The sequence below is a fragment of the Larus michahellis genome, chromosome 7 (assembly GCF_964199755.1).
Source record: "Larus michahellis chromosome 7, bLarMic1.1, whole genome shotgun sequence".
Taxonomy (NCBI): domain Eukaryota; kingdom Metazoa; phylum Chordata; class Aves; order Charadriiformes; family Laridae; genus Larus; species Larus michahellis.
In genome coordinates, this window is record NC_133902.1 from 24630510 (window position 1) to 24918867 (window position 288358).

The window sequence follows — 288358 nt, forward strand, 5'->3', positions numbered from 1 at the left end:
ACGGGAGAGGCGTCGCGGCACCGTCACGGGCACAGAGAGGCTGACGGGACGAGCCGCCGGCTGAACACCGACGGCTTGGGGGGGCGCCGGCCTGAGGACGGGCCGGGCGCGGCCTCCCCCGTGCCGTCTGCCGTCGGGGCGCTAGGGGGCGCCTCAGAGCGACATCCCGCCCCGGCCGGCGGCTGGGCGATGGCCGGTGCCGTCCCTCAGGGCCAGCAGCCAGCTGGAGGCCCGTCGGGGGCTTTCAGTCGGCCGGGCCGGTGGTGGGTGGTGCGGAGGGTGGAGGCTTCCGCCCACCGGGCCCTCAGGCCTCTGTTTCCTCCTTGGAAAAGCAGCCGCGGGGGTGCCCGTACGGCGTGGAAGGCCTTGACGCCGCCGCACCGGGAGGTTGTGTGGGAGGGGAGCTGCGGTCGGTTCTCCGGGAATACGTGTGGTCAGGAAGAGGAGGAGGAGGAGAGGCTACAGCGCTGGGTGAGGAGCAAGCTCCTGGGGCTCAGGCCGGGCTTTCCCATCTGTAGGAGCCAGGCGCTGTTTGCCTCCAACATGGCTGCACCAGGACCTGGTGCTAGCGGACACGCAATAAATAATATTCTTAGAAAAGATGCATGTACTGCATATGCTGTAATTTTAAGCACAAGATCTGTGGAAGGAAGGTACAGCCTTTACATGAATGTGCGCTAAAGCGCTATAGAAGTTACATGACTCACGCTAAAGTCAGCAGGTCCAAAAAATGTCTGTCCTGAGGCATTAGCAGCCTGGGCTGTCCCGAGGGCATAGCGCTGGCCTGCCCTTAGCTGGGGTGAAACTTGGGTTTTCTCGAAGTGTTTCCAACCTGTGGTCCCTGTCTGATAAGCGATCTTGAAGATCTGTAATGGTAGAGGAAGGGGAAATCCTGTGAACTGAGCCCCACCTATAAGCAAAGAAGAAAATGCAGAGGGTGAACTTGAATGCGTCCTTGGATTTTGCATCCCACATAAATTAGTGGTGAATCATAAAGCAGCAACAAATTCCAGTCCCCGTGACTGCCCCTCTTCCCTTGCTTATCTGCTGGCTGCTGCCTTGCTTCGTGCTAAGCAGGTCACCAGACCATTAATAGTTCAGCGGTTCTTGCATAGACGAAAGTACAGGCTGGGGAAGGAAAAGGAGAATAGTGCTACTAATTATTAAAAGCATGGGATAACTCTAGTGCTGTAAAAAGAAGAGATTTCATACCATAAACGTTAGTCGCCGCTAACGGGAAGCATCGCGTATAAATAACATTCCCATCTGGTTAAATATTTTCCACTGAAAGGTAATTCCCGACTACATGCTTTTTTTTCTGAAGCAGATGCTGTCTCCCGCTTTGGCCTGATGGTTTGCTGCACAGGCATGTGGTCCGTCGATAGTACATTGTGAGGCATGTTAAGCATTTTACACCATATTCTTATCTTAATTGATATTCATAACCCGCCAACTTTTTCATGAAGAGGGGAGGAGAAGGCAGAGCTATGAATTAAAAGCACCTGTATATGTCAGGAATACAAAGAATGTTGATTTCTAATAGTTTCACCTTACAAGGTATAATATAAGCTAAGCTGGAGAGTAATGTTAGTTGCTTCATCTCCTGAGGCACTTGACTCACCTTTGTGCTATCAGAGGGCAGATTTTCAGTTGAATTGAAGTGCAATAGTGGAACTAGCAATAATAATAATTCTTACTTTTGTATTGTTTCAGTAAGTGGTGCTAAGGACCTGTTCCTTGGTTCCCTCTCCTGTTCTTTCAGGGTGAGTTAGATGGATCTGACATTCACAGCTTGTTAATCACCAGAACCCCAGGTAAAAATAACTGGATACTTTAAGTGCTGTGAGATTTTCTACTGACATTTAATAACACCCTGGATGTTTTTCTCAGCTCTTGTACCGTGCGTACATTGTAGTGGTTTCATCATTGCAGCATAAACGTGTCTTCAGCCGCACTGAGATGGAGCAGGAAATGGGGTGGATGTTTCAAGCTGCAACAATGGCTCTGCAAGTTTTTGTTACATCTGGCAATTTCATTCCAACCCATTTTATTCAGTTTATTGTGAGTGGGGAAAAATACAGTCCTTGAAAGTGCAGTGTTTCAAGCTATACAAAAAGGAGCCATGCTCTAAGGAGCATTATGGGCTTCAGTGCATCACACCACTCTTTTGCAGGGAAGGACAAATGACATGTAAATTTTATTTGTTTACTCTTAGATTCTGTTCCTGTGTTGACATCAGGGACACAGTTGCATTCACTTGACGTTTTCGCTTTTGTCGCTGTTCTCATACCAAGAAGAAAGATGTGTTTTAGAAACAGTGAATTTCAGATGGTAGAATAGTTATAGATTGAAGGTGAAGAAGAGGAAGATGGTCTTCAAGTTTTGGGTTTTTTTTATTTACATATCCATTTTGACACTAAAATCAGAAATTGCATGGTCTGATTTCTGCCACGTGTGTTCAGGGTAGCTCTTTCTATTAATTGGTGTTACAGGGCATTGGTTGTCAGGTAATATTTGCATTATTATAGATGTGATAAGCCTCTGCCAGAATTTGGCTGGCATGCAGCTGCGTGGACCCAGCTCAGATTGAGAGGGATTGCTACTTAAACGCTGTTGGAGTTCCCACCTGGAAATTTGGGAAAATTAAATCGAACTACCTGGTGCCTAACATACTAATTTTCCTCACTTGCAAACACGAATCAATTGGTTTAACAAGCAATACTTTATTGAAAGGAATTAAGTTCCCCTAGCTGGTACTGCTTTCATCTGCCCATGTGATCCCAGACAGCAGATGGTTGGCTTTAGTTGTCCCATAGATGTAGTATTTTTGCTTGCCTGAAGGCCACAGCGTACCCATAAATGCTGATCATCATCCAGTAGGAGATCCTGACACTTCAATTGTTCACCAATGTGAGCTGATCAGAGCCCTGTGTTGTGTGAGTTGGGGACATTCATGATTTCATGACCTTTTTTGGGTCTCTGCTAGGAACAACTTTCATATTGTGTAGCTTCATTGTCCTGGGGAAGAGCATCTGTCATTCGCTTCAGTAGTCAGTCCGGCCCAAACCACTACATTCATTTACACAGTGTTTGGCCGCTATCCCTGATGAGAGCTGACTTGTAACTGTAAAGCATTGGAAAATACTGCAGGCCTTGTCCGTGCATTGTTTATTGCATTCCGTGGGTTGGCACTGCACGACATAAATTCGTTCCTGGATATGCAAACTCTGCTGCAGTTGTACTTGGTTTAGTTCTGGGGAATGCTTGTATTGGAGGGAAAGATTTACATGTCAGGCATGTCTTTGAATTACAGAGCACTCCCGTATTAATAGTTCGAGGTTTTAATATTGCTGTGACAGTTTGCTGAAAAACAGATGTATACATCCTCACGAACACCAATACATGAAAATTTCCCTCTAAGCTCAGGGAAGAGGCTAATTTATTTTTGCTCTCAGTTCATGCCTTTCAGCATCATGAGCAGCAGTGCTAGCCACAACTGATGTCATAGAGTCCATGGCTAACAAACAGCAAAGAAAATCAGTGTTTTCACAGGCTCGTAATGCCCTGTTTATTTATGTAATAGATTGAATGTCATGTACAGTTTGAAACTGCACTTAGCTTTTCTCAGCTCCCTTGATCTGTCTTGCAGCTGCGGTGTATGGTTCTCTCAGCTGCTGTTGCTGCCTCTCTAATCTGTGCTTTGATTTTGCAGGCATTTCTTATCTGCTGGTTGTGGTCTGTTTGACACGTCCAGCTATGAAAGGAAAAACAGACTGTTGAGAACGTTTGTGATAATGCTTCTGCCCCAGTATAAAGGAACTTTATGTTCCTTGGAAACTTGCCATATGCATGCAAAACTGCGTGTCTTAAAAAATTCTTGTAAGGACCAAGTTACCAAATGCCAGTATTACCTTAATGTATTTTGCACTTGATTTTCAGTGGGTATGAGTTGATGTATCTCTGTTGGTATGGATGGAGCTATATGTGTTGTCAGAAAAAACGTCAGAGCTGTGTAGTTCCTGGAGCTTTGCAATGACCTGGTTGTACTAAATCGGCTCATGATGATTAATATTTTTGCCTGTATGTCTGTGTTGTGAGGACTGAGCCCAGGTTCCCCAAGGCTCAGGCTGACCCTGGAGACAAAACCCTGGAGTCAGAAGCTGCATTGGATGATGTGGGACCCAGATGACTGAGCACAGCCAGTGACTTATCGCACTGCCCAGGTTGCTGCTGCCTGCCCACGAGCGGTATACAGGCTGCCCCTGCAGCTGAATTGGGGTGGGTTACAGGGTGTGCCATGCCATGGGTAGTCTAAATTTCACAACTCCATAGCCGTTGGTGCTGTTCATCCTGAGCAACAATGCTGGCTGCTGGACCTGACACTGGAGCCACATGTGACTGCATAGGAAGCTCATCTGTCATGAGGCACAGTCTCTCCTCTGCAGCAGCCCTCCATCTTCAGCACAGACTCTATTTTATCTAGGCTCGTGCAGCTTTTTAGTATGTAAGTTTATTTTTTTTCTGCATGCTAATTGTAGTTACTTTGATGTTCATAAGTAGGCTTAAAATTTGGCTTCTTTGGTTTGCTTCTAGCGCTGTTCAGGAAGCCAACTACCAAAGCCTGCTCTGACTACCATTTTGTCTTCTGACCTGAAAAAGCTGGTGCAAAAGAAAACAAGCTGCTTCTGCTTTGCCTCCTGCTCTCCTGTAGTCTCAATGACAGAAACCTGCTCCTTCAGTGGCATAAGGCTACGGGTAAGTGTTTTGCTGGAGCTGTGATATACGTAACCAGCTGTTCATCTTCTCTAAGTAGGGAAGAAAATCACCCAGAGGAGCAATGGCTCTCCCCGAGGCAGTAGCTGACGTGGATTTATAAGGCTGTAGCAGACATAATCAACCTATTTAGTTTTCCCAAAGCAGGAAGCAAAGCTCTCCTGTGGGAACAGACCTTCTTTTACCCTTAAGCAAAATAAATCTTGCTTCCTGGGTGATTCTGCTAAACGGGAGCCAAAAGCTGGGTGTTGTGCTGCTTTGGCTGCGGGAAGCTTATTTACCTGCTTGTGGAACAAGATCAGATGCTCAGGGCTTTATTTCACCTGGCAGGTATGACAGTCTATCCTAAACCTTTGGAAATAGGTTTCTAATGGATACTTGCCTGCCTGAGGAAAAGACAGTACTCATGCTTTCTTTCTCGCTACCTTAGGCTCTAAGCTAGTGCTAGTTTTTCTGAAATAGAGTGCTGCTTTTCCCTGAGAGGTGACCCTCATCAGCAATGACTCGTTTCAGCAATGCTCCCTGCGTAGATGGTAATGTTCAGGTACAACCAAAGCTGTTGAACCTGGGGGCTGGTTAGAGAGCACACTAAATCTATGGCAAATAGCGCACAAGTGGGTTGTGCTGTTCCGGATTCTGGTGTTTTCTCATTTGAATTGTTTGGAGATCAGGGCAGGCTGAGCAACGAGGGCCAGAGGCAAGCCTAGGTGCAGGAAAGCGTGCATGCGTAGCAGCATCCCTTGAGAGGGAACTCTTCACCTCTCACAAGACTTGGGAACACGGGAACTATTCTGAAAGCAATGCCGTCTGTGCCTCTGATTGTTTGGATGCTCGCTTATCGCTGTGAGGCAAGTGCCTGGATGCAGTCCTCTTGGGGGGAAACCTGTTGTTGTTTCCTCTATTTACTCTCTATTGTGGTAGTATCTGAGAGCCACAGTCATGGTTCAGAGTCCCCTTGTGCAGGGAATTGATCATGAGCAGGACTGGGATGAAAGGGGACGGGTCCTCAGGGACAGGCTGAAGTTTAGTATTTTTCTCAAGTTTTATGGAAAAATAAATTATTTACTAAATGAGTGACAGAGCTGTTGGTATTTATGGCCAATGTGAGCAATATAACTCCTTTCAGCGTTTTACTTCAGGATGTGAGCAGCAGAAGGTTGAGTCCTGGGAAGAAGAGCTTCTAAGCTGAGCTCCAAAAACATTACTGCATTCAGCTGGCACATTTCAGTGGCAAATTCTGGCATTTTTAGCCTGTGCCTATGGTTTCAGAAAATGTTGAGGTAAAACACAGGTTTAAGGAGATGTGGAAGTCATCTTCAAGGAGTGAAATATTCACTATCGTTGGAAGATCTAGTAAGAGTGTGTTTAAACATTTGCGTGGTGCAGTGTAAGGAAGTTGGTAAATGCCTGTGGAAACTTTCATTGTTTTCTGTTAAGTATGACCTTTTCTTACCCTTCTTTTTCTATTCTATTTTGTTGGCTGATTTTGTGGTTGGTTTTGGTTTTGTTTTGTTGTTGTTGTTGTTGTTGTTTTTTTAAATCAGAAGAAGCTCCTTGGGAGTTACTGTCGATCTACTTCAAAATCTCTTTGTAAAGCATTGAGATTTTTTGCTTGTATAATTCATGCTGAAAAGGGGCATAGTCCACAGGAAGCACCATTAATTTCAAGGAACCATTCAGCTTTAGTAAGGTTGATTATTTGAGAGCATTAGGTGAGAGGTTTTGCAATATTGAAAGTGTCAAGTTATTACCAAATTTTACGTTGATTTTTACCGATTGTCAGGTTTTTTGACAAGTGTTTTAATTGTTGACAGGAAAAGGAAATGAGTATTCATATTCCTTCTTTTGCTGCCTCTCTATTTTAGAGAGAGGAGTAATTAATTATCTCGCAGATACAAAACAATTAAAGTGTTGTGTCTTTCATCACTGCGTGATAATGGAATAACAAAATGGTGTCTCAGACCCTAAGTTCTTAACAGAGCTCTCGGGAGGGAGAGGAGTACTGTGTGCAGCTGAGCTAGCATAAGAAATGTCTCATTTGTCATGTGCTAGGGGGTGACTGAAATCTCCCTGTAAGCTACTCTATTAGATATGCTTATGCACTACTGAAAAAAATGCAGGCTATAGAAAATACCACTGCAAGCAAAGCCTGAATATAGTAATACTTGCAGGCAGTGCTCCACTTATCTGGCTGAGAGCCACCTTTTTTATGATACAGGCGTCAGTGTTTGTTTAATGTGTCCCTTATCAAATCCAAAAGCTAATATTTGAGTTAGTCCTCCATGAAGATAAACAGGAACTGTTTGAGTGAGAATTAAGATATTGTGTATCATACTCCTTAGAACAGTATCTGGGTACTTTACCTTGCATCCAAAGAAACGTCTTGCAGATGAGTATTCAATCTATGTTCAGAGAAAGTTCTTTTAAAAGCTAGTTTACATACTGAAAGTATTTGGGGAGGTTAGAGCAAAGGGGGGTATCTCGTTTTTAATCAAATGCAAAGCATGCTGAAGTTGGTTTGAATTAATTCTCAGGTCAGGCTTTTAGTATTGAAGGTACTGAAGAGTCCGTCTGTCTTTTGAAAAAGCTCAAATAGGACTTCTGTATTCCTACAAACAAGAATTCTGCAATCCTAACCTAGCTGTGCAGGGGAGCCTGGTCCACGATCATCTTTTCTGCTACACAGCATAGATAGAGCTTACACAGTCCCATTGGCTTCAGTGCATTCATTTCAAAACTGCATCCACGTATACAAGAGTAGAATTAAGCTCCCCATACTTAGCTCTCACTCAGTGTCATGGTTTAACCCCAGCTGGCTGATAGGCCCACACAGCCGCTCGCACAGTTCTCCCCTTTCCCCTCCAGAAGGGTAGGAAGAAGAAGGAGAAAAGGAGGGGAAAGGAAAGGGAAAAAAAACCTCATGAGCTGAGATAAAGACAGTTTAATGGAACAATAACAGAAAAGGAGAATAATAATAATTAAAATAATAATGGTAAAAGAATATACAAGATAAAGTAATACAACACAAGTCACTCTCACCATCCGGTGAATTGGTTGCCCAGCCCATACCAAGCAGCGATCCTGGATTCCTGACCCCCAGCTAACGCACATTTCTATAGGGAGCATGACATCTATGGTACAGAATGCTCCGTTGGCCATTCCTTTGTTCTGTATATGCTCCTTCTCAGCTTCTATGAGAAGCTGAAAAAAGTCCTTGAGTAGTATAAACATCACCTGGCAACAACTAAAACAATATGCATTATTGACATTCCTTTCATACTAAATCTGAAACATAGCGACCAGAAAGAACATTAAGTCTAAGAAAGAAATTAACTCCTGGAACCAGGACACTCAGTTTATCCATTTATGATTTTGTTTCTGAAAATGGCACTTTTGAGTACCTTATGTACAAACTCAGTCAGATCTGAAGGCAAGCAGCAACATAAGGACTCTTACGATATGGTCAGGGTAAATGTAAATGAATGGATGGATGGTGCAACAAATGATTCCAGGACGCCACTGCTGATGGATGTTAGGACCCCACGTCCCACATCACCACCACCAAAAGAAAAGAGTATAGTTAGGTCACTGCAGAGTTTAACATGGGTTAGTACAAGCCTGGTGAAAAACAATCTTGTAGTGCAAATCAGGTGGTAGTGGTAGTGAAATATGGATGGAAAACAAGCAAGAAATTTGGAAGGCTGCAGACACAGCAATGCAACTTGGGAAAGGAACAACAACAAATGATCACTGTACTAAATCCAGTTAAGAATGAAACTATAACATATATTAATTGTAGCAGGCTTTTCCTCACCAGGCAGTAGCCATGTACCATTCAAAGCTGAACATGAAAATCTGAAAATACCACGTTGCTATGGAAAGAGTATTATTGTGCAAGAAGTATTTCTAGTAGTCAGGAAAAAAGAACGACTTCTTACTAAGGGCAAGCTTTAACTATTGCTGTAAGAACAATAACAGCGATTAATGCTGATAATCATGAACATTTAATACCTTCAGGTTCTTGCCAGGCTCACCACAAGCTTTGTCAAGTTAAATGCTGGGAGGAAGCAATGTAGCTGGAACTTGCTGGAATGCATTAGGTGGAGAAGAGGAAACCCTATTTCCTGACAAATACTTTTTTCAGCTAATACTTTTTTGTAGTATTTGGCCAGCTGCATTGTTGAGTAAAAATAATATTTGGAGAAAGATGGCACAATTCACTGAATAATATATAATCTTAAAGAATAAAATGTCTCCATCACAGCGGGGCTATGGAAGTAGGCTAAAGCCTCATCCTTACCTACACAAAGTAGTTATTCTGTGTAAGCTTCTTGAATTCTGTGTATCTCAGGCATGTCAGAAAAGCATCTTGCCACTTCTTCCACCTCAAGTCCCTGTGGTCATCTGGACGGCAGAGCCATGGCAAGAGAACTGAGCTGGCAACAAATCTGACTGTGAGCTTTGCCCAGAGGCCCAGTGGATGGGCCCCTGTATCATGGAGGGGGAGACACATGCCTTGCTGCTGAGTCCACAGGCAGTATTTCATGCCACTTTCCCCAGAGCATTTAGACAGAAGAAAACCACTACAGAGTTCAGCTGATCCCTTCTTTATTCTCCTATTGGAGCCTTGTACAAAGAAAATGAGAGGAGACATTTTTTTCTGAAACTTCAGTACTTACTACAGGTAAAACATTTACCAGATGTATTTTTTTTTTTCCTAATTATAGTCTAAAGATCTACTTTGTTCTATTACTTGGGGTAGGTTAGGCATTAACAGAGCAACAATGGAGTAATACCCCCTGCAACTGTATTGTTCCTGCAGGCAAAACTCTCTGTCTGCGTTGCCTAACAGTATTGTGCGGGCAGAGATGATCTCACCCTGTCTGTGTTTTGAGCTGACCAGGCATCATATGGATGCAGTTAGTGCATTTGAGCTAATAAGAGACGTGGCATATTAGCTTGGGGCAACGTCTGACATTTAACATGTCTTCCAGTTGGCTTGAAGTGAGCTTGCATCTGTCTCAGTGTGAACATTGCCTCTGCCTGAAAAATATTGTGCAAAACTGTGTATGAAAGAAACGTATGAAATCCTTATAAAGGCAAACACTCTCTGTAATATGGGATTACTCCTATTAGAGCTGCAGCTTGAGTAACTCTCATATGTGATCAAGAACCACCAATTCAAGTTCTTTTGTCCCTAATTTTCTCTAAACACATTTGGATTTCGTTAATCTCCCACTGCTGGCACAGATTTTGGCTTCTGTCACATCACGTAAAAGGGGACTGCCTGAATTTGTTTAGTTTTTCATCTTTTTACAACTGAGTTTCCACTGTCATTTTCATCTCTCAGTACATGTCCCCCTTCCTCTCTTCTGAACAAGCACTAAAATTTGACAGCAGCAGACAAGTAGGCGAGGAGACATTTCCCGTTTGGAGAGTCCTAATCCAGGTTTTCCTTCCATTGGCTCCAAAGCTCTTAAGTGTTTTGTCCCTGTTTCCCTCTTCTGCGTAGAAAACGATCCAAGTATGGTAGATATGAAACGCCCTGTATCAATTAACTTGCATCCTGTGAGACATTAACAGGAATTAATAGTAGAGCCTTTCATTTTATAAGAGAGTTATATAGTGAACTGAAGAGCTTCTGGAAAAGTACAAGAAAACGCCAGGAAACAACCTAGGAGATGTCAGGAGTGGAGCAGGAGAAAGCTGCTTCTGATCTGAGGGGTGTGTGGTAAGAATGGGACTTGGGTAGGTTCTTGCCAATGTCAGAGCAGAACCTGGCCTCTGCTGTGCAAAGTGGCAGAAAGGCACCACTAAAAAAAGAAACTGAGGAAAGCCAGAAAGAACAAGCTGTTTCTCAGCAGATATGTGAGGATGGAGCAACTCCCACGGGAAGCCAAGCACGAAGGAGAAGTGGCCCAGCCAGCATGGCTGCCTCGTATCTTAATATAGCAGACTTCTTGGCAAAGCAGGGGGTGAGGCCCAGTGGAGGAGGAGAGCTGCGTTTACTTTCTCAGAAACCTGTTTGCAATAGCAAAGAAATCCCACTGGCTCTGTTCCAGCAAACCGTTAGGATTCAGTGATCTGGCAGTGAAATCCAGCTGTTGGGGGTGCATTCCTCAGTGCTTCTAGTAGATCCTGCCTGCCCCGTGTCCACAGGTGGTCCATACTCAGTGGGGCATTAGCTAAATGTCTGGACAGGAGGAGACCCCATCCTGCTGTTAGCAGCCTCTACCCTCTTTCCCCCAGCCCTCCTCCCTGCAAGCCTTTTTGGAAGCAAGTAGGCATGGCAAATGTGCAGTGTTGCATGAGCATACGCTGACAAGCAGGAGTCAGCCCAGAATTATTTTCTTCATAAGCACTGCAGACCTGGGAATGGGCTGTTTCCAGCATGGGCTTCTGCAGGCTCAGGCTGAGCTGTTACGGTGTGTGTGAATATGATGTTGCTTTTGCCTATTCCTGACTAACTTCTCTCCCTGAAAAGAAACAAAAAATGAAAGCAAAACAAAATACTTCAAGCAAAACAAAAAGCATTGACAACATTGCACAATAAAAATAATTTCTAGACCCAAATCCTGGGTGCTGCCTCTGCAATACCGATTGGCAGGTAGGGAGATGATTACATATTGTGCTCTTTCCTCGCTGTTGCTGTCTCTTACATGGCAGCCATCTCACAGTCTTTTCTGACTGCCTACTCTCATTTCCATCCTTTTGAAATCTAGACCTTATTGGGTCTTGTTTTTCTTTGTTTTCTCTGTTTTGTTACTGCCTCTTGGTTCTGTCCCATCCTTTGCTTTGTTGTCTTTGTCTCCATTCTGGGTGTTCCGCTGGTGTTTCTTAGTAGCCTTTCAGCTCCTTCCTCCCTGTTGCTCACCCTTCACACCAACTCCTTCCCTCACATGCTCCCTCTCTCGTGCACATCCCACCGTTCTATTTCTTACCCACATTTTCCTATTTGTTTTCTCTTCCCACACACTTTTCCGTGTCTTAATTCTTCCTTCCACTCCCAGCTGAATGTCAGCTATAGTATCATTAAGAAGCAATGGGAGCTGATTAAAAAAAATAATCTGATGGATTGTTTTTAGGATTGGATTTATAGGATCCTGTTCTTCTGTTTTATTTTTAGTGAAAGAATTTAAAACCATTCCAAAATCCATAAAAACTTTTCCAGGTTCTCACCTTATTTGAAACTGGATGTCATGTATATTCCATGTTTTTGTCATATGTAGTGGCTTAGAACTAACATGAGCTTGTTTTAATTGAGATCTCCATGATGGAAAACCTAAACCAGAACTGCATACGTCCATGTACTACAGGCTTGTCTTTTATTTGAAGAGGTGTGCACTGGCATGCAGAGCATGCAGTCATTCTTCTAAAGAGCTAACGCCTGGACATGCAAACAGAAAACCCCTTCTTTTCAAATATGTGTAGGTCCTATTTACACAGGTCTTGCATGACATATCACCTGCTAATATTTTCGGTCATAACCTGCTCACTGATTTTCAATTTCCAACGATCATCAACAGTAAAATGGTAAACCTTGTAGGAAAATGAAGGCGATTTAAAAGAAGTCACAGTGCATGTAGCTTTCACTGTGATGGTGTGGAAGTGACAATTGACTCTGCAAATGCAGACGATTTCTCTGTGTTCATAATTTGTTTACTGCTAGTCAGACATTCTCACTGTCCTTTTTTTCCATGTCTCTCTCAGTGCTGTGTGGAGTTGTAATGATTCAGGGACCAGGCAGCTGGTTAATGCAGCTCATGTTGTCACCCTCACGGGGCTCATTTGCCTACAGGCATGTCAGAAGGAACAAGTAATATAAGGGCATATATAACTGTAGTTGGCAGCGTACTGAAAAGATGCTGAAGCTCGCTTTAAATGAATAGCGTAGGACATCAGGAGCTAAGTAGCTGAGAAATAAGATAAATTTGCTTGAATGGAGCATTGTGTTTCTGTAGTTAGGCTGTGCCTGGTACTTGATCTAAATGAGGTATGTGTACATGGTGTGCAGTGTAGACATCCCCTGTGTGTTATTTGTACCTAACACTGTCTTGCACATTTTCAGTATCCAGGCACAGTTCACATCGCCCACACTTCCACACAACATAAGTGTGATCGGAGGGAGTAAAGAAGATAGAGCCAGACTTTCCTCATTGGAGTTAATGGCACAGGGCTTTACAAAGACCTGCTCCCTGTGTTCAGGAATTTGAACGTTTGGGTTTTTTCTCCCACACCTTTAGGGAGGAGTACACAAGTCTGTAGAGTGATTGATATTATGCTAGTTGGTGTTCTGGTCTTTAACTGTGTGCCTGCACAAGCCTGAGCCTGCGTGAGCTGCTTCATGTCGGGCAAGGCAAGAACAAACCATGTACCCTTTGCATTGATGTCATCTGGCTTTGGTTTAGCAGCTGGGGATGACACTGCAAAGCAGCGAGAGACGCAAGCTTGTTCTGTCTCTCCATTTTGGATTATGACTGTTGACTGAATGTGTGTGTCCTCGGGTTGCTAATCTTCTTTCCTAATTCCGCTCCTGCAACAGACACTATAGGTTTTCTGAGCGCTTTGCACCAGCATGCAGCAGACGGTATGGGAAACAAACTGTCAGGGAAGCAGGAGATGACCACACACACGCACAAAAAAAAAAGTCTTACAATCTCTTGTGATGATCTGGTGTGATCATCTGCTGAGCTATTCCAAGGACCTGTATGTGTAAGTTGTTCCAAAGCCAGGTTTTCAGTGAAGGGAGTAAAGAGAATCACGATTATTACTGAATTTGGGCTGTATATTGCAGCTGTGTTCTGTGGGAGAGGAGCTGTCGGAGAGTTCAAAGCTATTGACTGGCAGAGGAGCCATGAAAGTTTGTAACCTTGCTGCCACCCAGTATAATACAGTTTCTAGTTTGGATCAGTTCCAGCTGTCAGACCCCAATTTACTAACCATGTTGTGAAGGACACGAGTTTTCTTTCAGAAGGTCAGTATCATTTAAGGTTATTGAAAGCAAGGAAACCCGTTCCACCTTTGTAAGGAAAACATTGCTCTGGATTTTTTAGAAGCACACAGTTATAATGAATAACGAATGTATGGTACTTTGTGTAGTGTTTAGCTCAGCCTGAGAAAGAAAATAATGGAAGTTTCTTCTTTCTGCCTGTGTGTTCAAACGAAGGAAAATCAAAGCTGTTATACCAGAGCTATAAATCAGCTAATATATTTTAGGAACTGTGGAATGATCATAATTACAAAAAAGTCCTCCAGAGAGAAATTATGACTCATAGTTTATGTTCTCTTTAGTGTTGCTATGGAAAAAGAGGTTAGTGCCAATGGTCATACAGCAATATTAATCTCTGATCTGAAAGAAAAATAAATAACAATCTCTAGCTTAACCCAAAGCAGATTTATTCTCAGTTACTGCAGCACACTCCATTAAAGGGGATAACCATGTAAGAAAAATTAAAGATGACATTGATTATCAGTTCTCAACATGCAGTTAGAGAGAGTTCTTTATTTGAATTAGTGTGCACTTCAGACTCTCCCATTTGACTTGCCAGAGCGAGAGGAAGGGAAAAAAGGCATTTTGACCAAAAGGAGGGCAGGACAGATCAGCCACCACCGACAGCTGCAAGTGTGCTGATTAAAATTTCTTTATGCATGCAGTTAGATGCAGCCTGGGGTTGAGGCTGGTTCAAATGCAGATCCTAAAACAAAACCCTGGCAACGGGCAGTTTAAAGTGGTGGAAAGTGGCTATCAGCCTTTTTCCATTTATTTGGGAAAGCAAGGGCCGTAAGTCAGAGAGTAGCGGATACTTACCTACTGAGTCAGCACCCTCCGGGCTGCTCTGGCAGTTGTTTCCTGCCAGTTGTTTGGTTGCCTAGGCAAAGCCCTAACCAGGACTGGGGCCAAACAGCTGCGTGCTTGCTTTGCTCGGGTGGTAAACCTTTTTTCTTTGCATGCAGGAAGACTACCTGACACCTTCCTCTTGACGCTCAGAGCGAGTGTGGTGTGTCTTAGTGGGTCACAGTAAAACTTTTAAACTTTTCTACCTAAATACTCAACTTTGTTTTCCAGAGTTGGAGCTGCACTTGCTCCATCGTAAGCAGTTACTGACAGCAAAGACCTTGCAGTCAGAACTTAGCTTGAAATTTTGCTCACAGTTCACCATGCAAAGCAGGCTATAGCCTTCCTTTCTGCCACGCTGTTGTGTCTGCTGTGCTGATGGCAGTAAAACTTTTTATTCTGTTGATGAGCTAAGCAGATTGGAATGGGGAGATACACAGATCTCATGTCCTGCATCCATGCACACAGCTCTTAGTGATGGCCACAGGAGTTGTATGTTTGGTCCAAAAACCTTGTACGGCTCAGAGAGTCCTTTGAGCCAGCTGGAGGCTTTTCACTGACTTTCAGGGTTGGACAGTTTGCCCTCTAACAGATTGCCATTACTTCACTAATTCTCCTGAGTTTACCTCTTTTTTAAGCGTGTGACTACCAGTCATGTAACTGTTTGGCACTACAGTGTATAACAACAAATGGGTTTCATTGCATCAGCGTAAAGGGCATACAGGTATCTTTTACCTTCTGATCCTTTTCTTCTTCTCTTTCTTCTGTCTCTTTAATCATCAACCATGCTTCATTCAGGAACGTATGAGGGCTTTCACTGCATTCTCTTTATTTGACAGTGAAATGGTCCAGAAAGCCCGTATCTGTGCCTTTTCACAGAGGAGCCAGCTCATGGATTAGCACGTGGGGGTCAACAGGATGCTCTTTGCCCTTTCCCCTAAAAGGGGACAGAAATGTCAGCTGGTTTTCTGGCATTGAGAATGGAAGTAGCAGGAGCCGCTGAGTGCTGTTAGTTTAAATATTTATACCATAAGGACTTTATCACACCCTCTTTCTTTGTGCAAAGCTTCCACTTATTTCAGTGGAGGTCAAACTCTGAATCTGTGCAGCAGCTAACAGGTCAGGTCTTCCAAGGAATAATGGGATGAGTGGAGCCCACAGGCAGGTGCTGTCCCCGTGTTATCGTGTCAAGAAGGGTAAACAAGCAGTTTTTTAAAAAGTAATTATGTAGACAAACCTGTCAGCACAAGCATGGAATACCCATGCATATGCTTGACATCTGCCAGCTCGACAAGATCCAGGCACATACTTCAGATACTTGAAAGAATACAGTGCTGCTGGTGCCGCAGTCTGCCTCCTCCCTGAAACAGTAAGTAAGTTTTGCAGACTAATGTTTTTAGTCAGGACTCGAGAATGGAAGGAGAGGGGAAGAAACAGCTTGGGGGACATCTTGGGATCCTGAGCTTGCCTCTTTCTCTGGTTTAAAAGATAGCGCAAAGGCCGACATTCATGAGTTGAGTAAACATTTTTCTTTCTTGCAAAACATGCTTTCTCAGTTTTGTTAGGATTACAGGCCTGCTCGTCCTTGTAAATGTGTGATTGTGATGGAGAAAACGTTTAATTCTAGCCCTGCAACTGATGGCTGTGTGTGTGGCGTATCCTTAAGTGGGTATTTGAATTAATTCTTACAGATGCTCAGTATCTGCATTTCCAATGGTTTTACTGGATAGCATTGTAATGCTCTTAAAACACTGCACATGGGATTCGTTTCAGCATCTCTAAAACTGGATAAAGCATGGCCAGGGGTATTGTTTGAATTAAAGCTTAGTAGGACAAACAAACCAGGCATATCTGAAAGCGAAATGTAAACATGATGCTGGGGTTCCTGGTTAGCACTTTGTGGCTTCGGGAAGTTGACAGCTGTTACATAAAGGTTAAACGTGCATTCTTTGGTCTGTCAGTAAAATTAAGCCTGCTAAAGACTATGTGGCACTCTAGAAGACAAGAGTTTAACTGTGTGCCTAAACAGAATATACACTTCCATATAAATATGCTTTCAGGACTATTTAAAGTATTAGAAGTGTGCTGCCGTCCGATAAAAAATGCAGATGGAGCTAGCAGATTTTGGAAAGTGCCTGACTACATTCAAATGGGCCAGAGATCTGACAAGTATCTGGAAAGCAAAGCACTGGTGTTTGCGTTGCTGAATAACAGCAGAGGGTGAGAAAGAAAATGGTATAGGTACAATGGGGACATGAACTGAAGTAATAAATGCTTGACCTTTAAATTTCATCTTTGCCAACTTCTCAGACTGCTTTTCCCAAAGAGTGACATGGCTGTGTTTTATGTTATGCTTTTATTTGTCATATTTGTAGTTAGTTACAAGTAAAAATGATTGAAATCCATTGTAGTTAATACAAAATAAAAATATAGCTGCACGAGTTATGCCATGATTTTTCTTACAAACAGTATCTCCTATATGATACCATACACTTAAGAGCTTAACTCTTAATAGTACTCGCCTACACTAAGCTCTTATTGACTGACTTCCAGTGTGATTTACTGGTTACAGATATTACCCCCGTGGAGTAATATCTGTTAATCATTTCATAATGGTATTTTTGCTGTAGTTTTTATTTCTTCTATAATTTGTGATTCTAAATACAAGTTGAAGGAAGCAACCTTTTAGTGCAATGTTAAGTATCAGTAGAATTTTATATATATATAAAATAAAAATAACCCACTGCATAAACAAACAAGGATGTAAGGTAACTGTTGTGGGTATTGTGCTTCCCTTTCCTTCCTTCCGCCTTACCTTTGTTACAAAGTGACAGGAATGAACATTCATAGTGAACAAACTACCCTGTAATCTCTCATTTTCAATTAATTTTGAAAAATTACAGACTTGTAATTTTGAGAGAAGTTAGGTGGCTGTGATGAAAGTTATTAGCAGAGAATCAAATCCTGTGGCTTTGCAGACTCATCCTTATGTAAACTCATCCCTGCCATGAAGTTCACTCCATAACACATTGTTCCCTTTAGAAATGCCTAAAATAATATTTCACCTTTTTGAAAAAATTGTCCTTACATCCCTGTAATTATCTAACTCTTCTGTTTAGATATAGCTCTATATATGAAATAATTTGTAAAAAGATAAATTATGCTATTTTCAAAATACTCTGAGATACAAAGTTGTGCAGGTGCAAAGTTTGACAGTATATTGCTATAAAGACTAAGAATTAATTAATTAGTGTTATCTGAGTATATATTCTTTAAGCTGGGAGTATAGTATTATTATTGTGGGGTTTTTTTCCTTTTTTTACATTTCATAGGATTTCATACTTTCTTCAGACTATCTCCATGTTTGTATCAAATTCCTTCTATTTTTTTTTTTTTCAATTTCTGATCCCTTAAAGGTGCAGTAACTGATCACACATTCATGCTTGTCACTAGCGTACTTCCATAACTCTGGTAAATTGAAAAACATCTTTTCATTTCCCCCTAAACACAGTCATTTCTTCTAAGTGAACAGCGAGAGATTACTGGCAAAAATCTTTCCCCCACTGAAATGGATGGAAGAAACTTTTCAGCTTCGCCCTCTAAGTACTCTGCTCTTTTAGTCTTACAGTGTCGTGGAGCAAAGCCCCAAAAAAACTATACGTATCCGCACAGTTACTGAGGCTGTTAGTCTTCACAGAGCATAGCAAGGAAACCGAAATCAAATGTTCTCATTGGTATTTCTACATTTACATACAAAACTACTCACAGTGCTGTGAAATACTGAGAGATAGGAAAACAGAACAAAAATGTCTGGTTTTTGACTACTCTCCACGCATTCCTCTGACCTAACCAGAAGAAAGGCAGCTGACCAGCTTGCTTCTACTAGACATACTCTTTTCTGCTAGTCTCTTACGCCAGCTGACAGCATCTCTAAACTAATAAACACCAGTGACTCGGCCTAAAACAGAGCACGTTGCAGCCTGTGTCATGGACCTTGTTCACTCTCCATTCCAACACGATGCAATAAATTACCACTGCAGAGAAAAGGATGGAAGAAACTGAATTGTTACTACCACCTGTGTAGCAGAAACCAGTTACTCGCCTAAGTAAAACCGTGCGTATCTGGAAGGCGAAGGAAGGCTCCGGTCAATTACGCTGTTTGGTCTATCTGCAGGACAGCTGCTTGGGCTGTTTCTTCATCAGATTGTTCCATTTCCCCGCCGACTGGGTTGTTTCTTTCATCATACAGTTTCTGGCTAGAAACTTCTAGAGGCATCCTATACTCTTCATCATCTTCAACAATGGACAGCTCGATGTTGTTGTTCATCATGGCGTTCCCTTCCATTCTGGCTTCCTTCTCTAGAGAATCGGCTACTGCTTTGCCCTCCTCGGTCAGTGAGGTGGTAGGTGTCATATCTGAGTGCATGTCAGCAAATGACATTTCATCCTCATTCTCAGCTTGGTCGTTGCTTGTAGTTTCCGTTGGTCTGTCCTCAGCTTCAGCAGGGCTATCTCCTTCACGGACTTTCTTCACGTTGAATGTGAGGGGAGATACTTTGAAAGCCGAACTCTTGGAAGAGGAGGATTTCTGATGATGTACAGTAAGTGATTTCTTGATCTTTTCTCTCCGTTCAGGCGAGACAATCTTTGTGCTGATCTTGTTCATCTTCTTCTCGATGTTTTGGCGGGAAAATGCTTTCTTGAGGCTGTCTACCTTCTTTAGGCTGGATCTTTTAATTTTCTCAGCTCTTGATTCTTCTGTTTTCTCCTCTGCACTGTCATCCACGTCATCTTCCTCATGAAACATTTCATCATCTGAACCCAATTCCACTGTGTGCAAGGTTTCTTCCAGTGTCTTGTTCTCATCCACAGGCTCCTCTTTTCCTTCTGTAATGCTGGGAATAGGCTCTTTTGCAAAAACACTGGCAGGGATCTCATTTTCCTCCTGAAAGAATTGACAATATTTGAGTTTCATAGTTCACAGGACACAAATTTAATAAACAAAGCACAACCCTGAACAATTACTTTTTTCCCCCCCATGATGAGATGAAGGATGCTGAACATTTCTTGTTGTTTCAGTATATTTAACCAGTAACAAGCCACTCAAAGCCCACTGAACCATTATCTGGTACAGTTTAAGACTAATGAGGTGTCAGCTGTAAGATTTCTCTTTCAGAGTGACTTGGAATGTGTACAGAATGGAAATCCCATTCTTTGTCATTTAAATTAGATACTCTTTAATAAGACTTTAGCTGTAAAGTTGTACACCTATCCCTGGGCAGAAGGGATCGTATGGTGACTGTCATTCTGTGGACCCCTGCGTAGGCCTATAGAAGTCACGTAACCCCCCAGAGCTTTCAGTTTCTCTAGCCAAAGACCGGGAATATCTCTGCAGAGATGTTGGTTGCATCTGAGAGGTAGCTTAGATGGCAAATGCAGTTAGCACTTTCACTGTGGTTCAGAAAAATCTATGTTGCTGTTAAAAATGTATTGTTGACACTGAGAAGCCATGCAGCCCATGACGTTTAGAGTATGTGCTATTTTACAGCTCTTTACAGGAAAAAAACATCAAATTTGGTTGGTAAATTGGTAAATATTAAAAATATGGACAGGAAAACTCCTTGAAAAATAATAATTAAAAAAGTTTACGGCATACAAAAATAAACAGACATAGAATACACTAGTAGTCACTTCTAGCTAAGAGGAAAATGATTGCTTTTTTAGAAACAAAACCAAGAAAGGGCATGGAAAGAAAGAAGGTATCTGAAAACAAAACAGGCTAAACAAGGGCAGAAGCTGCAACTGGTAACGAAGGACCTCTGTGACTACCGAGCGCAGCAGCTCTGCAACCCCAAGCAGTTCAGAGGCAGCACAATGAACACTCTGTTCTGCGGTAGGTTTTGCCGGCATCTGTCCACGCAAAGAAAACCAGGCTCCTCACACACTCCCTTTTCTTTTCAGAATTGTTATGCCTTAGATCTGCGTGTTCTCGATTTATTACCTTTTTATCACCTTCAGACAGAGTGCATGCAATATCACCTACTGTTTGGGATTTGAAGGATTATTTTTTTTTGCCCCCCCAATTCATCTTTAGATACGGGAAGCAGTAAGTGCTGAGTGAAATGGTTGTAATAGTCTCAGATCTGTCCCTAGTGGGCCTGAGTGTACAGTTAAGGGGAAAAAAGGCCACATACACTTGGAAGTTCACACTCGTTATTTCAGGACTGAGCATACAGTTGTGATCACTGGAGAGAATAGTGTCGAGTTAAATTTGCTGTCATGACTGTATAAGGATGTCTTTATGAATATACCACAGTACCTTGTATGTGGTTGCTTTTAAAAACAAAATACTAGTTGTAATACTACCTTGTAGCGCTTCTGGAACTCAAAAATACACACATGGGCAGGCAGGATCATTTTATACCATATATACACAGTATATAATCATATATACTGTGATTCAAGTGTGTTGATGAGTATCCCTTGGTGATAAGAAAATGAAAAGTACTAAAAAATTGATGGCTGTTTGACAGTTTGTATGTGCTTTGCTTCTGCGGTTTCCACACACCTTCCTGGACCAGCGGCCTCAGTCAGATACACTGGCACAGACAAAGCTTTCCAAGCCCTTTGCTGGCAGTGGAACATCTAACAAAGCCAGCTTTCTTCTCCTAACACCTATAATGTTGATGCAACTATCGGCAACAGTGACCAAGATAACAAAACAAAGAAAACCTGCACCAGCTTTAAGTGAAAACAGCTGTAACAGCAGAACAAATATTTATATTTTCTCTCCATTGCAGTTAATGAAATATGAATTACATGAGTGGGTGCAGTGTTAAATTATTCCCCAGAGCATTAGAACTCAGTATAAAGCATAATTTACGTGTCTTTTGCATTCTTTCCAAATCTAGGTAATCACATATGGTTTTAAGCACCTCAACATTCAGGTGTAAGTCCCTGAATGGCATAGAAAACTCTGATTTTAATGAGTAAAGATGGGTTGTAACTTTTAAAGTTTTTAATCTAGGAAAGTGGTGTCGTATGAGATTGATCACAGTGCAGTCTGAGCCAGAGATGGGCCTGTGTGGCTCATCTCAAGGTCAGTTTAGCTCTGTGCCTACAGTATTCACGTTAAACTGAAGTACTGCATGCAGTCTCTAGAAAAATACGGACATGGATTTTGTTTCAATTTTAATCAAATTTGTGACTGAGTAGAAGAGAGACTGTCAAACTATCCATGTTTATAAAGAAAACAAAGCAAAACCAATATACTACACAATAATGAGCTAATGATTCAATTAAAAACAGATCCTAGGTGGTCTTTGGCTATCAGACAGTACTGGCATTCAAGAAATTACCTCTCTGCCCAAGTTTCCTGCATGGCCCTGGAAAACATCAGCCTCTGGACATCTATTACTCTGCTTGTAAAATAGGAATGACATGCTTTCCTATCTCATGTTTCTAAAAGACCTTAGGATCACAGGAACTATTAAAATGCAAATGAAAATAAATTAAGTAAAATGCTTTGGAAATACAAAGGTGCTGTAGTAGAAATGCTCTGTGGTGGAACAGACATTGCTGTTTCAAATACAACATGATAACATGTTGTAAGTGCGCTATTGATAACTTTTTGGTCTAACAAGTTTATATGACACCTATATTTTGTTTTGATACATTTTTCAAGCAGTCTGGTATTTCATTTAGGAAGACTAGAACAATACACTGAAAAATGCCAACTGTTACAAACTGCGTAACTATTTTCCATGCCAAAAAAAGTAGAACTTTGATCTTTTCTTCTTGATCTAATCTAAAATTCTGAGAAAGCGATACATCTTTTTATTTTCCACATCTGAGTTCAAAAACAGCGCTTGCATTTTCTCAGATGAGCTTGACTGTAGGTAGCTAGCTCCTCTGAATTTTATTTTTCCATGTAGGAGCCAAATAGACTTGTGCAAGTTCTCTGTGTAAAACAACCCTTGCTAATACTACTAATACTTGCAAAGTTAAAATCAGTGCCTTCCCTGTGGCTTTGACCAGCCATTCTTGGGAAGTTTCTATAGGTCATAATCTCAACCCTAAGTTTTACCAGGAAGGAAGATAAAATCCGTAACGGCGTACTACAAAACTGGACAGCCTGAGTGAAAAGGTAGTTAATTTACTTAGAGGCGCTGAATCTGTGATGCTGCATGAGGGAAATCAGTGTGCTTTGGTGTGGATGTTTGTTAGGGGTGTGCTCAGAGGCCATGGCCTTCAAGAAGGAGAAATGGCATTTTCCCATGCTTACAGCAGTCCGGGCTTCTCTGTCCTTTGTAGATGCTGTTATATGCCTACAGGATTACTAGTCTAAAACTTGTTTTGCTGCACAAAATAGGTCAAAAGATGACAAATCCTTCTAAAAACAGCTATAGCACCACCTCCTTTCCTTTGGACAAATACGTGCACTTCAGACCTGGATGTCACCAAGGGGAGGGAGGAGGGCAGGGAGCAGGCTGGGACTGCGGGCAAGGAGGAGGAAGTTGCCAATTTGCACCGTCCCCAAGGCTGGGGTGTTTTGGGAGTGCATTGTGGGTTTGGCTGCACCAAACCTCCTACAGCACAGCTGGATCAAGTCCTAAGAGCCACGTGAGCTGTTTTTGTCATTAATCAATATAAGAGTATTCTCCCTGCAAAGGTCCAGTGGGAAATGTAGTAGTTTGATAATAGCATTATCAGTTTGTAATTCTTCTGTTTCCCTCACTTGTTCATTTTTGAGTTTGAAGTTGCTTTTTCAAAAGGTTATTACAGTGACCCAAACAACAGGATACAACCAAATGGCCGATTTCCTGTGCCTTCCTCTTGCTTCATTTCAGGATGGAGCGTTTACCAAGACCAGCATCTGAAAGGGGCTTGAATATCAGCGTGCTTGACCCCAGGCTGTAATTTTGACTTATTTTACCTGTCCTATTCACCAGTAAACATGACAGTTAATTGAAAAATTAAACATGAGCCTTTTTTGTCTTGCATTTTGCTTTTGCAGCTAAAAAAGCAAACAAAACCCCCACCAAACCAGAACCAAAAAGCTGGTCATGTGGCGAGAACAAAATAGAAGGGAACAATGCCAAAGCTTAACAAGGATTTTTAAAACAGTCACTTCAGTGTTTTGCTAAATTGCTGTGTCACTTGTGGCATTTGTAATAACTTTTGCATCCTCAAATGCTTGGAGTGGAGCTCCACTAAAATATGTCACCAATTAAAGAAGTATATGCAAACTAGGAACAATGCAGACAGGCTAGGGAGAGAAAACTAAGAGCATTTTAATGGAAAATATGTAAATAGCTGAACTTTTCTAAACACAGTTCATTCTCAATGTGTACGCTGCGGGAAAGCTGATGCTGGCGAGTGCAGCACGGTTTCATAAAATGCAGAGCTGGAGCTCAGTCGTGTTCTGGCTGTGCTCAGTGCTCCCACCAAGTATCAGGGACTTTAAGGTATATGGTGAATGCAGAACGGAATCACAAATGTATATTTTTATTTTCATACAGAGCTGTCTTCCTAAGCTGGAAAAGCGGGTCCTAATGAGAAACGTGCTGCGTGAAGTTTGGGATGGATTTTTTTTTCAGTGGAAAAGAAGAATCCCCTCAGCTGAAGAGAGGTCTCATACATCCAGATTTCCTTTTACAGAAGTACGGCGTCAATGTGGCCTCATTGCTGCGACTTCTCCTTCCCGCAATTGTTTTTCCATGGATTCCTGTGTGGGGCAGGGCAGAAGCCCAGCCAGCCTTCTGCTTTTCCTGCTGTACAATTATCCTAGCAAGGCGGTGGCCCCGCTGACTACCAGGTCGTCCCACCTCCAGCTTGTAAGGAGATCCCACAGGGAGGTTTCAAGGAGGTGGGCACGCAGGTAAGGCTCTTGCCCAGGCTGGCAGCAAGCGTATGGGCACGGCCTGGCGGGCACCCACCATCCCTCTGGGTGCGGCCACTTCCCCAGTGGAAAATCCCAGCTCCTCCCAGGCTCTGCTGGAGAAAGCCCTGGGTGCTGGCCACCCCAGCCACCCTCCCACACCCTGGGAAGCTCCGCTAGCCGCGCTGGTTTTCCAGAGAGCCATGCTACCTTTTAGCAGCAGGCTAGTGCCAGGAGCAATTCCCAGTTGACAGCTGAATTTTTTTTTACTGAACTTAACTGCAGTGTTTCTTTTCTAAGGCTTGTGTTCCTCATCTGCATCAGCTTGGGATCGGTTAAGTTCATCTTCCCCTGCCGTGGCAACATATTTTCCAGTGAGAGATGGGAACAGAGTCAACTAAAGCCTTGTAAAAGCAACAAAGAACAGTCCTGCTGTCCCAAGGTACCAGCCCGGTGACGGGCAGTGGATTTTCCTTAGCTGCTGTTCTGGGATGTGGGGCCTGTGCTGTTTGCTTTGGGGTTGTGCGCTTTAGGACCCAACATTAAGGAAAGGCTCGAAGGTTTAAATAAGCCTTAGCTGTGTAATACTATTTAGTGTCATGAAATAAGCAAAGCCAGCCCTCCCCTGTCAGGACTCTGCTTTACCCTTCAAACCCTTCTTGGTGAGTTTTACCGTTACTTTTCACCCAGTGCCTGCAAATCGCTGCCTCCAGGCAGCAGCAATGGGGATCTCCCCCCGAGGTAACATTAACTGCCCTGCACACACACAGCTGTTTTCGTCTTTCTGCATTATGTCATCTTAAAATGCTAAAATTTGAGTTCTGTGGAGGAAGGCAGTGTAGTTGTAAAAATAAGGCCTTAATTCTCACGCTTGGAAGTAGCAGAAATGCCACAAAATTACCTTCCCCCAGGCCACACTGGTGCACCCTTCCCCATGAGAAGCATTCAAGGTCTAGGTCTGAACCTGGAGGCAGGAGCCAGTCATCAGCTAACAGGGCCTGGAAGATGGCAGTGTTTTGACTTACAGTAACGGATCTTAAAATTACTTGCAGAAGCACAGAGAACATGCGTCTTTAAATTTACCCAGTCCCTGTAATAATTTCCACATTCTTTCTGGGGTGGAAACCACCATGCTAAGTACACGCTGCAGCTCCTCCTCTTTTGGCTTCACAAGCCTGGAGTGTAATTTGGGAGAACAATAAGCAGGGAGGTGGGGGCTTCCTTTCTGGGGGAAGCACCTGTGCACTAACCAGGCCTGCCAGCTTCTAAAAATCAAGTACTGCTCTGTTGTTTTGGGTTTGTTTAAATAGAAAAAAAAAAAACAAAAAACAAACACACAACACCCAGGGAGCAGAGTTATCAACTGACAGATGTAACAACCCAGCCGACAAGTTTAGTGTGAGGAGCTGGTGATGTGCCTGAGCTGTGGCTACTCCAGCCCCACCTTCACTCTCCTTCCTTCCCCCAGCATGTTGTGGAGGTCTGGCTTTTTTTTTTTTTTTTAAAAAAAGATGTGAAAGTCACATCCTGTGTTTAGTTAAAGCTCACGCCGTGTTCTGTCCAGACCATTGCTTAAAAAGGGGAAAATATGCAAACTGCTGCTATCACTGGATGGACTCCCAGGGAGCTGAGTATTTAACTGAATTTTTAAGCTCATCCCTGAATGCGCCAGAACAGCCTGAGGAGCAAAGCAGGGTGTGAGGCTGAGTGTGACAGGGAGCTGCAGCCCTGCCCCTCTCCTGCTTCTGAGGGCAGATCCAATGGCAGTTTTTAGGGGCAGTACTCTAAGTTAGCAAAATGGACTCTTTTCTCAAGTTTGCTGAATAAAAGGGCCCTTTCTTCAAGTTTACTTAACCCCCCCCAAAAAACACCACAACAAAACAACTTTCCCCACATATACTAAGAGTTAATACAAGAAGGCTCTTTCCCCAAGTTTGCTGAGAGTTAGTAAAACAACATCTCTTTCCTCAGATTCACTAGGAGTTACTAAGAGATAGCTCTTTCTCTAAGTTTGCCAAGACTTAGAGGGGTCTTCCCCAAAGTTTGCTAAAAGTTAGCAAAAAAAGGGCTCTTTCCCCATGTTTGCTAAGAGTTAGCAAAAAAAATAAAGGGCTTCCCCCCCCCCCGCAAGTTTGCCACGAGTTACCAAAAAAAGACTGTTTCCCCAGGTTTGCTAGGAGTTACCAAAACAGGCTTTTTTCACAAGGTTGCTAAGAGTAAAAGCGGGTGTTTCTCCTAAATTTGCTAAGAATCAAAGAGGGCTCTTTCCCCAAGTTTGCTGAGAGTTAGCAAAAGACTGCTCTTTCCCCATGTTTGTTCAGATTAAAAGAAGGGTTTTCTCCCAAATTTGCTAAGTTAACAAAAAGACAGCTCTTTCCCCAAGTTAGCTAAGAGTAAATAAATTCAGCTCTTTCCCCAGGTTTGCTAAGAGTAAAAGTGGGCGTTTCTCTTAAATTTGCTAAGAATCAAAGAGGGCTCTTTCCCCAAGTTTGCTGAGAGTTAGCAAAAGACTGCACTTTCCCCAAGTTTGCTAAAAGTTAGTAAATCAAGTCAGCTCTTTCCCCAAGTTTGCCAAGAATAAAAAGCAGCTTTTTTTCCCCCCCCAAGTCTGCTAGGAGTTGACAGAAATGCACTCTTCCCTCGAGTTTGGGAGCGATCTCGGTGGGGCCAGGGGACGCAGGGCTGGTGGTGGGGCCTCTCACCTGGAAGATGAGCACCTTGAAGCGGTCCCGCCGGAGCAGCTGTGCGTGATGCTGCTCCAGGCGTCGCACCTGGTCGCATTGCCTCTCCAGCCGCTCCCGCACGGCCCGGGTGTGGGCGCACACCTTCCGCGACTTCTCCAGCAGCTTCTCCACCGCTTCCCCCGTCGCCCCGTGGCTGCGGCACAATTTCCCCAGGTCTCCCTGAATACCCCGCACCGCCCCTTCCAAACCCCGCTGCCTCTGTTCCATCTGCCGCTGCTGCCCTTCCACCGCTTCCAACATCGACACCAGTTTCTCCAGCAAGGCCAGGACGGTCAAGGCGTTCACTTGCCCCCCGACCGCCTCCGACGGCGGGAGCGGGGGGACCGCGCTGCCTCCCGCCGCCTCCCCCATCGCGGCGCCGGGATGGGACGCTGGATGCCGGCGCCGCTCTTAAGGGCTGAGCCTTCCCCCTCCCCCGGGGAGGTTTCGGGCAAAGCCCGGCCCCGGCCCCGGCACGCCCCGGGCGGCCTTTGGCCGCCCGGGGCGTGCCGGGACCGTGGCCGGGCCCCCGGTGCCTCCCCCCCATCCCGTATCACCTCCCTTTTTTAAAAAACAAGGGGTGTATTCTCGCTCCGGGCTCTGCGAAATGCAGTAGGCGGCTCTTCTCAGGCATCAGTAGATGGCAGGAGATACCGCGGAATGCGGCTGGGGATGGGAGGGAAAAGAGCGGCCGGTGGAGAAGGGGATGGAGGGAAAATGAGGAAAAGAGGGTGTCGGTGGTGGTGGTGGTCCGGGAGAGTTTGTGGGTGTCGATCGGAGTTCAAGCCTGGCGTTTTATCGGAAGGAGTTAAGCTAATGATAAAAATTAAAAATTATTATTAAACATGACAATTATAATAGTCTATGATAGGTGCTATAGCAATATATAATAATCACAGATAACAACATCATTAGTTGGTATAGTTATTCTTCTAAAATATTAAAATATTTTTGACTATGTGTCATAATTGTAATAATTCCCATACTTATAATATATTCACACAGGATGAAGCAAATCTCCCAGCAATACGAAGCAAGCACCCCATGCAATAACAGACTGGGATTTTTTAGTAATAATTTAAATCCTCCTCCTCCTTATTATTACGGTTTTTAATAATAATGTGGATAATTATTATTCTATTCTAGTCATTATGTTTTTTAATAATAATGTAGATAATGAGTATTCCATTCTATTCTATTGCATTCCATTCCGTTCCATTCTGTTATGGTTGTTATTTAAACCGCCACCCCCCGCACGCCATCAGTCTGGTGTTGCATGGGGTGCTTGCTTGGTGGAAGGAGTGCTGGGAGATTTTCACCGCCCGTGATGTGAGATTCACTGGGCACTCTGCTTGCCCTGGCTTGATTCTCTGGTGTTTCTTGGGTAAAAAATCATAGGGTTAGGATGGCTGTTTTGGGGGAATAGTGATAAACGGTGCAGTGGCAGAGGGACAGTGTTTTCAAGCTTTTGCGTAGCACCAAAAGGAGCTATTTGGCGTGAAGAAATACCAAGCTGTTTTATTTAGAATAATACAGAACTCTTCCCAGGTCTGATCCAAAGCAGTTATCGTCAGGGAAAATATTACAAAGTTGCACGGACTTGGGTTGCTCATCTGCATGCTGACGTTCTCAAGCACAGTCAGTTTCTTTTTATCTTCTGTTCTTAACATTTGCCTGGTAACAGGACTTTTTGCTGCAACGCAGATGTTTCTAGTACTTGGGTATCTAGAATTCTAATACTTGGGTAGCTGCAATATTTTCCTAATACTTCAGTATAATTCCTCCACGATTTTCCTGCATCCTGTAGATTAAAAACATCTATTTGGAGTCCAAATGGCTGTGATCCTCACCCTTTTTTTTTGTACACAGAAACCAAAATATTTTAGTCATTTTCCCATGAAAAGGAATAAAAATTAATGACTTAAGAATAATGCAAATGAGTTAGCTGTTTCAATCACTGCATGTTGGAGCCCCCGAATGTTCTGCAACGTTACCATTAGTATCTGATTTTTTGGTCCTTGCTTTTCTTCAGGCTGCAACTTCTGTTCCTCAAGTTGTGGGAGCTTGAAAAATGCGTTTGGTGAGTGAGTTCACTTAGGAAAAAAATCGCCGAGTCTGCCAGAGTTGTCAACAAGGAAAATATGCCGAGACTGTAAAATATGCAGGCTCCGAGGGGAGTGGACATACTTTAAAGGCATTAACTTAAATCCTTTCTGTTTCTGCTGGCTCTCCCTGGCAGCACTACCTGCTACGCCCTTCCGAGGACATTCGTGTTTCCAAAGGGCTGCTGGTGTCCACCCCTCTTGGTACAGGATCCTGCCCAGCTTCCCTCCTTACTCTCCTTTTTTTTGGCTGGGACCTTGGAGCCTGGGCAGGGAGGAGGCGTTTTTGCAGAGAGCAGCGGATGACGTTGCCCTGGTGGGGTCTAACGCGCTGTCACTGGGTGGAGAAGAGCAGGAATTCAAAGCGGTCATAGTTTATAGCGGAGATGGCACACTGTGCTGGGCTGGGTGGCGGAGGGGAGGGATGGAGAGAGGCCGCTGCCTCCAGCAGTACCACTCCTGCTTTTTCTCTGCCAGCAGCCTTCTCCATTGCAAATCCAGAGGAGCGGCAAGCGCAGCTCTCCCTGTCTCTGACTCAGTTCAGTTCCTGTCCCTTTTTCCCATGGAAGGAGCAACCCAACTCTGTCCATGCCCACCTGCATATCTTTCCTGTGACAAAATCCCATGTTTTTTCCCCTGAAATAATTTTTTCTTCAGTTTTGATGAGCTGAAGTTTTGATGAGTTTTGAGTTTTGATGGTGAAGCCCTGGCCTTGCTGTGGTCCCAGCTGCTGGCCATGCTGGCTTTCCACTTTGGTTTGCACTTTGGAGCCTGTCTTCCTGAGCCTTTCTGCATCAACATTCTACTCTATGTGGCACATTTGCGTGCTGGAGAAGATAGGCGTGCTATCTTTGCAATCTATATAAATGCTCTCCTGACTCCTGTTATGAGCCTTCTGCAAAGGTTCTGCAAATTTTTGAGTGTTTAGAACACCCATCCCTGTGTGCATCCTAGGGAAAAGCTGCAATGCCCCCGATAGCCAGCACAAAATCCGAAGTATGGTTTCCTGGTTATTTCTCTGCCCTGGTAAAGCAAAGCCAGGGACAGCAGCCTTGATGTAGCTGCAAGGCCTGTCAGCACCCACCGCCGGGGGTTCCTCGGGGTCCTCATGGCTCAGAAGGTGCCGTGTTGCCCCTGTGCTCCCTGCACAGCCTTGTCACTCGGGTCACTAGCCCTGAGGCGATGCTGTGGGGACGGGAGGGGTGATGAGACCAGGAATAAGATGGCCCCAAACTGGTACCTTTTCCAGCCAGCCGCTGGATTCCAGCTGTGGCTTTTGACACCAGCTGTCAGCTCCGATTACCTGTCGCTTTTGTAACAACACTGCCAGGCTGGCTGAGCTGCCAGCGCTTGGAGGAATCAGAGACTTTTTTTGCAGGTTTGGGTGGGTTTTTTTAGTTTTATTGATTAATTTGGCTGGATAGCGGAGAAGTTTTTTTGCCAAGTTACGATGCAGGTTTTACCGCTGAGAAACTTTCTAGAGGAAAGCATTTTGCGTTTATTTAGAAAGAAGAAGCATTAAAGAGATTAAATTTATCAGGATCATCCAATGTAGGTCAAGAGTTCTTTTCATGTAAAATCAATGTGTGCAAATTACACGGACAGAAATTGGAGGTTAACTCACTCATTAGTCACATGATGTTTGATGCTGGAGCATTACTGGTAATTTATTAGGCATGGAGTAATAGGCAAACCAATATGACAGGAAAGAGTGGAGAGAGGAATTAATAGGGGAAGGAAGAATGGCAGGGACGGTACAGGTCATCCTCAGCTTATTGAATTTCGTGTCCAAGCTCCCACTGACTTTAAAGGTATGGCGTGGGGCCATGAACTGTTGCAAACGCAGGTAGGTGAAGAGCTGGTTAATGAGAAGAGCTGCGGGAAGCGTGGGAGGAGAGCCCAGCAAAGGCGGGTGGGTGCTTCGAGGGGGCTGATATCTGCTCCCAGGGGTCCAGGGGAGAAAAGAGAGTACAAATGGGATGGGGAGAAGCGATGCTGTGCCTACGGCTGCAGGCACCAGTGGCGTCTGCAACCAGCGAGCAACTGAAGATGTGAAACTTGGTTGCCTCTTGCTGGAGGGTTTCTCTGAGGGCTGATCACAGTACCAGTTCCTTCACGTGGGTCTGCTGCTTCTGTTGCAGTGGCACTTGTCACACCATTGGAGCCTCTGCCTTTCAGCCAGGGTTGGTTGAAACTGGCCAAAAGCTTCTGGGGAAATGGAGGGCAGGCCGGCCGATTCGTTAAACACGCACGGTGATGGAGGGAACCCTGCGTTATTTGGCAGTGAGGCTAAAAATGCTGATGGGATTTGTCCCAGCAGAAGGCATTTCTTCCCCTTGGCCATAGGCCGCTTCTTCCCATGGCACAGAGCAGAGAAATTAGTCCATCAATCCTTAACGTTGCCTTTTGATGTGTTTTAAAATAAAACTGTATGTCTGTTATGAGCCAGTTTCACTGGCAGCACCCAGTTTGTGTTGTGCTGTACAAGCATTAGAGAAGAAACGTAATAGGTTAGAGAAACGGTGACTGCTTTACTGCATTGCCTTTGGCACTGAGCAACCAGTTTGGACCAGTACAACTAACCCAGCCCTGCGGATAGGTGCCAGTAAATGCAGTGGATTATTGACAGCCTCTCCTTTAGCACTCAGATTTTGAGAAGGTATCAGTCTCCCAGATGGGATGTAGTGTTCTGTGTGTAGGAGCAAGTGGTGGGTCAGGGAGAAGCTGCTTACCACGTCACAGCTCCTGGGGCGAGGGAGACAACCCGGGAGGCTGCACGTGCCGCGGTGGCCATGCAGAATATTTAGCATGAGGCGAGCAAGTGGAAACCCACCACCTGTGTACAAGGTGGATTGGGATCTGGGCAGCTTGGGGTCCCTGGGAAGGGGGGAGTCGGTGAGAAGGGAGCTGTAGAAGAAGGATGCAGCAGCAGCATCCTCCTTGGTGCACTGGCAGCATGAGCCTTCGAGAAGCAGAGAGAGGTGGTGGGTGAGGCACTGGCTGGAAGAGGCTCCAGGCAGAGACCAGCCCCTCCTGCCGCCCCATCTCTGGGGTGCGCAGGGGAGCGGGTCATCGTACCCTCCCTGCAAGGGCTCTGCTTGTCCTGACGGCCTTCCAAGTTGCTCCCCGAGGCAGGGAACGCCCCAGGGCCTGGCTCCTAGCCGGTGACTGCATGCAAACAAGAGTAACGGTCTTCGGAGAGCCAATATGTGAGAATGGGAAATTTGGAGAGTCACTGCTGGGAGAAATTTTAATATTTGGGGAGAGAGAGAGTTGAGGCTGGCTGACGGGAAATGTATCATCATAAAAGAACATGAAACTGCAATTTTGCTCTCTTGTGCAAACGGTATCCAGCAGAACTTAATATGCAACGAAGAAATCCACTTCCACTTTATCGGCCAGACTAAATCATGTTATGCACGGGAGACTTCCTTTTGCTGTGTGCCAAATAGTAATAATTCTGTGCAGACTTGTAGACAAGGAAAAAAAAATAAGCCACATAAAAATACCATATGTGCCAGGCATTTTATGTGTATTTCCTCAGACATTTGAGGAGCACAATAATAAACTACTTTTTTCTTTGAAAAGCAAATTAAGTTTATGTGAAAGGGGAAATAATAGTTTCCTTAGCTTCAGATAAAGGAGAATATTTCAGCTGCTCAGTTGGACTTTTTAGCAGCTTGAACAAAAGCGAGGTCAGGACACCAGCAGACACAAATTGAACAGCATATGGCCAGTCAGACTGGACTTGCCAATTTATTATATTCATCTAGCGAATATGTGGGGCACAGAGCAGGATAAGCAAGTCCATTAATATCAGAATAAAGAAAGATACAGAGGTGATATTAAAGGGACATGAAAAATGGCAGGATCTGCAGGATGGGCCATGGTTACCTACAGGGAACTAGCTCTGCTTTTGGAGCAGAGAAACAGCTTCAGCCTCGAAACCTCCTCCCGCGGCCAGGCCTTTGTGGTGGGTGTGAGGATCTGCGAGGTCACAGGGAACTGGAGCTTGAGGGAGGGGCTTTTTTTTTTTTGTGAAAGCCTTTTCCAACTGAAAGATTGGCTTTTTGGAAGTGTGGTTAAAATGCTCACCGACATTTTAAATTTCCTCCAAAGGTGCCAGGTTCTTTTGAAGAAAACACTGGAGGTTTTTCCCCAATTTCAGATCAGAAACTATATATGGTGTTCCCCACGGCTCAGTACTGGGGCCAGTTCTGTTTAATATCTTTATCAATGATCTGGATGAGGGGATCAAGTGCACCCTCAGTCGGTTTGCAGATGACACCAAGTTGGGTGGGAGCTTGAGGGTAGGAAGGCTCTGCAGCGGGACCTGGACAGACTGGATCGATGGGCCAAGGCCAACGGTGTGAAGGTCAACAAGGCCAAGTGCCGGGTCCTGCACCTCATGCAGTCACAACAACCCCATGCCGCGTTACAGGCTTGGGGAATAGTGGCTGGAAAGCTGCCTGGCAGAAAAGGACCTGGTGGCTGAATACGAGCCAGCAGTGTGCCCAGGTGGCCAAGAAGGCCAGCAGCATTCTGACCTGTATCAGGAACAGTGTGGGGAGTAGGACAAGGGAAGTGATCGTCCCCCTGTCCTCGGCACTGGGGAGGCCCCACCTTGAGTACTGTGTCCGGTTTTGGGCCCCTCACCACAAAAAAGACATTGAGGTGCTGGAGCGGGTCCAGAGAAGGGCAACGGAGCTGGTGAGGGGTCTGGAGAACAAGTCTTATGAGGAGCGGCTGAGGGAGCTGGGGTTGTTTAGTCTGGAGAAGAGGAGGCTGAGGGGAGACCTTATCACTCTCTACAACTACCTGAAAGGAGGTTGTAGCGAGGTGTGTGTTGGTCTCTTCTCCCAAGTAACAAGCGATAGGACAAGGGGAAATAGACTCAAGTTGAACCAGGGGAGGTTTAGATTAGATACTATGAAAAAATTCTTCACTGAAAGGGTTGTCAGTCTGATAACAGGTAGCCTGGGGAAGTGGTGGAGTCACCATCCCTGGAGGTATTTAAGAGATATGTAGATGTGGTGCTTGGACATAGTTTAGTGGTGGACTTGGCAGTGTTAGGTTAACAGTTGGACTTGATGTTCTTAAAGGTCTTTTTCCAATCTAAGCAATTCTATGATTCTATGGAAACAGAGCTACTCTTCCCTTTCATTTTTGTATATTTCTGGAAAAAAAGAGAGGTGTTTTTCAGAGAAAGGCAGAGATGATCTGTCTGCTTTCTCTTTCTTCCTCCATTAACAGAGAGTGAAAATTAGAACGCTTTTAAGAATTTGAAGTTGAATACACATGCATGCTTTTTCTTCTAGGATACTTTTTGTTACAATACATTCTCAATGAATGTTTTGAAATTTGAATGCCTTTTGAAATTTCCTAAGGAACATTTAAGAGAGCAACCTTCTTGGAAAGGAGAAGGATGGTCTGCTCCGGTGAAGACTGGCAGAGTGTTCTCATGTTGCTCTATGGAGAGTGCTCAAGGTGATGCCTCTTCCTAATGGAGGGGAGATTTTCTAGCAGTAAATCAGGGATTATCATCAGTACTGTGCTAAAAAGAAGTCTTCCTCTATCTGGCACATCCCTCGGGATTGTCATTATCGGTAAAAAGCTGAAAGAAGAACCTTCCCTGCTTTGTAATGAGGTTGTTTTGAAGAAGATGATAATGAAGTCACATTTAATGGAAGCAAATAGAACATTAATTATGTGAAAAGCAGGTGAATTGAGGAGATCTGTTTTCTGCAGATAACTGGGGAGACTCGAGTCACTTTTGGTCTGCAGACACACTGCCATTCATATCCCTTGAATCTTTTATTTGGGATGACCTGGAATCTAGAGAGTGTCTTTCCCTCATTGCTGAGGCATCTGTCATGTTGTGCCATGCAACTTCATGTTGTTCAAGTGACATCGCAGGAGATAACAGGGCAATGCAAAGCCAAGCATGATAAATATGACATGGCATGTCCAAAACAATACTTGCTTTTAGTAGATCAGTTATCCTTTAAAAGCTAGTATTTAGGTTTGTCCTTAGATAATTCAATAGCTCCCGTCTCTGGTAGGAATGATGTCAACCTGAGTTACTGTTTCTGATGAGCAGTGATGATGGGACAAGATGGCGTGAAAAGGAAGCAAGAACAGCAGACTCCGGCTGCGCATCCCAGAGCTCTTTTCTGAGCACTTGGTCAAGGTGAGGTTCGTGGGGCTGAGCACGATAACGATGGGCCGAACGGTCAAACGGGATCCGTCACAGGCCAGCTGGCCTCCCTGGTAGCATTTGCCAACCACAGCACTCTTGATTTTTCTCTGTCCTTTTTATCCTCCGGTCACCTGTGTATCCACAGCACGCCTGTGTTAAGGTAGTGGAATAAAAAGGAAAAAAAAAAGCACTACCAAACACGTGGTAAGTTGTGTGAAGTGGGTAAGTGAGGAATTGTTGAAATCAAATGATTAAAAAACAAACTGGGACTTGAACCTTGACCAGCCAGTTTGTCATGAAAACTGCATCTGGTGTGACCTGGCAGGGCTGGAAGGATCTCGGGTATTTGACAGTATCTTCTCCCCTCCTCTCTTGTGCTCCCTCTCTCTTTCCAGCACTCTCCCCTTGCTGTCTTATATATGCCCTATGCGTGCTGCTGTCTGTTCTTGATAATAATTATTTTCAGGGATTGAAAACACTTGTTATCTTAGCTATAAAAAAGTTGCATGTTTTTCAGAGCCCCTGTTGAGGTTAGAAGAAAAAAAGAAGGTTAAATCAGGTACTGAGCATCTGTGGTGCATAGTATTAATACCTTATTTATTACTGCACAGCCCGTAAGTGTTTTTATTCAGAAGTATTGAATAGGCAGAAAGTCATCTACATAGGACACGGCTAAAATGTCAGGCTGCAAATTGATTTGTTTACACAGCGAGCACCGAGGATTTTAGACCGGCTCTCTTGCGTGCTGTTGTGCTCCAGGTTACAGGTGGTGAACCCACGTTCAAATCACAGCCATGAGCGGGGTGAACTTGTGTTTTTGAACCCAAGCACAGTTCACCAGGAGTTATTACATGCATTGGCTGCAGAACTGAACCCGTGGTGCTGTTCAGTGTTTCAGATGACGGCTTGCTTGTGCCCTGCAGGAGCCCGTAACTCACACTGGTGCTGCCTCCCTCTCCGGGCTGTCATCTGAGAGAGTTTCCCATTGCGCCGAGGGGCTGCTGCAGCTGTGAACGGGAGTGTGTCTTTCCCTACAAAATACTAAATACTAAGGCCTGACTCCTTCCACAGGCTCCAGGCTGTGCTGCCAGGCTTTCTGGAGATCCCTGGGACAGTATCTGCAATTTAGGGTTGCAGCCACATCCAGGTTACTCCTGCCGTGAGAAAGGATGGTGAAGCGGCTGCGTTGGGCGTGCTCTGCCATGCGTGATCCTTTGCCGAAGTCGATGTTGTTTTGCTGTGTTGAATGTGTTTGAACAAGGTCTTGGCATAATTTTCTGTTCTCTGGGTGGCTGCAGAAGGGTTGTGGCAGGGAAGCTGGTGGGATAGTCTTCCTCCATGCTGGCCTCTTGCTGTGCATCAAATCTGGATGCCGTTCCCGAGCAGATCAGCCCTGAGATCTCTGCTCACGCTGCCAACGCAAAGATCAATTAGTCCCTGTCATGCGGGGTACCCTAAGGAGGAGACCAGCACACTACAAACTGGTCTGGACTTGCAGAGCCATTCTGTGTCTGTCACCTAGCGACTATCAAAGAGTAATGACCTTGTCGCTAGTATGCAACTGAGATGGATGTGAAGCGATGACCCAGATGTGTAAGACTCCATCCCATAATTAGTCCTCCAAACAAACCAGCTGCTATGCCATTGCTTTTCAACTGGCTCTCGCCCCGATTGCATACCCACACGGTGCTGCTCGAATAATTTCACAAAAATTTCTCTTAAGTGGAATATAAATCAGTGGCAACTGTACCTATCCCCGACTGCACAATGCCAGCTGTAGGCAGGTCCCCAGGTCCCACAGCTTCCAGTGTGAGTGGAGATTCATCTCTTCTGCTTTTCGTTGCTTAGAAGGGGAGGACAGGGAGAGCCCAGGGATGTAAGGCACAGGAGTAGTACATGGGCATCTCCTCTGATTTAGACTTTTCCTCAGCATAGGATTTTTTGGTACTGCAGACCTATTGTTAAAGGGACATCATCCCTCCAAAAAACCCCAAACCAAAGTATTTTCCTCTCTGAATCTTCTGACAGGATTGCAGGTTGCTGAAAGAAGGTCTGAGAAAATTAATCTTCACCTGGGGAGGGCTTTTTCTCCTAGCTTGGTGTCTGCAGAATCTCGCGTTCCAGCTTCTTCATGCTTGCCAGGAGCAGTAGCCACAAATCCAATACTGAATGGGAGCAGGTAAGACCATGGAAGGAGTAAGTTGTGACTGAAGAAATGGAGCATCGGGATTTTGGGTTTTTTCTCCAGATAAACTCCCTTTTATAAAACCTATAGGGCCAAAAAAAAAAAAAAGGAAAAAAAAATAAAGAAGACAATTGGCATTGTGCTTTAGTAAAGTGCATCCTAAAAAATAGTGCATTCAAAAGAACAAAAAAAGCCTGGCTCCTGACTACTAGACATGTTTGCCCAACCTCAGAGCTTCACTAAGGACTCTACTACGTTTCCTAGCACTAGCCATCCTAGCAACTATTTTGCAGTGTATTGCTTTACAGTGCTACGGCGGGTTTATTTGTTTGTTTGCTTGTTTCTGAGCGATCTCTAGGCATCTGAGGATACCTCAGTGGGTTAAGGCAAGCAAGATGCTGTAGTGCTGTAGTGCTATTCTCGATGCTACTTCACTTTTAACCCTCATGCACAGAAAGCAAAAAAAGCTGGCTGTTGTAAATTAGCTACGTGTAACTCCAAAAAACTAATGTGAATGGAAATACTGACTTCCTTAGCTGACTTGTGATGAAAAATATCGTTCAAGGGACTCAGAAAAATATCTTTGGCTCTTGGACAACGTCCAGCTGAATGGGAAGTGTAAGGAAAAAAAAGCAAGCTAAATTCTGTATGAAAACATAGCACTCTTTGCTATCTTCTCTCTTTCTCTTTTTTTTTTTTAAATACTGATAAATGTTTCCCCCCTGTTTATCGTCACATCGGTCCACAGTTTTGCATAGTGCAGCAGCACGTAGTTCAAGGTAGCACAACCTAAAGCAGCAGCATGCTTTAAAGCTGTATATTTTTCCAGATTCAATGTCATTGGGCCAGACCAGCAGGTCTGTACCTTCTGCGGCTTTAATGAGGTTCAAGAGGACCAGGCAGACCAGGTTGTTCTCCACCTGAATCCTCTCTACATCATTTGCCGTATCTGCATTTGTGAGAATCCTGCACCCATGAGAGCTCTCCATCTTGAGATATAAGTGTGTAGGTGTTAATAAAAATGAAGTGGTTTTAAAAAAAAAAAAAAAAAAAGGCAAAAAAAAAAAAAAAGCTTCTGGCCAAGTTGCACTCAAGGTGTTTGCCATAGGGATGATGCAGGAGGTTTGTGGTGAGTCGCTGGGTGATTTGAGGAGTTAAGATCCAGACTAAAAAGTAAATAATAAAATTTTCTCCACCAAATACCTTCAGGAAAGATTTCCACATCTTCTCCAGTTACTAAATATGGTAATATTGAAAGAAATAAGAGCTGAATGTAGGAGCATATGAAATGTCAGGTTGTAGGAGGTTAAAGAAGTCTTTTGAAGTCCAACTTCCCGAATAATTTTCCTCTTGCGAAAATTTGATTGCCTTTCGAATAACCCTGTTTAGGATGCATTTACTGATCGTTATCTTGTGGGCTTACATCCTATAATGAAATCTTCCCCGCTGCCATCCTGAGCTCGGTCCTTACGGAGCTGGGGGCTCAGCCGTGGCCGGCGGGCTGGGGCGGTCTCGCAGCTCCATCGCATCCCCCTTTCCTGACACCAGCCGCTTCCCTTCCTCTCCTGCTTTTAAAGGACAGCCAGAGTGTTTCAAGTGTTGAAATCCCTGTCTCACTAAAATTGCTCTCGACTGGCTGATTTCCTTCGCCTTACAAGTCGTAATTAACTAGGAAAAGGTTAATTCTGCACCTTCCAGTACTTTCTCTCTGATATTATTCAGACCATGGTTATCTTTCCCAGTCTCCCGCTTTCCTCTGGCTCTCCTGTAAAAATGGCTTTTCAGGATTAGTTGGTTTCTGATGTCGGTATTTTTGTCTGTTGCCTTGTACGTCTCTATTTAAAAGCATATTACCACTGTCACTTCAGGTGAAATCCATGTCATTATTTTTTAGGTTTGAAAGGTTTTTGCTTTTAAAGGGCAAGCAGCTCTTTTCGGCAGTCTTTCCAGGTGCATTAAAACACGTGGGAATTTCCAAATGCAGCAGGAGGAGAGGTTTCCTCATCAGAGGAGCTAGCCGGTGTCCCTTGACACTTCTTTGTGGAGGATGATGGTCATCTGCAGAGGCTTTTCAGAACCTAATTTTAAGAGCATTTTAAAGAAATCTCTCCTTTGCTTACAAAGAGGGACCACCCAGGTAAGGATGGATGTCTAAAATCTATAATGCGTGCCCTTCTAGGAATATTAAAGGTAAGAAAACGAAGTTTTAGAAAATGTCAAAACCTTTTTCAAAGAATTTATATATTTCTGGATTCAAGGTTTTGTTTTCTCATGAAAAGTATTAATCAAATTCAGCATGGCTTCACCAGTTGACCAGGTCAGTCTTCGTCGTCATCAAAAGTTATTCACTGTCCAGCAAAATCAGGGGCCGTGATGTGGTCTTCTTTTACAGATCTTTGCTCCACACTAGTTAATTTTCTGTGTGCCGGGAGTGCCAGGGAGCAGTGTGGCACAGCTGGCAAGTGGTGCTCAGTCAGGGGCAAGCCACCAAAGCCCGGCTGATGGCCAGCACATTGTTGCATCTGGCTCTCAGGAAAGATCTTCTGGCGTGGGGTATTGCTCTCTGTGACTGCTGCTCAGTGAGCCGGTGCCTTTCTGCTGTTCCCTTCAGGGAATGACTACAGAAAGTGGTACAGGGGTAATCCATGTTTCAGACTCTTCTGATGGGACTGGAGATTTAGTACAGGATGGTATTTCTTAGTTTGGTGAAGGGTAGTGTTGCGTACGGTTGTTGGTATAGCTACTCCACCATGCTATGATTAACATGTTTTGTCAATAGGCACCAGAAAAAAAAGTAGAAATCACATCTAGAAACACCCACTGACAAAAGTACATAGAGCAGCCAAAGGTACAGAGATGTGGAAGGGGAGGTCCCACCAGTGGGGGGATCATAATTAGCACTTGTGGGGGCTTTACAGGTTCTAGTACCTCACAGGGAGGCAATACTGTTTTCACTGATGTGCATGAATATTTGTGAAACTCTGGTAAGGTAACGTAGGGCACCTGTGCAACAGACGGTATACAAATACATCCCACATCCTTTGAACCAACCTTTAATATTCTCACAATCTGGCGTGTAAAGCACACACAGCTCCACCAGCCTTCTAGTCCCTGGAGTTCTCTCAAGGGTGAGGTAAGGATGTGGTCAAGAGGTTCCTTCACTGTCTTTCTATTTTTGATAGGAGTGGGTTGGAAGCACTTCAGCCGTGCTGCTGAACTCCTGGTTTTGAGACCTCTTAGTATTTCTTAGTAGTCTGGTTTTTGCTTACTTTATTCAAGCACTAATTATGGCAACATTAATGTAGACCAATTTTAATACTGAACAAGCATGCATCAACATTTGTGAAGGCATGCTGCTGAGTGACTTTACAGCCGTCCTTGATGACAGGGTGGAGGTGTACAAGGAGAAGAACTGGGAGGACTGGAAAGGGCTTTAGACAAATCCTTGCATATGGAATTTGAACTAATTAACAGGGAGAAGGAAGAGAACTGTTGGCAGGAGGAGCAGGAGGGAGAAGTTTCCACTCTAGTGAATCCCTGGTTACACGTGAGCAGAAGTCGGGAAGACGTGGGAGAGCGAGTGGGAGCAGACGAGGTCCCTGCACGTGCTGTTACTGCTCAAAGCAGCAGTGGGTCATTTGCCGCAGCATTTGTCCTCCTGAAGTCCCTGAGCTGCCTTTCCTCAGTGTTGACCCAGTAGCATTGATGGAAGAGGGCCTGCAAGTGACCGCTCAAAGCCAGCAGCAGTCGCTGCTCATCCGGGGAGCCCTGGTGAGGGACCCAACACTCTTACCCTCTGCTATTGACCCAAGTCAGAGGCACAACACTCCGCTGGCTGGACCTTTGTTGTGCCCTGGTAGGGGGGGACCTGTGTTCCCCGTGTAGCCTCTGGCATAGCAGCTGTGACTATCGCAGCAGGTGACATGTGTTGGGATGAAGCAGTTCGGGTCCCTGGGGGAGCAATGACAATGGTTGATTTGTAGCCAGGCTTTTAAGCGCCATTTGGTAGAGCAAATGCATTTAGAAAATAATACTGTTGAAACAACAGGGCTGTATATGTTGTATCCTTGTCCTCTGAGGATCTCCTTTCTCCCAGCTTTGAGGAGAGCAGGGCCAACCGGTCAGGCTGTCCTGCAGTCATGACAGCCCCCATGTACCTCTCTGAGCAGCACGTCCTAAAAGTCACTCACCCTCTTCTGAAATGGCTTCTTCATTCTTGGGCATCAGGTTGGGTTTTGTCCTTTGGGTTTCCACCTCCAGCACAACAAGACTTGTCAGTGTCTCGGGCACGAGCTGTAGATGACTCCAAACTGAAAGGTGGCCCATTTGTCTTTCAAGCTTGTGCCAGGCTGTCTTTCAGGGTAAGGCTGGGGTCTGGTAAGTGCAGCATGGGAAAACCAAGCGATTGCTGGTGTTTGTAGAGACCATGGGGAGTGATGGGCAGACAGCAAGAGCAGTCCTACGCAAACCTGAAAGACAAGGCGACAAAATTAACCTTCAAGGGGGTTAATTTATTTTGGTTATTTTCAAGCAACTTCATCGTTTTCTCCCTTTCTTCATGCTACCTCTGGTTTTATTGCTGCCTGCAGGTGTGGGGAGAATCACCTGTGAGCAGAGAGGGTGTGAAATAAGGAAAAATGGGGGATTTGAGACCTCCAGCCTTTGCTGGCGGAGGGGACAGGGATCAGTGCCTGTGAGTTACAAAAACCACCCCAGATAAGCGTTGTGCACACTCGCCCTCCTGACCTTGCTGTTCTTCTGCACGGGTTTCTTCCGCAGCAGCTTTTGCGATGACCGCTGGTGTTGTTTTTAGTATCGGTGAGGTCTCTGTCGTTGTGACAGTCCCGCCTGGGCCCAGCTCCTCTAAATTGCCGGGGCAGGCTGGCCCCCCGCCAGCCCGGCGAGCTCCATCAGCGTAATTGGGGCTCCCGGCAGGGCTCTGCTGCGCCGAGCAGCTGGTGCAACCGGGGCACCCTCGGCAGCAATCGCTGCTCTTAATGAGTTTGTTGCTGTTTCGTTAATGAAGGAATGGCTGGAATGTCATTTTTTTCCCCCTGTACTGGTTTTCCAGACCCCTTCTTGAGAAAGCAGACCAACTTCAGTCGAAACCAATACTGCACTATTCTAGATAAAATTGCTTCCCTTTTTTTTTTTTCATTTTTAATTTCCTTTTTAACCAGAGCAGAGTCTCTGAAGGCATCAAAATTGATATTTTTTGCATATACAGTGCTACTGCATTTGAAACTATTTGTCCTTATTAACTAACACAGACATTTCCTTAGAAGATGTTGCTATTCCGGGTTAAGTAGTGTCACATATTGCCAGGAAGAATTAGGATTTTGAGGAGGAGAGGGCTCTGTGTTACCAAAACCTGACAAACAAAACCCACCGCAAGAACCACGCGTGTTCCTTTGCATGCATTTTCCAGAGACTTCTGCAAGGTCTTTTGCGAAGGGAGCAGCAGCCAGAGCTTCAACGCACCACAAATGTCGGTGAGTGAACGAACAGCAGCGAAAGAGTTCCCTTTCTGGAAGGTGGTGACACTTTCCTCCCCAGCCCCGGAGACGCACACGCCGACCCAGGCAAGGCAGGGACGGGCGATCTGCTGAGCTGGTCTGCAGAGCAAGGACTCGACCTGGGGTCCGAGGTAGCCCAGGGTCTGACGGGCTGGAGGATTAGCCTGCTTATCTGCTTTTCTGGCTTTCAGTTAGGATTTAGTTAAGAATTTCCTGCATCTGCATCAGCAAGAAGAAATGGCTGTCCCCGGGATTTGGAAAGGTCAGCGATAGGCCAAAGATTTTTAAGCACACAGTTTGAGACTTTTAATGTGTCAGAAATGCACAGGCTGGAGTCAAATCCTGACAGTAGGTCCCGGGCGTCAGAAAAGTAAGCGTGGGAGAAGCTTCTCGGCAGGACTGCCTGGCTGGATATACACGCGTTTGTGAGCAGCAGGAGATGTACGCGCGCCATTTTGCGCCGGCTCTTCCTTCCTCCCCACCAAACCTGCCCTGGGTGATGCTCCCTTTCAATCCCACGGGCTGGGGTGATGCTGGGTCTGGCCGGGTGCCTGGCCGGGGGGAGGCTGTCCTGCGGGGCCAGGGCTCCCCGCGCTGCAGAGACCGCGGCCCTGACGTTTTCAACCCCCTCTTGCGCTTTGCCCACCAGCACTCCTCTGGTAGGTGCCTGCTTTGAAGCATTGCTCCTCTGCAGGCAGAAAGAGCCCCCTCGGATTAATGGTCTGCCTAAAAGCTAAAAAGAAAAAAAAAAAAAAAAAGGGGAAAAAAGGGAAAGAAATCATTTAAAACGTCACATTAAAATGCCACTCCACATCTGAAAGGATCCATTAAAACTTTTATAGAGCTTTTTACATTTTGTTTCCCCTGTTTTACATTTTGTTCTGGATTCAGGCACTCCTCTCTTATAATTTTCCTTTGTAATAAACATTTTTGCCTTGCTTGGCTCTGTACTAATGGGGACTATTTGCTGTGCAGAAGGAAACATGGGGCTTTTGCCTAGAATAGAGCTTTTCTTTCCGAAACCACTATTTGCCGAATCCAGTCACGGGCACTGTGGGCTCACCCCGGGAGGTTCCTGCACCATCTTTCCTAATTTTTTTTTTTTTTTTTTTTTGTGAGGGACTCAGAGAAGTACATCTGGGCTTCACGCTGCGATTCTCCGCCTCCAGTTCCTTCGCCAAAGGCTGGGTGGTGGCGGGGGCAGAGGGAAGGGCCGCGGCTGGGAAAGCTGCGGCATCCCGTGGCCAGGGCTGTGTGTCCTTCTCCCGGGTCCCACCGCGCTGCTCCCAGTCCTGCCGCCTCTGCCCGTGTCCCCGCTGCTCTGCCTTTCGCCACCTCCCAGTCCTCACGTGCGTCCTTGCTTTTCGTGGCCTTTCTGTCAAAAATAAAAGAAAAAAAGAAAAGACTTTAACTCACAAGTATCAGAAAATTAACACACAATCCCTGCTGCCTGCTGTGGAAGCTGGGAGCAGTGGGCCGTGTCCCGCATCCCAGCCAGCCCATCCCCTCCAGGGGGCTGGGGAGATGCTCAGGGAGGTGATGTGCTGCTGGTCCAGCTTTAACCCTGGGCCTTCTAAAAGAAACCCGCTTGTCACGGCAGGTTGTGCATGGCGGGGGTTGGTGATGCTGACTGTTACGTTCTTACTTTGAAAATCATTTTGTTTAAGACCTCAAATTTAGACTTCAGTGTTTCAACAGGAAAAAGCCAGCAACGTATCCAGTTAGTGACCACGGGAGCGTCTTGTGCCATGTATTACCCCTTCCTTGCCTTGCCTTTTCTTTCTTCTCGTGTGTACACGGCGTTGCAGAGCCTGTCAGAGGACTTCCCACTCAGTGCTCACCTGTAGTTCCCGACTGCAAGATTTGACAGTGCGTTATTTAATCCTTCATCTTTTCTCTAGCCCCTTGTTCTACCCCTTAAATCAATATGTGTTTTTGAAAGTTGGATATTTGCAACAAAGCCTTTGCTGGTGGGTCAGTACACCGGGTACGCTGTGGCTGCCCGGATGAGCGTTTCTTGGGAGCAAGAAGGGTGTGACACTGGCGGTGCTGGGGCGGTGCGGCCCCATGGTGCTGCTCCTTGCACGGCTCCTCTCCGTGCTGCGTTCCCGTGTTGCTGAGCCCGCTGCTGGGGCTTTCCTGCCCTCTCCCTGCCCGCCTGGCATCGGCACACCTGAGCCTTGCAAACCGGGGGCGGGCGGTGGCGGGGGGGGGGGCTGTCTTCAGGAATGCAACTAATGTTCCCTGTGCATCCACACCATGTCTCTAAAAACCTTTTCATCTTGTTCCTTGTTGCCCTGGAGGATAATTACTTCAAAGAGCAGCCCCGTTGCCTGGTGTTTCAGTTTATCTCATTACCATTGTGTTTGCCAAGCCAGCCAGCTTTGCCAAAAGGGGAATCAAGGTTGCTGGCAGTGCTGGCTGGCTCGCATGTTCACCCTCTGTGCTGGCTGAGATGCTAATTTTTCCTTGATTGCAAACCCTGCATTCATCTTTTGTGAATTAGCTGTGCCTACAGACACGGCATAATGGCTTTAAAACCCAGGCCCAAGCTTGCGGGCCCCTCTCCATGGGCCGCCAAAAGCAGGGCTAATGGATGCTGTTAGAATATTTACTTGCCACATTTTTGGCTAAGGGGAGCAGATGGCAGGCGCCCACCACTGGCAAAGGGCAGGCGGGAGCGTCCCACCTGAGAGCTGCTGGGCAGGCAGGGTGCGGAGGGGAGGAGCTGGAGGAGGCACAGGGATGCGGACGGACAGATGGATGGAGGGATGGACGCAGGGATGTACGCACCATTGCAGAGGTCATTTGTGGCAGCGCCGGCTGGTTGCAAGAAGAGAGATGAGAGCTGACAGCTTCTGGCTGTAGGGACTTCCCCAGGCTTCAGGAAGACTAGAACAGCCTCGGGATACCCTCAGGATGGTCTTAATACAATCTGAGTTCTCTCTTCCAATCTTGAGTTGATTGCAACAAACTGTGTGTAAATTTTTTAAAAGTCTTCGGTGCAAAACGCTGAGCCAACAGTAGTGTAGCCACAACCTGAACAAGCATTCGTGCGCACGTTGACGTGTGTTGGCGTTGCCATCATGGTCAGCACGGGGCACCAAGCTTTGGATTGCTGCTTAAAATTAGCTTAATGGCTGAAGATTTTTTTTTTTATTGTTTTTAGGTTCCCTCAAATCAGACACTCCTCCAAAAAGAAAAAAAAAGAAAAAAAAAAAAAGAAAAAGAGCAAAGTCTGAATCTGTTAACCCAGGTCTGAACAGCACTTGCAGGGATGGACGACATGGGGCGGATGCCCACATCCCTGGGTTTTACATTGCTGTTTAGGATAAACCTGCCGTAAGTGATGCTATGGCTGTTGCTAAGCAACAAGTGATGATTGCTATAGCCAATATCCCCCTCTTAAAGGTACACTTGCAAAGGGTAATCTTTTGTGCGCGTGGAATTAATTTGCAGATGTATGGATTTATATTAGTTAATGGCAATAAACTTTGGAAATGCTTCAGTGCGGTGTTAAAATGGAATACAATGTGACACGAAGATACTGCGGAGCAAAAACATTAAGCCCTCCCCTTTAATTAATTGGAACTTAAAGCTGGGATATCTTACTCACCAAAATAAATTAACAGTAAATCAGGTTACAGAATAAATTAACAAATTAAATCGGGTTGGTTGGAAAGTTTAGAAGGAAGAGTGTCTGTGAGCTGCCTGTGTTGCACAGACAGTTAAAAAGTCTTGGGCTGGAATGGAAGGCTCACAAGGAAAAAAGTAAGTGGCCAGGTGCCACTTGAAAGTGGCTGATTTTCAGTCTTTATCATCAAAGACTGGACCTGCTCTAAACATGGATTAAAACTCAGCCCTGATGTACTGCCCAGTGCAGTCAAAGCAGCCACACAAAGGACGGACTTTGGCTGCTAATTTTCTTCTGGTTTTGTGAGTAGTTGCCATAGATTTGCAGTGGATAATGCTCCTTTCACAGGCCATCGCAAACCTCTCTTTTTTTTCTTTCTTTTTCTTTTTCTTTTTCTTTTTCTTTTTCTTTTTCTTTTTCTTTTTCTTTTTCTTTTTCTTTTTCTTTTTCTTTTTCTTTTTCTTTTTCTTTTTCTTTTTCTTTTTCTTTTTTAAATTTTGTTTCCTTCTCTTGCTTTTCCCCACCAGGAAGGGCTTCGCGTTGTCTCCTGCGCCTGCAGAAGGTGCTCCTACCCCTCACTTGCTCCCTGGGGACGTACCCTGGGTTCCAACCTGCGGATGCGGCGGCTCCCATCGCCCATTGACCTTGCCCAACGGGGTGGCTTTTGGAGATGCACAGGGCCGTTGGCAGGCCAGTGCCGCTGGCTCTCATGGTCTCCAGGAGCGTGATGGTCCCACCGTGCTGCAAAGCTTCCCGTCGGTCACCCTGGGCTCGCTCTAGCACCGAGGCACGGCTGGAGAAATGCTCCTCTGCCAGCAGCAGGGGGGAGGGGAACTGTGGCAAAGTATTTTAACTGTATTACTTTCAGGTGGTTGCTACATCTTTTCTAATTAAAATAAAATCATCTTAGGACTCCTGAAATGAATATTTGGTATAATAGATTCAGAAAGTGATGAAAATGTTTTCATTAAATAGTGAGAGAGGGAGAGAGACCCTGCAAGGCATAGCATTTTATCTCAACTCTCTAATAACATTAATAAACTCTTTAATCTTTGTCACGTTTATGACTTAATGGCAATCCTTAAAGACATGACAGACAAGTAAGAGCTGCCAGGTTCCTTTAACCTATAAGCATTCATATTCTTCCCAGGATTTTGATTAAGTGGAAAATTCCTCTGCGACGGGCTTTATTCTCTGTGTAAAGCTGTGCTCTGCAGTTGGTGCGAGCAGCGGAGGATGCTCAGCCCTGCCCGGGACCTGTTGCTGGCAGGAGGTGGTGGTGGCATCTCCCTCCTCCATGGCTGGAAGTCAGGTGGGTGCCATCGGCCGGGGGTGTTCGGTGTCAGCCCCGGTGTGACCAGCCTGCACCGTTGCCCTTGTCCTGCTCCTGCTGCCCGGGCACTGACCTGACCCTGCTGCTGGTCGGTCATCACCTGGGGGACTTCATCCATCCTTTCCATCAAAAGGGTGTTTAAAGTGATTGATGGCAAACTTTAGGTTGTATCATCCACTTTCTCTGGGATAAAGAACGCGGAATTATAGCTCCCCCGCCCCTATTTTTCGTGAGGTCTTTCTTTCCCTGATGGTGGGCGAGCGTTTGGCCAAGGGGGACGTGTGGATGGGGATCAGCACAGCCATTGCGACAAGCCAGATCCCTCCCTCCCTCTGCTCCCTCAGTCTAACACATTGCAGGGGTGAGTTTCTCACCTCCCGCCCCGCTCCCCGCAGCCGGTGCGGGCTGTGAGCCGCCCCTGTCCCCCAGCAGCCGACTGGGGCTGTGGAGGAGCATTTCGGCAGGAACTCACCGGGATGCTGACATGGTCTGCAAGGAGCAGGGGGCATCCAGCGTGCAGCCCGAGGACCCAGGAGAAGGGAGATGCATGGTGGGTTACTTGGTCCAGTTAGGACACACCATAAATTCCTCACATACGCATGTGTTTGCGGTAGTCTGCGATTTCAAGCAAATAATACTTGCTAAGAACAGCCTTCAGAGTGCCATTGGGTTGCGCGGTGAAGCACTCCAGTTGCAGATGCCAGACCCAGAGTTGCCAAGCCCAAACTTCACTCTGCCCCTGGGTGCCCTTGTCTTGTGGTCCAAAAGAAGCAGGTGCCCAGGGGAAAAAAATCGTATGTGATCGTGTAATTAGGGGGCTGCACAGTGAGGCGGGCACAGCTAGGAACTGAACCCAGGCTGTCTGTTTTCTTTCTTTTTTAAAAATATTTTTTTTCAGACTCCCAGCAATCTGGCATTTTCTAATCTTCGAGTCCTTGACTAAAACCTAATTAATGCTCTTTTAATACAAGGTTTTTGCATTTCATCTCCCAGGGCTTTTTCTTCTTCTTTTTTTTTTTTTAATTTTTATTGTTACGTGCGAGCGCAGCCTTTTCTTCCCTCCGTTGCCAGGGTTTGGACCCAGGATATCCATTACTGCAGCCACCTCCCTGGCGTTCCCCAGTTGGAAGCAGAAGGATGCTCCAGCGATGGGGTGAGTCCAGAAAAGGGTGGTCTGTGGCAGGTTGGCCCTTTCGATCCCCCCTGGGTACCCTGCACCCCTGGGAGAGCCGGGGCAGCCGCATCCCTGCCCTGCCTGGCGCGGGGGCGCAGGGGCAGCTGCTGTGCCCCAAAAGAACGAACTCCACACAGTGCAGATGGTATTTCATCCAGATTTGGTTCAGTGTCATCTGCTGCAAACACAAACACCAGCTCGGTAACTTCACTCTTGTCAATGATAAGCTGAAACCTCTTTGGTTGTTTTTCAGTCAAATGCCGGTAACAAAATGAAAAATCACCATTAACCCCCTCCTTTATTTGCATAGTTTTGATGCTGTCAAAAAAAGACAACACTCATGTAGCATAAGGGGAATTTTTAAATAGAAGCATTACATTTTAAAGCCCTAATAAAGATAAAAGCAAAATAAACACTGAAATTTGAATGTAGAGGATGAGGGAAGAAAAATTAGTGTGTGCTGGTGAAGTAATGAAGGTAGTGGCTGGTAACAATTTTTAATAGCACGTTAATGCTGAATTACTTTGGAATTTCTGCAGGAGTCGAGATGACATCCACATAAACACCAAATGAATTCCAAATGATTGGTATTATCATAAAGAGCACCAAATGAATTAATAATGATGGAACACTTAAACTAAAACATCGTCTTCTCTAATCTGATGTCTCCTTTATGCACGGCACAATTCATTTTTAGCCAACTATGACCCTTTCTTTCGTTTGTCTTTCAATTTAAAAAAATATATATTTATCTTTGCACGAATGTTCTGCTCCTGTACCGCGTGAAGGGGACTTGGACTAGTCCGTTTTCATAACAGTTTTGCGTTGGCATCGCAAAATTTAAGAGATAGATGGGAAGACATCTGGACGTATTGCTGGGAAAATGACTATGACTAATAAGAACCATAATAGTAACGATTCCGCCTTGATGGTCCCACATGTGCAGAGACCTCGGGGCACCCTTCACAGCGTTTAATAAACTAAATGGCTCACTTTACAGCGGCACAATATGTCTCCCCCCTCCCATGGAGAAGCCCAACAGGAGAGGAAGCCTGAACTTGCGGTCTGTGCAAGGCAGCCGAAAAAGCGGCGGCTGCAGGCGGCCGGGGCAGCGATGCCCCGTGGGTGCCAGGGAGGAGCTGAGCCCCAGCGCTGCGGATACACGGGTTGGGGGGGGCTCGTACTCCTGCCAAACGTGGGCTCCTTGGGGCGGCAGGTAGGCACAGCCTGGGAAGGGGACACCAGCAGCAGCAGCGTCGCCTTCCCCCGGGTCACGCCAGGTCCCTTCCCAGGGCCGGGCTGGGAGCGCTCGCTGACATATTAGCAGTCAAATGACATTTAGGGAGCACAAGTCTCGCTCCCTCCTGCAGGCCAAGTAAATATCATTAGTAATGATATTAAATCTCAAATTGTGCTCCTGCGCTATGGCAACCACTCAGCAAGCATTTGCTATTGCTGCTTGTTTCTAACAATTACGCTCATAGACTTTATTTCTTAGGAAACTATTACTGACCATAATCCTCTACATGGCAGGCTGTGAAAATAAAAAAAATAAAAAAAAAAATCACCGAAAAAGAAAAGCCAGCCCAGCTTTCAGAGTGAGGTTGTCGAGCTGCCAAGAGGCGGGCACGGCAGGTTTGGTTTGTGTTAAGAGGGTGGCGAGGCTGGGTGCTGCACTGGGGAGCCAGGCAGGGCAGAGATTTTTTTCCGGCCAGTTAGCCTGGATGGCTTTAGGGCAACGCACGCTCCAAGGCCATCAGCTTGCTCTTCTGTCTAGTGTCTGTCACTCAAACATATATACATATATATAAAAACATTTTTATTTTTAGATCTATGTGTATATATTATATGTAGGCATGCGCATATATTACATATGGGTGTATATATGTACTATATAAGAGGGTGTGTGCGTGTATATGTACACACACACAAAAAACCTCTTAGCTGTTGGCTTTTCTCCGCTGCAGAAGTGTTTGCTGCCGGTGGCAGTGGCGGGCTGCCGGCCCATCACACGTGCTGCGCTTCTGTGACAGAAGCAACATATAATTATATTACAAATTAACTTGCAAATGCTGGTAGAGATGTACTCCACAGGCAAAAAAAAAAAAAAAAAAAAAAAGGGCAAAAAAAAAAAAAGCGGTTTCATCTTCTCTTGTGTCTTGTAGCTGGTCCCTCCAGCACAGCCTGCGTCTGTCAGGATCCGTGCCCTGGGAGCACTAATCATTTTTATTAACCATTAAACAAGAAGATCCTTTTTATTTGAAAATGTAAAACATGCAGGAAGCACTATCTGTAGCCACTAATTCAGGTCACATTAAACGACTCTTCCTCACCTTTCTGCTCATCCCTGTTCTGCTGAAAGCTCCTCGCCGTAAAGCCCGCCGCTGCCCCGCTCCCCCGTCAGGGGTGACGGGCTGTCGCGCCCACTTGCATTTCGAAGCCGGATTTTATCCTGAATAATTACACTTCATTGCTGAGTGACCCGATGTAAAGCAAGCCCGTTTTAAAGCACCTCCCATGGCAATTTTATGAGATGTTACTACATTTTCTCAACATTTTTCACCTTCCAATCGTTTTTATTTCACGTTGGGGTGGTGATGGGTGAAGGTGCTGTGACCCCAGAAAAGCGAGCCGGGGGGACGGCGGTGTCTGGGGTCACGTCTGTGTCCGTGGGGTTTGGCCACTGGTGGGCTGAAGCCCTGCTCCTGCCCCTCCTCACCCTCAGGAGGAAGAGCCATGCGGGGCTGATGGCTCCCACGGCCCAGGGACACTCGGACGGGCGAGAGACCTGGTGTCACGGCTCCTACCTGGGGTCTGCTCCTCCTACGCTGAGCAAAACGGGCCTCACGTTTTATTTACAGAGCCGTGCCTGATGCCACCTAGTTAGCATTATAGAGCAGATTCCTCACATGCTTTTTTTTTATTATGCAGCTTGGCGGCTGCTGTGTGAGACTGCGGAATATTTTACTGCTTTGTGGCTCACATTCAATACGGCACAAAAAAAAAAAAGAAGAAAAAGTTGACAAAAATCCCGCTTGCCTTTTTTTTTTTTTTAAATACGTCTTTGTTTTCAACAGCCCTCCCGCTGTGACAAAACTATTAATTAAACTGAAACTAACATAAATTAAGCCCACCTGATACGAAAAGCATTTGAAGGCAAAGCATCAGCCTAAAAGCTGGCTGGAGTAGGAGCTTGGCTGTGCCTGCCCCCCTGCTTCTCCTGCCCCCCCTGCCCCTCCTGCCTGCTCCTGCCTGCTCCTGCCCCTCCTGCCAGTGCTGGCAGAGGCTGCTTTGGTGGCACTGGCAGGGCACAGCATCCTGGGGCAAAAACTGAGACTTTTGGCTCCCGTGCCGAACAGAGCACAATTGAACACGCTCAGCCAGCCAGGCTGCGGCCTGTCCGGCCCAGAGCTATAGAGAAAATATCGTTATTATTAATAAAATGGCTCTAAAGACCTAATCGTAATGGCCAGTGTATCTGCATCTACCTTTAAGTCCGGCTGAGGTTACTGGTTGTTCTGGAGGGAAAACCACCCTCCGGCACCCCCAGACGTGGGTATTCCCACGCCCAGATCGCCTGACGGACCCGTGGGGGCTGATGTTTGTAAATACCTTGGAACCAGCCCCCACAGCCCGCCCTGGTCCGGCCACATACCTATAAATAAAAGAAAGCGCCGGCCTGGCCGAGGCACGGCGCCTACTTTGATGTGCGGTAATGAACTTCGCTTTTAATTCGGGGTTGTAACTTCCATCCCCACGCAAAACTGGGAGCTGCGGAAAAGCTGCATGCATAATCAGGGGTGAAAGCAAGGATGCAGCGCGAGATGTGTCTGATGTTGGATGAGAGGGAAGATAGCCTTTAATCATTTTGTTTTCAAAGAAGCTTGAGAGAGCTCTTTGAAGATGAGGCTTTTTGAGAGCTGCCTCTGGAAAACAGGAGGCGGTGGGTACCCGGCGCCCACCTTCTGCCCACGTCCACCCGCCCCCTCGGTTAACCTGCGCGTGGGACAGACGTGGATCCACGCGGGCGTCCCTGCCGCCGGCACGTGGCCCTGCAGGCTGGCACCCGGTAAACGCCTGCAAAGCTGGGATGACCTTGCGCTGCCCAGGGAGGTGACACCCAGATGGCTACAGCAGCGAGGAAAAACAGCCCCCCTGCCTTTTCATTGAGGGAATCACGGGGCTTCAGTGTGCGGAGGCAGGCGAGTAAAGGGGCCAGTGGCTAGAATAGGATGCGCAGCCTCCCTTCAATAACAGTATTATTTTTGTAATGATAATGTTCTGCAAAACATGTCTTACCATCATTGGATGAAAGGGAATGATAATGAATGGCTGATCAGACTTTATTTTAAGGAAAAGCATCACGATCCCTGCCGAGGGCAGGGGGGTTGGAACTAGATGATTTTTAAGGTCCCTTCGAACCCAAACCATCCTATGATTCTGTGATGGAGAGGTGTGGAAGCTGTGCCCGTCCTGTAGTGCGGCATTTGGGGCGGGAGAAGGCGAGAGCCGTGTGTCGCCCACCCGCTGCAGTCAGGCTGTTTGGTGCCGGTACAGGCGGCTTCCTTATGGGCTGGGATCCAGCAGAGCGGGCTTGTTGGCCGGCATCTGACGGCACCGAGAGATTGAACGTCACCAGGACGTCGCAGGCTGGCGAGGGTGGCTGAGCTCAGCTCACCAGCACTTGGCGTGTGCCAATAAGTAGCACCCCTGACTTTATTTTGGGGACCGAGGTCGGGGGTGATTGCGTTAAGGGCATCACATACAAAATAACCCCACACCTTCTTGCTCCAGAAGTGTTACAGGCTGAGAGGAAGCACCTTGGGGAAGGTGTGCCGGCAGCCCTGGTTTTTACCTGTTTTACGAAGTGGTTTGGCCTCAGTAGAACAGCAGCCAGGCTGGCAAGTGACGGCAGGCTGTTGGGATGTCAGTGGCATGCGCTGCCCCTAAGCAATCCTGCTAAGCGTGGCACTGCTGCTCTTGTCAGTGGCTTTGTACATCTAGGTCTTCTCTTGTGTGGTTTGTAAAGTACGTGTGTCCTGGTATTTGAGATTATTTACGGATGCTCCAGCACCATAACAAAAAAAGCCTATGAAACACCCAAAATAAATGAATTACTGTCACCCTGGATAAGAGGTGAGCCGATACCTGTTGGTGTTGCAAGGGGCCTTGTTCTGCCTGGTGTAAGAGGGCATTGAGAAGTGGACAAATGGCAACACGCTGTCACCCCTTCATGTGGCTCCGTGCAGAGGAGCTCGGCTCTGCCTCCACGCGTGTCACTGTCCTCACCCACCACTTCACCTGGCCAGGTCCTTACGTTCCCAAGCCCTCCTCCATTTTGTGAAGTTAAACTGCAGAAAGGTTTTTCACAGCTTGAGTTATGGCTGCCACGCGGCTCTAACAAATGCAATTTCCAGTCATAGAACCATAGAGTCACAGAATGGTTCGGGTTGGAAGGACCTTAAAGATCATCTAGTTCCAGCCCCCCTGCCATGGGCAGGGACACCTCCCACTAGACCAGGCTGCTCAAAGCCCCATCCAGCCTGGCCTCGAACACTTCCAGGGATGGGGCATCCACAGCTTCCCTGGGCAACCTGTTCCAGTGTCTCACCACCCTCACAGTAAAGAATTTATTCCTAATATCTAATCTAAATTTACTGTCTTTCAGTTCAAAACCATTAGCCCTCATCCTATCCCTACACTCCCTGATCAAGAGTCCCTCCCCACCCTTCCTGTAGGCCCCCTTCAGGTACTGGAAGGCCGTTATAATGTCTCCCCAGAGCCTTCTCTTCTCCAGGCTGAACAACCCCATCTCTCTCAGCCTGTCCTCATAGCAGAGGTGCTCTAGCCCTTTGATCGTCTTCGTGGCCCCCCCTCTGAACCCCTTCCAACAGGTCCATGTCCTTCTTGTGCTGAGGGCTCCAGAGCTGGACACAGTACTCCAGGTGGGGTCTCACCAGAGCAGAGTAGAGGGGCAGAATCACCTCCCTCACCCTGCTGGCCACGCTTCTTTTCATGCAGCCCAGTCCCTTCAGGAAAGGACAAAGCAACCAAAAAAAATCCACGTCAAATTTGGTACTGAGTTTGGTACAAGTTCTGCGAGTGTTTTCTGTAGAAATCTCCATTCTTGTACACGCAACCCCAAGACACGGTTAGTTTCAGGCTGTGTGCCCATACCCGCATGCTGCAGGCCCCAGGGAGGTCTGCTGTTCGCTGGGACCTGTCCTCTGTGCATTAAAACTGGAAGCACTTCCCCCTTTCTGCCCTCTGGTTTGCAGCAAGGGCTTAAAAACCGGCCTTGCCCTTGGAGGTGGGAAGGCTTTGTGACAGGCACTGCAGCTGGGGATGCAGCGAGTAACGCCTCGCAAACGCAGGCTGCTTAGGGGTTAAATGTGGCCTTGCACGGCAAAAGCAAGGCAAATAACTTTGGGAAGCGTACAGATAGTGCGGTGGACTCCTGTTTTCACTTCTAAGCGATGCTATGCTATTTTAGGCCAGGCCAAGCCTTGCCTTTTTTTAAATCAGGTTTATTGCTATAGCTACACGGCTGCATGTATGTGTTAACATTTGATTTTTTTTTTTTGTATTGAATGTAAGTGACTGAAATAAACAATCCAGATCTGATAGTCCCAGTGGGGGGACTGACATTTGGATCCAGCTCAAAGTCTGTGCTTTCGATGCTCGTTAGACTCCAACACCTCACTCCGAAAGCACAAAGCACGGGGCGGGGGAGGGTGGCAGGGTAGGGCTACGTTTTCCACTTCCAACCTAATCCTCAACCTCACACTGAGGTGCTCCTCGGAGGCGCTCGCTGCCATTGCTACGTCGGGTTTAGTTGATGGAGGGATCTGAAGAGGGGCGTTATAATGCCACTTATGTATCGCTTTAATTAGCAAAGCTTGCAAAGTCTCCCTAGAAGGGATCATGTGCCACCAAACCGGTACAGCCCCGCGCTGCTGTGCCGGCGTTCCCCTCCATGTCGTACCACCCCCGCTGAGCCTGCGTGTGGGAGACAAAACCAGCAAGGACTGGGACAAAGAGGAGGGTTTTCCAGTGGGTTTTGCCTGGAAGGGTCCCTGTGGTCCAGCGGGCCAGGATCACGCCTGCTCGCTGCCGCCCTGCTGTCACTCCTACCCCGCGCCATCGCTCTTCTTCGGCTTTGAAAAGAAGCCTCGAGGACCGGAGAGCTGGGGGCGAGGGCTGAGGAGGCGGGAGCGGCTGTACAGCCCCCCCGGTCCCCCCGCCTCTCCCCAGCCCAGGGCTCCGGGAAGCAGATGGACCCTGCAGGGACGGCAGTCCAGCGCCGGAGAGCTGCCAGGCGCCTTCCTCGGCCCCGCTGCCTGCGGAAGCACCGCGCTCCCACTCCCATCAATCAGCACAGACCAGCTGCCTGGAAGCATCTCTTGCCAATCGCCTTTTATTACCTTTAAAAAGCCAAGAAACCCAGAACAAGACAAAAACTGAGAGCGTGTGAACATCATGCAATGGATTCACTTTAAAGCAGGCTGAAGGAGGGGGACGGACAACCAAAGGCCGTGTTAGAGTAGAAGTATCGCTTCGCCTGTGCCTGAGGGCCAGATCGCGTGGACTGTCACTGGTGGGGTTGGTGGTGACTGTTGTGAGTGACCAGACCGATGCTGAAGCAGGAAATGGAAACACACTCATCCCGAGTAACCCCAGACCTGATTCTGACTCAAATGCGATTTCACATGGTGATGACAGCGAGAAATACTCCTGCCTCTTGTCATGGGTACTTACTGCCTAGGCAAAGTCTCTTTGGAAAGGAGCAGCACAATGAACACAAGGGTTTTTTAGTTCAATTATGTTATTTAGTGTGACTAGTACTCCGGCAGTCAGTTAGTGGAGTGGATGTTATCCAGCAGGAGCGAAGTTACCGCACTCTGCCCTTCAGTCTCACTCTGTCGTCTTCAAAATTCATAGCACAAACTACAGTGATATTACCTTCTCGAAAGAATGTGTTTTGGAGAGTTTCGGCTGCCATGGAAATAACTTTGCATCTTGTCCATCATGTGGATGTGACAAAACACATGCCCTTATTTTCCTGAGGTATAGCCAACATTTGAGTTCATTACATTTAATGGAGTAGGGTCACCCATAAAGTTATTCATAAGGTGTTTTCTGAGTGGTTTTCACCTTCTCTTTGAAAAAATAAATTATATCAGCATGTTCATGAGGTACAAATGGTACTGGCATTTCAGCTGTTATTATGTTATTAACTTTTTTAACCTAATAATTTTCAATCAACAGTAAGAAGCAATTTTCACTCACTCCAGTGACCAGAGTTGGAGATTCTGCAAAGTGTTCTTGTAGGGTTCACCTTGATAGACACCTAATTCCCTCCCAAATCGAAACATTACCCCCGACACTCCCATTGCGGTTACCGAGAATCTCCATTTCCCCTTCGGTTAGGATTTAATTTAGAAGGCAAAGACTTCCTAAGCTATGGGAGAGTAAAGATAGATGGTATGGGAGAAGAAGGCTGATGAAATGTAGTTGACTCCGGATCTGAAATATTTTATCCCTCCTCAATGTAGGTTAAATTATTCTTCACCTTTCCCACATCCATAATTGTCGCTGATCTTGGACCAACTCAAAACCCTACTACTGAGTTCAGTAGACTCAAAATTGCCACTAGAACTGGAAAAAGAAAAAAAAAAAAGAAGAGATTTGTTAGTGTCCATATACAATATCCCAAGACTATACACAGCTATGAGATACAGCAAATTTAAGAAAGGCAATTTTTTTCTCATCACTGAGTATTTATTATATATAACAAATACATGAAAAAGAAAAAACTATATTGTGTGATATAAATAGTTTATTTACATTACAGAAAAACATCAAGACAATGTATACTATTTCAAATATATCCATACATAATCAAATATAGCTGTAGTACATGTTCTCATTGGTGTAGATTACCACAAATGCAAGGCAACATGTGTAGATCTTGTCTTAATCTTTTGTCTATAATACTGTATTTTGTAGTCCAAGCTCTCTGCAGTTAGTTTTGCCATTGTGGAAACATGCGCTCTTTAAATTAACCTTGTCGATGCTCTTGTTGTGTTGTCTGAACTGTAGTGCCCTGTGTTTTGCTTCTGTCTGTGGATTCTGTTGCTCCTGGGACATTTCCTGGAAAAGAGAGTTGTGAGAATACACGGCTCTTAAGAACGCGTCTGCTCAAGGGTCGGTGCGGGCAGCGGGGGACAGGAGGGCGAGAGAGGGATCCTCTGGCCCTCGGCACATTTCGCCTTTGATGAAATGAAAAGGGCTGGCTAATGGCAACGGCATCACAACAACACGCCACAAACCATATTGTAAACAAAAAGATGGCAAGGGAAATATTTAAGATTCCTGCTCCTTCCTGGAGAGCCGTGGCGAGACTGCTGTGCTGCAACAGATCCTACTGCACCACATCTCTTGGCTCGTCTTTAAATAACAGAACGATTTTCAGCGAGGCGCGGGTAGAAGATTTAGGACGGTCTCACGCTCACCTGCTCGGCATCCCAGGCCTGGGAAGTACTTACAATGTGGACGCGGGGGCCGCCTTTCTGAGGAGCTCAGCGTCCGCAATCCCTATTAGTCTCCATGGAAATGCTCCATGCTCAGGTCATTAGCGAGCAGCCACTTTACTTACGGGTGCCTGCACCACGCTACGCTCCTCACACGGCTGCTTGGCTTAGCGCGGAAAGCAATCGCACCGCGAAGACAAAACCTTATTTTCCTGTGGATGGCTGCAAAAGCAAATCTCTTCTGCCTCAGGACCTCACAGTGCTCCTCAGCGAGGGCACGTTTCAACCCTTTACCTGCAGCAGCGTCAGCTATGGGGGCTGCTACAGCGTTTACCCCTCATAGAAAGATAATTGTGTGTTTCTGCTTTCCTCCCATGGAAAGGCGCCCTTAGACAGAGAGCATGGAGAAGTTTAGCCCCGGGTGGAGGCTGCAGGAAGTTCTGAGCAGCTGAACGCCAAGGGGCTTACGGCAGAAACTGCTGGGCAAGCGGAAGCACAGCAGGGTGACCAACACCCTCTAAAAAAGGCCCAGACTATTTGCATTTGTGGTACCTGTAGGAAAACGGTGAGCTACAGAAAACCAACCAGCAGTAAAAACAGTCCTTTACTCAGGGTGACCTGGTTAACTTTTTTGCAGAGGAGGAGGAGGAAGCTATTCCTAATTTGGCCGCGTGTTTGTCCTCTTTCTTCAGCCGAAGCTCTGCACGGGGTTTCGCCCGGGTGCGCCTCACGAGAAAGGCTGAAACACCCCCTTGGAGTGGTATGACAGAAAGCCCCACGATACTCCAGACCATACTGACATGGGAAAAAAAAATCCCTTTATATTCGGATATCTTGTATTTCTGTTACTGGGAGGCTTTCAGTGGCACCTGGTGAAGCCCTCTGGGTTATGCAGTGGGGAGAGCCCACCCTCTCCGTGCAGTGAGAGCTCATTGCACTCGCCTTCAGCTCCGTGTCAAATAACTAACAGCAAAATAGAGTGAAGTAAGTTTTTACTGACCCCTTAAAATCGAAAAGACCACTTTTTTCCCCCCTGTTGAATGGGAGTGATGCTATAGTTTAGTGACGCCAACTGAAAGGCTAAACAAGAGCATAAGGACTTATGAAGCATTTCAAAACGCTGAAATACAATTATATAAGCGTCTAACAAAATGTGGGTCAGATTGTCCTGACTTGCCTCACTTTTAAGCCAACAGGACCACCCCCTCATGAGAAACTGCACGGCTGCGCGCTATATTTTGCCTCCTTCCTTTCTTGGAAGCGGTAAAGTAGGCTGCTATCATTACTCCAGGAAAAATAAGCCTGCGTCTCCAGCGCTCTTGGAGGTCACGGCAGAGCTTTCATTATGAAACTAATGCAGACTTTAGCTGGTTTGCGATTTCATGACAAACTCATTATTCACTGCGTGTTCCTCAAAAGGCGATCAAACTTTCTGAGTGAGCCAGGGAGCCGCTGTTGGCAAACACAGGGCTGATTCACTGAGCTGCGTGTCATGTGCACGCCGACAGCCCCGACTGTCCCTGCGCGGCCTCTCCTGTCCATTCAGCCGGAGGCTGCACAGTAGGACCTCACAGCACTCCACGGGAGACGGCACCGACACCTCCACGCGCTGAGAGACGGCACCGCTAAATTCTGCTGCAGCCGCCGGCAGCCACGCAGGCTGACCAAGCTGCCAGGGCTTCCTCCCCAGCCCCAGAGGATGGGGATTCACACCAGAAGGCGCAGCCCTGCTTTGCCCCAGCGCCCAAGCAGGGTTGGGGAACCAGGCGTGGGAAGCCACGGTGGGCACAACTGGACTGTTTTTGTAAGAAATGTGTGGAGGTACCAGGTGCTGACCAGGAGGGTCAGCAATCCCAGGCGATGCAGCCGTGCACTCCCAGAGAACGGTGGACACCGACTGCTCCAGATGGAAGCAAGGAGATGTGCATCTCACGGGCGCTTTCTCAAAACCAACACCGACAGTATCTATACGGGCACTTAGTCCAAGGTCAAAAGAAATCGATTCAAACTTAGAGATTACTCCAATTAAGATGATGAAAAAGCACCTCTTAACCAAAAATGCCCATGTTTAATTGCATAAGACACTATGCTACCAATTGATGGAAGCCTGGGAAGGCCCCAGGGCCACGTACTGACACCACAACTGCTTAAATGCAACGCTATTGCATTTACAGGTAGGCTGTGTCTGAAGTGCGTTTGGATTTGCTAGGAGGGGCATTGGCATTTAACCAGTTTTTTAGACTTAATCATCTGCTAAAATTGAGTGACAGCTTTCTCTTGCTCCTTAACTCTTTAATCAAAAGTTCTTTGTAGTGCTCTGTGTGGGTGATGCTTTCATTTATGAACACAGCAGTTATATCAATGTAAACTAGGTGCTGGAGCGCAGGCTGCCTGCCCTCCCTCCATTGAAGCTTGTTCGCAAGCTTGAGTTACTCACAATGTGATTCATAGCAGGTAAAACACATTATGCATTCATTTTTAATCAAGTTATTTCTTCACATAAATAAGCTGCTGTGACTAAACATTAGGGAAGCACTAAAAATGCAAAGCTGTAAAGAAAACTGCTGAGAATCATTATGACACTAGGCCATACCTATATTATTTACTATCCTCCTTCACTTTTATCATTGCTTCTCTTTTGCCTTACCTCTGAGCTAAAAGTTCTCGGGCGTAGGGACCGTGCCTCACTGCTGCACCCCCTTTCCCCCTGCCTCTTGGCCACTGGTCCCCTGCCCTTCCACCCCAGCTGCTTATTCCCATTGCTGGCACTAGTGATGAGCAGCCAGGTGGCCAACCTCATCAAGGAGCCGAGCCGCTTAAAATTAAATTATCAGTTTTGTGGGTTGAGTTTTCAGCTGAAATCTGTCCCCTGACTGGGTTTGTTGCGTGGCTACACAAATGCTGATGGTGGCACGAGAGCATTGGCAGGACCAAGTGCCCAGGAGCCAGGGGAAGGGGCAAGGGCAGACCGCCCCTGTCAGCAGCACAGCTCATTTATCCTGATTAAAGTGTCTCTGCACCAATGGCTCTAAAAGTGCCCGGGAACTGCCCAGAGCCTTCCAGCAACGGAGGACACCCCAAAGATTTGCACCACTGTACAGGTACAATTTTAAAAGCAACAACAGTAACGACAGCTAAAAGATTTGCAATGGTAGTCTTACGCGGCTCAAATGCAGGGTTTGGACACAGCGCACCAAACTCATTTGATAAATTAATTAGGTGAAGCTGCACTGAAATGAGCAGCAAAGAATTTGGCCGCAGCAGCCTCTGAGTGAGGGAGGCTTCCCTTCTTTCTCGCAGGAACCTGGTAGGGTGGTTTTAGTGCTTTCAAGAGTTCAGGGTGTGGAGTTCGAACCAGTACAGTCAGGTTCTCCAACGCGGATGACTTCAAAAACTCAATTACTTATGCATATGCTGCCACAACGCTCTCTTGTCATGTGGATTTCTCTTAGGCCACTTAAGAGTACACTTTTGCAAATGTATCTCGAATCATTATGCTGGGATGGAGGATGCTCTGCAGTAATTACATGCATTACAGAAAGAAGTCAAAAGATCATAAATTAACTTGGTTACAAAGTGTGCAGGAAAAGGTATCATCTATGTGCGAAAACAGTGTGATGGGTAATTTGCATTACAGTACCAGATCTCTCAGAGCACACTGTCTTCATTCTTCAATAGAAAGTATTCTGCGTTACTGTGTCAAGGTGACAAAGCTGGAGTCACTCAACAAAATGTTACAGAGCATTTGTTCCACTATCAGTTACTACGCCATCTCCTTTTTGTTACCACACACTACATTTTCGGTTCTCTGAATTAATTCTGTGAATATCACCACAATATAATCTATTGACTCATTCAGCATTTACTGTTGAGTTGATGGACTCGGCCACAAAAGTAGCTACGTTTCATCAGACGGTTTCGGTTTACACCTTTAGGCCACAGAAGGACTTATGATTTTTGGGGGGTTGTCTTTTCTAGAAACAAATGCTACACTTGTCTTCCAGCCGGGTAGTGCAACATAGGGACTGAGATATCTTAGAGATTTTATTTTCTACAGAGGTATGATACCTGGCTTTTAATTTTTTTGTCTTTTAAAAGAAATTTATTTCAGCAAGAGTGATTTATCGGTGTTCCTAGCTGAGTGAATTTAACCTCGTAATTTCTGAAAGCAGCCTGAAGATGTCTGACGTTCAGAACTTACCCCAAGCCCTCCTAGATGCAGTAAGAGGGAAGCAGAGCAGCACACGTAGGAGGGGAAGGATTGCGTTCACCTCTCTTGTTCTAAACTACCCTGGGGCTGTCCTTTCCAGTCAAACAACCCTTTCCTTATTAAAGCAAAAAACCAAACATATATGGCTTGGTGTGCCACTATCTAGTGAAGACCTTAAACATGTGCGGTACCTTGGAACATGTATACAAGCCTAATGAAATCATTTAATCAATGGGATTGCAAACAGGCTTAAAAGTTTGTATGCTTTGCCTGATTAGGACTAAGGGAATGGGCCCTTGAGGAAACCAGATGGAGATATGATTAGTTTTATTAAGTGCTGATCCAGCTGCTGTATTTGTATTCCTCTTATTTATATGAACAATATTTGTCCAAGCACCTGAATACAAAATAGGAAACTTCATTTGCTGTAGGCACCGTTGCTACCTAAGTTTGATTAAGATGGAAGTAAAAATTCCGTTATAATAATGAAACAGTACTGGCTGGCTGGACCAGACAATATTGTCTGTTTGTTGGTGATTTAAACAGTATTTGTTATCAGTAGTGTCACTGCAGAAATCTGTATAATCAGCGCACAAAGTAGGAAAAACAAAGGTCTTTTTCTTTTTCTATTGCAAAGTACCAAAGTACTGACCTTGTAATACAGAGGACTACAACACAGATGATAGCAATCTGGATGGTTCCAATCACAGCTGCTATTAAGACATACTGAAATCGTACTGGACCTGGAACCACATATAAAACGCTGTAGTCCTTTTTTTCACAGTGTTGTCCAGTATAGCCGGCATCACATCTGAAACAAAAAATTTTTTTCTGCTTATACTTGCTGCTTTCAAAGAATGAAAAAAAAAAAAATTATATCTGAAAAAAAAAATCAGTGGCCTAAGGGTAAGCTCCTGTGGGTACTTTTTGCAGGATGCCCCGCACCCCCCAAGAAAGCACTGATGCCTCCTCGACCTCTCAGAGGGAAGACTTCAGGTCCTCAGCGTCACCAATGTCTGCGAGAGTGAACGACACTGCTACAGTACCAGGCGGTGCCCAGGGATGGGGACTCGTCTAGCATCAAGTAGAACTACTTGCACGTTGTGATGAGAATCCATTTAGTTCCTCGCACAACATATTTTAGATTTCTCCCTTTCTTTGGGGAGGTGGGGGAGGGTGAAAAGCCTTCTAGTTGTGGATCCTTATGCAGATTACCCCTAAGGAGGTGATAAGCAATCATCCAAGCTCCGTATGAAATGTGATTAGATGTTCCTGCAAGTGGATACATCATTTACATTTTGTCTGGTTGCTATAAAAAACCCTCTGTTGATGCTGCAACCATCCACCCCAATGCCGCCTGCTGCGCTGCTCACCAGTTCCCATCCTGCAGCCTGACATCTTCCTTCTGTGATTTTGGGGAACAAACAGTGGGTTTCCCATTTTAGCTCTTGCCCTCTTTCCCCTAAAGAGCCCAAGTGAGAAGATACAAAAATCCAGGTCAATGGCAGCAGCAACCATAAGAGACCGAGCCAGATTGTCTGGGCTCCTCTCAGAAGTGTTAGTGGGGCACTGAACCTGATGGGTCAAGCCTTGAGCTTCCACCCTTTTCCTCTCCTGCATTCCCACAGCAGCCAGCAGCTTGAGGAAAGGACACTTATCCATCTATATGGAGAATGCAGCGGTTGCAAAGAGCAAAACGTGCCCTGGCTGTTTGCAGGAGCTGGGAGAAGCTGGTTTGAGGATCTGTCCTGGGGAGTAAGTCTGGTCCGTATCTTTGCTCTCCCAGTCCAACGTCCTGGGAAAATGGCGCTTCATGCGTAATAGTCCTTTTCTTTGCCACCTGGTTGGACTTCAGGAGTCTTTGCAGGGCGGCATTCACTGCAGAAACACATGCTTTCACTATTACTTCTCCTCCCTGTCCTAACCTCCTCCAAAGCCACCTCCCGAAGGAGCCACCTTCGCCCCAGCCCGCTGCCCCATGATCATCACTCCTGCCACAGCAGGGTAATATCCCTCCCTGGTGGCACTCCTCTTCTTCAGGCTGAAGAGGCTACCTAGCAGCTGTCGGAGCACTTTGTGAAGTGCTTTTCAAAATATATCTAAATATAGATGAAGGTTATGGAATGTTTTTACAATCAATTAACATTGTGCATAACTCAATACACTTTTGCCACATAAAATGGGGACTTTGTTGAATAATTTAAGTCTAATGGGTTTTGTAGCACAAAGGGCCACGGTTACCATTATTTTCCATATTTTATTAAGATTAAGAGTTTTTTAAGTCAATATTTTCATGTGTGAAGCCTTTCCTTCTTGGTAGAAGGGTTACCTGCAAGATGGTTCCAGCATGTTAGTGGAGTGCTCACACTTGCCGTGCATGCAGAAGCCATTGTAATGCTCTGGACAAGGGATGTAGATCCCTCTTGCACTTTCTTCCAGTTTATTTGCATTCTCTGCGAACACAGGGGAAGAGAACATTAACCTGACAATGCAGGATAAGGTGAAATGATGGAAAGAATTCGACATATAAAAGAAAGGAAAATCAGAAGAACAAGATGTGAAAGATGCTGTTTATGGGAAGCAGGAGCAAGGGTTTGCACCTTGAAACAGGTAGGCCAATGTAAATGCAAAGCTTTGCAAGGTTTTCTGTTGTTCTCTTGCATATCTAATTCCTGTGAAATTACAGCAAATGAGACACCAAAAAAAATATTTGACTATTCAAAATCTTATTACACATGAAAAATGCCTGATCATTTCTGTTACCCTCTACGGACTGTCTCCTCACACCCAGGCAAGGCTAGGAGGAAGACTCTGGACATTTGCATGTAATGTACCATTACAATATATTTGGTCATTCAACACAACATATTCAAAAAGATAATTTTATAGCTGAAGTAGAGGAACAGGCGTCCAGAGCTGAAATTTATCACCAGTGCTACGTGCCCGTGCCCCACAGCATGGCTACCTTTAAACTACTTTAACCTCTGTACTTCCTTCTGCAGCTGTTAAATAGCCACTGAGACTGCAAATCCTTGAAAATGCCTCCCTCCATGTAGCCAGGAAAATCTAGTTTTGAAACAGGTATGTGCTCAATGTTTACATCATGGGCTGAAACGCAGAGCGTTACTTGCAATAAACTCATGTGAATTTTGTAGACCACCAAGGTGTTAATTAATCTGGGTAATTTTGGCAAATTCTTCCATTTAACCAATCAAATGGTAAAATTCTTTTTCTTTGATAGTATAATCTAGCCACAAGTTATTAAAAACAGAAGAAAAAATATCTCCTGATGGATGTGTGAGGAAATGTAGTTTGCACACAAAGAAGCTGAAGCATTTGTATCCTCCAAAGGAAGTCCCTGAGTGTTATGAAACAATTGCAATTTGTGTTCTGCCTCCAAGCCAGTCGTGCCGGCAGTAGGTACGCTTAGGTATTATCCCACCTTTGGGAAAAGTGTGTGCGGCAGATCCAAGATGCAGATTTTCATAATGAATTTCTTTCCTGTCGCGGCCGTCCAAGGAGAGTTTTAAGAGTCTCTAACAACTTGCACTAATAAAGTTGGTTATATTGTCCTTATGTTAAAACAGGCGAGGACAAGCTCCCAGCAAACGAGAACGACAAGGCAACCTCTACATCCCTTTAGACAGCATTAACTCCTCTGTTGTTGTTAGGACTTTCAGAACATTTCAGCACGAGTGATGAAGTCTCTTCTTGGGAAAGATGAAGAGACGGGAGGCAGCAACGCTAGGCTTATGTCACAGCCCCAGCGCTGTTTTCTCTTAACCTGAGGAAAATGACTGCAGCAAACGCAGCCTGTGAAGTCATAAATCTAATAAATAATACTTAATTTTCATCTTTTTTTATTAAAGGGAGGAAATTCCATTCATGTGCTTCCATGAGATACTCCAGCCTGTAGGTCCCCAGAGAGGTACAACTGGCACTGGCCTTGTGGACTACTTGCCATATAGCCAGCTTTCTGCGAGGCTACCGCTGCACTATGGACTGCTAGCGCTTGTTTTTAAAGGCACGTCTGTTGAACACAAATCTGTCTGCCTCTGCTGGGTCCCTGCTTACATTGGGACACCTGCGCGAGGCTGCCATGAAGGTTGTTAATGACAAGGCAGCACAGAAGTGGGCATCACGGTGCAGTGACGATCCCTGGGCTTGGGGCTGACAGCTGCTTCTGGGATGGCACAGATAGGACGGGTTGATAGGAAACATGTTGTAGGCCTGGTGTAACCTCCTTCGAGAGCTTGCCCAGGAATTCCTGCTATTGGAAAGAGGAGTAGCAGAAGATCTATTTGGTCCAGCGCTAAACATTTTTGGCTACTTATCACCCCCTAGGGGAGGCACAGCTACCAGCATGTGAAGTATATACACAGAGAGAGTTATTCTCCCACCAGGACTTCGTGTATATTCCTTTTTTCCACCCAGAAACCTTTCCAGAACAGAAAAATCGTTTATGACATAGGCCAGCTCTCAATGGACTTGCCCAGTGCACACAGGTAGATCCTGATGTACTCAGGACTTGTTGGACTCCATACACGTGTAGTGGCCATCTAGGCACCATGCCCGATGGCTTCCGGGTGTGCTGGACCTCTGCTATGGTCCACATTCAAACATATTTCTGTCCAGGAAACTGCATCAAGAAATAGGGGTTCCTTACTAATACACTTTTTTTTTTTTTCTGTTGTGGAAAATATGCCATTTCCTTCAAATCTTCCATTATCAAGAGGAAGTTTGCTTCCTTTCTGAAGAACAGGAGACCGCTCTGTGTGTCTGAAGGATCTCTGATCCTTCTTCCTTTTCAGATACCAAGACATCTCTGCGATGTCCATGAGCCACCACCAACCAGTGTGAGAATCCCTCCTCTCTCCGATGAGCCGGCAGTGTTGCTAAAATGGTAGGATACCATTTGGTTTCTTTTTTTTTTTAAAGGCATGCTTCAGGATGGTGAGGGAAATTGTTACTTTCAGGACAGACTAATCCACTAGGACTTGAAAGGGGGACCAGGACCTCTCCCAGACTTGCCGATGCTCTCACTGTGTGTAGGCTGTAGGGCTGGTAAAAAGAGGAAGGATTTTTCCTCCTCTTGCAATCATGTGGGTGGAAACAGTGTTTTCTTTAAAAAGGTCTCTAGCATACTTTAAAGCAAATCTAGGATCCTGCAGAACTTGCAATTACACCTCTAAGCGTAATGTTATGATAGAAAATGCTTTACTGAATCAAAAACGAGATGGCCCAAGCTTTGCTAGCACTTCATAAGATAAACACTTCATACGGGAACACCCGTCATCTGGCTTGGAAGAAACCACAAAACTTAGACATGAATTGCATGTAGTCCCTCATTTTGACTGATGACTGCTCTAAAAGAGTTAGGGATTGAACAAAAAGGCAGAAAGGTGGAAAAAGCTTGTATTTATTTTCATCTGCCATTTTGGTTGTTTGAAAGACAGATGACAATGAAAGCATCAGTTAGTTCAGGCAAAGAAGTCCCCCTCCTCTTCCAGCACATTTCGAATTCACCCAAAATAATTCCCCTGTCTAAAAAAACCAGGTTATTTTTCTTATTACATGAAACATCTTTTCTGATTCAAAATAGAGACCCAAGCACTAAGATATGCTTTAAAAATTCCTTCATGTTAAAACTGACTGCTCTCATTCCTGAAGGGTCTGAGCACTTTTCAGCAATACAGCCATCAATGAGATACTATCATGAATGCATCACAGGCTTCACATCACTATGAAACGAGAACTAGAAATCATTTCTAAAAAGAGAGGATATGAATTAAAAACATGTTTAAATCATGAATCAAATAAGAACTGTACAAAGTTCAAAAAAGCAAAACTAAATGAAATAAATTAAGACTTCCTCCCTTATTATAATTTTGGATTATTTATAAATTCAGTACCGGAGGCAATCCTCACTGATCAGATTATAGTATCACCAAACTAGGGAGCCCCTCCATCACACCAACCTGACATCTACAGAGAGCAATGCTTAAATACAAAGTTACCCCCTTTTTTCCGAGCACAGCAGATCGGTATTCATAGAGCAACAATACAGACTCAATTCAAAGTTCGTCAGGTTTCAGTAAAGCTAAATTCAGTAACTCCTCTTCATTAGACTTGCTGCATTGTTACTAGCAACTATGCGTGAAAGTTTTATTTGCACCAAAAAGATGGATTTGTACCTTTTTGTGATGGCTAGAATTTGAGACAGAAGCTGTAAAGCCTAAAGATAAAAACCCGAATGACTGGGTCAATCTCTCCTGTCTCTGGACAAATGTAATTCCTGACACATTTCTCAAAATGCTTCCCCTTTTCATTTTAAAAAGAAATACACCCTCACCCTCCCGATCAACTGTTTTCAGAAACCTTTTTCTTGAAGCATTTTTCTGATAGAAAACATCACATTGATGAAGCCAACATCTTTTTCATTTCTGCAACATTCTTTGCATCTTTAGCGTAACATGACATCTCATATTGTTCACATCTTTTGTTAGTGCCAGAACATGACATGATAGCCTATCATATAAGATACACTAGTCAAAACAGATTATTTTTAAATGCTTTGAGGCCAGATGCTACTTTGTGTAGACTGAAACAGCTTATCATCTTGCTTAGTAGAAGAGTCTCCCAGTCGAACACTTGCTCTCCAACCCTTCTGTGGATGGCAGGGAGATGCCGAGACGATGAAATATTTCACTGGGATAAGAAATTTGATCCTGAAAAGTTATCCGGTGTGACTAACCGCCCACTCAGTGATCTTGCTTTTCCCGATGGATTATCTTCTGAAATGTTAAATAAATTATTTAAAGCTATCTTGTCTAAATTCCTTAATATCTATGGCTGTTCCTGTCCTCCGTTAAAAAGCAGTGGAAGAATTATTTCAAATATACTTTGTATTCTTTTTATTTTAATTTCTGGATTAGCTATACCTTTACTTCAAAGTTTTTGGAAGCCGAATGTGCACCATTAGGATACTCGGTTAAATATCTCCGTAGAGGCTGAAATTCAAAAGCCGAAAGAATGTGCCGGGTTGCAGGACCTGACTCTATAAGGGATGAGAACAACGCAGCCAGATTCTTCTCTGGGCAGTCCTCACCAGCTCCCAGCTCCCATCTGAGCTAGCATGGGGCTTCTGGTACACAACTGAACATGTGGAGTAGCGCCACTGATGAACGAATAAATCCATTAGTGCCCTTGATGAGGAATATATGAAGTACTGCCTGGAGTGCCCAGAAAATTCTTTCCAGACATAAGTTCCTGCAATCCCCTTTGGAGAAATTCAATAAAAATCCAGGCAAAAATAGGATTCTTATGTCCAAAAATCGACTGCCAGGCACTTAATCAGTTCTGCAGGGCTGATAATTCTGTTGTTCCGTACATTTGAAGCAGTGGGACTTTCCAGGTGATTTCCGATAAGCAAAGCAGAGGGCCACCGCCTGTAAATTTGCATGTTAGCATTTTCACCGTTCTACAGTGCGTAATGTTGGAGCTTATGGAAATAATAACTGCCCATATAAGAAAATATTGGCTCACGTGCAGTGTGTACCTTGTGTACAGTCATCACTGGACAAGGGAGGTCCTGCAAATACATATATATATACACATATATTTCATTGAATAAGGGATGGGATGTTGAACCACGTACAGTAACAGCTATTTTAACACCTATCTCATTGGAAACAGCGGTTAAAGAGAACTGACTTACATAATAATTTAATTTTTTAATACTGCTGAAGTCAGTCAACTTTGCAGCTGAAAGCTCTCGCTGATATTGAGGTAGTGACTCCTTACACATCATAGTTTCAGAGGATTTATAAAGGGGGAAAAGGATTCTTGGGTCAAATGCATGTCCTTAACCTTCTCAACTCCTTTTGGAAGTGTGTGTCCCCCACTCCTTTTACCTCCTTGGCAGCTCTCCCAAAGATATGCTGCAGAGCATAGCACTGGGAACTTAACAATGCTCTTCTGCTCTGCATGATAGAGACTTGGTGTGGCAATTCGTATTTGAAATCAAAATAAATGTCCAGAGAGTATCAACCTGTGAAGCAAAGGTAGAGAATGCCCTGAGTTTTGTGGAAGAGCTTCAGTGATTGACATGGGGTGGGACTCTGAATCCTATGGATGAGCCTAGAGACAGTCTATGTTACTCATCTGCAGTCTTCACAGTACTCTGCTGGAGGAAGAGGGAGCTTCCTCAGCCCAGAAACGCTTGCAGCATCTGCAGAGGTTCGAAGGTCCCTCTGCAAAGTCAGAATGAATGGGGCTGTAATGGTATTGCTCCCTCTGAAAGTGCAGAACTGCTTTAGCAGGTTTACTGGTACTTCCCCCTCTCTAATAGCATCCAACAAGAATTAAGGTCCCACAGAAACTCAGGAGGATGAAGTCCTTAAGCAGGCTTCCTCCTAATGAAGAACCATGCTGATAAATCCCAGCTCAGACCTGGCTCTGATGAGAGAAAAGAGATTTCTCACGAGTCTTTGCTCAACAGCTCCAGACACCTTGCCCTTGACAAAGCTGCCAGCAGCCACGCTGCCACCCACCCCCACAGCCATACCTCGTCATTAAGAGCTGCTCAGATCTGACTTATTAATTATCTTGACACAGTGTGTTCCCTTCTTTTAAAACCCTTAATACCAAAGCTCTTCATCTTACAGAGTGTCTCTTTCCAAGGAAGAAAACCTGCGCAAGCAACTTGCCTGAAAATCCCTGTTTGGGTGGGCGTTGGAGTGAGGATTGAGAAGGAAGTGCTTGCTGCCACTCCAGGGGGAGCTCAGCAGCCCACTCTCCCCGAGAGCTCGTGGAAAGTGAGACACTAAATGTCAGCTGAAAACGGTCTGGCATCACTGTGCTGCAGCCCCAGCCTAAATTCATCCTGCAGCCACTCCAAGTACAAACTTCAAGCCAGTCTTGCTACATAAACTGCACAAAAAATACCATCCCCACATTAGCTATTTTACCGAGAGGAAAAAAAAGAAATGGAACTTTGTGAATTAAATTGCATTCACTTCTTTTCTCAGGCACAAAATAGGCTTGCTCAACACAGTAATTTATTAATTTTAAATGCCCCTATGCAAATGAGTTCCCTGGAATAAGATAACATCCACTTTCCTTTTTAAAAATAATCTAGTGCTTTTTATGTTTGAAATGATGGCAAGATGTCCTAGTGCATTTGGAAAAAAATATTGTGCTCTGTCTTTTGCAGCAATGTATTGTAATTATTCAGCCTGCTGCTACAATTAATAATAGAAACCAATGAATTAAGACACTAATAATCCCCAGATGTTCAAATGGTGAACAAAACGCTTTCAGCTTGTCAGCATATATATGTGGGCTATGCTATATATGTTAAAGCTGTCTCTGAACATTTGAAATCGAGAAGTACTTTTATTTACAACATCTGTGAACACATCTTCCTTATGTGAGAAACTAGGCAACTTGTTAGTCATTTTCCTGCACATAACAAGACCATTTGTCTACTCAAAACTACATGTAACCTTTTTTTTTTTTGACCCTCATTTGTTTTTTCAGTGGCCATAGTCCACCTGTATTCAATGGCTGGGCACAGATACTTTACCCTAGAGATTGACAGACACCTAGCAGCCGAGCATCCTCCAAAAATAGCACAGCAATAAGTACACGCTAGCAACCATTGCTCACATGTTTGAACAGGAATACCCTGCAATATTAGCCAGGCTGAAAGAGAAAAAAAAAAAAAAAGAAAAGAAAACGCCGTGTGGGCTAACATGTTGCTTCAAACTGATATTTTCTCAGCGTTCAGGTGCTCACATCAGGCACAACTCCTACCTGGGGTGCCTGTTTCACTCAGGGAGGTAAAGCCCAGAGCAGGCTGTTGTCTCACCTTGTCTGACCTCTTTTGCTTCCCCACCACCACTTTTCATCCACTGACCCCCACCGAGGCCGTCGGTAAAAGCAGCGGCCACTGCTGTGTAAAGCGGATGCTGCACACTGGATCTGAGGACATCAAGAGGTGACACACTGACCTCTTCCTTCAGCAGCTTCTCGGAGCGGTTCATCATTGCCTGTGATCGGCACCTGCCTGCTTCCCAGTCTGGTAGACTGGAGAGGTCTTCAGCTCCCCATACCGTCTCAGTGTTAGCTGTCACCAGGTCACTTCTCAATACTTTTGTGGATTAACTACACAGACTACACTAACTCTTTAAGGCTGCCGCCGCAGGGGCAGGTCTAATTGCTACGGATGTGATTTAATGATGTGGGGCTGTATTGTGGATTTATCCCTTTACCCGGGGTAAAGGGGCCCTTACAGTTTGCACTTCCTTTTTTTGTTACAGGATTGAATAAATCTGCGTTAACCCCATTCCTAGAATAGATTAAATCTCTCTTTGTGCTAACTCAGCTAGTCTTTGTTTTTGGCAGGCCGTTGATGTTCCCTTCACTCAGATCCCCCTGTCTCAGAGAGATGCCGCCGTCCCCGTGGGAGCAGCTTCCTCCCCCTTTGGAAACCAGCCATGTAAAGGAATAAAGTCGTAGTTTTTCTCCTCGTAGTATGATCTCCTTAGGCAGCTCATGACAGAGCCCTTAGAGAATGAGTTAACCTTATTATTACTGTAATTCTGTGTTGAAAAAAAGTTGGTGTCAGTTTAGAGATTTGTGAGGTTCCCTCCATGCCTGAAGGCAGAGGGGCGAATGCTGCATCCATCACATGCGGCACGGCAGGAGCGGAGCGGGTGTCACCCCTCTGTGAGAAATTCCTCCCAATGGCTTGGCTGATGGCTCACTGTCCCTCCCATCCACCTCTCCTTGAGCTCCTCATTAGTGCCAGTGCTGGAAATGGTCAAAAACGTTACAGTGGGAACCAGAGCAAGGCTCCTCTCTACGTCCTCTCCTCTGAAAAAGTATGCCTGAGAGTGGCAATTTACTCTTTAAAATACTGGATTAAACAGAGACGGAAATACCATTCCAGTACGTGTACGTTGGCAGCAGCAGATGCTTCTTTATGTGACCAAATTGTGTCTCCTTCAGAGCAGGCAGGCATGGATCTACAGGAGGAGGCAGAGTGTGGCTAGGAGGGATGCTGACATCGGAAGCATCTCTACGTTCAGCACTATCTTCTGGGGCACAGGAGCCAGACCGTGGTCCCCACCGCACAGCCCCAGGCAGCACCTACAAACACACGCTTCCCCCCAGCAGCAAAACCAAACAGCAGCTATTCACAACCATTCCCGGGCTAACACCAAGCGACACAGCAATATTGGTTAACTTAGTTAAGTGGTGATTAAGGAACAAAACTCCCTGAACTTGACCGAGCGATGTCCTGCTGTTTCTGCTTTGTGTGCTACTACGCAATTTCTGTATCAAAGCAGCCTTGCTAGTGCAGCACTCTAAGAGTGCTTATTTATATGTAGATGCAGCTATATGACATTTCCAAATGCCATACATTTGCATATGAAGGTTCCACTTTTCCTCCCCTCCTTCGAGTAAACAGAGTCTGCTGTGACTCCAAAGCAGTGCTTTCACTCAATTCGAGCTTTCTCCGTCCTCCTTGAGAAGCTTAAAAAACCCTCAAACATCTCATTTTCATAACTGGGCAACCATGGCTATCAGTAGTGTCTATGGGCAGGTCTTTTGATTTATAGCTGTACCTTTGATACCAAACTGAGCACGAAGAGCAAAACTGCGAGACCTTAAGATTTCATGTGAAATGGCTACAGATAATCTGCAATACAAATCAATATTTGCAAATAGGCCTCAGGCATATGATGGAAGCTTGTGGTCATCCTAAAAAAGGCTGTGGGTCACATTCATTATAGCTATGGAGATGATATTGATTTTTGTCACAGTTCTTTCACTTGAAAAGAAGAGCAGGAGCTCGTTGCAAGAGCTGCCGGGGAGCTCCGAAACTGCCCACCCAACACAAAACCACAACCTCGTGTAATGCCGGGAAAGCCAAGTGGACATTATATATTCAGCTTCCTTGTCACAGACAGATAAGGCTGAGGCAGATGGTATGTGGGCAAAGTTTCAACCTGAATACATTGCCTGCTAAAAACCAATAGTGCTAGGAAAACATCCCAATTTTGTGGCACGAGGCAGAGGAACGCGTTACCTGCACAGTACAGAGCCGTCCGATGCGGGGCCTCGAGGTATGTGTTACGGAGGAGCTGGAAGAGCTTCCCGTTGGCAACGGGTGTATGGAAAAACAATGAGTCTCAACACCTCTCACGTACCACCTAGTGTGAGGAGTGTGAATTATGTATAATACACAGATTGAGCCCCATCCTTGTACACATTTGCGCTGGGACGCCAAAGGGTGTGAGCTAAAGGAAGCAGTCTTTTGGCATCACCAGGTGGTGTGGGAGTGCTGATGGCATGTGGAGCGGATGGTGGAGTCACCAGGAATCAGCTGTCCCCCTCTCTCATAGCTCAGCCCTTCTCCATGGCTGCGAGCAGACCTCCTCCACATCCCTGCCTATCCTGTGGGTGGGCAAACGCTGAGGTGAGGACGAGCCATTCCCTCGAGCCCCTGCTCCGCCTGCTGTTAGGGGACTGTGACAGGCGCTTCCTGACTGTGACAACAGGCACAACAACCCCCAGGAGTCACCTTTAACCGTCACTGCAGTCTTAGCTTATGGAGTTTCACCCATCTGCCACTGCATTTCTAAAGGACTTCATCCTCCTCCCCCCGCCCACTGGTAGATAGCATCAAATATGACAAATGGGATGAGGTGCCAGAAAGCTGATAAATACTTTTGATATGGCCCTAAAAATAGTGAAGGGATATTTGTACCCTTCTGACACTTCTCCAAGAGTAGATGGATATGCATGACCTAAGTTTTAAGACGAGTGTCAAGAATATTGATGTGCGGAGGGAGAAAGATCGTTTCACTGGCACCGCCGGGGGGGACAGTCGCATGACTAACGATGTTTCCCGTCTCCCGGCCCCGGGGAGGGCTGTGCCTTTGGTGCCCATCCAGGAAAAGAGGATTCCAGTTGCCACTTCAGCTCTGCCCACCCAGGATGTATCTCTTCCTCTGTGGCCATGATGAAATGGGAGAAATAGGGTGCGAGTGCTCTCAGTGTCTGGTAGAACTTTTCATGGCTGGCTGGCACGTGGCTCACACTAGGGCAGGCTGTGACCACTGTATGTCTCTGGAGGACTATATAGGAATTAAACTATCTAAAGGCTTATTTCATAAACACAATGGGATAAAACATGCAGCACGGTTCAGATGGAAGGGAATGATAGACTGGGTAAGAGTTATAAACAATAATTTTGGGGCAGATTTGCTCTGGAGGACCAGTAAAACAGGGCATTGTAGTGCCCTAAGTTACGGCCTGGCAATTGCTGCCCGGCTAACTCGTGCTCCATACGGGATCAAGCCTGGTGTGTTTCTGTTGGGTACACCCTGTAAATTTAATTTAGGATTTATGAACTACCTCTGGAAATGTGGAAGTCAAACTCAGTTTTTTGCTCTCCCCCCAATCCCTACAATAATATAGACTCCAAAGGTCCCAAATTCACACACGCAATCCCAGTGTCCTGAAGCCATTCCCTCTTTGGCACCTCTGCAGGTGGCTGGCAGGAATTTTAGTATTGATGCAACTGGTGGCTCTTCCAGTTTTTAAAGACTACATTGATAAAAATTGCTTTTAAGCAATTTAACTGTGGATTAAGAAAGCAGGTTCTCATGTTTGCATGCAGATGCACTTATCATCTGTACCTACCTGACTGTATTACGAGGAACACGCACATTTTATGTAACACAAAGCTATCAATCCTTGCCCTGTCTCTTCAGCTATGTGAGTGGCTTTTACTGGCAGAAAGATTGGGCAGGCGATCAATGAAACAAAACAGGAGCTTCGTTTTGAGAAACTGCTGCAAATAAAAGCGCACCCTAATCCAATTACCAGGCTGTCCCCTAATTTCCAATAGGAACTCCATGTCTGAATGGATTGTTTTCTGCAGAGATCAATGGATGCCAAGAAGCAGTATTGGAAATGGTCTCTGACTTATTTTTAGGACTGCCAGCATGAACGTTACGAGAATTTACTTTTTGGTTGCACGCTTCAAACAAACTCAAAAAATTACAACTGAAAGCAAGTACGAATGGCAAAACTGTCAGAGAGGTTTGATGGAAGACACGGAGATGGAAAGGTTACTCAGGTACGTGACAATGCGGACAAGTAGGTCAGGGACGTCATTTTGGCCACAAGGTGTTTCCTTCAGTCCTTTTGACAATCTGAAGGTTTTACAGCCCCAGTTTTGCTCTAATTTTACATTCAGTTTTGATTACTAAAAGCGGTATTTTTTTTTTTTCCCTTTTTTGGGGGAGGAAGGGGGGCGCGTGTCGGTAAGGTGCTGCCAAGCTGGAGCACGACACCCATTTGGCTCCCTTCCCTCCTTTCTTTTTTTCCAAGGTAGCATCTGTGCTTGTAAAAATATGCTGCCCAAGAGAATTCATCCAGGAAACCGAAGAAAGAGCTGCAGAATTTGGGGGAAGTGTGCGTAAGAAAATAGGAGACTGAATTAAAAATATGTACCTCCTATATAGCGTATTTTCGAATGCTTCCTAAATCCTGTGCCTGGCAAATCCATTGTGCATATCTTCGTTGTTTTAATTGCCAGAAGATGACCCTGAATGTCCTGTGACTACTCAGAGATATGTCTGTTCTTGACTAAAAGCATGGTTTCAGCCATGCTTTTCACTGCTTTTGTTCAGGCTATTCAGAAAAATAAATACATTTTATTGGCATGTTGCAAAACTGTGATGCCCCGTCTGTACAAAGCAAAGCACTACGCTTGCTGAGGAATGAATCCTGCTCAGTTTGCCTCTATTTTTACTCAGTTGTCTCCCCTGAGTCCTGCATTGTAAAACTGTGATGGTAATGGGTCCGTGCAGTCTACAACTTTGCTTTCTGTATCTGCCTAGTTCTATTGTTAAAATCTTTTGTCGCTGCTCAGAGATCAGTTTTTAGCAGACTAGATGTTACAAATTCCTACCTGGTAATCAGGAGTTCCCATGCCTGAAGCGGGAAAGATATCCCTTGCTATTCACAATTTTAAGTGTAGGAGAAAAAGGTAAAACAATATAAAATGCCACTGGAGCAAAACCTGCTATATTCTTTTACCTAATTTACCAAAGATATGCTTTGTTTCCCATCTGTCATTAAACTGTCATGTGCAATAGCATGACAAAGCCAAAACCACTGCATTTTCTTGGTTTTGCAACAAAAGGGTCCAATCCTGCCATACAAATTTAAGTTTTTTGTCTATTACTCAAATACCAAAGGTCTATCAGACATTAACCGGTCTCTGAGATGCAGAGAGGAGACCACCCAATCCTGCAGAACATACTCTGTGCCTATCAGTAGCTCCTGGAGCTGAAAGAGACCCCTCCAGAGCGCACATTGAACTGAAGACACTGTTACGGAGCCACCACCTCTCTTTGTCTGATGACTGCGAACTCTTCCAGAAGCACAATGTCCTTGAAGTGACTTCTCCATGGACCCAGCTCAGACTCTGCCTCCTGAAATAAGCCAACTGCAGATGGGGTCTGGTTGCCGTGTGATGTCCATCTCCCATCAAACTCTTCTCCTCAGACCCCACGGCTCCCCCTGCCTTTACATGTCGATGTATTTTGGTGTGACAAGACACAATGCGAGTGCAGAGCTTGCCCTGCTATTTCTTTCCATGAAGAGCAGAATAGCTTCTCTACGCCGCAGAGGTCCTGAGATTCATCACCGGTTACCCAGCCCATTTTGAAGCACAGCCAGAAAAGTGTATTAAGAACATCTTTTTTTATAAACGAATACCTGCATTTACTGTTTTTATATGCCCGCACCCATTATTATTGTCTTACAGAAGTGAGCTGCAGAGATGGCATTTGTGTAAATAAAGGGTTTGGCATTTTATCTCAGCGCTCACTCCTAGTGCTAATAGTCAAAGTGGGAGAAGCTGAATGGAAAAGAAAGGGCAATTTTGGGAAATGGAAAATTTACTAAGAATAAAAATGGATGAGAAAGCTGTACAGAGAAATCAGGAAGCCATTAAACTCAATGGCCATTCTCCCACTAGCTTCAGCAAGGCCAGAATTTTACCTACTGCCTCTTTAAATCTTATTCACTCTTATAACAGTATTTTAAACCAAACAGCTGACATCCTTCTGCCCAGCCAAGGCCCTTTAAATCACTGAAATGCAGGATGGAAAAAAATCCGCAGTGCCAGATGTGTCTAAAAACAGTCACGGTTCTTGTTGAGGCAATCCGCAGAGGAAAATGTTTAGCATATATTATGCCTGACAAAATACTAATAGTTTATCAGGTTTGATATTATAGACTAATAACAAGCCCTTCCATGGCTACTTCATTTGCAGAGCACAGAGACAGGCTAGACTTATGCTACTTGATTTTAGAACAGTGTTTTTTATTTAATCCTTTCCCATCCTAGCTAGATGGAAGTACACTTCCATTATCAAATGAAATTGTAAATGAAATACCCTGGGGAGGGGGTGCTTTTGATGTATACCTAACACAGCTTTAAACAATAGACAAAATAAAAGAGGGAGATTAAAACCATAGGGAGGGGTTTAAATTTTTTTCTCCTCCTGAAAAATATTTTACCATTATGTAATGCTGCTTACAATGGCTAGGGCTGGTGATAGCAGCAGAATTTCAATTATTCGCAAAAATTTCGATTCAGTGCTGATAACATTCTGAAATGCGTGGCCGCTGATTCTGAAATAGCACATTTCGTTTACAGCTGTTGTATTTGCAGGGAGAGAGTTTCACGCTAACTTAATGCTCATGGGTACACGGTAAAATGACAGTCCAAGTGCGTAAGACGTCACCTTGCTAAGCAGGTAAATGCGGTGTTTCAAACCTGAGTTAAGAGGGCTTCCACTTGCTCAGTGGTACAGATGTGTGCCTCAAACTGCCGAGGCTGTGTTCCTCCCAAATGCAGAGAAGTGCTTCTATGCAAAGAAGCAGTGGAGCTGCTGATACTCAAAATGCTGCGTCTCCCACGGGATTTCCTACTGCCTATAAAGCATTTCCATTTTTCTTAAGTAACAATTTGCTGTCACTACTGGTTTCAGTGTCTCATACGCTAAATGTTAAGAAATACAAAAAGAACAGGTACGTTGCATTGCTTGGACAATCAGTCCAAGATACGAGTTTTAGCAGATGTATTCAATGAAAAGAAGTGGAACCATCAGCAAAGTGAAAATGATGCAGCAAAGTATTTATCTGTCTTTACTTTCTTTACTCAAATCTATTAAACTAGGCAAAAAATTGATACTTGTCTCCATGTAGTCTAATTCTGAAGGTCTATTAAAAAATAAATTCACCAGCTCCTTCTTTTCTTCCCCAACCATATTTCTTTTCACTCTACCAGATGCATTTATACTTCCTGAGCACAGGTGAAAGCCTTTGTTATCTTAAGGCTCAGGTTACCATTTCACGTGTCTAAATGATCAAATTATCTTGTGTTTGTATTGTAATTTGACATGACGATACTCCTTCTAGAAAAGATGATGTTTCAGTCAGTTCTAAGTAGCAACTTTCCTTACTATGCAACTTATTTATTACAACTGTCATATGCTTTCATCTCATGATATTTTGATATCTAACATTTCATAAAGAATGCCAAAACATCCCATGAAACAAAATTCTGAAGAAATTCAGTTCTATGAATATTTCAAAATATTTTTTTTAACATTTCAGACTAGATCAAACACAAATATTTAAATGTTGATGTTTCCTGAAAATGGATATTCTAGCATCTCATTATAACTTTAACTCTCAAATCTTTGGGAAGGCTCTGTAATTCCTAACAGCAGGTTTACAGAAACTAGGCCTAAAATAGAGCCGCTAGGCATAAAAATACACTGTGGTACTCCTTAATATCCGCTAACCAATTCAAACCAGTGTCCTGGATGGCAAACTGCTGCTGCGCACCATCTCAAACAGCATCCTTCAAGGACGACACTTGATCTAATCAAAGTGCCTGGAGGAAGGGTGGGAACCAAGGGAGAGCGAAAGTCCTACCCAAATCCAGACAACAGGATTCATTTTCCCAGCCTATTCCTCGGGGAAGAATGACAGAGCCTTGTCTCAAATACTTTTTTTTACTTTCCTTTCTTGTAGGGGAAGCAGGGGAGTTGAGAAGGGAAAGAAGATGCTATCAAGAGAGAAATGCCTTCATCAAGATGTCAAAAAGCCAAAGACAGTTAGGATCTACCATCTTCCTGGCACGTGGATAAAGTACAAGGTGTTACAGACCGATACGTAAAACAGCACCACAGCTGACACAGGGTGAAACGCAGCCATCGTGGCAGAGTATCAGAAGAGTCACACGTGCCACCACCCTGCGTCACAGCAAGTCTCAGACGGTACCTAGGCGCTTTCGCTGGTCCTAAGGGAGAATCAGGCTGCATGGTTTTTCGAGCCCACAAAGGGAGAAGAATCTAAGCTTCCCCATGACTTCTGATATGAAGTGGGTTTGGGGCTGTCTGCAGTAAATTTAAGTACAAATCTGTGAAAGTCACTTTGTGGCCAGACTCTCTCAGCATTGTTAGATGGAGTTAATATAGAGGTCTGTTATTTAATCCAGGTATATATCAAAGGAGGGGCCTGCAAGTGGTGGGTACCTCATCTAAGAAGTAGCAAAGATACAGTATTAACCAAGTGCCACAATGTGATTCAGTGGGATATAAAATGACCTTTTTTTGATAACTGTAAATCCTTTCACAATAGCAGAGCCCGCGTGCTCTACAAGGCCAAGTATTATGGTGCATATTCCATATGTTCAAGGCACTGAACAGTGGTTGTAGATCATGCTGCTGGATCTTCATTTCCATAATCCTCTGAAAACAAAGGCTGGAAAAAATAAATTCTGGGAGTGGCTTTAACTAGAGCCTAACAACTGCAAACCATGGACGTGTTTTTCCAAGAGTCCCTTCCTGCATTCATTTCTTCTGGGTATCCTTTGCCATTAGAGGTCCTGTTTAGAAGGAAGGTATCTGGTTAAAGACAACTTGAGAAATCAGGCACATTTCAGGTTGTGTTGAGTTTTAGGGATCATATTTTTATGTTTAAGCAGGAAAGTGTCTTTTTGGGTTTTTTATGCAAGCTCTGCCTCCCTTTGAGCTTATTCATTTTTCTGATCAAAACACAGATACTGAGCAGAGGACAAAAAGATCAGCAGGTACTGAAAGGCTCAGATTTGCTCAGGATGATGGGTTTCTATGCTCCAAATAAGACAAAAGATATGTAAACGATACATGGTGTGTTTATGGACTGTGACACAAAAAGAAGAATCCATAGGAACTCCTGTGTGAACTCAGGTCTGCCCATCTCTACTGCATATACAATTTCTGGTTTTACCCATCACCTTTAACAGAACAATATGTTACAGAAGACTGCTTATGTGATAGTATAAGGGAAAAAACAACCAGAAAGGTACACACAGTGTTGGGGAAGCAGAATAAGTGGGAGCCCGCGTTTGGAGCAAGCTTTATAAATTTTGCACAGTTCTGATGGAAACCCCAGATGGAAAAATATACTTACACTACAAACTCCACCCTCACCCCAAATTCATTTCCAGGACTTAAATACTCCAGGGATGCTGACAGCAGTAAAATAGCCTGGTCTGATTTTGTATTTTTAGGCTGCCCATGCCAATATCGGTGTTACAAGTTGGTACTTGCTTGTCCTGTTTATTTCCTACAGATCAAACTCTTAGCCTGGACATAGTGAATTTTCAGGCTACTGAGCTTCTACGCAAATCAAATAGCTTTCTTTATAGTGTTCACTCACAACATTACTGAATTTGTTTATTATGGGACGAAAGCACAAATGAATTCTGCAACTTTTGATTCACATTCATTAGTGACTAAATTAAGGGCTAAGCTTTAAAGGCACAAGTGGAAATGCTCTTTTTCCTTGAGCTACATCGGTCTAGGTAAAGAGATGTCTAGCAGTTCACCTGAGACCTAATTTAAGTTTTAATGCTAACAATTACATGTTCCATGAGCATGACACGGGGAAATCGTAAGTAATGAAAAGGCACAATTTCTCTCATTATAAAACCACAAAAAAACAGAAATCCAAAAAAACAAGGCACATTTTACCAAGCTTAGCGTATGTAATTCAAAGTTAAAGGAGAACTCTCGTAAAAAGTGAGGTATTCTCTTGAGGCTAGCAGATTAAATGAGCAATATTTCTCACTCCCTATTGCTGGTTTTTAAAACCTCCGTAAGCCTGTTTCATTTTGCATGCTCCTCAGGAAAAGACTGTTAGGAGTAAGTGCTGTTAAATCACACGGCGCAGCACGGCGCTCCCAACTGCTGCAGCTTCCTTCCTGGCATAGGACCTGTTTGTGAGGCTCCTACGTGACCTCCACCTCAGTGTGTCTGGCTCATCTCCCCCCCAAATTATGTAGATTTTAGTAAGAGGGAGCTTAGTGGGATCTAAAGATACATTTGAGAACGTTCTAGAGAAGAAAAACATTAAGAGTAGCTTACGCTGCAGCACTCACCGCTAGACCAATTGCATTAATACCCTGTTTTTTCATATTTTAGAAATAAAGCACTCGGTCCTCCTGATGACACAGAAAAATGCTGGAGTGGGACTTTCCACACTCCACCATTTGAATCCCAGGAGTTAAATTACAAAAAGAAGCAGCTGCAATTTTTCATTTAAAAAAACACCCAGGACAAGCGAGGGTTTGGGGGCCAAGTGCGTGGCTGGGGCTCACAGTGCCGGCTACTCACACTCTAGATCAGAAGTGTCTGACGGGAAGATTTATTAACCTACCAGCTGGCCTCTGTCTCTACTTTTTAAATTTTCTTCTGGATATCAACAACAGTGGAGGATCTGCAAGGTAGCAAAAGGGATGGAGACCGCCGTGCCATCAGGCTCTCTCGCCTTTGAAAATCCCTCAGAAGAACCCCAGAATAGGAATATTTTCTTATCTGTGTTTTATAGTACTCCATAAATTAGTTACATGCAGCTATTATTTCCAAGTCAATGCTATACTGCTTTCCGTGATGATAAATTTGAGCTTGATTTTGGAAACCTCCAGGTTCCACGCAGTGAGCCGAGACATTTCTGTTCTACTTTTTGAAAACTTTTCTATCAGAAGTGCCTGGATTAGGTAGGCAAATTGACCAAAATGCCTTCTCCACCTGCCTTTATTAGTAAATTACGCTGTAAGTGGAGACCGGCTCTGTTCTTACATCATCTTATGTGCCCCAGACTTCAGCTATTTGTAGACACCTACATTTTTAAACCATCTTAAAGGACATTCAGGTACGTGGGGCATAATATGGTCATATCTCCCGGAGGGAGATGCCCTCATTGCTTTCCTCAAGTCATAGGCCAAAAATACTCAAAATTGTACAGCCTGAAATACAGCCTCTAATGTTTTTTCTTCTCTGTTTTGTAGAGCTCACCTGCCGCCTTTTGTGGACTTTCACTGTGCATAAAGCTTAGGTATATTTTCATAAAACCTTGCACTTGTAAATGCAACTAACAATTGCAGCAACACTCAAAAGCTTCGTGTTTTTCAAGAAATGTATCAATTGTATTATTCTTGCACTCCCAACCGCCAGGAGCGTGCGTGCCTATGTGTGTGAGAGCAGGTGGAGGCCGCAGCTAGACAGCATTCATGTTGCCACACAGCTGTCAAAATATTAAAATGTGGTTTTTTTTCAATTTTTAAGTGATTTGATGGAAAAGCAGGAACGCTTCCTAAATAATCTATTTGTTTAGTGTGACAACCTCTGACTTGGAGTCTGCGGAATCGAAAGCCAAGCAAATCTGCATATGCAAGGATGCAATTTTCCCCAGCGTTTTTACAAAGCTGCAGATGAGAAATGGTTTCTCTCTAGCTGTGATGGATGTGCGGTGCTCAGCTCTATGTCTCACTTGCTAATTCCATTGAGAAGAAAGGAAAGCCTGGTTCACAAAGGCAGAGGAAAACTGCATGATAGTTTATATCCCATAGCTAAGCTCCGGGGCTTTATTATTCTTCACCAGTTTAGGAAATGGCTGACATGGTAGTAGACACAAAATTTAATTTTAAGGGACAATGTCAAGTGGTTTACACTCAAAAGTTAACCTACTTTGAAAATGTCATAAACTGAAGAAGGAATCTGGGCTGAAATTCTCATTCCCGGGGGGGAAAAAAAAAAATAGTCACTCTATAGAAATCCAGTGCTGCTGTTGTGATTCCTGGCCGCTCTCCAGGCCTACTCCAGACAATGAAGATGACTGTGACCGAATTCGGTAGGTTCTGGATTGCGCCTGCATCACACCCCAGTGCTTCTCACATGTGCTGGGTCAGTGCACTGCTGCCAGTTCTCCACATTTTCTTTGATAGGCACAGCTTGTTCTCCCGTTCAAAGGGCTTTAGAAGTTAACGATGCAGAGTGGTGAGTCTTGGTAAAGTTTTAGGATATTTTTCTTCTCTCAAATATAAACATTACGTTGTATTTATTTTGGAGTCCAAGATTCTTGGACTTTCAAAGAGACTCTTTAGTGTGTCCAAGACAATTCTTTATCCTTGGAGTGGGGAATCTGCGGTGGCTCCCATGGCCTTCCTCCCACAGCCCTGGCCCAGCCAAGGGAAGCTGATGTGTTGACACAGATGAATTTTGCCCTTTTTGGTGGAGCGTTCAGTTTGCTTGGGCAACACAGCCATCTGTGGATTACTCGCCCGAGCACCTCCGGCAGTGCCAGGAAGGCCCCAGTGCCAGAAAGCGGTCTGAAAAAGATCCAAGACTGTCACGTAGATTTGAAATCCCATGGGAAACCAGGAGGGAGAGCAGGGAACAGAGCAGCCATGAGCAGACATGCAGCACTTTGTGCTCGTTAGTGTTTCCCGGGCACAGCAACAGCATCAGCAAGAGGGGCCACAGCACTGCCTGCAAGTGAGTCCCCGGACTAGTCAAGACCACCTGAAGGCACCACTTGAGGCTGCTGCCAAGGGAGAGTTTACTGCTGTTGAGGAACCCAAAAATACGGCTCAAATTGACGTTTGTGGATTCGCACTTTTCACCAAAGGAAACTGTCGGGACTGAAAATGCCTTCTTCCCCTTTCCATCAGCTTTGTTGTGCTGCTAGCGTTCATCTGCTGAGATTGATCTAAGGGAGGTTTGTCTGGCCTGGAAGATGATATTATTGAATATGTCTATCAAATTTGTCAGTGTCTTCGCTGACAATTTTTATGAATATATAACATTGAAATATGGCTCATCCATACTGACTTATTCTTTATAGTGCCTAAAATGGCTTGAAAAAAATCTCTGTAATTTGATAGGGAGAAAGGATAAAATCAGTTAGGGGGATAATTGCCAATACCCAGATCTTAAGAAGGGAATATAAATATTGAAGAATAAAAATAAATAGGCAAATGAATAAAGAGGATGAAAACTCCTTGATTGCCTAGACTCTGAACGCAAAAATGCCACCAAAACAGCCAATTTCTTTATGCATATAATGGGGAAATTCAAGAAAACATCAGTCACGGGACTTTCAGCTCAGACACTACGTTCCAAATGTTTAGAAATGCTCTTTAATGGAAATTGCAAGATAAAGTATATTTTTATTGGATTTGAGGGTAAAATCCCACCCATTCATTTATTGACTAAAACTAAATCTTGTTTCACAAACTTGATCAATGTCAACAACCGTTTGTTGAAATGAGTGAAAATCCCCCCGAGTATGATAAATACTTTGGGGTTTCAGAAAAATGAAAGGCCAGAATTGCACAGAGAGGGAAACAAACACGCACGTACAGACACTGTGCTGACATGTATTGCGCACGCAGCCGTGGCAAGAGTGGACTGGTGAACCTGGAGAGGTGGACACTGTCAGAGAAGGGCCACCCATGGCACACTCTGCCCATGTTTGCTTTGCTGAAAAAGGGGACACCGCTTTTCAGGTGTCTCTGACATTAGTCGGGCATTTCCAATACTAGAGTAAATCTTGCCTGTGTAAAGTAAGAGCCCTTAAAAAACCAAGGCGATGCAAACTTAATGCAAAGATTTACGCTCCAAAGGATAGAGCACTCTCGGTTTTGCAAACTGGAAGATTTGTGCGTTATCTGCCAGGATCAACGGGCTTGAAAGAACAGGAGGGAGCAAAGACACTGATTGAACAGACGGTTTGAATAGTTCAATGTGAAAAAAAAATCAGCTGGGTGATGGGACTTGTGGTTGCTCGCAAGGCTGCTGCCTTCCTGGGACCCCACGTTGAGCGTGCGGGGGTGGTTATGGAAAAACCCGCACCACTCGGCTACCACAATCTCTGCAAAGAGCATTTGGCACTGCTGCATTAGCATAACTGAAAACATCAATTATGCCCACTGCTATTTTCTCCCCTGGGAAAGTCAGTCCATACGAGTCAGTGTTTTTAAAAGCATGTAGTGCTCGCAGTCTCGGTGATTTTTAATGCCGTTAAATGGTAGAGAACAAAAGTATTCTCCAGAAAGGAGCAGGCTTGGGGTTATTGCTTCAGAGGCACAATGGCTGAGGAACTGGTGCTTTTTCACACAAAGCTCCCCATAGTCAGGGCAGCATTTCCCTTCTGAGGAGATACGAAGGTAGGAAAAAAGTTGCACATACCCCATTCCTATAATAGCCATAATCAAACATTTCTGCACTTGAAAGAACACGAGGACGACATGGAGTTTCCTGCCTGGCAAATGTTGAAGCCTGAATGTCCACCAAGCCCGAGTTTTACACTGCTGTCTTCCTTTTCACCAGCTATTTCCGAAAGGCTGCAGTTGGTACAGCTTTTTGATACAGTGGTCCCTTTCCCCTAGGGTCTCCCTGCAGGGTTATGCCACAAACATTTGGGGACGTTGGAGGCATGTGGATTGCCCTGCGTGAACTTGCAACTTTCAACCTACATGCTGTCACCATATATAAAAATGGAAAAATTAAGCAAGAATAGTAGTTAGGTGCACTATAAGAAGATGCATCATTAGCGGGTGTAAGCAACTGCCGTTCAGGTTAAATCAATGGATGGCACCCGCTGACACCCACCCACACAGTCGCTGCCCTCGAGAAGCCCCCTGGGGCCTGATCCATACTAAAAGCCTAGAGGAGCTGCTTGCTAAGGTGCAATGATGGTGCCCTTCAGTGCCAAACAGGTACTTAGTGGACCCGACTGCTGATTTAGGATGTCTCCATCCCCACCCCTGGCTCCAGGGGAGTGAGGTGCCCCTCCAGGGGCCCCCCCCACCTCTCGCTGGACCGTCTGTTCCCACACTCCTCCTGACCTCTCGGCTCTCAAGAGACCATCTCCACTGCAGACCTGCTCCTCGTGCCGCAGCTCTGCCCTCCTCCCTGCCCACTAACCCAGTTCCCTTCTCTGTTCCTTGCCTGACTTCCAACCCCTGACAACGCTTTGCTGCAATCGATTTTCTTCTACCCCCCATCTCTCCTCTCAAGCGTGGGCTGAAATATCATCTCTCTCCGAAGCGAGAGCTGTTCTCTTCCTCCTGCCCACTTGAGCTAAAGGTGCCTTCTGTGTGTCTCTTCCTCCGTGACCCATGACTTGGTTTTCTCTTGTCATCGCTGTGATCTCCTCCTCCTCCCTAATCCTCAAGCTGCTTTTCCTCCCTTTTTGCTACAACTCAATTGCTTCATGCTTAAATGTGTTGCCTTCTCTCTCTGTGATGTGGGTCGCTGCCATTTTAAAGCTAAAGCACGGGACAGTAGCAGAGTAGGACAGGTTGCAAACATTTAAAGAGGGACTGGATGTCTCCATCTTGATGTGCAGATGCCAGCGCTCTCCTCAGGTTCTCCAGCAAGAAAGAAAAAGGATTTAGCAAAACAATATTGCTTGCCCTTGTTTCTAACTGTAACTTAAATCATTTTGGCCTACTTGGCCATATCTCCTGCACATCATAGGATACAATCTCAGCCCTTCCAGCCTTTTAAGAAAACTGACTGCTGCCTCCCAGGAAAAAAGAGACTAATCAAGGGTTTGGGGGAATGAAAACTTTCCCCTCTTCACATGACTCTTCACTCATGGAAGGGCTCCTTGGCAGCAGGAAATATCTGGACCACGGCTCATCTTTGATCTTTTGGAAATAAATCCCAGCAATCACCTTCCATAGAAATTTCTACCGTCACTGCTTCGTGCCGCAGCCACCCCCGACACCTAGCACTCCTCTGCCTCACCAAGTCATCATTTATTCATAGGTCTATGTTTTAATCATCACGTACCTTTTTTAAGTAGGAACAGAACAATCCTTTCGAACAGCTGGGTACCCTATTAACACAGGGCCATCGTGCACAAAGGGCCCTCACAAGAAATGACCAGAGAATCAAGTAATGCCAGGGGACTCTCCTGGTAAGCAATGTTAAGACCTGTGAAACCACCAGCTGGATCTCACCTAAGCCGTGCAGCAAGCCGCTCAGGCAAACCCAGCGATCTGCACCTACTCTCTCTAAATACCTACTTTCAAACCGCAAAAATATCACAAACCGAAGCAACGAATGCATCACCTGACCCATTTTCACAATACCTCCCCAAAGGCTTGATTTCTCAGCATGAGCTGTGAATATCTGCATGCACGTGTGTGCGCACACACACGTTCAATTTCTAAATCAATCCTCCCAGGCAAAGGGTGTAAAAAATGTCTCCCAAACCTTGCTAGTATTTACATGTTTTTAATTTCAAATGCCATACAAGGCTATTCAGCCATTATATTTTACTGTAGCTTCTAAATAAATTAAAACCATTTATCACTTAAAAAAATATCTTAAGAACCTTATTAACTTCATAGTCAACACACAGGCAGGTAATATTATCTATTATGGCAACGTTTTGTAGTATCACAGCTATAATCTGGATTTTCACTTCCTTAAACCTGTATATTGTGACAAAAATATGCATAAACTAATGCACTGATTCAGTAATTTTCAAAAATGTCTGCTAATCCTGGCAAGTATTTTACAACATTTATTTCCACTGTCGGAACAGGTGTTTTATGGCCAGAATATCTGTACAGTGATAAAAATGGGAGAAGTCCATTTGTTAAGAAGGAAGCTAGTTTCTAGCAAAAGCGAGAGTATGCAAAGACACTGTTTTCTTAAAGTAAACCAACAAAACGATACTAGAAGATGAGGACACCTCACCTCACCAAACAGAGGAGAAAAGAGACTTACACAGTTCCTGGGAACTGTGATTGTCACAGAATAGGAACCGTACCTGCATAATCTGTTCTTGCGTAATGCCCATCTTCTGATTTTGTAGTTGTTGTGGTATTATCTGTGTGAAAAGAAATACGTCGAGTTGGTTGGGGAGCCTGTACTTGATACAGACTATGCCCCAGCTGCCAGTGCCCAGGCGAAGGTAGCTTCGCTTGCACGCACAGCATTGCTGCTGGCTGCAAGGCTCCCCTGGGCCTGCCAGGGGAAAACAGCAGGATCGGGCTTTTTTGGAATGAAACATGAAACATCTTCCATTAAGAAAACACATTTTTTTTTCTGACAATATGTGATAACAGATTGCAGCTGGGATAAATGTACCAGTATGAAGCAGGAGTTGTCATTTCTGCTCTATTTGAAGTAATTGGGGAGTTTTAACATGTACCCTGAAATGATGCCACGTCGGGTGGTTAACTTTAAAGAGACAGGAATAAACTAGAATGTGTTTCATACACCTGTATAGTACGGCCTTGTAAGTAGATGTACTGAGGATTTATAGGTCAGAAGCTAAGGGGAAAAAAAGCTATTAAGAGTCTGAGCCTCAGTAGACACTTTATTTACGGGAGCTATTTAAAGGCAAATTTTCTTCATTTTTATTTTAGAACAAAAAAGAGCTTTTAAAGTCAACTCAAGGGCTACAGGTGCTGTAATAGCCCATGAGCTGGGCCCAGAGAAGCGTGGCATTCCTGGAGAAAAACCACGAGTCTTGAGCTGCTATTGGCAAAATTTCCTTCCAGGCACGTTTGGCACCTTGTGGGCCCACGGCAGGTCACAGGAGAAACCAGCAGCAGCACCACTGCTGTGAGCACATCTTTGGCCTCCTGAGATTGCTGCATGCTGCTCCAGTTAAAGGAGCAACAGAGGATCTATCCTGGGTGGAAAAAATGTATCTGAGGGGCTCTCCTGCTGTCCTCCTCCGACTCCTAGCCGGAGGGCAGAGCTGCTATGGGCAAAATCCAGGTGCCTGATTTTGAAACCAGTGCAGGGCTGGACAGGATGTGATGGGAAGGGTTACGCACACCACTCCTCATGCCTCGCTTGGCATCTGTACCGTGGAGGGCTCTGCCCCCTCCCGCAGCCTGTGCTCCACAATATAAATTGCAAGAGTCTAATCGAAATGTAAGAAGTGCCAAATAAGAAGCCAGCCCTGGTTCTTTTTTTTCCTGAACAAAAATTGAAAACATTCTTTGAAATGAGTTTTGTTATGAGAGTTACCTTGACATCGACCCAAAGACATGACTTCAATTTTCTCCTGTTTCTGGCATGATGCCTCTTTGATTTGACATGCATTATCATAAGATTTCCCATCGGAAGCACAAAGAGGATTGAAGTTGGTTTGAGAACAGTCAATGTTGCACACACACCTGAAAAGATAAGGAAAGAGAAAAAAGAAGAGGCTAATATGAGAAACTTTTTTCATGACATCATAAATACATCTCAGAAATTAAAGTGTTTGCATTTTCCTGACTGCACAATGCAAATCAACAGAATGAAAGCGGAAAGTTCTATCAAGAGGTCATTTGTATTTCTGAATGGAAATGAAATGCAGGGAGAGGGAAAAGACACAGAAAAGAAAAGCAAGCAAAAGGAAAGATAAAAAAGAGCATTATACATGGAAAACTATGCCACAGCATTACCACTTGTAATTTCTTGTAAACCAAAGAACACCCGAGCAGATATGCAGATTACTCCTCTTGCTGCACCCTCTTGCAATTAAAGAAGCCACAAAATACAACCTCTGTTGAGGTCCTGCCCACTGGATGTAATGCTGTACAAATGTGGTTTTCTATTGATTTATGATTTAATTCTGATAATAACTACAGCACCTATAGGCACTCTGATCATAATAAAAGATGTGATACCAAAGCATCACCTCATCCTACTGGGATAAAACCATCTGCCAAGACTGGGACTGACACTAGCAACGTGACTGTACTCTTTGTGCCTAGGGGTGGTAGGATCTGTCCTACCAGGACATGGTGGGCCTACCCAGTATTAAAACCAGGGGCTATTTCATTATCATTAGCGATGTCATACACCCTTGGGCACCCTCAAGGGAAAGGCATGCTAATCTTCCATCCCCTGACTGTGCCATATAACAGACAGCTCAGCCTCAGCAACGCCTGCATTACCACCACCGTGATTCTGCTTGGGGACAAAGCCAGAGGTCTAACCTGGCAGCTGCTTCGGCTCTTCCGAGCACGTAATTGTGCACGTGCTGCTATCTAAACTCTTCCTGGCTCCTTCTGACATTTAAGGCAAAGTAATGCGGCCAATGTTCTATCTCCAGCCCACTGGTTGCGCTGAACCTCACAGCACTGGCTCCACAGCTCTCCCGTTGGAAAGTTAAGTAATGGAAATGTCAGCCTCTAGCCTTGCTGCTTGATTTAAGAAAGTGTTTAAAAGTCAGTTCACCTCCCATTTGCAGCAGACATCTGGACACCTTTGACCACTGGAAGTGTAGAGGGATATACGTAAGAGAAAACCTTTGGTGCAAAGACGGAGCATAGGAAATTAGACAGCGTGGGTCAGATTTCTCCATCACCCCCTTTGGCCTCCGGCCTCCACAAATGTGCCCAGAAGATGAAAATCAGTGGAACCAGTACTTGTCTTCTTTTAGACTTTCTTTACATTGGGTAGGTCTGTTTTCCCCAAATGTTCACAAAATACAGAAAACTTCAGCTCAAAAAGAAGCCAAAGGTGAAAAGCTGTGGTTATAAATTAAATTACATGATTTCATAACTGGTGGAATAAAAGAGTCTGGCTCCCTGTATAACGATTTCCCCACTCTGATGAACATATAGAATATAAGAAAAAAATCCAGCTCATTTCCTAAGAACCTCCTTATCAGAGGAATAAGAATGTTCTGCTCCACCGAAATATTATCCATCGTCATTTCTTCCCGCAGCCGTTTTCAGCTTCCCACCTTAGTCAAACTCACTCCAGTAGGAAACATCTACTGCTCAAGTAATAGTAATTCTTTCCACGTAGCTCCACCATTTGCATTTCAGATGGGACACAATCAGCCATATGCTCCTTTTTTTGTAATAAACCAGCTCAGAAACAGCTTCACTTCTCTACATTTTGCTACAAAAAATGAGTGTAGGTTAATATATATTATGTCTCAAGTCAAGAGAAAATTAAGTCAATGAGAAAATTAAAACAAAAGGATGCTCTTTAGGGGAAGTCTAAGCAACTTTGGATGCAATTTCAATAATGCCTAGGGGACACAGGAACCTACGCTCAGAGTTAGACACTTAAGAGACATATTTTTAAAGGTGTTTAGATGCTTAAAGATGCATGCAAACACTTTGTGTGGGATTTCTGAAATCTCAGAGACCTATCTCCTACTGATTTCAAAGACCATTTCAGAGCCCATTAGGCATTTATTTGCATCTTTTGATACCTTCCAAAAAACAAAGTTCCAAAATGACTTTTCTGACCTCCTTCAGTAAAAGTGAGAAGAGAACCGAGACTTTTCTCAACTCCATTCTAAACCATGAGACCAGCCTTTCTTTCCAAGCAAGATCTCTGGAGCCACAAGCTGCATTAAGAGGAGGCACCACACGAGCACCATGAACCACACGCTACTCGTGCTGATGTCAGATGGCTGGTGTGCAAGGAGAGCAGCGAGGGACAACCTCTGGATGACGCTATATGCTCAAATCTTACAGGGTCTCCTGCGTGCAGCCTGATTTTCAGGGCTGACTAGATAGGCAGGAAAAAACCACTACAATAAACTCATCACCCCAATCTCCTTGCTGCAAGGATCTGTGCATCGTCCACCCCTTGCACAGTTTTCAGCGGAGAACTTCTAGCTTGCATCTGCAGTTTTTTACTGCTTTTGCACTTACATACTCAAATCCTACTTTTAGGCTGCACAATTAAGGCAACATCAAATATATGTCTGGAAATGCTAAAGGTAGGATTGCATCAGGAAGATTAATGCGCCTGGGTTGCTGATTCTGTTTAATTTATAGTGCTCATCTTACCAGAGAAAATGACAGTACATTCAAACATATTTTTTTAAACTAGAGGAACAAGCAGTCTGCCATTTCAACCTTGCCCCCTGTAAGTCCAGAATAGTAAATTACAGCGAAAAAAGTGGGGCACTTACTCCAAACCCTGCTCTGGCAGGGGGGGTTGGACTAGATGATCTCCAGAGGTCCCTTCCAACCCTACCACTCTGTGATTCTGTGTGCAAACGTGCATGCCCAGGCACCCACGGTCACCGAGCATACATCATCCTTAAGCGGGGTCCACCGGCGATGTAATAAATACAATATGAATGGCACTTAACATATTTGATTGAACAAAATCTTACATCCATAGGTAAAGGTGCCTTCACTTCTTGAAGCGTTATAAAACGCAGAAGTGGGACTGTCTCCTATTAAGCATAATCAAACTGTGATGTCCCCATTTGCCTGCCAGGTTGTACATTAGGTGAGAGTCCTAATGGTGTTTAAGATTTCAGATGCTGTGGGGGAACACAGAAATCCCCTACCCCAAAAAGAGAGCCTCACCCCAACACTCGTCATGCCCAGAAACCCCGTCCCGCTCCCAGCTTGCACCCAGCGCTGGTGCTTCCCCTCTCACACTCAGCCTGCAGCCTGGCTGTGTCCCGGCTCTGGCCCCGTCACCTTCTTGTTCTTTCACAAGTGACAAAATTGGAGCAGCCCCATCTCTTTTGGTTGTTGGCCGTACCAGTCCCGGGGTCCCTCCATGTCTCCCTGCCCGTGTGGGGCTGGAAACACGGATCCCGTTGCTACAGGGCTGACCAGCAGGCCGGCTGCCTGCCTGCAGCTTCCCAGTCCCTGAGGCACTTCACTATGCCTCTAATTTTAAGTAATTTGATCATTTGACCATTTTATCATCCTAGCTATGACTGATGATTATAGTTATATCAATAAATCTATTTTGTTTCTGTGTTCCTAAGTGTAGCACTGAAGAAAGCTTGGCAATATAAAGGCTGACTGAGCTTTCCTTGGGCTCAAGAAGCTGTGAGAAGGTCAATGAGGTCTCCTAGGGGGTCACAGGATGAAACTGTACCCAAGAGCATACACAAAATACATGTGTAAGGCTTAACCATGCCTTCTGCAGCTGGAAAAGCAGCTTTAAAAGCATTCGTGAGGAAAGAGTGCTTCCAAGATGTCAGCCGATACCCTGCAGCTCCCCTGAGAAAGGCAGAAATACTGAACGCTGTCCCACAGGCCCATCGCATCTTTCAAGTAATGGGCTCATATTCTAATTGATTAAAATTTGGGCTGTCACTGTAAACAATCATTAAACAAGGCTCATTTTCTTTTGTCTATTCTTCCAGGTCATTATGATAGTCTCTGATGAATTCCACTTCTTTTATATGGTTTATTTTATTCCATTTCATTTCATATGATGAAAATCTTGGAGGAGCTGAACATCCAGCAATCCACTTCGTTATTTTGCTGATCATGAAAGCAAAAAAATCAAAACAAACTAAAAAGACTGTCCATCGGGCAAACCTGGGCACCTCCTCGGGGGATTTTGGGCTAACCCCCCCAGGCGCATCCTACAGCACAGTTTGGCGACACTGCTGGACCCTCTGATGAAAATACCACGTCAAGGCACAAGTGGGACGTCTCTGCAGACACGCTGGAGAAGCCCACGAAGCTGAACTAAGCCTGTGACAGGTAAGATGCTGACGGGCACCTTCTTGTGCCTGACTCCTGACTTGCGGGGTGCAACCCACTGCACTTCTGTCTCTGAGCTTCTGTCAAGGCAGTAACTTCAATAAATGTACTAAACAGCACAGGGGAACCCATGTGCATTTTGGGAGAGGTTGTCACTGTTTCGCCTGCGCGACATGCTTCTCCCCTTCCCTGGGAAACGAGAGAATAGTGCAGCAGTAGACCAGTAGTTATTTCTTGTACAGATCTTGGCCATGAAAAAAAAGGCTGCCCAGACCTCAGAGAGGTCTGTGTCCCAGCAGCGATGGCAGTGTGCTGTACCCGGCCGCTTGGCCAAGCTGGAGCAGCCAACTTGGCTTTTGGTTGAATTAGTCTCTGTAAAAATTAATGGGGTCAATAAACCAGGCCCGGGTGAATATACTGGTGAGCACACAGGCTCCTAACTCCCCATTCTTTTGCAAATAACATACGGTATTATTTTCTGAGCACAGAGAGTATCTTTGCCTGCAGAGAGCATGCTACTGAAGAGAGGATTCACTGCTATGGACTGTCCCTGGAGGGAGAAACTGCATTTTAAAGAGGCGTCTCAATAAAACGAGAGAATGGTTCTTTGCCCATGAAGTGTAGGGGAATGCTATAATTATATTTCCTTCGTTCATGAATAAAGTATAATCATTAGTGACACAGAGATGATAAAAAGAACCCCACTCCATGCTTTATCTTTACTCCTAAGACAACTATTCGGTCTTTGTTTTCAGCAATGTATTACTGAAAAATAATTCTAAAAAAATTACTATGCAATATCTGTGTGTAGTATGAGGAAGGTTTCACATGTAGCTCTGACGGGAGGAGGGGGATAAAAGAGACAATACTTCTAAAAGAGCGGTTTTACTGGGAACAGATGCAGGCACATTTTTGTCAGAGCGAGATGGCAATGGCAGTTCTTCCCTATTCAACATCTTTTAATTAGCCCTCTGCCGTTTGGAAACCTAAGAGCATTGTTGGTACTACCTCTGTTTATTAAAGATTCATATTCAGACTTTGCTGGCCACGGGTCATTTGCTTTTTGGAACCAGAGCAACAGAAAATTGTGTCTGAGATATCTGCAAAAAAGTACTTAATGAAATGACTAACGTCTTCAGCCAAGTGTCTAGTTGATTACAGGGTCCAAACAGCAGAACAGCAATAAATCTGCCACAAAGAGAATTGTCAGTCAAGAAAAAAGGCATAAAACCAAACAGACAGGGAAGCGAGAGCTAAAAATGTGAAAATGCAAATCTAGTGTTATTTTTACTAGTCAGAGCTCTGATATTTGAGCGCATATGCTAATTTGGTCAAGTGTGAGATCCCACCATGTCTCACTGAGCACTATTTTACAGGGAAAGCGATGTTCCTTTCTGCGATCATTTTAAACATGTCGTGTATTTTCTCTAGGCAAAAATAAAAAAAGAAAAACCACGGAAAAAACCAACAACATTTTGCAGCAAAAAAAAAAAGCCCAAAGCATTCCCTTTGCCATAAAACAATGTATAAATAAAAACACGGTTGTTGTACATTTATGATATTTCCACCAGAGACATTTCTTATCTTCCTCTCTTTTGACGAGAAAACAGTGATCAGAAACTCAAATTTCTGGTTGGATGTCAGTGTGGTCCTCTCCAAGCCCCCTGCCCCTCCGAGTAGAGTATTAAATGCCCTTTTAAAGCAAATCTGGCAGCGTACACCTGCATAAAGAACCTGGCAATCAGTCCCAAATGCCTTCTCTATCATTTAGATTCCTGCAAGGTTTTTCTTTCTGGTACACGGGGCATCTTTGTTGACATTACCAGCAGGCAAGTTGAAATGAAGCCAGGCTTAACATTACGCCTCAACATTCGAACACGCATTGTACCGTGGTTCAGCCGTGTGTCAGGAGGCTGGTGGGAGCACTCGTTTACCCGGGCAGCTTTGGGTATGTTTAATGTGTCTCAACACAACGCCACGCAGAGATGCTTGAACTAGCCCTAAGCAGGGACTGGCAAGGTTAACCAGGCTGGGCAGACCTGTGCTCACACGCATCCACTGTCCCCGGGAGCTCAGCGAGCCCGTTCAGACCATCTGTGAGCTGTTGCATCGCACCTTCGTACAACACACCGCCTGCGATGCCCCTTTACTGAGGAGCAGCGACAGGTCACCTCTGCTACCCACCTTGGCACCACATCAGGCATCCCCAAAGCTGCCCGTGCACACAGGCAGCTAAACTGGATTGCTCCGGGGGCTTGCAGGCACCTCCCTTTTGACATCCGTCTCAAAAGGACCACGTAAATACCAGCTTCTTTCTCTGACCCTCCGCCCATTTGCAAGTACCCCATTAAGCTCTACAGTAATCTTATACAAACCTATAGCAGCAATGACTTGGTACTCTTATACCCATTTTACAGAGAGGTAAATTTTAGCGTAAAGTCCAGGCACCCTCAAAACAGAGTCAACAGGGACTTTTGGTAGCTTGGCCAAACTCAGGTATGCTACAGTGGTCTCTGCAGCTTGCGGAGCACAGATGAAGAGCATGGCACCCAGTGATGTATCCAGAGAGAAGACAAAACTGCCCAGCATCATTGTCTGGTTTTGCATACAGCTGAACATCAGGTTCGCAGACATACATATATGTAAAACAGTATATATAAAATATATTCATAATGCACACATGCACACAATTTTTTACACTTCCTATGAATCATACCCTACAACCTGTCTGTGCTTGCCAGGAGATTGAAATCCTATCACCGCACTCTTAAGAACATCATTAAGAGGCTTAAAGAATAGAGACTCTGCGTGTCTCCTTCAAAACAAACTTTGCTGTATTTTTGAGGCTGATGCAAAACTTTAGCTGCAGTGCAGAACAATAAACAATACATATTTTATAATGGCAGCACAAAAATAGCATGTGATATTTCTTTCCTGGGTCTGCTAGTGCTTCTCTTCTGCTTTAAGATCACAAGAGAAGAAAAAGCACAGCTTATTTTGAGTGCCTTCCATTCAATGTTATTTATCTAATTTATTTTTTTCTTTTTGTCCTTTGCAGCCCAGCATCTGCATTAAGGGCTTTAGCAAGTCTGCTTTTCACCGTGGCTTCCCTGGGATATTTTACCTATTTTGTCTGTTCAAATGTTTATCTTCACCAAGAGTAAAAGGAAAAAAGCTTGATTCCCTCAGGGTGACACAATGTTTCTGCATGGCATTTCAATAGCATCCCGTTATTCAAACAATTAGAAATCACAGAAACCATGCACAGAATTATCAGCATACTGCATAGAGATTTTTATTATTATGTAGTGCATAATGAAAATGATTTGAAGGACCCTAAAGCATCGTAACAGAAGGAAGCGCTGAATAATCAGGTGGTTTTGTTGGGTTGGTTTTTTTTGGACTGCAAGAGACCAAAATATTGTTTACTGGACATATGTCAAGCTAAAATGCACTAAAGTGGTGAATATATTTATTGCTGCCCTTCCTTGCATACCAAATGCAACACAGTCTGTGAGCCTAGAGCCAGAAGCTCAGGGCAATGGCCGTACAGCTGCCACACTGCTGCTGCTGCTTAACAGCAGAGAGAGACTGGTAATGCTTAGAAATACGTATGGATTTCTCAGAGCACATTTGTTATGACAGCTCACGGAGGTTGTTTGTTTCAAATCAGTGTTGCGGACCAGTCCCAGAGGCACCTCTCCTTACAGCGCTGAGGAGAGCTACCCGGGCGCTGGCTCCTTGCCGCAGCCAGACCAGTTTGGTGAGGAGCTGGTCCCATGCTCCACCAGTTTTCAAGGCTTCATCCTGGAGACTGCAGCTCATGAAAACCACTTTAATCTGCTGTACAAGATACTGCAACTTGATTCCTGATTCTCCTTTCGTTCTCCCTCCGTAACTTTCTTTACTAAGTTTTCAACAAAAAACATCACAAGCTCCACCTTTGCCTCCCTTTTACAATTTAAAGCAGCAATTATTATATGACATGCATCTGGCTTCCCAATGCCTCTAGTGCCCTCAACAGTACACTGAATTGTATGATAAAACCTTTAGGACAAAATAAATGTCTCATTTTATTTTTTTTTAAACATCATTCCTATTTAAAAGGAACTAAGCTGTGTAAAGCAGTCTTTGCTAGACTGTATGCTTTAAACACAAACAGATAAAATAGAGAATTACAGGGGTGACAACTGGGTTTGAAAAGTGATGGAAAAATCCTCACGCTGGCTGTGTGACTAGAGAAGAAAATTCTAATTCTGTTCACATGCCAATTCAAGCGTCTGCAGGTATCTAACGTGTGAAGTTTATTTAAAGCACATAGAACAAAATAAATGCCTTTTTATGGTTTGCCTACACTCGGTGTCCTTCACGTCTCTATAGTCTGTGTCAAAACAAAGCTTTGCTGACTGTTTCTCTCCCTCTGTAAACATGTGAGGCTGTCCTTCACGAATGCTTTATCGCTGTGTGCCTCAGACTGCTGATATTGTTCGCTCCTATCTTGAAGCCAGCAGAATAACGAGAATTGTTCCCACAAATCCCAGCATTTCATTTTGGCGTGCAACGTCTGGTAGGAAGCATGGACACCATCTAGCTGCAGGTCCTGGCATGGACCTTGCCATGCAGCAAGGCTCGGTCCTCTCTCGAAGAACTATGGCACCAGCTGGGATGGGACCAACGGCAAATTTCTGGTAACATCTTTGTTAAAAATGCCAGAAGTTACTTCTGAAAGTGGACTCTGATTTACCAGTGAGATGACAGCCTTCCTGCTAGTGGAGACCAGTGCAGTGCAAGCCCCGTCCCATGCAGCCATGTACTGCCAGTGGGGAGGGCAAGGCTTAGGAGCAAACTTCCTAAGACTAGTAAAAAGAAAACCATGGTAAAGTAATTCCTCCTCGTAAAGACTCCCTCCACACATGCAAAATCAGACTGACTTTCACCACAAACTGCTCTGCGTCCTCAAACACGTGTGCCTTCTGCTTCCGAGAAGACAGACCCCCCTGAGGCAGCACCATCTGAATTGGCTGCGTACTCCAGGCTACCCTGCTTGTAGGCTGGCTTAAATTATAAAACAAAATCCAGTCTAGCTGTTTAATGAAATTTTAGGAGGATACTCCAGGATTTCCCTCAGGCTTTGTTTGCACCTCCTGCACAGATAGAAATAAAGCAAAATAACCTCATGTCATCCCACACCGTGACAAAATGAGATCTCAGCCATAGGTATGAGACTGGGACCAATGCAACCCCGAGCAAATCGCTGCACATGCAAGGAGGAGAGAGCAGTAGTAACCTGCTTTTTCCTCAGAGCGTTCAGGTCTGTAGGTGAAAGCTACTGTACTTTACTGGCTGGGGATGCTGCCTCTTCTCTTGCTGTCTCACGATGACCACAGAGGCTGGCTGCCTTTGGGAGCACGCCCCAGGGGAAAGTACTGCTGCCAGGGAAAAGAAGATGAACGAATGCATGAAATGTGCTGTCTCAAGATCACGTCCTTGCCAGCAAACCAACAAGATGAGAGTAACCCTTCTCAGGTCTGGGACACAGATCAGTAGAATCCACCTGCAGCTCCCAAAAGGGATGCGCTGCAAGCACTGCACCCTGGCCAGGATGGGTGTCCCTGGGGCATCCGTGCTCCTCCACATGGGAGAGCTTCGTTACAAAACGGGCAGGCTGAGAGACAACAATTAAATCTGTACGTCTGGGCACACCTCACGCAGGCTTTCAGCCATGACTTGTACATGGGAAAGGACTGGGGCAGGAGATGGCTGTGGGGAAGGGACCCCTGCCACCCCGCAGGGGCTGTGAGAGCTGAGGTTGGCCCTCCGCGTCAGCTCTTACTCAGTTTTCCCCAGGCTCATATTTAATACATGGGATGTATTTTTAATGGCTTATATGTGTGAACAAATCGTGGCCCTGACGTTCCAACATGGGTGTGTGAAGGAGTCTCCGACCTTCTGTAATGGATGCAGTTTTAATTTAATAGTTAACATAAAGTGGGATGGAAGAGACGGAGCATTCTATTAAGACATTTGATAATAAATTGGAGAGTGCTTTCCCAGTGCTTTACATAGTTATTCTCTCTGCTGATCTATTTAGCCAACACGTGTAATTCTGAGCTACAAAGTTGTATTCCTGCTTTCGTAAACATACTTACATAAAACTCAATAACAACACAGTCTATTTATTGCTAAAATGCTAGTAGAAAATTGGAAAAGGTATAAATACAATTCATTGCTGGTGATCTCCTGCCCCCTGAAGGCACTGTAAGGCTCCAAATCTTGCTCAGTTCACAGCATCATAAAACCGAAGCAATAAATGTCACTCCTTTCTTGATTGCGCATTAGGCCAATTGGCTTTTTATTGCAACTAAATAGGCCGTCATGAAGGCACCGCTCAGTTTGCTACTAGGGTATGACTTTGGCTAAATGGGGGGCCAGGGAGGGAGGAAAGCTTATTTTTAAATAACAAAAAGGGGAAAAGAAAACAGGGGGAAAAAGGCGTAAAAGCGCATTGCTCTCCAAGGTCTCTGCACTTGCTCTTTCCTGCTGTAATGCCCTGATGTACGCAGACGATGATGTGTCAATGCACATTAATATTTGATGTGCATTATCATATTATCCCTTATGTGCACTTTCACAACCTGGCGAGCCCAGGCTCTCCCAGCCGTGGGGTTACACAACCGAGCGGTGGCTTCTCCTCAGAGCACCCGCGCACAGCTCTGCCTTTGCAGAGCCAAAAGGGATCTTTTTGTGCACCTCCCACAAAGCGTCGGGAACCGGCCATGATCTTTACAACACCCTGTATTACAGCAAGAGCACAAACCAGACTGCCAAAACCATTCCTTCAAATGCAAATAAAGGTGTGCGCTCAGAAGGCTGCTACATTCTCCTACCTAGGACTGGCAAACGCAGTCACAGCTGGTGGCAGAGGAGTAAATACCAAAACTCTGGGTTCATTTGCTCCCCTGTTAAACTGGGCACGTAAAATGGTTGCCCTCTGCCGTGCTGTCACATGTATATGTTGATCTGTGCATGGAAAATTCCTGCAAATGGAGAGGGATGCTGTGGATGTCTCACACGATGCCCAGCCCTGCACATGCAGCCTTGTAACAGGCACAGACCGGCGTTAACGCAGCCCGCAGCCACGGCCTGGACACCCGCCGAGCGTCCCCGCACATCCTCCAGCTGTCCCTGCCACGTAAATGTCTAATTCACCCGCTCCATGCTGGGTGTGCCATTTCAGTGTCCAAGCCAGGCAGAGGGAAGGCAGGTGAGGAGGACCTCCCTGCTGCCTTCAGGTAGTGTCCCAAAAACCCTCCCCAAGCCCCTGCTTGTGCGGCTCCTCCCAGCCCTCCAGCAAACAGCAAAACAGACAAGTTGCAACTCAGCTTTCAGTTTTCTCCCTGCTTCCACAGTTCTCTGTCCTTTCTCAGTCCATCCCTCCAGCCTTTTCTGCTATGACCACCCAATCCCTCTATGCCTCATGCCTCCCGTCCACACACCACATGCTGAACGTAGGCGTAGGCATCTTGGCCATGGAAACATCCTAAAAGAAAATTTGGCTTTTTTTGAACCACACTTAAAATTACTGAAGCTTTTTTTTTCAATTCTAACGCGGACAGACTAGTAATTGTGAAGCCAAATGACCGCTCAACATGTCTTACCAGCCTTCCTCCCCTTAAATTTCAGAAAAATTTGCGTCTTGCTCCTACAGCAGCATGATACCATGATAAGACAAGAAATCCCTCCAAAATCTCAGAAGTTATTTTTGCCTTTTCACAAATCAATATTTCCTCTGAAGCAATTGAAGCACTCAGTAAGAAAACTTCTGCTTTTATCATCACATTTTCCAAGTTATTCCTTTGCACTCTGTGAACGACTGCGCATTTACACTCCAACAGTCTATTCTCCTTTCTGCCAGCGAAAGGCTCCACTGGCTACTGAGAAGTCACTCCATGGTTATGAGTATGGTTCTCTACTGGGACAGAACTTTTGTTTCACTGAAGTCAGTGGAATAACTTCCATTGACTTCCAAAAGCTGTAAGTTCACCTTCTGCAACTGAAAACCTAGTTTGGATCAGCATCTGAAAAGAGGAGCACAAGGAAAAAAAATCTATAAGCTTTATGACTGTGTAGGGTATTATCCCCTGGACACCCAGCAAGTTTTGCTGTAATTGCAAAAGATAAAAAATGTCTTTTTTATTACAAAACCAAACGCCAGGGATTCTAGTTTTTGGATAAGAGATGTATGTGTTGTATAGGGTCCCTAAAAGACCTACTTGGGTGAGTGGTACAGATGGAACACAATGTGGGTTTGCATTTATCTGAGAACATTTAGAGCTGTGATATATAGTCTACATAACAGACTTCCTCGATGTATAGAGAAAATATAGCCAATTTCTTTGTGTAGGCTGAATTATTTACCAGAGTGTTCCAAAGAGTATTGGTAATAAAACACTATGAAGTATAAGTAACTCCAGACAACCTTGGCTTATGTTAAAACCAGGTTTTTTTTAAAGAATGTTATTAAGAAAATAAATCCTGAGTATCTAGAAAGGCAGGAGTTTGTCAAATGAACATAAGCCTCTGAAGGATTGTGTTGACTCAATGGATGGAAAGGTCAAATTCTCCAAACCACCACCCTAAGGGAGTTGGGGAATCAGTCTCGCTTCAAAATTGAATAGGCTTTTTTGGCACAGGATGAAGGATGCGAAGATGGTAAGGTGATTTTGCGAAACTTACCTGACTCGGAAAAATGGCTGTTTTTAAATAAAACCAAATAAAACATATGTAGAGTAAAACAATTTCACCAGATGGCCAAACAAGCCATCATTTTTCCAGATATTAACTCTCTAGCCAAGCACCTTCTAGTACTGCATTCAGTTTAGAAATACAATGTGCTTATTCCTGCCTCCTCCTCCTCAACGAGACTGGACCATAACCTGCTCTTAGAGAAACTTCTGAAGATAAAAGCTAACTTCTTGCTCCCGTGTCTTCCCTTGCTCTTTCTGCGGACTCACTGCTAAAGAAAGAGGAAACCCACATATTTTTGGCTTGATTTAAGGTCTTTTAGAAGCCAGTGGGGATCTTTCTCTGGCTATGGTTGGGCACAAAGTCACTTTCTCACCTGGGGTGGTTTTAAGTTGAAACTGCCCACTGAAAGGGTCCTACAATACCTCAGTAGCTTGCCAGTGAGAAACCTGACAGGAACCATGGCATTCATGCAACACTCGCCTGGCGACCATATTTTCCGCCTCTTACCTGATGTCTAGACACTGGTTGCTAATAAGTCTGAAGCTTTCACCGAAGCTGGAACTGCTGCAACTTCGTTCTTGTTTGTGCCATTGACAGCAATTCAAGTTGCAATTTTGTGTTTTGCGAGTTTTCACACTTTTTGCCAGTTCACATGGCATTTCTTTCCACAGCCCAAATGAAGGAACGTGGCCGGGTTGTCTATTCAGCTCTCACGCCTCAGGGAGCAGATCTGGCTGAACAGCCTCCTATAAAAGCCACCGACCTGGCCCTTTCTCAGTGCAGGCTTAGTAATTAAAATATAATGGACAGACAGCTAAATGACATCTTGCTTTTCCTAATGTTCCTGATGTTTTGTCTTTCACTGAAAATCCTTCATTGACCGTTTTCCAGTTGCTTAGTCTACTTTTTTACTGTATTGCTGACTCAGCCCATGGTATCTCTAGACTTATCTCAACATCATGTCTCAACAGTTACACTACAAGTACTGTACAAAAAGCTGCTTTCTTTTTATTTCAGAATCTTTTAAGCATAGAAGACACCCCAAATGAATCATTAAAAGCCAGAACTGGGCTAATTTCTGGGCAGGCACTGGTGTTAGCTCTGCTATTAGGATGGGGCTAAGGTAAGTGACATGGGTGTAAGAGGGTGTAAGCTGCTTGGTTGTCTCCTGCTGTGCAATGCAGTGATTGCGTGCTGCAGCGCCTTTATTTTGCTCTGTAAACCCTTGCCTGGACTGTTATTAGACATGACTACTAAGCTCCATGTGAAGATTTACGCAGCAGCGGCTTCGCTTCATGCCTTAGGTGTGATCTCAAGCTAAGCAGAAATTTAAGTCTTTGCAGGATTGCATTTTTTTAATTATTTGATTCCATTCCTGTGGTTTTTTGATCCACAAGTCCAATGAGTATCTTCAAGTGTTATACATAGCCATGAACAAAGATCTACTTTTTCTCTAAAAGAGAAAGGAAAGCAGCAGCAACCAGCAATATACATCTACTATATAATGCACGGGACATTGCAGATGTTAAAGAAGCTCGTTGTTTCTGCATCTGGAACAAGTAGGTCACACATAGTTATTACACACACTGCTGAACATGAAGCAGCCAATACCCGTGTAATGTATGTGAGCTTTCAAACTACCTTTTAGTACTTTATAGTAGTACAGCATCTTGTTTGCAGATGCTCTGGTTGAGAGCAACTGATGGAAGGGGGAAGGGACCCAAAGCTGACTGACCCAATTGCTGTGTGGATTGAGAAGCTGGCAAAATCATTAGTTTCTTTTATATGTTTTCTTTCTATACTATAATAAAGATAAATATTGATTGCTAGAACAATATCGATTGTAGGGGTCACTGCGGATGGCAGCTTCACGATTTGCACAAATATCTCCCATGTACAGTGCCACTTATTTGCATGAGAATGCAGTTTCACCATCCTGATGTGTTGCCTTATAAGACCATTTATCCAAAATATATGTATCAGTGATTAGCAGTAGAATATGAAACAAAGGACTGAAACAGTTCATCTTCTTACTACATTGTGGGTGTGTTTGTGTGTATGTGTATGCCTGTCTGTCTGTCGGCTGTGGCTAACTGGCGTTGATTGTCCCAGCCATGCGGAAAGAAGCGCAGGACACAAGGGACCTGATGTAATTATGCTGCAACGTCAACACCTCAGTCGGGAATACCACCCAGCTGCACAGCATGCCTGAGACTGATGCTCCTTCCTTCACCCACTGACCTAGACACTGAACATGCCAAGCCCCTTCATTCAGGCCTGGATGCCTTCTTCCAAGCTCCCAGCTTTGGGTCATCAGGGACACAGTGTCCCCACAGAATGGCTTCAGCGTCTTCTCCTGAGCCAAACCTGACCGGTGGGATCCTTGTCCACTTGTGAGAAATGGAAAAGGCCTCTTCTGGGTGGATGGGGTTCATGAGGAGGGAGGAAGGCACCAAAAGCGTGGTGCGTATGGCAGAGCACAAAACCCTGATGCTCAGCCAGGAAGGAGTCATTGGGGTGTGTGGGATCAAGTCGGGGGAAGCACCAGGGGTGTTTCCGCCCCTTTTTATCACTGGTGCAAAGCCCTGAGTGGCCCATTTCAAGGTCAAGTTACCTCCTGCGAAGGACACCGCTGCTTCTCTCCTCCACCTGCAAACTCCAGGAGGGTGGAAGGGGAAGGCAGAGGAGCAACATGCAGAGGTGGCCTCCTCACCTCCTTGGACACTGCCAGGCTGCAGGGAAAGCACTCTCTCCCAAGCACATTATACATCTCTGCGCGTCTGTCATAGCTAGGAAACTGCATCTTATTCTGGGCAACGCTGCACTTTGAGACTGCTGCTGACTGACCTGCTGGTATTGAAATTCGAAGGAAAAGCATGCATATTTAACCCCAATTCATCATTTTGATTTTGATTAACTCCACGAGTCAGAGGTTTGCAGGCTTTAATCTTATTTTAAGAAAATACTCCTGTCCTCCCTTTCTCGCGTTTTCCAACAGGAAATTCAACAGAAGGGTTCTTCCTATTATTTATCTCCTTCCACTTACTTGGACACATTGTGGAGCTCTGAAATAGCCGCCCAGCATCTATCCAAACCATGGCTTGTCCAGCGTAGAGAGTGCTCTTATTTCCTCAGTGGCCCATAAGGAGGAGATTAATGCTGGAATCCAGGTTTCTGACGTGGTTATGCACTGACACTAAGCCACTTCAGCAGATGAGCAGGCACTCCATTTGGTGAATATTATTTATATACAGTGAGTGAGTATTTCGTAGATGCTTTTTGGAAGATCTTAGAAATACACCACGGTTCAGAATGTTACGCTTCATTCTTCTTTTCCTTTTAAGTATATCTCTCGGGGTGTTATGTTGAGTAGCCCTGTCTTACAAAATCAATTATTCCTTAGCCAGCTCAGAACTAAAACCCAAAGTAAGCAACACCAAATGTCTGATTTACCAATAGATTGCAATCCAGTGCTAAAGAGCATAGCCAGTGCCCTGCTTTAAATATTCATGACGCCCACTGGTGCAAAATGCATTAAAGGTGGGAATAATGCCAGTAATACACGATCCTCTTAGTGACAAGAAGCTTTCACATATTAAAGTAGCAAGATGTTAAAGACTTTCAACTGAGCAGTCTTTGTTTTTAACCCAGAGAAAGAGATTCACTAATGGAATGCCAAATTGCATTCACTCTCATGATATTAGACTGGAGAATAGGATAATAATACATGTGTGCTTTACCATGCCGCAAAAACCCTGTTATTACAGTGGGTTCTTTTCTGCTTTTTCTTTGTACTTCCCAGAAAATGTTCACACACATATCTTACCCCTTCGAGTAGTCTTCTAGGTGACAAACCCTCTATCAGAATCCCAAGAGTGTAGCCATTAACAGATTGGTTTTACTCAAATAAGAAGATTTAAAAATAATGGTGACACAGTACAATAGCACAATTTAGCTGAGTGACAACTGGCAATGAATAACCAAAAAAAAAAAAAAAAAAGAGTTAAAGCAGAGACAAGGGACTGCAAAATAACAGACTGTGGCAATGCAGAATAATGTTAATTGTCGCTTTAAATCATCAGCAGCCCAGCCACATCTGCTATCACACCTGTGCTCTCTTCTCTGATCTACTCTGGCACCCTAGAAATATTAGGCGAACAGCCAGCCTCGCATCTCCAGCTCTCTGTGGTCTGGCTCTGCTACCAGCCTGCATCCCTCTTACCTGCAATGGATCAGGCACTGACCCTGCACCCTCAAACTGTTTCTGATTGATAGGGGGACGCTGCCGGTGCTGGGCTCATCACCCTGTAACAACAGGTCCCGGGACTGCTGGGACCCACTGACCCCATTTGGATTTTACAAACCTCATCAGTCAGATGAGACAGATAAAGGAGCCCTGCTTACATCTGAAATTTGGGCAGCATAAAAATAGTGATCAAATAATAAACTGAAATTTCTTTTCCCACTTAATCTAAGGACATTTCCTGCACACCGAATCTTGGCAGGGGGACTGGGGGAATCTGTCTATCTGGTGCCAAACATGGAAATTCAATTAGCGTACATTTGAAAGAGGGATCTAGGTCCCCATACATAGCCCGCTTTTATTCTAGAAATACGAATAACAAAGAGCAAACACCCAGAAGGCTCATTTTTTAGAAAGACGTTTATCCAAGACTAATCAGGGGGCAGGGACAGGAAAACAGGGCTCCGTTACGGCATATGAAGTTGTTTACTTCAAAGCAGACCTTTAACAGGCTTTACATGGTCTTTGTACTTCTGGGTGGAAATCTGCTTTCCTGCCTTTTAACAGTTTGTCTGGTAGCATCTTCCCAGTAAATGCCCTTCCCTGCTTCCCGCCCCGAGAAGCATCTTTCCCTGCAGAAAGATCGCCTGTCAATAAAAATTGAGAACTTCAGCTCCTGCAGTCATTATGCTGCTCTGTATAAGCCAAGTTGTTTCAAAGGGGAAGAATTAGATAGTGCAAAAGCTGGAGTGGGAACGTTGCTGGGGTAAGGTGGATCAGGCTATTTTACCAAGCTATTTCTGGAAAAAAAATAAACACCGCTACTCAGTGCTTATGATTAATAATGTTATCTTGTAGCTAATTTTATTCCTTGCCCCTCTCTTTGCCTGCCTTCCAATTTGGAAGCGCACTTAATTATGAAAACATGAGCACTAGACTGTGAATTTTGATATATTAATTTTACCGTGGCTTTGTTTCTACACTGCACCACCAAAACTCTCAAGGACAACCGGTCAAGGAGACAATGAAAATCCTGACATCTGGCATAATTTTCTTAAGCGAAGTCAAAATTAAGCAATTTTTTTCCACACAAATCTCATTACGTTGCTGCAAACCTATAACCATGATGCATCTTGCCCCTGTTCTTCAACACCACTATTTCTTTTGATGACTGGAGCCAGAGTAAGGCCCCTGTGGTTTGTTTACTTGCTGTTTTTTAAAGACTATAACTGGAGGTTATTAAAAGCCTGGCAAGACAAAATCAAAACGAGCACAAATGGATGACCACGACCATATTCCTAAGCTTCTTCACTGAATAGTAGAAATGTTCACAATTTCATGCCTGACCAACAGTGCATGGATGCCTTGCCTGCATGAGGTCAGCTGCCCAACATTGGCCCCAATTGTCACGTTCACCATTCATTCATTCTTCCATTGACTCCTCTCTGGCTCCATTCCTACCGTCCAAGTTAGAACTCCGGCAATACTGCTTTATTGACATCTCACTGCCCAGTCTCTGTATTCATCCTCTAGCTACCACCAGCCCACAGCTTCAGAAGCATCATCCAGCCAACAGCTCTAACATTTACATGATTATTTTGTTGTCTCACTAAATTTGTATTAATTACTTTGGTAGAAATATGAGGCTTGGCATAAAGGTAGTGTTAGAAGTATAGCTCTGTGAATAGTTACTTTTTTGATCTATTAGCTGTTTCAAAATCACAATGAAATGATTAGTTTAAAGTTGGCTTAATAGATGTTTGCATAGTATCTAGGCAAAATGAAAAAAAAATTATTTCTGAGTAGATACAATTATTTCCCTTCAGCTTATGAGGTTAAAGTTCAAAATAATAAAAAAACCCCACCATGTAATTTTGAAACCTCTTTTAAAAAATAAAAAATAAACCAATTTCCATTGAGAAAATGTCTAAACATACACTGCAATTATTTCAAACATTTGCAGGTTAAGTCTTCAACTTGAGCAACTAGGAAAATGCGAGACAGATTTCCCGGCATTTCTAATACCACACATGAATTAACATGATGATAATACTAATGATACTTTTTAACCGGAAAAGCTTTAGGTCAATTATTTTTCCCAATTCTATTTTTACCAAAGTATAAAGCAGTAAAACCCCAGATGGAATAACATAAGTTATAACAGCAACAAAATGGATAACTGTGTTTCTAGACTTTGTCTAAATTGTGCATGTTCCAAAATTATAAACCAGACTGCTTTACCCATTTTTTTCAGAGTAATAACCATATCAATCACTGTGTGATGAATCTCCGGGTGCAGAAAATTGAATATCAAATATTTGTAATGCCTTTCTAAACCACAGTACTTTTAAATAATACAACATTCATTAAAATAGAAGAGTAGACCAAATTACTGTACCAAACATCCTCTGCATCTTCGTCACACTCCGCCCCAAACTGGCAAATGTCACAGGTCGATGTCTCTTTTTGATTGGTTTCACCTGAGCCTTCATTGACTGTTTGATGGAAAGCAGAAGAATACACATTAGTACAGGCAGCACTGTAGCAAAGCACTTCTCTCTCTCTCTAGAAAAATCTATTCACCGCGTCAGCTTAATGCGTTGCTCACCGAGCCAATGCCCGGCCAACAGACAGTATTTTTGAATGGGGCCAACACAGACATTTCCATGTTTGTCTGTGATAAATTACGGAATTAAAAGGGAACTGGAGAAAGACCCTTCCTTTTCCTTTTCCACTTAAACCATGATCTCTTCAAGCCGCAGCCCGGAAAGGTTGTGTCACCACCGAGCCTCACTGCTTTGTTCCCTGGGAAAATAACGGAGGAGTATTGATAGCATCGTGCGCTGCCTAGTTCATTCCAAAGGCAAAACATTTTTCTCTTCAGAAGTACCGCTACGAGCCCCAAGGACTAGTTATCTCTGGCAGGAAAGATTTAGTGCTGCCAGAGGAGGGGACAATCTCCAGCATAGGTTAAATTTGAAACCCAGGAAAGTCAACGCCAATGTCTGCAATTGTGTAAGGTTTGTACCTGGCCCTGAAGTCAAAACGATGAAGGGACTAAGGGGAAAACAAAAATATGGGTATAAGAGGACTGCAAAAAAATATTGACATCTGAGTACTGAAAGAGAGAAACAGACCACTAAGGCAAGTACCAAGAAGACAGTATGTTAAAAGATCCAAGAGAAACATTATCTACATTTGTATTAAAGTATATAAGCACCTTTTGATATCTTTCGAAAGATGCTGCTTTCTAGCAAGATGCTGTACCTAGTGATGTCCTTCTGCCAATTACAGAATAATTAAACCAACCCAGACTTTCAGTATCAATCAGCTTTGACTGATGTTGTTATCTGCATAAACAGCCTCTGCAGTGTCATCCTTTCATTTCTCTCCTTCATTTGGAATCAGCGCTGTAGCGCAGGCTTACTGCACCTTTGGGTCCAACTTGCCAAAGCTGGTGGATACGCTGAAGTGTTGGCAGCCCCAGTGACACCGATGGGACAAATCGCCTGCCTGATGTTGTACATCCACTGCATGAGACCATTAACCTGGGTGTTACCGGCTAACTGGGTTGTTACTGGAGGTTTTTGTGTTGGAGTGCTCTGACTTCGAATAGGCTGCTTTTCTTATCTACTCAAGAAAGGACGAGAGTCCCAAGCTTTCACAAAGCTGTTGGAGGACAAAGGGCCCTTGCCCCTAGAAGAGCAAGTGTGACCCTAATGCCTGTTTTTCAAACTTGCTTTCTTACCCTGGACAAGTTGTTCCCCACTCTGTCATGTTTCCCATTGCGTAAAATGGGAATAACACCACTTTCTACCAACAAAGAATATGGAAACAAATATATTAAAAGATCATTATATGCTAGATACTACAGTGATACAGACCACAGAAATACTTAAGGTAGACGGTTTGTCTAAGAAGTTTTTACCTGAGGCTTAATATAGTGAAAGGAAGTGTTGGTGTGTTTAGGTGTGTACGTATGAGCTATGCTGCAGCAATTTCTTATCAGTCGTGCCTTAATTTAGATTATATTAAACTGAAAAAATTCTCCAATGATGAGCATCCTGATTATCCTGAAAGGAAAAAAAAAGGTTTTGCCCTACTTGTAGAAGTTTGCTCACCTTTATATCCATAAAATTAATGTACAAAAAACCAAAGGGGAAACTCAGAAAACAGACACTGGATTTTTGTTCTACTGCACTGTCAGGCTTTGCAGGGAGGGTCTGAGCTGAGGTTCTTCCATTTCCTTAAATAACTGAGGAACTCTTCAGGCTCATGTTTTATAAGGGTCCACGTATGAGGGTGGACAAGGTGTCCAAGTGCCATGTCCGACCAACATTAGCATCTCCATGTGATGCACGAGGCACAATGCAGTTCTTAATTTCTACTAGAAAATAATAGGTCACTCCGTATTTTTCTGAAGCAGCTCTGTATCCAGCATTCCATAATCAATGTGCACTTTGTCATTAAATGTCCAAGCACGCAGCAATCTTGACTTAAAAAGACAGCTATTTATCTCTCTCTCTTTTTTTCTCTGTTTTCAGTAACCACAGATAATATTATTCTTTACATTTCCTTAAGATGTGTTTTCTCTCCCTCCACAAACACACATGCTGGCATGTGCACCCACACCCAGGACTGACACACACAGGGGCTCGTTTTCTCCACGCTGTGCAGATAAATGCTTTGATAAAGCTGGGCATTTTAGAAAGAGTTATTTCCCCAATATTTCCTGCTTCTTTTTAGCTTGAGGACTAGTGGATGCTCATTTTCTAAAATGACTCCTTTTCCTTTTTTTTTTTCCTCACTGCATTTGCTGATTTGCACTTGCTCTCATATCCGGACTTAAAAAACAATGCTAGCAAAAATAAACTAGTTTCTGGATTCCTCTTCTGAAAACAAAAGGAATACGGTTGTATTTTTCCCATCCATGTTACGTGGCTCTCATGTTAGCTATGGCTGAGGTTTAACACCAAGACCCTATAGGAACGTAGCAGGGCTCCAGGGAGGCTAATCTCTGAAGCCCACTGCTTATTACTCATACAACTGAGAAATGTTAAGCTGTTAGTTTCTATTTGTATTAGCAAGATTAGCAACTTCCATAGTTCAAGGAAATGTGCTAGCATGGGTTAGAAGGTCACTAACATTATCTGAAAGTCACTCCAGAGACTATCTCAATCTCCTAAGCAATATAAATTCTTTAGCTGGGAAGGCACTACACACAATTTACAGAGTCAATGGACTGTGGTAACCACAACAGCTCCTGTTTTCATCGTTTGGTCCTTTTCTGGCATTCTCACTGCACTCAGATCAAACAGGCATGATTTCAAGAATATCTGCATTTCTTGCAAGCCCTAGAAGAAAGAAACTGGTTTTGAGACATTTTACTTTGTCTCCATAGCTGAAAAACTAGACTGAAAGTGTCATCAGTTTTAACAAATGGACACCAAAATCTCTGTGCATGAGCTTCTGCTTGAGCAGCCTGGTCTAGTGGGAGGTGTCCCTGCCCATGGCAGGAGGGTTGGAACCATATGATCTTTAAGGTCCCTTCCAACCCAAACCATTCTGTGATTCTAGGATAACCCTTGCTCAGTCTTCCCAAGATGTTCCACCAGCGTCAAAGGCAGGATGGAAATAAACTTTTTGCAATTTCCAGAATAGCAGCTCCAATGGGATGGTTATGAACATGCACGGCAGCTCACAGTCTTGATCTGAGATACAAAGCATCATCTATTTCCTAAGTGACACAAGGGACATGCATATAAGTTGCCTGATGGACCATACTGTGAGGAGTAAAGGGAAGTGTAAAGAGTAGCTGATGAGCCATGAGCATGAGAGACAATTAGGTGGCAACAGAAACCTCTCACTCTCTCTTCGCTAACACGCGTCTGAAGGCAACACGGCAAACTCGGGAGAGTCCCTGTTCAGTTTTCATGGGGCTTTGTAGGACTACTGACACTATTATAATAATCCTTATTCAATATATTTTAACCATACTGAAGAACACAACAAAGAAACAGCATAAAACATCATCACCACACACTTGAATATACAGAAATATGACTATAATAAATTGTTATGATTGGTTTTCATATTATGCAGTCTTCCATTGATTTATATGATCAGATGCGTGCTCATCGCAATCCCTGATTCTGACTTGACTCCTCATGGTGGGACATCTTTGCTACTGTTCAAAGAAGTACTTCAAACAAAGCTTTCTCTAGCTGATCCGAACAGGATATCCACTTGGTTTTAGCTATAAAATCTAGGTAATAACAAAAATCACATGGAGATGAGGGTTGATGGCCATTTGTGTATTTTGGAATGAAAGACAATGTGCAAATGAAAACGTGGAGGAGGAGAAGGAGGAGGAGAAGAATGGTCTTCAGAGCAGCTGAGGTGATCTCACCACATGCTTCGGTCCTAACGGGACTGCTCTGGGCTGGTGACAAGACAAGTGGATGAAGTGTGAAAGCTCTGAGTAACGAGGGCAGAGAAGCCAGAAGAATTTACTAAATATGTTAGAACAAACACTGCCCACACCTCTACCAAATGGCTAAAAACACCTCACAAACTCAACCAATAAAAGCCCATATGCTGCAGGCAACTTCACTCTAATCAATAAGTCTTTTTTCCTGAAAGCATTAGCTCAGTCAAAACCTGCAAAGTGAGAAAAATGAAGGGTGTGAAGCAGGGGGTCGGCTCATGAATGACTCTGCTCTCGAAGTCTGGCAGAGGCTCAGAACAGCACTACGGTCAAAATGAAAAGAAAATGGCCTACCTTATCAGTAATAAATCCAAACTCTGACATGCCTTATTCTGCTTTTGTCTCCTGCCGTCTGGCTCCATCTCAATAAATACAAATTTGCTCTCTCTCATACACACAAACACTCTGGGGAAATTACTTATCGCACCAGAAAATAGTGTCTCTACCCAGCTCGGGACCCAACTCACAACTTCTCAAGGAGACCTGAAATATTCTCCTTCATGCCAAGGGGCCATTGATCGGTTTCTCCACACCATCAAGGGTCAGTCCTTGAAAATACCTCTCCACTATCGATGGGCAGGTTATTTAAACAGCACCAGGGTTGTGTGATACCTGAGCTGGCTGCTGGTCTGGAAACCAGATCACCTTTCCCAGGCTTTTTATTGCTTTAGGCCCTGTCTTGGTTACCTCCACATTGCCATTCTCAGCCACGTGCTGGAAAAGGTTAGCGGGACAAGTTCAGTATGATGCGAATACCTACAGGGTTTTCGAAGAGGAACTAGATGTATCCAGCCACCAGCTCGGATTGCTGATAAAATGTGCTCTTATCTTCTCACTAAAGACCATGTAGATACAGCCTGGCACTGCTTTCATGCCAGTCAGACTCAAATTGCACTGTCTTCCATCTCTCTCTCTTCTACTGCGACTCTCAGGTCATACTTTTCCTTAAAATCACAGCTGATGGATTATCTAATGGTATAAGGATCTCAATTTCTATCTACGTTTGTTCTGAAAGGGATGTCTAAGCTTTAGGGATGTGGAGAAAAAGCTTGTAAATATAATAAATACCAGAAACTATAAAGTTCACAATTTTTGAAAACTTATTCTTTTCGTAGGGCTGATTCAGGATTTTTCAGTCCTGCGCATTGCTGAGTTTATGTTGGGCAGGAAAGAAGCACTTCTGAAACAGCCGCTCTTGTGCAAGGCCCTGCGCTGAGCTCACCCCCACCTTGTGCAGAAGGCTTCGACTCTGCCCTGGACACAGTCTAATTAGTGCAAGGCAGCAGCGTCTGGGAAGTGCCCAGCATTCAGTAAATAACTAGTTCAAAAATTGTTTCACGTTATTACTAAGCACTGGTGCTCTCTCTAGTTCTGTCTTTACTTTTTACCTCCTGTCTTGCTTCCTGTCATGCCTTCCTTCCCATCCTCTTTTGGCTGCTTTCCTTTCCTCACCCCCCTCCAATTCTTCAGTTGCAATTACCCCAGCGCAGGGCCCAGCACGGAGCAGCTCTGGCAGCCCTCCCGACGAGGGGCTACTTCTGTGAGGAGGGGAGTGGTCCCATGCAAAGCTGTGAGCCTCTTGCTTCACACAGCTCAACGTCTTAGAAACCAGCCTTCTCCAGCTGCTGTCCAGTCCAGGGGCTTGGAAGCCTCCCCTGACGAGACGGGCAGCCTTCACACGCTCTGAACCTCATTTATTGTGGCTAAAAGGATGGGATAGGAATGGTTCCACAGGAACGGCATTGCTCTTCTGCATCTATCTAATTGCAGTTTTCTCCTTTCAGCGGGCACAACTGGAAGTCTTGGGAAGACCCAAGAGCACCCGGGTCTGAAGGACATGACCCCCTACAGACCTCTGTGGGGACTTGCCTGTATTTGTACAACCGTGGCCAGGGGGGAAGGGATTCAATTCTTACTCAAAGTTTATTTATTCTAAATAAACACCATTTACTTGTTTCTGTCTCATGCATATCCCTGCTGCTCCCACAGCGCATTTGATAAAAAATTAAATGCGATTAGTCGAGGCCAGTTTCTCCTAGCAAATATCTCTAATGGCATTTCAAAAGGGATGGCTCATTGAATAAAACCCTATTGTAAGCTTCCTGAATGCTGACATGAAACAGCTGTGATTATTGCACCCTTGTGTGGTCCCCCTACAAAATTTGATGTTTGCCTGGTGTGTGTGGGATGCCAACACCGCAGATTTATGAAGGTGTACGATGACCAGCACCGACAGTATTTGCCAGCTTGAAGAAGAGGAGGCTCATTTAATTTTGCCAAGAGCTTCCCCTCATAAACAGCTTTGAGTAAAAAGCCAAATAGCACGTGGGGACTATTCATCTCTGCCTTGCATTAATTTAATTTTAAAGAGAAATCACTTCCTTGCAGGAGAATTTTCAAGGAATAGATACAGCTTGTTGTAAAAACACATCTGCGATGCCGCCAAAGCTTTTGTGGCATCAGTCCCTGCTCTCATGTACTTCAATATGCCCAACAGCACGAACAAAACAACCAAGTGGACATGCCCACAGCTGGATGGATGCAATGTGACGGGCCACCAATTAAGGCTGTTATTACAGAGCCTGGAAGGAGACTACTGTAGTCCTAATTGCAAGGACCAGAAGATTTTTCAGGATCAAGGAGAAATAGAAAAAGATGATGTCTGATTCCCCCCTCAGGTTGACTTGCCTGGTCACACACATCATTAAACCTCAGCGCTGTGTCAAGGGAGATGGGAAGCTGCAGTCCAGGAAAGTACCCAATAGCATAATGCTTTTCTTATTTGTCAGAAAAATGGCCATCAAAGGTTACTCAGGGGGACAGTCAAGTGTGAGCTGCTTGTGGCCACCCAGCCCTATGTGCCAGAGGGGAGGGGAGCAGCCAGGCTCAAAACCCTTTTCACCTCTTCTGTGGACCACAAAACACCCTCTCCTTGAGGATCTGCAAAGAGCCCCGGCGTCTTCAGGCTCTGCTGAAAAGCAGGGACTGGTTCTGGCCCTTCCTCTTCCTCTTGTATGTCTGGGCAGAAGCTGCATCCCATACTGCCTGAAACAGGACCTTACTGCTGGATACCTTATGCTTGGATGCACTAAACACATGATGAAACGATAATCTGACGGACAGAACATATGGACTATATACACACCCTAACATAGCACTTACAGCAAATCCTATCGAGCAAATACTGCAATGATATAGGTTCAGCTGGAGGAACATGAGTCAGCAGTGCCTTCCTCTGCAGGGGAAGATGCTACAGTCGGATATAAACTACAGAAATTACCCATTTGTGCTTTCCCTGACCTCTGTCAAGAATTCACATTCCACCTGAGGTTTTATTCATTCTCGGCAGAGAGGAATCTGGATCACCAAATTTAGAGAAATTCTGAGGGGAAAAAAAAAAAAGGAAGGATCCAACCTATGGTTTCACAAAACCTCCAATAAGGAAGTCCCAAATGGGTGATGTGACTTTCCAGGACTTTCCACACCAGAAGAGTGCTTTTGCCAGCTTCCTACCTGGTGGAAGGATTAAAAGACGACTCGAATGTGAACCCTTACAGCTACTCATCTTTCAAGAAACAGAATGAAAGGAACAAAGATAAAACCTAAAAGAGCTGTCTAGCATCCACTTGGTGACTACTTCAGTTTTAAGGTCTTTGTCACTTTGCTATTGATTTAAGTCTGTGTATCCTTTTGAATATTAGTATGGCTAGCAAGATAGCAACATCATACATAAAAATGTTCTTTATTCCAGAACAGATGAAACTCCCAGTGGTAAAAGAAGATTTAGGTATCTCTGAAGATTTCTTATCGCTGTGCAACATAACTCTCTAATGGTTCAGTGCCCTGGAGGGTCATCTGAGATCACTTATCACATAAATCAAATAGGTGGCAGGCTATAAGAGTGGAAGCCTATAGCAATTTCATGTCTTTACTCGCAGACATCAAATCTATCTTTTAGGCAGACTATAGAGGAGATAATATGCCACTCCATTTACGCCACTGAAGAAACTCAAATCTGGGTATTAACCAATTTTAGGAAGCTGCTCCTAGTCTTGACTGCACCACAATTATCTTGGGAAATGACTGGGTTTAAATCCTAGAACATGGACTGCAGACCCTGGTCCTGGTTCTAATTTACGCTAAGGCTTCTGTAAATCACTCTGGCAACGGAAGGGAGTGTCAGAGCGAGTGAAAGTCCAATTTACTTGATGTCCCATTTACATGATCAGGGTGGTGTAAAGTGGCTCTACTGTAAAAATGACAGTGAAGGTCTGCCTTTCACTGAATTCAACAAGAGGAGCAGAGTTTTCTTCTCCCACTGTGCTTTTCTCCATGTTACTCCTTTCTCTTTATTTCTGTGGTGCTAATGCAGGTTACACACATGTAACTGAGAGCAGGCGCAGCCCCGGAGCTCAGAAGTCGAGAAGCTCATCCTCTGTAACGGGGTGTCGGAAGGAGCCAGCTCAGCCAGGTGCCAAAACTGGCTGTCAAACCCCATGTTCAGCCAGGCTGTACCCTTGCGGTTGGGAGCCAGGATAGATGGCTCCTTATCTGTGGCCAGCCTGTATGCAGAGGGCAGTCCCCAATCCCCCTTCACACCTCCTGCCCCAGAAGAATTTAATATTTCCACAGTAGCACTCCCCGATCTGGAATTTTCACCGCTGAGCTGATCCTTCAAACTTGCACAACCAGGGCTCATCCCTGTGTTTGCTTCTTTCTCTATAAGTGAGAATTTCCATTTAAGGAAAAAAGAAAAGCTGGCTCAGAGCTAGTTGAAAAATATCCCTTCTGACATGTGCAAAGGTGTTTCTGCCTCCCCAAGCCTGTAGCGCGGCAGTCCTGGGGCCTCTGCTGTAGCTCAGGGTGCACAGGAGTGCGGGCACCGATGGACCTTGCTAGAAGCTAAGAGGAGGGCAACTGCAAAGTTTCTAAGTCACGCAGGAGGAGATACAGATTTATGCAAGATAGATCCTATCTTTTATATAACCCTATTCTTCAACAAACATGAAAACATACTGCATCAATTAATTGCATGAAAACGTTCAGCAGCAAGATGACCTTTCAGGACAAATGGGAAAAAATCAGTCTAACCGTGTTTTTCCTCTTTATTTCCATTATTAGTGGGCAAGTTGAGGCATTGCAAGAGTAGCACCATTACTGGCTTATTGTACTCCTTGGCTTACAGTTTATGCAATGGAATAGTCGTGTCCATAGCACAAAACCCATGACAAATAGCGGCAGCACTGCTGACAGCCTAAGCACAAAGGCAAGGGAGTTCATGAGTAGCACAGCCACTCCTGGAAGAGTGGCAAAGATTTAGGAGACGGAGCCTCCACCGGCCAGGTGTGTGGATAAACTGAGGATCTGTTTTTCTGCTGTCACCCAGAATTTACGTGACTGTGTAGGGAAAAACCTCCCAGACCTCCGCTAACAGGACAAACAGGTTGCGTGCCACATGTCAAACTCAGCCTTGATACGAGCAGTGGAGAAGCATGGATTTGAATCCGTTTACACCAGAACAATGTTGCCCTTCTGAGCATAATTTTACAGATGTGTTTATGATATAGGGGAAGCCATATGGCACGAAAGGTTTAAACATTTAATCTCACTTAGCTTCAATACACTGCATATACAGAAAATTGGAAGCCCAGCAGGAAAATGCCAGATTTCATTCTCACTTAGTCGTGATTAACCTTTATGAGCTCGCTCAGAGTTTTGTCACCTGCGCAGACAGTCAGGGCAGGCAGGCTGCAAAAGCCCCGGCGTTCCGCTCCGGCCAAGGTACCGCCATCCCTCAACTCAAGCTCTCCAAGGGCTCCGCTGCCCAAAATGTGGGCCTCTCCCAGCTGAATGGCACTGCACCCTGTTCCATACCTTCCCCCGCATTTGGGGACTACAGGGAGTGAATGAATGACCTGGAGGGACTCTCCCCTTTCTCTTCCTGCAATTGCGCTTCTTTGCACAGCTCAGGTGGGTCAGGTTTAGAGCAGGCGTGCACCGGCAGACAGATGCAAAGCAAATAGCTGATACATATCTCACTTTGCAAATATGCTCTTTCTCATTAATATTGATTCCCACACACAAACACTTTAGCTATATTCACTGATTGCATTACCATTGCAGAAGTGTAATTAACAAATTAAAAGGGAGGACTGTGATTCAGTTTAATTTGGGGAAAATCTTTAAATAAAAAAAAAAAAAAAAGTCTGATGTTTGAGGATCATTCCCCTCTGCTATTCATTTTAATGCCTGGGACATGCTCTAAGAGAAATGCTTTCATCAAAATAAACATGTCCTGAGGATGCAGCAGTACTGGCACACATGGGTACTTGAAGAAGCATCAGCGGGACAAAAAATAAACAAATGAAAGAAATCCTGACAGACGCTAAACAAGATACTAGATTGCAAATGAAGGTGTATCATCATGGAGAGAGGAAGGGGGGAAATGCCCGTTGGAAGCTGCTCAGATTGATCTCAGAGTGCCAGCTTATTCACAGAAAGTTATGAAAAGCAACAGAGAACACGCACACCATCAGCCCAGCTGAAAGCCAGTGCCACAAATATTTGTGGAAGGAGGGAAGGTAGAAAATCTTGCTGCCCTTCCCGACGCTTGTATGATAAAATAAACGGGTTCCACTAAGTAAATCAATGTTTGCAAGAGCAGTCAAAACTCCTGAGCCAAAGTTTGACTGCTTTTCTCTCCAAAAACCAACTGAGTGCACCTGGAAGAATGGCTGCAAAATGATATCTACTTCCCCTCCCATCTCCTGTGAAAAACACCTTTCAGGTGATCTAATATTATGAGAAACCATAATCATTAAGGATTGACCATGCTAATATAATTTTCTGGATGGCTTATTAACCTACTAAGACATGTTTTTCTCTACTTCCCTTCATTAGCGACAGCAATAATTAGGTAAGGACAGAGTAGGAAAATTGATCATATGCTACTGCCGAAGGGGACAGAGAATGTATCATGGACATTTAGCATAATGTTCTCCAAACCCGAGATGCATTAATTATATTTAGTAACACAGCTATTTTCTGCCTTTGATGGAAAGAATCCATTAATGTAGATATTGTATAACAGAAGCTTATTTTTCTCCAATTCCCAAATGGAAGTTTCTTTTTTCTTTAAAATTCATATTACAAAACAGAATAAGAAAACAAAACATTGTGTTCTCAGGTATATCCTGATACCATCTCCTTTTCCTATTTCAGTCTTGACTACCCGTCTCCTCATGAAAGCGGTGCTTTGACAGCAGAGTGGTCACAGAGCTATGGCTGGGAAGCAAGTGAGTGAGTTACACCGTCACCTCCCGGACAATAATCCCCAGGGACACTTTCCTTATTTTTTTGTGTCAGCTTCAGACAGTCTTCCCCTGTCTGCCACCAGAACAAAGAATCTGTAGTTTACACTTAGGAAGCACCAGTCAGAACACACATATAGCCGCATTTAGAAATTTTACAAATTTACAGAGATGGCGGAATAGCAGCTGCGCTCTGAGCCCATGTTAAGGTCCAGCTTCTCTGTTTGTAACATCAACAGCAGAAGCACCACCAACGTGCGGGCTGGGGGATGATGGAGCAGCCATACGAAGTGTCGGTCGTCACCTTCCCGACCGGCGACCCCAGTGCCACGGCCCCAAACTCCGCAGCAGCCGCCCTGACCCTTGAAAGAGAAACTGCCAGTTAAGCGGTCACCCCGGTCACCACGGGGATGTGAGGAGACAAGGGACCGGTGTCAGCCCATGACCGGGGCCACCGGCTCGACCTCGCAGCTCCACCAGACCTGCAGCGTGAACCTTCCCGCACCACCCTGCCAGCGCGGGAAGCACGTGTAAGCGCGAGAGCGACAAAGGCATCGCAGCGATGATGAATTTCTACATGTTTTTTTTTTAAATGCCAGCGACTGGCTTTCCCTGAGCTCTCCCCCCGTGTGAGCAGCAGGCAGCTTTCTGTAGATAAAAGCATTACAGGGAGCTGAAAAGAGTTGACATTACAAACTTGGCACTCCGATGGCACGCTGCACAAACAGGGAAAGGGAGGATCTGCCAGAGCGAGAGCCAGAGATAATATGAAAAGCATAAACCCAACATATTGACCTTATTTAAGTCCAAACAGCATAACACCAGGATACTTAACGCAAAAATGTCGAAAACATTCTTTATTCCACACACACATGAATGTTTTCTTTAAATATGCAATTCACTTGATATCTGCAATCCCCCCCTCTTCAGATGCAAAATCCAAAATAATGATTATATCAGTCGTTGCTTAATACATTCAACCGTGGCCCTGATTTTCATGCATGAATGGTCATTTACATATCATTACCCATCATGCCATCCACTCAGATTTTTCTTTCTAAATAGAGTAATACATTTAAAGTTGTCATTTTAAAACAAAAATGCTTAAAAAGGGGACTTTCATTTCTCGTTATCTTATCTGTGCTCTTAGCGGCTAATAGACCAGAATATTAAAATGGAAAATTCTCAGTGTGTGTGACAACTGCCACAGTGAGAAGATCTTAGAGAAGAGGCAATTATCAAGGGATTTTTCTCAAATTTGGGAACACATATAGATATGAACAGAAAATCTGAAGCAAACCAACCGGAAGCAAAACAGTATAGTATGTTCCCCTGTTTTCCTAACGCAAGTCCTTGTTGGGGACAAAGTTAGCTCCATGTCAGGAAAATCACTGCGGACATGAGGTGCAGTTAGAAGCTTTGCATGAATAAATTACAATTTTTCAATTAATATTGTCCATGCCCACAGTAAGGGAAAGACTTTTTTCCCCCGCCTTCTGCTACTTTTAAAGTAATTTTCAGCTATGTTTAATTAGGAAATTTCTCTACAGAAGGGAATGTGATAGAAGATTAATTCTCCATTTCCTCACCCACTGTGTCAGTAGACTCAAGTGGACACTCTAAACCCCAGTTAAATACGACAAGGATGATCAAGCACGGAGCTCCTTTCAAGAGGTCGCGTCCGCAGACTGTAGATCTCATTTTGAAACAATAGAAACGAGTTAGAAAATGGTATCTCTCCGTGGCGCAGCACCACAGAGGAACGATTACAAGTGCTTCATGGTGCGAGGGTTCACCATGCCAGCTGAGAGGGTTCGCTATCACGGCTAATGATACCAGACGCCACCAAGTGAGAAATAGCATTTCCACACAGCCACTGATGTTTTGGGTCTTTTTCTCCTCTCCACCACTAATAATTATTCCTCTAGTAGTCACATCCTATTTTACATCCTTTATGCCAAGTACGAAACAGCAATTAAACAATAAATAATGAAATGTTCGCTTGTGGGCAATATAGTAAAGAATTTGGTGGGGTTTTTTTAAGGGAATAGACAAAGGGTGCAAACTGTGTTTGTTTTTAACGAACAGTGAAGGGAACGAGCTATTTACCCTCAGGACATAAAATCCTATGAATGGTATATTGCTGCCAATGCTAAGTAAATATCGGGTTAATGCTTTTTTAAATTGAAATCCAAGACAGAGCAAGAACAATTATTTAGAGGAAACTCAGACCTACAAGATACTGGAAGATACAAGACATCTCTTTGACAGAGAGGGTAAACAATTTCCTCAGAAGTTTTATTAATGGAGTAGCTGAACATCAAAACAGAAAAAGCGTCAATGATTTAGAGAAGGAAACGCAGACTTGCAGCCTAGTAGAGCCCGAGAGCCTTGTGCATTGATTAACTAGGACCAGATTGTTTTAATACAATAGGAGTTGTCAGTACATACCTCCTGGGGACAGGAAAGGTCAACACAGGACAACTGGCAGAAAAAAAATGTGTAATGCAGAAGAAATCTCACTCCCAATTTTATTCTGGGCTTAAAAAAATAAATCAATACTTTGGCTAGTCCAATGTCTATTTGTCCCCCACCCACCCCATTTCGGTATCTTTATAAGACATTCTTATCCCACTCTGCTTAATATTGCTCTGCTTTCATGTAGAGACATGCTCCAGCAGAGTATTTAAGAAGGGGCAGCCACCTTCGCAGAGTCCGAGGGAAAGCTGCAAGGATGACACGATTCAGAAAACCCGACCTCCGTGGTGAGCTTAGGGGAATGGAAATTTTTTACTTTGGAAAAGAGAAGATTGAAGAGAGACTAGTCGTCTGATATAAAAAGGAATGTTAAAAAGGCTGCTATAAAAAGAAGGATAATCAATTGTTCTCCACATCTACTATTTCTGAGACAAGAAATAATTGATATAATTTACAGCAAAGGAGATTTAAGTTAGATATTAGGAAATTTTTTTCCCAACTTCTAAGGATTACCATGCGCTGGAACAGGCTGCACCAGAACAAAGCTTGTGCGCTCAGAAGTGGCTTCCGAGACTGGTCTATGCAGATCTCAGCAAGGGACAGCCTAACTATAGTTGTTCCTATCAGACTTCAGAAGGATGGATAAGATGATCAGTTGAAGCTACTTCCAGAACTACGTGCCTATGACTATATCATCCCTTTTCTGCAGGTCAGGCAATGGCTGGGCTCCATACTTACACATAACTCAGTCTTTACTTGAACAAATTCCCGCTGAAATTAGGGGCATTTTTTGGTAATGTAATTAAAATGTCTTCATGTTGGCTAGGCGTGTGATGTCTGCCCACGTACGAGGCCAGTGTACATTTTTGCATTATCTCTAGAAGTCCCTGACTCCTGCAGATTTGGAGGATTTGGTTACACCTAGGACCCTGTGGACAAGATTTCAGCTCTTCCTCTGATCCTGAAGAGACAGGGGAGCCAACTGCATCTTCTTCCTCCTTCAAGAGAGAAGTTTCTTTTCTTAGACATGTTGGTTTGAAAATATTTGTTCCAGTTGACCAAGTTTTTGTTCCATTACAATAAAATACCTTTTAGAGAAAAGGCATACGTATCCTTAAAGGGAAAACTTTTAAAAAAAATTTGTTAAATGGGTTGCAAAATCCATGTTAATACAGAAATACCAGCCATGCAGTGCATTTCCCAGAGCAGTCGGCAATGAGCTTCCAGTGTTATTACTCAGTTTGTCTCTACGTAGGTGAAACCCAGGGAGGCCGCTCCTGCTCAGAGTGGAGGTCCTGCCCTGCCACCCTCACACCAAACCAATGCCACCCATCACGGACCCTGTGGCGGCTGCCCCCCCGATGTAAAGGGCAGAAGGCGGCGGAAGGAAAAATGCTCCTCATGCCAGCTCCAAATCTGCAGACGGCAAAGCTAGGCGTCTCGGGGAGCCCTGCTTTCGGCCAGAGCAGACTGTGACTGCCCGAATGTGTGTCAGGAGCCTCAGTGGCCCATGCAACAGCTGAGAGTCACGCAGCGCAGAGGGCTTGTAGCCACCTTTGTTCTGTGTCCCTTGGAGCTGTGCTTTCTGTGCCGCATCTGCCGGAGGCACAGCACAAAATCTGTCCCCTGTGTTCCCGTTTCCAAGGAGTGAGCAGCCCTTTTAGAGCAAAGCCAGTCTTCAGAGGTTCCTCAGCCTCCAGTGTTCGCAGCGAGTGCCCACGCTACGTAGCTGCCTAGGTACACACTTAGGGGTGTGCTTTCTTGCCCTTCCTTCACACAGGAAAAATTATGTGAGCAGGCGGGCCTGGGGCAGAATTACAGTTTATCTGCATAGTGATAACAGAGCCTTTCAGAAAGGAAATATAAAACGATGAATCAGAGGTCTGGACATACCCATCTGTCATATCCAATAAGCACGCGTGTGCCATGTGAATGCCTGGTCACTCTTGTAATTAGCTGTTAAAGCTGAATGGGCAATTTTCAGCCAGAAGTGCATGAAACGCACGAACATTTTAATGATGTACAGAACAATTAAGAATATTACATGCACAATTCCTGATCACCTGGAGGTTTTCTCTCTACTTAGCGCTGGGGGAATTCAGCCTCTCTAACCCTATTAGAGCAAGAGGACACAGCTGGAGTCAGGAAATGGGGAGCTGAATAAATCGCAGCAAGGCAGGCTCTTTTTAAAATGTAACTTTTCCTTCCAAAATCTCTTAGATAATGATGGAAAAATAGTCTGCAGTGAATTCTGATGAAAAAAAAAGAAAGAAAGGCCATAATAATAAATGTGTCCCATGTGACAGCCGAGAAAAATAAGGGGGTCTGATTCAGGTCCTGTTCTAATCAATGGGACTCTCTTCGTTACCTCTGCTAACAATCACATTAAACCCTTTATGTTTGGTTGAGTAGACGCAGCACAGAGATAAGAAGCAAGAAAGCCTAGTCCCTGAAATGGCAGCTAAGCATCAGGTAAGGCACCTGAACTCGTCCTGCCTGATGCGGTAAATCTGTATGCATGAATACATATAGAATGCATGCAGATGGTACGGATGCTATTTCAGCAGAGAGCAAAGCCCTTCTGTCTTCCCCGCAAACATGTGAAGAGGGGATATGGATTAAAAAAAAAATCACACAGAAGGCCATCAGACCCTGTAAGCGTAACCAAGCGGTCCAGTGCGGTGGGCAAAAGTCTTAACACGCGTTAACTATTTGCAATAGAGGATGCAAAGTTGTTCTTCCTCAAAACACTGTGTAAATTTGGCTTCAGGATAAATTCCATCTGGCAAGTGCCGGTCTAAAACGTAAGAAACGCTGTGGCCTTGGATGTACGGCATGGTGAGGGAGGAGGAAGTGCCTCCTGGCTCAGAGGGAAGGTCAGCTTTCAGCTCCTCTCAGGTGGGTGCCCACTTGACTTCAGCAGAGCAGAGCTGACTCCTAACAGGTGGGGACCAAGCTCTGGGTGGCCACCATGAAACTTTCTTAGGAAACGTTAATTAGCGTATGGTACATGTGGGTATGATTCTTTGCAAAAGCCTGTTCAGAGTAGAAGAAGCGTAAACATCACCTAATCTAACCACTGCTTCGTGTACCTTATTTTACACTGAACTGCTATAAACTATCCCCATAGTATTTTGTTGTAATTACATGCAGTAAAAGGAAAACCGGGTAATTACCTCAGACTCTGCAATAATATTTCCACATTAAAATGTAAGTGCACGGTGCATAGCTTGTGTCCGTGTTTTAACCATAGGAAGAACAGAAGACTACTCATTTGAGGGGAAAACCACACATTAAAAAGCTCTCTGCCAGCTACCGGTGGTCCAGGGCTGTCACAATTTAGGCGGGGGGTCTGCCTCTGCTTATAACTCTGTTGACAGCAACACATGGTTTTAAAAACAACTGTGTGCGTCTCCAAGGGGTGTTTATCCTCACTGGGAGCCTGGTAACCCCAAAGCGTGCACAGGTGAGCTTAAAAGAGACCATTTACACATGGAGAAACCAGCTTTCTGACCCCAGTCCCCCAGCGCGCCACAGGCTGGGATTAAGAGGGGCTGCCGACCCCTCGCGCCGCTGTCGGGCAGCAATTGCAAACGTTGTGGGGGAAGGTGGAGTTGGATTAGCCGTATTTCACCTCCAGAGGATTGTCTTCCACATTGAAGGATTTTCTGTCTTTCATGAGCTTTTGCGCTTCATTTAAGCCCTAAATAAAGCACAAAGAGCCCACGGGAGTAAACTTTACTCTCTACCTGTCAGAATAATTTCCTACCTGAATTAACTTGTGAATACACTTTAAAAAAAAACCCACAGACGCATCTTCTCTGTAGCCTGATTATTTGCCTGCTTTGTTTTCCAAACTTTTTTTTAACGTTGCTTTTCCATTTTGGGTGTGAGTGGAATGACATTAATGGACTGAGAGAGTGAAGAGCAAATGCAGGCTCTGACTTTGTGTGGTGTGTGTGATCTGGTTTACACAACCCCCCCCTCCCGGGCACGGCTGTTTGCTTAATCGTACTCGCATGGGCTCTGCCTGCCCAATTTCTCAGCACCTGCGTGCTTTGCAGATATACTTGCAATGAATTCTTGCTGTGGGAGTTGCGAATCCTCTCTTATCATTTTGCATCAGGACGGGCTACATGAGCCCCCGCAGCCTCGCCTGGCTGAGCGGGAGGAGGAACTTTCAGGATGCCCTGTCACAAACCTCAGAAAGACAAACTTCAAAGAGCAAAAATGGAAGAAAAATAAAAAAGAAAAGAAGGAATAAGAAATGTTGGTTAAATACCACCACTTGAGATGCAGAGAATGAGAAATGACAAGAGGATAACGCTGAACAGACATGGCTGGTTCGAGCTTTGTTGGGAGAGGCAGGGACCGTGTCAGTCCCTTCCTGAGGGGTGGGCCCATCCCTCCCTGTGCCCCCGGCAGCCCCACCGAGTTAATCACCTCCAGACAGAGGCAATTAATCAAACCCACCCAAATCTCCAGCCCACCATCTGATAAGGCTTCTTGCAGCTTTACAAAACTTGGCATCTGTGTCGCATCTCTCCTGTGATTTCAAATAAGAACCTCTTGGTGCTCCTGTTTCCTGGGGGGGAGCGGCAGCACCAGAAAGCAGAAGCAAGGCCCCCCGATGCCTGCCAGCGGCTCAGGCCATGCTCTCGGCTCCAGGTGGCATCACCCTTCTGATGGCATTGGACAAACAAAACAATTACCAGTTTTGATTTATTTTTTTCATGTTTCTTTTTTTAGTCTCAACACCCATGGGGGGTCCTGTTCAAGGAGGACGGCACAGGTTTTTGCATCACTGCTCAAGATCCAGACAGGCCACAAAATCTTGGCCACCCAAACCAGAGCTGACGGCTGTTTTCTAAGACCTAACCATAGACGTATGAAGTTTGCAGATGGCTTTGCTTTTGGGTAGAGCAGAACTCTTCCTCTACCCCACAACTTTTTGGTGAGAGCATCAATAACATGCCAAGGACAGCTGCAGAAGCCAGGAGAGGGCTGATGGGCAGCAGGAGGCCATCTGAGAGGATCTCAGCTGCACCACTCAACCAGCATCTACCAGATGCTCTGCCTAGCTCCGTGTTATCACGTTATTAATGAAAACAGAAATTGTCTCTTCCAGCCTTATTATCACAGGTAGTTTAATCAAAGAGCTAACAAAGCAAGCAGGGAAAATGCAGCCATGCGTTGCGCTAGTTCCAAGAAACATGCTTTAGAGAAACCTCAACAGTCGGTGGCTGAGCTGGCTGCAAAGCAGGTGACCTATCACTGCCAACGCCATGGTCTGGTTCCAGGTGCTAAGTCCACAAGGAGCTCCAAGTCCCTGCTAGAGCATGCAAAACCCCATAGCAGAGCATGAAATGTGGTTCTCTCTTCTCTCCAAGAACCTAGTGTTTATCGCTCTTAAATCAGCCACAGCCTATTTTCGCCACATCCCAGCTTCTTGCCAGGATCTGGGTTCACATCTGGGTTCACATCCCCAGGATCTGGAATCACTGCTTCACAGAGGCACAACGCCTGCCCCTGTGGGGTTTGGGTCTGCATGCAGCAAGGGAAGGCAGGGGATGGTTCTTCTCAAAGACCTTCTCCTAACTTGAAAATTCCCACAGCGGTTTTTCTTTCTTTGCTCGTATTTCTAAAATGGGATTACTTTATGGGTAGCATCTCCCTAACACCTGAGCACCTTCATGGTCTTACACTGTGCCTGTCTGCTTTGTTAATGCTGCTGTCTTCCTAACAATATTTCTGTGCTGAAATGAAATTCACACCCTTTGCATCCCCTGAACAGTAAAAGATTTTTCAGGGGATAAAATATAATTGCTCAGTGCATCAAGCATGATTGATCCCTCTGCATTTCCTGGTAATTACCCTCAAGAACAGTGTGCATTAGACACTCTCTGCTATCGGAAGTAGTGTCTAGGGTCTTGTGGTCAGGTTTACTAAAATACCCCCGGCATTATGTGACCTGTAAGATATATATGCATATCCTACTTAAGTGCATTCCATTTTGCTCTCAGATTTGCATCTGATCAAAGGAAAAATATCCATAAAGCTATTCTACCACAATACCATTATTTAGAACAAGTAAAAAAAAAATAATATTAAAGAAGTCCAGCATTATGCTTTCTATTGGCTTCTGCATTTTTTCGTACTCGTTTTATTCTTGCCCTTTACACAATATATTTACAAACAAAAGTCCATATTTAGACTTGATTCTGGATATTAACCTTTACAGAGCATCTATTTTTCCCTCTGCAAGCATAAGTTTTTTAATGGTTATTTTTTATTTACAACATAAATAGATTAACAGAAGTTATGCAGTATCAGAAAGCTTCATCTCAGCTTTGTGTCACGCGTGCCCGTGGGATAGGCACCTATCTTTTCCCCATTTCATACGCACCGTCTATATCTACTGGTCGCCACTGCCACTCTGACAGGTCCAGAATAGGTTATTCTGGCTCTGAACTGATCCCTATTCAAATACAGGATCTGATGCTGAAATATATTCCTGCTTACCCAGTAGTACTATTGCTTCAACTTCTGCTTTGAATCGCATTATTTCTGATCCTTCTACAACAGTGGCAAACCTAAGCATCTGAGTAAATGTCATCCCAAATAATTTCTGCTCCTTCACCGTTGCCAAGGTAAAACAGTGCACCTGCTTTACGCTTGCTTCTCTAATGTTTGGTTCAGAAACCTATCAAAGCCAACAAGGACATTAAGCAGTTAAAAATGTCATAATCAGCTGCAAACATCCTTGCCAGGCCATAAACACCATGTCTTTGTGAGCTACTCTTCCGTCTTGCCAAATGGGTGGATCTAAATAGTCCAATCAGCGGAGCTCTAACTCACATCAAAGGTATCATTAACAAATGGAAAAAATGGTACAGGTCCTTCTAGGAGACACTCAATTTCCTGTAGCCTATCCACATTCTTTCTTTGCACTATTTTGGCTTGAGATCCCAGAGACTTGACCAGAGTTCAGCGATTTATTCCCAGAGGGTCTTTGGTCACATTGTTCCCTTTTTTTTATTTATCTTTTGCAACTGGCCTCACGCCAGCAAACGTTCCCCAGCACCTATATAAAGTTTCAGTGCACTGTTCACTGGTGTGCACTCTGCAAAAGGCCAAACCTTATTGATATTCCCCCTCTCCATGACGCTCTGGCTGAGCAGCCGCCAGCCTCCCTGTCTGCCCGCGCTCTCCAGCAGGCCCGTAAACCAGTCCCACAAGCCTGAATAGGCCTCATGACACCGTGGCTTCTTCCTTAATTGCTTCCACAAATTTTAAACATCACTATTGCCTCTTACTTTTGAGTTAGATGGGAAGGAGCGAACCACAGCCTCCACCGACTACTCAGAACATGGTATTTGCTGCAGATCTATTTTTTCAGACCTCTTAAGTACACTTGTAATTCACAGCAATTTTGTACCCTGCCTGCACAGAACAGGCTAAGGGGTGCAGATAAAGCTTTCATGCTATTGCTAATATATTTTTCTTCTCTCTACGTATTCTAGTGCCCATCCCCACGCCTTAGTTGGGTTTGGGATTTTAGGTGCTGAAATTATTGTTCCTAGGGCTCGGCAGCCATTTGTAAGCGTTAAAGGTAACTCTTCTGTTACCAGATGAAGGATCTTCTAGAAAAGCTCAGAAGAGAAATAACAATGTCATCTTGACTTAACGATGTCATGTTGATATGTGCTAGCGGATCCCACCATTATCACACAAGGGCTAAGTGCCACAGACCCACACCAAAGAGCTGACACTGGAAGTGTCCCTTCAGCCCAAGGACATTTATTCTGGCAGGATGATTATGGTAACCAAAATGTAGCTACCACATTCTCAATTACCCGTCATCTGCTCTCAAAGCTGTTGAACGCCAGAGGAGAACTCAGCAATAACATCATGGAAACACCTACTCCCGTGCACAAATTAACCACCAGGGCCAGCCAGGTGAGTCCTGAGATAGAGGGAAGGGGTGGCTTTGCACAAGAGAACAGTGGTTGCTGGATGCTGAAGGCAATGGAAAGGGACAGAGGATGATTTTGATGACTATTCACAGTGTCCCTCTGGCTCTTAGTTTCCTTATTGGCTCCTAGATTTCTACTGCAACATATCTTGTAGCTATATGGTCCCAACTGAGCATCTTAAATATTTGTATCTATCTACATGGAACATCTCCTAGAGAGAAGAACATCACTGTCCACATTTCACATGAAGAGACCTAAGTACAGAGGCTACGCTGAGGCTGCTGCTGTGTGGGTACTGCAGTCCTGGGTGTTCCCACTGTCCAGCCGTTAGCTGCTTTCTGAGGCCATAAACCTGGATTTTCTTACTTTGTACCTAACTGAGGGGAGGAGCTCAGATTACGCCCCGTATGCCATCCTTATATACGGACAGGACATAGCCACTTTTGGCACAGTCTTTGGGAGGAAGATTCTGAACTCAACTTTGCAAAAGTCCAGGCTAATGCTCTCACTGCTGGCCAGCATTCCTCTTGAAGATTAGTATCCCAGCGCGGAGCAGAAGGCTTTGTAGAAGACAGGGCTTGTGGTGATGAAACAGGGTAGACGTTTCACAGGCAGGTAAAAAGAAATTACTATGGCAACACCACACGACTTCATTAGAGGTGGAAGAGCTCTTTTCAGGAGAGCGGCATGTTCCGTAAGGCCTAATGCAAACTTATCTTTGTGGCTACAGTTGGAGAACACCTGAGAAAAATAGGTGGGTGTGTAGATAACTAGAAAATTGGCTTATACTGCCAGAGCACACCAAAAGCATAGTATAAAAGGACAAAGAATACCAGAGTTTCCATCATCAGGTTTTGGAGGAACAATGCTAGCTACACCAAGATTTGTGCCTTGCCCACCTAAGAAGGACCATATATCTTCCTCTGTTAAAACTACCGATATACTAAGTTCAACTGTAAAGTTCATATTTCTATGAATATTGCATTTCTAAGGCAATCAAGGATACTGCCAGCAATTTAATAAATTTATAGCAAATACACCCAGGCTTACTGTAGCAACACTGTCTGGGTAGCAGTTTTGCACGCTCTGAATACAAGTGGCTATTAAGAGGACCAAGAGCAAGAGTTAATTATGGTATTTAAAAAAAACAACAAGAAACAACAAACCTCTGCCTCTCATTCATTTCATAGACTTCAGCATTTCATGAAGCTAGGCACATAGTTGAGTAAATAAGCCTTGTGGGCTCAATTTGAAACATTTGTAGAAACGAAGAAGGGTGGGTACCGTATTTCCTTGGGTAGGGAAGGAAAGTCATCACATTAAGGAAGGGGGTTTGGCTGTGTCTGAATAAAACCCGGCTGCCACTGCATATACTGGAACATGATCTGAAATCAGATTTGCAGTTGTGCTGCCAGGAAACCGAAGAGATCGGCTGTTTGTTTTATGAACCTCTTGATGTCTTCCCCTCTCCCTGCCCGCTCCAGTCTCACCAGAAAGCAGCATGATGGATGGGAGAAGGTCTCCCTGCTCCTGAAAACCCCTGCAGTGGAGGCTGCAGGCAGGCTGTCACCTCTGCCTGTCACTCCTGCCAGGGCAAGGCACTCCAAAATACCCTCTGTGCCAAGGGTCCCTGATTAGCCCCACATTCACCACAAAGCCATCGTTATCCTTGCTTCCTGGGCCACGACTGTTACACCCGATGGTCCTCTAAAGACATTTATAAGCTGTGTCTCAGATAATATAGCACTGCCCTGTTGAGTAGGAGTGCTCTGCAAGACAGGAGACAGCACTGCCTGGAAAATGCCCGCATCCCTTCCACAGGCAGCAGATCTGCTGGGCTACACGTAAGCGCTGCAGAACGATACGCCACTTGGACACATCAAATACCGAACGGGTTATGTGCCTACGAAGAGGGGCCACAGGCTCACGGCAGAAAAAGGTAAGAAAACTTCTCCAGTCTGTGCACATGAAAGTCGGAAAACTTTCAGACTTTTTGGATGAAAGGCATTTTTAAGCATCGTCCCTCTGAAGAGACTGGCAGAATAAAGACACTGTCGGAGCACTCCAACGTTCTACTCTCAAACTCCCCAGAGTCCACGGGGAGCACAGCGCTGCCTTTGGTCAGCTTTGGATCAAGCCACAGATGCCAGCAAAAGCCATCCCAAGGGTAGCATTGCTTGTGCTGGAGCAGTCTGCCCATAAGAAAAAAATCAAGGAGAAGTACAGAAAACTATCTGAAGGGAAAATAACCCTGAATTTACACTTGGGCAAAGCACAAAGCTTTGTCTTTATTACCCCTCTCCCTCGGCAGATCTTTTCTTTCCTCTTTCACACTCACCCTTGAATTTTCTGTTTGTTTCCTGGGGACGCAGGCAGGTTTTGACTCTCACAGCAGATATTACTCAGAGAACAATAAACAGGTGTTTTTCTCCTTCAGTTGCCTGAAACTTTCCTTAATGTTTCATTACAAGCACATACAGCCGGCTCACAGTGTACACAGTACAACTTGAAAAGAACTGCGGGTCGAAGTATCTCACAGCAGAATATTACTGTGGATTTAGCGCTAATTCCAGCTTTATTCCTTTCCTAATTCCTGTATCACATAGCCTTATCTACACAGATAAAGCCCCTTGAAGTGCACTTGCTTTGATGCACGGATGGAAGACTTCTGTCAAAAAAATGTAAGATTTGCGCAGAAAACAATCACTGCTATATTTAGACCACAGTCCACTCCAAACTCCCCTGACAGGTTTCAGCGCAAACAAGGAAAGGCTTCCCTTGGCTGACTACAAAAGTTACATTTAAGACAGGCCAGTAGTCTACCAGCGTGATGAATTTTAACCTCTTGCAAGTATTTTGAGCACGGCCACGCTCTCTTAAAGCTAACACCACCATTACCAGCACAGTATTTGCACACCACGTAGCTAGTTCCCCAACTGCCTCGGAGTATCAGTGTCCCTGAAGGGCATACTATTGATCCATAGGTACATGATGTTAGTTGCTTGGCCTTGGGAGATACACACTCTCTCTCCAGCATCCTTGCAGAAAATGGCTGTGTTTAACGCATGCTCTGCCTAGGTTTTCAGGAGCACTTCAAGCCAAATCATAATGGTGCAAGGCATAGATCTTTTGATGTCAAACCCTGTATGATTTTACAGCTGGCAACAAAGAAAATTTACATTTATAGTAGACAGTAACTTTCAGGAAGGAAGATTTCAAAGCACTTTATGAACTATCATTCAAAACAAATAACACTGAATGAAGACATTTCTGGGTTGAAATATAGAAAATATTGAACACAACTACTCAGCAGCTCAGGGTAAAAGGTGAAGAATACCCCATCCGATTGAATGCGTGCAATGCAATTTCAGTTAGGCAGGATGCAATTACAAAAGCTGGCGTCTGGCCAAGCCACCAAGGTTAACTACTCTACTTTTTCAAAAAGTATCATGGGATTTTTCTAATGACCACAAGTTAATGATGTTGTGTCTGAAAGTCAGCACCTCTCCCCTTACAGTGGCCTTTACAATCATTTAATAGCAAAGGCCCGATACTCGATCCAATGAGGAAATTGCAAATAACCATTACCACCATCTCAGAAATTTCCTTCTCTTAGAAAAATCACTATGGAAGGGATCAAGTGAGTCACTAGGTCCAGTTCTCCAGAATCACAAGAAAGATCACACATACAATCAGATCACTGATATTGAGTCTAGAAAGTTCGATATACCTTCTTCGAGACTGACTTCAAAGTTATGAACATCATAAACTTAGTACCTTTCACAAAAGGAGCTACACAGACCTGTGATAAATTCAGCTTAGTAGCTGAATACTTTAAAGTATAGTAGGTATCATAAATTTTGTGGTAACTTGCAATACATATATTCTTGGACTATGCAATAGAAGGATATAAAACTGAAGATAAAATCACCACATCAGACCGCGATGGTGTATAGTAAGAATCGTTACATGGATTACTTAAGTAATAAAGGGACTCTGGTAACCTATTCTTTATTAGTCCATCAAATCAGAAATACTATTAATAATTATAATTAGTAAGAGCATATCCCTGTGTGACACAATGAAAAAGTCTCTTGCAGGTGAAACAGGACTATTAGAAAATCATGCATGGCGAGCCAACTTTAATACAGTCATTAACACAACAGATACTCTATGTTCTTTGCACTAGTTTTCCTGTCTTCAGATATTAATATTGGGGTACAAGTCTTCAGCTGAAAAAATGACAAATAAATCGTGTACAATTTTTATTTTGCCATGCATGCTTTTGGATTTATCTTGTCTGATCCATTCCTTTTAAACTGACTTCTACACCATTCACTCAGACAAGTGGGTGAAAACTCTGTTTTCAATTGTTTGCTAGACAAACCATGACAAATAAAATGCAGACTTTAATTTTGGTAACAAATGGTACCTTAAAAAAGGGGCATGGAAAACCTAGAAATCCTAAAGGCCTTTATAATATTCCATTGAGATCTTGAGCATTGCTCATGCAGAACAAACCACCAGGTATTGTTTGCTGGTGAACATACATAACATTCTTTGCTACCAGATATAAAAACGGCAAGTGTCAGTAAGCCTTAGAAAACAAGGGTATGATCTACCAAAACCAACAAAGGTCTTTACGTTGATCTCTGTGTGCTTTGACCCTCACGTACCAGATTATAACGGTTTACCATCTGCAGCACGGCATTTGCACAGTTCATTGTCTCATGTCCCTTTGTTGAGCGTTGATCTGAGTAGTTAAATGAGATATTACGACTGACCTTTTAGAAACATTTGTTTTGTGCTTTTCTCGTGCAGGATATTAGATAAAGAAATCACAATAACTCGTGGTAGCCTGGCCTCAGAAAATCTACTATTCTAAAACAAAAAAAGGCAAAATAAATCAGGCTTGGAGAAGTCGTGGCAATTTCCCAGGTGGAATAAATCAGAGAGCTCCTCTGCCAGCCATGAAGATCTCAACTGCCATCAATGAACCGAGCACCTAGCATACAGGATCTATCTTGTGTTAATTCATTAAATTCTAAGCAAATTGTACAATAGCTTCGCTGTTACTTTTAACACTTAGCACATTATACCATCATTTGCCAACAATTTTTCTTGGTGCCAGCATTAAACTTGCAGCACTAATGAGAACTTAATGGGAGTGAGCTTCACATCAAGTTTGCCAGAAATTTCAGGGTTTGGCATGTTTTAAGGTCATTGGTAGATGGTTCTTTGAGTTCTCACTTGTTTAATTGTTTACAGGTAAAATGGTGAATCTGATCTTTGCTCTTATGTTAGCTGGAAGTGAGCATATATTTGTGAGTATCCGTCAAGAATTTTTCATCTGGCAATTCATTTCCTGTAGATGAAAAAGCCATCTTCTGGTCCTAATACTCTGATCTTTATTTGATTAAAAGGATTCACCCAGACTTATTTCCTTGTGATAATGCATAATATCATGGCGCCCTGTCTGTTTCGTGAGATCTCTTCAGAGGTCACTTCTGGGCCCTCCTCCGAGTCCCCCACCTCAAAAGTACCACTGTGGGCACACAGCTGATCTTGCTGACCGTCTGGAAATACGTGAAGACGTTTAAGTATGCAGGCAATGCAGCCAAGCTATATTCAAAGGTCTCTTCTGTCATCCGAACTGAGAATCTAAAACCTGATGTTAATATTAATCAAAAATGGTTCATGAATGTAAGTTCATGCTGAAAACAGAGGGATGTGCATATTCTCTTAGCATGGATCAAACCTCCGATGACTCAAATATTTTTCAGCTAAATGGGACCAAACAGAAACAAAAGGAGATTGAATAAAACGTACTTGTTAGGACTGCCATTTCTCCCAGCGAGAAGGGTTTTACAGCTGTGCATTTGGAGAAGGGAAAAAAGCCCCCACAACGTTTATGTACCTTGGTATGAGTGCAGTAACTCAGCAATAACCCAGCACATAAAAAAGGAACACACAAAAGGCTTCAGGTGAAACTCTCTGCTGTGCAGATTGTTTGTCTGCTTTGCTGGTTCACCCTCCAGCTCTCTGCAGAGGCAGTTTTAGGCCTGGGAGATGGAGTGGATCACACTCAGGCTTTGCCCATTAAAAGCAGCACTGACAGCTGTCTTCAGATATTTGGGTCTCTATACTCAAACCCAAACTTGAATGCAGCAACCAAAGGCAGCACAGACACAGCTAATGTGCTTGATGAATAGATGGATGGATGGATGGATGGATGAAAAATGAAAGCAGAAGAAACTAAATTTGACTGAAAATTTAACATGTTTCTCCAATAAAAAAATGTCCCTTTTAATGCAAAAGTTTCTGCTTTAAATGAAAAGTTTTAGATTTTTTTTGTGGAAGAACTCAAACTTATTGTCATATTTATGTGACTCTAATAGCGTATTTTTACAATGGTGTCAGGCTCATTGCAAATCAGTGATGTTTTCAGGGTTTCTCCTCAATGACAACACCCCCTGCCATCCCCAGCTGTTACAACGTATTTATTCTACTGCTGTGCTAAGAGTAAGCGAACAGGCATAAACAGCAATTCAGTTGGCATTTTTCTTATATTAGAAATATCTGGGATCCCATTCTGTGCTACATGTTTTCTTAGTGCGGTGACGCCAGTAGGACTTGCACTTGTGTATCTCTACAGACAATGAAGATGAAAAAGTATTTATTCTCTTAAAAGACAAGAATTACAGAAGTGTAACTAGAGCAGGGCAGAAGAATTATATTAGTATTCTTTATATTAAAAAAATAAAACTATCTGGGTGCGGCTGAGAATCCACGTTTATTAAGAGCCTCAAACTTAAAACCAGATTTTTTTGTGATCAAGCCACTGGAAGAATTTTTATAAAATGAAAACAATAACAGAAGTCAAAGTGTCAGTGTAACTTCACATCTGGAAAATGTTGCTCCTTTTTTTTTTTCTTTTTTTTCTAAGCAATAGCCTCTCATGTTTGTTGAAACATTGCTTAGCTGAGCTTTCTAGGAATCACAGATCGTTCTGCTTCCAATTGCGCTGGAAACATTCTTTTTTGTTGGGTTTTTTTTTTTTTTTAAATTTTGGCATGAAAGCAGATGATCTAAACACTGAAGTGGTTTGGGCAGCACGAGTTTTAAGCCTCATAGCAAACAAAACATTTTTGTCACTGCACCTCCATTCAGACACGTGGCTGGAATTGGTGCAGCCCTTCCCCTCACACCTCTGAACAGTCATTTGAAGAGGGCGAAGTCTGTGCATCGTATATTCTTGTGTATAAAGTGAGAGCAACATGCCAAAATGTCAACAGAACTTCCATATACATGAAGACCATGCAAAAAAGAGCTGTCAGACTGTCAAACAACCCTTCAGACATCAACTTTAGGAAAGGAATCATATTCCAGAGAATGCAGCAAATCCCAGAGACCTCTCACTTCCTCAGGAGGAAAGAAACTACCTGCCCAAATCCACCACTGATCAGAACTTTTTGAAGCTTCTCCTGTCTTGTATCATGCAACGGGGGATCTTCCACCGGCCGCCATTTCTTCCTTCCAGAAATCTACCTGATTTGGGATCTCGTTATTTTCCACGCAGTCTTACAGCCTAGCTCTCAAATGCTACAAACACAAACAAGATTCCTTGCCAGTGAAAACATCCTCAAACCACTTTTTTGAGCAGTCCTCCCCTTTTCCAGGGTGCTTGCTCACACCTCCTTCAGCAGCATGATGTTTTTCCCCTGCTTTCCCCACGTCTTTGAATCCCCGACATCTTCCTGATCCTCTGGTGTCCGTCCCATTCCCTTCTCATCTCTTGGACTCTTACAAACACTATAAACCCATACATCTATTGCCTCGTTCCTTTCCTTGAAGACCTATAAAGTCAATAGACACCTCTCCTGAACGTAATTTTCCGACGTGAATCATACTTGAAAAGAGAAACAAGATCAGCAATGCAGTAAGAGGGAAGTTACTACATTAAGGTGTGACTATGAACCATTTTTACAGCTTTGCTTGCATCCTGCAGCCTTTCTGTAATGACAGTCTCCACTTACTCACCTTCCCGTTTTAAGAATTTGAACTCTCTGGGTCTTCTTTTTCAGCTAGAAGGAGCTTAACCCAGTATGGATAGTATCATAATAAATAATAAAATAGTTGCGTAATATAGTCACCTGCATCAGTAGACAAGCATGGATCTTTTCTAGGTGCTCCTACAGAGCATTTCTTCTTTAACCCTGACCTGGGATTTAAATAGTAACGCTTAAATAGTAACGGCCCACAGACACATTAAACACCGCAGTTTTGATGGGAGTTTAACAGTCTGATGCATTATTTGATTTCCAAAAGCAGTCAGCGCCAGCCCATCATTAGACATCAAGGCAATAATGTGGCCCCAGGGAACGCTTCTCCCTAGGCCCTAGTAATCACTATCGTCCCTTAAATTTCTTGCCAAAGCGTTAATTCATTCAACATTTTGCTCTTTTTTGTTACAGCTTAAAGAAAAGGACAGAGGGTAATTTCATACACAAATTTACAAGAGATTTGGTGTTCATCTGGTGTGAAGAAGGTAATTTAAAAGCTCTTTTATTTAGGAAATCTAAATATAAGAAACTTTGGCCTTCGTTTATTGGGATTCAGAATCAGGTCTGGAGACCAATAATAGTTCAGCTCACAAACCATAAAGAGATGTAAGCCCCACTAATTTCATGCTCCTTTAATCTGCTTTCATCAACTGTGTGGATTTTGTAAAAGCACTCAAAAATTAAATGTTACCATTTAGTAAAAGCATTGACTGATTTCTAAAGGGTTAGCTTGCAGCACCGCTGAAAACATTAGTGACACGGCAAATAATCCAGTGCACTGAGCTTCCCAGCACTACATGATTTCTATTCTATCAACATAAATATTACTGTATGAAAGTTATTCTATTCTCTTAATAAAGGGAGAGAATAAAGCTTGGCCTGGATGTTGATCTGCTTCCGATGAGGTTATAAATAGACTGTTACTCGTAGTCTCCAAGACAAACCAGTTTGGATGTGCTCAAATATCATATTCATTAACATAGATTGTATTTACACAAATAGAAAAAAAAGACAACAGCGAACAAGGCCATTGATTTCAACGTAACAAGCAACGCAAAGCAATTGAATGCTGTTAAGCAACAATGCAAGCAATATTGCTTTCACAAGTTCTAAAATAAATTTTTTCAACATGTTCTTTCTTCATTTCTGTGATCATTGTTATCATGAATAATTGCATTAAGAGTGCTGTTTCATCAAATTAACTTACAACCGCAATAACCTTTCATGAAGATTTTTAGGATAGTAGTTACTGTGAATATATAGAGAGTTGAGTTCTGCAAAAAAAAAAAAAAGAGACCAAACAGCTTAGCACAAATGAAAACACATTGGGAACGGCAGATGCTGGCATGTGCAGTACAGTTACTAAGAGCATTAATGGAGAACAAGCCCGATGCCATCCAGCTCATCAACTATCATCAGTTACTTGACTAGAAAAACCAACATCACCTCCATCCTTCTAACCCAACTCAGCAAAATGCCGAAAAAGTTTCTATGAGCAACAACCACAGTGCACATCAAAGCACAGCCCGCTGTTCCTGTTATCAGTCAGGAAGTATCTGTGACAAAATTAAGACACCTCCATGTGTGATCTTATGCCTGACCTGCATTCCTTGCCTCCTTGGAGATGAGTGACACAGGAGAACATCTTGCCACCAGCCACAGTGGTAGATGGATACCAACAAATTTGCTACACACTGTCTGGGCACAAAACCTCCCTATAAAGTCAACAGGAAAGCTACTTCCAGCATCAAGTGACTTCCAGTGATACCCAAGCATCTAGACTTCAGAGTCAAATTTAGATGGTGGCAGCAATGACCACAACTCCCCCAGTCATGAGAAACACTGTGGATATAGCAACACCACAGGGGTAAAGAGGCAGTGATAGGCAGACCATGAGCCATCTGGGTGTGATGCCACTGTGAGAAAGGCAACGGGATTTCTGTGAGGACGAATTTTCACCAACAGGAGAAACAGAGAAGTATTAATACTGTTATTAGAGTGCTGTCATAAGCTCTAGTTACCCATGCTCAAGGAATCCTGATTTCTGAATTTAACTGACTATGGATAGGGAGAAATAGAGAAATTCCAGGAGACTGTGGCCTGTTTGACCTAAGACAGAGGTTGAGAAGTGTCATGACTATTCATGGGATATTGTGTGAGGGAAGAGAGAGATGTGTCAGGAAGAGGAAAGAACGAGGATCCATGAACCATTCAGTCTCTGCCATCTCTGTATGTAGCTTCTCAGCTGGCTCTCATCGGAGGAGATCTGGAGGGTGACCTTGGCCAACTTCTTTCCTGATAGAAGATCCACACCCAGGAATTCCTATGAGATTCAACTTTTTTGTTTGAATTTCTACATTAAACTTTTCACCCCTCCGGAAAAAATTTACAGCATTTCTGTAAGGTTTTAAAACATGCTATAGAATCTTCCAAAGTGGGGGAAAAAAAGAAAGAGTGTGAGACAAGGAAGCACACATAGAAATATTATTCCTCGCTGAAATCAAAGGATATTTGTTTTGCTAACATTACACTGTATTTGTCATGTCCCCTTCCCTCCCCCTGAATGGGGCCAGTGAAATTCTGACATTATGAACCCAGCTGAAACCCTGCTCTGGTTACTGTATGATGGCTGCAATACTGAGATCCAGGCTGGGTTAATGTTTAATAATTTTAACTCTAAGACTGCTGCTAAAATTAGTAGTATGTTCATTTTGATTGCTTCGGTGTTCAGAACCAACAGGCTCCGGTGATTTTATCACAGTCCCAGTATGGCTGAAACTCCCTGGAAAGAAAAATCACCCATTTCACACCTGCTTCGAGAATCAATTGGTAAAGCCCTTTATAAACAGAAAGCAGGGGAGGTGAGCAAAAGCACTACATGTATTTGTTCAAAGTACAAAACATGCAAGTCAGATCTAAGGAAGTATTACATGACAAATGGATTGGAACTATGCAAGGCCAACCTTTTCTATACTGTCTAGAGATCCTTTCTTCATAACCTCGGGCTACTATCAGCACTGTGATGCCTGCAACAAAGTACTATGTGCATATCAGTACTTGATGAACTGAATGAATAAATGTTAAATCCCAAAGCAAGATGTTCCTTGTGATCTCTGTTAAAAGTCTGCAACCCTTTAGAACAAAAGCCTTAACATCATAATCTCCGTGGCATCTAAATCATCATGAGAAACGAGTTCATTTTCCATACACCGTGTTCTGCCAAGCAGTTATTTTTCCGAATACTTATTACGTAACTGTTCAACGGGAAAGGCGAGACCAGAGCAAACCCGTCAGTGCTCAGCTCACCCTGATGAGATGCCTTCTGCTAATTGGAGCAAGTTCCTGCTCAGGTTCCACCCTCCTTTGGCTCTTCATCTTCTTTGTACTCTCTCAGTTGAAGCACTGGCAGAGGCCGTGAGCGATATGCAGCTCCTCCACTACTCGGACAGTGCTTTAACAGCTGCCTTGTACTGGGAACTTGCTGTTTATTTCCCAAAATGTATTCATGTCAAAGTACTTTATCAAGGTTCAGACCCAAAGAAAGAGAACAGGACATCTACGTTCAGGGTCTGATCCACAATTAAAAGATTTCTGTTGAGCTGGATGTTTGGGCTGAATCCCTGAAGCTGCCCTTCCATAGCTACCTTTTTCTATTTAAACACAGGCTTCATTTAGATCCGTATTTCCACTCTTTGTAGTTACCTCGGGTGACCATAAACTGGGTGAACACAAGATAAAAGACATTAATATCCAGTGCTGTTAAGAGCGGTGAGAAAGCAAAGCAGCAAGATTGCAGAGCAAAGATTCAGCAAACAAGGGCAGGAATTCAAGACTGATGACGGAAGGCCTAGGAACTGTGAGACTGTCTTAAAAAAAGTCTTTCATCAGAAATAATCAATCTGAGGCCCACCTTAGGTTTCCAGATTGCATTGCCAGCTAGCTTTCTACCACAGAGGGGCAAGAGGATCCCTTAAAAACTCTCAAAGAAAGCTCAGATCTTCAATAAATCACATGTAGAGGATCCTAAGCTTGTGCATAAATTCAAAATACCATGGAGTCCATGATGAAACCACAAACCTTGGCAGCAAGTGCCACCCCTTTGCTACACACAGTTGGGAAAGAAACCATCTTCCCAAAACATTTATTTACAGCTCTCTTGACAATATATACCTACACCCGAACCCATTAAGCCAATATCAGCATTCTCAATGCCTTTGATGATCTCCAGAATGGGCCTCTGGAGACAGCCAGTCTCTGAGCCCCAGTAGAGAAAACCAGCGGTGTTGAGATGGAGGTTTTCTCCGGCCCCGGAGGCAATATGTGTGGCAGCTCCCAAAAGGTTTGATTTCCCTGACACGGACCCAAAAATGAGCCTGTACTCGGACTAGACCAGTCAGACTGAAAACAAGCTCTGATTCTGGCATTAATCAAGAGGACACAGTATGAGACCTAAAGGGAGCAAAGAAAAGATGGAATCAGGAAACCACAATTCATCATTTGTCTTCTCAGTATCCTGCTAACAACGGAAACTTCCAAACTAATGATTATTTAAATGCAGCCTTACACGTAATGTATCATCACTGAACAGAGTATTAAAACATCAAATAAAGAGTTCTAAGATTAACAGGATGTTTACAAATAATTATTAGGAGTTGATTGCCTAATTTTGGTCTTCGGTTTGGTGTATTTACCTTCTTATATTCAAATACATCTGTACTTTGTAATATTTACATATATCTAGTTTGTGGCTTCACAGAGTATTGCTATAAAAATGCTGATTTACTATTTATGCAGACACAGTACACATTTTACTATGCTGCAAATGCAATTTGCCAAGCTGTTTCATTCCTCCTTTTGTAATTGTGTGATTAATTATTTTGATTTTCCTTTATTTATTTTCCTTGATAAACTTTTCATCAAAAAAAAATACGAAGTTTGGTTCTTGTTAAAAAAATACAATTTCTAAAAGGAAAAAAAAAGATCTTTCATATCAGCCTTTAGGTTTATCACTTGGCCTAACTATTACCCCTCTATACTAAGAGAATTACTGCGTTGAACATTCATAAAATACCATACTTAGTACATGAACTGCATTATTTTCTGTCCAGCATTGGTTGGTTGCAAGAGAAAAGGAACTGCTACGTACACAACCCAATATTGGTCAATCTGATTTATGGGCTGATAGTTCACCACTAAATAAGGCTGAGAAGTGCCCTCCAGAGGCACAGGAGAAGCACTGGTGATGTGGGAGGTTGTTTCTATGCTTTGAGGATGGTCCATGGCTTGGTTGTGCCAGGCACTGTACAAATAGATATGTTCTAGCTATTGCAGTTATATTCAATTTCCCTGGGTACTACTGATATGCAGTAATTCTTACAGGATATGGTAAATTGACTTTAACCCACATCCGTGCATATTTCCCTGCCCATCACATCCCATGGGTAACCCCAGATGTACCACCAAGTCCTTAAGCATCATTTCCACGTGGATCTCCTGGTAACAGCAGCGGGAAGGTCAAAACTTTCCCCACACCATCATATGCAGACCAATGTAGGACAAACTATCCTTTCTGCCCATCCCAGATTACAGCTTCGTGCACAAGGGAGGAGAGCACAATGCTTCCTCTGGGCAGGTAACTTCAGCAAGGTGGAGAGGGGCCAGGCCTTGATGCCATCTCCCCAGGGGGCTGCCAGCAGAGATGAAGCAGTAGGTGCTCCCAAACACTTCTCTCCTTCAGGCACCCTAGCTTTGGTGCTTCTTGTCTCTAAGGTCCATATACATATCAACAGGCAGAGAGACAAAAAGACCCTGGAGGGCATATAACGATTGAGAGAAAGAGCCTAATTTGAGTGCTCTGAACATCCTCTGGCCCAGCTTGTCCCACTTGCCGTTGTGCGCAGGTGTAACCGTAGAGGCTGAGCTTCCCCTGCAGGTACTTATGTTCAGAGGCCAGCGGACGATGCAACTGCCTCCCTTTGCCGTGCCATGGGCAAAGGAGGTGGGGCTCCTAACAGATCAACTCCTTTGTGCGAGTAATTATATCAAAAGTAACACATTATCAAGGGAGAGGCAAGGCAAGGAGCTGTGATTCTGCACGCTTTTTGGTTAACAATACACTATCCCTTCAGAACGCAAAATATAATCCTGCCACTATGCCTATACACACATAGCAGTACTTATGGTGATCACAAACCAATAATACTTCTTGCTACAGAATTTTGATCAAGTAATAATATTAATAAACACAAAGACTTCCTACTCCACTGTAGGAAACGCTTAGAAACGAAAAATGATGCTTCTGAAAACACCAATCTGGGGCAAAGTTATGGATGTTTTCTTACACACATCCAGTGATTTCCATTTTCTCTACTCTTGCACAGATCTTTTTCCTCCATTAGCTCATTTAGTCAGGGTCAGATTTACGAGGGGCGAACTGTATCCCTCAAAGCTCCTTCTACGACCTCAGGAAAACTATTATACTTATCTATATCTCAATTGCTTATTTGTAAAATGAAAATAACTACTCTTCTCATAGAGGAACTTAATTTCATCACAAGAAGACGTACGCTCTGACTACTAACACTGTAATATTCTTCTTTAAGCCATAATAATGCTGACATTTTACTAGTGTTTTGCTCTTCCCCTCTCAGAATTGTTAGAGCTAAAAACCAATGCTTCATACCATGTACTGAAATGCCAAGGAAAAGAGTATGATATAAATATACAGATATGAAACCGCATCTAAAAATGATGATTTTGATCTTTCAAAAGACAAATCACTAATCTCTGGCTCTAATGAGATATGGGATGATAAAGGTCATGCTGAGTAAAGGACTAAGCTGACAGATCAGTCCAAAAGTTTCAAAACTAATATCGCTGCTCTTGCCCCACTGGGGGGAAATAAAGCAATCCTTTGTATGTATTGCAACAGACTGTTAGAGGCATATTAAAGAGACCCGTTAACTGTGCTTAATGCAAGGACAATTCTAAACTCACCCAAGGATGTGCAGGCTGAAGCGTGGTACTGTGGTATTTTAAATGCCACAAAATCATTCCATTTATTCTTTCAAAATACACTTTCAGTCTGAAATCGGTAAAAGCTCCTTCACCTCTGCGCATCTTGATGAGGATTATTAATGTGATACAGTAGAAGTTGCCAGGTGACTGTGAAAGGACCTTTGGTCAACAGTAACTTGAATTAGCTGCTGACATGAATAAAGAAATGCAGGGTAACACGGTTTTATTCAATTTGGGACTTGCTGGTTTAGGACTTGATGTGAATCTGATACAGAATTGCCCATAAATAAGAGCACTACCGTAATCCTTGACTTACATCTTTCATCCTCAACATTTTTAGCATTTCACTGTCACTCCTATTGGGTTGCCAACTGGTGCTTGGCACTCTTTGCCGAGCTCTGCAAAGAGTGGATCTCTCTGTTTCACTGGCTGACATTTTTCAGTGTTTCCTTTACTCAGGTTAAGCTGGGCACTCTCTTCTAACACCAACAGGAGCTGGTACAGAACTGCCGGACCTCACCTGCTGCCTCTTTCTACTTAGTCCCCACTGAACTGGCTTGTCCGTTGCTTTTAAGGTCTTTGATGAAAGCTAATGCCCTAACGCTAAGCAAAAACTCTGAGAAAACAGCCAAACTTTTTCCTTTGAAAAGTCTGTTCCTCTATGCCCCTGACTGTACAAACGCTGTAAGGCGTAGCTGAAAGTGCCTTACTCTCTGCTTTTCTTTCAGAAGCCACTTTAAGCTTATCCTGGGTTAAATTTGCCATTACGCTTTTAGGTACGGATCAGTTTGCAACACACTAATCGGGTTCAGCTGACTGCACAGACGAAGAGCAAGGGAAGCTGCGCTGCGAGCCGGAGAAGGCAGGGAGAGGAGGAAGCAGAGAAGAGAAACGAAGGTAACATTTTGGGGGAAGCTGTGAAACGAGGCAGTTTTCTTTGCCGCCCAAGTGAGCTCATTATTGCACACAGAATTTGAGGGAGATTGATTAATTCCAAAAAGGCCTAGACTGGACATGGTTATTGTCATTTAATTCTAAATAAATACAGTATCATACAAATTGCATCTAAGGGGAACAAAAAAATCTTTTGTCCCTCTCAGCAGCAAGTAAAATACTAAGTAAACAGTGTTAATAATAGAAACAAAAGGATGGAGTCTAGCAGAGCTTTTAGGTCACCGACTCCATTCATAGAAGGGGGAAAGAAAGGAGGGTAAGGTACAATCTAACCTAATTATGGCTTTGTAAAAATTATTTTCAAGTCATTAACTGAGATTTGGCCTACTTAGATTGTAAACTTCCAGGGGCAAAGACTTGTTCTTCTCTGTACTTGCACATCTTGCAAAATGAGGTCCGTGTCCCTCATCAGAGTTCCTGGGCTCTGGTATAGTAACCCACCACACCATGAAAGTGAGCCAGCCTGGGCTAGCCACAGGCCAGCAGCTGTGCCTACTGCCAGATGACCTCTGAAGCTCTCATTTGGCATTAACAGCTGTCAAGGCAGAACGTGGTTTGAGATTTATGAGGTATAGTAGGAAGAATGAAACTGTTTAGTTTAATAATTGGTCTTTCCATGAAGTCCCAGTATCTCCGGCATTAGAATAGGTAACCATCCCCTCTGAGCAGAGATCAGCACGAGTCAGGAGCCAGGCCAGGAAAAGCTTTTCCCCAGAATTCATGGGTATACACATGGTCCCACCCAAAATCAGTCACCCAGAATTTGGGTCAGTGTTAAAAAATTAAATAAAATTGGAAGAGTTACAAAGTTGAGGGGGAGTGGACCTCCTGGGGAATGATCCCAACTGCCTTTCAGGCTGAAAGTGCTATTCACTGAGAATGAGCACATTCTTTTTGATTTTCTATTTCTTCCAGGTCAGCTGCCCGCCTAACCTGCCATACACAGAGAGCTGCTTATTGTCATGGCTCTGTTGTGATACGTATGATACCTGATGGCTTTGTGTGGTCCTCAGGTGCTGGAACCAGAAAAACACATAAGTGATTTCATGGAGCAGGCGGGGAAGGACTGTCGAGGAGTCCTGCCCAACTCTATGACTGCAGAGAAAAAACTCAAAAATATAAATGCACCCTTGAAGATCCTGAAACCAAAAGGGAATAACAGAAACACGGTATTTTAAAACAAGCTGATTTAGAGTCATTCCTGGTCTTGAAATGTGCCGTAAGGGAAGGTGCGGTGTAGAAATTCTGCGTTCTTAAATGGCCCGCACCTCCCAACACCACGGCGATTACCTTTCAATTGCAGGTGAAGAAGTTCCACGGTGTAATTTATAAGTCATCTCCAATCTACGGAAAGCTCTGGTATATTACAGGTAAAAGTGCCTCGCTTCTTACACGGCAATCATCAGATGTCAGGAGTACAAGTGCTTGGTTCTACTGGTATTCAGCCTTATGCACAGGTTTGGAAAACACGTGCAGAAGATTTGGCCAGAAGCATTATTTTTTAATTAAGAGCTAGGGAGTGGGGGTGGGAATCTTTAGAAAGCATCTTAAACTGACACGGTGAGGTGTGTGGAATGACCTAAGACAGACAGGCACTGATTGAAAGCCATTGAGGTAATTCCAGAAGTAATTAGATCTTTGGCCATCAAAGTGATGAAACAGGATAAATGACCTTTTCTCATTTACACACTACCAGCTTATTTTTCTGATTTGTTTCACTCTCCAGGAACAGTATTTCTTTTAAATACTAACAGAAAAAAAACATTGCTACAGCAGTGAGCTGGGATGCAGAGTATCTGGATTCAGTGCCTGGCTCTGCTGCAGATTTCCAATATGACCTTGGGCACACCCATTAATCTCTTGCATCTCAGTTCTTCAGCAGTAAAGCAGAAGGAGCGCTACTACTTTTTCCTTGCTCACTTGCCTGTCTTTTCTACGGAGCCCGTAAGCATTTTTGGAGCAGAGAGTTTCCTGGCATAACCACGTCTATAAATTTAGCAGAGGCCACGTAGGTCAAACGCTATGCCAAAAGTCAAGCACGGAGAGGCCAAAGACAGCATTTGGAAGCACTGCCTGGTCCCCGTGCTACCTGTACCTGGGTCTTTGCTCCAGCGGGGGACCAGGTCTCTGGGCTGCCCTCTGCCCAGCGCAGAGCTGGAGGGGGCAGTGCTGCCTGCGCAGGCAGGAGGTGACAACCTGCCACCCCCCACCCCCACCCGCCCACTGCAGATAAACCAGCAGGGGAGCATCTGCGAGGCTGTTCCCATGACATCAAAGCCCCACTTTTTAGAGCAGAGGAGGAAGGTAGGATTTAGGCCTAAGCCACGTGGTAACTTTTACATAAGGTGCGGTATCAGTTAATTACAGATTGGCCTTACCATCTGTGAGACAGCAAATACACAAGTACGCACCCAGACACTGACATACACATTCTTTCTGTATAGAATATACAGAGATACCTATGTGTGTAAGCATACGTATCATTACACACGCCCACACATGATCACATTTCAACACAGAGAGGAATGTCAGAGTTCATTTGCCATCAGAATAAACATCCAACTTGACACATTTTTCACAAGACCTCTGTGAATTCAGCATAATTACATTTTTGAGAATGTATTTTGCAAACATGCCAGATAACGCCAGAAGCACAGCTTTGAGTTGACTGCATTCTTACTCCCACCAGTGTCCTTGCTATGACAGTTTTGATACAAACAGTGTGTATTAGATCATTAGTACAGAGACAACCCTCTCTCCCTGCCATGCCTTTGAAGCTCAGCCTGATGAATGGGAACTTGCTCCTTTTGTGTTCAGCTCGGCCAATATATCAGAAAACTGTGGCCAGGGAATGGCATATAGATTGCTTCCGACCACGCTTCTGGGGTGTTCCCTATCAGCAGAAACAAACAAACAAAAGCACCCAACATGCCTACAATCGATCAAGGTATAATTTTCTAGAAGCACAGAAGGTCATTGGTTGACTAATAAGGCAGCCAATTATCCAGGGTCCATTAAGTAGTATGAGTACCCCAACCTCCACCCGTCTCCGTAAGATGTGTGTGTGCCCCCCTCCGCCTGGTGCAGTCCCTCTTAAAAAAGCAGAATGACATTTAACTTATGGAAATGTGCAAAAGAATAACGAGTCAAAGATTTCTGTGCATGACCCAGGAATGAGGGCGGGGTTTTTTGTTTAGTTGTTTTTTAAATTTTAAACACTTGTGGAATATTTCAAAAGGCAAAACTTGTAAAACCTCTCTCTCTTTGCATGAAACAGCTTGGAAGAGGTGACAGTAATTACAATCAGAGTTGTCCAAAGATGCAGCCTTACGCTCTGCATCACCCTTTTGCTAATCAAGTCGCTGTATTGATCACCTCTCCTTGGATGCTTTCCCTTTTACCCCAGGGCTCCTGCCGTGCTCTCTGTATGGGCTGTAGCTTGAGCTTTCACAACTCCATTACAGCAAGGCACTGAATTTGATTTGGGACACAGTGAGGCAGCCCTGCACCACAAATACCGCAGATACCTACAAATACAAAAATCTTTTAGCTCTTCCATAGTTAAATTTGCCCTCCAGAGATCACATGCCATTTCTATCACTGTTAGAGAAACAGAATAACTTTTTGATTTTTCTCTTTCCCTCAGTCTTTTGCACGACTCCCACAATTTTTGTATCAGAATTTAAAAGAATACTAATTTCCTACAAGCCTCATGAGAATAAGCAGCTTCATTCAGATGAAGCTCCCCAGCCGCAGCTCCCACTGACAGAAAGGCTAGTACTAGAAATTGTGCTGTACTTGCAACATTAAGGAGCTTTGGAGGAGAAAGCTGCTGTGAATCCAAACCACAGGAACTGGCTTTATACGTTCTTCTGACCATGAAAGCGTTTGGAAAACTAAATTTTGGCTATTTTTGCAAAAAAGAAGGCCTCCTTACATCTGTATTTATGGACTTAGTTATTTTTCTTTTTTTTTTTCAAGATCTGGCATAAACTGGCTCCTCTCTGTTGACTTTGCAACTACACACAATGCTTACACTGGCTCCACACTGACCCTGCTGATCCTCCTTGTCATTTCTTCCTGACTCGCTCCTGTGCAATCTCTGCTCTGAATACGGCAATGATGATCAGCGACATCTTAGAATCAGTGGCTGGTTTAAAAAGATTTATCCCAACTTTAATTAAAGACAGTTATTACAGTCACATTTGATATTCAGTCTTTTTTTTAAAAAAAAAAAACAAACCCAAAACACTACCTAGTTTCTTTTCTGCTATGCTAATAAAATTGGAAAAATTCTGCTGGAAAGTTCTAATGATAGCGCTGTATATTTAAATTTCAAGACACACACACACTAAGTTTAGAACAAGATAATGTGGCATTTTAATTATGGGTTTTCTATTTATATATTTCCTATGTGGCATAAGAACCCTTTAATGAAAGCACGTTTTAGAGTAGCTTCAACACCCAGCATTATTGCAAGTTTTTGAATGTGCCAGAAGCTTATCAGCTAAAATATGTTAATTTCTCTAATGGGGTAATGAAGTCTAAATGCTTTCAGGAAGACATTGCTATGATAATGGGTCTACTTAAAACACAACATTAGGAGAACCTTGATTACAGGTTGCTCAGTAGTTTCTGACTTCCTTAGGAACCAGAGTTTGTTCCATACCTAATTTGCTGCAGGAGGTGCTGGGAAGGAAGCTCATTTCCATTTACTTAGTCAATCACCCTCAATAACATAACCAAAACAGTTAGCTGATTGAAAAAAAGCTGCTAATACAATAGCATGACCCAGACTTAGAGACCGATTTAGAGCTGCAAAGGCTTTGAGGATGAAGCGAGGCCAAGCCATGGGCAGGGGAGCACGTGCATGGTGAGATGGCAGCACTTACGTAAGCAGCAGATGGACAGTCAGAATGAAGTGAAAGGCTTGATGAGAGGAGAAAAAAGCAGGGGAAGAGTTACATAAAGTGATGAAGACGGCATGCCCACTAAGGAAACCGCCTGGCCGACGTCTGTGCACATCCTTGGAATGAGACTCTCCTTTTCTGCTTGCGCAATACTTGGTCACTGAGAGGCTCCCCCATCAGAGCCTCAAGACACTTGTGTCTTCTAATGCCCTCTTGTCTTTATAAACCTGTTCACTCCCCAAGACTTGAACCTTATCAATGAATGTTTCTTCCACCTTCAACACACACTTGCAACCCTCAGTGCTAGCCTTTTGATTCTCCCATGTTTCCAGGTCGTAGAAAGCACGATAACCTCACACTACTTCTGATCAGGAAGGTGCAGAAGCAGAGCTGTCGTATCCGCTTTGTGTCCCCCAGCCAACACCTTTACACAAAACACCACCCAGCAAAGCCCTGGACAGCTTAGTCCTGCACCTGCCTTTGCTTCAGGGCTGCGGGATGCAACACACCTATGTATTTTACCATCTTGAAATACCAGTACAAGGCCTTTTGCCCCCGACTGCTCACTACCGCACCAGCGGCAGAGTCAATGACCACTGCCTCGCACCTGGGTTTTGCTGGGCTCTCAGCTGCCCGGCCTGACCACAAACACGCGCTTCTTCATTTCTCCATGTACCCTACCAGCCGCAGGATCAGGCCACAACATTGGTGGCCTGATCGCTATGGTGACCAATGGTGACTGGTCACCATTGACCAGTCAAGCCAGCAATGATTCAGTTTGTTGCTCAATGGTAGAAAAAGACACACGGTGTGTAGAGGAAGCTTCTTGTCAAGTGGTGTCCTGTGTACAAGCTTAGAAAGCTTTTACTGAAAATTAGATAAAAACCTACCCCCCCAAAAAAACGAAGAGAATTCTCTACTTCCCAATGTATCGCACCAAGTTCTGACCTCAGACATCACATCTGATTTCCACTATAAGAAAATCAAGAAAGTCTGACCCTGTCGTACTGATACACTCTTTGAAAGGAAAAGAGCTTGATATTTGTCTTGATGTGTTCAGCTGGGACTATGCTCTCCCTCATTTTGGAAACAAATGGCTCTGTAAGTCCAGCAGTATCGAGCTCAGCATGATCTAAGTGAACTAAATATTCTACCTTGGTATTTGCATTTTCTCTTTTATCAAAACAAATAGTAATCCACTCATTAAATCCAGTATTTCTGTAATTAATTTGCAGTCATTACAAATCACCTTTAATTGGATTGGCTATAATTACAGTAAAATAATTCCCTGAAATCATAAGTTTTATTTGTGGGGGTTTTTGATTTTTAGAGATATGAACGTGAGGTGAACACATGAGAGGTGAGAAACACTTCAGAGGTAAATATTAAAACCCCCTCACTCTTATTTTCACTGAACTCATCTGTGTATTGCCTCCTTTTGTCCCCAATGATCCTGTCTTGTACTTGGACTTGACAGACCCCAATTAGCCGAAATGGTGATTCATTGCTGCTCCTCTGCCGCCTGACCTGGCCCACCTGGCTGCAGCGTGGTGGCAGCTGGTGTGGGCCCACAGGACTTTGATGGCCATCATGACTCTCCTTTCCTCAAGTGTCAGTCTGTCCCTGGTGTTAATCACCTCGTTCTGACGAAGGAGGATCAAAGCCATGCCTATGTTTTAAAAACGGACAGGCATTTTCCTTGGCACAGCATGACATGACTTTAAGGAGCAAAAGGATCATTCAGAATAATTAGTCTGAAATATCAAGTTTTTCTAGCAAAACGGGTTCCTTCACAAAGGCTCAAGTTAGGCATCCACAAGCTACTTACCACGCTCACTAATCCCCATATTAATAACGCACCCCTGGCCCAGGTCTGCGGTGTAGATAGTACCACGATCTACATGAATTTGGCATGAATTCCAACCCAGCTCACGCTTTGCTTTAGGGAGGGATTATTTCATAGCCAAGGGTGCTGCTGACCAACTACGCCTCTTGGGTTAGACTCTTCCTCGGCTTACATACATCAACACAGCTTCAGCTACTTCAGTCAACATTGGCTGGAGATGTGGAGCACACACTATGGGACATTCCCTTGCGCCGCACAGGACTTTACAGCTGCAGAAGCCATCTAGGTTTCTCTGCTCATATTCTGAGATGAAATCAAATGTCATGTAAGGAAGAAATCAAACAGAAAGAGGGCAATGACCTATGGGCATAGCTGACCCTAGACAAATGGAATAAATTTGCTGGAAATACAGGGTTCTCATTCAAGACCTTTCAGTCTTAAAATAAAATTACATGGCACGTTGGCAGGAGTTCTGGCACTGCTCTGACTAACACCAGTCACAATTTCACATTTAATACATGCCGTAAAAATAGCACATTTGATTCACATGAGCATGTCATGTCACATAAATGTAACACTGTGCTGCAAGTTACATTTTCTACCACGTATATGAACATGCCGCCTTCCTTTCCACTCACTCCAGCTCCTTGCAAACAAAAGCACAGCAAGATTTCATCAGGCTGAGCAACCTGAAAACTCATTTTTTAAATAGATGGAGCCAAATTAGCTACGAAGAAGTATAAAGCACAAAACAAAGTTCTCTGGAAAAAAAGAGGAAGTTGAAACAGGTGCTATATTTTTAAAAAAAACAACTCCTAAGTGACGCACATTTTATGCAACCTGACTTTATCTAAGGCTCTAGTGTTTCTTTTTAACTAGCCCCTTAACCAAAATGTGTCTCTAGGGCTTTTACCAGCCTTCGATGCTGCTGTTGCTAACACATACACCTCTGGCCTGATCCGTCTCCAGCTCCCCGTTTTCCACAATCCACAGGGCTTGTGGGTGCAACACTGGCTCCAATTAAAAAGCAAATTTCTCTGTAAGGAGGAGAGAAACAGGACTGACGTCCACGATACCTGCAGACCACTCTTTAACCATGCAGCATCGCCTCAGACACAGGTTCACCTATCTTCTCCAGCTCTGCTGGCATCCCTCTGGGGAATGCGGGCAGCTGCCCTTCCTCAGCCCCTTCCCGGAGGCGCTTTTGGCTTGTGCCCGGCCCTGTGCTGAGCCACCTCACTTCAGAAGACAAAGCTACGGATGCACAAGCTATTTTCTGCTGGGTGGTGTATTGAAATGGCGCAGCCAGGGGCTGGGAAAACAGCAAGGCCAGCAAAATGCAGGGCAGGACCTCAGCAGCCCAGGGTGAGATGAGCCGAGATCGCTGCGCTTGACAAAACGGCCGGATCAATATGTAAAGGAGAAAGAGGGTAGAGAAAGAGTAATTAGAAAGAAATGTTACTTTTTCCCCCAGTTTCTCTTCAAGTTCCATTGCCAATCATGGCATAAATGATGTGGAGCTCATATATTTAGAATCTTTGTTCAAGACATCGCGTGGCTCAATTCATTTTGCTTACAGTGTGTATATTGCTTGAAAATACAGCCTCTGACTTGATGCTCAGACATTAGGCGGGCATTAAGTATGTTAATATTGCAGTTGTAATTACATGTTTTTTTCTTCTAATTTTGGAAGGATAATTCTTTGGAATAATTACATAGAGGCTAACTAAGTTCTGGGAAACGTTTGAGTCACCAAGAATCACATCTGCACTCCAGCAGAAAGCTTGTTGAAATCTTGAACATTTTTATCCCTGCTAATTATAAGAGCTGAGAAAAGCAAAAAGTTGGTTTAGCCTTTCAGGAGAAACACACGGAGTCTATTTGGAAGATGCTACAGGGATTTCCTCTAATGGAAATAGTATAGCTGCTATGACAACTTTCCGACTTAAATTTTTCTGAAGATTTTCCACTTCACAATTAGAACAGTGTTTTATGTTTATCCAATACCTTCATACTTAAAGGGCATGCAGCCAAACTTCAAACAACAACATCTCTCAAATCTTGTAAGCTTCCCACACAGAACTCCTGCCTAGAGCCAGGGACAAAACGCAGGAGGAGATGCAATCCGTGGTACGCGGACAACTTTGGTTTGTAGCACTGTCACTGCACAATAGGACACTAAAATACTCCCAAAAGAACTGAAGAAGAAAATTGCATACAACTGAAACTGCCATTTAAATGTCAGGCTTGCAGAATTCCAACTATGAAGCCGCTTATTTCAGAGCAGGCAAGGACCCCTGAATAAACAAACAAATGAAAACCAAATGGAACTTTTCAGTGTTCAAAAATGCGATTTTAAAACCTGAAGGTCTAACGTTTTAACAAATCAGCAGCAGCCAAAATAAGTTCAAGTGGAGCTACTGTACCTTATTCTCCTCCTTCCTTGCCCAGTTGTCATGCAGATTTATTTCAGCAGCCCAGGGTCTCCTGGTAGTGTTTGTGTGCTACTTGCAGGTCTGGAGTCCTCTATTCATTGGCTTTATTTAAATAATAATACATATGTATAATCCTCCTTCCTCCTGTAACTGTTCTACTTGAAGACCCAATTAATTCCATTTGTTACTTCCTGGTGTATTATTTCTTCTCTACAAGCTGGAATCCCTTTAGGATGCCTGTCTGCCCTTGACTACTGATGATTTCCTTGGCTTTTCAATCACCAGAGCCTCTTCCCATGGATTTTAGAGTATTATTGTGATTGTCAATTTTAATAATGCGGGTTTTCATAGTCAGTGCACACTGCAGGTCTTAAAAAAAAAAAAGAAAGAAAGAAGAACAATCCTGCTTCCCATGGCTTTAAAATAAATTAACCAATTATTTTGATTTTTTTTTTAAATATAAGTAACCCAATCTTACATATTGTATGTCCATATATTATGTGCTACATATACAAACACTGACACTTGCACAGCCCTTCTTCTGTTACTGGTCTAAGCAATAGCCACAAACTGCCTCAATCTTTTACTCTTAAGGAAAGACAGCTTCCCGAAGAACAAAGCAGGAAAAGAATCAGCCACTTAAGTGCCTGCCTTTAAACAGAAGGCACTGAGGAATGGCACAAGCCATTACATCTGATGAGGCTGCCTCAGTATTTTTTTTCCAAGACATTATGGATGAAAAAATGTTTAGCATATATTCAGGAATTCAGTTCTTGTGTAAACAGTTGACCAAATGGTCCGTAAGCACTTGAGTAAGTACTTCGAGGCACACAATTCAGAAACAAAGGCCTTTCCTGAAGCATCAGGCTTCAGGGATCCAAGTTTCAGATTGCTTGTACTGCCTTTTGCACTATTACATGATTAGGAAAAGCATTAAATGCCTTGATACCACTGTGGCTGGGTAGATGGATTAATTTAGCTCTTGGGTTTCAGGCAGAGCTACACAACCGGATTCACTCCTAGAGCCGCAGCCTTGGAAGTTATAAATCTCCAACCAGTGTCACTGGTCCTGTTTATTGGCCTGCACCCAAACCGCTCTGGCATGGAGTGGATGAAGACTATTAAGAATCTTCCCTATTCTTCTGCTAAGGTGAACAGCACAGCAGCACCCATAGTTTCAGCACGGGCTTCTACTGATGTTTTTGATAGTTGAATAAACACCGTAAATGCAAACAGAAATGACACTTTCTCTTAATACTCTGCCCCATATTGCTACCACCACCTGCAGTGGTGCCCTAGAGCTGAGAACAGGAGAGAGGTCAATGGGAAGTTTCTTATTTACCTTCCTTTACTTTGGCATCGCCGGCCAAAGGAGGTCCAGCTCCCCAGGACGTGTCTCCTGTCCTGCTGCCTGAGCAACACCATGGTGCTCACACAGTTTGGGGCTTTTTAACTGTTCATTGTAGCAGTGCAAAATGAGGTGTAGGTCTGAGATTCCAGTTACACCTGTCAGAGCTGCCCAGACACTGACAGGCTGATGTTTGTGAAGTCGCTCGGGACCAGCTGAGCTTCAGCTCTGCCCCGGTTTTGCTCAAATAATGATTGCCAAATTAAACCCACCATAAGGCTGCTGATCAGACCAAGAGAGAGCTCACAGGCGTAGTGTATCTATGGGCTTCCAAATGCTGCCTTAGTTTCTTTCTTTTAGTTATTGATCAACACAAGCACATGAGGCCATCTGTTTTGAAAGAAGCGGCATTAAAAAACCACGCCAAACTGCAGCCAGTTATGTCAGGTTCTGGGAACGCCCCACAGTCAACCACTTAACAATTAGTAACGGTACTCCTTATAAATAAAACTAATAATGTCCCATTAGCATAGAAAATAGTGTATAAAAAGCACAGGGAGGAAATGGACAAGTTGAAACACTGGGAAAGTGTTAAGTGTAAAGGTGCTTCCCTAAGATGACACGTATCTTTTACAAGGGAGTTGAAGCTGAAAGGAGCAGACGGGCAAATAAAACAAGGCCCAGCACAGAGAAGGGTCTTCCACATCCTGAAGGGTCTTGCGTTCAGCTTTCAGAATCCCAGGAAAAGACGACATCCAGGGAAACAGGTTTCGTTCCAGCAAAGGGATCACTATTAAGCTCATTAACATATCGCCAGACCCCAGCATTTAGGTGTATTCACAGCTGATTCTCACATACAAACACATTTTCTTCTACAAGACCATTCACGTTCACATTTACACTCCCATCTCAACGCACAAGCCAAGCATCCATTGGTAGGTCTTAGGAAGTGATTTCCCACTAGGGTAGCTCAAGGATGAAGCTTCTTTCACCTTCTTTGGAAACAGCTGCTCCTGGCTATCACCAGTGACATGATTTGGAAATACGTTGACCCCGCTCTGATTCATGATGAATATGCACACAGGAACATAAAAATTGTGGGCATGCATTTATGCACAATAATGCACACAAAATATGCATTAGGCTCCCTTGTAATGCTCATACCTACAAAAGGTTAAATAGCCCTAGGTGACAGAGAGCTATTTAAATGGACCTTTTTATAATGGCAAACAATAATGCATTCTGGTTACCTTCTGACATGGCTTACTTCCAGTCAGCATTAAGGAGAATTACTACCTGATTTTAATACATCTTGGTTCAATTTCACGCAGGCTTATTGTCTTCTAATTATCAACACAACAATTTGATCCACATCCAGATCAAGGCATTGCCCTGACTTCTAACACCAGAGCACCGCCTGTGCTGGTGTGCTGATTTCTCAAGCAGTAAGCAGTTTGCTGTTGTCTCACATCCCCAAGGCACAAATAAGCAGATGCTGCATTAAAGCTTGTTTAACAAAACTGCTTCAGTTGTGATATACATTTTTAATATAATATACTGAGTGCATTACAGGGAAAACTGCCAGGGCCAGTAAACTCATACAAATTCATTAGCAAGACCAGCTTCTCAATTAAGCCTGGCTGAAGACTACATCTAGTTGAAAAGAATTGTCCAGAAGCAGTTGAAATGAGTGAAAAGCTTGATCGTGTTTGCCACACGTGAGCACAGCTTAGTTTACCATTTCAGTTTTCTGAGCATCGGTTGGGATTGCTTCTCATCAAGGACAAGCTTCACTGACCTTTCGCTTCTTTTCATCACAAGGATACTGTGGTTGGCTCGAAAGCTTGCATTTTTTACAATATTACTATTCTGAGCGTAAAAGCAGAGGCGCAGCTTTTAATAAGCAGAATGGGTTCTATACAGGAGACACTAGTAGCCGCATGTTTTGGAGCACTCACCAACATGCTTTCATTCATGGGTAGGTTTAAAAGATTAGAAATTATATCTTGTGTTTTCAAAAGACAAGCCAAAGGAGGAAGTAACATTTTCACTTTCTTTGGCTTATTTGCATTTCTTACCTACACTCTTCTCCCTCAATTGACATTGTCAGCTGCAGGATGACAACTGAAGAGCACCTCTGGAGTACTCTGTAGGTAATCCTCTACAACGCCTGTAAACTATACGGTGAATCAGTGATTACAACAGGAGCTCTTCAAAAGCACAAATTTCGCCCTTCCTTCAACAGAGGGGAATCTTTGTTGTGCACTTTGAAGAACCTCAAGCTATTACAGGATTATTATTCTAAATATATTTTTTTAAAGACAATGCAATGTAAGAGATACCAAAAATTAATCTGTCCAGCAGCAGACTAAGGTCTACACAAAGCATCTGCTGGTTGCCCCTGGTAAAACACTACATTTGTCTTGACTGTGTTTATGGCAGAACTGGCTGCTACTGCTAAGAGCTGCGTTACAGCAGCCTTGTGCGACAGCTTGCTTTAAAGGAGGAGAAGTTCTGTAACACAACCTTCTCCACTGCACTTTCCGGATTGCTGTCTTTTATGAAGCCCTCTGGCACTGAATCTTGCGAGACAATACCAATGCAACCACAGTGAGGGGGAAGAGCTTTCCCCTCTCGCTACTGGTTCTTTCTTCTGCGTTTCAGTGTATTCCTTCACAGGGTCTCTTGAACATACCCAACATGCACCCCTGAGCAGTGTTCCCAAAAGCTGATCACCAGGCCAGGGTGCTCTGTGGCATCTTCTCCCTCTCTTCTTTACGTGCTTACACAACCATGAGAGTATGCTTACTTTTGTCGCCATGAGATGATGGCACCTTATTCACAATTTATCCTCATGAGAGGTAATGAAGATGAGGGTCTCTGGAACTTTTGGTGTGTTTATAAACTCAGCTGAGACATCAAGCTGAACCAGTCTAACCCCTTACAGATAGCACTAAAAGTGACACCAAGCCCTAAAAACCACGAATTTTCATTGCCAGCCCCATTCCAAGACACTGCCATTTGACAAGTGACATGGCTACATGACTTCTCTGTGCCTTTAATTTAAGGCTGGAATTTGCAGGGATTTCCACAGTGACACTTGTATCACATGTGTTAGCACCTACTACCACTATACAAGTAGCTGGGCACTAATTTAACCCGACTTTAGCAATTTGTGCAATCTGACAGCTCCCCATACTGTTCACCTGCTGTCAGATTAGAGTCTGCTGAGGGTCTGACATTCCTTCTACATCCCTTTAAATTAATAGCATATCATCACTTAGTTCTACAATGCCACTGAACGCAAAAACAGCAAAGATGACTTTCTGAGGCCCTGATCCTGAAGTCACAGCACCTTTAGAGGAAGGGAGAAAAGGCAGATTATATGCCTCACCACCACGTATTGCCTAAGAGAAACGGGGGTGTGTGTATTCCTAATTACATAGATTGCACAAGTAATCTCTTCAAGAAAGAAGAGACTTCCGAAATGTCTCATGGAACAGGATGAAAGATTAACTGTGCCACCATTTTTCCTGCCCCTAGCAGCTGTTCAATTCTTTAGTTAAGACAAAGCAAAATCTTTCCTTCCTATGAATTAAGTTGAAAAGGAACAAAGCAGGAAGACCTAAAGATGAAGACAGGAAAATATGATGAAGTAGCCTGGTGGATTTCCAGGCTACTATGTGTAGAGGCTTCTTCACATCTGTTTATTAACTTTGAATTTTCTTGTGTTATACGTTTATAATTGTTTTCAAATAACTATAATGGTCTAGAAAATGATTTCAGATATTCTTTACAAAATGTAAATTACAGATAGATCTTCTCAGCATTACTTCCAAATTAAGGGTACTTTTTTGTCTGCCCTGGCCCTGGCTCCAGACTAACAAAACATAGATTATTCTTAATCTAGTTGACCCCTGTAAACAGGCTTAACTTTACACAAATGAGTGACTGCTAAGTGAAATTAAGAGCATCTCTTTTAACCAACAAATGCTGTAGCACAGGAGTTGAGATGGAAAGTAGGTGCTTAAACCTCAGGTAGAGGATAGATGGATAGGCATAAAGAAAACAAAAAAATCCTGTTGAAGACTGCCCAGCACTAGCTCACGCCTGTTAAAACTGCTGTTTTCAAGTAGGAAGAACGGATGTCTTAAAAACAAAACCTTTCACTTCATGCGTACTACCATCAATTCAAAAATGTATCATGGTATTGTTTTCAAATAAAAAAGAATCCAAGAAAATCCTCCTGAACAATATATGGAAAATTTAAGCCCCAAAGCACCTGTCATCCAGCTAAAGACATCCTGAAAAGAGTACCTTACAGCAGAGGAGCTAGAGCAGACTGCAGCTTTCCAAGCCAAATCCCTGAGTAACACTAACGGGTTCAGATACACATTTACTCTACTGGTTACAAGAGTTCCTCTCCACCAAAAATGCTCTGATTTTGAAACAAACATTGCTGCTGCCTATAGAAACTGCTTAGGCATTTGGCATCCCTCATCTTTAGGAGAATGCTGAAGTGTTGAGATTGAGGGCCTCAGACTTGATCCACTCCACAAGATACAACCTGATAGAGCATACCATGTGAATGGTAAATGAAAAAATCAAAGGAAAATACCCAAACATATTTTTCCAGAACCCACGGCACAGGCAAGATGTGAGCTCCCCCTGCTGACACAAGGGAACCCTGCCTGGCCCAGCCACCACTGCCACGGCAAGGGGACAGCCACCACCACTGGGGCAGGAGGGGAGAAACCCCAGGATGAAGCCAGAAGCAGCTCCGACAGCAAGGATGGAGCCAAGCTTGGCACTGCTCCAGCACCTGAGATCTCACGGCTTGACCTCGTAACTCGCTGAGCACCCTCTGTTCTTTTTGGGAAATGTAATGAGCCAGAAACCAGCTACGGACAGTACCTGAGGGAGCTGGGTCAGAAGGGGTTATGATGACAAAGGTGCCTGGGCAGGTGACAGCTGGCCTTTTCACTGCTGTTGTCTAGGTAGAAGCTCCCAGCCTGACTCCCGCACACGGACAGCTTGGCCAGGCCACCTTCACCATGATCTGCGCTGTCACCAGGTCACCTGCCAAGCCTCTCCAGTGCTGCCTGCAAAGGCTTCACAGGGCAATCCTCTGGCCAGCTTTTAAAGGTCCCCTTCTGCTGCTTCTGTGGCACCTCAGTGAATGGCAGGACCCTGCCCCTGGAGTCCTGAGCCACTGAGCTGAGCTTTCATTTCCAGCATGTATACTCAGGTGCATCACCGCTGATCATGGCACGTCAGGTCTCAGGAAGAGAGATTGGACAACAAAGAGGGGGGCCACAGCCCCACCACAGCTCCTTGCACAGACGGGGCAGGGGAACCTGCCCATACTCCATGATGCCAGGTGCTACGGGGCTGAATGGTCATCTGAGAGAGGACAGCACTGCTGTGCCATGCAGTAGGGAGCTGGAGGCAGGAGCCAGGCGACAGCACCTTATACTCACCATGGGAAAGCTCACAGTTCGGCAAATACTCAAATCCCGTAAGTCTCGGGGATTGTTACACAAGGACAGGGGAGTGCTCTGCACATTGCTAGCAAAGGCCTTTGGAGAGCCAAGGAAGAAAGAAAAGACTAACAAAAACTTTTAAAAATATTTGAGAAAACCTGTGCCAAAATCTCCTTAGATGTGCATCTATGACTAAGCATAAGAACTCAACTGCTGCTGCTGTAGAGAGGATGCTGCTTGCTGGTCACGGTCTAAAAGCACTGATGCAGCAACGAGCACAGCTTAATTGCTGAGAAGCTTACATATTAATAGCAGAATTTTCGGTCAGAAACATGTAAAAGCCTGTAGGCTTTGGAGCAGTAAAATAGAATTGGGGCCGTATGGTGGCAGAACAAAGTCTGCTGAAGAGTGTTGTATTTTCTGCCTTTGATAGGGACTTTCTAGAGCTGTCAGCTGAGCTGCAGAATTAGAAACCTGACATTGCAGCAGTCAGTTTTTAGATTTCAAGCTGTTCAAATGACTTGTCTCCAGGGAGGAATATCTAGCCCGCAGGAATCAATATCAGAACAGGTAAAGATGCTAGTGTACAGGGGCAGCCACCCCAGCCCCATGCCCCAGCCAGACCTACTGAAAAAGAGCCGTGGGAAAGGATGACGGAAAAACTCGCTCCCTCTTTGAATCAGTACCAGAGAGATGCTATAGACTATTCACTACATTTGCGAGATTGCAGCTTGATTATATTTGATTCCACGTTACAGATTGATCTTCCAAACGCCCTCAGTTCACGCTATGCCAGTGCTCCAAGCCACTTGCTGAAGAGATTATAAAAGAGCCTATTTTATCATATCTTCACCTCTGAATGCATTACAAATGACATCGCTTAATTTTAGCCAATCTGAACAGCTAATTAGATGTAAACAGATTGAAAAATTGTACACATAGGACAACTCATTTTTCAAAAGACCACTAATCTAAACAAACCTGAGTCCATCAATTTACTTCAGCATTTGTCTAAATGAATTACAGCATAGACTTGTCCTGCACTGGCCTTGTGATTCATGTAACTGGCTCCCTCCTCTTTTGATAAAAATCGCAGGCACTTTACAAAATAAGTTGTTTATAAAGGCTAAAAAGACGAAAGTGTGCCTCTGTGAGTCTAGTGGACGACGTTTATGAGCCAAAGCAATTACAGCCTACTCTGGTACCTTCTCTCTCACCTCCCAAACCCGTCACATACATTAATACATCAAAGCTAGGGAGGGTTTTTAATTAACAGATAAAAATCATATTATATTTAATCATAATCAATACAGATTCCAACTTCAGAGCTCTTTGGGTGCGAAACTCCCCTCTGCTCTCACTCCCTTACATCAGGAGAAATAGGAAGGAAAAGGATCCTGGAGAGATCCTCCAGAGAGAGCTGGTGATCCTCCTCCTCCTCAGGACTTTCTCCAAGCACCGGCTGGGGGTAGACCAGTAATTCCACTGGGAATCAGACCAGCACTGCAGGACAGAGAGAAGCCCAAAGGGGCCTGTTATGACACAGATCAGATAGGGAGCTGCCGAAGTTACCCAGTGCCAGACAACATAAAGAAGTCTTAGGATGAAATGCAGTGTAGTGTGGTCTATTTTAAATACAGAGCAATTAGCAGAGCATTATGCATGAGGTTTTCCACTTGCTACTAAAGCCCACATCTCTTCCATTACCTGCATATGTAAATGAACACAATGAGAAGGGAGAGGGCAGAGAGAAAAACACTTGTGTGGATTTTGAAATGAACAAACATATCCACATAATCAATCCCTTTCCGGACTGCTTAACACAGAAACCTTGCTGAACAAAATCGGCTAATCTCAGACTATTTCATGTGTCAACTAATTTATGGTACCTAGAATTAAGGGTTCACTGAGCATCTGCTGTGACCTCCCATGTGACAGCGGCCCTGGACTTTCAAATTCATCCTTGTTTGAGCAGAGCAATCTAGACATCCAAGTGTCAAAACCTTAAGCGACGCAGAATCCTACATAACTTTTAATCACTTACTTCTATGTGCTGTTGCCTTCATTTACAAACATGCATCTAAACCTTACTCTGAGTTTGTCTAGCTTTAATTGCCAGCGTGGCATCTCATTAGACCTTTGTCTGTCAGCATGAAGAGCCCTGCTGCTCATTTGTGTTCCCCACACTGGTACTTACCAACCGTGACCTACGCACCCCTTTCCTTTCCCTTGACAAAGTGAAGGGCATCAAAGCTTTCACGGCAAAGCTGGCTTGCCAGCCACTGCCTTTGGCTGTGCACAGCCTTCTCCCCTTTGGAGCTGCAGGCACCACCTCCGCTAAAGGTAATTTGACATCCTTACCCCTGCTCAAGAGTCTGCTTCTTAAATATACCAGGATAATTGTGGCCCTTTGGCCCGCTGTGTTCGCAGAGGACTCTCACTACGAGCCCGCTAACTACCAAGGCTCCAGCTTGCTTTGTAGCATCACCATTTCCAGGGAGGGTGGAACCTCGCTCCTCTGGTTTCCCAACTTTGTTCTACGGTTGTGGCTTTTACGTTTGGCCACATCAGAAGGCCTGCTCTTGCACCAGTGTACCTAGTAAGCCAGATCGGTCTGTGCCACTGAACTGTTCATTTCTTACTTCCCTAGCTACAACCACTGAGAACTTGATCAAATGAGGAAAGAATGTGCCCACCTAGTTCACTGGTAAAACAAACAAATAAATAAATAGCTTGAGGCTGATCCCTGTGCTGTCCATCCAATAATGATAAATCTACTTGTAATTACATTGTGAAAGGCAGTTTTCACTCCACCAATTATGCCCCATGTTAATTTTGCATGATTCTTGTTCCTTAATCATAGTGGCATGTAACGGTATGCCAAATACTTCACTGACATCCACATACACTACATCAATATTGTTGTCTTTATCAAGCAAACTTGTAGCTTCATAAATAACATTTCAATTAGTTGACAAAATCTATTACATCAGCCCATATTGCTCAGCATTAGTTCTCATTTATTTCTTTATTAAGGAGGTCCGGGTCTGCATGTCCTGCTTTACCTCAATCAAAGTCAGATTGACAGGCCTATAAATATGTGGGGTTTTCTTCCCCTACCCTTTTTAATACCCACACACCTACGTTCTCTCAGACCTTTAGAACTTTCCCATGTTCTCAGACTTACCGAAAACCAACATTAAAGTCCCTTAAACAGCTAGCTCTCTTTAAACTCCTGCCTGCAAGATATTTGGTGCCGCTGAGGTAAAAAGGGTCCTGCTTCAGTAGCTGCTTTTTTAATAGGTTTAAATAGGCACCATCATTACCCAACTGCCATGCAGCTAGAACAAATGAGATCAAGAAGTCCGAGGCATTAAAAAAATTGTAGGAAATATCATGGAAGAATTTGGACTTCTTCCCCAAATCATGCTATTTTCGAAATGCAATTTGGAGATCTCCCTGTTGTTGAGCATTTTGGGCATCTATTCAAGTAGTCTCCTGAGTGACTAAAAACATGTTATGTGCATGTTTCAAATGAAAAATTAATCACCTTCTATAACACTATTAAAAAACCCAGGCTGAAAGACTTGTGGCAAATTCTTAAGAACTGGTAATGCCATACCATACAATTTTAACTTGTCTGGATTTGATTATGAATTGTTCTGGATTCTTGGGCTTCCACCACAGTCATTAAACTTCTCCTGTATGTGCATTTACATAAAGTAGGTGGCAATCTCCAGTTTGCTAAGTGTCTGGAAATCGGTCGTGCCCTTCCTGAAGATAAACTCCCACTGACTTCAAAGACAGCAGGCGAAATTTCTCATTTTATTTCCCTATCTCTGAAAGGAAAGAAAGCCTCTTAGACAAAAGGGAATTTAAACATGTAATGCAGAATATATTAAATTTGTCAGATGCAGCTGAGGTCTGAAATGTAAGAGTTAAAGAAAAGCGAGTACATGAACCTTGAGAGAGACTTGGCAGTTTTCATCTCATTTGTTCTTTTTAAGATCTCATGAGAGCATCTAACAAAATCCTATGTCACGCCAAAAGCAGTTCAAAGCAAGCGCATAGCGAATCAGCTTCTTCAATCACTAAGCCACAGAATATATAACCGAGAGATGCACAAGGATCTGGAGAAGTTCTGGTCACTCCAAGGCTGCCTCAGGCCCCACTTGTGCAAGACACCCACATCCAGAAGGAAACTTAAAAGTCAATGGCATTTAAGCATGTGACAAAAATTAAGCACGTGCTTGAACGCATGATCTTACTCCATGAAGCAAGGCGTTCATAGTAAGCGTGACAGAGCCATTGGAAAGCTTGAGAAGCATTTTTCTTCCCTGTGGAAGGACTCCCTGCATAGGAAAGTGAAATGGTGGGCTAGATTCGCCTCTCGCTGTCATCACGGCTAATCTCCAGTGACTCCACAGTTGTCACAGGGAAAATTAATCCAGGTTTATGGAGATGTAGCAGACAAATATAGTCCACTACGTCTCTCTCTTGCTGTGTTTACAATAACAGACCAATAAATGAGCATTTGTGATCAGATGCCCCCTTTTTAATCTGTTTGCTGTGGTATCGTAGGATTTGTTTGCTGGTTTGATGACTTAGTTATTTGTGGATTTACAGATTGCACATGATTAGACAGCATATTTTGGATTTTTTTTTGTTTATTTTGATGTGGACAGGAAATTTTGAATTTTAAAGCAAAACCAGAGCATCCTCAGTATTTTTTGATGTAGGTAAGCATCTTCCATTCACAGTTTCCTTGTGTGCTCTGAACTACTTAAAAGAAGTGCTAAAACCCATAAAGGACTGCATAATTTAGGAAAGAGGCTATGAACGGACGTCATTGCTACTTCTCACCTACAAAAGTCTGTGGATCTTTATGGCATCTTCTATTCACTTTCTTGTGTTTTGCTTGAATGGCTGAAAACGGGCCACAGACCACTCACTATGGGTCAACTCTTCCCAAGGTATTTCTCAGTGTTGACAGATGGCTTGAGGGGAGCCGTGCAGCCACACCGAGAACACAGCAAGGACTTTGGCCCATTAATAACAAAGTAAGCGCAGGGATAAAATGCATCTCTTCTCATGGGATTTTTGCATTCTAACTTCAGAAGAAGCAAGCAAAACACAGGCAACTAAATCCAAAACCAGTGTCTCCCAGACTGGTACTTTGTATATAGCCCTAGAGAGCTTCAAGTCCACAGGAGCTGTGGGGATTTGCTGGAACATCTCAGGCAGGGTCAATTAGCTCAGTACTTAGCTCAAATGAGAGCCTGAGAAGAATCCAAAAGCTGGTATTCCTGTTGTTCCCATACCTTCCTAGGATTTCCAAAACTGCTACTGCATCCCACCCAGCATAAAATGCCCATGGCAAGCACTTAAAAATTCATCACTTGCAAATACCTGAGTGGTTCTCATCTAGTCAACAAAAACAGAGGAACTTCATCCTTTCCTAATTTTTAAAGGCCATGAAGAGACATTAACTGCCTTCTCCCGACCTAACTCTTATATAGGTCAGATGTGCACCAGCCCTGAACTAGAAGTCATGTAATCACGTTAGGACAGTGAAGAGCCTGAGCTAATAAACCCAGCCTTTCAAAGAGCTTATTGGTTTGGGCTCGGTGCCATGCTGAGGTTAACAAGGTAAAAACCTGTTTAACAAAGGAGACGTATATTTGACCATCCACAGTCAGGTCAATCATTTAAGATTTAAACATTCCCTCCAGAGGTATTTACCCAGTCAGCGCACGTTGCTTATAGTTGATTCTGTACCTTCTGATGCTCCTTTAAATTATACATCCCAAATGAAATTAGAGTAGAAGCTTTCCTATTGCCTTATTGCAGTTGATGATAGCACGTGGGGTCAGCAGATATTTTAAATTCACATGAGAGAAATCTGTATCACCCGTTACACCCAGGCAAAGAAAAGACAGGATCTGGAGCTCAAAATATGAATTCCTTTTCTTACAGAGGTTAAACAAGAACACTCCCAGTATTTTCCTATATATTGATAACACATGTGTATGCGTGTGTCTTATCAGCATTGCATTTTATACACTGCTTCATTCAAGCCAATACACACTCCAGGTTTTATGGTGTATTTTGACTCAAGTGTTATTGCTAGGACAGTGTTTACAGGAATATTCATTGTGTTCTGCATAGCCCTGCCCATCAATCGTCCTTATAATAAAGCAGAAAGGGAAACTGGTGGAAAAGCAGCAGAGCTGTTGAATTCAAGTTAGTCATACAACCCAAGCATGGAGACAAGCACAAACACAATTGGGTTAAAGTAGCCATTTGCCTGTTGATTAAAGAAAGAGATACGCATGCTGCATTACAGTTTGCCTTAAAAATAATATAGGTTTCAACATGTTAATTTTTCCTCCCTATTTTCTCTGCGTTAGCATTTCAAGACGACTGCCGCTCCATACAGATTTATAATATGTATGTGTTTACTCACACATCTCTAAGCCAACAGGAAAGGCAGACCAGAATTCCAAATCTATCATTAAATCTACATGTTGGCACCTACAAAGAGCTGCAGGACTTCAATTTTTCTGGATAAGATTGAAGGGATAAATTGAAAGAACAAACAAACAAGCAAGGCACTCGCATCCTTAAAATATACACACAAAATGAGGGACACAGACAGAGGGGGTGAAAGAAGATGGCTTGTAAGGTTATTCATTTCCATGTTTGTCTAACAAATTAGGAATAACTTTAAGAACAGTACAATCTCCGATTCTTTCTAGATTACATATGGGTCTGCTGACAAGCAGCGTGGTTCCCAAGGCACAGCACTGGTTTGGCTCTGAAGCAGCATGGAGCAGCATACATGAATTCAGCCACTGAAGTGTGATGCAACTTCCAGCCTTTGCTCAGCTTGGATATCCAGACTCTGTTTCACAGATTTTATTCTCTCCCTCACCGTGAAGAAGTGCCTCACAGTATCAGAGTGTACCACACTGGATTCCTAATCTGATAATTAGCACCTCTAGATGCTACTGTAAAATAAACAGTGACGATGACACTGATGAATGATGACTTGTTTTTTTCATTCTGCTTTAGTCTAGATCATAAAGAATTAACGTAAAAATCAAACTAGGATAAGATCTGTGTACCCAGGGGCCCCGTACAATTCCCACTGAAGTCAGTAGGACTTGAATGGAAATTGAATGAGGCTCTGAAACTAATTCAGCGTAGGTGCTTATGGACTGCTGTGCTGGGGACCACAAACACCTAGTGCGATAGTCACCCACACGAAATCCATCGGACTACGAATGCAAGCCAATCCACAGAGCTAAGAATACAGATAATGCAGAGAGGGGAAAGAAGTGTTCAATGTAAAAAAGAAACCAAGGAGTTTCAAAGTAAAAAAGAAACCAAATGTTCTCAGCACATTAAGAGCTATAATGAAATACTGCATCTTGAGTTTGTTGCTGTTTGAAGGAAGCTACGAAACGAGCAAGAATTCATTATGAAGCTGTTCAAGACTAAAACATGAATCATTGGGTTCTAAAAAAAACCCAGTTGTCTAGAGAACAGTGTAGATGAAAATGAATGGAATCTCTTTAAATTACTCTCTGTATAAACTCTTTCACATTCATTCTCTCTCCCATTGATTAGTATCTTTCTGGGATATGGGTTTTTAAATAATTCCAAACCATAGTCCCAGCTTCCGCAATCAAAACAGAAACGGCTCTTGATTCTGCATTTTTAGTCTTCATTTACAGGGAAAAATGTTTTCTGCAGTAAGAAATCTGAACAACTACTGTTCTTACCCGTTTACTAGATATCCTCAAAAGTGCATGCTGAAGGCTCAGTAGTCAAATGAGATTAAGATTCTCCCGTCACTTTACAAATAGGGGACTTTTGTATGCTATTGCTGCATAATGCAGGGATTAGATCACCTCTGGAAGCCCTCAAGATCACGAAAGTGCTAAGAAGCTGGGACTCCTCTCATCCCAGCATCCCTGACAGTAAAGCAGAAACCCCCAAATCCTAAATCCTAAATTGAGAATACGTCTCTGCACACCCAAGTAGGAACACGTGGAAGGTAAACATGGCAGGCAAAACATGGCATGTTTTGTTTCTACTCTGCCCAGTTTCCTGAGAAAAGGAGGCTTTTGTGACCACACTGTGTGTTTGTGTATGTCTGACCATTGCACCACCCCCTTTCCAGCAATTTCTGAAGCATCAACCAGTTATCCTTTCACTTGACAAGAGCTCCATTGAGGGAGAAGCAGTACTGAGAGCTGAACTCTATCAGTCATGGGGGAAACCACCACAGAGCAGGAAACTTGCTGTGTTCCAGGAACCAGAAAAACTTGATGTCCTCTACTAGTTTGCAATTTGAGTTAATTCCTTAGTAGATATGTACCTTACCAGGCCAAACAAATCCAACTCAAGAAATCCAGCGAGATACAACTCTGCTGAAAAGCTGGTTGCCTTGTCTCACAGCTTGTGGAGTGATGCACAATAACACTACGGGAACCCCCGGGAGTAAAATGGAGGGGCTCTGGTAAGAAGTTGTAAGCGCTGAGAGGCAGAGATTCCTGCTGCTCAGGATGGTCTTCAGCAATTCAGACTAAAGGATCAGCCTTTTTAGGTACCTTCAAGTAAAAGTCCATCCACCCCTTCCCTTCTTGAAAACTCTTTTCAACCTAAGCCTTCTAATCCACCGTGCCCAGAAGGTGGCCTGTCCATGCCCACAGTGGTCCCCCAGGGCTCCCAGCCTGGGTCTCCCTGGCTTCAACAAACCTTCCAAAGAGAGACCGCAACAGTTGCGCAAACCTGAACCTTGCCAGAAAGTCTGCCAGCTCTGCTAAACACAACATATATACACCCAACATAGAGCAACCAGCAAAGCCAAAGCATAGCACTCGCCTGCATCCTGCTGGCACTGCGATGGCAACAAGAAACGGGGCAAATTAGCAAGGGAATGGCTGTTCCTAAGGGCTCCCAGCACCTGAGATACGTCAGGTACCTCACTGCAGACATACCCAGCACCTCTGACACCTACAGCACCCAGCACAGCACCATTCTGCTGATTTAGGCAGAGGTACGGCCAGCTTGGAGGGTCCCTATGCTTCTAGTTTTGCAAAAAAAGTTATGCTGCATTGGTTAGCTGTTTGTTAACCAAGATTGCTTGAAGAAGTGCAAGAAAGGAAAATTTTCATGAAAACAGAAAACACACAAGATTGCCTAATATCTCAGGCTTCTCATGGAAAAACATTCCACTCGTGATTGTTGAAATGGATTTTACAAGACTTACTGCGATGACACCCAAAATTTATTACAGCTTTTACAACAAGACGGTGTCTAGTAAAGAGTGATGTAGTGACAACATTTACTTGGCTGGATTTAGCTTCTTAGGGCACATAAATATACTTTTGTACTTTAAGAACAGCCATGGCTGGCTACTAAATCTTGAATAATACAAGGCAGCTTTGTAGACCTTTAAACACATACACCAACTTTGTTCTGTCTCCTTCACAAATCTGCTTCCTTACTATCTGCCCAGTCAGTCCCCAAGGTCCTATCCTGCTCGTCTTTTGTCAGCTTCAGCTCTTAAAGTGAAACTGTTTGGAAATCACGCTTTTAAATTCCTATGCTTTTTCAGTATGGAATTCATTACTCTTAGAAAGTGGCCAAATTTGCTTCCCCACCTTGCCCAGTCATAAAACAAACTGTAAATCTTATCTGTTTTCCTTCGTATATACATGATGAATTTTGCATGTCTATTTTTATTTGAAAACTTATTTACTGGCCATATGCGTAAGAACCCTATCATAAATATAAATCAAATTTTAGATTTCTGTTAAGCACTGAATAAGGAATGTCTTTGGTCTAAGAGTTTAAAAAGAAAATTTAAAAGGACATTAGAGTAAAATAGGAATAACTAGAAAAAAACTTTTTAAAACAAATAGCAATATTTTAGGTTGTGTTTTTTTGGGAGCCAGATTTGAAACATCTTAAAGTGTCCTGATTTCCAGAAAACAGCCCAAGTCCAATATTGGAAAATAAGGTCCCTTGCAAGTGCCTCATGCTCATGTTGTTGACGACTTCATAAGTAAAAATAATACTTTACCTACATATTGCACTTTCTAATATACTGGTTACCAAAACTACACGAGGACTAGGTGATGCTTTGCCAAATAACGGGACTGTATTTGAAAAACCTGAATCCAGCCAGGAGCAGCCATAAAACTGGGTAAGAGCCCAGACCTGCTGTCTGTATCGTATGCAGAAAGCTGGCTCAGCTCCTGGTGGCTGCCCCAGCCGGAGGAACCCAGCAGCATCCCAGCCTGATGCTGACCTTGCTCTTTCCCTGCCATGGGGCTCCTACAGCTTACTCAGGGGGCTTGGGCAGAAATTACGGTAACTCTTAAGGACCATAGCCACCCAAACTAGCCCTGGCCCTCCCAGCCCCCAGAGAAGCCTGACCCACCAGCCCCACGATGCAAGTAACTCCCAAAGGTCATGTTCCCTGCCCCAAGGCAGGGCACTACCCAGACCCAACACTTATACTTCCAAGAAGGATCGGTCACAAACCCTAGGATCAGCATTACACAAGCAAACCCAGAAATAACTGCACCTATGAAATAAAATAAAAAAACCAAACAAACAGCCAAACCCAACTTAAATGCGAGTTTGCCTACATTTTACAATATCCCCTATATGCAGCAAAGGGTTCAGACTATATCCATGTTCATTTTTGCTGCTGCTGTTCTTATAAAAACACATTGTTCTTTCTCTGTGACATTTCTTCATATCTTTGAAAGAATGCCCTCCTTTACCACAAAATATTTGGCTTGAATCCTCCTGTGAGGAGGAGCCAAGGGTTTAGCTCATGTTTTAAAAACAAAAGAAATATTACTCTAAACATGAAATAAACGAGTGCAACTGTAACAGTAGATGGAGATAGAGGTCCTAGCACAACCTATGAATAATTCCAAGTCCTATTAGAAGTAACACAGCTTCCTGAATTTCCCTAGAAAACTGCATGTCATTATTAGGTTCCAGCTTGACTAAAATGCAAAATGTCACTTTTTTCAGAGAAAAAGCTAAACAAAGACAATACGTAGTGTAACAACTGAAGTGAAAAGCTTATCCACTTACAATCTGAAATCATGAAAGACAATGGTGTACGTGTAAACACAGAGATATTAAAAGATGGCTCTTACCTCCGTCCCCAGATCCTGAGCCGGCATCTGAGAAAAGAAGAGAAAGAAATTTATATTCATGTGCTACAGTATGTCCTGTAAGCATGCAAAGCAAGACTGTTCAGTTAAGTGTATTACAGCGTACCTTACGTTTGATGTCATCCCTGGGTAAATTATAGAGATCTAATCTGAACATAGTTCACTCAAGCCATCTTAGTCTCAACTCCTTTTCTTTAAAGTCTCTGTATCAGACTAAAATAACGTAAGCCCTGGAGTGCTGTAACATCTTCAGAAGCCTTTGCCTCGTTTTGTTGTACTGAGACTGATAAAGCTTTGTTCCCAACAGTTGTGCAAAATTACTTCACTTGGCCACTACTAAACTCTCTCCATCAAAGATAATTTTTTAAAGCCAGTTTTTTTGAGGCCAGACCAATTGGAAATTCATGTCATCATCTTTACAAAACAGTGACATCTCATGAGATCATAACTAGTTGGAATAAACCATTGAAATTATTATTACTCAAAGTCTTCAGATAAATGATTAAAATGCTGTTTTTCCGCAGGTTGTTGCTAAGTTTCAAAATTGAGTCCTTTATTTTTCCTCCGCTCAGTGTTTTGTTGGCTGGAATGATGAGAGTCACAAATTTAGAAGGCGCAATATCACGAAATTGCCAAGCCCAGGGCTTCATTACGAAACTGTCTAAGCAAAGCAAAGCACAGAAATGCACACACATGTTGGGTTACCAAAAATAGTCCATGAGAGGAGTTTCTTTTGCAAGGAAGGGAGGGAGGTTGTCATCCCATCCTCCCCCTTAGTCGAGGGGTTATCCATTTATCAGCATCAAGATTAATAGAAAGAGTTTGGAAAGGCTGCTTTGGGATCCAATTACCCTATGAACTGTTAGATCTAGTTTACTGACAGCAAGGTCTGGTGGATCTGAACTGGCTTGTACATGCCATCATTGCTCAAAGATAAAAAAAAAAGGAAAACCTTTATTTAAATAAACCTGTCACAAGGATGGCTTAAAACAGTAGTTTTACACAGCAAGACTACCTGGGGCAGATGCGCAAGGGGGCTGGAAAAGAGAATAGAAAATGGTAGTGTGATGCTCCTTCTGTCCTGATGCTTTTTTCCCAAATAAGCTACTGAGGAAAGGCATCACAATGCCCTCACGGCTCTGGGAAGCGCTGCTTTTCCAGGTGTGCCAGGTCTCCCCAGCACAAAGAAATGAACGCCTGCTATCACCTGCCTCCTGCAATGAACTACCATATTCTCTGGCTCTTTAGAGGAAAAGGACCTCGTGTGTCTCCTCCTGCCCTTACCCTTCGATGCCCAGACCCCTGCCGGTCACAGCCAGGAGGGCTGCCCGCTGCTGGAAAACTCTCAGCAGCCCAGGTCTCTGATGGTCCTGTGCACCCTCTCTCTGCCCCATCCCGCAGGGAAAACCTGAGGTACATGCCTGCTCCCTTCTCCCCTGAGCCTCCTCCTTGGGAGAAGGAAAAAGAGGCCAAATGATCAAGACCTCAGGAAAGCCCTTCTCCTTTCCAAAATCCACAATGTGTTTCAGGAGACAATGCTTCCAACACAGCCACTGCCAGAGGGCAAGCAAGTTTAAGAAAAGATGTCGCAATGCACTGGAGTTATCCCTTTAATCAAAAAGTTTGAAACAAAAAAGACCAGTTGCTGTGCTGAGAGTTTATTAAGTTGAACAAATCCTACGCCACAATAGGCTTTGTCAGCCTGAGTTCCATTTAATACCAATTTATAGACAAAAAAATTGCAGTGTATGTCTTTTTCCTCTTGAAAATTGTCAGGGAACAGCTTCACAAAAGAACAACTTTTCCAGGGAAAGAAGTTTATTTTCCTCTCAGGTGTACGAAACACCAAATTACAGCACTGCAAAAAGTTTGTCTAATGCACTTTTTATTGAGTCCTCCATCCTCAGCCAAGAAAAAGTTCTGCTTTAAGTTTAAAGAACTCTCTCAAGAGCAAAGACTTACTCCTCCTGTTCTTTCCAAGTGAGCTTCACTGCCCACCTCTAACAGATACCGAGCACAAAAGGAAAACATCAAGAACTCCTGTACATAAGCATCTTGGTTTTCCTGACTGCCTTTGCGCATTTACCTATCTAGCTGTTTCATAAAAGCAGAGCTACAAATAACTCACGATGCTCAGAGTTAAGCAAAGATGTCTCAAATGCCAGTCAGTTTTCACATATACTTTTTAGTGAATTCTTCCAGCAAGTCCAGAAAAAAATCCCTCGTTGCACAGACTTGTTCATTAAGTGTTTTTTGGGCCAAATCTTCAGCTGGTATAAATCAGCAGCGCTCATTACAACCGGTGGTCTGTTGAATCTTACCAGCTGGGAGTCTGGCCCTACATGCATAAGGAAAAACCTAAGAAACTGGATTGCAGGCAGTAATGCTCCAGTTCCATCTCTCCAGATTATGGAGAGGTTTGCAGTAATCCAGATGCCCATTTATCAGACATCTGCTCGTTTAATCTGCTTCCAGTTACTTGTCGTAAGCGCTCAGAAGCGCATGCATCGCACAGGATGATCAGGAGCACAAGACACGTATTTAAAAAAAAAAGATATCAACTTCTGTGTCACACTCTTCAAAACAGCATCAAGGGTATACTGTATCATAGACTGTGAGCCTATACTACGTTATTTACTTAAGAGGGAAGGATGGTAGCAACTTCTCATGCCTAAAACTGCAAAGAATTGACCCATAATGAATTCAAAGGAGGGATTCAAATGGCTTTTGGCATCCACAGGTTATTTTATTCAGGGGTATGGCAAAGGTCTGCAGGCAGCCTGGAGCGTGTTACACGTACCAGTCGCACAGGATCCTTCGGACACCAGGAGTATCTCGCTCTGTTGCTTGCAGGCAGCCTGTTTCAAGTAGCATTCATTCTGGTAGGTGTCACCATTGGAGCCGCACACGGGCACGTAGTCATTGTTACACTGATGGAAAAGGACAGAGAGCAGCAGTGTTAGTCACACACGCGGGGTGGCACAAGCATCCATTTGGGTGTCATTGTCTAACCCCCCCTGCCCCCCCCCCAGTATTAAAACCCTGGGGAAACAACATAGAGGGAGACACTGCCCTTCCTTTTCACATTTACAGCTATCGGGGGGGAGGGGAGGGGCAGGGGGGGTGACTTTTAAAAAGACAAAAGGCAGAGGAGCATAAACCAGACTTGAACAGGTTAGGGAAAAGATTATCCGAATGGGCAAAGTGTCCAATAGCTGCCCCCAGAGAGGCCTCTCCCTGTGAGAATGAGGCGGGGGGACATTGCCGGGGCAGGAATACGGGCCAGGCAAACATCTCCTCGCATCTGCAGTAGCAGCTCATTTGTTTCCATTGGATGGCAACAGCCAAATTGCAACGAAGAGGCTCGCTTTTCCCCTCCTCCTGCACACACACACCTTCACTGCTTCAGAGAGCGCCGCCTGCACACGCAGGAGTGTCCGTGTGCGCATAACTCTCTATTTAAGTACTTCGCTGTAATTAGAACTGATTGGACAGAGGGAATTTATTTCTGAGAGACCTATGATCCAAATCCATCCCTCTTTCTGCAGGGACATTTCTGTTCCCGGCGAGCTGTTCCCGGGATGCTGTGTGAAGGTCCAAGCTCTCCCCGCAGCGGCGGGCGGGCAGGAGCTGCAGCACCACCGCCAGCTCAGCCAGCGCGCTGAAGAGCGCAGAAGTCACTCGCGCCACGCACCCTGCCATCACCTCAAACCCCTGCTCAGCTCCCCAGACTACCGGCTTTGTTCGCTCTGCCGCTGAAAGACGGCTTTGCCCTCTCTTGTTCATTTTAATAAAAATAATTCCATTTTATATTGAAAATTGGGCAACCTACCGGGTGCAGTTATCATAAGATAATCACACTCTGAGGCTTAGAAATACTTGGATGTACCCTGTACGCAGTAATTATATCAGGGATATGATTATCTCATGATTACTGTACTCCTGGTATGTCTCATTGTTTAATTATAACAAGTGGAATGATCACAATTATTATTTACAAATGCTCACCTCTGCTTAAATCCAAGTAAAAATTTAAAAGAAATCATACTTCCTATTTAGCTGCATTATGCCACAAAGTGTCTGAGGTGTGTTCGTCAGGCACAACGTAAAATGCAGAACTGAAATTCCAGGGATATAAACAACAAATATGCTTCAAAGTGAATGACTACAGAAGTGATTAACACAAACAATTGCATAGATTGCATTAATTGCAGGCCTCCATGCAGAGCGGCTGCCAAGAAATTATTCATAGCTGGTCAGAGTGACATTTTGATTGGGCCAAATCAAATGACATTTTCCTTATGCATTGTATTTTCTTAAATCTTTCCGAGCTGCTGCCCACCCCCAGCATTCTCTTCCCTTGAAAAGAAAACCAGCAGCCACAACAGTAGAAATCCTCTCCTTCTGCTCCTAACGAAGGGCTCCTCCATGCAAAGATTGATTAAAAAGTGTTTCTATGCTATTGTCACCATTATGTTCCAAATCTGAGCAGTGTTTCTAGCAGAAAATGCCAACTTCATCCAGAAGCTCAACAGCAATTGCTGGAGGCTGATCTGGAACACTTAACCAGGACAGTGAACACAATCATGTGAATTTTCTAAAGCATGAAGGATCAAATCGTGCTTGCTTTAGACACGCTATCTGCTTGTCACCAAGGGGACTTTTTGCCAGAGCAATCTGTGCAGAATTTGGCGCAAAGTATCTCAACGGGCTCCCTTACATGTAGAAACAATGTTGGATCCTCTTCCCTAGAAACACAGTGGCAAACTCTCTGCTGGTTTTGCCCAGAGCAAGAGGCGGTCTTTCACACAGACTCAGCTGCAGATCTGCAAGGCCAGTCTGCCCTGTGTTACCAGTGTACGGCATCAAGAAATCCTGACCCACAGAAATGAGTGACAGAGCTGCTATGAGCTAGGCGGAAACTTCTTCCAAAGCTTGGCAATTTTAAAATGCATTTGAAAGACACCAGGTCTCCAGGAAGGATTAACTCTCTTGACAGGAGTTTCCCCATCTCTCCTGTGGTTCACGCCACACTTGAGCATGGCTTCAGCCAGCGGGACGGAGTGTGCTCCATGATGAGCTCAGGTGGTACAGCCGTTTCTTTCTCAAACCGTGCTGGACCCAGATACATTTCTTCATCTCCTGCCTGTTCTTCCCACCACTGCCTTTGGACAACCAGTATTCAGACAGAAAAGGCAGGAACCTAGACGCTGCCGCTGAGCCACAGGGAACAACAGGAGTGAGAGCTTCCAGACAGATCCTGCCTTGGCTTTGAGCTGGGATGGCTCTGAAAGCCACCAGGAAACAGTAGTGGAAGTTACCCAGGAAAGAAAACAAGACGGCTGATGAGAAGGTTGTGACGTTAGTCACCAGGTTACTCGTGACCCACTAGAGCTAGGCTCTTGTACTTGACCATGCTGAATCCAACATCTGCAGCTCTTCATTGTCATAACATACTTATTGCTAATACTGGAGGATATTAGACCTTGACTGCCATAGTCTCCTCAGTCTAGTGACACATTTTTGGCACTGGTTTAGGGCTCAATAGACCCAGCCCTAGATGTGAGAATGATTCTCCCTCCCTAAAGTAAGGCCTGATCAAGCACATGGGGAAATTGACGTCAAAACTCACACTAAACCCAGCAGCATAGCACCATACTGTCGACTTCTTACGCACACAGGTTCATAAAATACAGCTGTAGAGAAGGGAAATGGACACATTCAATTCAACCAGCATCAGTCAAAGGCTGCCCTCCTCAGCACTAGCAGCCTCGAGTGCCCACCATCACAGCCACAGAGACAAACCAGCTTTGCAAGTGTCAGGGTCAGTGCCGTGCACTGAAAGCATAAGGTTTATCTTCTAAATAAAATTATAACCTGTGTAACTCCTCATCCTGCTAACACTGTTAAAAGTTTGACCTCCTCCTACTCTCATGGATTAACTGTTCCCAAAACGCCACCTACATCTTGAACCAAGTAGCACGAAAATATATTCAGGAAATATAATATAAAGCTGCAAGTTGGCCAGGTGATGTTCCAGCTCCACAAACACTGAAGCTTGTGAGGGATTCAACACACATGAAAACGGGGCTCTTTCCTCACATAAAAAACAATGAGTGGCCACAGTCTTGGTGACTAAAGAGAAAAGATATGCCACATTGATGGAAATACTCTGTTGTATTTTTGGATATACTTCATGACTTCTAAGAGGGAAGAAAACCTGGGCTGCCAGACCTACGGCTCTGGGCAGACTCAGGTACAGACCCTGACAAGATGTGTCTCCAACTACACACCTCCTGGCACAGCTCTGCACCTTCTGGTGGACCCACTGAGCTTGTTTTGGGAGGGAAAGGGTGGTGGTTTACCCCACGCTCAGCCCCACTGCTGGAGCCAGCGCTGGCCCAGTGCCTTCCCTCCCTTCTGACACCAAGGTCTGGGCTTGCACTGAGCAGGGGACAGGTCTGCGTTTACTGATTAGAGTGGGACATGGTGTTTTCCAATGCAATACATGTCTCATCTTGAGGAGTCAGTGAACGGGCTACCATTTTGCAGTAGAGTACGACAAGACAGCCAACCAATATGAATCCCTTTCTTAGTACATGCCTGCCTGCTCTCCAGGGATGGAAGCTTAACTCAGGTGTTACAGAGCAGTCTGATCATATTCACCCTTTCAAATAACAATAAATTAATTTTAACTCCACTTAGACAAACCTGATGCACCTGTGATTCTGGTTTGAAAAAACCCAAACCCAAATTGCAGCAGCCCTGCTCCCCACTTCTGCCACCCCCAGCCCTGGACTTTTCAACAGTATGGAAGCAAAATTAGCTTTCCGTCCTTGTCTATTCTCTCAAGCTGCAGTTAAAGCCCCTGGCAAATTCTGAAGAAAACATAAAAAGTAATTATAGTGATGAGGAGTCTGCTATTGATTTGTTCACTATCACCCCTGAGAGCTGTCACTGAAACGGGGGACCTGAATTCTGATGGAGGACCCCCTTACTCATGACATAAATTACCTGGCTGGCTCTGCCTCACTCGGCCAGTCTCAGACACCACACTAGAAATTAATTTTCTACTCTGGTGGCATATCTTTTTGGCTTGTCACACTGTCCACTGATGTTACAAGAGAAGCAAACATCCCCCCAGCTCTGCCTGTATCAAAGCAGACGCATTTGACTACAGAAGCCCCCGGCACTGCACCACCCTTCGCAGCGCCAGCACAGGATCAGCCACAGGTAATTTGCCCTCCAAGGTCACAGTCAGCCCTGCGGCTCCACGGAGGGCTCAAATCAAGACAAAGAGCTCCGAATGTTTACGGGGCCTGATCCAAAGGCCACTGAAACCAAAGATTACTGCTGGTTTCAATTCATTTACCAGCGATCAGGTCCACAACTGTCCAACTCATTCTTTGGATCTCACTTACATACTCATACACCAGTTATCTGATTTCCTTAAATCTGTTTCAGCTGCCCCCTTGAGAAGTGCTCAACTCAGCATATAGATAGCTTTCACCTCTCAAAGAAGAGACAATGCAGCCCAAAGAGGTTTACTTAGCTTCATTTACCCTGAATCATCAGGGACTGGCATCCTGTCTTGGGAAAACCAGGCTCCCAACACCTTCTTCCCTGCTGATAGCAGCATCTGAGGTTGCTCCTTCTAGGCTACGAGTCCACTGCTTTATGCCACATGGCAACACCAAACTGGGACCAAAAACAAGACCCAAGCGCTCTCTGTGGCCGCTCTGAGTTCCTAATGCTCATGGCACAACATCTGTCCTAGCTTGCCACCAATAGGACACGTTACAGTCATTTCACTACATTACAGATTTTTCTTAGAAAGAGAAAACAGACCAACCCTTAAATCACTGCACATGCTGAGCCAAGGCAAATGCTCAAAACAGCATTCTTACATTGAATTTTTGATTGCATGCAAACTAGAAATGGAATAAAAAACCCCCACGGTCAGTATGAATTCTCTCCCAACATGGGAAACACAAGCACTTCAGCAAACAACTGTCTTGTTCTTATTACAGAAAATTCCTTCTTTGTTTTAAATGAAGGAATTTATCACTTGGGTTTTTTCTCTGAAGACACAGTTGGCTCTAGAAATATAAACGATACTTGTCATGCTTCAAAGCGAATAGTCTATCAAAGCTCAATAATAAATTAATCATTACAGATGTGCATGATCTTGAACTGTGCACTATTTGGCCTGCTCTACTGTAAACACTCAAATCAATAATAAATTAATCATTACAGATGTGCACAATCTTGAACTGTGCACTATTTGGCCTGCTCTACTATAAACACTCAAATCAGTGTTACAAGTTCCACAACTTCACAGATCCACATTAAAAAGCCAGAAACCACAGGGGCATAAACGTATACACGACACGTGCTGGTACATGCTTAAAACTCCTTTAATTTGTTCAGTTTTTATTCAGGTCATTATGTAAAGCACAGCTGTTTTGCGAGTTGGCTAAAACATATTAAATGGAATCCTTCATAATGAAATCGTCTGACTTTGAGAATGCCTGAGGTTTAGATGTAGCTGCAAGAGGGAGAGAGAAGAAATAGATGGAAAAAAACCTAGTACTCAGTAATAGCCCCCCTAAAAACTATATAAAACCTAAAGGAAGTTCATGATTTTGGAACAGAGGGATTGCTCTTTAATCTGATCAGCTGGGCAGATAAACAGGCAGAAGCATTGTCACTATGCAGCCCTTCCTGAAAATATCGCATAAGCACATTACAGATCCATTTCTTTAACTAGATCAGAACTCCGAATACAATAAGCCACGATCTGTATCAGAAATGAATTTAGAAAGGACTCTAAATCCTTGTTAAAAGGGCAGAGACACAAAATCAGAAATGCACAACCTGAAACTGCAGACCCGAAGGGACATTTAAAGCCACAGCATCTGCATTTTCCCAGAGAAACTTATGTCTTCTTGACACCAGTTGGTTCTCCTGCCGGCTTTTATACAGCCTACCGGGTTTTCCCTCTAACTTCTCTGCATGTAGAGAAATAAATTGCCAAGTGATAGGTTATAAAGAGAGATCCTTGATTTGTATTCTCATTAGTGAATTAGAGAACAAAGTATCAATCGTCTTACCTTGAACTGACAGACACAAGTCACACTGTCTCCAATCCTTAAACATTCCCCATCAAATTTACAGGTATTGGTGTCGCAGAGAAAGAGATCATTTTCTCTGTCATCGTAACCTCAAATGTAAAGAGGAGAAAAAAAAATAAAAAATGTCAGCTTTGGTCTAGCAAGCGGAACAATACAGGATGATTGCATTTTAATGCACACAGCACAATAACCTTGTTGATGAAATGATACAGTCCAGATTTCTTTTGTCCTTCCCTGTCCTCAGTTTTCCACTTTTTCTCTTGTTTCTCCCTCAGTCTTTCTATTAATCCTTATTCCCCACAGCCTCACACACTTTTTTTCTATTTCACAGACTCTGTTTCCTCAAAAGTCACCCAGTAATTATGCTATTTCATGGCTCTGGATTGGAAATATCATCAACTTATCCCCATCCGATTGCAAATGTGTTGGACAAAAGTCCAAATTGGAATTTCTCCAGCCCATGATGCAACAAAGCCCCCAATAATAAAGACAAACAGGCTATGTGTTTTCCGTGATGGTCTGTCTGATCCCAATGAAGATTGATTGCCTCTAAGTTAACAGGAGAAGTGCCAGGTTCCCCACAAGCCGCTGAGTGAACCTAGCTCTTTGCCTTCATTTTCTCCAGGAACCAACAGATCTGACTGAAGATTCAGTTCACGAATACAAGCATGAATTTCAGATTTCGCTAGCTGACTTCCCACTCCAACAGCGTGCAGCAAGGTATTAAACAAAACAGCTATATCAGACTCCAAACCCATTAAGATCCAAATCCATCAATTTGTTTGAAGAAAAATACTAGCACTCTTAACCATATCACTACATGCTTAAAATTAAGATCTTACAGTGGAAATTCACCCCAATCTAACATATTATGTGCGATGCACACATTACCCCAAATAACACTCCTTCCCTTAGAAGGCTATTACAGTCTAATTTCAGAATTAGTTTACGTATCGGAGAAGGGCCGACTGCTAACCTACATAAAAAACTCATTATTAAAGGTCAGCCCGACTTTAAGGAACAGGCACCCGGTCCCCGGTGTCCGTACCCCGATTTGCTCTCGATCGGGAACAGCCGCCCGCAGGATGCGCACACACGGCCCGGCTCCCTTCTCCCGCAGACACACGCCGAGCTGCCCCGTTGAAGTGCGGGAGTTGCGCTCTGGCGGTGCCGGGCAGCCCTGCTATGGGGAGCCGCCCGCGGCCGCGGCGCTGCGCCCCGGCGGAGGGGGCGCGGCTGCCGCGCCCGGCCCCGCGGAGCTGAGGGCAACGGGGTGCCCGGGGGCTGCGGCCGCGCCGGGAACGGCGGCGAGCCCCAACGCCTGGACTTTTTGCCTTCTCTATTCCCGTGTTTCTACCGGGACGCGGAGTCGCCCTCTGAAGTTGCCTTCCCCGAGCTCAGCCGCGCAACTTTGAGCGCCCGGCTCGGCCGGGCGCGGGGTGCCCCGGTGCTTACCGGAGCAGTTCCAGCCGGTGGGCGTCTGGCAGTCGCTTAAGGAGGTAGGGAAGGCCGCCAGCTTGTCGGGGCGGGCGAGGACGAGCAGCACGGCGGGCAGCAGCAGCCAGCAGCAGCAGTCGCAGAGCGTCCAGCCGCCGCCGCCACCGCACTGCCGGGGCGGGGAGGGTTCCCAGGGCACCATGACTTCCTAACTCAACTCTCCGGCGGCGGCGGCGGCGTAGCCCCCGGGCGGCAAGGACGGGCGGCGGGGCCGCTGGGCATCCCGGGGCCCCGGCCGGCGGCGGCAGCGGATCAGCGAGCGGCGGCCGAGTGCGGGTGCGACGCTGGGGCGAGCGGCGGAGCCCGGCGGGGCGGCGCGGGGGTGCGGGCGGCGGCGGGGCGGGGAGCGGCTGCCATAGGGGCCGGGCGGCGGTGAGCGGGGGGAGGGCGCGGAGGGGCCGCCGCCGCGCAGCCGCCGCCGCCGCCTGCCCCGCTCTGCCGCCCGCATCCCTCTGCGCGGGGGAAGCAGCAGGTCCCGGCCCGCCGCGTCACGTGCCGCCGCGCCGCCGCCCCCATTGGCCGAGCGGGATGCGGGGCCCGGCGGGCGGGGCCGGCGGGGCTGCTGCGCCCCGCGGCAGCGCCCGGGGCCGGGCCGGGCCGCGCCGCCGCCGGGCGGGGTGGGAGAGGGGCGCCGCGCCCGCGCTCGGCACCCCCGCGCCCCGGGACGACCCCCGCGCTGCGCCGCTGGCTGCAGGGATGCGGGCAACCCCGACGGGGCGGGGGCCGGGCAGCGCCGCGCCGCACCGTGCGCACCCATACGTGTGCGCGTCCATACATGTGCGTGCCCATACATCCCATACATGTGCGCGTCCACACATGTGCGTGCCCACACATGTGCGTGCCCATACATCCCATACTTGTGCGCGTCCACACATGTGCGCGCCCATCCATCCCATATATGTGTGCATCCATGCATGTACGTGCCCATACATCCCATACATGTGCGAGCCTGTACGTCCCATACATGTGCGCTCCATACATGTGGGCGCATCGCCCGCTGGCCGGCGCAGAGCCGCAGGTGGCAGGCTCACCTGGGTGCGCCGGCATTGTCATACGTGACCCCCCTCCCAACGCACGCACGCCCGGGAGCTGCTGAAGTTGCCCGGCCGCCGCGCACCCCGGGTGCCTGTACTTAATCACGCACGGATGCGACGTTAGGAAAATAAAAGACGGTCGCGGATGCGGGGCCTGGGGCGGGCACGCGGCCGCCGAGGTGGCGAGGGGAAGAAAGGAGCACAGCGGGGAAAGCGGGGAGAAGAGGGAGAGGGAGATCCCGCCCGGCCTCGGCAGGCAGCGGCCAAGGGCTTGTCGGGCTGCAGCACCATCCCCGCGACGGAGCCGGAGGAAAAATGCACCATCACGGCGGCAGGGAGGGCTGCTCTGCCCCGCAACGCCTAACGCACGCCCGGATACCGCGGAGCGAGGAAGCCCCGCCGCAGCTTCCCTCCACCTCCAGCCGCCGCTTTGCCACGGGGCTGCGGGCGCCGCCTCTCCCCGCTGCGCCCTTCGCCGCGGGTCCTCCTCCCCTCCTCCTCCTCCTCATCTCCGGGGCTTTAGTTTTGGGAGGTAGCGGCCAGGGCGGGCGGTGAGGACTCCACCACCCTCCCGGGGCGGCGGGAGCACAGCAGCAGGGTCCCCCCCGTCCCCGGTCGGTGCTTTGCGGCCAATGCTCGGAGCCGCTCGCCCCGCTCCCTGCCCCAGCCCCGCCGCGGGGCTGCGGTCGGCTCAGCTTCGCCCCCTGCTCCGCGCATCTCCGGGGCCGCGGCCACTCGCCGCCGGCGCCCGGGGCGCAGCGAAGCCCACAGACACCTGCCAGGTAAACGGGACCCCTTCGCCCCCCGCCCGGCATTTAACGTGCGGCGGGATGGGGCGGCCGGTGCGGCAAGGACGCGTTAGACCGGAAAATAAATTAAAAAAAAAATATCGGATCAATTCGTCCAGATGGCATCAGGGAAGCGCTTTCTAGGCACGGGCGTTCAGTTCCCGCGGACGCGGGCAGCGCTAGCGATCGGGCCGCTGCCCGGGGAGGCGAGAGCCGCCCGCCGAGCAGCCGGGTCTGTCCCGTCCCGCGGGGCAGGACGGCGGGGCTCGGGGCTCAGCAGGCAGTCCCCCCCGGCTCCTCCTCTTCCTTTGCCCCCCCATCCCCTTCTCCCTGCGGGGCGCAGCTCGGGAGCCCCGAGGGCTCCGGCGCCGCCGCGGGGCAGCAGCGGCCCCCGGACGGGCAGGGGCGAGCTCCGAGGGCGGTGGCTGCGGGCGGGAACAAGCACGGTTTGCCCGCGGGCCCGGAGACCCCCGCATCTGTGTCAGGAGGCTCTGCTGGAAGTCTGCTTTTCCCAAAAGGATGATCTCCTTTTCGACCCCTAAGTTAAAGATTTAGGACTTGCTGTTTAAAAATACTGCCTGGTGGATTTGATGCAACCAAGCTTTTGAGGCGTCTCTACAAATCCATACAACAGTACTACTGCTTAGTATGCCTTCATATGGGGGGCCCGGGTACACGGGAGACAAGGAATATTTTATGCTCATTCCTATCTAATAAGACAAGTTTTCTTCTACCTTCTTTCTGTCCCATACATCTACATCTGCTCCCCGCTCTGCCCACCTGCCGCTATTTGTATTGACCTCATCTACCTACCTGCAGTCCAAAAGCCTTTGCTACAATTAAAAGAGTATCAATTTGCACATTCCAATATGTGCTAAGGCTCTGAAGAGGATCCACACAAATCCTTGTGCCTACTGTTTCCTATTGACTAATCAAGCCGTTGACTAAGCAGCACCTCACAGAAAGGAAATAGTAATTTTTACTGCCTGCTAGTGGTTGCAATGAACCTTATCCTTCATCTTCTGTGGGCTTTCAAAGCATCTGCCAGCTGAGCACCTGGTGCCAGATCGATTTTTTTCTTTCCCTTTAGCTCTTTATTTCACCTTTTTGTGCCACTCCATTATTCCATTTACTGTCATATTCTTTCTGCTTCCCCTTTCCCCTCTCACCTCTTTCTTTGTTTTTAACTTGTTTCTTCTTTCACATATTCATTATTTGTTGCTTGCTGAAACTCAGCTCTCTTCTTGGCTGATCACTGAGGTGCTTAAAAGTAAAAAATGTCCTGGCTGGCCAGGTATCAGTCACACAGACTCACCAAGGGAATGTCCCGCTCTCTCTTCCTTTCTTCTTGCTCTCCCCTTTATTTCTTCTTCCTGCTTCCCTGCTTGCTCTATGTGGTCTCACTGCTCTATTTTCTCCTGGTTGCAGTTACTGTGGCCCACAGTTTCTGTTCTCGTTCTCTTTTTTCTTCTTTTCCTCCATTCTCCTCCCTTCTTCCACCCCAAACTCCTTTCATTTCCACATAGCTACAGATCATAAAGGCACCACTGCCCTCCTTATTTAGAGACCAGTTTACCCAGACCATACAGAGAATGAAATTGTTAGGCCAGTCTTTCCCAGTCTCGCAGCCAGGCCCTCTCTGATCCATCTCTTCTGTCACTATAACTCACGCCCAAGATGATATCGCAAGCGTATCCAGCATTCACTGAGTATCATTAAATACAGCAGCAGAAGCCTGGCTATGGCCCGTGTTCTCCCCAGAGTGCCGTATAACACCGCAGAGACTGAGTCTTGGGCACACAGTTCTGACTTAACATTTACCCTGCTTTATTTTTCAGCCGCTTTTCAGTTCCCAACAGGAACTGCCTGGGGAGACAAAGGAGCCCCTCTATTTTTGTACTTGTTTTCTGACTTTGGAATATGGAAGCTCCACCAGAGGTCCTGTAATTGTCACAATATGATGCTTGAACTATGAACCCGAAACTGTCTGAAGGGCAATCTGCAGTATTATGGGTTTTGCTGTGACTAGCACTGGTATTTTCTTTAAAAAGATTTTCCTCGTTGATATGAGAACTTTACTTATAAAAAAAAGTTATGATAAAAATACATCTGTCAGTGTTCCAAAAGGGACAGCCAGACCCACCAGCCCCATTTCTCCATTACTCTCTCTCATAATTTCATTTGAATTATAGAGACTGAGATACAATGATTTTTTCATGTGGTTCCTAGCTCCAAAGCATACATTCTTCTGCCCTATTAATCTGACAATGTGCACGCCATCTCTCGGTAGCACATTATTCCCAGCTATACTTCAGCACTCGGGCTAGCTGACACCTGCATCTTGTACTCCCTGATGTTCCCACCCCATCTCATCGCTACACAAAAGCTACTACTTGTAAACCATGTGAAGGGTTCACTACCACGCAGGCAGCGTTATGCTAGTGTCATGTACAAATTGCAACCAGCATCTCCTCCCCATTCTCAGTGTCCAAACCAAGTACCAAAGACCAACAGCCATTGGTACAGTTCCTTGTGGTTACATGTTTGGCTCCTGTGCCGGATAAGCAGCAAAAGTGATACGAATCCTTGGAAGGGCTCATATGCTATGAGGAGAGACTATATCTCAAGTAGTAAAGCCGTTACTTGTGGAGCTTTTCTGAGGCCTGTGCAGCTTTTAGATGCTTATACTACAAGAAATGGGCAGATGAGCAGTCTCGAGGGCAGCTGATACCGATACAGTTTTATCCAATACACATGGTTACACCACATGTACCAGCGCTTGGAGGAGATCAGCTCCTAGACGAAAAGTAGCTGGTTGAGATGTTTCAGGTGCTCTGAGGATCTCAAAGTGAGGTCAGATCTGCCCTGGCCATGCACTGCACTCCTTGAGCTAGGACTGGGCAGCAGTAGCCAGCAGCTGAGGCCTGGGACCAGACTGCACCTGATCCCAGTCCCACGTAGCCACGTCTGTGAGTAATGCCTTCTGTCGCTCTGCTTGGCTAGGAGATGGTGTACTAGTGACAAATTATGCAACCTCAGTTATTCGCACTTGTATTATATATCTTGGCTGTGCTGTTCTTGGAAGCCTGCAGCTTCCCAAAAGTTTCCCAGAACTTGGGAGAAGCCAACTGGTACAGACAAGCTTAGCAAAACCTCCTCAGCAATACAAGCCATGGGTACACAACACCCGTTCTCTTTCGGCTCTGTCTACTCAAAAACTATAAAGCTGAGTTTGTGGATGCTTATCTTTAAAACACTTCACGGCTTGTGTCTGATGTCTCTAAAGGCCCTAGGAAGGTGACCTTGGTCAAGAACACCAATGAAAAAAAGGCTTCTTACAGTCCAGCTAATATTCATCAACAACATTTTCCTCAAGCCAGTACCAAAAGTATGCTATAAGGTTCCACAGCTGCTAAGAACAAATCCCACCAAATGCACTGCTGACACCACGTTGCCACATGTTTATGAAACACACATGTATAGAATTAAAAAAAAAAAAATCCACTCTGTACAATTCTTGAGAGAATGAGAGCCACACCACGTGCATGATCAACTGCAAGATACCACCAGGAGTGTTAGTTCCTAGAAAAAAACAAGGTCAAAAAAATCTATTTCATTTACAAGAGAGTTGACCAAATAAGGTCCTAGGCAGTACTAAAAAGAATGGAGTGTAGGAGTCACCTATTTTCAATGTAAATTCCTCTTGACAAAAGAGCAGGTATGATTCCAAAGACCCCAGAAAAGGCTTGGGAGCCCAGCTGCCAGTTAGAAGACCAAACCCAGAAGGAAAGGATGTTGCTTGTTCCAGCAGAAGACCAGCAAAGGACACACAACCTGTATGGACTCGCTGTGTATGAAGCTGGTGTTTCTCCCCCCATGGAAGAACAAAGGTTATTGCAGGTCCGTCTATTTTCAGGCCTGGTTTGACCAAAAAGTTGGCAGACAGCCTACACACGTGATCCTGTCACAAGTGTGTGAATCTCAAGCAGATTTTATGATCATCTATTTTTCACGTGTGCAGGAAAAGCACACGTGCCTCACTCGAACACACAGGCAGTAGGGTACTCTTTGCCTACATGCAATTTTACAGATTTTATACAGCTTTCATCTAAATCACATATCTCAATGCAAAGTATACCACTCTTGGATACCACATGGATTTTTAATGCTCTGAGGAATCCTTTGGGTCTATAAACAACAAGTAGATTGCATTCATCTACATACTGTCAGACTTTTTTCCCCCTTACTTGTGAGAAAAATAATGGCTCTTATTCTTCACTTGAACTAGTGTGTAATCCAAGTACAATTCATGGCCCATTATGAGAAAAGCATGCCGTATTTTTCATTGTAATTAACTGCTTCAGAGCAAGACTTCTCATGTATAAAGATGAAGAAAGGTCTCAGCTTTTCCTGAAAGACAACTTGCCTTTCAGCAGTGTGTCTCACACTTTGAGTTTTGACTGAAACATTCCACTACTTTGGTGACCTGTTATGCCAAAAAAGCTGTCTCATGTTATGCTTTACTTTCAACGGAATGTGCTGGCACATGCCAAGAAACAAAGTATTGTAATATATACTGGAACACTATTTTGTGCTGCTCCACACATGAAATTGATGTCAGAAAAAATTGCACAAAGGGCATGGAAAATGCGAATAACTACTGTGATCCTTTTACCTTCAGTTTTAAATAGATGGATTGAAATGCACGGATCCTAAAGATTTATGCATCCGTTTATAGTCCATTCTGTAGTTTTAACATTTCATGCAGCTTGTAGGAGGGAGTGTATTATTTATACAAAGTCATGGTTATTCAGCAGTGTTTATTCCTGAAGAGCAACAAAACGACTTCAAGGGAGAAGAAGAAATTCATAACTGGTTTACTACCAGGGTTAGCCAACTTAACAGTCTTATTTCTTGATTGATTTACAAAGAGCTTTGCTCCTACAAGCACCTTTGTAGGAGTGGACATTTTGCTACCAGCAGTAGAAATCACCTCCATCTCCCAGGACAGACAGCACTACAATGGATTAAGTGGCTTGACAGTTCTTCGGAGAGTCAGACACTGAAAGAGGTGGTGGTGGTGGTGACCGTTACCGTTGCGGAGATACTTGAGGTTTATTTTTGCAGCTCTCTTTCCAGCACAGTACTGAATGGAGATGCAGAACTGGGGCCTGCAAGAAGGCAGCTATTTGCTGATATAATTTCTGTGTGACGACAGTTTCTTGGCCGTGCAAACTATTTCTTCTGTCTGCTGCAGTGTAACATCCATCTCTTATTTCCCATTATTTTCCTTCTCTATCTTTGGGCTCTTTTGCCCAGAGTTGGTTTTAAGGCAAAGAGCATGAAAGTGTTATAATGTGAAAGAATAAGTGCAGCCTTAGCATACCATTGGTCTTTCTAGCTATTCTTCCTAGCTACTTTACCTCATTGGAATTGTAGTGGTCCCTTTTGTTCCTATCAGGGAATAAAACTGTTTCAGTGAAAAAGAAAAAAAAATGGAGAAATACATCAGCATTTTCAAATGGCATTCCTCAGTCAACTTCTAGGTTCACCTTCTTGCAGAAGTTACATTCGGCTCACCCCAGCTGACCGCATAGTATCCTTCTATCTAGATACGATTCCTGCAGACTACCAAGGAGAACTAATAGTTTAACCAAACAAATCCTAATCAATCTGACTTATCCACTCCTAGTTCCATGTGTGGAAAGGCTGTCAACAGAAACATCTGAACTGCGTCTATGTGTAGAGGCGAGAGGGCCCAACTGCAGACAGATGTAGTACTGCTCGACATACAGACATATGAGCCATTTTTGCTTGTTTTCAGTAGACCCTTGAGGACAAGCTGTTTAACAGAGGCAGCGAAGGAGGAGTGCTGTTTCCTGCGAGAGAGGCAGCATTGCTGAAGGCCCACAGACACTATACACTCTGATGAAGTACCTCATATGGGTCTTCTGATGTATAGCTAAGAGGAAGAGATCAGAGCAAGGTTACAGCGGTGTTTTCCTTGTACTCTTGCAGGCAGCTGGAGGCTGGGACTGCTCAAGGACAAGAGCTAGTGTCTCTGTGGTTAACAGCTCCTGATAGATTTTCTTTCCATGAATTTCCCATGAACCACACAAACATACGGCAGCCAGGAGGACTTGTGGTCATGAGCTTCACTACTGTGTGAGAAGATAACTTTCTTAAACTTGGCACCTGCTAACATCATTTGATACTCCTACTTCATGCATTATGAAACAACATACAATCATTTTGTATTCAGTACCTTGTGCCAACCCATATCTGTAAGCTCTGCTACATGTCTCCTGATATATTGCTAAATCATTCTAACAGATAACAACCTGTCCATGCTTTCCTTCTGCATATGGATGGAGACCTAGCATCGGCCTCCCTGCTTATGAGAAGCACCAGTGGGCAATGTCTGACCACGGTGTGCCCTGCTGTTATGAGCGGCCCTGCCACAGTAACTGAGCACATGGTATGGGTACCAGAGCACGCACCCACAGACACTGTTTTGGGAGCAAAGGGCACTTGTATGGCCCAGGCAAATACCAATATATGTATGAACGTGGACTTCAATTCAGCTACTCTGTCATGGTATCATGCCAAAGTGACTATGCCACAGTGGTGGTGTGGTCCCGTGCACTAAGCAGTGAAAGGCTGATGGGCAGCCTTCATCTCGCCTGTCTCAGGTCAGAGAATGAAGGGTCACGGGAGCAATTCTGATTGTTCTTGGGAATGGGGATCAATGAAAATTAAGTATAACGGAAAAAGTGCTAAGACTCTTGAAGGATTTGCATAAGAAGGATTCTCACAAAGATCAGAAGTCAATATCCTTAGAAATTTTTTACACACACAGAGGTGCACAAAAATTAATGATTTAGCTATTATGAAATCCCTTATCTGAGAAGGGAGAAGCCCAGAAGAGCTACAATTCTGAAAAACAGATCATTTGGCATTTTCTATCTAAGGATGTGAAAGGGACGTTTTGTCAATACTGATATTGTACACAACAGACTACCAACAGTTAGCACAGAGATAATGTTCTATGTAAAATTAACAACAGCTAGCACAGAGATGATGTTCTATGGAAAACTAATATTTAACATATTTAACGTATAGCACAGATACCTAGCCAGGTATAGTATTTTATCAAGCCACACTAATCTATCTGGTTTGCAAGCTATCATGCATATATTTAACTTTACCTTAAACGAAACAAAACAGCTATACAGAGAAGCATTGTTGAAAACTGAAAACATTTCACTCCCTATCGTGTAATTAATTTTTTATTCAAAATGTCATTGCTTGTGTGCGATAGAAACATTTTTTATGATCAGTCAGGCAAAAGTAACTATTATTTAGAAATGATTTGAAGGCATACCAACTCAAAACAGTAAAAAATGCAAATGAAGATGCTTCACTAGCTAAAAATTGCAAATACCACATATAAATGGTAACTTTAAAAAAAAAACAACCAAAAAAAAAACCAGCAAACCAAGACATGTAAAGTACATCAAGGAAACCTCTGTAATAATAAAGAGACCTTTGCTGCCTAAAATGGAAAGTTTAATAGTTTCCATTTAAAGAAAGAGGAATTAAAGGCAGAGTGCAGTTTTAAATACCACCCCTATCTACTCTGAAAAGGGTGGCACAGAATAATTTTTCATAGGTCTGTGACATGCACAAACAGAAAGCATCCCGGGTACTCACTGCCCGACACATGAAAATAAAACTGGCTTTTGCGTCTACTAATACTGGGAGACCCAAACTGAAGGTTAGCGAGATGTCTTTACACTTGTGATATCTTGTGAACTTGTGAATATACAGGAGTCTATGGGACCTGACAAGATGCATCTTAGAGTCACACAGAATCACAGAATGGTAGGGTTGGAAGGCACCTCTGGAGATCAACTAGTCCAACCCCTCTGCCAAAGTAGGTTCACCTAGAGCATGTTGCACAGGAACGTGTCCAGGTGGGTTTTTCCAGAGAAGAAAATGCCACAACCTCTCTGGGCAGCCTGTTCCAGTGCTCTGCCTCCCTCAAAGTAAAGAAGTTCTTCCTTATGTTCAGACAGAATTTCCTGTGTTCCAGTTTGTGCCTGTTGCCTCTTGTCCTGTCACTGGGCCCCATTGAGAAGAGTCTGTCCCCATCATCTTGATACACACCCTTCAGATATTTATAAGCATTGATGAGATCCCCTCTCAGTCTTCTCTTCTCTAGGCTAAAACAGACCCACATCTCTCAGCCTTTCCTCATAAGAGAGATGCTCCAGTCCCTTGATCATCCTCTGGACTCTCTCCAGTAGTTCCTTGTCTTGCTTGGACTGGGGAACTCAGAACTGGACACAGTACTCCAGATGTGGCCTCACCAAGGCAGACTAGAGGGGGAGGATGACCTCCCTCAATCTGCTGGCCACGCTATTTCTAGTGCACCTCAGGATACCATTGTCCTTCTTGGCCACAAGGTCACATTGCTGGCTCATGGTCAGCTTGTCCACCAGGACTCTGCAGAGCTGCTTTCCAGCAGGTCAACCCCTAACCCATACTGGGTGCATGGCATTATTCCTTCCTAGGCGCAGGACACTATGCTTGCCCTTGTTGAATTTCATTAGGTTGCTCTCTGCCCAACATTCTAGCCTGTCCAGGTCTCGCTGAACGGCAGCACAGCCCTCTGGTGTGTCAGCCACTCCTCCCAGTTTTGTGTCACCAGCAAACTTGCTGAGGGTGCACTCTATCCGCTCATCCAGCTCATTGATGAATATGTTGAACAAGATCGGACCCAGTACTGACCCCTGGGGAACACTGCTAGCTACAGGCCTCCAAATGGATTCTGCGCCACCGATCACAACCCTCTGAGCTCTGCCATTCAGCCCATTCTTAATCCACCTCACTGTCCACTCATCTAACCCACACTTCCTAAGCTTACCTATGAGGATGTTGTGGGAGACCGTGTCAAAAGCTTTGCTGAAGTCAAGGTAGACAACATCCACTGCTCTCCCCTCATCCATCCAGCCAGTCATGCCATCATAGAAGGCTATCAGATTGGTCAAGCATGATTTCCCCTTGGTGAATCCATGTTGATCACTCCTGGTAACCTTAGTTTCCTCTACATGCTTAGAGATGACATCCAGAATGAGCTGTTCCATCACCTTTCCAGGGATGGAGATGAGGATGACCGGCCTGTAGTTTCCTGCGTCCTCCTTCTTACCCTTTTTGAAGACTGGAGTGCCATTGACTTTCCTCCAGTCTTCAGGCACCTCTCTTGTTCTCCACAACCTTTTAAAGATGATGGAGAGTGGCTATCTGCCAGCTCCCTCAGCACTTGTGGGTGCATCCCATCAGGGCCCATGGATTTGTGGATGTCCAGTTTGGCTAAATGATCTCTAACCTGATCATCCTCAACCAAGGGAAAGTCTTCCTTACTCCAGAATCTCTCTCTTACCTCCAGGGTCTGGGACTCCTGACAGCTGGCCTTAGCAGTAAAGACTGAGCACAGAAGGCATTCAGTAACTCCATCTTCTCTGCATCTTCTGTCTGCAGGACATCCACCTCATTCAGCAGCAGGCCCACATTTTCCCTAGTCTTTCTTTTGCTATAGATGTACTTGAAGAAGTTCTTCTTATTGTCCTTAGCATCCCTTGCCAGATTTAATCCCAAGTGGGCCTTAGTCTTCCTCATTGCATCCCTGCATACTCTGACAATGCTCGCATATTCCTCCCAAGCAGCCAGTCCCTTTTTCCACATTGTGGAAGCTTCCTTCTTCCATTCGAGTTTTTCCAGAAGTTCCTTGCTCATCCACGCAGGTCTCCTGCCTCGTTTGCTTGATTTCTTAGTCATAGGTATGCACCAATCTTGAGCTTGGAGGAAGCAGTGCTTGAATATTAACCAGCTCTCTTGGACCCCTCTACCTTCTAGAGCCTTAACTCATGGGATTCCTCCAAGTAGGTCTTTGAAGAGGCCAAAGTCAGCTCTCCTGAAGTCCAGGGCTGTTATTCTACTTTTTGCCCTGCTTCTTCCATGCAGGATCCTGAACTCCACCATCTCATGGTCACTGCAGCCAAGGCTACCCCCAACCTTCACATCCCCAACTAGTCCTTTCTTTGTTAGCACAAGATCCAGCAGCACACCTCTCCTTGTTGGCTCCTCCACCACCTGTGTCAAAAAGTTATCATCAATGATCTGCAGAAACCTCCTTGACTGTGCACACCTAGCTGTGTTGCCTTTCCAGCAAATATCAGGGTGGTTGAAGTTCCCCATGAGAACCAGGGCCTGTGACTGTGAGGCTATTTCCAGCTGTCTGCAGAGAGGCCTCATCAGCTTCCTCTTCCTGATCCGGTAGTCTGTACTAAACACCCATGACAATGTCTCCCATATTAGCCTGCCCCTTAATTCTTACCCATAAGGTCTCAACATGTTCTTCATCCACCCCGAGGCAGAGCTTGATACATTCCAGCTGTCCTCTTGTGTAGAGAGCAACTGCACCACCTCACCCCACTGGCCTGTCTTTCCTAAAAAGTACATAGCCATCCGTGACAGCATTCCAGTCATGCGAGCTATCCCACCATGTCTCTGCAATTGGAATGAGATCATGGCCCTGTGACCGCACACAGATCTCTAGTTCTTTGTGTTTCTTCCCCATGCTGCCTGTGCTGATGTACAGGCATTTCAAAGAGGTAATCAAGAGCACGCAGGTTTCCCTGGAGGAGCCATACACATCTTGGGAGTCAGCTAAGGAACGTTTGTCACTGCTCTGGTTGGCCTGGCTTATTCCCCAGTTGCAATGGCGTGAGCATTGCCATTTTGGACCCCACCTCCTGAGACCTTCAGTTTAAAGCCTGCCTCACCAAGTTGGCCAGCCTGCTGACAAAGATTCCCTTGCCTCTTCTAAACAGGTTGGATTCCATCCCTCTCTAACAGGTTATATTCATCAAAGAATGTCCCGTTTTCATAAAAGCCAAAACCCTTATGACAGCACCAGCCATGTAGCCAGGATTTGATATGCATTATCTGTCCATTTCTGCCTGCTCCCTTTCCTCTAACTGGTAAAATGGAAGAAAATGTAACTCGGGAACCAGAGGCCTGAGGGAATTGGCTGGTGTTGTTGCCAAGCCACTCTCCAGGCAGTTAGGTGAAATTCCCAGTGACTGGAAAAAGGGAAACACTGCACCCATTTTCAAACAGGGTATAAAGGAGGACCCTGGGAACTACTGCCCTGTCAGCCTCACCTCTGTGCCTGGGAAGATCATGGAACAGATCCTCCTAGAAGCTATGCTAAGGCACATGGAGGACAGGGAGGTGATTCCAGACAGCCAGCATGGCTTCACCAGGGGCAAGTCCTGTCTGACCAACCTGGTGGCTTTCTGTGATGGAGTGACTACATCAGTGGACAAGGGAAGAGCTATGGATGTTGTCTATCTGGACTTCTCTAAGGTCTTTGACACGGTCCCCCACAACATCCTTCTCTCTAAATTGGAGACATATGGATTTGATGGGTGGACTGTTTGGTGGATGAGGAATTTGTTGGATGGTTGCATCCAGAGGGTAGTGGTCAATGGCTCAATGTCCAGATGGAGACTGGTGACAAGTGGTGTCCCTCAGGGTCCTGTATTTGGACCAGTACTGTTTAATATCTTCATCAATAACACAGACAGTGGGATCAAGTGCACTCACACCAAGTTTGCAGATGACACCAAACCGAGTGGTGTGGCTGACAAGCCTGAGGGATGGGATGCCATCCAGAGGGAGCTGGACAGCTCAAGAAGTGGGCCTGTGTGAACTTTATGAGGTTTAATAAGGCCAAGTACAGAGTCCTGCACCTGGGTCAGGGCAACTCCCAGTATCAATACAGGCTGGGGGATGAAGGGATTGAGAGCACCCCTGCCGAGAAGGACTCGGGGGTACTGGTGGATGAAATGCTGGACATGAACTGACAATACGTGCTTGCAGCCCAGAAGGCCAACTGTATCCTGGAGTGGATCAAAAGAAGCGTGGCCAGCAGGTCGAGTGAGGTAATTCTGCCCCTCTATTCTGAGACGGCACCTGGAGTACTGCATCCATCTCTGGAGCCCCCAACATAAGAAGGACATGGACCTGTTGGAGCAGGTCCAGTGGAGGGACATAAAGATGATCAGAGGGCTGGAGCACCTCTCCTATGAGGACAGGCTGAGAAAGTTGGGGTTGTTCAGCCTGGAGTAGAGAAGGCTCCAGGCCAACCTTAGTTTGGCCTTCCAGTACTTAATGGGGACTTATGAGAAAGATGGGGACAAACTTTTTAGCAGGGCCTGTTGTGATAGGACAAGGGGTAATGGCTTTAAACTAAAAGAAGGCAGATTTAGTCTAGATATAAGGAAGAAATTTTTTATGCTGAAGACGGTGAAATACTGGCCCAGGTTGCCCAGAGATGGGTAGATGCCCCATCCCTGGAAACATTCAAGGTCAGGTTGTATGGGGCTCTGAGCAATCTGATCTAGTTGAAAATGTCCCTGCGTATTGCAGGGGAATTGGACTAGATGACCTTTGAAGGTCCCTTCCAACCCAAACTATTCTGTGATCTGCAAAGTTACTTCTCCCTCTTCACCACATCTGAATTATTTTGTCCTCTGATGATGATCTGTGTCTTTGCTGACCCCACTCCACTCCCGGCCCCTGTCCTATGAGGTTTTGAGGCACAGCATGCACCCTACTATCTAATGGCCCTGTGCTTCTGGAAGAAGCGGGACCCTCTGGCACAAAAAGCTGGCTTGGTCAAGTGTTCACCCTCCTCCCGCTTGCAGCCCTAGGAGAGAGTCTCAATTCCAACCGGGTGGGCTGGGAGGAAGCAGGATACAACCAGCAAAGGCTTTTGCTTCCTATGGAAATGGCACATTGTCTGCCCACAATACAGCCTTGCCACTTGTTTTTCCCTCACTTTGTAAAATATGCTATGACTTCAGAACAAGGTAACTACTATTACTGTTAATTGCTGTGCAGGAGAAACATGTGGCAGCTATGAAAAGTTCTCTGCACTCCCATGTCCTGCATCAGCCACTGCCTCACTGTACAGCTGTGGACAGGGCATGGAGGAGTTCTGTTGGTATAAGGTCTCCGAAAGATGCCCTGCAGATGATTTATGAGCTCAGGCTGCTGTAAATAGTTACTATTTATATCATATCAGGAAGATGTAAAATCTGCTACATGTCAGCTCTGTAACTGAGGAGGGTGTGTGGATATATAATACGTGGATAATAGATAAGGTGCCAGTAGATGGCTCTCAAGATATGAGGCCTATGGCTTTCATAGGACCGAGAAAACTTCTCAGTTATTGAGTAATCACCGCCTTTGCTGCATGCTGGGAAGAAAAGAACCATTCAAACTGTATTTTGGGAAGGTGAGATGACACTGCATGAAACTGGGGCGTCTCCTCTCCAGACCTGCCCCAAACTATCAAAGTTCTTAACTCAGTTATTTTTGATAATTCAAAGCAAAAATGCAACCCTCTTTCAGTAAAGCATGCTTGAAATTCCCCTTTAATTCTTCAAGTGAGATTTTAAGGGCTGTTTAAGCAGACTGGAAAAAGCGGAGGGACTACTTCTGTAGTACCCGTGTTTCTGTGCAAGAAGAGGTATTGACAGTCCCAGCAGGGTTATGTAGTGAATACGTTAGATTTTCTTAACTAAACAGTCGAGTTATGTCTATTTAGAGTTGATTTTCTCAAGCATATGAACTAACACCCTGAAGGGGAGGGGGTCCAGGAGGGAAGCTCACAGTTAGCAATTCTATGGAGGATTGAAATGAATTTTTAGTACTGTATGAGTGAAGTAGATAATATTTAATTGCCATTTTTGCTTTCTTTTAAAAGGAGCAAAGAAGAGAAGATCTCATTCTCAATCTAGGCAGTGATTTATATTCCAAGTCTAAATTTTGTGAATTGAACAAAGATAGACAACAAAAGCAAGAGCAATCAAATTCTTCCAGCTATTTAATCACTCCTAAAGCAAAGGAGAGGATTTGTACAACATAACTTTATTCAGACAGCTGTCCATGTAGCAAATGAACTAGAAATTCTGCTTGAAAATTTATTCAAATTTTAATTAAATTTGTTTCTGTCGATGCTTTAAATGCAGTTTTTTCACATAGCATGTCCTGGGGCCTGCGCCACCCAACTGTGATATATTTTCCTGGTCAGCGACCCCAGTCTATATTTATTATACTCCTTCTGTTTCTTGGTTTCATGGCAAGGACAACTGGAGTGACTGCTGACTAAATAATTAGCCAAAGGAATGCCTGCTCTGTATGTATCTGTACTCATTAGGCTAGTGAGAAAATGTAACTTACTTTCATAATCTCTTTCCCTATAGGTACCTGGCACTTTCCGGGAGCAAAGTAGGGAGAAAATGTAGTTGCTAAAAGCTCACGCACTCATTATTAGACTAATGATACCTTTTTCTCTCAATCTTGCCTGATAAAAGGCAGCTGTAGAAGTGAAGGGGTAGAGCTGCTGCTTCCCATTATCATAGGAAGGAGAAATGCAGGCTTGTATTATTTTTCCCCCCATCAAGCAATAGTGGGAGCACATAGAATACTACAGTATTGTATAATATAGTAGAATAATATAATAAAATAATATACTATTATTGTCATACATAGCGTGCCAAAACCATGTACACGGCCACAAGCCAAATAAGGGTGAAGGCACAAGGCATGTACGGACACCGTCCAACGTTAGGAGTCCCCTGAGTGACCTGCCTTCCCTATGTGTCCTCCAGAGGGACAATACCTCATAATTTCAGGTCCTGCTCCTAAATCTGTGTATGTGTGTGTATATCTTTCCTCTTGCTCCCTCCTACTCCACTCCTACCACAGGCTACGTAGGGAATTTAAGGAAAATAGTCAGGTAAGTTAGGTATCCCACCTGTTTTGCATGAAGGTACTTCTTGTATTTCATCCCACTTTAAAAAATAGGGCTGAGTTGGGCTGAGTTGAGCTAGGATCAAATTGCTTTATTTTGGTTTCTGCACTTGTGCTTTTTACAGAAGATGAATGTCACTCAGCCCATGATACTCTTCAAAACCTTGTGTGAAACTCTGCTCTTAGGTTTAAGAAGGAACTGTTGAACTTAAACTACGTCAATGTAAATTACATCCCTGAACTACAGCCTTTAACATATTAACAGGGGTACCACAAGCTTTGTGAGTCATGTAAAAAAGTTTCCTTTCTTTCACAAGGTCATAATTTCTTTTTTTTTTCCCCAAATTCCTCCCATATAAGGAGGTAGAGATTGGTATTAGCATTGGTAGAAAGTTGGATGACATTCTGATCCCACTGAAATCAATGTGAGTTAGTTATTTTAGTTAGCCAGGATTTTTTTCTGTCAGTTTTCATGACTAATATAGTTAACTCCTTGATTTACATACTATTATCTCCCTGTGAACTTTGGAGAATCTCATGCTCATTTCTTTTTATTACAGGACTAGAAACTATTAAAGAAAAGCTCACCTTGAAGTGTAGAAGACAAGGTGGTGATTCTGCAAATATGAGCTATCTAATGAATTCATGGCTTTCCCTACAGAACTGTTACGGTAGTGGTGAAGGATGATGGGAATTTTTGAACAGAAATTTGTTAAAAAGGAAACGCAGAGTTTCACTTATTATGCTTCTTATTTTATGGATCTGTGCCCTGATGCAGTCTCCCATTCTAAACACCTGGTGTGCCTTAAAAAGACGATTCTTCCACGTGGAGCCTGGTTCCTGATTTCCTCAGCTATTATTTATTGGGCTTTGGAAGGGATTGCTGAACCAGTGTGGATAATCTAAAAAATAAACTTAATCTAAAACTAATGCTAACTGTACAGCATAGGAGATTTAGAAAAGCCTACTTAGCAGTCAAGTAAAACCCTTTCATTTATCTTGGTACTTCCCAAATCCAGCTCTGAACAGATATGGGACTACAAAGAAAAAAAAAAGTACTTTCTGAGTGACCAGAAGGCAGAAATTCTGCACACAAAACTACTTGAAAAAGATTGTCTGAGCAATGTTTAGGGATCAGAGCGGTTTGAACTCCCCAACGTTGTTCAGTGCCTGCCCTCTTCAGGCTGCTGACCTTCTCGGAGTCAGTGCATCCCAGTTACACCCGACACCAACGTTACGTGAGGGAGAAGTAACCAGTAGGAACTGCTCATTCTGTGAGCACAGGGACCCTGTCTCAGTTGCAGGGTGGCATCAAGAAGTTACAGCCCTTGTTTTGAGAACAGTGCCTATTACCCACGCTTAAGCCAAAGCATCTTTTCTGAATTTAAATGATAGCTGCCTTTATAGCTTACTGCCTGAAATGTTCGATACTGAGGCATAATGCTTTCCAACTGTGCACAATCAAATATAAGGGGCCCGTTAATGCTGTGTGCTGGCACAGGCCGTCTTTGGGAGATAGAAACGTGATTAGCACCTTCTAAGCTCTATCCAAATAGAAAGCTACAACAATATGGATTGGACATGAGCATTGCATACAAAATTCTTTAGCATCACATGTCTTCAGTCTTCAGAGTCGACGTTAGTGCCAATGGCTTCAGCAAATGAAGCAAAATAATCACACATTCAAGGCTTTCAGGAGTGCGAAAGGCAGAACTATTGGTGACAGCAGTACTGCTCTTATACCACTTGTTAAATGCGGTGTCGTTACATGAATCCTCAAAAGCTCATGAACCCAGATGGAGTATTTTTTCTGTAGTCTTGCAGTAACGGACACTGGCTATGCAGAGACAGATGACCCTTGTACCAGGTATTGTGCAAAGACCTTGTGGCAGCATTGGGGATTTTCCACACCTCAAGCAACAAGTTCTATTTAGAACTATTCACTTCTTCAGAGCAAGAAAGTTGCCCTTTTTTTGTGTCAATACTATTTATTTCAGGTAAGGATTATTTGAATATATTAAAACACTTGTTTATTTTTTTCTTAGGCTTAACTATTATGAAGAGTTATTACATTGCTATAACAGCCTATTGTTTCATAACAGTAATGGGGAAGATCCAGTCCAAACCCTCTTCCCAATCATATTAATCCATTCTATGTATACCCACCACCTTTGCATGTATCATTCAGAGAACGTAAAATAGCCCAAAAGATGTGGGGAGCGAGGTCTGTGTTGCCTGGTCAGATCCTCTTCAGTATTGTTATAAGTACATTGGGATATCTTGCTGAACTAAAATTAACTATTTTCTTGTTTGACATTCAAGAGAACTTCTAACCAACTTGGCACCTTGAAACATAGAGAAACACTTCTTAAAAGCAACAACATGTCTACACCACTACATTTCAATATGGTACCTAAAGACAGCATACGAGCACTTTATCGCAGAAATTTGTTCTGTGCTAGCAAGCAGCCCCAGCGCAGATTTAAATGACGATGTCTCCCTGCCTCCTTAGAAAAGCTGCACAGGGCAGAACTGAGCTGCCCAGTGACACTCACCCAAGTCACATTTGCTGGCTACAGCTGACCCAAAAAGGTGGGAAGCCATGGCTGGATCTAAACTGGCAGCCTCACAAATCTGGGTTCAAATGGACTTTCCAACTTCACTCTGAGGGAAGAGTTGAACATGTGGCCTGTCCCTCCCCTGTGCCAGGGGGTTCTGCAGCAAGCGCGGCGTGAAGGCCACCAGGGCTCGTGGTGTGGTCTGGCTGGGTTCCCAGCCCAGATTAGCAATGACCAAGGGCATGCATGGGCCTTTGGAGGAGTGACAGAGCCAAGACCACTTATCTAAACAACCCCTTCCCGTGAGAGATGGTGCTCCAGAGGCAGACGCTCTGTTGCGTTCTGTAAACGATTTGTTTGTTAAAGACTATCAAACAGCTTAGAAATAAGATTTCTGGAAAATGCACAAAATGAAAGCAAAGTTACAGCACTGCTGTAGATAGTGACAAAGCATGAAGATACATCAGCATTAAGTAAATAGCTAGCTTGGGGTTTTCAATTGCAATTACCACATATTCTCTCTGTTTGTAATACCTAGGAGACCCATAGCACATTACAGAATTTTGTTAATTACTAAGTAAGTGAAGAAAGAGAGAAAAAAATATTATGACCAAAATATATATTGTGTATTGATTCAGAGAACTGTAATTTAGGTTTAATAATTTATCATTCCTCTTAACAGGCTATGCTGTATTTTATAAAAAGTAATGAAACCTTAGGAATACAGAGGAAATCACTTCACCCTCTGTCACTTGATCTATGCTGAGAAATGGGAGGGAGTGGTTTGTCTTCCCCTTGCCCTATTTATAAAATGTGCAGCTTGGCAAAGAGTAGATTAGCAAGATTACAGACTTTTCTTTGTTGTTATTTATCATGCAACAGTGGACAGTAACTGGTGTTTGATGTTAAGAGAGTCTTCCCAGGTAATACCCTCAGGAAGTAATCGCAGGAGCACTCAAAATGATGACAATCATTGTCCCATCAATTTGAGCAGTTCAAACCAGCAGAAGTTGCTTGGCTCGTTGAATGATAATGAGATCATTTCTCTATTGCTAGAAAAGCTAAGTCACTCAAATCGGGACTTCCACTAGTACTAGAACACTGCAAGCTATTAATGAAATCACTGTTGGTTCACGTCTAACTGGAGGAACAACCACAAGAAAACTAACTTGCCATGAGAAATTATTTAAGCTTGTTACAACATACAGATCTGCAACTTTAGACTGCATTGAGTGTCTGTGCCCATTTGGGCTAAATAATTTCATAAAAGTGCACTGTAAAAACTTTAGGGGAAAAAGCTTCATACAGGACTTCAAAGAAACAACAGGTATTAAGTTCTTATGTGTGCTTTCTTTGTAAAAGCATTAATCATTTTCAGTTATTGCTCATTTTTAGCAGAGATAACTACTGCCACATCCACACTACTGAAATCAGAAATGTCAAACAGCTTGACGGCACAGTGAGGAGGTCAGGTCTCAGCATTGTTTCCAGTGGAAACAGGGCTTATGTGATCACACTGATTATGAGCACGCAACTCTTTCCTCCCTCATCCATTATTTATTCCACTGTCTGCTTTCAACCAAACTAAAGAATCACAGATTTCTCAAAAGTAATTAAATTCATACAAGTTTCATTGAAGTAGACAAATAGGAAAAGGACAGAGACCCTAGACATGCTCTGAACTAAACTCATTTTTAATAGATACCAAAGGACCTCAAGAGGAGATCCTTGAATGATCCCAATTACAAGTAAAATCCATGTGAAACTTTGACCTTTGTCAAAGGTCGTTACACACAAATTAGACCAGTAGAAACAAATCTAGTACTGATGCACTTAGAGCTTCTCATACACAGAAAGGCCTCAAAAGCTGAGCTGTATTTGGCATCTTCTGGGTCCAAGACATGCTACCTGACTGCTCTGAACCAACAGCATAGAAATGGTAAAGGCATAACGTCCTCCAGCTGTGCAAACTCCCCTGTTCCTCTTGAGTGCCCTGAGGCATCAGGAGATCACCGAAGAGATTTGTTTTGGTGAATCTGTACCAGCTGCCATCAGCTGTTGCATAGACCTTGCATTTTGTACAAATGCCTGATATGTTGAAAGTGTAGTCCAAAGTTAGGACACTGTCCTAAGATTTGGAGAGACATGAGCTCTCTATCACATACTTCTGGGTGATCTTTGCATCATTGTACAAATCCTCATTCATAAAATGAGGACAATAGCATTGGCCTGTATAAAGAAACATGTTACAGATAGTAACGTACTCACGCAGTGTGGGGACATAAAGGGGGCATCTCAAAAACAAAGATAAGATACCTAAGCCTGGAGAAAACTGGGGAATTATCATACAGGCCACCTTTTCTCCCACTTTTGCATAACTCATCTTCCAGATTTTAGCCATGTTATTTTTACATATCTCATTTCTCATCTTTTTTTTGACCAGATATCCCCTGTCACCAATTATTTCCTTCCAGGTGATTCAATATATGTTCTAGGCCCGGGAAGCACCAGAGGAACAGCTTGTATAAGTCTTTAGGAAAAGAGTCCAAAGCACCTGAAGAGGCGGCATCCCAGGATAGCTGATACATTGCGAAGGCAACCCGTATTTCAGAGAACCACTATTCTGCCTACGGTTTGATTTATATCCACCTGTTGATGGATATAAAGTCTCTTGACTCTTACTCATTACAAAATTGACTTCCCAAATTTTAAAAATTCAAACGGGTCTCCAAACAAAATCATCACAAGTAGGAAAAAAAAATCTATGTGGCTAATCACCCATCAAGAACTATAGACATAGGGCATGGCATCTAATCCACTAATCCCCAACAGCTGGAGAAAAGTCATTACTTGTAGACAAGCACAGACCTTCCTAAACCCCGGTGTCCTTTCATAGCTACACTCACTTTTCAGATACTGGGTTTTTAGGGACGGGATGCAATAGCAGAACAGAGGTAGCTTCTTTGATTAGGCAAACATACTACAAATATATCCTCAAATGTATAATGTATAGCTTTCCCCCTCCCAATGAATTAATCTTTCTTTAAAGTTCAATATTTGTTAATTGATGGAAATGCCGTTCATTTTTTTTAATATTCTCTTCACCTTTTGCTATTCTCGAACCATCTCCCTTTCTGAAAAAAGAATGTCTGAAACATCAAATGCTTATGTAAGGTGACTTCTATTTATTTCGTCTAGCTGAAACTAAAGAACTAGCCATTTCATATACAGTAGGCAGTCCAGGACAAAGATGGAAACTAAGTGGCTCCCCACAGATCCCTTTATATCGAGCCATAGATCATCTTACTGTTGTGCTGAGGATAATGAAAAGTAACAAAGGCACTCCCATATAGCCAGATCACTTGTCTTCCGCTTAAAAGGCATACTTAATGATATAACTATCCACGATTTTTCATATCTAAGCAGATCAACAGAACACACAGCTTGTAAATAGCTAAGTGGATCTTAAAAAGAGCAGAATGGTCCTGGTGTTATACCTGGGTAACACTGTCTATTACACTGCCAAACTAATGAAGCCCAAACCAGCAAAATTCTGGGTAGCAAAACAAGGTATATCTGCCAGCTCTAGATGGACCACTGAATTACTGTTCATCTGCTCACAAAGTTTGGTTCCAATTACACCTCTGAATTGCTCATTCCTTGAGGACATCTGGTGTAAGTTGCTTTCTGAAAGGTAGCCACATCTTTCACAAAGTTATGCAGATACAACAGCTGTTATATATATGGTCACCCAAAAGTGAGAAGTGGCATTCTGTTTCTCCCCCATCTTGGAACATAAACTCATTTCTTTGCATCTACTGTTCAAGCAGAGTTTGACTTTTTGTTGTTGTTGGGGTTTGTGGTTTTGGTTTTTTTTCTTTCCTGCTGGCTCAATTTCCTTACACATAAACCTATGCCTGCAAATTACAGATGCCATGTTGCTAAGTTCTGGCTTTCTATCTAGAAGGCACTTCAAAAAACCTGGCTGCGGTTATGCTGACTGCTACGCGACTGTTTTGGTAGCAGCTGTTTTTTCTGAGTCAGCTGGAAAACAGCTGTTAGTTAGCTACCTTCTCCTCAGTCAGAGGGTGCTCACTAGAGGCGGTTTCTGGCTTTGTGATACAGGTTCATCTGCAGGAGATTGCTGGACAGATACTGCTTTTCCCATATGCTGGAAGGCCACCTCTGCAAGCAGCTGTCATGCGATTTGGAAGGTGTTACCATGTTCCTGCTTTTGAGAGTTTGATTAATCAATATAATGTGAATTTTGTTCAAAACTGTATGGGGCCAGCCTAAAACTCACAGTTATCAACAGGAATGTCTCTACACACTTCATTGCACTTTGAGTTAGATTGTGCTAAATATGGCATCTTTATTTTCCCAGCAGATGACTGCTGGAAACAAAATTCATCTGTGTGCTCAGAGATCAGAAAAAAATCTATACCCAACTCAAGCAATGCATAAACTTTGTCTGAGTTAGCTATGTGGTTTGATTCATCTGTCATTTAGACTGGCTTGGTATCAGTATAACTCCCCCGGCCTCAGTCAAATGACTCTGTATTTACCCTGAAGAATGGGCCAAAACAAAGGCCAACATCTTTTAATAGCATAACATGGGCTATTTTAAAATATACAAAACACAGTACCAACGTCTACTAAAAAAGGACATTTTTAGAGACAAATAAGGATGCTATTTACCTTTCCTGGCTTACTGTGAAGTAGAAGGGATGACTTGGATCTTGGCCCTACAATAGTGAATGGGAAAAAAAAATAATCCATCAATATTTTTAAACTAAAATTTTACCAGGATTTTTTCCTATGACAGATGAAGAGGTACATTTGCTCACGTTAGTTGAAGGCCTGTTTAACAGAACTGCATGAATCGTCACAATATACGTTGGCAGTATATTTATCTGATTTGATTGTATATGATGAGGAAAAGGGAAATAACTGTATTTAACACAGAAAACCAAGCACATATCTCAAATGATGAGATTTGTCCCAGCTTTTACTGTGATCATTCGATTCTACATGCTCCCCACCCCCACTTCTGCATTTCTGTGTCTACATCCTTTCTCGATTTTATCTGACTTGAAGACTAAGCTTCTAACTCTGGAATGAAGATAGCACACCTGGGTTGCTGCACTCTAAATAACGAAAAATGACTATTAATAGGATAATAGTTGCAGGAAAGGAAAATTGCAAAACGTCCTAGCTGTATAGTAAATGGTATAGTGTGCTACACACAACACAAACAAATATGCCTAGAAAAGTACAAAACCCCATGGACCTCTTCAGTTTTCCCCAATTTCTTGGCATTATGGATTTTTTCAAAGCCCTCATCTGCCTGTATCACAAGAGGCATGCAAAAATGTAATCATACAATAAGCTTTCTAAATATTTATAGTACCAGGGGATGAGAAGACATTTTAAACACTTAATTGCAGTACACGGCTGAACACAGAAGTCAACGCGTGTACTGTTCCTCAATCCCCCTCTGTTAAGGAGAGGGATAAATATTAAAATAATGTAGGGCAAGAACAACACATACTAGAGCTAGATCGACCCTTTTCCAAGGGCGCTGAAAATCAGCTATTCTTGATGAAAGATGTTAAACAGGAGATATTTCCAAGAAGTTTTACATGGCCTTACGGACAGATCTGCCCCTTTCCTTGGCTCAGCCTCCACAAATGAGAAATGGGCCGGTGACCACTGTCCTCACAGCCTGCCTGCCTGTCCATCCATCCTCCCTGGCATGGCACTTTAAAGCACTGCTCCTGATAAGAAGGAAAGGTAAGGAGGTGGAGGCAAAGGGAAGGGATTTTTCTTAAAGGGAAAAGGTTTTTCCAATGACAGAAACCCATGTGTTACAGATTGGTACATGCTCAGCTCTTCCCTGCTTTCAGATTGGCTTCTGCTCTCTGGTACGTCCTACTTTTTTTATTCTACTTTATCACCAAAGATCAGCTCTCCTAAACAGGGATTTATTTCAGAGCAAAACCAGAGGCTGGAGTCCATGCAAAGAGCAGAAAAACTCCTTTTGAATAAATTGCCACTGTGACCGCGATCTGGTATCACATGAACACCAACCTGCTACTGCTGTTGTAAAGGTTACGGGATTTGTCTTGTCTTTGACGAACCTTAGGCTGCTGTTTCATATTCTAATAGAAATTAAAGAGCTAATTACATACAGTTTAGACTACACATGAGGGACACAGGCTCAGCTTCCAGCTGAGCTGGGAAAATTTTAATTGTTTAGTTAGAAGAGCAATCTATTCTGAGGCATGCAAAAGCAGCTTCTGATTCTAGGTTAAAAGTCATTAGAGCAAGTTATGATCTTACAACTATTAGTTTCCTAATTTAGATCGAGGAATAACAACTGTAAGGAGAAGGCAGTGACTGTGCAGATTAGATCATTAGACCCACAGTCAGCAGAACTAATGTCCATTAACCTAAGTGGCGGCATTAACACCCTTCTTCCTGGCACGGACCCACTGCCTCCCCGTAACCTGCGTTTCTGTAGGAACACCTGGCTGCAGCAGAGTGAGCCAATTCGGGAAAAATTAAGCAGGAAAACAGCAACGTACTTGTTTGGCTATGGGATTTTCCACCACAACCTGGAGTCCACCAGTGACCAGTGCAAGGGGGTCCCCTCCTTCCCACCCAGACTACTTAGGACACTAAGGATCCCAACGCTACTTCATTGGGAAATGACTGTGTGAAACTGCAGGCCAGAAGGCAGGAAAGCACCAGTTCTCTGGCCGGCGTCAATGTCACCTGAGTTACCACCTCTTCTCTCCTGCCTGCTCAGGTCACCCGAAAACCTGACAGACGGCTTCCAGCAGAGACAGGCTGCTGCGCTGCCACCGCCGGTCTAGGGCTCATTGCACGGATCCGGGAACCACAGGACATTAATATGCCAAAAAAAAAAAAAAAGAAGCAGATAAAATTCAAAGGCATTTTATTTTTATTATGATGAAAAAATATCTTCATGTTTCGGTAGTGAATGCAAACACATGCATTTTAGGGAACTTTTAATACTGATTACTTCTTAGCTGTTCTCTTTCCGCAAAAGAGAGCACCCCCCCATTCTTCCCCCCCGCCCCGCCCCCCCCCCCCCCCCGCTTCCTGCGTCTGCCACCATCAGCTGCCTATAGTCTGCAGTTAGCAAGGGACGTTATTTAAAAACTGCTAATGTGTAGGATTTAAATATCATCTTTGTGTTGACAGATTCTGTGTTACTATGCGGAAGGAGGGAGTAACAAAAAACAACAATAAATCAGAAACTTGCAACAACAGTGAGATTTAACGAGAGAGCATTCACATAGAGCTGCTGAGGGCAAATTAAACGAACCAGGATGGATTACCATCTGTTTTGGGCAGTCTCACTTGGCAAGGGTCTAAGACCAGAAGGGACTAGTGTATCTTTGTTGTCTAGGTCACCACACCAAGATGCTTAAAACAGGCCTGAGCCCTGGATTGAAATGAAATAGTCTCCTTCAACTTTCCCTCATGCCAAAGCATCACAAAGCAAATGCCTTTTGCATAACCCTTGACAAGTTATCTGCCATATTAATCTTGTGATTTGCTCAGTTGAGTCTCCAGATTTATCTGTTCTATTTTAATTGTGGCCATGATTCAGTCATCGCATCCATTTTTGGTGGTATTGGTGAAACTGTACAACATTTATTCAGTAATATGCCCACTTTATTAAAAAGATAAGGAAGCAAATATAAAATGAAAGCTATTAATAAACATAGGACTGACTTAGTAAAAACCACCATATGAGTACTCATAATTTAAAAGAAACTAATCACATCAGTCACTGAATTAGTGCATCTAAGGATCTGGGCTCCATTTGCTAGGGACTACACAAATCTGTTATAAAAAAAGAAATACACAGCCTCTGCTTTCAGGCAAAAACATTGGGTAACTGTTTCGACACCAGTCATTAGTTAGATCGCCTGATACGTTGGTGGAAAGTGCTCAATATTATAGGTCCAAGAACAGCATAAAACCACATAAACCAGCATAAAGAGGCTGCCCCCCTCAACCCTTCCACAGTACCATCTGAATTGGTGCTGAGCTTCAGTTCCAGGGTGGAGATCCTGGTGGTGTGAAGGGACCTGTGCAGCTCTACAGCACCGTGCTTTTTGCCATTCTGCAAGAAACTGCTGGAGCACATGAAGGTAAAATATTTAGTGTGTCCCCTCTCCGCCTGAATGACCTGGGAACGACTGTAGTTTAGCTACAAGTGGACTGAGTCTATGGACTAGAGGTCACTGCTCAGGCAGAGCAGTGGTGACTTGGTCTCTCAGCCAGTGTGGTGGGGTAGTTCATCTGGATCTTTCTTTTTTTCCTGAACTTAGGTGCATAGAAGAGACTTTGCCTAGAGATTTTCATTTCTCACCTATCACAAAGAGGGCAGAGACATCCAAGGCTTCAGGATGACGTTATGTGACCTCTGAAGAAACACAGGTTAGAATCCATGAACACAGCACCATCAGTGATCTCTCTTTGGAGAGGAACTGCTGGAGTATATGATCACACTGCTTAATATGTACTCACATAGCCTACTGACAAACAACAAGGGCAGTAAAAGTAAGAATACTGTCTTTACTTTTTTCAAAGTTTCCCCAGCACAACCGTCATGACCCACCATATTCCTGCTGCTCTTAAATAGCAGAGAAGCTGTTGTTTCTAGGCGAGCAGAGCTTTTGTTTCTTACCAGAGAAAGAAAATTATCATATTAGGGTGGTTATCTTCTCTCAGTCCTTGTTACTACAGAGTTAATTCATTGCTATGGGAAGGAATTATTGCTAATGGGAATATTTTATTTTTGGCTTCTGGGTGTTGGCACCGGTAAGTGAACATGTGCTGTCCCCTCAGTTCTCCTGGGCCTGATGAGACTTAGAGCAAGGAGTTGCTGCCCCTTTGCCCCTTGTTCTCCAGCCGGGCAATTATTCCCCATAGGGAGCAGTCTCCCCTTCCTAGCACTGGCACAGGCACCTCCTTCAGCTGTTCAAGCACAGTGAAAGCTGCCGAGGTCTAGGAGAGCCTGGGCTCTGCAAAGCTCTGCTCCTCAGCACTCATCAGGAACAGTGGGAATAGGGGCGTCTGTCTATGTCAGCGAGGTACATTGCTTACACTTCCCATGATCCCTGCGAGACAGGAGAGCACAGCTTCTCCACCTGCAAGGGTCATCCTCATCATCAGTCACCAGCTGCATTAAGGGAGAAAGCATGAGCCTTGTCGTGTGGATACACTCAGACCTGGATGTTTCATATGGGATGATTTTTCTGAAGCCTTAGCTAGATGCATATTTTCTAAGGGATGTCTGTGTGGTACCGCAGACCACAGGGGTACCAAGATGAGAGGTGACTCTGTACAGGAAAGTGAATCCACATCGAACTCCAGGGTGTTCGCATGTGAGGTCTTGATTTTGCTCTTTGTAGATGTAGAGAACAGCCCCTGCACTCAGCTTTACTAACCTCCAGCCGTAAAACAGTATGCGCCGCATTGCCTAAAACCACAAGGCTGATCAAATCCCAAATATTAATATGCAGAGAATTGCCCCCTTGCTGCCTTTTGAGCCTGTAGAGAACATTTAAGTTATTTTGCAAACTTCTCTGCATATTCAAAAAGTCCAGAAAAATACTGTCTTTAAATAAAAACAGCTTTTCATATAGCCCTGGAATTCTTGAGCTCTGGCTAGAAAAAGCCAACCAAGTACTGAAAGCGTCTGAAGAAAAGAAAATATGAGAAGTCCGAGCCAGCAATACTGGCATTTTAAATGAGAATATGAATTCCTCCAACATGTGGGGATAGTCAAAGAAAGGAGAAGTTGAGGATTGTGCTCAGGGCAGACAAGGGCATTGCTGGAAAGTAAGATGAACAAAGAATTTGGCAGAATACTATTCACAGACTGCCTCAGCTGAAGCAGGTAAAACTTGCCCTTTTCTTAGAGACCTGTTGTTGTTATGGTTTTAAAACTTTTTTCCAGCCTCCTGCCTATCTTCCTGCTGCAGATTTAAAGAAATAGGAGGCGGGTGCATTGTGAGGATGAAGAATGAAAAAAAAATAAAAATAAAAGACAGCCCTTATCATTCTCTGATCTCTTTCCCAAAGCTATGAAACAGGCTGAAAAATAGCTGCTCTTCAGCCATCTGAAGAGAAAGCGCCTGATGCAGCCCGTGCTGTGCCTGACCCCTTGCAGGAGGAAGCATCCCACTTCCCAGGACCACTGCGGTGATCCAGTCCCTTCTCGCACTCCGTGGCAAAGCGGGTATGGGGGAAGGCTGGCAAGGGAGCCAGAGAGCAGAGAGCAGAGAGCCAAGAGCGGGGAAAAGGAAGCAGGAAAACTACCAAGACAGACAGAGTGGAGGAGGCTGGATGAGAATTCAAACAGTCACAGCCAAAACGAAAGGCTAAAGCAGAGTGCTATATTTAACAGAACTGCTCAATTGAATGTTGCTGGAGAGCTTAAGTTTTGAGGGATCACAGAGTCACGGAGTAACTTTAACTTTAGTGCTTCTTCCCCGCTCTGTTCGTGACCTTCACTGCTCCCATCACATTTGCATGTAGGTGGCAATTTCTCCAGACTGCATCTTTGCACCTGGCATTTCTTCAAGCAGTCGCACATACCTAATAAGCCTTTCCAAATATTACGTATTGCTTAATTTAACACCATTGTCCTGAAGTAACTGCACACTATGGAACACACTTAAAAAATAAGATTGCAAATTTGGCTTCAATAAAAGCCAGGGAGCGCCGAGAGTTTAGTAGCAATGTAAACTCATTTTAAGATACTGCTTGCAGAACCAAGTAGGACGAGAAAGATCTTGAAGAAAAGTTAAGAAAGGGCAGTTATGTGGAATTCCACTACTTTTGCTCCCAATTTTCTGATCTATAATCCCTTCCAACAATTGTACAATAAGCTAAATAATTAATATTGCAACACAGAATGTTACACCATGAATACATTCTGGTGTAGTTGCATGTATCTTCAGCCAAATACTTCATGTTGCCAGCTTCATTTAATTCTAGAGAACAACCTTAGATTCCACAGCAATACACTGATCAAACCCTATTTGGTATGAATATACTGATTGTTCTGGTGGAATTTATATTGTTAAATGTGTATCGACTAGTTGACATCAGATGACATATGCGGCAATATTAAAAATTTCTGACAAAGTTACACAGGATCACATCAAAAGCTATCAAAATAAACCAGTCTGACAGCAAATACAACAGTTTAAACAAGTGTTTGGTATTTGACACTGTGTTCAAACACATCTTTTGTATTTTAAGAGGTAAGCCAGGGTTAAGCTTGAAGAATTTGAAATAATTTATTTGGAATATCTTTATTCAATACACACAGTAAAAAACACTGCCCAGAGTGGGCTCAAAACCATGACACAGATGAATTGCTTCATTTTGTTTCTATACAAGGAGTGAACTGGTTATTCTTTAATTAGGGAGAGACATTTTAAGATATTATGAGATTGACTGGAGCATTTCAGAGACCTTTCTGGTTTGCTGTTAGAACTGAAACACAACAGTGGATGTAATGAAAATAGAACAACTTGTTTCTTCCTCAGGAATCTGCCATTATGGAAATTACTATGTGTTACAGAACCCTGTTCTTGTAGACATATGGCCTAAGCCAAAGACCACTGAAGCTGGTGGATTTGGGAGCAGACACATAATGATCTGTCTAAAAGTCAGAACATTGGTGGATGTATATCACCATCTTCTACTTGCTTTGGTGTAGCTAAGCCAGCTACATCAGCTCAGAAAATAAGCCTTATTCATCTCAGGCAATAAGGCATCATGTTCAGAGCACAGACCAGCTCTGTGGCAGATGAGTAACCAGGAGTTTCTGAGATATGGCAGAACAGTATTTAATGATTATCTTCTCCAAGACTTAATTACACTTAATGCTCTCCTGTGACAGAGTGAGGTGATAAGAGAGACTTTCTCATGCCTATTTGTCAACAGAAATACCAGAGCTAATAACAGTAGTCTCCAATAAATTCCATCTTGAACTTCAGAACATGACCAGCTGTCATCTCCGCCCATCCCTGCCCAGGAGACAGTGACAAGCCGAGGAATATGAACTCCTACTCTTAATTATTGGACAAGGAAGTTGCCATGACACAATTGCTTCTCACGTTATGTCAGGTTTGCCAAGGTTTTCAGAATACCAGGATCTGCTTTCCCTCACAACAACAAAGGGCCTAAACCCGAACCCCTGCGGTAGCCACAATCCTATTGCCAAGCTGTGAGAGACAATACTGGCATTGCACACGTTTCAGGGTGTGCGCACGAGAGAGAGAGGATGAGCACACAGTTCAATTCACACTCCTTGGTTTCCATCCTGAAACACAAGGAAACGTGTCCAGGATGACTTCAGCTGTCACTTAACAGAACGCCAGACCCCATCTGTTCTTTCAATAACAAAACAAAACAAAGCCCTCCACTTAATGTTGGAAGATACAGAAGGTTTTGATTGTAAAGCTGGGTAAGGCTCCTTTATTCGCAAATTCCAATGGACAGTCAAGAATAAAGCATTCTGAAACACTGAGGAAAACAAGAGCTTTAGATCTGCTTTTTATCTACCCTATGAATGAACCAGAGGGAGGAAACCAGGTGCAGATCTACGCATAAAACCCCTCACACCCACCCAGCACAGTGACAGCGACATCCCATACACTGTTGGGGTGCCAAAAATGAGTGCTGTAGAAATAGAAGGAACACGTTCTTAAAGTGAGTATTTCAATTGTAAAACAGTATGCGTTTTTGAAGGAAAACAGTATTTATTTAAAGGAAAGGTCCAGTTACTTCACGATTTGTGATCTAGATACAAACACGAGCTCAGACTCACAGAGGGAGAAAATATCCATGGACTTGTCTGACCTTCTCCCCTCCAAACAGTCCCCTCAACTCTTCTCTCAGCCCTTTCTTGAACTGCTACTTGTTCCCAGAGTTGAAGGGGTTGCAGCATTTTACCAACTGATCTCTTAGCCAGTTTTTACCAACACAAGGAAGAGAGCCACTTTTGACCATCATGCCAGAACTGGAGAGCTATCACAAACAACTTGGTTAAGCTCAGCTAAGCCTAATGTGGAGCACAGCCAGAAAAGTGGCGAGGGAGAAAGCTTGGACCAGCGCATCCTGATAGTCCTCTTAAGTGCAACATGTCGAGCAGATCCCTCTCCTTGTTCCCACATTGAAGCTTGAACTGCACAACTCTAAGAGGCACTTTCTGAAGGTGTTGATGGAAATACAGGAACACTGCAGGCCGCCCCAACCAGGGCACAGCCCTCCTGGAGGAGGCAGTGGCTCGCAGCCAGCGTGGTTTTGGCAAACTGCTCTTGGTGCATACGGTAACGCAATGAATCACCACGCTCTTCCCCGCTAATGAGAATTTACTGAGAAATCTCAGAAGAATTATACAAAGCTTTGACAGTTACAGCCAGGGCTACAAAGCAACCTCCCAGCGGGAACTCCTGCCTGCTTGCCAGGCCTCTGGTACAGGGTGGGACTGGATGAGCTCCTGTCCTCTTGCAGGTAGAGCTCAGTCATGCTCACTGGTGGCACTCCTCCTTGACTCCCCTCTCCTCCCCATGATACAGGCTCCAACCCAGAGCAGGCACTGGGTAAGAGAAATCTCTTAGCTCTCTCAGGTTGCAATGGTAAGGCTGGGGGGGGGGCACTCTGCACGTGACCAGGCGCGCAGAGGAGGCCTGTGCTCTCTTGCCTTAGCCAGGAGCTCGTCTGTCCCGCCACCCCACTTACAGCACTGGACGGGCATCTCAAGAGAAGATGCCTGTGAGAGCTGCTCCTGGACAGCCACAAAGACCTGAAGAAGTGACAGGAAGACACAGAGGTGTGGGATTTCTTGACACTTCCCACCACAGGACCGAGGAAAGTGTCTGAATCCCGCAATGTAGAAGACTGGAACCCCTAAAATGCAAGCCCACAGAAAGATACTCAAGCTGGAGATGTCCTGGACTTCGTATAGGAGAAGTCAGAAATCACAGACTTCCAGCCACGTAGAGGCTGCAGGCTGTGTGCTCCACATACAGAGAGAGGAAGAGAGAAATGCAGTATCAATAATTTTTCTACTGCTTTTTTTAGGAGATTGCAAAGGTGCTAGAGAAACTGTTCTCCTCATTCCAGTTAAATAAGACTAGCATCTTCCAGTAATTTCTAATAGGGTGTACATTTGGTTTCCTGTAAACTATAAATTCATGAAGACAAGCCCCCACAAACCAGCACAAGTAGGAATCATATCAAGATTTATATGCACATGTCATTTTCAAAAAATTCCTGCAAATCATTTATACAGCAGGACATGTACGTGCTGGCTGTGAGCAATTAATCAGGAAACAACATTTCACATCCCTGGGCTGGCATTTGAGGTGTGGCCTGAAATACAGTAGGGTGGAGAAAAGGGAACTCAAACATCTTGTAAATATAAGAGAGTTGTCCATATATGACGAGACAGGGGAATTATGAAGGAACCAAGACCTGCATGTGCATTTGCTGGGAATGTGAGGAAGAGCCGCTAGCATTTGTAGAGATTTCTCTCCTGGCAGCTGCCCAGGTCTCTGTCTATTTTGAATTTGAGCTGTGCCAGTGATGAAGGAACATCCTGCAGCTACAGGACCCTGGGCATGTCCTCACTGATATCTTCCTAAATGTTTCTGAGATGAGTTCCCGGATCCCCTTATACTCACGGACCCAGGAGGATTCTCCAGTTATTTCTCATTCTTCCCGCATAACAACTTGTTGCATAGCCCTTACAGTACATAAGAAAAGAACGGATCCTGCTGGAAGTAACTGGCATAACTATTTAAGGATGTTCAAGTGCCACCAGGAGAACTGAGATTTGAAGGGAATCCATGCAATGCTGTTGGTTACGTTTCACAGAAGCAAGTGCAGCTCGTGGCTGTTCATTTGAATAACAAGTTGATTGTAAATTCATGATTCTTGTCATTTCAGGAAAATGTCATCACATACTCACAAGCTGAAAATCTTTAAATGCTTTTTTAGTTGACATGGAGGGAATTATGAACTGTAATTTTGTGACAAGAGTAACTAAAGGCTGGCTATCATCTCAGTTTAACTCCTAGTGAAAGGAGTCAGGGAGCATGAAAGCAACCATCAGCCTGGAGTCAGTCTGACGAGAAGGGAGGAGGAAATTTTCCTCCGTTTGCCTTAGTAGACCAACCTTCAAAAGCAACTGGAATAGAAGTCTCCAACCACACAGTGGAAAAAAAATGTACAGTTGAAAAGCCAGCCAGTAGCTCAAAAAAACAGTGCAAAGGCTGATTGTGGTTGGAACTGAAGAGGCTTTGCACCCACTTCACACCCCATGCAGTTATGGCGAACTGGCCGCAGCGGCCATGATTTAAACCCAGGATTTTCAAAAATCAAAATCAACTTCTCCAAGCACAGAGTCTGTCTCATCTCTTTCAAGCTAGGATGAATAATACAGATATGTTTAAATTTGAAATATTCTTCCTGTGAGTTTTCTCTTCCAGCAGCAGCCGACTCCTATCCTCCTTTCCCCAGCTGAGCCAAGACATTCCTGAATATTTTATAACTAAAAATCTTTTTCTCTTTGCTCTCCTATGTAGATTCCCACACCCTGCAGCCCAGCATGACAAGTTCTTTTCTTTGAAATATTCAGCCACTTTCAGTGAGTCTTGTCAATCCTTTACACCTATTTTAATTGAATATTTCAAAGCTGAGTGAGATCAGAGCACTGTGCCTGGGTGGGCACTCACTGATGATGTCAGGCTCCTCCTCCTCACCCCTAGCTGAAGCGAACAGATATCTCACTTCTTTGCACTGAGGGTATGATGGATGTCACAGTCTAATGGGTGAAAAGTGGTGATGAGGGAGCTTGAAAAAGAGTAGATAAAGCATGCTAAATTTAGAAGCCGTTTGTTTTCAAGAATGGGATTGAACTTTAACTCACATAAAAATTGCATCTTGCAATTCTGCAGTTGCATGACATCTCTGTTCCCTAGCTAAGGGCAGGAAATAAAAAATCAGTCAATTTTTAATAGTGAGTTTCACCGTGTTTATTCTCCACATCTCCAAGTTTGGATGCCTAGATCCTATAGACAGATGCAGCACCTAGGTCGGCTCTAGATGCAGTGCAGTAGCTTCATCCAATCTGAGTTCTTTCCAAAGAAAATCAATAGGAGATAGTAGAGACTTGGTTCACACCAGAGCCAAACCAATGGATACATAATTTCCATGCTGATATAACATTTAAATCTTTTAAAATAGAATCTGAACAGCTACTAAATGACTATTAAGTTTCTAAAGCAGCTTGTAAAATTCTGGATAAATAAGAAGGCAGCATAAAGTGGGATACCCTGTACCTCAGTTGCACTTCTTTGCTTACATGAAAAGCAGCTTTTTAGAGGGAATGGCTATGTGAACCCAAAAAACTCTTGTCAGGGCATTCTGAATATTGGTGACCATCAGCTCCATTAGCATCAAGCCAGAGGCAGCCAACTAGAAGAGACTACCATGAGAAAAGTCCTGAAACTGAGTGCAAGCAAAAGGAAGACAGTACTTTCTTGAAAGCTAGATAGCCAAGGAAATACCGCTAAGACATTTGAGGTAAGAGTTTTTGTTGTGTTTTCTTCTTTCTCTAAATCATCAGTTTGTTCTAGCTGGCAATGATACTGTGAAATTAATTATTTCTATATGTTCTCCAAGGCAGAATCCCCTGCAATGCCTTGATAAACTCCTATCTCATGCTCCTGTCTTCATCAATTTAGAGTCTTTACTTCCCATTAGAATTAGTTGTTTATGGTTGACAAATATTATCTGTATTTTCCTTGCAAAAATGATCATGGGGATAAAACTTCCATTTTTATATTCACAAATTAAGCTGAACAATTATATGGCTTTTGGCATAAACAGGAAGACGACAAGATTTCTTTTCAAATATTTTTCCTCCCTTAAAATCTCTATTGTGGTATTTTGGATCCAATGCCTGAGCATTCAGTGTAATTAATTAAGCTTTTTATTCTCTGGAGTATTTTAGTGGGATTTGCCAAAAAATGTTTGGAAAATGGCTGTGCATTTAATAATACGTGCATTGGCTACTGTTCCAGCACTCTGTAGGAGTGTATAGCCACAATAAGCATAAAACATTACTTACGTCTGGGAACTGTGGCCCTGTTACATGAACATGCCTTAAAAACAAGAAATGAATGCCTGGCTTTTCTATTAGACCAAATGATAAATAACATATCAGAATGAGAACCCAATTACAGGTGAAATGGGTAAGTTTGTCCAAATTGTGAAGGGTAGGGCTCTAGCCATTTTGGTCATCAAAAGGTTGGGGCAACAGACGGAAAAGTAAAGAATAAACATGTACTGGAAATGAGTAAAGCAGCCCGAGCGCTAAAAGAACTGGCTACCAAGATCAGAAGTGGACTCCAGAAGATGTCCAGTGCTTAACCTCTAGCAGGACTCTACTGTTCATAACAACCTGGGTGCAAATTCTGTCTCATAAAGTCTTATACTCATTTTTCTATTTGCTTTCTTCCTTACATGTTTATTCTACTGTAAGAGTCACTGGAAAATAGGTTAATAAAATAGGCTTCAAACCCAAATAGAAAATGCTAGGTGACTTCACACTATGGTCACTCATCGTCACTATGAGCTGGGTCTGCCTCCAAGCATCTGTTTGCAGAGGATCTGATGTGTTGTAGTCTTACTACGACTGCAATATCAATAGTAATGGAAAAATAATAAATCTAGTCACCCTGTTTACACAGGTTTTCAGTCAATGAAGTCACGTGGGTTACTGGTCCCCCAGCCCTTGAGTCAATTTAAGGTCTCATTTCATTGCCCCAGAAGAGGTTTGTGCTAATGCAGTGCAACAGCATTGTCTGAAGTTGATCAGAAAGGAAAAACAAGACGCATACAGCTCTGACCTCAACTTTTTCCTCTTTCACTTAAAAGGTATAATAAACTAATAATTAAATATTTGAAATACTTCCAGTGCCATATGTGGTTTTTTTTCAAACAGCTTCACTTCATACAATTCTTCAATCAAATGTGTAGGAAAGAAGCACAATGAAAGCCGACACATGATTCTGCACTAGTAAAGAAGGGATCATATTTAGCTTTGATGCAAGCACAATGCAGCCTGCCACTGATAATTGTTTTGCCCCATGTGTTTAGAAGTGTTGGGATAGACTCTACTAGTAAGATACCCTATAAAATATGGGCCTGACCGAGCGCTTACTGAAGTTAATCCAATTTTTTTCCCATGACACTAGCAGAGATGATTTTAAGCTCCTAGAGCAGAAGTTGGCTTGCTATTGTCCATTTTCTCTCGTCATTCACAGAGAAGAAATTCTACAGTGCCTTTTCAAAGATGATAGCTGAGTTTTAAATTCATGCTTTTATTTTGCTTAAAGAGAACCAATTTCTTTCAAATAAAATGGTCTTTTTAGCAGAGTTCTAGCACATGTTTCCAGGGTCAACTTCTAATAATAGCCTGTACAAAAAAACAGTTGTGACATTCATTCTTTGGTGCAGCAAACAATGAGGCTATAATGATGATAATAACTGTGTTTATTTTTGCTTCTGGACAAATGTCATTCATTCTCCATACAGTCCCGTTGTGCAGTGGGCCTGAGCCACAGCCTCCATGAGGATCAGGCGGCACAGTTCCACCTGGCCCAAATTCACAAAAAATCTGCTGAAATATGGCATTTTTTTCTATGCTTTTCTCACTGCTGAATAGATCTCCTGTAAGAACCACTACTTTTAATTTATGTTAAAATATTTCAGCTAAAGTTAAGCTGAAATAATGGGTGCTAACGATGCATTTAAGATCCTCCTGCTGCAGAGGATCACCTTGTGTCTGTTACAGAGGTCCCTTCACCTACTCAATGGAGCATTACCTTCAGAAAGTAAACACACCTTTGTTTGCCAGCACCTTTCCCTCCTCCAGCTGCCCTACTGCCCCATTTTAAGGAGGCGCTCCACGCAATTCTTGCTACTGAAGTGAGAATTTTATTTTATTTTTAACTGTTGAGTGTTTAGAATATGGTTTTGCTTAAATAATAACTTTTCATTTTGCAATTCAACAGCACACATGAATACCTCTCTGTGATGCTCTTTTGGAAAGCTTTATTCTTCTATAACTACATGGGAATATAGTTATAGAAGAATATAACTATGTGGGAAGTTATGTCTAGGGTTGTGAACTCCTTGTGGCTCAAATGGTCACTAATAGTAATCTAATCTCTATTTTTGACAACAAGGAACAAAACTGGACCTTTGGACTGTTAAGAACTGGTTAGACAACCCTAGGGCTCAGGCATTGGTTTAAGCTAAAAATATTTATGATCAATTTCCATCATGACACTTAATCCTTCTGGTTCACCCAAGAAATGTCTAAACGTTCAGATCATGAGTTGTGCAGGGCAGCAGCTGTCTTGTGTGTAAATGTACGGTAGGAAAAGGGGATCCCCAGAACTGGCTGGAGGTTCTTGTAGGCCAACATCTTATATGTAAACATCCTGCTACAGAAGTTCAGTGAACTACACATTTTCAGGAAGTTTTTCTACTGAATTTCATTGTAACCAATGAAGAAGAAAGCCAACTGCATCCTGGTCTGCATCAAAAGAAGCGTGGCCAGCAGGTTGAGGGAGGTGATTCTGCCCCTCTACTCCATTCTCGTGAGACCCCACCTGGAGTACCGCATCCAGCTCAGGCACCCCCAACATAAGAACGACATGGACCTGTTGAAGGCAGTCCAGAGGAGGGTTACGAAGACAATCAGAGGGCTGGAGCACCTCTCCTGTGAAGACAGGCTGAGAGAGTTGGTTGGGTTTGTTCAGCCTGGAGAAGAGAAGGCTACGAGGAGACCCTATTGCAGCCTTCCGGTACCTGAAGGGGACCTACAGAAAAGATGGGGAGGGACTCTATCAGCAGTGTAGTGATAGGACAAGCGTAGTGGTTTTAAACTGAAAGAGTGTAGATTTAGATTAGATATTAGGAAGAAATTCTTTACTGTGAGGGTGGTGAGACGCTGGAACAGGTTGCCCAGGGAAATTGTGAATGCCCTATCCCTGGAAATGTTCAAGACCAGGCTGGATGGGGCTTTGATGAACCTGGTCTAGTGGAAGGCATCCCTGTCAATGGCAGGGGGGGTGGAAATAGGTGATCTTTAAGGTCCCTTCCAACCCAAACCATTCTATGATACTATGGTAAGTAGGTTAGAAATATTAATGATCTGTCAGTAAGTAATTTATCTCAGAAGACAATGGGAAATATTTAGCAGTGAGAGAAGTGGGCTTTTAAAATTATTATTTATTTTAAACTTCTTGCAAACTGCCGATGGCCACTATTTATGCCTGGCATGCGTGTGCCTGGTGCTCAAGGATACAAAAGAAATCAGTTTAAAGAGATGGTTTTTGTATCACTGCTTTGAGTGGTCTGACACCTATCCCAAAATTCTTCTGGGAATTTTACACCATTTTAACACCAAAAGAAAAAAAAAAAAAGAATGTTTCTGGAAGAGCTATTTTTATATGTATTATATATGGACTGCAGCAGCTAGGTATAAGTTTCAAACATGGTTTACAGGCATGGGAGAAATGCAAGCAATAAATATATATTCAGAAATGGGCATTTTAGAATACTCCATGTTACCCCACTCATTTCCCTACTCTCACAATACTCCAACTTTGATCACTTTACCCTCACTAACACAAGATTTCACAAGATTTGCTCTCACAATATATTCTCAAATAGTCATTGTGCAGTGATGATCAATATATACACTCTTTCTTTTCCTTTGAGCTGAATATATGCAACTACTTCTGACTGACACGGTCCTGAAGATGTCACATCTACATTTCAAATAGACATATTTGTGTGATAAAGTGTTAGACAAGGGTAACACATCAAGACCTCACCAGTTGACTTGAAATCCATTTTGGTCACTACTGACATGAAATAGTCTTCTTACATGTAGTGCACTGGGCTGATATTGCAGGAACTTGACAATTAATTTTAGCTCCATCTTTACCGTAATGAACCAAAACCGATTTCTATTTCCACTGAACAAAAACCTCAAAACACACACACAAAAAGTCTGGATTTTTTTTACCTTTTTTTTTTTTTTTTTAATAAATAAAGGTGGATTCTTCCACCAATTGTTTTTAATGCAACTGAAAAATACAACCACCACTTTCCACCTACCATCTTCACTGCTTGCCAGAAAAACTACCTGGACAAAATGCAATGGAAATATTCAGTGAGTTTATTTTTCCACAGCAGCTCTGAAAATTGGATTGCTTTCAGCTCTGCTTTTATAGGACAGGTAATCTTTATGATCCTTAAAAAAAAAAAAAAAATCCCTCTAAATCTGTAGGATGAGAAAGCATTTATAACACACTGTGAAAAAACAGAACCACGCAATTTCTTTTGTAAAATAATAGCTTATTTTAAAAAATACAAAAGGCCATCTGCATCTAGGGTCTAAAGAGGTTGTTTAGGTTCTTCTGGAATGTATTTACCTCCCGCCACCAACCTAAGGCCACACTGCACACTGGGGATGGAGATGAGAAGAAGGATGGGAGTAGGAGGGAGGAAGAGAGGTGGGGAAGAGAAAGGAAGGACTGCAGAAATCTTATGTTTGTGATAGATTTCTTCCAGTTAATGCTGAGTTTGTAAAAAACCAGACTATTTGAATATCTTGTTTGATTATAGTTCAATATATTTTGAACACATAGTTGCACGTATATTTTGAATGCTGAGGAATTAAGAAAAACTAAAGCAGCTGCCTACTGCCAACAGAATGCCTTGTAGGTGTATTACCTGCACACAAGTTATTTTAAATAAATATTTGAATATTTATCTTTTGAAAAAGAGATTAAAAATTCTTTTGCAGATCAGCAGTCCAGCAGAGCAATTCCTTATAGCAGTCCCTATTCTCTGTATGTTTACATTTAAGAGAACTGAAATTATTCTCTTTCTTACCTAATTTCTTGTTTTCCTCTCTTGCTTTCATTAACAGACTTTGATTTAATAGTTTTTGTTGGAGTCATAGTTCATCACTGTACCAAAGATGGTAGCATCCAGCAATTTACTTGTCAACCTCTTCTCAATACACAAGCAATTTTTCATATAAAAGAGGAACTTACTGGAGCAGTGGTCTATTGTTATGGCATTTGGACCTATTAGTGTAGTAAATTTATCATTACACATGACATAAAAGATGCATTATCATCCATTAAGTTCAGGTGGAAGCAAACCATTGCATGCCTACCATTGGATCTCTCTCACACCACAATATCCTTTCCAGTAATGCGTGTGTGCTCTTTGAAGAGTTTCCCTTCTAAATGGTACCCTACAATTAAATGTGCACAGCTTTAAAACATAAGCCAACTGTAAGATACTAGCATCAACATTTACTGCTATGTAATGAGGCCCAGCCCAGTTAAAAGTCCATAAATTATTACTTGTTTTACATGGACAGGAAACCTGTTTTTGCATTTAGCTTCCACCTCCCCTTCAAAAAAAGATCTTCCATTACTTTTTTCCCTTTTTGTTTTATTGCAGGCAGGGAGAGGGAATCTGCACAGCCCTGGGCTTCTAAAACAGAGGAAGAGGACCTCCAGGCAAAAAGCCACCATGCCCAGGAAGCACAAATGGATCCCCAAGGCTTTGCTTAATCACAGTCTCAAAACACCCTCTATTTTTAATAAAATGATCAGAATAGCAAAATTATTCTACATTGTCACATACTATGGTGCTGCCCTGAAAAAGGCGTGATTTGATCTAAGTTTATACCTGTAGGTAACTAATTACAGGAAGATAATTTATCTATTGAGTTTTACCTATTTTAATTGTAATAACACTCTGGCAAACCTAGATTTTTTTTTTTTTTTTCCTCTTCTCCACAGTGAGAAACGTTCCAAGGTAAACACACCTCTCTACCTGTTGTAGCCAGACTGACCTTCGCCCATTAAAATCTGTTGCAGTTTCACACCAAAACTTTAACAGCAGCAGGAATCACTCAAAAGCACATAACATTTTCATTTCAAGGGTGATTAAATCTACGTCAAATTCTCAGGACTGATCCATAAAGATTAACAGCTTTCTTCATCTAGTTTCTACTGTTCAGTCATTTTACAAATTTTGCCATTGCCTTAAAAAAGGGGGGGAGAAAAAATGGGGAGGGGGCAGAGGACGACAAATTCTACAATGCCAAACCCTGATTTTGAAGTAAGCAGGACTCAAAGTCTAACTGCCAGAGGCAAGAGCCTCACATGTCACGCCTGCTGCTTTCCAAGTAAGCTAAGTATTTTGTCACCAGAAAGCTGATGAACTGCGAGCATCAGTGTGCTATTGGAGAGAGTAATTTGTCCTATTATGGGTGTCCTCTATGAGTGGAGATGAAATTGAGGACACCAAGAACAAACACCTAAATCTTACACTACTTTTGATCAAACTTTTGCTTGCCTCCTTCCCTGCTCATAAAACCCAAAAGAAACCGTTAGGTTCCACAGTTTTCTTTACACGGTTATTTGATTCAAAGGCAAAAATGATATCTAGTTATGTTACCTTAATGTTGACTACTGGAAAAAAGACGTACTTTTACTTTGTAAGGTAAGAAAGCAAGAAGGCAGAAAGTAACCAATACTATTTAAAACAGTCACATCAAGAAAATATGATGTTTGGTGGACTTTTCCATTTGAAAAAAAATCCTTGAAGAAAACATCCAATGATCTAAACAATGAAGAATCCCCTGGCGATCCCTCAGTCAGTGCAGAAGAGATGCCCAGATCACATGCACAAGTGTGGACCTGCATCACATATCAGCAGTGCTGCTGCTTAAGAAATTATGATGTTTTTTCTAGCAGTTACACGGTCTTGGCTAGCTTGAACAGAGCACATACAGAGCTGGCACCATGAAGGAGTATGAAGCTGCCTTAAGCATGTCCAGAATAGGTAAAGGAGGTCCCATGCAGTCATCACTCCCCTGAGAACCACAGCAGCCCTCTTAGTGTTTGCACTGTTGGCAAACATTGCAAATCAGTTATTTCCTTTGGTCTGCTAAAAGGGATAGGAAGATGGGAGTCCTTAGGAAACCTATCACGCTAGGATGTCACTGCATCATTGTTTCAAAGGAAACTGCTCGTGAGCGTTAAGAGACACTGTCTGACTTATCCTCCCGCCACTGATCAAGCCCACAAGGTATGGCTAGAGGAATGAAAACTGCTCCCCAGGTGCTTTCTGTTATAAACTGGTGAAGGGAGGAGAAAATTCTCTGAAATCAAAGACCTCAATTCAAATGTGCTTGCAGAAGCATCTTTTTATCTATCAAATGCTTTTGGAGTCCAATTAAGCAAACTACAGAAAGGGATGGAATGGCCCTGAATAACCTTTGCACAAGATAATGCTTGTACGCCAAGAGCGTAAAAAGCCATATAAGTTATTTAAACCCATATTTTTTGTCCATTTGCAGTAACGGCTATCACTGCATGCTGTGTATCAATGGGCTGACTTGTCAGTGGATGAAGCCTGCTATTAGCCAATGAGTAACATGGTTTCACGCCCCTCAGACCTTAAGCAAAGCTTAGCTTTCATTGTGAAATATGGACATATTGGCAACACATGCATTTTGGAACGTTACTGGAACACCTGGTACACTTCAAAAATATAGATTCTTTACATTTTACCACAGTGCCAGGTCCTGTAATGAATATTTAGCATTAAGTGTAATTATTTTGATTTATTGAGTCTGTCCCAAGCTCTAGGTGTCTGCACATGATTTATGTTTTCAGAACAATACATACAGATTCCAACAGACATTGATGTACGCTCAGGTTCCAAAGCATTGTCAACTGCAGACAACCTTTCCAAAACATCCACGTCCCAAACAGTGTCTCTGCTGGGGAGGACCAAGTTTTAAGCCTGACGTAGCCAAGTTCATCTGAATGACAGAGAGAATAACCAGCAAGCATTTCAGAATAAGGAAAACTTGAACACTAGGATGCCTTGAAATTAGTCCAAAAAAAAAAAGGAAAATAAGAAGAATAATGATTAAAAACCCCCATATAATTCATTGCACTAATCACAAGCTCGCATTTACTGACTCCAGAAGCACAAGTCCTTACATGGCAGCTACACTCTGTTTTACCACCAGCAAGCTCACAGGGAAACGTTCCTAAAGTCAGATCCTAGGTGCAGTGATCTGGTACTGTTCATCCTCAAAACAATCCATCAAGCACAAGCTTTATCCTTTATCCTGTACTACCTACTGTTGTTCAGGCCCTCTCAATTGTTAATCACCTTTTATTATGAAAGCAGACATCACCCTGAGGAGACTGTTGGTCTTCTGTGCTTGGGTGCCCCATTCAAGATCAAAAGCCACTTCACAGTCACATGCAGTGACGCCAAGCATGGGCTCTCGGAGTTAGTGTGACTGCATGGTCCTGCTGGGGAGCAGGACCCTGGGGGTGGAGAGCCCCCCTTCTCCCACTACACAACCTGCTGAGTTCTGTGCAGCAGGAAACACAGCCTGGCCCCGGGCACACCTCCTCACACCTACAAACCATGAAAGCAGTGGCAGCATCACAGGGGAGGACTGTGACTCTTTCATCCAGCGAAACAGAAAACTCTCCAAACATCTCCCGAGTCCCCGGATGCCCATGCTATGCTCTTTCCTCCATCTTCTTCTGCCTCTTGCTGTAAGCAATTCGCATTCCTTGCCCATCTTGCTGCTATGGGATGTTTCTTGGGCTATCACAGGCAAGTCACTTCAGCCCAGGTCTTAACACCCTTCTCACCCACTTAGTATATTTAGGTACTCAGAGGTATGATGAGACAGTTGGATTTGCAGCTCCAAACCTTTGACTAAACTCTGCAACTCAGCTAGGTATTTACCTGTAATTTCCAGTACAATCTGCTCTAAATACGTGAAAGTACATTTACATAAAAATACTCCCCTTCATCATTCTGCATTTCATTTTGTAGCTGTATATTAAGGAGAACAGCGTTGTCCTTCAACAGGGCACGTGTGAAGTGTTTGGGTACAGCAGCAGGAAGGTCAACAATAAGGTTGCCAGAAATCCTACCAGAGGACACAATGCAATGATCTTTTAGGCCAGAGGGCCATGTACATTTTTTGTAATGACTGTATTTTACTTCTCCTGCTATGCAGTGTCTTAGATGGCAGTCTCTGGTATTTCTCACTAGACTGTGTCTCACCAGGATACTTCCATCTTAGACAGTAAAGCACCCTGGAGTGAAACCTTATTTAAAAAACCCAAAATACTTTGAATTCACCATCCCATGTTTCTCCAAATAAGAAACCAACATCAGTGCCCTGCACCTTGTGTGGGAGGGAGCTCAGAAGGGTACTTTATACCCATTTAATCGCTTACAGCATTAAAAAAAATATCAGTTAATGTTAAGAATTTATGATTGTGTCCATCACAGTCAGTTTTAACAGGTAGCGTTTTTCATTGTTTGACCAAGAAGAACCGACTATTGTAACAAGGATTGACCCTGTCAGCACTGCTCAAGGCAGTTAAACATAAGATGTTATCATTGGAAACAAATAGCTGGCCCCTTATTTTTATGGATGGTAGAAGCAGCTTGTTACCATGGCAATGTTGCATTTTCGTATTTTAGGGCTACAGTTGAAAGGGGCAAGCAACCTCTAAATTTTACCAGTGATGCTTGTGGGACAAAACAGAAGGCAAGAATGTTAGCCCTTTTGTTGAAAATACATTTTCAGTTTTGGGGGAAAAATATTTAAGGTATCGCGTGTGTGGTTACACTGTTGTGTCACCTCACTCTTACAAGCATACAGCTCATCTTGGTGATGATTAGATGGAAATTTTAGTGCTGCTCACATCACCCGTCTTCATTATCCACAATGTTAAGAGGACATGGGTGAGAAAATTAACATTTTAAATTTATTATTGTGAATTAATTAGCAGAGGTTTTTGCATTTATTTAAATACAGATATTTAAAAGCTTCCCTATGGGAGAAAGCAAAACATTCCCTGGATTGGAATCGCATTTTAAGATCTAACAAGCACTACGTATGCATGCGTGCAAGCAGATATTGAACATGCACATGAGAACTTTTCATCAGCTTCACAGTCATTTAGGCATCAGGCAAAGCACCTTACTTTAGGAAGGCTCATTCGCCCAATTACAAGAAAGGCCAGAATAAAATGAGGGAAGCATCATCAAGCATGCTAAGGCAGAATCTTTCTAGCCAGAAACTGCCGTAAGTCAGTGCAAAGGATTGTAACAAAAGGATCCCTCACCAACATGCTGCTTTTGTTGTCTGCTAAATACAAACAGAAATCAGAAAACAGAAGGGTAGACACCTATGAAGATTAACTCATAGCTCATTATGTGGCAAATGTGGAGTAATACTTTTGAAAATGTTCACGACTAAGCAGGCGCAGTTTATCCAAAATGGAAAACACACATTACTTTGATTTAGAGTTTTGCATTTGAGTATGCAAGCTGGACAACAGCCATGGATGGAAGGAAGAGAGGAAGGAAAGAGAGAAGCAAGGACGATACACAGAGGAGTTGTCTCAATATGGTCTAGTAATGAGCTTACACCACAAAGCCTTCAATGTCTTTTAAGGCTTCCTTTTTTAAGTATTTCAAAATTTATTAATACTTCAGCCGCTTTCCTAGCACTTACTAAATTTCTAGCTAGGGTGGTATTTTGTGGCATTGACTTGCAAAGCTTAGCACACATTTTACACAAGATGCATTCCCATCCAACCTTCAGTTGCCATTTTCAAGTTAACTGAAGATTCCTGTGTTATCTCTCTGCGATAAGAAGGGGGAAAAAAAGTTCTCACACAGCTTTTTTCTTTGGTTCCTTTCTTTACACTCTACACAACAGAAATAAAAACTTCCTGACAGAAAAAGTTAAGATTTTTCTCTTTTTAAAGAAAGCTGGTCCAAGGCAAATATGACTGCTTGAAATGTTGGCCATGAAAACCTCTTGCATAGTGAATTACCCATCTGTGGGCTTGGAACAGAAACAATGCAGACCTCGTATTTGGACTGATCTTCCCATTTAATGCTCTTTCCAACAAACCATTCATAAAATTCATAGCTACAGCTGATCCCAGTTACTCTGTTTCTTTCTGCACATTTGTCTTGGAAAGTCTATTCCACATCTTTACAAGGCTATGTGCAGAAGAGTAATGTTTGACCTACAGCAAGCTAAAGGCCCAATGCTCTTGTCTGTGTCTATCATGCAGCAGTGGTCAAATAGTCAGTAATACAATTGCTGACAGTGTGTTTGAGGATTTTTCCATTTCTCTTCATCTCCAAAATATGTATCCTCTGAAAGCAGACAGCTCTGTAGGTTCAGCATTCGTTCTCGTCCCTTTGCAGGAAGTGGGAGCCACGCCACCAATTTCAGTGAGAACAGAGATGGACCCAAATGCAGAACTGGATGAGCCTAAGCTGCCACATTTCTGTGGTCTCTAATTTCTAGCTATTCCCCTATCATTATTTGCCCACTTTTCCACCCCCAGTTCCTCTGATTTTTCTTCTGAGAGACATGATATCTGAGGTTTTGACAAAAGGATCTAATAATAGCAAGGCTGGTCTCAATGGGATTTTAAACAAGAGATTGTTTCTTTTTTGAGGGAAAACGTTAAACTAATGGCTGTCTCTTTTCACCACCAAGTAAACAGATGCTGATGCTTCTCTGTAATATGCTTCTATTCAAAATGGGGCAGGACAGGGAAATGTATGAGGATATTCAAACAGTTTCAGGAAAGGACAACCCAAGTCTCAAAACTCAGTTCCTAGATGCATCTCAGCATGCCCATGACATGAGAAAATAGCCCTATGGATGCACAGGGCACTTAAGCGGTACTTGGCAAACTGTAGTCTTTCTGATGACTCTAGGCAGAGTATTTTAGTACCGACATTATGTTTCTGTGCCCACATCTATCTAATTTAGTTGCTCTTGGGACTGTCACCGATAGATCTTGTCTGAAAAGAACTAGAAGACCAGAAGTCACATTTGATAATCCATAGCATTCATATAAGGTAGCAGCTGTACTGTCACTAAAAGGTATCCCTTGCCTCTCCACTGCTTTCACTGCATTAGATAACAGCTTATTTTAAAAATATCACCCTTTGCGCAGCAATTATTCTGAAGCAAAAGAAGGTGCCATTCAAATCAAGAAAATTTCTCTACTTTTCTTGGAGCTTAAAATAAGTGGGTTGTATGATGGACATGGAAGGATAAACGGGAGATGAGAAGAATGTGTTGGTAGCATTGTTTGATCCACTTTTGAAAAGACAGTTTTGCCACACGTCTGCTGTAGAGACGGAGATAAAGGATGTTCTCATAAATAAAGTGCTGGAGGCTATTCCATTGTCCTCCTACACAGTACACCTGCTTTTCATCACATATCCCATCAGATAGTTCTCATGGCTTAGCCTGTTTTGCATTGCCATATGTCTTCAGAATACTTTTCTACTACTTAAAAAACAAACAACAACCATAACAAAGCCATCAAGAGTTTTGCTATTTGCTGTGCTTTATACATCACAAGAAAATAAAAGGCTCAGACCCTTTTTCCTCCACTCACAGCACAGCAGACTAATTTAGTTTGCTTCTGTATCTGCAGAAGAACATTTCCATGATGAAAATTCAGATGTCAGGGAGAATTCAGTACTGTATTAAGAAACAAGACATCTGTTATGGTAGGCTCTGGCAAGGAGTGATGTTCTGTAATTGAAATGCCCAACCTCTAGTGGGTATCAACTCAATAAACATCCTCATTGTTGGTGAAATTGTTACAGACAGAAGCTTCTTAGCTAGAGAAGCCAGCAACAAGCCTTGCTTCTCTGCATAGAAAAAAAGCTGGCCCCTACACATACAGTTCACAGGATGAGACCAGTGAGGGAGACAAGCAAAACCAACGGTATTTATTCAGAGAGAATGGATGAACCTCATTCCCCCCCTGAAAAATATTTTCAGAAGATGTTCATTCCCGATGTGGATATTGGCTGAGTGGCTAGATCAAAAGCGTGCTGGAACATCTGGTTTGCAGTTATGCACAGCTGCTTGAGCTTTATAAAACTGTCAATGTTTTGTTTTCCATCATCAAGACTATAGTATCTTTTGTTTGCAAATCTAATCCTCAGCAGTAATATTCTTTAATGTCTTAAAATCTGTAAAAGAGTTTTTCCTCTAAAACATTGGTCTGCAACTTCTATGTTTGATATGTTATTAATGGGAAAGTTTCATCTGATTCAGTTAGTCTACTGCTGGCTCCATTCAAATATACAAACTTACAGGTATTTTTTTCCTACGTTATACTTTGTTATTTCAAATAAAAAAGCGATTCCTGTCCTATTCGTCCTTTTACAGTAAATACAACATCATGACAAATAAAGTCTTATCCAAGAATGACCTGGAGTCATTAATTTGTCACAGAAAACTAAAATTGGAGAAATATTGAATCTTCCATCCAGCAGCAAACACAAACTCCAGTACATCAGAAGTGAAGAAAGCTGCATTATACACCAAAGCAAAAACAACAGGCAACATGGGACTGCAAAAAGAACCCAGTGAGGTAAGAGGCAAAAACTACAAGACTGCTCCACGTACACAAAGGTTTGCACTTGCCCGAACCAAAAACATGTGGGGGATGCACAAATTCAGAGATTTGATTCACGAGCACCCAAGGCTAATTCTAAAAGTAAGGCTGCAGATCTAAGCTAAGTAAACACTTGCTGTTTGGCTGAGATCACGTATCTATTTCCACCCTCTGGAAAGCTTTCTGTGGTCATTTTCTAGAGCTTGAATGAAACAGAATAAATGTCATCTGACATCAGTAGCTTAGTTCTGACCAAAACTCACCTGTGAAAAGAGACAACAGCAGTGGAACAAGTTATTCTCCATATATACTTTAAAAAGGGAGAGGAACCGAAAAGGGAAAGTCACTTTACATACAAATTCAGTTTTACCACCCTACTTAAAGAGCCCAGCGGCAGAATTGGATCATACTTTGTCATCAATGACACTACAATATCGCTTTATTTATCTGTAATCTCTTTCCCAATCGTGTTCACCGTGCAGACAGACAAAAAGGGAAGCTTGCTACTACATTCCGAGAATTTAAAGATCTGCTTTCCTTACAAGTGAAGAACTGCTTTCTGAGTTCAAACTATGAGATAAAGATCTCAGATTAGAGAACCCATTTGTTACTCTGATAGAGAACTTGTTTCTTAGTGGTTTAATGCTCCTAATATCACCTTCTGCTCAGATTAATGATCTCTTTATTCACTCAATTATTTAGTTTTAATACTTAATTTGCACTTAATCACATATCATTTTATGATTAGCAATATTACTATAATAAGAATGCTTTGAGTTTCTATGGCACTGTTAACTCCAGAATGTTTTGAAAAACAAATGAACACTCTGAGCAACCCAGTTTTTGCTGATGAAGCAAGTAAACCACAAAAGGGTGGAAAAGAAAAAGAAGAAAATCTGAGTTTCTCAGAGTGAGTACTGCAATTACTATAGGATTATTCCCGCTTCAGTTTCACTGTCTTGCCCTGCAGTGTCCATGAATGCATTTAATTTACTGTCACATTCTTGTTGAGGGTAAGGGGTTGTGGCCTACCCTCAATCACCAAGAGAAGAAAAAAGCACAGAAATACCTTTAACTGAAGTTTTTTCACATGCAACTTCACTAGCAGGTTCACATCATTTTTCAGATGTTAGATTTTAATAGCTAGATATGTCCTTCTGACTTAGAGGAAGAAGACACATGAGGCAACAGTAATGCTTCCAACATACCAGCTGTGCAGAAGACCCTGTTAAGCAATTGCCCATCACTTAGGAAGCTGTGATAAGGCAAGTGCCCCTCCACAACCTAAAACTGTGCCAAGTTCTAAGTCTGAAACTCTTTCTACTTTGCAAAATCCTTTGACAACGCAGATTCGGAAAGAGAGAGAAGCAGCACATTAATGAATGTTATCAGATAATTTAAACCAGTGTATTTTAGAGCATGAACAAGGACATCAAACTGAGGGGGCATAAAGAACTTGAGCATTTCCAAACAAATTAGGTCTCAATTTTGTCATCTTTAGGTTCTTGAAACATCACCTTTTGAATTACAGTCAATGTAAGACCACACTGGACATACAGATTCTCAAAGATGTCATATCCCATGAGTTGCTGGCAGTAATAAGGAATGTAAGTTACTGATGCGTTCACAGAGCCAGAGAAGAGCAAACTGCAGAGTTCAGACTACTTCCTGGTTTTTAGAAATTCTCCTCTTAACAATACACTTGGTCTTGTGGCTATTTTGCAGTTAATAATCTTGATTTTAACTAGCTGCCATTAGGAAATGGGACAAGACTTCTTTTAACCACACAGTATATGAAAAGCACCGTAACTTGAGACTTAGCAGACTACGTACTTCTGCCTCTATTGTTTGCCTTTAAGTAAAACAATCCCTGTAAGGAACTTACAAATTGTTCCCATCCAGCCTAGGTTTACGGATTATCCATCTTTTTATGCCTGTTTGCTATTGTGACCTAACCTCATCACAGCAATTCTCCTTGCATTCTGGTCTCCACTCCACAGCTATGACTGTTAGTATTTGGTTTGTTGCTGTGCCTGGGATGCAGCGCTCTCCCACACTCTTTCAAGGTTTCACAGGTTATTTACTAGGCCTTTACTGGATTTGATTTAGGAGAAAACCAGGGTTTTAGCTAATACACTACAAAGAAATTCTTGCTTTTGTGGTGCTCCAACTGACCACCTCTAAATGACTTCATATAAACGTATAGCCAGATATATAGTAACTATTTTAATATATAGGCACACATAGGAAAGAAGAGGCATAAAGAGATGGTTAAAATAAGTGGTATGCTTGGGAGGTGGGAACTGTAGGATCTAGACAACATGAATATAGAACGTAAGCACAAGGATAATAGAAAAAAATATCAAGACCTACAGAGACGTCTTTGTAAATGTCAGTGCAGAATTTGACCTTTTGGTATCTATGATACATTCACTTATCTTTCTTTGGGATTGGTATCTCCAATGGCATTTTGCATTGCCCTGCAAATCCTGTGGTGTCTGCTCAGAAATACTGCACTGGGAGGATGCGAGAAATAAGGCAGACAACTTCAGAGACCACAGGGACAAAAGTCTATTCTTAAACTGTCCCAAAACCTAAAGATTGCTGTTGTTCTGCATCCAAAATATTGTGTAAGCATTAACTGCAACTGTATTCCATGCCTGTGAACACGGAGCTCCACATTCTTTGGATGCAGGTGGAAAGGAATAGGTTTACTCACCCACGGCACCTGCAAACTTTTTCTTCATCTGTGAACATTGTCTGAACTGACATTTTTTGGGGTACACAAAGGCTGCTATCAGCTACTCACAAAAAATGCCTGCCCACCCCCCCTCCCCCCCTTCTCCCTTTTTTTTTTTTTAAACTAGCAGTACACCATGAGAGAAAATGATGAACTGATGGTGATCCTGGGGCAGACATGGACACTGAATCCTGCCACTGGCCTCTATCGCTGTACCCATTAAAACTGCAATCTACAGAAACCAGTGAGGTCCAGCATGAAAAGGAACGCTACGTGAGCCTCGCAGCTTGGTCTTTGCTTTTCACCTGATAACTGGAGGAAGGGGATTTGTGAAGAAGATTAAAGGTGAAGTTATTTCTTAACTAAAATGGGACCCAGAGGACCTGGATGTGACCTAATGTTCTTAGGACAGAGTACTGAAACACTGGTGTCACCAAACCAGCCAGATTTTACATGATACTCTTGACAATGAGATTCTATTCCAATAAGCACTCAGATGACACCATGTTCTTATCCAAAATTACTAGGCTTGTACCATCAAAGGGAGGTTGAGGTCCCCATCCAAAGCATGCAGTTCGGACGACATGTCAATCACTGCAATAGCAGCACACATTACAGAGAGATGAGGTTCTCTGCATAGCAATAGAGCTGCAGTTCAGCTGTGTTTCTGGACTAAAAGGATTTTGTCATCTATTTTTTTGCTTTGGCACTGGAGTTCTCTAGGGGTATAATGGATTGTATAATAAAGCGCTGACTGGTAGATGCTTCAATAAAGTAGATTTTTTTTTAGTTATTAAGAGGGCTCTTTTTAAAAAGACATATAATTCCTTATCCTCCTCCCCTCTTTTTAATAAAGAGGAAAAAAGTATATGACCTTCTGACACTGATGACTTGAATAGGACACATGAAGACACTGTTGATTATCCCAGCTGCTAGCAGATCCTGTCTACATGGGAGGGTAATGTTTCCAGAGAAACCCAAATCCATTTCTCTCAGAGGTGTAAGAACACATTCTTTTTGTTTACTGTTCAAAGGAATGGAGACAGGTACAAAAGGAAACAGAAGCTGCCCAAGATATGATCAGCTGAAGCTAATCTTGCCTCCGATGTGTGAGTTGCTTAATCAGTGCTCTAAGTGCTTTGCTATTGATGCTGAAAGATGTACCACTCATGGAAACCAAGCATGTGCTGAAGTTGGTTGACTCAGCTGGGACCTCTGCATATGTGCTTTCCTGAATCCCTCTGCAGAGAGCTAAAAGCCCACTCAGATTTTAGCCCCTACCTACATGTTCTGCTAAACCAGGGTCTTAAGGCACCTACTGTATCTTGACTCCTATTCAGCAATGCCTTTAGCTAGGTACTTAACAAATAAACCCCCAAAGCAAGTGTTGTAGAATAAAGACAAAGCAAGGAGGCAGGTGTGCAATGCGTATCTGAGGAAGCAGAAATAAGGCAATCCTTACCTAACTTGTGCTAACCTTGCCTAACAGGGTATTTTCCCCAACTCTTGACAAATCACAACTTGGTTTAGACTAAAAATCTTCCTCTACATACATTAACAGTAACAATACACTGATAATTTACTGATAATGTTATATGGAACTGGATACATACTGCACCAAATACCCATTTGTGGTATTATTTTAGCACACATTTGTTTTGTGCAGATGTGTGTTCATGTCACAAAACAACTGTAATTCATTCCAGTATAAATGTTTGCAGGTGGGTTTTTTGTTTGTGGTGTAGGGGTTTTTTTGGTTTGTTTTTTTTTTTTTTTTTAAAAAAAATCATTAATTTTTTATTTCCCTCCAAACAAGATATTCCCCCTAGAAGTTGTTTATGTGGAAAGTGGAAGTCTTTTCTCTTTTCAAATAACCTGTAATTCAGATTAATATTTGCAGTTTGAATGTTTCATTTAGTTAACATGAAACAATGAATAGATGCCAAGAAAAGTTACTGATTACAAATTACAGCATCCCAATAGCAAAAACACTGCAATACAAGAAATCTCAATACTATTTGTATTTCCTTCCATTTTAATAAATCCCAGGCTTTTAATTTTGAAAATAGCCATAAAAGAAAATGAGTGCAGAACCCCCAAAAAAATACTTAGGTCCAAAGACCAGCAGACACAACAAATGCAGAGGAAAGCAGCCATAGACAGACAGCATCCTTTGGCTCATTCAGTCTGCCCAACACAGAATCACAGAATGGTTTGGGTTGGAAGGGACCTTAAAGATCATCTAGTTCTAACCCCCTGCCGTGGGCAGGGACACCTCCCACTAAACCAGGTTGCTCAAAGCTCCATCCAGCCTGGTCTCGAACACTTCCAGGGATGAAGCATCCACAGCTTCTCCAGGCAACCTGTCCCATCTCTAGTCCTGGCCTAGAATCCAGCTTTTCTTACCCCAAAATTTCTGGTTAAAGCTTCGTAGTGAGTAACATGACCCTTCCACATGCTACATCCACATCTGCAGCCCTTACTCCTTTCTGGTTTCCACTACTTTGCTAAGTTTAGTTTCATCCTCACATTTCCCTTTCACTGCAGCTTGAGTATGTTTTACCTGCACATCCCTTTCTCAGCAGGCAATTCCCACAAGCTGTGTCTCAAGACCCAGTGTTACCTCCTTCCCTTCAGGATCAATATTATGGATTTATCTACTACCGAAAGGCTGAAAAAAATGAACCCACTTTATCCAAACACTGAAAAAAACCCAGATCTGAACACCACATGTTTTCAGGAATTGCGCTGTCTGAGAAAAGCGGGAGGGAGATGATCAAACATGTGAGCTAATTTATTGGCAGTTAATAATTTTGATCAGCTTCAGTTGCTGATATCTTCTTAAGAGAACCATATTTTGACTGATAACATCTCCCATTTCCTGCAACAATCTGTCTGCAATCAATAGATACCTGAGAGCAGATACTCCTGGGATGCACTGGTCAATACACACATGGAAAGAGAGTTTTCTTTCTGAGCTAACTGTGGATAAATTGCTGCTGTCTGCATCCACCTGTGTACCCTTTAACAACTACTCTTTATTCAGAGCTGCTAGGCCTGTATATTTGGAGAGAGCTATTTATGAGACACAGACACCAATCCTTCACCACCACCCCCCCTAGAAAGACCCCACATGTTCTTGGTTTGTATTATTTGGAGATAGGCAAACAATTCAGAATAAATAAAAGTGCATTCAAATACTTTCAGATTATTTTCCTGCTTGTAGAAACACGTGGGATGTGTTCAGTCTTTGAAATTATTCACGTTCAGAACAGAAATTTCCCCTGCTCTCCACAGGAACGAAGCTGTTCAGTATCTGTTCACTCTGCACCCTCAATACCAACATTTGGATTAAAAACTGTTAGTGGTCACCTGTCACTTGAGACCATTTCCATTGCTTTATGGCGGAAAAAAAAGATATGTTATGATAAACAAACTCTGAAGTTACAAGTACTGCAGGCCAGATCCTTCTCTGCTTGTACAATTACCTTCCTCTAGGACTTCGCTAAGGGACCTCCTGTCTTCCTGTGTGGCATCTTTCCACCACAGCTTTGTACAAACTTATCTGAGGGACTAAGGATATTTGATTAAATTTCTCAATTAAGTAACAGCTGCTTAAAAAAAGATAAAGATAAACCATGTGAGTTTTCCTCTTGGTTCAGACCACATCTCCTCTGTTCCTACTTGCAGGGACCACCTTTAGTTACTGATTTCCAGAACATGTGATTCTACATCCTCCCAAATGACACAGATGTGGTTTTATAACAAGTTTTCTGAGATTATAACTGGAAACACAGAAGAAATCACAATAAGCCATTTTGGGAATTTAAGTCTGTTCTCTAGCCAAAACATGAATGGCCCAGGCAAACAGACATGGAAGAGATGATTGTTCCCCACATGCAATGAGCTTCCTACCTTTTATATCGAGTAGTTTAGCCACTGTCCCTCTCCTAGTCCACCCCAGCCACCGTGCATAGCTCTTCAGTTTGCACTGATGGCCTCCACTGTTGCACGCTTTATTCTACACCACTTTTGGAGCTCCAAAAGGGAAGACAACGCTCAGGCTCTATCTCCTGCCAGAGATTTCCTGCTAGTAATTTGTCAAGCAAAATGAACAAATTCTCACTTCCTGGTATCCAGCCTGAGGGTACCCTCTCTCCCCCAGACTCAGAGATATCCTCTGGCAGAGCGGGCATTTCAGAGTGTTCTGCACAGATCATTGCACCTGCTTTCCCGACCCCCTCTGATTTCTCCCCTCTGCCCCTCCCTTCCCTGCACTGCAAGGCAGAGAAAAGCATCTGCCTCTAGGACAGCACAGGACTTAACAGAAGCCCCATTCTTGTCTTTCTGGCAAGGAAATAGGGTTAGGTGCTTCAATAACACATCATGCATGGGGACTGGGAGGGGGGAAGGGATGCAAGAAGCCAACGATTTCTGTCAATGTGTGCCATTTGGGTGCCTGTCTCATACTAATTTCAATACAAAGTAAAAACAATTTATCACTAACACAATTTATTACCTATTTGCATTTCAGAATCTTAAAAATAGAGCAGACAAATCATAATGCATGATGCCCCTAGTGATTTCTATTCCCTAATTACTCTGATAACTTGCTTGATTAGTGCTATGCTTTGTACAACAGGACTAGCTGGAACAGAGAGAGTCTTTATTTACTTCAGAAGGGCTCTGGATATGATTAGGAGTGCATAAATGTACATTAGCACACATTAATGCAGCAACTAATCTAGACTGTGGACAGAAACAATACGTATTGTATTTTTCTACCCAGTATACTTCTATTTGAAAATTCCTTCCACAAGTGCCTCTGAGGTACGTACTTTAATTTTCCTGTTGCAATTTGTAATTACCTTAGATTGATATGTCTGTTTTTCTAAATAAATTGCTTTACTGGCAAAAATATGCCCTCTCTGTAAGCAGATTTTATTTACTGCCACAGAGCACACACAACTTCTTTCTCATTGGGAAAGAAAGGTTTGAACTCCTTGCTGTGAGAGGGGGGGTGGGTGGGTGCTGTTTTGTTTTTAAATACATCAAGGATGTTTCCTATCCAGAAACACAGCTGCTCTGTAAGTGATGTGGATGGTTCTGACATCCACCTTCCTACTAAAGATATTTGCATTTTAGGGAATTCCACTGGGATCTCTGCATCAGTGAGGAGTAGCTTTTGTACACAAAAACTGGCACCCCAGGAAAGAGATGGATTATATCTCTAAAGATGCATTTGTTGTGGCCTTTGCTATGACATACATACTAACTGTTCACCATGACAATTATTTCCTCTGTAATATAGGAAATACAATAATTGAGATTTCCAATACAATGGGAAAGTCCTTAAGTACCAGGAAATGGAGAGGAAGTTCACCCCTTTTGTCCATGGTGCCTCCAGGCCCCTCCACACCACCACAGCTGAACAACAATCCAAAGGGTATCCACCACTGCTCTGCGGAAGACTGACACCCTGATAGGGGGACAAGCAACACCCCACTAATGAATTCATGTTCCTAAGCCACAGACAGCACAATCCTTTCAAGAGGGAAGAGAACTATACATCACCTCAGGACCTTATTTTCAGAATTTGCAGAGATGGGCTGATTTTAGTAGCATGCGGCACTTCCCATTTGAAAAAGCACTACCCTACCCTCCCCCCCCACCAAGTCTTTGGAAGAAATGTCCTCTTCCCCAAGTTCCTTTCACCACTATCCATTTTCAATAGAAGAGTCAACAGTTGTTTGAAAGTTATTTAAGTTTTTAATGCAAGTCCCTGTAAGTGTTTTCATGTTTGTTGTACTATCCAAAAATCTCTCGGCTATGCTATCATGACATTCAGTGATAGATAGTTAGCATTGTGATCATCTTCAATAGAGTTTTCTATACGAAGACACAGGGGTTAAACAATCTTCTGTTCAAAAAAAAAAAGAAACAAATCCCAAAAAAATAACAAGATGTACTTAGTAATACATCTGTACAAAGCCTGTACAAAATCTGTACAAACCAGACACATGTTTTCTCTTCTGTCCTTACCTCAGAAGCAATACACTTACCTTCCTTACACTTACATGCGAGCACACACTTAGCAAAACCACTTGCATTCCTCCTAATTTGGCATTAGTGAGACACATTGTACTGTAACTTCTTGGATACATTTTGCTTGTCTCTTGCTAATCAGGTTTCATTGTTGGCCGCCAAATGGATGATGCCCAGATTTCATGAGATTTGGAGCATTGCAAATTCCTGTTCTGCTGGGTACCTGACCATGTCAATCTGCAGTCTTGCTGACACTTAGCTGAGTAATTTCATGAAGGCGAATGCCAATACCAAATCACTAGAAGGATTACCAAGACCATGCTTCATACGCGTTGTGTATCACCATGCTAAAACAATACAAAGAAAGGATGCTCACAACAGCTGAAAGGAAGGAGGACGCTGCAGAATGGAATTGTCTTTAAAAGAGCAGAGCTGGTCACGCGGATGCTTCGGACGCTGCGACACGCTTCAGATGAGCCTACAGCTCAGCATGCAAAGAGCAAGAAGGGGAAAAAGAAAAACTTGGTACTTTGTTTAACTGTAACCAGACAAAAATATCTCACCTTCTGCCTTCAGAACTGGGAAGTTAGATTAGAGACTATGAAATTGCATGGCTTTTCTGGTGAGATGTTACTCTGCAGTACCCATCATTTAGCTTTCAATTTCTTTCCAAGAGTTATGGGTCAATGGCTAGAGTCAAGTATAACCACTTCCTCGTGCTTATGATAATTACTAACTCCCACTTTATCACTGTGCCTTTTATCTGAAGTATCCCAAAGCATTTTACAAATTCAGCAACACATCTATGTTGGACCCGATCCAAAGCGCATTAGGGTCAATGAAGTTAATATACAATGTATTATATGCATGTAAACATTGGATAAATTGCTTGCAATTGCATAATTACAGTTGAGGGCATCCAAACTGCCTTAACTCTGCCCTATAGTGATGGAAACAATAGAAAAAAACAATTGGACGAGTCTTCCAAAAACAAGCTGCATTTTTTGCAGCTAATACAAATTACAACTGTATTAAAATAGTTAAATCATAATTAATGCGTACTGTTGGCAAAGGACTGGGTTTAGGTTATGTGCACACCTTAGCTGAACATTCCCATTCTTAAGATTTTTAGAGTTTAACTATCAGTCTGAATTTCTCAGATCAAATGCAGTTTATCTGATAATCTTTGAAAGAAACTATTAGGGTAGAAGAGATGACAAACACTAGTTCTATTTTAACACCATATTTATCTAACTAGTGATCAAAACGAGCCTGTACTCATCAGTATGCCATCTTGACACTTTCCAGAGCACTGAAAAATGCGTACTGCCTCAGGAAGTCCTTAAATTGCAGATGTACCAGGGAAAGGATCATCCTCTACTTCACACCCTTTATAATGCTCTTTCCTTAAGTATCCTCCAGTGGGTACTGTGAGAAATAAGACACAAGCTGGCTGGACATTTCACCCGACCTAGTGCAACAACAGTGCTTTTAATCACACTTTTTAGAACATAGGCTTTGGGCTATATACTAAGACTTTTAAAGTGTTCAAGCTAGCAAATCTATAGAGCCATTTCAGACATCATCTATGACTTCATATATTATAACGAAGGCCTCCAATGAAGAACTAACATAAAAATACTTGCTTTCTACCCTGAGGCTGATATTTTAAATGTGGACACCGGTATTTTAAAGTTGCAATAAAAAATAATTGTAATTTTGTCATCAAGACAGCTTGAAGTCTATCATTATGAAGGCTGATATGTTGTTTTGAATTTGGCTCCCCTTCTCTTAGTGACATTGTTGGACTTTTACTGAGTAAATGACCTACCAAGTATTTTCCTGTGTGGGCTTCTGTTTTCCTCAGCACCAGAAGGAAGAGGAGACTGAGAAGAACTAAAGAAACTAAACAAAGCACTCCCTTACATCTGCCATGGGAGACAAAGGGATAGCGCTTCAGAACAGAGCTGGTGTTAAGATCAGTGCAGGTATCCCCCGCATTCAGTATCCGCTCCTAAAGTGCTTCTGCTACAACAACGTGATTCCCATCTTTCTTCCCAGTAATTCACACAGAGAGTGTGCCTCAATTCACATGGGAGGGATTACAGCAAAATTGCAGTGCTTGTGAGGTACGCTGGGTTGGCAGCCTCGGACGCCAACGCAGTAGACTATTCAGCAGAGACTCTCAGAACAGGTATAAAACAATACAAGCAGATGTCATTTTCTCAACTGGAAAGAGCTCTACTCTGGAAAAGCTTTCCCTCTGCCTTGGATCAGGCTCCCCAGGGATAGCACAGCTTTTCTGCCAACTGAAGCACAAACTGATGCTGTCTAGCCCAGCGTGCTGTTTGTGATAACTAGACTTGGAGCATCTACTCATTGCGTAGTGACAACTATGTTCAGCAGTAGCAACCTTCAGCCATTCAGATGTCTGTTCTAAAGATACAGAACATTATATTGTTACAGAACAATATTATAACATTTCATTTGTCTGGAAAGTGTCACAGTTCTTCAGTTTTGAATGGAAACTGTTTTCACAGCAAAAGCCCTTTCTGTATCAAAGCGGAAAGCTTATATGAAACCCTTCCAGTTCAGGTTTGCAATAGTTTCCTGCATTGCTTTAATAACTACATGTTGTTGCATTGCTTCCTAATATTTATTAACTAATAAGCTAGGCCAGCTTAATAAAGACTATGAAAAAAAACTCCCTTCGCTTCAAACACTACAGACATTCATAAAAACTGTGTGAAGGTGAAAGGGAGAGGAGAAATCTTTTCACCGTGAAGACAGTTAAGCAGAGAAACGGGGACCCAGACAGGCTGTGCAGTCTCCAGACTTGAAAGTTTTCAAGGTCTGACTGGTTAACGCCCTGAGCAGCCTTGACTCACAACTAACACTGCTTGGAGGAGGTTGGAGTAAAGGTCCCTTTGAACCCCAGTTATCCCACGATCCTGTAAAAGTAACTGTCTGACATAAACACAAGACAAAATAACTTCAAAGTTAGTACTGGATTATCAAAGTATTTGATAACAAATACATTTGAGTTGGAAAAAGTCTCCCTCTGCTTTTCAAGTACAGCAGGCCAAAGACCTGACTGATACGGGCAACAATGATGATAAAAGCTAGTGTTTTACCATGGTATTACCGCGACTTAGATGTTCACAGTACAATTAAAAGTCTTTATAATGCACATATTAATGAACTACACAACAGCCTAAATAGTTCTTTTCTAAATTTCAAGACTTGCAGTAGTACTACCAGACACAGCCGACATCAGCAAACCAGACTTGAGTTACTTGAGTCCTGAAGGGATCAGGTTTGCTGTAATTCAATAACAAAGCACGTATAGCTAGAAAAACTTGTGAAAGCGCAGAGAGCACAAAGATTATTTTGGCAGTAAGATGAAAAAGTGAGTAGGTAAACTGCTGACAGTTCGGTGACCTGGTAAACTGGCAACAATCCAAGACTACGTGTTTAATAACAGCCATATGAAAAAACCCACTGGCTCTAACTATGAAATAAGTTTAAAGATCAGTTAAGTTGTTCGAGAGGAGCTCTTAGCTAGCATTAAGTTAGCAGAGGTAATGTCATTCCGAGTTGCACACCAAGGGAAATATATTTCTAAATATTGCATTCCGGTTCAGGAAGCCATATTTTAGGAATATGGAAATAACAGTAAGTCATAAAAGTCAGTGGCAAAAAAAAAATAAAAATTATATGACTGATATTTTAATTACATCGCCCAGTATATTTAGTTAATCCAATGCAAATTTTAGCAGTGAAATCTTAGAGTTTTTATTTTTGCTGTTCCCCAAAGCCACAAATAAGGAGCTCTCAAAGCACATCACAGAGTAAGGGCCTTCCAGTCATGTAGACAAAGAAGTAACAGCAGCCAGTGATTGGCTAAACAGCAGCTTCAGTTCCTGGGAACTGCATTACAACAAAAATCTCCAAGCCCCTGGAACACTCCAAAACTGAACAAAAAACCCACAGCCAGCTGGCTGTCCTTTTACATTGATGCTCATTCAAAAATAATTTTCTAAGAGGCAACTGGTGCCATTCTGAATGCAGATAACAAAGGTGTGTATGTTTAGGACTCGCTACAGTGGTACACCCAGTACTGCAAGAACCAGCAACTCTTATATTTAAAGGGATGCATATATTACTAGTCTTAAACTGGCTGTCAAGCTCTACTCGACCTTCCTCCTGTTAGCTTCTATTGTAATCTATTTGTGATTCTAAACATCTGAAAAACCTCAGAAGCTATAACCTCACTTTAACATTGTCACTCTTACTTCAATGGGGCTGTGAACATACAGCACATAGGATATAAGTGTTAAGGGCAAGCATCTAATTGCCTTTGCCAAAGGCAGAAAAATTTGGACCGCCTTGAATACTTGGCATTGTGAGCGCGCACAAACCTGAAAGAGAATAATTAAGATGAACGTTGGCCTGTTAGGTCTTTTTTAAATGGTGCTAGTCATGAAGGGAGAAAAAAGAACCTTAGAAGAAAAAAAGTGATTAGAAGCATTAAATCTGGTCATTTGGCTTAAATCCCATCCTGAGTCAGGCTAGTAGGAAATACAGACACTTGATCTCTTTTCCCTCCTCTGTCCTTTCCTTTCCCAGTGAATTAAGTGTTATGATACCCTATGTCACCCTTCCTGTTATGCCATTTTTATGCAGACCTGCTTTTTCTACTCTGGTTATATCATTATCCTCATTTTAGATCATAATATCATACCTACCAAAAAAAATTCTGTTTACCAAGGAATGTAATGCTTTGTGTAAGCATTTTGAGTAGATGACATTACATCTACCTTCTTCACTCCATTATAGCTTAACATAGCTAAGAAACATGCTTCCAATTTTCAATTAATTAGAGCAACCAGGTGTAAAACAGTTTTAGAAAGTGACTGATCTGCAAACTATTTCCTCTGTTAACAGAAGCAACTTGGTGGGTTTTTTGTTTCCTTGGGTTTTTTTTTGTTTTGGGGTTTCTGTTGTCGTTTTAAGATGGACCTCTTCTTTGTCAGTATTCTTATAAACTTTTCAAAACAAAATCATAGAATCATAGGGTTGGAAGGGACCTCTGGAGATCATCTCGTCCAACCACTCTGCCAGAGCAGGGTCACCTAGAGCAGGTTGCACAGGAACGCGTCCAGGAGGGTTTGGAATGTCTCCAGAGATGGAGACTCCACCACCTCTCTGGGCAGCCTCTTCCAGTGCTCTGCCACCCTCAAAGTAAAGAAGTTCCTCCTCATGTTTAGGTGGAACTTCCTATGCTCAAGTTTGTGCATGTTACCTCTTGTCCTGTCCACGGGCACCACTGAAAAGAGCCTGGCCCCATCCTCCTGACACCCACCCTTTAAGTATTTATAAGCATTCATAAGATCCCCCCTCAGCTGTCTTTTTTCCAGACTGAAGAGACCCAAATCCCTCAGCCTTTCTTCATAGGAGAAGTGCTCCAGTCCCCTAATCATCTTGGTAGCCCTTTGCTGCACCCTCTCCAGCAGCTCCCTGTCCCTCTTGAACCGGGGAGCCCAGCACTGGACACAGTACTCCAGGTGCAGCCTCACCAAGGCAGAGTAGAGGGGGAGGATGACCTCCCTCGACCTGCTGGCCACACTCCTCTTGATGCACCCCAGGATGCCATTGGCCTTTTTGGCCACAGGGGCACATTGCTGGCTCATGGTCATCCTGTTGTCCACCAGGACTCACAGGTCTCTTTCCACCGAGCTGCTCTCCAGCAGGTCAGCCCCCAACCTGTCCTGGTGCATGGGGTTATTCCTCCCCAGGTGCAGCACCCTACCCTTGCCCTTGTTGAATTTCATAAGGTTCCTCTTTGCCCAGATCTCCAACCTGTCCAGATCTCTCTGCATGGCGGCACAGCCTCTGGTGTGTCAGCCACCCCCCCAGCTTTGTGTCATTGGCAAACTTGCTGAGGGTGCACTCTACCCCCTCATCCAGGTCATTGATGAATATATTGAAGAGGACTGGACCCAGTACTGACCCCTGGGGAACACCACTCGTCACTGACCTCCAACTAGACTCTGTGCCACTAATCACGACTCTCTGAGCTCTGTCTTTCAACCAGTTATCTACCCACCTTACTGTCCATTCATCTAACCCACTCTTCCTAAGCTTCCCTATGAGGATGCTGTGGGAGACCGTGTCGAACACCTTGCTTAAGTCAAGGTAGACCTCATCTACCGACCTCCCCTCATCTATCCATCCAGTCATGCCATCATAGAAGGCTATCAGATTAGTCAGGCATGACTTCCCCTTGGTGAATCCATGTTGAGTACTTCTGATAGCTTTCTTTTCCTCCACATGCCTTGAGATGACACCCAGAACGAGTTGTTCCATCATTTTTCCAGGGATGCAGGTGAGGATGACCAGTCTGTAGTTCCCTGGCTCCTCCTTCTTGCCTGTTTTGAAGACTGGAGTGACACTGGCTTTCCTCCAGTCCTCAGGCACCTCGCCTGTTCTCCAGGACCTTTCAAAGATGATGGAGAGCCGCCCAGCAATGACTTCCGCCAGCTCCCTCAGCACTCTCAGGTGCATCCCACTGGGACCCATGGACTTGTGAACATCTAATTGATCTAATTGATCCCTTAACTCGATCCTCCTCAACCCAAGGGAAGTCTTTTTTCCCCATTAATTCCCCTAATGCCTGTGACTCCTGAGGGCTGGGCTAAGCAGAAAAGACCGAAGCAAAGAAGGCATTCAGTAACTCCGCCTTCTCCGCATCCTCCGTCACCATGGCTCCTGTCTCATTCAACAGTGGGCCCACAACTTCTCTGGTCTTCCTTTTGCTTCCAATATACTTGCAGAAGCCCTTCCTGTTGAGCTTGACATCCCTAGCCAGGTTTAATTCCAAGGCAGCCTTGGCTTTCCTTGTTTCATCCCATCTTTCTTTTCTGTTAAAAGTAAGAAAAATACTAGTAATAGATACTGTATAAGTTATGTATCAGGGAGAGCGCTTACTACAACACAATTTGTCTTCCAGTTTAGCCAAGATTACAGTTGAAAAGATATATTCATCCAATAAATTCAGCTTATTTTAAATATTCCAAAAGAACTTCTTCCAGGTCATTGCTAACAATCATCCCTTCCTTTTCAGTGGCACTATGGACAACAAAATTAAGCATATACCTAACTTCGTTGCTAAATGGCTACCTGAAAACTACACAGAACCCTGGTAGGGGGTGAGAAATAGCATGATATTTTAGTATCATAGGAGAGGGAGAGCATCTCCTCGCTAACAGCTGGGTCAAAACAACCCACCCAAAAGGACACTGCTTGACTGCAAAAAGCGTAATGGGTTGTCCTATACTGTATATTTCTCTCACTTATATAGCAACTGAAAGCTCAATACTTACATCATGACCCAAATAAGAAAACATTGCAGGGAAAAGCCCATCCTAGCCACCATTTGACAGCTACTTACATGGAGTAAAATTTTACTGGTATTTGAGAGAGGTGGTACCAGTCTGTCTCGTGGGAAGTGGCATGAGCTGGCCTTGCCTGTCATGGCATGCCAGGGGAGGACAATTCATCTCCTGGATATAATGCAGGCTGAGCAGTTCAGCAGGTGTTTTTGTTCGCATTAAAGGCTTGCAAATGGTGCTGCTAATTGAATTACAAATTAACTCATTATCATATATAGTAAGTAATTTCTTTAAATTAAGTGGAGATTAATTAGAATAGCGGGGCAGAATAACTGAAGCAAAATGGTCCCACCCCCCCCATCAACATCTAAACCTGTCAAATTATTCTAATCTGACACAAATTGATTTGGGATTATCAAGTGCATCTGTCAAACGAGCACCAAAGATCTTCAAAACCTCAGTGACTCTCCTAATATTAAAACTTAGATATTTGATATCTACAACACTTGAGAAGATCCTTGAAAACAGGGAGTTATTTAGCAATTTTTCTTGAAAGAATGGATTCAATCATGCATTTAAATGCTTATGAAGGGCACGTTTGTTTGTTGTTTTAGCAGATTAAAAATCCCAATAGAAAATGGCCTCTATTATCCTTTGAAACTTTATTATTTATTAAATTGTTATGAATATCAGAGTAGTACTCCCTGATAGCTAATAATTACACTGTAGTTTCCGCAGGTTATAGAAATATATTCACGGTCACCAGTGACACTGGAGCAATCCAGGTTATCCTTCATATCATGACACTGTGTCTATCTTTAGAACAGAACAAGACAATAAAAATGCTAAAAACCCCCCAAACCAACAGGGTTTGTGAACAAAGATTCAAATACAGCAATGTTTAAAATCTGTTCCTAAAGGAGGACAAAATGACCAAGCATTATAAATCATTATTAGCAACTGTAACATTAATGACAAAGACAATTTAGAAATAATCCATCAAATGATCAAGAATTTTCTTTCTCCTCCTGTATGTATAAGCAGTGCCACATGAAATCACCCAAAGCCTTACAAATAGCATTTTCACTGCTGAAAAATAACGCATTAAAGTCTTTTCATGTGAGTCCCAATAAAGTACATCATGATAAACTGTATTTTAATTGGAGACTATGAGAAGGAAATTAATTTCACCAACAACTTTCTGTGATAAGGAGAGACATAGGTATTTGATGCCAGCTTGGTCTTGTAAGCAACTCTAACATTTACCAAAGAAAACTGGGATTCAGAATGCCATTTTTTTAATCCTAGAAAGGGGCTAGGTAGGGTGGGCCTGAGAAACATGTGAAAAGCATGTAAAACATTAATTAACACCTCAAAATACCACATCTCCAGCAATGAACAATAGCCCAAAGGACTGGGAGGGACAAGAGGGCTGTAACGTGCAATCACCCTTCCCAGCAGGAAGGGCTCCATTTTCTGTTCAGTGACCAATACACAGCTGACAACAGAAACTATGATGGACACTGTCAAACAATTACTGGAAAAATTCCATTCAGAGACATCATGGATAGATACATTTGTATGTGGATGCCTGAGATGGAAAGGTGACAGATCCAGATTTTGTCTACGAAAGTAGATCACGACAGAAGAAAAAGTAGTGGAAAAAAGAATATCTATTTTTAACTGCCTACTTGAAAAAAAAATCAGTTCATCTTCCAAAGTTTGTCTTTTCTTTCAGTTGTCATATGTGGATGTAACATTCATGTCTTAGTGGGGTTTAAAAAAACCTAGAAAGCACACCTATGCCAAGAGCTGAATGAACGCCAGTGAAAGGCTAAATACAGCACTGCCTCTTTTTTAAACGTAAAAAGGAGAACAGTTAAAACAAACCCATGCTGGAAGATTGCCATTTTACAATAAGAAACAGAAGGAACACAAGTCAAATTCTTTAGGGGAAAATCCACACCCCCCACCCCCGCCACAACCCACAAAAACCAGCCAGACCACCATAAGTGCCTTTGAAGAAATAGAGAGGACTTACCCAGAAGTGAGACAATGAGGTCAGATACACTGTGTCAGAAGTACTGAACACAGAAGTAAAAAACACGACCAAAAAAAACCCCCAACCACAAAAGGCATAGTTCTAGTAGTTTCAGGCAGTTTGGGTCATTTTCTGCAAGCTACATCAACTCTGCTAAGCAAAGACAGCAGGCTTTAGACATTGGTGTTGGTTTGTTTTAGTAGTGATCAACGTCATAGTTCTATTGAACTACAGGGTTTGTTCTCCTAAGTTCAGGTTCTCGACAGACATGAAGTTCTAGACATTGTGCATCCTGCAAGGACTTTCGCACACCCCTCTCTTTATAAACCCAGAACTCCCCATAGGAAGAGCTGAGCACCCAAGGCGGCTATTTCGAGAAACTACAGGGGAAGGAAAACAGCTTAGGACTTTGATATCCTCCAGTGTCTCGTGCCAGGTTATACAACCTCCATGGAATAACTTTAATTCAAGACATACCCAGAAGCTGAAAACCATTTAAACCACATCTGAGATTAAACAATCATCACAGAAGAGCAAATTTGACTGAAAAACTGTTGTGATAAATGAAGAAAAGCTTGTTTCTTTCCTTTTTCTCTTAATGCAAATTAAAACACTATGACAACCTGACAACTTCCATGTCTGTGCGGACAAGGCCACACCCTGCCAAGTCCTCTATGGCCTCTTTATCATTATGGAGACATTTGAGGAAGACATTTGCCATTACTCTGACAAACCTGCTTGTTCCCATCCACATCTAGAATGTATGTGTGTTACAATGAACTAAGGGGAAAGCAGATATACCCAAAGCAAAGTAGAACGGCTGGAGCCCTCACTTCTGGAAAGGAAAGAATGAAGAAAGAAGTTAGAAGAGAGTTAAAAATGCTAGCTGCAAAGTAATTAAAATTATCTATAAAACTATCAGTGGTACCATATTAGAAAGCAGACTAGTAAAAAGCAGCCACTAAAAAAGGTACCATAAATTAACGAAACGACACACTAAAAAGCTTAAACTTAAAATCTGCTAATCCCTTTAGACTCAGCCTCTAACAATTTTGCAAGAGGAACTGCAGCTCTTTTTGACAGAAACAGTAAATCACCCCCTCAAGCAGCATATCTTCCTGCAAATAGGTATGTAAGAAACTAAATCTGTCCCAGTTGGTTCAGAACAGTGTTTTAGAGCAGCTTATGATTACATTTTAGAAGAACTTTCTCCTCATTTAAAAATTCCATCAGTTTTAAAGTTAAATCCAGAGATAAATTGGGCACTTAGAGATATTAGAGGCTTTTTCAATAGATGTTCTGGACATTGTACTACCTTTCATGTTATTCTAGAGGCTAGTTAAGCTCATTGTTTGAAGGCCAAAAGCTTTTGGAAATTGATGTCTAGGGCTAAGCTTAAATCTTTAAACACTTTTCAAAAGGAAGATTCATTCTGAGAGCCAAACAGTCTTAGCAGTCAGCCTTTTCAACAGAACCTATTTGCAAAGATGGATCTAAAATAAATTACTTTATCTGGCTGTATCAATGAAAGCCATTTTCAGAAAAAAAAAAAATATCTTAATACGTCAGTCTGTTGTATTCACAGAAAGCAGCAGTTTCTAATTTGTCCTTCGTACAGCTGCAAGTGAAGCAAAGATCTTAAATTCTTTATCTTGGGGAAGGGGGTGAGGAGTAAAGAAGGGAAATGTAGACATAAAATACTGAACTCATTTATTTGGACAGTGGATGAGGCAACAGTGATACATTTATTGATTTGCTGCTCTAATAATTAACATACTGCTTTCAGCCTGAGAGTTTGCATCAAAAGATTGAGCTGTTTAAGACAGTCTTTGGAAAGTCACTTCTCAGAGATACCACCTTAAAACAGAGCAAAAGCACTATAATTTCTGGTTTTAATTGGTAACAAACAAGCCAGTTCTTTGAAGACTGATCCACGTGCTCTGACATGCAGAGTTCTGCACAACAGTGTAAAAACCAAAACCGAAACAATATGTTGCATACTTGCTTCGAAGTAGCATGTATGTTGGAACAGGACACTAACATGGAAAACAATCTCCATTATAAACATGGAGACATTGGAAACGTGTCCTTCATCAGGCATCTTACTTCCCCTTCTACGATGCACCCCTGCATGACTAGCAAGTCAACAAACAATTCCTTAGCAAGTGTAAGAGAAGAAACATAAAACAGGCTCCCAGAAATTAAGAATCCATTTCCATTAAATTCTACCATGCTTAACAAAACAGCATCTCATTCATTTTCTGCGAGACCTGTTCACTCATAGCCACAACAAACCATTGCAGCTCAGAGAGTAGGAAGGGAAAGATGGTGTTCTTTACATCCTATGGTCTTGCCATGTCTCCTGGCATCAAGGAGGTTGTGCTTATTAATAGTAGCTTATGGAGAACTGTTCCTCTGTTTTGTGTCTCCTGGGTTTTTTTTGCCAGCATTTCTGACAACTGAGAGCGGGATATAGACAGATACTTATATACTTCAGTGAATAACTAACTATTACTGCTGTTTGGATACAAAACTGAGTAGCAAAACCATTCACCCCAGGCTACATGACAGTTTACTTCAGAAGACGCTACAGAAAATACTTCAGAGCCATGTGTTAAGGTGCACGCATTTTAAATTCCAGGTAAGCATCTTCCACAGAAGTGTGAAACTGCTATTCATACCCAATACAGTTCAAATGAACTGTGTAAGCTTTTTTCCCTGATGCATTTTTAATCATATCCTCAGTATATTAATGTCAAAATGAAAATCTTTCCTTATGTGCTGAGAAGCCCATTTGTAATTAATTACTTCTCAGTGTTTTTATGCTGGTCTTTCTACTTACAATTTTACAGCTCCAAAGAATAAAATACATCCTCTTTAATTAAAAAAATAAATATACAAAGCCTTATTACTGAAAGTAGCAATAGATTAATGTTGTGACAAAACGGACTATAATGGTGTTTAATAAAGTTGCAAGCTCAGGTAGAGCAAACGTGACAATATTATAAGGAGGAAATGAAGCAAAAAGCATGTGGCAGGATAAAAAAAAGCACAGGGATGAAACAAAATAGTTATTGCCACACGTTGGGATTCTACAGTAACCTCAAATACTGCAACTATATGGGAACCTGTCATCAAAATGATTAGTACTTTTGTCTTTCATTTAAGTATAGCTATACTGTAATTAGAAAAAAATCTTTCAAGTTTTGTCTAGAAAGAATTCAAGTAATGCCCTTGTGCCTCCTCCTGCTGGATTCAGTAGTAGTTTCACGGAAGTGAAGGGGGGAGGGAAATGCAAGTACTTTAATAACCATTAAGATTTCTTAAAAAGGCAAATAGTGAAACCAGTGGAATTTGTCTGTCCTTTTCCCACAAGACTTTACTTTGCAGATAGCAGCTGTCAAAGTGGCACCAAAAATCTCCAGACACTTAGCATTAATAGAGGCTGCTCCAGCTTCTGAATACAGTGGTTAAGGAAGAGATGTCTGCTGGTGCAAGCGGCAGCTCTGGAGCTATGTGCCTTAAGATCTCAGTGGCTGCAGAAGAGTGGTGTCCTGGTGCTAGATCAGAAGGAAGCTCTGCTCAGTCTACCAAAACATTAGTAAACATGGGTTCAAGTTTGTACCCTGGGATAGACTTACTTGGGATCAACTTTAATTCGCAAAGTAGGCAACTGTGTCCAAAAGGCCACTCGCCAAAACCTTTGCAGGTGCTTAGATGACCAAATGTCTTCCAGGGATCAAATCTTCTTCCCCAGGCACCTCAGACTTGTTCGCCTCAATGACACGCATCTCACACTGGAACCCACCAGAATTTTTAGGTAAGGGATTTCTTTCCCCTGATCCACTGCAGGAACTTGGATGCTCACTGTGCCTACCTACACAATGCTTACCAAACAGAAGCTGTATACAGAACAGCCCTGGTCTGTGAAGCAGCTCTACGGTCTGCAATGCAGAGAACTTCCTTTTGTTTGGGAATGAGAGAAGGACTCCATGCTACAGCCTCCCAGAAGCGGGGAAAGATTTTGTCCTAAACTTTACCTATAGAAGCCGTTAAGAACACAACCAGCTATCTCATTCAAAAGGATTTGTTTTTTTACTGTCTAGAAGCACAGTTGCTTTTCAGGACATGACGATGTGAAGATGTCAACTACTTGTTTGTCTGTCTGTCTAGCAGACCTGTTCCTCGTGCATAAATGTACTCGTGACCATGACAAAAGGAAAAGTGATTTTCCTCTTTCATAAGTCCTGTTAGTTTTACAGAGCCAACATGACAGCAGGCAAGCCAGATTTGAGTTCCCTCTTATAACAACGGGAACTGGTTGCTAAGCTGTATTTTGTCACACCTGCACAACCCCAATGAAAAGGCAGGTGTAAACAGAAGCTGTAATTTGCCCTGCTGTTGCTGATGCATGGGAAGGCAAAAAACCCAGCTTGAGCCAGAGCCCCAGTTGAATGCACAAGGTAGAAAAACAAAAACATCTTTTTACGACCAAACCGTGTGTATTTGATCTGAAAATCACTAAGGCACAATAAATATGGAACCCCACAAAGAAATTTTTTTATAGTCAATTTCCAGAGAAGAGCTGCAATTTCAATTCAATTCAATAAAAAAGTTAATTAAGAAAGTGAGGTTTTTTTTAACTCAAAATAAGTATTTTGCTGCTGAAAAATACAGTATGTACAGTAAATATGGTCTGGCAGGTACGGGTTATTGCAGGGCTCTATTGGTACAGATAACAGAGTTTTGTTCCAGTACAACTTAAAACAAATTCAGACACTCTATGCAGGGAAATAAAATATGAAAAAAAAAAAAAGAGGCAGCACATGAAACACCGTAAGATCATAAAAAAGCAGAACACAGATGTGCAGAAATGGCACAAAACCCACAGGAAAAAGAAAGGTCAGATATTTCCTATTAAAATGGATAGCTAAAGTGTATTCTTTCCCTGATCTCACATCACAGCAACTTTCAGTAGAAGCAGAGTACCACACAGTTTCCTCCATCAGTAATTCAGGAAAAGAAAAAAAAGAGTCTGTAAAGAGCAGAATGTTTCCTTTTTTGGTCACACAGATTAAGAGGGAGATTTTGAAACCATATTCAAACATTCCTGTATCGATAGCTTCCAATTTTCTCTTTAACTCAACGAAAAAAGAAATAATGGCAGTGCCCTGAAACAGGAGGCAGTAAATAAGGATATCAGAGAGGCAACAAAGAAAAATACTGAAGAAGGTTCAGAGAAAAACATATGTGTATGGTGTGACATAGACACAACCTATATGGAAGGAAAGCTACAGATTAAAAGAGTCTTTCAGTCACAAGCAGAAAAACATAAAAGAAGGAAGAAATCAAAGAAAAAGGTCTACTTGTATCATTAAGCAAGGAGAAATACAGAGTAAACCTCTAAAAATGAAAAAAATCCTAACCTTTACAGTGTCTCATAGTTATAAAAAAGAAAGTGTAAGTTTTGTCAAAGCAAACAGAAAAAAGCTAGTGCACTACGTCAGACTCGGTGCCTAAAGAAACATTAGGTTCATATTCTAAACAGGAGACCTCAATACTTTCACTGTGAGCAGCCACGCTTTCTCGCTAGTCCCGGTGCTGCAGGAAAAAGAATTGTTTTGCAGGTATTCAGCTTCAGTTTTCCTCATACCAAGCCAAGAAGTGAAAAGTGGGCCGTGGCCCATCACTGAAGTTCGCAGGAGCGGATAACTTCCTGGGGGCTGACTGAGAAACGCCCCACCCCTGGGCAATCAGCACTTGTGCTCTGCAGTGCAAGTAACAGGATTCTTGAAAATACGGTATGACATGTTTATGATGGCCTCTTTATACATACCTGATTGCCAGGCTGTAAAAAAAACCTGACCGATATCTGTAGCCTACGCAACAGCTAAAGATTAAGTGTCCCTTGGGTATGGTAACAGTAGGTGGATTCACCAGCGTGGAGTGCAGGGCATAAGTCTGTTGGGAGCAATATTCTGTTCCCAAAAGTAAATTTAATTTTTTTGTGACCACAAACCACCACAGGAAACAAGACGAGCCAACAGCCTGCAATCATAAACTAAGTGTATGGAAAGACATTTATTTTTATAGCACACAGAAAATGTGACACCCTCACCTGCAGCTCAAGGAGCCCCATTGACTAACACACCCGAGACAGACATCATACAAATGACTAAACACTAACCTCCTACCAGAAGCCACACACCATGCTCAGAAGCACACATCAGAGAGGACCTTTAAGAGCAGATCTAAGCACACCACTCTGACAAGGCTCAGAGTAATTCCCTTTCCTTCAGAGCTCATTCTTTACACCAGAAGCAAGATCTTCACCAAAAACCTAACATACAGGCAGCACACAGACACTCACTTGCCCCTCTTCCCCTTGTCTAAATGTGTAATACTGCAAACAAACAGGGGTAAGCAAGAGTAGCAGGACCTCAGCTAAATGCAAGAGCAGACACACACTCCCCACTAAACTGGAAATATTAATATGACCTGTTTTGACCATATCATTTCATAATGCACAAAGTCTCTTGTTTGTTTGCAGGTGGAGAAGAAGGTGCTCTTGTTTGCTCTTATTCATTGTTTTCTTTTGCTTTCACAGAGGAGAAACCAAGCCTGCCAGCTACTCCCTGAGAGCTGCTTGCTATTAGGGCCCAGTGAGCCCACCTGTGGCTAATTTATAGCCTTGACCATGGCACAAAGCCAATGAGGCAGGTGGAGGCAGCATGGGTAACTCAGCTCTGAAGGGAAACTTTGCAGACAACAACTTTGTGCTCATTTCAGGGTGGAAGGGGAAAGCAATTCTTTCTTCATTTAGCTCTTTTCTTTTTTTTGCCTCACTTTTTTGCTTTGCTTTTGTTCCTTTTTTTAAGGTTCCACCCTTCCAGCTTTCTTCATCTCTTAGTCTGCCTTTCTTTTTACACCAAGCGTTTACATAGCTTCAGTTTCCTGAAAAGGAATAAGCTTAAATGAAAACCTAAAGGCATATTTTAGACTAGAGTGAAAAATGCATGGTTTATTCTGACAAATTAAAACCCATATCCAAGAGCTGTTGGTGCTTTACCAGGGAGTGTTTTTTGCAGTTGTCTTTCACAAAACCGAAATGAGTTTTCACATTCACTGAAATGAGTATTTACTTACGAGCTAATGGGAAAATCTTCTCGTCAGTGTGCTCCTGTGTCACGAATCATGGCAGCTCCTGCTGCACCAGAGCAGTAGTCCGTCTCAGCCCACATTGCTAGCCTTGCTCGGCGACAAGCATTATTAATTGCTTTGGGGAACAAGCCTGGGAATAAGCACTTATGAAATTGCCTTTCCCTATTTAGAGGCTGCAGTCCTTACCTGTTAGAAGTGCACGTTCCATGGTGTTGGTTTCTCACAAAAGTATTTTAGGATGTTTGTGGAAGCCTCTGAATGCCAGGGCTTCTTCAGATATGTGTTTATTGGAGTTTTCACATATGTTTAGGTCCTAAAAGAAACATCCCTGCAAACAATATATGTCTTATGCAAACGTTCACAGAAAGTCATAAATAATGTAAATTTGGATTTTAAAATTCTTGTGTTTTACTATTTCTGCATGCCGTCGCTTTGTAAATGCAGCCTGTTTGACTCCCCTGCAGAGAGGCAGCCCACAGGTGATGACGCATCACCAAAGTCTTCTCTTGAATATTGAAGTAACAGAAAAATCTTAGGCTGATTTTCAAAGAGGCGAGCTCCATCCACAGACTGGGCGCACGTGGAGCCTTCCCCCGAGAATCCTCCCCTCTCACACGTTCCTGATCTCAGTGGTGGGTGTAATTAATTCTCATGTCCTCTCACGCATCTTCCTTCTCACTACCAAGATTGTGATTATACTGGGTAGTGTCTTGTCTAGTCTATTAAAATGCATATTATATGACAAAAAGACCTTCAGCATCCAGAACTGTCAGTCTAGCACATTTCAGCTCCTGCTGACACTAGTGGGAGTCTCCCATGTGTAGGGAGCTGAATATCTGAGCAGGGATCTGTGGTCTGGATACAAGGACAATATTGCCTTTAGTCACCGCTAGCACACAAGTAAGTAGAAAAACATTTTTCTTAAGTCTGTTCTTTGGGATCCTGAAGACGAAGCATCTTTACTCTCTCCTCAAGAAACTCACCATGTACTGCACTGGAGAAAAAAAGTCAGGAATAATTAAAGAAGACATCTGCTGTCCAAACTTCTGACAGAAGCATCTTTGATAAATAATTCATCTTAAAAATCTTGAGAGGTATGAATGAGATGGCAAACGAGGTGCTCCTCTTCAGCATGCAGGCCTTCCTGGGTGACCTCCCATGGCACAAGCAGCTTATAATATCCTGGAGGGGCACAAAGAGAAAATAGTTTTAACGAATTTGTCAATGAAGCTGTCAAGTACAGGTGTATGCTACAATCAGGTACTTGCATACTTCACGGCAGACACTATTATGCAATTCATGAAGTATCAGGTAGCTTCCCACAATGAATTCAGGGAAGAAAAGGGCAAATATCAGACTCAACCCACCAGCCACAACTGAAAAGCAATGTAACACATTAATAGGAGTTCGCACAGTGTGTGTCCTTCATGCAGGATTGCAGTGACAAATATCCATGCAGTTACAAACTACATGACATTACACTGTTTAGACCTCAGGGAGCATCCTGCCAATTTTCTATCTATCGTTTATTTTTAGATCCGGTCGTGTACACACTTTGAGTGCTCTTAGCAGAAGGTCACATCCAGTGAAGTTTCAGCACCAAACCATTTTCCATCTTTGGTTTTGAATAGTTTGATTTTTAAATACTTTGTTATACTTCTTTTCAGGGGACGTGTCTGAAGGAGGTCAGGGAGATGAGTCTTCCAGCAATGCAATTCTTTTGCTTTCTCCAGCGTTTACTCTTATACACACCAACTGAAACATTTGCAGTAAAAATTTTGCTCTTTTTAACCTTACATCATTTCTTCCTAAAGCTCTCCCAATTCCTATGCTAGGGATGCTTATGACAAACAAATGTCTAAAGAAACATTTTATCCCTTCTCACAGTTAACAAGTAACAATGAACATTCCTCATAATGGAAAATCATACAAGTAAAATTTTAACAGAACCAATCTTTGTAAATCAGGTCTCTTAACTGTAGGGCGGTTCTGGATAAGAAGATACAGATCAAATATAAAATACATATAAATTATATATACATATTTACTACTTTGGACTAGATTAGCCTATATGAAAATTCTTTATAAGAGAGAATTGAAAAGGTGCGTTTCTTTGCTGAGGGTACTCGAGCTGATCTCAAGTATTTCTAAGAGGTATTGTTATGTGATAGGCAATGCATTAATGTGGAAGAAAGAAGTGCCCTGTGCTGAGGAGGGGCTCCCACATGGTTTGAGTTTGACAAATTCAAAACAGTAGTAGGATGGTTCATCAGGAAAGGTGAGAGATACGCAGAAAGACATTTCAGTATGGCCCACAGCAAACGACTCCTTGTTCCCGCTCTGAGACGCTGAAAAATAGTCTTCACAGTTTTGTTTTTTCCATTTCTGTGTTATATGGGTCAATTACATTAAACTTTGGACATTTTCCCATCTACTTGCCAACCACCATTTACTTAACATAAATATTGATTTTTTTGTCTCAGTTAATCAGAGATCATCTGACAGACTCTTCCAATGTCTAGCCGACTCTGCCAAAGGAAAGCTCCACACAGATCCTGTTAGATTGCCATTGCTTTACTGAGGGGGGAAAGATTTTTATAACTCATTTTATTTTCCTTCTACTTCTAAGAGAAGAAAAGTCACAAGTTGAATCATACTTACCTGAATCCAGCCTACAGAAGTAGGAACAAGGGTGCCTAAGATTACTCATAACCAGATTTAATTAGGACCCATTTTGGATAACCAAACTGACTTAAAAGAAGAGAGAAATGGGGGAAAAAAAAATCCCTACTTAATTCTACACAGATGTTATGTACGTGCATATGTGTCAAAGTAAAATCTCTAAGGACTTTTTTGACTTGGAAATAGGTGGTGCTTAATAGACACTTTACATTTTATTAAAAAATCTATGTAGTGACATTCAAAGACATTTTCTTGTCTCATGTTTTTACTGTTCTGGTATTCAAGCTGAGAAAACAAGCACAACATTTGTGCTGCAAAAGCATTTAATACTTTACACATTGCTAAGGGAGCATGAAGTTTTATAAATTATTTTGCAAAAGCCTCTAGCACTGTGTCTTGCGACTGCCTTCAGTGATGTCCCACGAATCCTGTTTAAACGAGCGCTAAGCCTGGAAACTCCTGAGGTGCACCTGGACAGTAACCACACTTTTGCCGCTTTAATCTTCTTTTGATTGCACGTAGTGCACCTTATCCTTAAAAGTCTAAACACAATTGTGCATTTTGATAGAAGACCACAAGCCAGTTTTAATTTACTTTTATTTATTGGCTGACCTGGCCCATTGCTAAGGTTGCATTACACAAAGATGAGAGCCTACTGTGCCCCCTACTAAATAGCTAGGCGATTACTCAGAGTCAATGATCAAAATTAATGAAAAAGGAAAAGGAAAAGTTCAAGGCTATTAATGAAGAGGCCAGAAATAAGAAGCCTTCTATTGAACACCTTCTAATATTTTGAAGTTTTTTCTGAATGAGATCAGCTAAATAAACTTATGAGGACAACACAAAACTCTTACTGGGTACCATTTACATGTTGTCATTTTGCTGACACTTGTCCTTTGAAGAAAGAATGCCAAATTTGGTTACATAAAATACAAGCAGACTCAGATTTTTGCTTACAAGTCAATCCACAGAAGAGCTGAGAAAAGAATTTAAAAAAAAAACTTTTAAAGAATGACATGTTATAGCTACTCTTCCAGAAAAATAACTTCTGCAATTTGTGTTCTCCCAATACTATATTGTATCTGTGATTCAGACAGGAAGAAGTCTAATTTACACGACATCCACATCTAGAAATAACAATTTTGAAAAGAAGCAGGAAATGTATTTTCTCAAAATGAATTAAATGAGAAAAGTCCACATCTTTTATGACCATGATGAGACTGCGTTTCTGCAGTTTTATACAGTTTTCATGTTTAGTGAAAGAGGATACTCTAAATTAAAATACAATTATTTTACCAAGAAACATACCCTTCTGCCCTTTACAAGAATGTCCCATAAGCTGAAGAGCTGAATGTTGTGGACATTATTGAGCAAGTAATTGCTTCCTCCGGAGAATGTCATATTATGTCTCCTATACAATGCAATACAATTTATTTTATAATGCATTTTCACAGAAATACCTCGATATTCGCAGAAGTTATGTAATACCTAAGCATTCTATTGTGGAGCACTTCAATGAAAGGGAAGTGGTGTAAATGCAGACAAATGAAAAAGTGAGCTGAAAAAGTTTGTATGCTCGTATTGAGGGTACCGCTCTCAAGCCAGCAGTTGGCAATGAACAGAAACTTTCCTATTGCAGACAGCACAAGAAATCTAAACTTCCCTAATGCGTAGTTAAAGTGGATGTGAGGCAGACAAGCGTGGAGCCTGGTGGGGTGAGGGGGGGAACTACTGCAAACAGCAGAGAGGAGAGAACCACAGGATGACTTTTAAATGGAAGAGGAGGCACTATTGGACCGACAGAAGGCTGTAATTAGGAGACTAAGAATGATACAGGGAGAAAGCAGAGCGCTGTGTAGGATGTGAAAAGTCTTGAAGACCAGGAGACTGTTTTATAACTAGAAGAATTCAGAGAATTCAGAATGCAAATAAATGGTTGCATCCTACAGGACCATGATTATTTGACCTGATGTGCAGTACTATTATTGAAGACTTTACTGAACGAATGCCCTGTGAGAAAATTAAAGTTTGTAGGAGCCTCCTTTGCTGGCTGGTGAATCCCCACTGAATGCATGGACATTGGGAGCAAAGTTAGTTACAAAAATAGTAATTCTACTAAGCAGCTGCAATGGTAATTGCAAAGATGCTTCCAAAACTGGTTTGGGACTTAGGGACTTAGGGTGAATGTCTTTTTTTGTTGTTGTTGTTCCTTTACTTGTTTTCTGAACTGAAACTAAAGCAAAATTTCCTGAAAAAACAAAGCTCTGACTTTTGTCCATCTCCAGAGGAAGTGTTGAGGCTCAGGAATCAATTGCAGGAACTAAGGCATGGAATCATGTATCAACAACTCGGAGGAGCAGGATGTGTAGTTTTACAGCTGATCTTGAACCATGGGACACCCATTGCTTCTCCAAAATTGTTCTAAAGACAAATGAACTGTAATAGTGCATCATGCCATGATTGCATGTTGATGCCATTTCCTGAAGTGATGTGATGACACTGTGGTAGGACCATTAACCCATCTGTCACTTTCTGCATTTGTCTCAATCAAACTGACAAGAGGATTGTGTAAATGTGACTTTTGGCAATGCAAACCTAGTGTTACAGACCTGACATATAAAAAGCAGTTGGTATTGAAAAGAGGGACTGACATGACATAGACATATGTTTGAAAGTAGGACCCTTGCTAGAGGACATTTAAATAAAAGATTTGTCATTCCTCTCAAGCAATTTGAGATTATTGCTAAGACACCCCAAAGATCTCTGTGATTTTTGACAATCAGCCTGCACATATTATACAGAACATCACACCAACCATGAGAAAAAAACAAATTCCTCTAAGGTGTCATCTTTCTAAAATAGAGACATCCAGTTATCATTAGGCACATCTGAAAATACTGCCACTGCACTGACAGTTTCAGAAACACCATTCAGTACTGTCAGGAACAACGTTTCGATAATACTGTTGCCCACGTCTCACACAAAATTTCCATTAACTGAAATTCTAGTGGATTGAGGACTGTATGGCTCGGCTGAACACAGCTAGATAAGTCAGAACCATCCTTCCCTTTCATATTTATTTTTAAAAAGTATAATTTTTATGTCTTGTCTCTTTTCTTTAAGATATCATGTATCTTTACCGTATAACTGAATTTCCAAAGATGCAATAACTGCTATTGTAACATTATCTTCTTCTTTGCATATCTAAATACAGATATAAATATCCAATACCTGTGTACAGATTATTGTAGCCCAAGGAAATATTAATTAAATATTTCTCTGCAAAATTTTCTCATCTTCCGTTCCTTTTTATTCCTAATTCATTAAAGTACACGTGGAATGCAAATTTCTGCTGCCTTTTAACAGATCTCGGTCTGTTGAAGTGTCATCCGTCTTGTTATTTACGTCCGTTTTGTTATTTACAGATCAGCTTCTAGAAGTGAAGAAAAATAGAGAACGTTTTCTGGAGCTCAGAAAAAAATCTGCAGAATACCTACTAGGACATTGACACTTAGAACTAGTATGTAGAAGTAAATAGTAATGAGAACCAGTATTTAGAAGAGATGAAGAGCGGTGACAGGCTTAAGACTGAAAAAAAAAAAAAATCATATTGCAATGTCTTCAATAAGCATTGCTCTGCTTTGCAAATGTTATTTCACTGGTAAAAGGACTAGAGCTGTTAAATTCTAGAATGTTTCTGGACAAAGATGACAAAGCCAGAAGCTGATTCAAAATTACTAACTAGAGGCTAGAAATGGAAACTAAAAGTCGCAGCATCCACAAAGATACTAGTCTGGTGATACATTTTCCCCTCAGCCTCTATCTAATGTCCCTCAGTCCCCCCTGCAGCTACCTGCCTCCCCAAGAAAAAAACCCACTATCCGTCTTTTTACTCCAAACACCAAGTCTCTTTGTTTGTTGGTTCTGTTGCCCAAGTAACATTTCAGCAGGATCAGTTCCATGATCTGGATGACAACGGGTACACCCTGAACACCGGCAATAGCATGCTCTGCCAGCATATTTATTTCCAGACCCAGACAGCTACCTTGTTACGGCTGAAGGAGTTGGACAAGAGGGGGACAAGCTGGTTAAGCAGGAGCATGTGGAAGGACATAGGCAGAAGGAATCTCCAGCTAGCACCGCCGCCAAACGATGTACCTCGACCGGGGCCTTTGGTGTTACTGCTCTCTAAAGTGCAATCAGAGCAGAAAGAACAATTGAGGAGGGCTTGTGAAAGCTTGCCTGTTTTTCCTACTATATCAGTTGTCAAAAAAAAAAAAGTTATTACCTCCCCCGAAGCCTTGTCTAACAAATAATATGTTCCCTCTGCCAAGTTTTCCTTTTTTTCTCTTTTTTTAAACGCCTCAATCATCCAGGGATAAAGGAACGACAACTGTATTTATTTTATTGCCCTAAGTGTAATCTCTCTCCACAGCAGATGTGACAATTTACTGCCAAAGTAAGTTCATCACACAATTAGCGGTGTGAAAGGAAAGCCTATTGTGTACCATAATGGTTTTTCTCGCCATTAGCAGTTAATAATTACCGACACCAGCTCCAGGGCGGGCTAAGCCGCCCCTGCCCACGCCCGAGCTCTGCATCCCCGTTTCTTCGCAGCACTGCCAGCGCTGTTCTGCAACCACTGGGGACAGGGGCAGAAGAAGATGCTTCGTAATGAATCCTGATAAAGCCATTGTTTTATATCTGCCAGACCCACAGAGACCCATCTTCTCAGGTGGTGTGCATGGCTGTATCTGGGGTGGCATCAGTCCCCTAAAGTCACTTGACTCATCTGATAGAGATTGATTACTTTCCCATTGGTGGTATTTTGGACAAGCCGTTCCTTTATGGTTATTGTAATGACTTCCCTATAAACTTTTATTGCATTTTCTAATACCATTTCATAAATATTACTAGCACAATACTGAGTAAGTTCAACATTTTATATAAAACCCCATGAAGTAATAATAAAGATTGTCAAAACTGGACCTTTAAACTACATAACATATTTTCATACAAATCACATTCTACTAATTGACCCTGCTTTGCTTTTTTGGTGCTATCAGCATTTCCTACGACAGGTACACTGGCTCCCCTGTGAACACCTGTCTCTGCTAACTTTTTCGCCTAGTAGGCTTAAAAAAAAAATCTACTTTGGGACTATTTTTTTTTTAATGGAGATGAGGGTTAGTTTTTCACTGAGAAGTCACAGAGATTGCTGTTTTCTGGTAAAACAACAACAAAGAACTAAAATAAACTCAACAGAACTCCCAACAGAGTCAATACATCAGAAATTTATGAAGAGCCAACTTAGAGTGTAAAGTTAATGAGCATATATTGAAGCCTGTTAAACTACCGTGTACATGCTTCTCATCTGGGAGCAAGGCAACCTTCAAACTACATTAACCTAAGAGTACTTTACCCCAAACAAGGGCATGCACACTGTAGTTTAAAGGCTTTTATTTATGCCCATTAACTTTACTTGCGCTGTTTGCATTTGCCTGCTCCTCTCTAGGCAAGCCCTGAAGTCGCAGTCTGTCTCTCTGCTGCTCTGTACCAACTTCCACCCAAAGCAGCAATCTTGCTTTTCCAACCAGAGGGCCACAGTGATCCCTAAGTCCTAACCACCAATTCACTCCGCCTGTCAAACACTGCTTGCAACAGGGGACAGGGCAGTCACTCTGGGGTGTCTGCCACAAAGAGGTCCCTATTCTCTATTCTGCTGTGGAATGGGCTCTCTCTTTCCATTCACTGTAGTGAGAAATAAGACACATGGTTTTGATATCTAATTCAGATGTGTAAAGTGGGCGTACAAATACCACGTCCTACCTCTTGGGACATACTAGGGAGCAAAAGAAAAAGAAAGCAATAATAGATTGTCCAGTGAGATGGGTAGAGTGCCCTGGTTGATGTTCCAGGATAGTTGACAAGAACTCTAAATTATCCAGTTTAGAAATGAGTAATATTTATTCAGGCAGCATTATTGACATAATGGAAAGCTGTTTCTCTAGTTAGATCAGGAAATGGAAAGTAGTTTTTGAATGCTTGAAAATATATGGGCCATGTAAATCAGATGCTGGATACAAAGCAATCTGAATTAACAAGCAGCTCATCACAACCATGTAACTACCAAAACTCCAAGCAGCTTTTACTCCTATCATAGTCAGACGCATCATTTCTCAGACCGCATTTGGCTACATCATGGCCATATACGAACTTCTTTGCTGGTTCTCCTGCTGCATTCCCACATCACTTCCCACACCACTCTACGCGTGCCTCTGCTTCTCACTAGACTCTCAGCCTATGTGACTATGGGTCACCTTCCCTTGGAAGTGTTGTTGCAGAGCTCAACCTTGCCCCTTTTCACTTACGCCTTCCATGAACCAGCATGCCTACCAAGCACATCTGGCATGTTTATCTACCTGTTATACCTCCACTTGGACCCTGCTGAGACCTTGGGCTGCCTTACCCGCTGGGGAGAGGCAGCATGCAAGCAATGTGGTCCAAATGTGCACACACACTTATGCACATCCCAGGCCTAAATCCTCACTGCCAGCAAGCCTTCCCTCTCAGAACATTCCATGGGCTGCGAAGAGAGATTGCAGAGAAAGTTCACAAGAATTGCTGTATTTGCTATATAATAATGGGATTGTGTGATATCACAGGTGATTGATTATTTTCCTCTGATCCAGGTAACTGTTGTGCTGAGTGGAGACTACAAAAGAGCCTCTCAAATCCCATCCCCCTTTCTTCCAACTCCCAGTCATCTTCTGTGTTCTCAGAAAGGGGACTGCAGTGGTTCAGACCAAATCCACGCTTTTGCCCCATAGCACTTCCCACAAGGAGCTGCACCCACAACAGAGCTGTCTTCACCAGCTGTCTCTCCAGTCCCTGTGATTTGCCTGCCAAGCTGGTACTACGCCGTGTTCACAGAAAAGGCTGGAAGACGTGGAGTAGGACTGAGGCATAACATTTCATCGAGAAGATTCATTCATCATAGGCTATTTAGGATTTGAAATTGGCACCAGCTATTCCTCAAAAGATAGATCGCAGAGCTGCAGAAAACAGGGTGAAAAGAAATTTGAGAGGTCATCTAATCTACCCCATATCAAAAGGGCCATCTGTGGCATATTTGTCTGACCTGTTCTCAAAAGCCTTCAAAGACGAAGCGCCCATGATCTATCTCTCTGGGGGTTTTTAGAGCAACAATCCCCCCCGGTGCGGAAACAGGCATCTTCATCTCCAGCAGGCAGCCAGCTATCAGCGCAGTCACAGCGCGCAGCTCCCACCCGTGTTTCCACTTGCTGGGAAGCACTCTCTGACGGTATGGGAAAGTTGGCTGCTACATTTCTCAACGCTGGGTTTTACGAAGCACTTACAGCAAAGAAACCCCCTTCAGAGCAAATCCTCTCACACACAGAAGATTTTTTCTGACTCACAAGAGAGTCGCTGCTGCCTGGAGCATATTGCATCATGTGGGAGGATTTCGCCCCATTCTAAGCTTCCTCATAATTTCTATGTCAATTTCAATACATCAAATTAGGGATTTCTAGCAAATCTAGTTGAAAGAAAAAGCACTAATTTGTACTTATCAGAACAAGGAGTCATTGGCCAAGAGTTATGCATTAAGTATCATCTTTTAAAAAATGTATTTTGTAGGTTCTTCCTCCCTCACACCAAATCACCATTGCCTGGCACAAGAAGCCTCCCGTACTTTTTCCAAGCTTTGCACGCTGTATTATTATCTGCACATCTCATCCATTTGGGTATTTAAAAACAAGGTTGCAGCCACTTCCAGCTGATTTTTCTGTAAATGCAAATTGCTGCTTAATGTTTTCAGTCTTCTCACTTTGCAGTGCACCAGCTGGTGACCAGGCTGCATTTTGCTACCCTGAGCACTAAACTTAATTGTCACTCAGAAGTAAATTCTTCTGTAACACTTCTGTCCCCTTCTGCCATTCTGGGTTTCTCATCAAACTGAATTAGCTTGTACATGGTGATTTGTTTCCTTTTAAATGATACCGATTAAAAAGAAATCACAATCTGATACCGTGCCACTTGGCAACGGCAAACAAAGAGCAGCCATGTTCTTCTGAACATGGGCTTATCAGAAGTGAGCAACAGAGGCACTTTTCCCCTTCATTGCTCTGCCTCAGTTTTTTTTTTAATTATATATATAACAGGCTGCTCAGTACTCTTCCTGCGTGGCCTCTTCACTTTTAAAGAAACAGAATGAATCTCCTTGCAGACTCTCCGCTATTAATTGTTTATAATGCATCTATCTGAAGGAAACACTTACAATGATATCTCAGCAAACGTTTCATATTACTTATAGCAGTAAGTGCTCTAGGAAGTTTGTATGAGCTGTTCCCTCATGGCTGAAATAAGCCTACTTCATACTTTTCAATACTGTACTGCCTTGGGACTTAGTGCAGTAGACATACATTTTAAAGTTACATAAGATTAATTTTTTATGCCATTGAAGCAAATTGGCTTTGTAATTAAATTTATTTTCAGCTGTATTTTTTGTGTGTGTGTGTGTGTGTTAATCCAGAATGCTACTTAGCTTACATTTGCATTTGGAAGCTGCAGTATTAAAGAGCATTCTAATATAGTATGTGGGAGCTATGTTAAAATGTATTTTCTAAGAAAACTAAATTCTTATAATTTATTGGTAATTATGTCAAATGTTTTATAATGAAGGGAACTTGAGAGAGGAGGAATTCCCTGCCTCCTGAATTTTTATCTGTTGATGGAAAGAGAGTTCATTAATGTAGAAATAATATCCATAAGTAAAGAATAGATATGTCTCTATCTCTTCTGAGTGTGAGCGTTGAATATCATATCGATTCAGTAATATTAAAAGAACAGAAGATGTGATGGCTACATTATGCATGAACCTGCTGTAGTTTGCTCCTTCAGACTTTGTCAGCTTACTTGTGCTTTTTCATTCCTTTTACAGCAGAGATCAGAGAGCAAAAGATTCCTAGGCAGGAGAGCTAAATTGGATAATCATATATAAAGGGAAATAGGAAGGGGGAAGGGAAGAGGGAGGGTCTCACTCAACAGCTTTCAAAGATCATTAGTGGAAAATAGCAGCGGGCTCACATTTCTGTAAATTCCAGTTTGCTTTCACAATTTTATTTTTTAAGTGTAGCAACAGAGCAAACAACGCAAGAAAATCTCTGGGGTCAATGAGTTGACTTCCCTGCAAGGCTGGAATTATTCCAAAGAAATTGCTGAACCCCATCATATTTTGTTACCTTAGCAAGTCCCAAGAAATGTTTCACCTGAAATAGCAAAAATCCTATTCTGAACAGATGTAATGTAGCTTTTTAATATTTACATCTTACCAAGTCATTCCTTCCCTACATCAGGGAAAGGATGCTAGATATTTAGACTGCTACCAGTTCCTTTGCTTTTCAACTCAGGAAAACATTCTTATTCTGAGCAGCACTTAAGTAAATGTTCAAGTGCCTTCTTGAATCAGAACCAAAATTGTCACTCTCTAGATGACATATGTTTGGCTATTTTAAACTTTACCTTTTTTCCCTTCAACTCTTCCAGTTTGGGTTGTGGTGGGTTTTTTTTTCCTGTTGCTCCTCTCTGAGAGCATTATCATCAGCGTTCTGGTGAATGCGCTCCCAGAACCAAATGAACTGTGGTCGCCACTCTCATATCCACCCACTTTATTAAAAAAGTTGGAGGTATTGAATTTTGCACTTTTATCTCCTTCATTATGAGAACATTAGTCTGTGAAGTTGGATCAGATCTCTTAGCAGTCACCATTCACGTGCAGCCCAGGCTGGCTCTCCTTCCTGCTCTGTCAGACAAACCATGATGAAAAGGAGAGGAACACAGGACTGCCAGAAACATCGCCCAGGTGGTGAAGGAGAATTCAGAGCCTTTGGTGTGAGAATAAGTGGAATGGTAAAGAGGATTCCCTCTTGCTTACAGAAAGCACAAAGAAGAGAAACAAAACATCCACCAACTCTCCCTCCCATCGTATACATTAACTGAGTCTGAATTTAATTCACGTAACAAACCCAAACCCATTCATTTCTGCCGCATAGATTACATGAAGGGTAAACTTGGTCTGTGTCATCTCTTACCCTGTGTTTCTAATGCATCACTGGATTCTGTTCTTCACCATTTCAAGTATCCATTTTGGATTTGAGTTATGATCGTATGGATACCACCACCTCTGTTGCACACTCTTTTATTTTCATAAAAGCTGAATAAGCTTTTTTACCTGAGTGGGTGCTACCACAACCGTGATCTCATAATTCTCCTTTCTAATGATATTCTACTATTTGGTTTGCAAGGCACAAAGTGATTGCAGAGTTAGCTTAAAATAATGAGTGTTAGAAGGTGGAGCAGGCCTTCAGCTTTATGACTCACCACCTTATAATTATTTAAAAGTTCTCGACTTACTCCATGTATTGATATGCAGTGCTAAACTCCTGAAAAATTAAGATTTTAGAAGGAGGATGATTTCACATTATATTATTGCTTAATGAAATGACAGAACCTTCAAATTCAATTAGATATCTTCTTGCTTTTAGCCCAAAATCAGGCCAGTAAGAAAAACAACATGACTTTGAAACATCACTTATTGATGCATTTCATCCTCTAAAACTATACAAATTAAATGAATGAGAATCTCTTTTCTCTTAGGGTTACGTTGAAATATGGAGAGCTGAAGGAAGGACAACTTTTACAAGACTTTCTCAGGCATTTAAGAGTTATGAAATTCTGACTTCCATCATCCAGACAAGCTTTCCCAAGCACGTTTCTTGGCAGGAGTGAGAATCTCAAAAATGTCCAGCATTCAAAAGATGGTTTACAAAGATACATCATTAGATCCTTGAAACAAGGAAGCCACCAGCACACCTAACAGTTTGGAAAACCTGTCTCAAGTAGCACACATAACAGACTAATGGTGCACTGTTCATTTTCAGCCTGGAACCAGGCTTCATGTATGTCATTACCTGCTATGTTTTTCTGATTGCAGCATGAGAAAGAACGGTGTAATTATAGTACCCATACATCTTCAATAACATGGATTGTTCACCAGCCTCTAACACTTAGCTTCTACAAACAGTATATGGAAATTGCTAAGGACTATCTATAAAGATACTAATTACTAACTATGCCTGCTGAGGTCCTATGACAAAACCCCAGTTGCAATCACTCAGCAACAAGGTTTTAGAAAAGGTTTCACCATCTCATTATGTACAGGCTTCTGTTACTGGAAGCTGGGTATTAAATAAAAGCATTAATCCTTGCTGAAAAAAGGAGAAGAGGATTCTGCATTGACTTCCCAACCACTGCTCCTGGTGCTGAGCAGGTTTGCAGTAACAAACCCAAAGTTATCTGTGCAAGAGTCAATCAAAGTCAAATGTAACACAGCACACAAAAATAACCCCAATTATCACTTCAGAAATAATGCCTTTGAAATGAGAAGTGGACACTTCAAATCAATTTGGCCTGCATGAATAAGTGCCTTTTTAGATAGTAATAGGTTGTCTAGACTCTCCTTTCAGCTGTAGAAGTTCTGGAGTGCAGCAAGTTTGTAAATCTATAATATGCATGCAGACTGCATTCAAAGTTTCATGGACAAAAAAAGGAATGACCAAATGGTGTATTTTCTTGTTTCAAAAAAAGACAAAGCAAGTATCTGCTATGCTTTTCTGCATAGCTAGGGACAGCTTATCATCATATACCAGATAATAAGCTGGTATACTCACTCTAAAACATTTAACTCCCTATCCAATAAAAGGCTTCATGTGTGGTATTTTTAGGGAGGAACTCAATGTTTCCAATCGTGCTTATGGTTACCTTAAGCATCAGGGGGCACTTCCTCATCAGCTGTGGCGTTCAGACCCCAAGCACGTCACCCGCAGCACATACGGCACACATCACTTGTGTCACAGCTCATGCTGGGCACTTGAGGCAATTATGGGTTATGTGAACAGGGAAAAAGAGCAAAAAGTCCGGGTTTGCGTAGTATGAAGTGCAGAGTCTGGGCCTCCACATCACCTCCTGCTCTGAGGATTTTGGACATGGCCTCGTGCTGTATCTGTACACCAGTCTGAGTCCCCGAGTCTCATGTACTGCTCATACAGAGTAATGGCACCGTTCGAGGAGAGAGAGGGGCACAGCTGTTTTCATTAAAGCGTGTGGGAGCTTTACTTTACCATTATTCATGATTAAACAGAGGCCCGTGTGGAAAGGGAAGGGCAGGGTGCTTGGCCTGTTGTTAGGCCGCAGCCCTGACGGTCACAGCTGGTGGCTGTGAAAACTCACCCAGCAGCTTTAGGGCTCCAGGGTGATTTTTTTTCTTTTTCTGAGGAGACTTATCTCTTCCTGACAGAAACTGGTGTGCACCCGCTGCAGCCGCAAGGCTGAGGCAGAATCCCAAAGAGAAGCACTGCAGCCCATCTGTGCCGAGTCCTCCACCCAAATGGGCCCCCCAAGGGCTGAAATGGCTGTCCAGGCTTCGGGCTGCACGGACCTCCAGCACCTGGAAGTCCCCCCTGAAGGCTGTGGTGGATATCACAGCAGCAAGTGTGCCCAGCTACAACAACTCTTCAAACAAGTAGCCATGTTAGGAGGAGGAGCTCAACAGGCAGTGCAGTATCTGCGAACGCGAGTGGGAGATCGGTAACATGGTGGTGTGTACTGTCCCAGCCCTGCCTCAAGGCCGCGCAAGGGGAATGTAAACCTGTTCAGCCTGGAGCTGGCTGACACAAGTAACTCGGGAGATGGAGACAGGACCTTTGTCTCTGCTCAGGGTAGGAGGAGTAACCTTCGCCTACAATGCCCCTGCATAACAGATGGGGTGCCCCAAGGTTGGCGAATGAAAAGCATATGAGTAACAGACAGGATCCAGGAGAAGCCCACCACGCAAAGCCGATCCAGCCACCCACCTGCATTAGAACCGGTGCCACCCGAAAAGCACATAAAGTATCAGTAATTGGAGGTTGCCTACCAAGGGGCACCGAAATGCCCGTTTACCGTCCAGACAGTTTCTGTAGAGAAGTTTTGCTTCCTACCAGGAGTTCACATTCGCAACATCACTGAGAGGCTGCCAAGCCTGGTGAACCCTACAGAGTATCATCTGATCCCGCTATTACACATAGGGTCTAGTGATATTGTGACAACTTAGAACACCAAAAGAGACTATGTGTTCCTCAGAGCAATGTTAAAAGGATCGGGAACACAGGTGGTGGTCTCCTTTATCCTCCCAGTCGAGTGGTGCAGTTGATTCACTAGAGGGAAGGGATGCCAGCCAGAGGGACACGGACAGGCTTGAGGAGTGGGCCCATACAAACCTCTTGAAGTTCAACAAGCCCAAGTGCAAGGTTCTGCATCTGGGTCCTGCACCGGGGACAATCCCCAATATCAATACAGGCTGAGGGATGAAGAGTTTGAGAGCTTTGGTTTGAATCTTGTTTAAAGCTTAATAAAAAGTGATAAGATCTTATTTAGTAGGTGCTGCCCAATAAATTGCTTGCATTGTAACTGAAAAAAGAGGCAGCATGAAAGATTTGCTATGTCTAAGTAAAGATAGTGTCTCAGAATAGGATCCATTCATAATGAATAAGAACCATAAGATTTTCAGTGTTTCTGACTGGAAGCTTTGTTAAAACAGTGGTACACAATCCCTAATTACAATGATTATACAAAATAGTATAATAAATCCTATTAGATAAAAAAGCCAGGGTGTTCTGTTTTTAAAATCCAATTTAGTCTAGAGAATGAGAAAGTGATCTTTTGTCTTTAACAACTTGGGGAAAATAAGCTGGATTTTAATTAGGAAAGAAGTATGATGAAATTAAAGCTAAAGGGAGAACAATGCCTTAACAAAACTAGCTGAAGAGCGTTCTTTAAAAACAAAAAGTGTTTTCACTTTTTTTTAATTGTAAATTGAATTAAGGAGCCCACAGTTATTATATAAGAAAGATAATTACAGAAAAATGTTCAGTTGCAGAAGTGCTTTAGGAGTCAACTGGGATATATTCTTCCAAGTTTTAGTTTTTTCCATAGAAAGCATCCATAGTTGCTTGTGTGCATACACAGGAATGATCCACGCCTCAGCTTTATCATGGGCAACTCTTGCCAAACGCCTCCTGCATTGTCTCTGCCACAGCTCATGGTGCTCAGCCTCCATCCCCTATCCATCTGTCCTTCCCATACCCATGCTTGGGTAAAGATGGCTGGAAGAAGGGGTGAGTGTTTTGAAGAGGAGATATGACAAGTGCGGTGGGGTGGCACAGGAGGAAGTTCAACAGGTTGGAATAGAGTCATGTGACATTTTGGCAAAGAGCTTCAACAAGAGAAGTCAGAAGGAAGGAAAGCCATTATGAGTGGTCACAGCGCCTGACCAGCAGCGCAGGCTGATAAGGAGGGTGGCAGCCAGTCAGGCACGCTTATTTGTGCCTGCGCATATGCATGCCTGCAAAGCACAATTCGTGTAGGGCAAATCTCAGCCTCTGCCTTGATCTGACCAGAACAGGACAAGGCAGGGTTGGGGCCAGATATATAAATCTCCCTCTGCCTTTGGGGAGAAGTGGAGAAAAAAAAAAAGGGGGGGGGGAAAAAAGAGAGAGAGACAAAAGAAAAAACCACAGCGAACAGGAACATTTCTGGCTAGAAAGAAGGAAAACTCCTTGCTGAGATGCAATTCCTCTACTCTGTGTCATCTCTTCCCGTGCTACAAAAATTGTGGACCACAGGTACTCTCCAGCTGGCCATCAGACCTCCTCTTTCTCAGTTTGAATATTTTCATTAGCCACAAAACCAGGTTCTCTAATGTCTTAATCCACAAATGCTTTAAGAAACCAGGCGTAAGGAGAAAAGGAAGGCAGGAAGGACATCTTCTTGGGCTTACCAGGTGGAGGGTGTGCAGTCCACTCGCTCACCCTTTCCCAGTTCTATGCTCCTCTCTATCTGATAAAACTTTGTATGCTTTGTGGAGGGGATAAGGAAATCAGAGAAATAAATCTCTCCAAAGAGAAGCTGAGCACACCATCTTCAGCAGGTGCCAACTCGTAGGTATTCAGACTCTAAGCCTAAATATTTGCCTCTCCATCATGGCAGCTTATGCAGATTTACAAAGCCAGCAGACCAGCTCCTGTTATATTAAACAGTGTGTCCTTCCCTTTCTCATAATAGTCTCTCCAGACTGTATTGATTCAGACAACACATAATTAGTGCTGACTCAGATTAAAGACAGTCTCAAAAAACACTTGGATTTTTCATCTCGTGACACAAAAGCAAACTGAAGACCCTCATGATTTTTACTGTAGAAATTTAAAAGTAGAAAAAAAATTCTGCAAATATTTATGGAAGTTTTACCATTCTACGTGAATCAAATACGAACCTGAAGTAAAGCCTTTACTCATTTGGGTATGTGATAGCGTCTAGAGTAATTTTCAGAAATATACATTAGCTCAGAAATAACCGATTTAGGTTGTTTTAGAGAAGGGTCCTTGGAGCAAGGACCATTTACCTTTAGGGCTTCAGAACTGCTTAGTCAGACAATCAAATGGAACCAAAAGTCACCTTTAAACTCTACACCCAGCAATTAAAAATATGGAGTTCCATTTTCTTACATGTTTTGATTTCTTTAGGGAAAAAAATCGCCAAAAAAACCCAAAAGCTAGAAGTGCCTTTTGTCCTGCTGGACATGGATGGAGACTCTGTACCTATGGATTTGCTGACTTTATATTTTACGATAAATGCCTATTGATGAGTAATCGGCATTTTTCTGAGGGCCCAGTCCCACGATCTGCTTTTCTGTTGCTATACAGACAGCATTATACTTGCCCTTCAGCTTCATTTCCGCTAAAATGTAAAGACTTCATGAGAACAGGGCTCCCCTGAAAACAGTCGTCGCTGTCAGTTGTAACGTTCTTGCATGGATAATTTCTGCCATTAAACACAAACACTGGACAGAAAAAATCCCAAACACTAAAACGAAGACCAGCCACAGAAACACCACCTTCTAGCAGGAATGACAGGCACTTAGCAAAAGCATCCTGGCCTGCCCAGCTTCTGGTGCTAGGAGCTGAGCTAACAGGTTTGCCTGCAGTACCAGCACAGGCATTTTTGCAGTCAGTATTTGTTTTCCCAGTTGAAGCATAGAAATTGTTGTCTGCTTTTCCTTCTCTCCATTACAGGCCAGGCCATTTTAATTTGTGCAGTTCCGATTTTTGTCAGTGGTATGGCATCATATTGTTCTCAGAATACTTGAGAAACATTAATGAAACACAAAAATGTGCTAATTTGTGAAAATAATAACCACGCTACTTAGAAGGAAGGGAATATATTTATGCTGGTAGGGATGTAGCGAATACAGCCAGCAGGTTTAGAAAAGAGTCCTGATTAGTTGGTTCCTCCGTTCAAGCGAGCACATGAAGCCTGCTTGACAAACTTCAGTCATCAACTTATCTACCAGCTCACCCAAACTGTGGTCTCCTGGTGCTAAAAAAGAACAGGAGATTCACCATCAGATTCATTAGAACTTGTCCAAAGACCGATTTTCATCTCTTCTGATGGGCCTTTCTCCATTTAACTTCTTGGTCAGCCATTCAGGAAGAAGCATTAGTGGAAACTCATACACACTGTGTAGAGTTTACTGGTCGAAGCAGTAAGTTACACCTCAGGGACATCAGTGTGCTCCACTGCATACGGCCAAAGCAACTACTGGTTCTACCAGAAACACTCAGCTTTACTAAGCCACTGAAGTCTGCCGTCTTCAGTGTGCCACAGCACTAGTGCTCACCTTCCATTAAAACAGCTTTCCTTATTTCGTTCCAGCTGATAAACATAACTGAGACTGACATTAGCTCATGCATGGCCCATTAATGAGATGCAAGCCTTTGCCATACGTGTCCACGATGACATCAAGAAAGACGCGTGCTCCAGTATCCTCACACAAGAGCCAATACTGCGAAAGGGAGGACGTTAAAGTAGCTGTGCGTGGTGAGGCAACGTTCTTACTTGATTACAGCTCAATGTTAAAAAAAAAGCTGTGGGGAAAGGAAAGGGCTGCAACAACTACCCAGGCAGGGTAGCAGGTGGAAAAGAACAGCGCCTCTATAAGGTCATACAGAACAAGTGGCTGCTTGTTTATAGACTCCTGTTTTCAAAAGAAACATATTTTGCAATATGAATTATGGAATATGCCCTATATGCTGTAAAGGAGGACTGGAACCCCTTATCTCCTCTATTAGGTTTCATAGAGGAACCTGTGGTTGGGTTTTTAGATAGTAAATGATTCTTTCAAGTTTCTGTATTCCTCAAGTAAAGTCTTAATAGAAAGGCCTGTGACTTCCAAGACTACAGGTCTGATAACCTGGTCTGGTATTACCACTGTGCTGTTGGCCGCCTCTGCGTCTCACATCCACACACATCCATTGTCAGAAGCCAAGTTATTATGAACAGTAGGCTTACATACCTAAGCTGAAGTCTTTTAATTGGACCTCAAAATTCATCTACAACCTCAAGTACACAGACTGATTCCTTATTAGTGTTAAAATCAGTACAGCACTAATGACTTGAGCAGAACAACCTGTATTGCCACTAGTTTAATTTTTTATCATTTTGAGGCTGGAAGGAACCCATATGTAGGTCTAGCCTTACCTCTTCCGTAAGACAGTTAGCTGTCTCCCCCAGGAATCCCTTCACCAGGAATGAAAGGAATCTAGCAGAATTTGTTTCACTGCAGCTTGAAAAATTACTTCATGAAAACTAAAGCATCCTGATCCTAGTAATCAATCCAAATCCTGCTCAAATGTCAACTGCTTTCACACAGACCAGTCCTTTTTCTGAAAGCCAGTAAAGAGCCTTAAAAGGAGGCAGAATTTGCTAATATAACGAGCACGCATGATGACCAAAGTCAGAATATATCTGCTGGATTGTTGGATTTCTCTAACACATATCGATGCAACACATCAATAGGTTATTTTGCACTTTTCCTAATAAAATATGTCATGCACAAGCAATACAGAAAAATGTTAAACTAGACAATAAACTGAGTTGCCAAAAGAAAAGAAAAGAAAAATACAGGACGTGGTATACGCTACTGTTGTTCACAGCAATGGAGTTCCACTACCTGAACACAGCAATCTTCCCTCATCCTTCAGTAATTTAGAGCTAAGAGCTTGCTTTCTCAAAACATTTTTAGTCAAAGGCCAAACACTATGGAGAAAATTAAGATGGCAAGACCACAAAATAGAACCTACTCCATTGAGGTGCAAGCTCTGCATACGGAGCAAGAGGTCACCTTATAGCTGCTCTCAAAGAAATATCCCTCCTTCTCTTCCATCAGCTCTTAGTTTCCCTCCCACCATCCCAAAACTGCATATCCTATGCACAGGCATTTCAGAGCTTGCTTTATCTTCTCACTCATATTGTCTTGCTCCATCCTTTTTAAGATGATCACTCATGTCTAACCCCCCTCCTTGTTTTAAGGACAAATCCTCCCAGCTGACATAAATCCATACAACTTTACTGAAATCGGAGGACCTTAATCAGTTTAATCAGATGAGGAACTCATGCTTTCTGCCTGCTTCTTCTGTCTTTTCCTGTTGATTCATGTTTTCTGAATGGATGGATCCACCCTGGCTTTTCTCATCCTATTTTTGAAAGAGCTTCCCAGTGTTTCTGCTTCAGTGGTTGTTTTTAATCTACCTCAAAACCTCTTCTCCTGAGTCTCTTCATTTCGTTCAATCCTCTATTCTACTAATACCCCACCAAAAATATCCCGAATTATGTGATCAGTTTCTCAAATTTTTTATTTCACCAAATTTGTATCATTACATAAATGCTTTATAGGAATTATATGCATAAAAGTTACCTTTTAAACAAAACACACTAAAGGAATATAGTCCTATACTGAATTTTTCCTTTTAGATCCTAAGAAAAAAAGAGGTATTGGAGAAAGAAGCAGCTATTCTAATCCATCCTAAATGTGGGCTGCAGAGCTGAAAGAATATGAGAACTTCGCCAATCTGGAAGAAAAACTTGTTTGCCAACCTGAATGAACACACATGCTACCAGCAGTTATTTTTACCTAGCCCGTCATTTTATGGCTAAGAGAAGCTAACAAAGTCTACTGAGAATTTTGGTTTTGGGAGATAGTGGCTGCATACTATAAAGTTTCAATATGCTGCATCCTGCATAACTGACCATATAATACAAATTATACTCTATAGCTCTGTCAGAGACAGAAAGCCAACATCTCAAATCAGCATGTTGCAGAACACTTTTACAACCATGAGTAAATTTAGCTGCATATGCTGGTGCACCCTGGGCGGGAAGCCAATAGAGCATCCCGCGCCACACACGCAGAGTCGAGTCAGGAAGCACGGCATTCACACATGGCTTAGTTTTACATCTGTAAACATGTCCCAAAAACTCCTGCTGGGCGCTAGCTCTGCAATACTTCTAGAAGCAGGTTCTGGAAATACTGTTGTTTCAGTAAATAGCATGAATTAGGCACTGTTATTACATAAACCACAGGAAACGGTGCATTTTCAAAGCTTGGAGCTTAAGCTGGCACAAAGACTTTACGCAAAGATTGTATTTTTAAGGATGGGGGTTGTTTACTTAAATGTTTCAAGGCACCGTGAGTTTTCCATTGTAACAAAGGGTCTCTGTATCAGGGTCCACACACCCATAAACAATAAAATAACTTCTGGAGGTTATTTCAGTACACTGTGCTCTTCAGCTGATGCCAAACATTCGCAGACTATGGATTTAAAATTTGACCCACCAGAAAAAACAGCAGAGGTCAACATTTTTATTCATACAGCTACAGTGACCTGTGGCTAGCACAGCAAGGCAAGTTAGACAGGGGTAAGGATAAAAAGTAGTTCTCTCTCTCTTCTCTTCTCTATCTGCCTGGAGGGAATGAAGACACCTACTTTTGCAGCTCCAATGTTGAAATCCTTTTTGCTTTCATGTGGTTACTGTGAATGTTCTCTGGAGTATTAAATGAGAGGAAGGCATTATAGTTTTTAACTTTGATGCCCCATTAAGATGAATATGCACCTAATGAGCTGAGAAATTGCCATTGCTGCTTTTTTTGTACTACTGTATAAGACTGGCTAATCAGGACAGGGGCATGCTCTTTGTGTTCTTAACCCAACAGCAATGAAAGTTAGAAGATCATATTCAAACATATGTTTAATGCAGCAACAATAAAGGCAATAATAGCTCCTGCTATAAAAGAAGGACTAGAAGGGCATTTCTTCTTTTTTATTTTTTTTTTTATTTTAAGAGCTGCAGTAACTATCCCTTGCAGTTCAGATGGAGTTTGGCATAAAACTTAACAGATATTATTTGTAAGCCAGCTGTCTCCATCAGAGTTGTCAGCATTTAAGTGTCTTAAGACAAACAGCAACAAAAATAACCATTACCACTGAAACCACTCATGATTTTGGAAAAAAACCCAGCAAAACCCAGTTTATTTTAATTGCAACAATTGAACGCTATCAGAGCCCCTTAATGCAGTGACTTAATGCTGTTGGAATTTGAAATATGTCCTTGTTTTCTCAGGTTACGCTCCCTAAGAATGAAGCTGTATCTAGTGACACAACATAAGAAGCTAAAGCCAATTATATTCCAGCATTATTGACTAATATTCCCTACCTGCCAACTGGAGTGTGGCAAGTCTTACTCATACTGTGTTATGTGAGCATGGATATGAAGCTCCATTTTCCCCTTAGGGAAATCTTGTAACAAACGGTTGACAGAGCAACACACAATTTTGAAAGTAACAAATTAAAAATCTAATAAATAGGATGCAAATAAAGAACATAGGAATTTAGCCATTTTTTTAATGCCTAAAACAAAATGCAAGTTTACCTTTTAGAGATACCTTAGTGGAAAGGTATTATTTAAGTAACAAAGAGAGCACCACCACGCTGATACCTTGCCAGAGTTCATGTCCTGGAAGGTTTCAGTCCCCTGTTAGTCCCACAAATGTTTTATTATGTAAATCTACTCAGGTGGTAAAATGTTTGTGGGCCCGAGCCCAGCAACAGCTCTGATGTCCTCGCACAGTTGTAAAGCAGCAGTTTGCAGGATGCTGAGTAATTGTAGCTTCTTTGGTAGCTACAATAGGTCAGGAGCTCTCTTAACCAAACCTGTGTAATGGTTACACTATGTTCTTGTAAATGAAGCCATAGGAAAGTATGCAGATCTCAACAGACAGATGTTCCCTCTGCTCCTGCAAGCATTCATTTCCAATGCTTCCAAAAGGCATTGTGGGATGTTTTTTTTTTCTGTTTTAGTCAAGAATATGTTGTTCTTCTTGTATACCACGTTTAGCCTATAGCAGAGGTGACATAAGAAAAAGTTTCCTAAAATTTCCCTTTAAAAAAATCATCAAAATCCGAGAAGATTTGGTAACCTCATGGGGAAAATAACAGTAGGGATGATTCATCCCTGGTTTTTTGAAGTTTTTTTTTTTTCCTTCTAAAAGATGCACTCCAACATTTTGCAAGAGTATTTTTCCTTTGATAAAAGTACTACTGCAAAACACGGTCCAGAGAATTATATTTTTAGCTAGGTCTAGGTCACTGGTTCTTCTCTTTCACTTACATTTATGCTAGCCATACAATTGTTCTCTACATTTTGGCCAGCCTCAGTAAGGGACTCTGGCCACAGGACTACTTCACCGTATACACAGTCAGCCACAGCACCTCCTCTTGGCGGGGTTGCCTGGGGAGGGATTTTGAAGAATATTATTTTAACCTGAGTGTGCAAAAGTACAGGAGAAGGGAATTACACTACTCCTATTAATGACTGACTGCTGACTTGTGCAGTCACGTTGCCCAGGCCAGGGTCTGCTCGCAGCCTTGCTCTCTTGAGGTGCTCTTCAGCTGCACACTAATGCACATGGAAGAGAAAATCCTGGGAGAGCTGCAAATGCTGGCAGAGGTGGAGGAAGCTCCTCGTGTGAAAACGCAGCACCCTGAGCTCTCTTTCTATGCAGCAGAGGAGCGAAAGCAACCTCTGTTGTTCAGGGTTTCTGAATTCCTCGTCACACTAACTCCTGCTGCTACAGCCGCAATCAAAAGGAATCCCACGGGGGAATCTAAGCAAAGTAAAGTATTTTCTAGAGAGAAAATGTCACACAGAAGGAAAGGGAGAGGAGGAAGCGGCATCTTCAGGGTTGTATTTAAGCTGTGATTCCACTTTGAATATGAATCCTGGCAAAATCTCACTTTCACACAAGTAATTTGTATCCTGCATGCACTCAGTCACGTCAACAGGCTGCACAGGAAAAATTAAGCATGATTATTGCTTAATTATCATGAGCTCTGTGCAGCCAGAGATCAGCGATAAACCCACCTGATGCATCAAAAATGCTAATTAAATATTAAAGGGTCATGAATGATTTTAAGGGGGAAAATAATAATAAACAGGTGCATTTTAGACAGTTAAAATATTTGGTGGTTGGTTTTTTTTTTCCAGTTTTGTAACCTCTCTTCCTTTTCCAAATTAATGGCAAATTAGAAAGGGGGAGAAAATAATGGAAAAAGGAAAGAATTCAAAGTTTGGGATTCTTCAGTATGTATTTATGAGGTAAGTTCCAAGTGAAAAAGGGGGGAATTTTCACAAAAGTTCATCTCTCATCTAAATTCACATTATTTTAACTATAACATTTCAGCAAGCACAAATTCAAGTTGCAGCATGTGTACCTTCTGAAGAGTGTGCCCTAATTCCGGCTGTAATCTTTTTCACAGAACTATTACTGCTTTGCTACAGGTGACACAGGAAAAAAGAGCAAAACTCTATTTCATCCCAATTTACTGGACTACCGTGGAGAAGGAGAGCAGGAAAAGAGCACTTAATTCAGAAAATGAGCAGAATGCGTGTGAAAGTCACAAGATAAGTAGAGAAGTTGTACCGGCCATGTCCACCATTTCCAAAACCATTCTTCTAGGTTACAGTATGCTTTATAAATCAGCTTAAGATTTATTAAAGTCATTCAAGAATGTGAAAGAAGAAATAACAGGCTTTGAAGAAAATTGAATTATTTTACATTGCCAGTGTTAGGAACTTAGGAAGGCTAGTTTGTTACTAGGGATTTAAGAAAACCTGCTTTGTCGTAGTCAGCATGGGGAAATTCAGCGAACGCAATTTAATAAACAAATCCACTGGAACATGATTATTTTACTATCCTGCTACAACATGATGAGTCAGAAG

The 288358-nt window shown here is 43.4% G+C and overlaps 3 protein-coding genes across 3 annotated transcripts; 1 reads left to right on the forward strand and 2 right to left on the reverse strand.

Moving 5' to 3' along the window:
* Positions 1–272: 272 nt before the first annotated feature.
* Positions 273–47904, forward strand: LOC141746199 (uncharacterized). The gene is made up of 7 exons (XM_074594244.1): positions 273–471; positions 1714–1814; positions 4099–4504; positions 4594–4755; positions 24130–24488; positions 24789–24930; positions 47375–47904. Exons 4-7 carry the CDS (start codon positions 4717–4719, stop codon positions 47573–47575), a joined length of 741 nt encoding a protein of 246 aa, XP_074450345.1. The 5' UTR covers positions 273–471; positions 1714–1814; positions 4099–4504; positions 4594–4716; the 3' UTR covers positions 47576–47904.
* CAVIN2 (caveolae associated protein 2) lies at positions 16946–27698 on the reverse strand. Its single transcript, XM_074594243.1, has 2 exons — positions 27191–27698; positions 16946–19553 (listed from the first exon to the last, which is right to left on the reverse strand). Exons 1-2 carry the CDS (start codon positions 27581–27583, stop codon positions 18759–18761), a joined length of 1188 nt encoding a protein of 395 aa, XP_074450344.1. The 5' UTR covers positions 27584–27698; the 3' UTR covers positions 16946–18758.
* An 8851-nt stretch (positions 47905–56755) lies between the features above and the next one.
* Positions 56756–187571, reverse strand: TMEFF2 (transmembrane protein with EGF like and two follistatin like domains 2). The gene is made up of 11 exons (XM_074593992.1): positions 187076–187571; positions 185600–185709; positions 179287–179416; positions 176469–176495; positions 111368–111464; positions 91528–91676; positions 90314–90373; positions 65427–65550; positions 63750–63908; positions 58421–58507; positions 56756–58012 (listed from the first exon to the last, which is right to left on the reverse strand). The coding sequence occupies exons 1-11, from the start codon at positions 187257–187259 to the stop codon at positions 57916–57918; spliced, it is 1224 nt and encodes a 407-aa protein (XP_074450093.1). The 5' UTR covers positions 187260–187571; the 3' UTR covers positions 56756–57915.
* Between the last annotated feature and the right edge of the window lie 100787 nt (positions 187572–288358).

What these genes read in the sequence shown, in the direction of transcription:
- LOC141746199 (XM_074594244.1), top strand. Translation starts at nt 4,717, where the DNA reads ATGACAGAAACCTGCTCCTTCAGTGGCATAAGGCTACGG. An exon ending in TCAGTGGCATAAGGCTACGG is followed by an intron (nt 4,756 to 24,129) that starts GTAAGTGTTTTG and finishes ATTTTCATACAG; the next exon opens with AGCTGTCTTCCTAAGCTGGA. An exon ending in AACAGTCCTGCTGTCCCAAG is followed by an intron (nt 24,931 to 47,374) that starts GTACCAGCCCGG and finishes TTTCCCCACCAG; the next exon opens with GAAGGGCTTCGCGTTGTCTC.
- CAVIN2 (XM_074594243.1), bottom strand. Translation starts at nt 27,583, where the DNA reads ATGGGGGAGGCGGCGGGAGGCAGCGCGGTCCCCCCGCTCCCGCCGTCG. An exon ending in TCAAGGTGCTCATCTTCCAG is followed by an intron (nt 19,554 to 27,190) that starts GTGAGAGGCCCC and finishes CAATTCTTTCAG; the next exon opens with GAGGAAAATGAGATCCCTGC.
- TMEFF2 (XM_074593992.1), bottom strand. Translation starts at nt 187,259, where the DNA reads ATGGTGCCCTGGGAACCCTCCCCGCCCCGGCAGTGCGGTGGCGGCGGC. An exon ending in CTCAGGATCTGGGGACGGAG is followed by an intron (nt 111,465 to 176,468) that starts GTAAGAGCCATC and finishes TCCATCAAACAG; the next exon opens with TCAATGAAGGCTCAGGTGAA. An exon ending in GTAGTCCTCTGTATTACAAG is followed by an intron (nt 58,508 to 63,749) that starts GTCAGTACTTTG and finishes TCTCTTTTCCAG; the next exon opens with GAAATGTCCCAGGAGCAACA.